This window comes from Papilio machaon, chromosome 17 (genome assembly GCF_912999745.1).
Source record: "Papilio machaon chromosome 17, ilPapMach1.1, whole genome shotgun sequence".
Lineage (NCBI taxonomy): Eukaryota > Metazoa > Arthropoda > Insecta > Lepidoptera > Papilionidae > Papilio > Papilio machaon.
This window is the reverse complement of record NC_060002.1, coordinates 1,578,282-1,806,323: the sequence shown is the minus strand read 5'-3', so window position 1 is coordinate 1,806,323 and position 228,042 is coordinate 1,578,282. Positions and strand designations below refer to the sequence as shown.

Below are 228,042 nucleotides of genomic sequence, written 5' to 3'. Positions count from 1 at the left end.
CCGTTTCCTGGTTCTAAGCTACCTGCCCACCAATTTTCAGTCAAATCGATTCAGCCGTTCTTGAGTTATAAATGTGTAACTAACACAACTTTCTTTTATATATATAGATTGGTTATGATTTCACAAACCTACTTATAATAATGTTGCAATAGCTATGAAAGGGTTGACTTATGTATAAGCTAAAATGTATTAGAAACAATGTCTAAGTTTTTTTACGGTACGGCCATCTAAGATAGTAAAATTAGCATTTCGCCCAAGGTACATTTTCGTATCATACAAGAGCGTTTCCCAAAAACAATACAAGAACTATTATTCAGAAGTAACAAACCTTGAGGTTCAATTCATTTAAACTTACGCAGAAGTCTCGGCGAACCGAAGAGGTTAATTGGCAACATTTACCAAGAACTTTCTTGTTTCTACCTGTTTCCATGTTCACAACAATTTTGTGTTGTAACTATAACTAACTTCTTGGTGTTAGTTTTGAGTGTTTATTTAGAAAGGAATCCAATTAGTTTTCATATATTTTGTTTTAATTTTTCGATTTCCAACTACAATTATTTTTGACCCAGGACACGGTGCAATAGAACATTTTACCTTCCTATGCATCGCCTCCCCAGCCAATCCACTTCCCTTTCCATTCCGTTCCTTACAAGACATGGGTGATAAGCGGTAGGAAATTCATAGATTTGGTGCAGTATTTATATTTTTATAAAGAGGGCTGGCCGCTGATGACATAAAATGTATTGTTTTTTCTCTAATCCTTAGTGAAAAAATAATTGAAAAGTAACTGTTTTGTGCTAGTTGTTCAGTAACTTAAGCCCATAGAAGCCAATTCCAATTGTTCCACTATTTTAAAAAGCAAAGGTGCAATGATAAGTTCTATGTACTATACTAACAAACTCAATTCAAGATTATTGCCTCTTCGGGAAACTTATTCAAGAGTTAATACGGTCGTAGACTTTTATAGCACTTTTTACACTACAAACGAAGTGTTGGGGCGTTAAGTTGTCGGAAGCTGTTTTACCAAATAAAAGTCTACTACCGGAAACAATGAAACAAACGAAATAAGCTACTATCACTATGGTGGTAAAGTTCAATTTCCTAAAATCGTCATCATTTGAATGTAAAACCATTTTGTGCAAGTTTGATGGCCAAGTTGATTACAATAATGTCTTTTAGTGAAACGTTTGTATTCTTACCTAGGACCGTTTGCTTACGTGTTAAGAAACAGCAACTTAAGTGTAGTTAGGTAACTTGGTTTAACTTAATTTGAATACAAATAAGCACTTACCCAATATTTCAAATTAATAGTAAGTAGACATAATTACTATTGAGTGTTACAGCCAGATAGAGGAGAGATATCATGGAATGGAGACCACGAAAGGGGACCAATAGCCTTTCGTGCTTTTCTTCCAATTGATCCAATTTGCTTGCAAACGTCAGGATGTCGCTGGATACGTTGTGCGGAGGACCAGGTGCTGTTTAAGAGATTGGGATAAACAGTGGACAGACACAGGTTGATGTGAAGGATAAAGACCGTAACAGGCCCTAATATATATGTGCGATCTTCGTGCAACTGTAGGATCTTCAATTCTAAATTTAACATGTGTAACATTTAACATTTTAAAAATTTCTTACACTTTGTTTCTTACACCAAAATGTATAAATATATCTAACTTCTAATTAATATTATAAATGCAAATTTTTAGTTGGCTGGATCAACGGATGTTTGTATGAAGATGGAAGTTTGAAATTTGGCATAGATGTATAACATAGTCTGGAAGAACACATAGACACATACTTATTTAGTTTTTTTAATGCCGCGCAGGCAGAATCGCAGGCTACAGCTAGTCTTAAATAGGTTTTGTTTAATATTACATAGACGTCGGTTTACAAAATTGTGAACAAATGTACCAGAAAATATTAGAATAAGTCACAAGAAGGCGTCACTCATGTTTATTTCTGTTCGATGCCTATTTTTTATTCAAAGGCTTTTATGCTGTGAGCTTATTCAAAGCCTTTTACGACTTGAATTATTTACAAGTATTGTATGTAGTAAGATAAATATTTTAGGCATATGTAACAAAGATAAATGAATCATGTAAATCTTACTAATATTGTTGATGCAAATGTTTGGATGTATGGATGAATGGATGTTTGTTAAAAGGTATCTGCAGGCTTAACGGATCTCGGTCAAATTTGGCATAGATCATACTCTGGAAGAAATCGTAGGCTACTATTTTTTTTAATCCTGTGATGACGGAATAGCGGGTGACAGCTAGCTGTCTATAAAACTTACAATTTTCGTAATGGGGAAAAGAACAGAGAGGAAAAGGAAAAATCCTAATTTTATATATTATTGCAGAGGACTGTGGACAACAATTACTTTGTTTTTTTATGATATCAGGTGACTATACTTTCCTTATTTTTTTATTTCATATAGCTGTCACCCGCGACTCTGTCCGCGCGGCGTTCAAAAATGTTTACAAGTAGTCCATGTGATGTTTTACATCTATGCTAAATTTCATCAAGATCCGTTGAGCCATTCCGGAGATACCTTCAAACAAATATCAAACCATCCATTTATCCATCCAAACATTCGCATTTATAATATTATTATGATCAATAACTTAATTATGAATATAATTAGTTAAGGTGGAATTCCACTGGCCTATATATCGCTGCACGTGCTCGTTTCGTTATTCACAGTCGCAATTTACTCGTCCCGTGACAAAGGTCCACGGACACCGCTCCCTACTATTTTATGAGAGGGTCACGATAAATTTCACGTAACAAAGAGAAGTTAAATCTCAATTAACCTCGTCCAGAATGCCTGCTTGGAAATCTTAATCAGATTAACGTAATGTTTAAGTTTTTTAAAGTTAACGTAACCAAAAAAACTCATTGCTGTGAAGAACGTAGTAAAATAAAGTTATTTCGAAATAGAACTATGCTAAAAATAATATGTAATAAAACATAAAGTTTTGTTTTCTTTTATATTATAGTATTAATTCCAGATTATTTTCAAAATAATTCCTCAATGTTTCTTAAATGACGCTTGTTGTCTAATTGATTATTATTTTTGGCATACTTTTTAATGCAGCAATAAAATAGCTCTGTCAGACCAGAATTAAACTGGTAAAACGTATCTTGGAATTGACTAAGTATATGTTCAGATTCGAAGTAAGACAGAGCATTTAATTAAGAGATGCGACATATCCGAATCTTGTCCTATTTGGAACTGAATGAGGAAGAGGCGGGTTGTTTGTCAAACTTACACGGCACAATCGTAAGAGATTGTGTAAAAGGAAGTATGTTTGATTTTGTTTTGTTGTTGAAATCAACATTAAAAATAAATTATTTGATTTTTAGTACCGATCGGATATGATTTTAATTATTTTGTACTAGCTTTAAACCGCGAACCGTCCGCACGAAATTAAAAAAAGAACTTTTTAAGTACTCTATGTGTCCTTTGGGATAATGTCTTTATACCAAATTTACCTTTTAACTAAGATCCAGTCATCGAAACTTTCGCATTTAAATAAAATTAAAAGGAACAAACTTGATAAAAATTATTCGATCTCATTTAAACAACGGTACATATTCAATAGTTTGAGGGTTCCTAAGTGAAACCCTTAGTTATTTAATCTAAGAAATCAACACTAATGAACGAGTTAAATAACCACTTAATAACTGTGTCAGTGAAACTGCGGCTTAAATTATTCATTTGAATAAAAAGAAAGATACAATGTGGATAAATTTATGATAACAAATTTTTCTCATGTCTCAAGTCTTCAACAAAGCCCCGCCATGAATTTAATGCATAAACAGCTGCTGTAAGTATTAACGTAAAAATTTATATTACCAACGAATTTTTACCTTTTAAAGACGTTTTTTATTTCAGAAGACTTACAGATGATAAGTGATCATAGTCTTGATAATTTCAACCGCATCATTTTGTGGGTACCAATTTGATTTCTGTATTTTTTTTTTTGTTTAAAAAGAACAATCGTCATGGTATGAACTATAGGATATGAATGTGCGCTATAGAGCTTTAGAAACACTTTAACATTGATTGTAAAATTAAATTAATAGCATACCTAAGCCGGAGAGAACTAATCTAATCTAAGCAGTTTTATTTCATCCAGAAATCCCAATTATTTATCGTAACTAAGAAAACTGCTCTAAAAAGTAACATAAAAAAACAATCCCAAACAAAATGCACTAAAAAGTAACAAAATAATGTAATGAAAATCCTCGAAAGTAAGAAAGTTCTCTTCCTTCTTGTAACATGTCTATATTGTATAATTATTGTTATTTCGCAGTCGGTGTCGGCCGAAGTAAATAAGTGAAATTTTATATTTGGGTTGTATTAGATATACTTACGTTTATTACTTAAAAACATTAAAAAAAACTTGAGAGTGTCAAGGGACACCCGGATGGAACGAAGTTCCTTTCAATTAATTAGTGAAGGAACCAATGTTTATTCTATGCCTAAAAAACTTAAGTCTTCACAAGAAGTACATTTTATTTCTATGAATTTTCATTATATATTGTCACGTCGTTGCCATGGTGATATAGCAAAAAGTGTCGTGACAACTTTTCGTAAGAATTTTTTCCGTCTAGCCCCCTTTCCCAACGCGCGATAAGGAACTTCGTTCCAAAAAATACAGTCGAATTGATAACCTCCTTCTTTATGAAGTCGGCTAAAATACTTATGTTTTAACAACATATCTGATTTCAACTATTTTTTTTACAAAAATTAATCCAAGCAATGTGCCAATACAGAATATTAAAGAAAAAATATATATCAGTAGTATGTGGTTGACGTTTGTTATTAAAACTTTATAAAGTACGAATCACTTAGGACTTTGATTAAGGCAGTAAAACTCTTTCCGCCGGCATTTCCGACAGTTCTACTTAACAACTTTCTTTGTTGTTCACAAACAACAATAAAAATAAACCGTCACTATTAGTCGCACAGCTTTAAAATAAGTTCTGCAGCAAAGTACGTTGTATTCTAAGTGTTACATTCAAGTCGTGTAATCCTCCAATTTATAATTCGCCTATGTAAATTTTAATGTCTCGGCAAATTGAAAAACGAATTCATACAAAATGTGAATTTTGATTACATTTTGTAAATTATTAAGAAATAGGAATACTAAAGAGCGTCGGTGGCTCAGGGGTTAAACACTTGACTTGTAATCTGCAGGTCCTGGGTTCGAATCCCGTCATTCCTTCAAGTATTCATCATCATCAGCGTATTATACGTCCCAACTGAGGGTAAGGGGTGACTATGCCATAGTCGACCATGCTGGCCAAGTGCGTGTTGGTTGACTTCACACATACTCGTATCTTTGAATTTCTTCTCAGATATGAGCAGGTTTCATACCGATGTATTCTTCCATCGTAAGAACGTTGGGTAAATGAACATAATATTTAAATTAAAAATCGAAAACCACATTGGTACATGGCGGGATTCGAACCCAGGGCCTGCAGATTACAAATCAAGTGCTTAACCCCCGAGCCACGGACGCTCTTTAGTATACTTACTTCTTATTAATTTACGTATGTTTTCTATACTAATTTTCTTGTTCATTTCTGTTTCAGTATTTACTCAATAAACAGGTTACATTGAACACGTCACCAAGATTACTATATCAGCGTCTATAATGCAAAGCTCTTTGGTTACGGATACGGATTGAAATTGAAATCCATGGTCCGTTTATGCATAGGTTGGACCCAGACGGCCATATGTTACCGCGGACGTGACGTCGTATGCTACGAGGGCTGATTGATAAGTATCCGGAATGAAGAGGAGAAAAAAGAGATATTTGAATAAATTTAATTTATTTTTCTACATATGTTCCTCCTAGCTCAATACACTTAGACCAACGCTTCTCCAGGGCTATTATTCCATTTTTATAAAAAAAACTGTCAAGTCCTTCAAAATAGCCATTAACGGCGTCAATCGCTTCAGTGTTGGACGAAAATTTCTGTCCTCCTAGCCATTTTTTCAAATTTGGGAACAGATGGAAGTCGCAGGGGGCCAAATCTGGCGAATATGGCGGGTGGGGCAGTAATTCAAGGCGTAACTCTTTAATTTTTGCCATCGCAACTTTTGCAGTGTGGACCGGTGCATTATCGTGGTGGAACAATATTTTTTTCCTATTCAAGTGGGGTCTTTCTTGTTTCACTGCGTCACTTAACTTTTGCAACAAGTTTGCATAGTATGGGCCATTTATTGTTTTCCCCTTTTCAAGGTAATCCACATAGATGACACCTCTAGCATCCCAAAATACGGTTGCCATAACCTTGCCTGCCGATAATGTCGTTTTCGCCTTCTTTGGTGCGGGTTCGCCGCTTTTAGTCCACTGTTTAGACTGCTCTTTGGTCTCCGGCGTGTAGTGGTGGATCCAGGACTCATCAACTGTTATAAATCGACGAAGAAATTCATTGGGATTCCGTCTAAAAAGTTCCAAACACTCCTTTGAAACATTCACTCTTTGTTTCTTTTGCTCGTCGTTCAAAAGCCGCGGCACCCATCTCGCACAAAGCTTTTTCATAGATAAATGCTCATATAATATGTTCAAAACGCGTTCAGATGAGATGTTCACAATTTGGGCTATCTCCCTGAGTTTTAATCGACGGTCTTCTAATACGATATTTTTTATTTTACTGACCATTTATGGGGTAGTTACCTCATTTGGTCTTCCGCTACGGGGAGCGTCATTGCAGCTCGTTCGTCCTCGTTTGAATTCTGCCACCCAAGAGTGGATAGTGCTAAATGAAGGTGAAGAATCCCCTAACACACTATTCAACTTAGTTTGAATCTGGGTCGCCGATTTCCCTTTTAAAACATAGAACTTTATGACGGCACGAACCTCCGTTTTCTCCACTTTCATGAAAATGAAAACTGTCTCACTATAAAGCTGAATATTTTTTAAACAAATAATTATTATTTCCCAAAATTACATGTATTGAGATCGTAAAAGACTGCAAATTACGTTTCTAGTAAAAAAAAAATGTTATTTCTTTTTTTTTAATTGTCGTTTCGGATTCTTTTCAACCAGCCCTAGTATCGTTTGCGATACGTTTCGAGTCGTTGCACTACGCTTAATGTCCGTTACACACCTTCAATTTTAACTGAACATTCGTATTGTAAAGTTTTCAGTTGTTCTTGAACATTTAACAGAAATATATAGTTTAATTGACAGTTACAAAGTTGGATATACATGTACGTTTTATCGTCCGGTTGTCCAGTTAAAACTGATTTCAGTCAATACTGTACGGGTAAATATGAAAGTGTGTAACTGGATTTAGAAATGCTACTGTAAATAAGTTCTTAAATCTATATATATAAAAGAAAGTCGTGTTAGTTACACTATTTATAACTCAAGAACGGCTGAATCGATTTGACTGAAAATTGGTGGGCAGGTAGCTTAGAACCAGGAAACGGACATAGGATAATTTTTACCCCGTTTTCTATTTTTTATTCCGCGCGGACGGAGTCGCGGGTAAAAGCTAGTAAAAAATAAAAAAAATAAGTTAAACTTTTGTTGTACATTTAACATAAATATTTTAAAAACTGAATGTCAAACGAAATTGAATAAAACGACTGTCATGTGTAACTTCGCATTTGTTTAAGTTAAAACTGAAATAATAAATGTATAGTTAAAATATGTCATGGTAACCTAAGCGGAGATGCGGGTATACAAAAGCTGCATTGAACCGAAAACAAGATAACAGGGTTAATTTAATGAATATAAGGGTTATCTATTAAACTAGAGCTAGAGTTCCAAACTCTCGTTAATCAAACACTGTTTGAATAACGATGTTTTACTATTAAAACTGGATAATACATTATAGGACATTTATTCACTACCCATTTGAAGTCATTTCACGCTCACGGCAAATATTTCGAGGCTAGACAGATGAGCACTTTATTGCACAAGTTACAACAGACTGACTGACACTGGTAGATATTTGTTGGGTGATCTAGATAGGCAAGATCTTTAAATACCTTGATAAAATCACAGAGTTAATGGAAATTACCTAAAATTTAAGATTCAGTTAGATTTCACTACAGAACTTCATTACAGAAAATATCTTTTGAATAATATTTTATTTTAACAAAAATATGATAAAATAAACATCAAAATAATGGATATCTTTTTCCTCTAAGTAAACACAAAAATGCATTTTTTATATTACGAGGTGGCAAACGAGCAAGCGGTCACATGAATTCGCCGAAATGGCGAAGCGACCGCTGCCCATAGACATTCGCAATTGCAGATGTGTTGTCTACCTTCAATCGACGAAGGAGGAGACGCACAAAAAGAGAATATTTAACCTTCCTATGCATCTCCTCCTCCAGCAAATCCACCTCCACTAAAATTAGACCTCCGCATAGGTATATTTTCTTGCAATCAGTAACTGACCAACGGAATAAATGTCAGATATCACCTTGGAATAAACATTGTGGCCTTGTTGTAATATTTTAAATCTTAAAGTTTGAATGGATGGATGTTTCGTTATCACATCTTACTAGTCTTACTAATATTATAAATGTGAATGTTTAGATTGATGAATGGTTTGAAGGTATCTCCGGAACGGCTAAACGGATCTTGATGAAATTTGGCACAGATGTAGAACATAGTCTGGAAGAACACATAAGCTACTTAAAGATTTCTTAATTCCACGCGGACGGAGTCGCGGGCGACAGCTAGTAACTTAATAAAGGATGAATGACTGGATGAAAGGAATAGATATAGATAACAGAAATTACTACTGATTAAATTTTTTTAATTCCTCGCCGATGGAGTCGTGGGCGAGAGCTAATTTTTTAATATTATTTCAAACAAGGGAATCCAAAGCAGTTTTAATGACTATATATCAACGTTTATATACGTTACGTTCCATTGGATTAATCCAAGATACGCGTCATCCTTTAATTAACATGTCTTTATTAATGTACAACATACATCAAGGATCTCCCTACAAATAAACAATTACCGTAACATTGTCTGTTTTGATATTAATATAATTTTATGTATATATATATATATATATATATATATATATATATATATATATATATATATATATACTAAATTATAAACAAATATACACTTATATTAATTAGGTATGTTTCACAATATTAGTTAATCTAAAACAATTGTTCCTTATATTTTACGATAAGATTTCATGCTTCAATTTAATATTAGCTTTTACTAGTGTTCAAGTTGGAGTTTCAACTAATTTCATTGAATTATTTGCAAAGTTTTATTCTATTTTATTATAATATCATATTTACGGCAACTGAGGCAAATGAGCAAGGGGTCACCTGAATTCACCGAAATAGCGAAGCGACCGCTGCCCATAGATATCAGCAATTGCAGATGCGTTGCCTACCTTTAATCGACGGGGCAAGGGACGCACAGAAAGAGAATATTTCCCCTTTCTATGTATTCCCTTCTCCGTCAAATTAATTACCCCTTCCCATCCTTCCCTTAAAAAAAAAGGGTGGGGTGGGAAAGAGGATTAAAATCAGGCTTACGGTACTAACACTCATCAGACGAAACGTGGAATTAATTCCAAACCGTAAAGAAAATAGTGCAAGTAGGTTTACATGAATAAATATATATTAATATATATTAATAATATACTGTTAATGTAAAAAATAAAACAAGGTGACCCCTTTTGTAATAAGATATACAGGTCACCCAAAAAGTACACACTTTTAATATTTTAACAGTATTTTCCTACAAAAAGCATAATACGGTCCCAAATACATTAAATGGGACTCTAAGGAACCATAGTTTTCTATCACCAACACTAAATGTTTCTCCTTTGTACATTCGTTGTGATTATAATTAAAATAAAATTTACCCTAACAGGAAAACATAATCGTACCCTACTTAAATTAAAGCGACTCGTTAAAATTTGGACAAAATGCTCAAAAATATTTAAAACTAGAAACTATGAAACCGTATTTTAGGTGAACTTTACATTGCGTAATGCAAAAATGTTTCTGCAGTGGAATCTTTTTATATTGAACTAGCTTATACCCGCGACTCCGTCCGCGCGGAATAAAAAAATAGAAAACGGGGTAAAAATTATCCTATGTCCGTTTCCTGGTTCTAAGCTACCTCCCCATAAATTTTCAGCTAAATCAGTTCGACCGATCTTGAGTTATAAATAGTGTAACTAACACGACTTTCTTTTATATATATATATAATCGCTTCTAATGAAGTATTTACTAAGTGAATTTTGATTTTCATTTATAATTCTTAATACATTTGTTTATTATTTTTATAAATACATTTGTTTGAGCAACATCAGCAATATTCTTGTAAAATAACTGAACTCACATATACAGTTCTTTCATTATTATCATCAGCTCACAATACGTCCCCACTGAGGGGCTCGGAGCCTACCCTAAGTTAGGGATGACTAGGACATAGTCAACCACGCTGGCCCAGTGCGGATTGGTTGACTTCACACATATCTTTAAATTTCTTTTCAGATATGTGCAGGAATGAACGATGTTTTTCTTCACCACAAAAACATATATATGTAAATCGATAATCGAAAAAAAATTGGTACATGGCGGGATTCAAACCCAAGACCTCCAGATTACAAGTCAAGCTACCCCTGAGGCACCGAAGCTCCCTGTACAGTTATACAAATAAAAACTCATGTAACAAAAAAATAGTTAATGTTATTATTATTTATTATAATCTTAGAATAAGGCCTAAGGGCATTCTTAATTTTGTGCCATTAAATTGTGTTCCCCAGTTATTGTCATTTAGAAATGAAGCTAAATTTTGTAGATAAACTCAAATGCTACGGTCACTCTCTTAATACTGGGTCGTCATAAAATTTAATATTCATTGAAGGGTCTAGAGTGAAACTAAGGACCTAAAATAAATGTTAATATTTACTGCTAATTTGAACTAATTAAATTTAGTTATAACAAACCAACATAAGAACTTTCTTTGTTAGGCTCTTAGTACACAAGGCGACGTAAATCGCCGAAACTAATGTTGTATGGTTGTGCGACGAGAATTGCGCGAGCTCTGTACACACGACGTCGAATTGTCAACGCTCGTCGTCTATTCGGTCATTACAGGCATAGCAACTATATGTCAACTGTGTACATTTGCTCCGCCATCTTGAAAATCGCAGCAACTTTTCTCACGACGATCTTGACAAACAAAGACCTTGTATTGCGTTAATCGCTTAGCGATTGATCTCGCCGGGTTTTGAAGTGTGTACGAAAGGTCTTAATAAGCCTTGTTCCATCTGCAGTTTCTGTATTAGACAGTAGTAACATGCCCCTGTGGCTATATAAAAGAAGGTGTTTTTAACTTAAAATAAAATTAAAACTAAAGTTTTACCCTCTTAATTAACTCAATTAAACAGAAAATACGATGGAAACAAAGGTTAATAGAGTCTGTTGATCTGTATTTTCTTTTTCAAGAAAGATTTAGAAATCGAAGCAGAATACGAAATGTCTATTCAGTACAAAGTAAAAAATTTACCCTTAGCCCTAACACCTGAAACTTATTCGAGTGTTAAGATGGTAATAGATTTTTATGGCCCTTTTTACACTACAAATACTCCGCCATTAGGTTAAATGGTGGAAACCAAACTTCGCAGGGATAGTCATTTTGATGTTTCTATAGTAACAAAGGAAACCAACCTTAAAAACAGGGACATTAAGTTTAATTTTGCCTGGTATTTTTCTCGTGTAGTATTGGCAGGCATTTGTTCAGCATGTAGACAAGTCGATAACGATAATGCCCGAAGGTGAAGTAGTTAAGTGTGAAACATTTGTTTTCATACTTACTTAACGAGATACGTCAGTAGTTTTTGTGGCGAAATAAGAAAAAGTTAACGACTTCAACTTTATTTTTAGGGTATTTTAAGTGACCGCTAAGTTGCCGCATTTGAAATACTATAAATGGTTTCATGTGCAGAAAATTTTCCTCCATCTATCCAAAAGCTGTTATCTAATAATAATATAATTCACGCCCTTAACCCAGAGGAATAGGCAGAGATTACGGACCTCTATTTGGTGCAAACCACACCTCCCTCGCTTCTTCTACATCCTATTCAGACACGTCGGTTTCAGATGCTCTTAATATTTTTAGTATCCATCAATCTGGAGTATCATCATCATCAGTGCGTCCTTTCTCATCTATCCTAATTGATGGAAACTATTGGACGCATAGGCAAAATAATTCCCGTTTCTATCTATCCCGTTACCCATCAAAACCATGTTATCCTTATTTAATGGACAGAAATATTGACCACATCTCCGATATATTTCTTGTTAAAATAGAGACGAAAGTATTTCATTTAAAGTATTTTTATAGTTTTAGTTAGTAAATTGTTTTAATTTTAATTTGGCCTGCAACTTGTCAACAGCTGGCTTAATAAACGTACCCCCAGGGTAAAATTCATAAACGCTTAGTAGTTAGCACAATACCCCACTCCTAACCCCTCGCCGGTCCACGTTTTTACGACCCCGCATCGGGACAGAATCCCAAATTAGAATTTGTTCAATTCCCTTTGTTCATTCCTATGAAGACTAATTTCATCAGCACGGGTTATTTTCTTCGTTGTTCAAATTTAATATTTTAATTGTATGAAATTAGTATAGAAATGTAATATAAGGCTATTAACAAATTATTATAAAAATATAGAATTCAACATCATGCTTTGTGACTGACATTTATTCCACAACCAACGAGAAGGTATTTGTCCATCTTCATGATGTTGTCAGTGGTTTTGGAGCCTATTTAAAATAAATAAACAATTGAATCTATCCTCTTTATAATACCAGTATACAGATATTTAAAAATGTTTTGACTTTGGATTAAATTAACATGAAATCAACGGCCGTTTTCGCAACACTAGTAAAGGCCTGTGCATTAGCTGAAGACTAATAGCCGGCCACAATCCTATTAGTCGCTTCATTCGATTATACATGGGTTCATTTTCATATACTGTATATAAGTGCCGGGAATACAATTACTCTAATGTAGGAAGTACATTAACGTTATCAAAAGCTGTATGTCCATTAGACATAGTCAGTCATAGTTACATTCATAGTAAGATGATTCTATTCTCTGTTTTTTTTTTACTTTTTATTTTAATCCGTATAAAGCCTAGACTACATTCGATTTAAAGTTTTTGCTTTAGTTTAAACGTTGCGCTTACTTATAAGGAATGTTAATAGTGTGTTTAAAAATGATTGTAGCGCCATCTAGTTCACAACTTCTAAAATGTTATACCTCATCATTTACATAATATGGAGGTGCTCGTTGTTTGGATATGAAATATGTTATTCAAATAAAATGTGAAGACGGAATACATCAAAATATTTTCTCGAAGTTACACCTCATTGAAAGTTGGTTTAGGTGAAAATACATAAGCAAAACAAATTTAACTGAAGGTATCATAGACTGCACCCCTACGCCCCATCTCGAACTTTATGACGTACATAAGTAACATCTGTTTTGTCTTATTGAGTTTCGAACTCAATATTGACTCATAACTTAGAATGTATGAGAAATGGTAATATTTTACGCTACTGTGCATTGCATTTCATATTATTGAATTCGATATTCGTAGCCAACATTTTGGATATTTGAAACTAACCATGATATTTTAACTGCACATTCTGTTTATAAAATATCTTTTTTCATTTTATAAGGTGACAAACAAGCAAGCGGCCTTCTGAATTCGCCGAAATAGCGAAGCGACCACTGCCCATGGACATCTGTAAATGTTCTCCTCCGTTCGAGTTGAGAATTGAGAACCTTCATTTGTTTCAAGTTGGTTTAAAATATTGATTGTTATGTGGTAAATAACGATCGATTTTACATATCATTATGTTTCCAAGAATGTATGCATATATATTAGTTTGAGAACGGTTTAAAAGCTTGGTATTATTAAAAGATATTTGTAAAGACGGTGGTTAAAAGCTTCACGTAGGTAATTTTCATTTTAATCGTTTGCGTTCGGATTTTGAGGGTTACAAACGTGCGTTGAATTAATGTATGCTCGACATTTTCATTTTAATTTATTTTCTCAATGTCTAAGGACAGTTTTATATTTTTTTATAATACAGGGCTAATTCATAAGCTCAATTATGTTGTGTTTAAATAACTTTAATAATTTATAGCGGTCGTATGTGACTTCGTCAGCGCAGAAAAAAGTAGCCTATAATATGCCCGATAGCTTCATCTACTTTCTCATCAAAGTTCTGTCAAAATGGGTCCAGCCGTTCTGGAGATTAGCAGGAACAAACGCGGCCTTGCGGACAGATAAAAGATTGTTTTTTGCTACGCAAATACACCATATGTACGATATTACATACAGACACTCCAGTATTATTAATATTTATAGATAAATGCTGAATATTTTGATCATTGTGTCTAAAATCCTTTTTCTGCCCTTCTAGCAGCCTTTTTATATTCCGTTTTACCTCGATCGTATGAACATTTTTCATTTACGCTGTTTTAAGTCAACGGTGAAATCGAAATACTCACGTGAACTAACTCTTTTGAGCAAATGAAATCCTCTCCATCTACCTGTTTGCACGCTCGATGCTCAAATTAGTTTTTAAAAGAGTTTTTTCATGAGAAAAAACTACTTGACTCAGTTCTTTTTTCTGAACTGAACGTATTCAAGGAACTAATTTTTGTAACAAGCAATTTCAAAACGAAAGGTAATTTATTTTATCTATTTGTATTAAATACAGTTATATTATAAAGCGAAGAGCTTCGACCAACATCTAAAGAAGATCTCGCTAAACAGTTGGATTAAGGCCCTGATACAAAAGGCAGTTATTTTAGAAACTGCGCGCATAGTGAGGAGGTTCCTGTCTCTGCAGTCCTCACCACTGGTTGCTTGAGTCATGGTATTCCGTAGCCGGTGGTATACTACTTTTTATATAATATGTTTTGTTATTTTTTTTTAACAATGTATTATGTAGATAATAAGTTAATAAATGAAAAAAATACTTCTTACAACATTGTCGTACTATGCAATGAAAGTTTTTGCTAATATTTAAAATAAATATTAATAAATTAATTATTATTTAATTGTTTAAAATAAAATATACAATAAATATAATATAAAATATAACTAATTTAGTTGTTAAGTACTCTAGGAAATATATTTTTTTTCATTAGGCGAATTACATATGAACAGAGTTCGCGATTTGCTGGTGACAAAGGTCCAAGTACTCAGGCGTTGAATGTTTTTTTGCTACATAAATAAATTTTTGTTTGATAGAAAAATATTGTTTTAGAGTTCTTTCTCCTATACACCATGTGGTAGATTTGCTAGAAATTCCGATGTCACGTATTTGGCAACAGATGGCCGACGATGTCAATTTATATAATTTTTAACTGAGTTATAAAAAGTTTGAACTTTCTAGACTGAAGAATGTTTATAGTACCAATCGTAGGTAAACATCCCTTTTGAATCTTTGGCGATGCTTTTCTTATCTTACTAATATTATAAATGCGAATGTTTATATGGATAGATGGATGTTTGATTCAAGGTATCTCCAGAACGGCTCAATGGATCTTGATGAAATTTGGCATAGATGTAGATTTTAGTTTGGAAGAACACATAGGCTTTTAAAATTATTCTTTAGTTCAGCGCAGGCGGAGTCGCGGGCGACAGCTTGTATATTATAAGGTTACAAACGAGCATGCGGCCATCTGAATTCCCTGAAGTAACGATCACTGTTTATAGACATTTTCAATTGAAGATTCGTTGCTTACCTTTATTCAGTGGAGGGGACGAACACAGCGAGAATATTTCCTCTTTCTAGGCGTCCCCTCCTCCTTTAAATCAACATCCCCGTCACACCATTTCCTTATAAGAAAAGGATGGAAAAGAGACGTAGAAATTAGTCCGGGACAGAAAATATTTCAAAGAAGACTATATTTAAAATTAGAAGTTTACTGAAATCTAATGATTTTGTAGAGTAATGAGATAATTAATGAATTAACAAAATCAGGATGCATTTTATTTTAATGTCATTTGTTTTTTTTTAAGTATTTTTAATAAATAGCAGTACTAAATTTCTAACATTTTTGTGTTTTGTGGAAAATTTATATTATTATTTTTCTTTACCTCTTTGAGTCTTCGTTTCTTTTGAAGTTGGCCCTTTGGTTGGATGAAATACTATGAGCAAAGGATTTTCCTTGTTCAGGGAAATATAGCTTAAAGGAGATTGAAAAAACGTTGTTAAGATGTTAGTGATTGAAATTTGTACTGCCATTTGTGTAAGTAAAAAGTGTAAAAAAGACTTACCGTGGTTTTCTGAGACCAAATAGTCCAAATTGTCAAAGATAATGACAGGGATGAAGATAAGTTTTTAATAGATTTTGGTTTTAGAGACCAACAGTAATAGAGTTCCGTTTTAAGCGTTAAAAAATTTAAATTAAAAACGTACATAAATATTGAGGACTATTAGCGCCATCTCTAGAGAGAAATTGTTTCTATTTTTGGGTCTAGCATGAATATTTGTAACAATCTACAGAATTTTTATTAGGATTTGTGCAGCGCCCCTATCGGGCGTAAAGTACACCAAAAACATACTAATTTTGTCACAATTGTCAATGATGATACGAAGGTGATTGTCAAAAAAATTCGTGCGAGACTCACAGTAACTATAATAATAGCTTCAGTGAAAAAAATATCGTCGTAGCAATACCATTGGTACTATTTCAAAAAACATAATGCGCAAAAAACTTAATATAAATAATAATTTCAAACTTTAAACAACAATGATTGTGTACAGAGATGTATTCAGCAAATTGTTCAACACGAACCACAAACAGCCCGCATTCATAGAAAGCATATCTAATAATCTAATCGTAGAGCCTCAGCCGTTGTGTGAGCAAACAAGATTTACGCAGACCATTAATTATAAGCTTGTTGAATACTCTATACAGATTTAATCAGGCTTCATTAATTATTACTTGATCAGAAATAGAAGAGATCTCTATACTATACCACAAATTACATTTTGGTGGTAGACTTTACTAAGAAACTATTACTCTATCTGGATATATTATATCCTGTAATAAGTGACTATGCTAAAAAAAAGAAGATTTCTGCATTCCTTACGCCATCTGTTAGAACTCTTGTAATGATATTATTATAAATGCGAAATTTTAGTTGGATGTTTGTTAGTAGGTATCTCTGTAACGGTTCAACGTCGCACAACGCACAATATCTCACTTTTAATACCATGACTACACAGAAGACAGGCGTGAAGTTGAAGAAATACCTAGTTTCGTCTGATGAGTGTGGTGCCGGAGTCCTAATTTTAGTCTTCTTTCCCTTCCCACCTTTTTTTTTAAAGATAGGGTGGGAAATGAAAGGGGATGTAACGGAGAAGGGAATTCATATAAAGAGGAGAGAAATATTCTCTTTCTGTGAGTCCCCTCCTTTGTTGATAAGAGGTAGGCAACGCGTGTAAAATTGTAAATGTCTATGAGCAGCGGTCGCTTTGTTATTTCGGCGAATTCAGGTGGCCGCTCGCTCGTTTGCCACCTTATGATACAAAAAAAAAAACGACGTAACTCTCACTAATAAATAAAGGTAATAACGAATATATAAATAAAAAACTAATAAAAAAAGGTAACAACGACAGCAATATCATTTAATTTTTTTTTTCAAAAATGTAAATTTCAAAAACAACTAATTGAAAACGAACTATTATAAATATGGACTAAGTCGTGAAATGCAGCTTGTTTCAAATATATTTCGTAGAAACAACAATATGCTTTTGAGATTGTAAATATTTTAGATGCCTTAAAATGTTGTTGAGAGGGGACTGTGAATTAGCACATTTAAAACGACATTTTGGAACCACTTCCTCATATTCTATGCAAATCCTTTAAGCTCCCTAAGTTTTTAGCTTCGAGCAAAGCGTATTACGAAGTTACACAAGTTAACTTGGGTCAAAATAAAACTGTAAAATTGTTAATTTTTTTTTACTTTACAATTTGTTCCCAGCGATTTCATCAACATTTAATAATAAAAAAACTTAATAGCCTATGCGCTATATCAGAATCAATCTCTATTCAAAATTTCGTCAAGATCCGTTCAGCAATTATTAAGTTTCACAAACAGTCTCTCTTTGTAGATTTCTACTACTTAACTTACACTAAGGGTTTCAGTTAACGATTTTTTCAGCAGTTGTGTAAATCTATATATCTATATATATATATATATCTATATATATAAAAGAAAGTCGTGTTAGTTACACTATTTATAACTCAAGAACGGCTGAATCGATTTGACTGAAAATTGGTGGACAGGTAGCTTAGAACCAGGAAACGGACATAGGATAATTTTTATCCCGTTTTCTATTTTTTATTCCGCGCGGACGGAGTCGCGGGTAAAAGCTAGTATATATATAAAAGAAAGTCGTGTTATTTACACTATTTATAACTCAAGAACGGCTGAATCGATTTGACTGAAAATTGGTGGGCAGGTAGCTTAGAACCAGGAAACGGACATAGGATAATTTTTACCCCGTTTTCTATTTTTTATTCCGCGCGGACGGAGTCGCGGGAAAAAGCTAGTTTACTTATATTTTATACATATTTGATACATTTCTTTGATGTATATCCGTGTTATGAAATGTACGCTGTGATTCATTAACAAGGCAATGTATTTTATTTAATAGTCCTGCTGCGATCCATAAAACCTTCCTCATAAGACCGCTTAAGTGAAATTTGTGGCATCGTAAATGTTTTTCATACACGACTCTGTAGAAAAGTTACCCTTTATTTCTATGTACTGAATGGAGAACTTATTATTTTATTAGCTGTCGCCCGCGACTCCGTCCGCGCGCAGTTAATAAGCTTATATGACACATTGATTACTTACTCAACCCAGTCGAAAGGTATCGACATCTGTTAGAATCATTTGGAGTTAACATATAATTGTGACTGTCAAATAATAACAGACAAATAATTAGCAATAAATTAAAATTGCGACTATAATTTGAGATTTAAACTATCCTATCTCTCAAGTTGGATCGAACTGCACATGGTGTGCGAATTTTATTATAATCGGTTAAGTGGTTTAGGAGTCTATTGAGGACAAACATTGTGACACGAGATTTATATATATTAAGATGAATGTTAGTCACGAAATTTAACGCAGAATTTTTATGTTCTACTAAATTGACTCGTTGTATTTTGTTTGTAAAAACTATTGTGTACATTATTTAACATGTTTTTCTTTTCGTTCGCTCATAATTGATATAAATATGTAAAATATAGAAGAAAATAATAAGATTTAATAAAGAAATTCAATTCAATATCTCATCTTACAATCGCTTTGATCCGTGTACATTCCGAGAAAAGTGTACGATTGCGAATTCCTCGCTAGAACTTGAATTAATCTATATTTACTTTCTTGCGACGTTCGATCACATTTTTCCATTAGGATCTTTTAAGTATAGTGTCGCGCTTTTTAGGGCTAGCGTCCAGTGTTGCGTTCAAGCTATACAAAATTGTTCTAGTTTTTACTACCCTACGCAGTTGTTTAAGTCACTTGAATCGGCTCTTAGTATAGATTTCTGATATTAAATCTAAATTAAGGTTTAATTCAATTACCATTCATCAAGATTGGGATTTAAAAATTGTCTTACAAAATGTGTGTTGTAATCGGCTTAATACTTTTTTATATATAAAATATTTATAGCCATAGAATTTTATTCTCAGATTATTTTTGGTATTCGTCTGTACTTCATTAATATTTAGTTTATCAAATAGTTTAAGGGTACAATAGCGAGCTATAGTTTTTGATATTATAGCTTTCAGTGGTCGTTGTACCCAAGTTGCAAATAATGTTACACACTTTTGAACTGTCTGCATGAGTGAATGAAATGCGAAGGGGTTGAGTGGATGGAACTCAACAAATAAAAGTTCTTCTCAACTGTTCGACTTCGTTCAAGAGTCCAACGGATGGGAACGTTTACGTAAGAGGAACTCACATTTCGTATAAAATGTTGCATTTTAATAGCGATACGATTCTTTTAAAATTTTATTTCCATTTTCAGATATAATATCGTATTCTAAAGTTAAGTGCATACTACGATTTTTTTCTTTTTTAATTATAGAATCACTGCGATGTTTTTATGGTGTACGTTCACATTGTTCGTTTTAAGACTAAAATCGCAGGGAGTTTCCCGTTGGGCCGATTGATCGGTAGGCCGAACGGACCAATGGTAAACACCCAAATCTAGCGATAAAAGATCGTTGCTATTACTAAGACTTGAGACAGACGTACAATTACTCGTATAACTTTGACGAACGCTTAAGCTTAAAGTAATAGAACGTTACGCTATGAACTCATTCTTGTCTGTTTTTCATTTGTTTTATTCATTGAAATGGTCATATAATAAAACTAAAGCTAAGTTAACTAGTTCATTTAATTGAACTGCCTCTTTCTCGTAGTAAGTGAACTTTACTCTGTTGGGAAATAAATGTCTTAAGCCAGTATGATTTATGACTTCAGATGAAAGCAAAACGTTGTTTACTAAATCAAAATGTATTCTTTCGTTTCTGATGCTCGAATAAAAAATAAAAAGTTATCGAAATTCCTCTTTCTAAGAAAAATAGAGATTATCAGTATGTTTTGTGTGAGTTGTCACACAGTGAAAACTCAGGGTGTGATCATTTAAAACAATATTAATGTTTGGGAATAAAATACCTAAGGATTCAGCCGATTAACATTAGTTTAATGTTTTTCTTGGATATGGAAGTTTGCTTTAATATGTGTGGGTTTCTATGAATGCTAATACTGTTACCACGTGTAGCTTAGACGGCTGAACGAAATGTCAAAAGTAACTCCGATTCGTGTTTCTCCTCGTAGTAGGTTGTCAGTTAGGATTATTTTATTATCTTACTAATATTATAAAAGCATAAGTTTAGATGGATGGATAAATGTTAGAATATATTTAGAATAGCTTAAATCTTGATTTGATTTGGCACAAATTTAGAACATACTCTGAAAGAACACATAGGCTACTTTTTAAGTTTTTTCTTTTAATTACAGCACCTGGTTGAATTATAATTTATCGTCTTTTAAAACTATTAACATATTTACTTAAAGGTCTCAATTCATAACAGGGCTGTGTGGAATAAGGAATGGAACAAAGAGGTCGGAATAAGCGGATTTTAAACCAATGCCAGACGCTCTCTCATTTCTGATGTAAAGCCTTTGAGTGGCAGGTAATTTACATTGACAGCGAATTATAAATATATGTATATATAGACTAGATCTTATTATTTAAAAGAAAAGACAATTTTCTTTTATTTCAAAAAGAATTTTGTATTTTCTTTCACTAATTAGTTTCGTGGAATATTTAAATTGAGGTTATTTAAATTGACTAATTTGCTAATGTCACAACTTGTGCAAATGTTTTCCACCACTGTCCCAAAAAAAAACACCAATTTAATTAACAAAATCTAAAACTTTACGAAAACAATAGAAAATTAAATCACCAGATTAAAAGCAAATTTTTCAGTTTAAAATTCATATATGAGCGTGTGTGAATTATTAGTACACATAATGCACTAACTGATAAAACATGTAAACAGTACTTAAGCTCTGACAAACTCAAAGATTTTGCATAAGAAATGAAGGTGTCAAGTTGAAAGCTCCTTTAAAGCTTTACTTGAAAATAGTCTTGTCTGTTTTACACATTTAGACCCTTCGTACACAAGGCAAAGTAAATCGTCGAAACTAATGTTGCACGGTTGCGTCGCGAGAATCGCGTTGCGCGCGCTCCGTACACACAACGTTGAGTTGTCGACGCGTGTTGTCTATTCTGTTAGTATAGACATAGGGACTACATGTATAGGTTTGCTTCGCCATCTTGAAATCACTTCAAAATCACGTCAACTTTAACGACTAACAAAAAGCTTGCGAGCGACTGGCTTTGGCGATGACAGATAGAAATGTCGGCAACGCGCGCTGTGTACGAATATGACATTGTACCTATTGTTTAAGTAAATATAAATAAAAAAATAAAATAAAATAACATTTAATCCTTCCCACCATTACAACGCAATAAAAAACTAACATATTACAAAATAATTATAAATACATAAAACAGAATAAAATTAAAATTACACTAGCATAAAGAAACATCTATAATTAACGTTGCAATGCTGACCGGATAGGGTCCTCCCTCAGCTTTGTATGCTGGGTGCTCCTCTCTGGAACACTCAGCGCTGATCTTCCGCGAAAACCCTCACGACTATCCGCACGCCAGTTGCAGCGGTGGATAACCAAACATAAATATTTATATATAAAGATAAATAAAAATTTCAATATTACAAAAGATAAAATAAGATAAGAACTAATAAATAATATAAGAACTATGGTATAAAAAGAAGTTAAAGTTATGTATAATTAACGGGTCCTAAGTTCAATATGCAAGGTATTTAAAACAATATTAAAGAAAAGAAGAAAAAAAAAAAAAAAACTTATTCACTATCATTACTTCAATGTAACTTAAAACAAATAGAAATTCTGGAACAATATTAGTCTCCCTTTTACATATGTACATTTCGATAAGCAGCCAAAGAGTGCAGGAAAAAAAAAAAAAAAAAAATTAGAAAAAAGATTTATTATAAATTTTCTGCTTTTGGACTTCTAATAAAAATACTTTTAGCTTTCTTTTAAAAGTTAATTTAGTTAGCGCATTCTTAATAGGTGGCGGAATATTATTCCAACATCTCGTGGCAGCGTATCGAAAACTACCTCGAAATGCGGCAGACTTATGTCGCTTTGTGCATAGTTGCAAAGACCCCTGTCTTTGTTTGGGACGGCTACCTTTAGACCACTCAAGCTTACAAAATAGGTAACTAGGTGACTGTAAATTAATTATATCAAAAAGAAGACAAGCTAGATGCAGTTTCCTACGGTAACCGATCTTTAAAATATTGTTTTCATTGAAAAACGGCGTTACGTGACTACGTGGCGGCACATTAAAACAGAAACGGGCACATGCGTTTTGAACCCTCTGTATTATCTTTTCAGTCCTAGCATATAAACGCGGCCCATAAACTACATCTGTATAATTTAGTTTTGACAACACCAGCGTGTCCACCAACTGTTTACGAAGGCGTTCATTTACATATCCCCGAATTTTGTACAGTAATTTTAATCTATAGAAACAGTTGCGTACGATTTTAGATATGTAACTTTCGTACCGTAGGTATTGGTCTAGCTCTAATCCTAAATTTCGAGCTTCATAAACACGCTCAACAATCTCATTTCCTAACCTTACCTGGCAATCAGTCGGTATACTGTTAATTTGATACTTGGATCCGAAAATTATGTACTTCGTCTTGCCGGGATTTAGAATAAGACTGTTGTTTATGGACCAATTTTGTAACCTTTCAAGGTCTTCATTAAGAGATTTTATAGCAGAGTCCAATTCACTACTTTTAAATGAGATGTATATCTGTAAATCGTCAGCGTATAAATGATATTTGCAATTTTGTATGCACTTTATTATATCAGCAGTATATAAAACAAAGAGAATAGGAGATAGGATAGTTCCCTGAGGGGTTCCTCTTGTAAGGGGGCGATAATCTGAACGCCATGTGCGACCGTCGTCTCTAGCCACTTCGACACACTGACCACGACCTGTGAGGAAACTTTGGAACCATTTTCGCTTAGTTAGCGTCTAAACTCGCCCGTTTTCGAAGATTTACGAAAGACATCATCCTATTAAATCTTACTTATTACTAACATTATACATGCGAACGTATTGATGGATGGATGGATGTTTGTTTGAAGATATCTCCGAAACAACACAACGGATCTTGATGAAATTTGGCATAGATGTAGAACTTAATCTGGAGGAACACATAACTAGTCTTACAACGTTTTTCCTTTAATTCCGCGCGGACGGAGTCTCGGGCGACAGCTCGTATAAAATAATTTCATATACATAGATGTGAATAAACAAGTACTTATTGATTTTTCTGTCCGACTTTAATAATAGAATACGTACCCAGTCTTTTAGATTTCACTAAATAAATCTCTTGTTATATTTATCCATATTAATAAAATTGAAGTGTCTTTATGCAAAATCGAAAAAAAAAAACATTTCGAATACATGATGTTGGCTGGCTCACAAGAAAATACATTTTTTTTTAATTTTTGTCTGCCTGTCTGTTCGCATGGTCGCATTTGTTCCAGGTAATCTCCGGAACGGCTGAACCGATTTTACAAGACTTTGACAGGAAGGTAGCTGATGGACACAGTAATGTTATAGGCCACTTTTTAATTATTTTTTTAAATCTTATACTGAAATAGTTGCGGACGATATCTAGATAGTAACAGCGTACTATCTAGATATCTTAATATACTTATTATATATAAGTGTTATTAAACTCCTTAAACACTTTAATATTCTGACCAAAAAATATATATACTCGTACATTGTAACATTAAAACAATTGTTCTATGTCATCTGTGTTTTTGTAGTTTTTTCTTCCAATAATATATTAATAAATTCAATCGTGTTGAATGAAGCGAATTGATTTATATTTGTATCAGTGTAATAAACGTGAAATCCAATTATTCGAATCGGATTATCTAGAACCTTCCATGTTCTATTTGATATACCAATATGTTTATATAAATTGATCTACATTATACTGATTCATCTATTATTTTGATCCAAGAAATTGTATATAAGACTATACATATAAGAAAAAAATATATAGTTTGATATTTTCACATATTTTAAAATAACTTTAACGTATTCATCTTTTTTTAAGGCCAGTAACGCATCTACGGTTCCACTTGTATTTCAAATATTCATGGGAGTCATTGACCTCATTTATCAAAGGTTCTACTGCTTATTTGCCTTCCGATTAAATAAAAAATTTAATCTTAAATTGTTTTATGCTAATAAAGTGTTAACACGTAATTATGAAGGCAACATCCGGTAAAGAGAAACCCTAAGATAAAATTCCCTTTAATAATAACTTGAAGGTACTGCAAATTGCCGGATTTCATACACAGCCAGTTCGTTACTGGCGCAAGTTATAGGCAACAATATCTAAATTAAAAAATAAGAAATATTTTTCTAACTGGCCGGAAAATTGACCTAAAGTAGGCTTGGAATATGAATTGTGCTTTGTTAATAATGTCGAAACGTAGCATTGGTAGAGCCCGCGATAACGCCTTTCGCACGAATGGACAAGCTCGACCGGTGAAATACCACGACCATACAGAATACAAGCGTGAAGTGAAAGTAATTCTGCTATTATTTATAGCTGTCATTCTCCTTATAAGGAAGGGAAGGGAAGGGAATATGGATTTGATGAGGAAGGGACGCATAGGGGAATTATCCTCCTGCTGTGTGTTCCCTCCTCTGTGAATTAAATGTCGGCCATCGGCAATGTATCTTCAAATCCAGATGTCTATGGGCCCGTATTTGTCGAATTCAAGTGGCCGCTTGCACTTTTGTTATAAAATTACAAACGTTTGAATATTTAGATTTTCGTACATTTATTTTTTATCTATTACTACAGGATGGAACAATTTGCCGGCGTGTTGTTTCGAAATATGGTATGAGTACAGTGAATAAGTTCTTACAAAACTAGCACCATCTCTCGCCCACATTACCATTTAACATCATTTAGTCGTGGCCAAGCGCTAATTGCTTAGATGGATGGATAAATGTTTGTTTGAAGGTATCTCCAGAACGGCTGAACGGATCTCGCTGAAATTTGTCATAGATGTAGAACATAGTCTAGAAGAACACATAGGCTACTTATGAAGATTTTTTTAATGACGCACGGACGGAATCGCGAACGACAGCTAGTTCATTATAAAACTCGAATAATTTAAATTTCTTAATAAACAGCTAAAAGTTAATAACATGGGACATAAACTTGCATCGTTTTCCATATTACAGGAGAGCGTGTTCTGAATTTTATGAGGGCACAAATGAACCAGGCCAGTATTTTTGCCTAAAACTTTCTTTAATTATGCTTAAAATGCACGTAATATGTGCATTTTGTCTATAATGTTATAACTGGTTTTTTTTTAAATATTAAAACACGCAAGACCTCGCTTTTAGAGATAACAGTTGGCCTAGCACGAATATTTGCGACAAGCACCTTCGTATCGTAACCGTCAATTATTTCGAAATTAGTATGATATTTTTGGTTTACTTTACGCCCAGTAGGGGCGCTGCACAAATTTTAATACATTATTTGTCGATGGTGAATGTCACAAATATTCCTGATAGACTCACTTATGTGAAATAAAGGATGGGCGGCAACTGTTTTTTTAAAAGCATATCAGACCGTCCGTTAGTCACGATTTATTTTTAATTTTATATCAGTTGAATATAATGACGTGAAATTGTTTATAATGAATGAAAGCGAAGGTTGCAGCTTGTTTAATATTTAGAAAACATTATTGGATAAATTCGTTGCTATAAAATAAAAGAATTTTTAAGGTATAATAAATAAACGAATTACAAAAAATGTTTATACGCAAAGATCCCTTGTAATGCTAAATTGCCAAGCGAGTGAACCCACTAATAGGGTCACTCATCACTCAAAGAGATCCTTGAATTGCCTTAAAAGGCGATTTTATTTTTTATGAATACTTAATATTCAGATGCTAAATATGAAGGAAATTTTATATCTGTTTAGAGTTAAATACTAGTTGTCGCCCACGACTCGGTCCGCACGGAATTAAACAAGACCGTAATAAGTAGCCTATATGTTCTTCCAGATTATGTTCTACATCCATGCCAAATTTCATTAAGATCCGTTGAGCCGATCCGAAGATACGTTCAAACAAACATCCATCTAAACATTCGCATTTATAATATTAGAAAGATTATTCAACGTCTGATATATCTGATTACTGTCACCTATAATATACTAAAAATTGCTAACAAGAAACTTGAGTGAAATGATAATATTTTCTTCAGTTTATTTCGTAGAAACGTCGGAACAACATAGTTAGAGGCAAATGGGAAAGTAGTATTACAGTCAAGGAAAAGCAGCTGGCTTAACAATATTTACGCAGTAAAATGGGTTAAGCAATGTATTCCTTGTTTGCGAAAACTTTTCCTTAGTACGGCGAGAAAAGTATATTACTTTCTTACTGAGGGAAGAAAAGAAAACTAAAAACGTAATTTTAGTACGAGTTAAACAGTTTAGTGGTTCAATGTTCTATATTTAGAAACATATAATTTCTATTATTTGATGACCGTTTAAGGACTTTGATAGGAGCAAAGAGTCATTGCCGAATATTTTTTTTATATTGAAAAAGTTAGCACTTGACCACGATCCCACTCGATGAGGTAATGGTGTGGTCTAAAGATGGCACGCGCTAGCTTTGTAGATGCCTATTAATCCTACTATTGAAGGCCCCCACATCGTACTTGGATGAAAAAACTGACGCCGGCAACTTATTTTAATCCTTAGCAGTTAAACAAGGAACGATGATTCAAACTTTTTCGTTCGAACGCGCAGCACGTCTACTACATAAGGATGGATTCCAGCCGTACGTCTGAACGTCCGATGGTAGAATATATATATATGTATGTATATGCAGTCATTCTTATCACTAAAACGGAATTTAATTTCGCTTTGCTACCCACTGCCAATTTCTGTTATCATTGTTGGAATATAATATTATTACTACCATAGTATTGTATTATCTGTTGTTGGAAAATACGTTTTTGAAACGTTCAATTTTAATAAGGATACATAGTTTTACTTGATGATTACCAAAATTACCAAATAGAATAATAGACTAGGTACAGAAGCGCTAAAATTCTGTGTTATTCAAGTTCCGATATACCATTTTTTTTTTGTTGTAAAAAGGGGATACTGTACAACAGTTTATCTAAACTTTAGATAAACTGTTGTACTAACTATTTAGATTCTAAAGTTATGTGATCATTGGTGCTCATGTCCAGTAGATATCCTATCCACTTCGGTAAAAAATATTTTATTCTTTAATAGCTCTAAGCTGTTGACTGAAAAGTGAAACAGGCGGTGTTGATGCTCTCTGTTTTCAGAACCTTAAACCGTCTTTAGTTACCTTCGGTCGTGTAGTAAGTATAAAACGTAGTGTAAGAAAAGAAAAGTAAAGGAACGGGGAAAGGAAAGACACAAAATAAACAGACAGACGAAACGCGGAATAACTTCAATTTGACGTCTGTCTTCTCTGTAGTCGTGGTATTGAACCGGTCGATCGGACCATTCATGCAGCAGCTAGCTACAGCGGACTCTACTACTGCTATAATAATTATCTGAAAAAAAGAATTATTATTTTTAGAATCAAGGTAGAAGTTTATTATCAGCTATATATAAAAAGAAAATATTTGTATTTCTGTATGTAAATAATATAGTCAAAAACTACTGGATTTCAAAAATACTTTTGCCATTAGAAAACTGCATTTTCACTGAATAACATAGGCTTTAAAGTTTTTTTGTAGTTCCGCATGGACGAAGTCGCGGTATGATGTAATATTGAGTAAATTTTACATCCGGTAACGCATTGAGTTCCGTTTGATAAGTGTATTATAAGTTGAGGTCCAATGTTAATATCACGTTACAGTGTTTTACAGCCATGGTTGAGAAACTGTACTATAGCATTGTTGCTCTTTACATATTAATATGTTCAGTTTACTGTCAAAAAGGTGCAAATAGTTCTTTAATATTTGTTATTGACAACACAGTGTCTATGTCTAAAGAAATAAAAAGTGTAAGGGGTTGTGCCGATGCAATCTTCAATACTGTAGTCAGTTCCAATGAATCTGGGATTGTAGACTTTGTTATTGTGACATTTAATGATCCAGGTAAATGTTTTTTTTTTGTTATTCAATATTCAATGTTTCCGTATCATTGAATATTTTTTAAGCCTAAGGGTTAACGTGCATTGGTTCACTCCTCTCTAACCTTGAGCCACCACCGCCACGATGAGTTTACAAATGCGCGGTAACCTTAGAAGTATCACTGCAATTTAGAAAAGAGAAAGGATTTTCTATACATCCAGGATGGTAATCATGTTTATTTTTTATAAATTATTATATCAAATTAATTATTTTATTTAAACTATTTTAATAGTCCGGAGTATTTCAGGTTTCGAATTGCGTGTTATTACAAATAATAAAGAAGAATTCAACAGTTCGCTATTCAATATTAAAGCAGGTGGTGGTGGTGATTGTCCTGAAAATGCAATGTCAGGAATTGAACTGGGCCTTAAATCTAGTCGGCCCTTTTCACATTTATTTGTTTTTACTGACGCTACTGCAAAAGATATGGAAAAATACGAAGTTGTAAAAAATTTAGCATTGAATTTAAACATAAAGGTGACTTTTTTTTAACATTCATCATCAACCTGCCTTTATACCCATGGAGGGTCGGCACAGTATGTAATAATCCTCCATACATCTCTATCAGCCGTCATATCTGAAATCCTCTTTTTTTTTAAACATTATTTTTGAAAAATGTTATTTTACCAATTGTTTTGTATTCAATTATCTTCGTAGTTATTCTTTAATTATTAGTACACTTTTAATATATAACAAAAATAAAAATTAAAAAGAGGGTGTCCTCTTTTTTACTATTTGCCAGTGCTAGTGATATCCTCAAAATTAGTCCTTATATTTAGTTGCATGTTGTTTAGGTGGTATGTCTTGATCACACTTTTTAAATCAAATGACATTTTATAAACATTTTTTATGTTTTATTTTAGATAAATTTCATAGTAACGGAATATCAACCGTGTTATACGGATTATTCCGTTTTCTCACCGTATGAGACATTAGCTACAAAGACTGGTGGTGAATTTTTTGTAATGAAAAAACATAAAATACCTGAAGTAAGGAGCTACTAATTGTATATATTTTGACAACTTTATGGTCAAATTTAATTAAAGTAATTATATTGCTTTTGTTTTCAGATTATTGAATACGTTAAAAGGTTGATAGAAAGTAATAAAGTTGTAATACTGAGTAAGCGCTTCAGACCGGAAGAAGAAAAGAAAGTTGATGTAATTAATGAACGACGGTTATAATTATAAAAAATCGTAGGCGAAAACTCATATTTTAACAATACAAAAATATTACTTTTCTGTACATGTTATATTTATATCATGACTAGCTGTCGCCCGCGACTCCGTCCGCGCGCATTTAAAAAAAACTTAATAGGGGTATGAAAAATAGATGTTGGCCGATTCTCAGACCTACTCAATATGCTCACAAAATGTCATGAGAATCGGTCAAGCTGTTTCGGAGGAGTACGAGAACGAACATTGTGACACAAGAATTTTATATATAAGATATTTTTTTTTTATAAACACTAATCTAGTGAAAAAAACAATTTTTTCTTTTAGATAATCGCCGTTTTAAAATAAATGAGTATTTTAACGTTGGAAAAATTTACACAATTATTAGATAACTCATAATTTTAGGTGACGCTGGATTCAGGTATCAAAGACGCACTCGTTGCTGTGACTGGTGGTGATAACTCAACGATACATGTCAAAGACAAGTTTAATGCTACAGTTCCCGTGAAAGGCATTGCAGATACAAAAAAATCTAAAGTAAAATATTAGGTCTTTCCCATTTTACTAGTTAATGTGATAATATTGTAATTCGTAATAATAAATTTATCCTTCCACAGATAGTTGCCTGGAATAATACAGAACCAGGAGATTACCACATTGAATTAAATAAAACAGATAACAAGACGAATACATTACTGATAATACATGGAACAAGTAAAATTACCTTTAGTTATGGATTCTCTGCTCTCAAGCCTGAATATATGAACGAAACAACAAATCGACCAGTTCCAGGTAAATTGAGTTTACAATGATGTAATAATAGCGTTAATTAGATGATAGGATTTAATATTCTTAATCATTTCAACATCTTTTATTTTTCAGATCAAAAATCTTATATTTTAATAAAACTAAAAACTGAAGCCAAAAAAATACATCTGCAGAAGATACAAGTCGTAGATTTGAAAGATAAAGTACTTTTGGATAATGCAATGAATATAATTGAGAAATATCAATTATATATTTCGGAACCAATAATTTTTCCTAAAGATACATTCAAAATAGTGGTAAATATACAAATCTATATATATATAAAAGAAAGTCGTGTTAGTTACACTATTTATAACTCAAGATCGGTCGAACTGATTCAGCTGAAAATTGATGGGGAACCTTAGAACTAGGAGACGGACATAGGAACTTTTTTATCTTGTGTGCATTTTTATTATTCCGCGCGGACGGAGTCGCGGGTAAAAGCTAGTATCGTATACATATTGCAAATTTTGAGGCAGGAGAGTAAGAATCGTGTGACAGTTTCTTTTTAAATTATCTTTGCTAGCCAATACCAGTTTATTACAACTTACATTGGTCCACAATATTTTTACAATTTCATGTAGTTCAAGTTGTGCTTAGTCGCTCCGTCAAAAAAAGTCATTTCCTCAACCTTAAAGTCATATTTTAATGATTTTTTTATTATTTATCCACCATTTAATACAGATGATAGCAGAGGATGAAGAAACAAAAGAGATTATAAAACGTACTTCTTTACCTATAGAATCGCAAAAAGTTTTACCAGGTAAGTATTTCTTCATTTTGTTATACTCTTAGTAATTTTGAAGCTAGATGATTCGCTAAAGATGAAATAAATTAAACAGGTACTATCAAAGACGAGGCACCTAAAGTTTCTATAACGGGCAACCCTAAGATGATATTATCTTATGAAAGTCCTTTGCAGTTGACATGTAAAGTAACTGGACATCCTAAACCTAAAATATTTTGGACAGATGACTTTGGATCGACCTTGACATTTACGGTAAATATAAATACATAATACGAGTTGAAACTTAATTTCTGGAAGTAAAGACTGGATTCAATTTAAATATTTGATTTAATTTTAGGTCACAACAATAAAGGTGGACTATCAATTTGTAAGTGTACTGGATGTAGATATAGTAAATAAAAACAACACATACATTTGTAAAGCTAGTAACAGTAAAGGCAGTGATGAAAAAAGTGTGAAAGTTGAAATACCATATTATTTTGATGTCATTAATCTTTCTAAGGGTAAGAAAGCAATCCTTAATTTAATAAAATTAAAAAGCAATAGGGTTTGGTCATGTAGTTATGACGAATTAATTGTATGTGGGTTTACGATAAAAATTTAGAACATCATATCACTGAGTATTGAGACACCGAGGAGATTATCGATGACGATGTTCCGGCTGCTCGTTTGCCCCTTATCTTATAAAAAAATAACCAAATTCATGTATACAACGAAATTCGCAAAATTATTGTAGAAATAATTAGTGATCTGGATGATCATAATTATTAGAATAACGCATTTGATTCTTTGCTTCCATAAATATATATATATATTATTTATTACCGGCAGATAAAAAAGTAGAATATAATAAAGAGGAAAAATTGTACTGCAACGTAAAAGCCATTCCACCCGCTAATGTAACTTGGTATTTAAATGGAAAAGAAGTTGTTACTGATGATAATTTAAGCATTTCATCAGACCAAATGACTTTACATATAAGAGAAATGAAACCCAAATATGTCGGAAATTTTTTATGTGAAATACGAAACAATATGAAAAGACTTGTACATAATATACAACTGACAATAACAGGAGTTGGTATGTAACCTTAAAAATTTATATTATTTTTAGTCGAATATAAATTTATAAATACACTTCATTTTACAGAGGCTCCAAAAATAGACAAAAAAATTACTGAAATCTGTGTAAATAAAGGATCCAATGCAAAAATTTCCTGCAGGTAGTGTACATTTCTTAATTCAAAAAGCTGGCAAAGAAACAAATGATTCAAATATCATCCCACCAATAATAATCGCTGCACATTAATATTTTCAAACAGACGCACATTATGTTAAAAACCAAGTAAGCAGAGAGATGTTAGGGAATGAATCTAGTGGTAGGAGGAAAGAACTTCAACTAACAAAGCTGTATAGTGTAATATGACTTTTTCTATGTGATCGTTCTATTCCTGGTTCTTCTTCAGAGGAAGACAAGAGTACTTCCTCTGAAGAAGAAAGACCAAAACCTCCAAGACCAAGATCTCCAAGACCAAGACGTCATGGAGAAATATTGCTGGACTTACACATATGACTAGATTTAACTAATATTATATTTAGTTGACAAAAAGTGTCAACATAGAAATAATGTTAATGTTTAAATGATTTCTATTATTTTTTAATGTTTAAGGATTTTAAAGGGAAATCCAAAGCCAACGATTGAATGGTATTTCAAAGCTAAAAATAAGGATACATTTTATCCGATAAAAGAATCTAAAGAAGACGTACATATTGACAAGGTAACAGCCAACGTGGTTGGGACCTACAAGTGTATTGCGAATAATGAAATCGATAAAGACTCTCATATTGTAGACTTAGTTATGGAATGTGAGTATGCTTTAAGTTTAACATAAGCCGAGGGCAGTAAAAGAAGATAAAAAATGCGAATAATTTTTCCTAGTTGCTATGTTTAGGTTGCAATTTAAAAATGCGCATCTTACTTCCGAGGATGCGGAAGGCGGAGGACCGCGTACTGTGCAAGGCATTGGGAAAGGCCTATGCCCAGCAGTGGGCAAATAAAGACTGTTGATGATGTTGATACTTCCACCAACCGAGGATGAGCTAAATGGAGGTCCTTTTTTATTTACAGACTTGTTTATTATGAACGAAAAACGATATGTTTCAGATTCTCCTGTTATCCTAGGTAAAAAACACCTTGATATCATTAAACAAATTGGGAAACCAGTTAAAATACCCTGCGAAATCCAAGGAGAACCAGCTCCAGAAATCCATTGGTCAATAAATGGAGTAGGGGTCGAGGATACCGAACCTTACAAAATATATAGAGATCACACTTTAACGTAAGATTTTATTACTAGTTTTAGAATTTTTAATACTACGAGTATCATAAAACAGAATATGAGAAAGTGATTATCGCCATATTTGGTTGTAGTAACACTGAAAGAAATATGAATTTACGTTAACTTTTATTGTTCATTCTAAACTTAAACTAGAATACAAATGTAATTTTAAGATGACTCAACGTTTTACAGTTTTAAAACTTCTATAGAAACAATGGGAAAGTATTCTTGTGAAGGTGTGAATAAATTAGGAACAATTAAAAAGACTGCAAACGTAAGCGTTTTTGGTAAGTCTTTTATCATTAAACTAATTGTTTCCCGCGATTTCGCCCTACTTAGGACCGGAACATCTACGGTAAAATTGAAGTCTCCAGCGTTTAAAAGATTAGGCTGTTTGAGCTCCCGATATTTCGGCACAGTTGCATGCGCCATGCAACTGTGCCGAAATATCGGACATAATAATCAACAGCCAAACATAAATATCAAACAGCCTAATCGTGGTAAGAATCCCGTTTCTTACGAACATTATATTAGTAAAAACCACGAAAGTTTGAAGTTATATATTTAGAAGATGATTTTATTCGACTACATGAAAGAATATTATACAATTATTATTTTTCAGAACCGGTTAGTTTTGGTGTACCCAAGGAATTAATGATTAAAATTAGGGTAGGACGCACATTAGATATATCATGCCCAGTAAAGGGATACCCGACACCAAAGGTACGATGGGAATTTTATTCAATCGATGGCACAATACGAAGGTACGAAAATTTTTATACTTGTAACATGTAACTACACAACGATGTTGTTATGAATCAACGCATCATAGACCATTTCATTGTGAACGCCTTTAGCTTGTAGTTTAATTCATTTTGAATTGTAAGATGTATTTATTTAATTGCGTGATATTCTCTTATTTCAATAAATTATTATAAATATTATAGGTACTATAACTAGCTTTCGCCCTCGACTCAATCCGCGCGGAATTTGGAAAAAAAAAACGTAATTAGTAGCCTACATGTATATCCATGCCAATTTTCATCCAGATCCACTGAACCGTTCCGGAGTACCTTGTAACAAACATCCATCTTTTTAAACATTCGCATTAATAATCTTACTAAGATGTGACAAGCGACCCTTTGGTTGTAGCTAAAACAGCGAAGTGACCAGAGTATACAAACATCTGTAGCAAGCTAAAGAGTGGCAGATGCGTTACTTACTGCTGAGGGACTGAAGATATTTTCTTCTTCTATCTAACCCCACTGCTGTTTAATCCTCATCCTCTTTTTAGCCTTTCCATATTCGATAAGGTTTGATTGGGGGTTGGAACTTAAATTGGGTTTTCCTCCCTTGTAATTGCGAGGATGCTTTATAAAAGAGAATTGTTTTCTAGACGTTTTCCAAGATTTTTGACATTTTATTACAGAACTCTTAGTGAAAAAGCCCAGTTAATAATTTCAGCGATTCAGGCAAGTGAACATGGATATTATGTTTGTGTTGCGATTAATCCTGATGGCGAAGAGAAGTCTCTTAGATACGTCGTCAATGTAGAAGGTAACTAATTAACAGCGTCTATGTTATATCTATAATATATTTATTTTAAAATAGCTGTTGCTAGCGACTCCGTCCGCGTGGAATTAAAAAAAACTTAATAAGTAGCCTATGTGTTCTTCTAGACTACGTTCTACTACTGTGCCAAATTTCATCGAGATCCGTTTAGCCGTTCCCTAGATACCTTCTAACAAACATCCATCCATCTAAACATTCGCATTTATAATATTAGTATGTTTCATTTTTATATAATATATGTTTACAGTGCCACCTTCTATCATACCAGAAGAAAAAAATATTGTAGCTGTTGTAGGTGACATAGGTATAAGGATACCGTGTAATAACTATGGAGATCCAAAGCCAACAATATCATGGATATATCAGGGCCAGCCCTTAGCTACAGGTCAGGATGGAAATGTACATCAAGATAGTTGATCCATTTTTATTACTAATGTGTCATCATCATCTGCTTTTTAGCCGACTTCAAAAAGAAGGAGGTTATCAATTCGACTGATTTTTTTTTATGTGTGTTACTGCGAATCTCCGCCCCTGGTGGTCCGATTTTGATAAAAATCATTTTAATCGAAAGGAAGTGCTTGCAGATGGGTCCCATTTTTTTTTTTTTGATAACTAGAAGACCAGTACATTTTTTATATCATAAACAAACGAGCAAGCGGCCACCTGCATATTTCCCTTTCTTATTCTTCCCTTCAATCGCTAAATCCACTTCCCCTTCTCATAATTTCCTATTAAGATAAGAGTGGAAAGGGAACATGGATTAAAATTAGGCCACCGGCACCACAATCATCACAAAAAACGCATAATTACTTCACGCCTTTCTTCCGTGTGGTTTTGGTATTTTATCGTTCAACCCGGCCTATTCATGCCGCAGATGTTGTTGCTAGCTTTTACCACTTTTAAACAGCCTTTATCTGCCACTACTGGATATAGATCATCAACAGTATATGACTCTTCCAAAGTATGTAGTCCTCCGCCTTCCGCATCCAACTGACTGCCCGCTGTCCAATCATACTATTGTATGATTATAGTTACATTAATTTGTTCATTTCCAAAACCGACCGTAGTTTTACCGACATTCACGTCCTTACGAGATGATGACGACTTGCACCAAGTAAAGACGAGTGTCTTCAGGCATTAAAATATTCTTTTGTATTTTGTTGTTTTAAATGCTTTTTATAATTTTATATTTTATTTCAGGAAATGAATACTATGATATGGAATCAGATGGAACATTGGTTATTAAGAATGTCAAAGGATCGGTAGCAGGAATGTACGCTTGTGTTGCCGAAAGCGACCTCGGCAAAGTATTTGAAAATTTTAATGTAAAAATTGAAGGTGAGTTTTCATAATTTCTGTACTGGTATCGCATGTCGATGCGCCATCTAGATAAAATGAGTTAAATATAAAATGAAATAATCCTAAAAACTATCTGTATTTCAATAAATTAAATGGTTTTTATGGTACAAAAAATAAATTCTAACTTAAATAATTATAGTCTATTATTATTATTATATCGAATATAAAAATGTAAACTTATCTGTCTTCAAAATTAAGCAACGCAATCATACAGATATACAAATAAAAATCATTGTTTGTATATACGTTCTCTTTGCAGTCCTAAACCACTGAAAAATCTATAAAAAAATAAAACGAAAATATTTTTACATTCTAATGAAACTTTTCGTTTGCACTGTATTACTGTTTGTTTTTTTTATTAGTCATCTTACTTTGCGTTTCGAATTGAGCTACTTATCTAGTAATAAAAAGTGAATAATACGTTAATGAAAAATAAACTTGTGCAACGCACATAAAGTGTTTTTTTTTCATTTTTGCAGCATTTCCACGTAAAAGTACTATTGTGAGTGAAAAATATTTAGAAGTAAGTCAATCGGCAGTGGTACAATGTAATGTACCACACTCCGCTACAGATCAAATAAGGTGGTACAAGGTATAAACAAACATTATTATTTTGGTAGATTTTTTCCATCTTCTTTATCTAAGTAAGCTCCTAGTCCAGGATTGGGACGAGATGACGCGAGAAAAGTGGAAGCCGGAAGCCCAATATTGGATATTTATGACTATTCTCTAAATTTTATTTAAATTAAGTTAAAAATAACTTCAAAATGATTCTATTTAATCCTTTTTAGGGAAGAAATGTGGTTGCATATGGTGATTTAATATTCAATAAATACAAATCCTCTCGCAGTGGACTCTATAAATGCCGTGTAAGCAATTATTTCAAATCTGTCACCGGCGCCATGCGAATTAAAACAGGATTTAAACCACGTTTTGCATATCCGACTATCCAACATGATTTTATGTTTTATGAGCCCAATCTCTGTTTAAATTGTGGGAACAGTGCAAACCCAAAGGCGAAGGTAAGCGATATTTTTTTTAATTTCAATAAAGTAATATTGATAAAAGTGGGAACTTTATTACTACTGTGAATTTACTAAAATGAAAAGCAAACATTTTGTAAACCATTAGCAACAATAGCAAAGCAGCAGTAACAATAGAAATCATAGATGTTATAAAATTTGTTCATAATCTATCTTTATATATATAAAAGAAAGTCGTGTTAGTTACACTATTTATTACTCAAGAACGGCTGAACCATCTGCGATTCCTCTGGCGTTGCGGATGTCCATGGGCGTCGGATCAAATAAATTTAGGCGGTCCGTTGCTCGTTTGCCCCCTTGTCCTATAAAAAAAAAACCGATTTGCTGAAAATTCATGGGTATGTAGTTGAGAACCAGAATACGGATATAGGATACTTTTTAGCTAGTATACAATAAAATAAACATTTTAAATCACAATGTTAAGAATAATCATGAAATGATTTTTTTTTTTTTGCTAAACAGATTTCATGGTGGAAAAATAAAATGAAAATAGTTTATTCTACTGACACTTATTGTTGCAAAAATGTAGTAAGCAGCATAGGAGAATACGAATGTGTTGTTGAAAATGATTTGGGAAAAATAAGTCAGAAATTTTATGTGAAAGGAAATGGTGAGTTGTGATGCTAACAGTTATTTTCTAATTAAATTACTGCAATAAATTTTAACATAATAATTTGTTTTTATTTTCAGATTGCTTGATAGATATAAAAGAAGAATTTGATAGACATCATCCACTTGTACTAAACCAATACAACAAACTTTCCGATTTTTCCATTATTGATGGACATTTAGCTATACCTATTGGTCACAGCGCCCAATTTTTCTGCCAAGGAAGCTTTAATAAGTTTCCTGATTCGTCATTAAAAGCAGAATGCGTGGAAAGTAAAATTTTTAAAATAAACGGAGAACAGGTGGATTTTTCTAAATTGAAATGTAAAGAAGCTTTGCAACCGGTTACAATTAATAAAAAAGAAGATTGTGCCAACGGTAACGGAGAAATTTTCAGAATTGGTATAAATGTGAATGAATTTTTGGAAGTGTATCATATATGTTTTCACAGAAAACTTAAAATTCCTTTGTACGCCGAGTACAATTTAAAGGCTTCAGCGGCAGGTGTAAACTGTGCATCACCAGAAAAGTGGTTCAACAGTGATGTGTTAAATTACAACAAAGATGAAATGTATGATTGCAAGCAACAAAGAAATTATCTAACTGCAATAATAGGTCGAGATTTACCTGGCAAAGAAGATGAATGTTTTGGTTCCAGACAACTAGTAAACGAGAAAGATTTACCAGCCGGTTTTCCACAAATGTTGACTCACAGCTATCTTAACATTATTCCACAATGGAATTCTGATAGTATGAAGGTTTGTGATCTTTTAGTTTTTAGTAAAAAAATGGACATATTTTAGTGACTCATTTCGCAGATCCTTGACTGCTCACCATCTCGATAGCTGGCCTTCCTTAACGATGTGGTTCTCACGTAACTTCTTGCCTCACATAGCTGCGCTGTGGAACGGCCTGTCTTCAGCGGTATTTTCAAACTAGCACGACTTACGGTCCTTAAAAAACAAGTGTACCTCTGTCTTAAAGGCCAGCAACGCAACAGCAATTACTCTGGTATAGCAGATGTACATTTGGGTTGATCACTTAGTTTTTCCCACTACTCGATCGTTCCCTTGTCATATAAAGCAATCAAACTTGTTTGTTTTAGTAAAAACAATATCTGTTTTTAATAAAAGTTCTCATCAACAATATTTAAGACTGGAATGTGGATACTTTTTTTTTGTAAAGAAGGGGGCAAACGAGCATCGGGAACACCAAGGTGTTCATCGATGCCCATGGACATCAGCAATACCAGAGTAATTGCAGATGCGTTCCCGAGAAATATATCAAATATATTTACGCATTGAGATTTAAGAGAGGTATTGTACGCCACGATTGTTGATGTATGAGATGTCTTATGTTTTTATATTTAATAAACATTTATTTATTGCAGAATTGGGATATTTTAGAAGAAATACTTAGAACACAAGTAAAGAAAAGGCACAGATCATTTACTAGATCAAATGTATTTATAAGAACGGGAGTATCTCAAAATTTTCGTCTCCCTATAGGAAAGTCAAAAAGCCGGTCTGATATTTACATTAAAGATAAAGCTGGAAATAAGTTTATACTGCCGGTGTTTTTATGGAAGGTGTGTCTAATTATAAGATACTTTTAATAAACACCACATTGATAAACGCATTTAGTACTATTAATTCAATATTTCTCTGTCCTTATGACAATCTATTTTAGGTCTCTACATTGTGTTATTTCTCTCAATCTGACTGCGATTTTGTCTTTTAAATTTATTTACTATCTTCCAGGTCATTACAGATGAATTAAGCGCCGCGACTGTCGTTATCATCCAAGTCATAATACCAGGATCATTACGAGGTGATGATATAAAGAATTATGAGATCTGTACCAATCAATGTGATAAGATACAATGGTTAGACGGAATCGACGCTGAATACTTAAAAAGTGGCTACATGCTCTGTTGTAGTATTACCGATTTTGAAAAGGCATTTCCTTATCGTGTGTCATTCAGTATGGGTTATAAAAAATTTTTAAGCATATTTAGTAGATAGAAAACGTTATATTTATGTGAGTTTTGTTTTTCTAATTTATAAATAAAATGGTTACGATATTTGCTTTGTTTTTTTTTATATCACAAGTTGGCAAACGAGCAAACGGCCACCTGGATTCGCCGCAATAGCGAGGCGACCGTTGCCCATAGACATCCGCAAATGCAGATGCGTTGCCCCTCTTCCGCCAAATCCACTTCCCCTAAAGAGGATTAAAATTAGGCCTCCTTGTGTTGTTTTATTCTGTCTCATCAATACATAGCATATGATTGTTACTATGAGTCTCAACTGTTCTCACATCTATTCATGTTTTTTGTCAATGGATATATGAAGATATTTACGATATAAAAGATTTTTTACGTTATGTTTAAAAACACAACATGTCAAATAAAATGATGTTTAAGTCTCTCACAATATGCAGTACAGCAGAACTGTGTCAAGTAAGGCCGCGGGAACGAAATTTGCGACGAGCGGGCCGGCATAACGGGCGGAGTGGTAGCGATGTAATCAAAAGTATAGCAAATACACCGACTGGTAGAATTACACTAAGACACTATACACGGTATACGTTTATACATAGAAGTGTCTTAATATGTACACCAATGTCTTTATTTTCATCTGTACAATCGCAAAATAGAACTAACATTAAAGTCGCAAATTCTGAAGCACTATATTCGTACCTTAAAACCTGACAGCGGAAATTAGATCTTTCTTGCGAATGTCACAGCAAAGATGTTTCTTGGAATTTTTCTTTCGAAAATATTTCAATACATTTTTATTAGCAAAGTAACGTACCTTCCCGGCTTTGCACGGCCGGACTTTTTTTTTAATAATATGTAATATGTTACTGATAATATAGTATTAGCAGCAAGATAGCTTTTTAAATTATTAATTATAAACGTGCGATGTTTCTTTTTTTTTTCTTCTGTCTTCTGTTAAATTAGATTAATTAGTCACTAATTTGAGGTATACTTTTATAAATCTTTAAAACTCTTCTTAAATAATGTGCTTACTATCTAAAAGAAAATGTTTTCCTAACAAAGAACTGTCAATAGTAGAACACTTTCATTTCGCATCGTACATTAATGAAAGACTCGGTAATGATGTCGCGTTCCATTTCTTTGTATCATTAAAAATAATCCCAAACACCGCTACTCAGTTCACTACTCATACAGAAATTTTGTTAAAATTAAGATTTATGAAAATATTAAAAAAGCGCCTGTCAAAATAAAATAGGCAAATATGTATAAAAACATTACCTCTTGTTAAAAATGCTTCAATTTTATAACCACGAGTCATGTCATATTTTGATTTTTCGGAATAGTTATAAATATGGATATGGATGGATAGATGGATGTTTCTTAGAAGGTATGTCCAGAACGGCTAAACAGATCTCGCTAAAACTTGAAAACTAATTTAGGCCACTAAATTTGTTTTTTTTTTTTATCTCCGCGCGATCGGGGCCCTAGGCGACAAATAGTAAAAAATAAATTTGTAACGATTTTTGTATATATCAACGAAAAAAAGATTTTTAATTCAGTGAGTTTATGTGATAAGCCTATGAAAAGACCAGTTTTAACAAACATTTATGTAGATTTTCACTCACCATTTTCATTGTCTATGCAAAGCCTTTAAGCTCGCCCCAGTTTTTAGCTTTGAACTGGGGTAAAGTTACCAATTTACATTATCTATGTCCCGTGAAAATATTAACTTATTTTATGTTCAGAAATGAATAAGTTTTAGTGAAATTTAAATAAAACATATAACGTACTCGTAAAAAAGCTTAAAAAAATACTACGCTTATATTTATAGTTTTTAAAGTTTTCGGAGTATTTTAATTCTTAATCCATTTGCATTTCTTACTACAAGTGAATGTTTGGATGTATGTATGTAGATATCTCCAGAACAGCTGCATAGATCTCGCTGAAATTTGTCATAAGTGTAGAACATAGTCTGGAAGAACAGAGGCTATTTTTTTTTTAATTTCGCGCGGTCGAAAATAGTGGTTTAGTGTTGTAACATGTGTACAGCTCGATTGATCAAAAATTACATTTTAATTTATAAAGTCAAGGCAGTCAAGTGGTCGGTTCGTCTACAACGAATCTGCATAATGTTAATCGAAAAACTGACGGTGCGTGAAAATTACTTTTATCGAAACACTACGATCAAGTATCTTTGATACTCTAACGACGTAGTAACCTTTTGTGTTGCCGTGACGTCAGTCTGAAAATCCTTTGACCGATCACAAGTGTATTACTGAAGTAGTTATATATGCACAGATAATATATATAGTTATATATGCACAGATAATATATATCAAATAAATATACTTTCAACTTGCTAACTTGTCTACGTAAAAATCTTATTTGGTGAATTAAATTCGGAAGTTTCGATTTTATTTGGTTTTTTTAATCTATCTTCATCAATACATAGTATAAAACAAAGTCGCTTTCGCTGTATGTCCGTATGTATGCTTAGATCTTTAAAACTACGCAACGGATTTTGACGCGGTTTTTTTTAATAGATAGAGTGATTCTTAAGGAAGGTTTGTATGTATAATAAATGCATAATATAGTAGAGAAACACTGATAAATTTAAAGGTTTCTAATGTGAACGCTGTGAACGTTGTGTATAAGGACATTCTGTAGTAGGTATATTTTGCATTGCACCCGTGCGAAGCCGGGGCGGGTCGCTAGTATATATATAAAAGAAAGTTGTGTTAGTTACACTATTTATAACTCAAGATCGGTCGAACTGATTTAGCTGAAAATTGATGGGGAGGTAGCTTAGAACTAGGAGACGGACATAGGAACTTTTTTATGTTGTGTGCCTTTTTTTTATTCCGCGCGGACGAAGTAGCGGGTAAAAGCTAGTTAATAATAAATTGACTAAAAAGGTGCGACGCCTATAAACCACGTAAGTGTTTTGAAGAGAAATTAATATTATTCTTCAAATTAAATAAACAAAAATACAAAGATGTTTAAACTTCGATTTGCAAAATTCTTAACAATGAAATTTTTACTCACATTTTACGTGTTTGTCGATTGCTTCACTTATATGTGACGTTTGTTATTTTTCAAATTTTTCTATTTGAATTGTTTGATGATGATTTCGTTGAAACAAATTTAGTAAATAAGATCGTTTATTAGGAGTTTTGTTTGAAGTCCTTTCTGTAATGTACTAACTACATAAATAGGTCACATTTGATCTTACCTCTTCATATTCTTACAGTAGACGCCCAATTTACACTTCAGGCTTGATATGAATAAATAATAAGATATTTGGAACGTCAAAGGGTAAGTCAAATGATGAGGGACCCTATTAGAAGCTCGGGTCACTTGTTAGCCCTTTTTTACCTTTTATTTAGAACAGTTATGTCCTCTTTGTAGTTGTAGAATTTCACGAATCTGAGTAAATAAATAATAATAAATTGATATTTCTTAACCAATTCATATTAAATACTAGAGGCCGCCTGCAATTCAAAATTTAAAAAAAATTGTAGCCTATGTGTTCTTCCAGACTATATTCCTACATCTATGCATAATATTAGCAAGATCCGTTGAGCCGTTCTAGAGATACCTTTAAACATTCATCCATACATCCATCCATCTATCTAAACATTCGAATTTATAATATTAGTAAGACTAAACGCGATTTAATAGTAATTTTAAATCTGATAGTTCTGTAAAATTATGTAAAAAAATAATAACTAACTATTTGTTAAGTCAAACCTCAAAAAAACTACTCAAAATCGAATGTTTAATTTTGGCAACAGGAATTCATATTAGTTTCGTAATAAACGCACAAACCTACATACATAAAAACATTACCATCCTAGTTCAGTAGGGTTAAATGTTAAAACAGAAATGCTGCACATAAAAAAATCCTAGAAATAGCACAGATATTCCGTCATAAATCATTTTTAGCTGGAATTATTGTGATAACAAGACCCTTTGCTTCGTCGCAGTCAAATGCCCTGTTTTAATTAGTGCCGAAAATTGAAGAGGCGAAGTGAACGTCGTTTCGTAACATACTTCTTTGCGAAATTAAAAATCTAATTCTAATCTAGTCTTACAAAAGATCTAAATATAATCGAAAAGAAGATAATTTTAACGTCTACAGATTTTTAATCGTGCTTAATTCTTTTTAATAGGAGAATTGGTCATACTAGCAACATTTCGCTTGTTAATACTAAAGGAACTTCAAATAGCCTTTTCTTGATGGACTCTAAGTCTTAACTGTTTGGAAATTTAATTACCTATATAACTTACTTATATTCATTCATCAATTCACTATACGTCCCCACTGAATGGCTCGGAGCCTATCCCTAGGTCAGGGTGACTAGGCCACAGTCAACCGTGCTGGTGGGTTGACTTCAAACATATCTTTGAATCTCTTCCCAGATATGTGCAGGTTGCATCACGATGTTTTCCTTCACTGTAAGGACGTAGGATAAATGTACATATCGACGCTAGAGAGCGTAAACGCTGTAACCCCGAAAGTATGAACTTTACAGGAGAGCCATAAAATCATAACTCGTGAGCTGATACGCCTACAAGCATGCGGTATTTAGCAATGTTGTGTAGTTTGTGCTAACCTATAATAAAATCATTATCGTTTGATAATGGTTGAAATTATTAACGTGTGAAAAACATATTCGCGATTTCAAGGGTTACAGCGTTTATGCTTTCCAGCGTCGATATGATAATCGAAAAAAAACATTAGTACATGGCAGGTTTCGAACCCAGGACCTGTAGTACAAGTCAAGTGCTTAACCCCTGAGCCACCGACACTCAACTTATATTGATAACTTGATTTTCGTTATTATGAATAATAAAAGTGTGAGAACTAAAACTCTTGATAAAACAACATACCGTATTGCCCGCTGTCGCCATCAGGAAGTAATGTATACATTAAATGTAAAACAAGCAAGCATTAGCAAGGTAATCCTTAAGTAAATTTGTTATTTCAACCCAAATCCCTTTTAAACGCTTTCAACTAAGCTGCATAAAGACTTAAAAAAAAATCTTACCGCAGAGTCGAACGCAAATAAACAACGCGAAGTATTAATTGAAGTTTTTTACAACTAGCTAATTGCCCCGAATTCGTATAGATAACATGTAGATGTAAAAACATTTTCCTTTTAAAGTACCTAATGTCTACTCAACATTCCCTGTATTTTAGACAATTTATAAATTGAATTTAAAACATCTTGAAAATTATATATTTAAATTATTTCAGCTTAGAAGTTTTTGAGTAAGTCGATTATTGATATAGACGACGGAAGTTTTTTAATACGTAATGATCTAGAAGAAACCTTCTTGTATGATTCATTTAGGTAAATTAGTAACAATGTAAACAAAGTTAATTTATAGTTTTATTGACAAATTAAAAACAAATTATGCGAATTCCGGAAGCGATATATGTTGTGTTACACTGTATTTTTGTTTAAAATAAAATTAAGATTAACGATCCGCCGTGTTCATATTCTGAAAACAGTCAACGAAGTCAAAACAATGTTGTTAACATCGAGTGGAGTTCGGTGCAACACTCGTCCGCGCTCGATGTGTCAGACTTAAGGACGGACAAATTGTAGCAGCTGCGACAGCGACGACGGACGACGAAAATACGTCGGAATAGGGACGCGCGTGATTTACATCGACATATTAAAACTAATGTATTTCCTTTTAAAAAATACAGCTCAGTATTAATTTAAATTATCGGAAGGCGTACTTTATTCACGTATGTTTTTTTTTGTTTTGTTGCTTCTTTGAAGAAAAAGAAACATACAAGAGTGGACCACTATTGCCAGAGTTGAACAAATTTTTTGCTTGGCACAGAGCAAGAACGGGTTTGCTTACTTCAGTACTGGACTTCAGTATAGTAACCTTCAGAAATGGAGAAGAAGACTTCTTTGAACACGTTAGAGAAAAAATTACGCGTTAAAATTAGGAAATTTCACTTACACGTCAACACGGTGGTAAAAAATTTAATTTATTTTATTTTATTTTATTTTTTATTTATTTATTTATTTCATGTAACATAAGGTAACACATATTGGAAAAAATATTACATTAGTTTTGGAAAATTATTACACCCACATAAATACTAAGAAGAGACTAATAATCAAGACAGTCTGTCGCCGGTCATGTGGACGTGTGCATGCACCCAGTGTCGCACTATCGGGCAGTCAAGCTTGTCGCTAAGGCCTCTTAGTATGGTGTTGGGGCTGTCCCGCACTCTGCGTAAAAGCGAAGCTATCCGTTTGCGCAGCACGGCGTTAAAGCCGTCAGTGTGCGCTTGCGCAAACATCTCGGATGCGCTACAGTGGCGGGGAAGCCCCAGCAGCATCCTAAGGCTATTGTTGTATTGTACACGAAGGGCGCTGAGAGCCCGCTGCGTGTAGCTAACCCACAGATTACACGTGTAAAAAGTTTGGCAATACGTCTTAAAGAGCATGATTTTAACATCTGTACTACATAGCGAAAATCTGCGAGCCAGCATGTTACAGCGGACAGCCATCGCCCTTCGCTCCCTTTCAATGTCTTTGTCGTCCTTCATGTCCTCAGTTACGACATGTCCGAGATATTTGAAGGACGACACCTTTAGTAAGGCAACATCATTTAATTTGATAGGAGGAACATGTTCTATCTTGCGACCCCTGGCTTGGAATACCATTAGCTCGCTCTTGCGGACATTGTAGATGAGGCCATGAGCACTGGCATATTCCTCACATATCAAGATCAGTCGTATCAGAGCGGCGGCCGAAGGACTCAGCAGCACCAAATCGTTCGCATAGCTGATGAACTATTATTAACTTGCTATTTAATAACTTGTCTGCGAACATATTCTAATTATTATTTTTTTGGAATTAAGGATTACAAAGTATGGATGAAATACATTTCGAATTAATTATTTTTTTACTTATTTCTCATTATATAAGTCACGTAAGTCGCATGATAAATTACAATTAATAAATGTACCCAACAAATAAATTCCACGTTGTCACAAAATTAGATGTTGTAATCAATTTATTAAAAAGAATCACAGCCAAAATAAGAAAAGGTATTAAACAATATAAGTACCATCGATAATTGTACATGTAATATTAATTCACACCACTAAACTTGCGAACGATTTAGCGACACTAGCGCTAAGCATTATAACATTGCCATAATCATAACTCAATTAAATCTTTTATATTTATGTGAACAATTAAATCAACACACGGCGACACTAAATTAAAGTCAATATTGGCGCGCAATATAATTACATTATCCATAACTGTCGTGTATTCTTGTTGCGGTTGGGTTTTAGAATAGTTTGCCATTTGTTTGAAATTAAATTTTGATAAAAAGTTTATAATGCTTTGCAACTTATTTTGGCTAAAATTCTCAACAGTATTTGTAACGAACATATATTTAAAAAGATGAAAACTAGTGCTAACTAATCATAGCTATTTCAGTTTTTAGTTGATAGATACTTTGCTAAATTATCATTAATTAGTTATCAACCTATGTGAAGAGATTGTCTGAGTTATGATTAGTTAGAATTTAAATACACCAGCTGAAATCATCTGAATTATTGTTGAATTTTTCCACTTAAAAAAATATCTCAACGAAAAATTCAGATTTAAAAGTATGTTTAAAGAAAACTAAAATATCAACAATGTATCACTTTCATGCAACAAACAGAAATACATATATCTAACTATTTATATCGTTCACAGTCTAAAGATCGTCACGACTGAATGCTCAGTGAATTTTGAAATAAACATGTCTTTTATAAATTGCATTCCATATGGCCGGTTCCGTCGCACTGTCGAGAGTTATGGCTTCGCGTTGTATTTGATGAATACTGACTTGTGAGTGTAGAAGACTGGTTATTTAAAAATCTAATGCTACGTTTACACCAAGCTACATAATGTAAACGAAGAATATATTTGAGAGTTGCCAAAAACAATCTAATCTACCTGACCTTTTCCCTGTTTCCACAGGTCTTCTGATCTTCCGATTTTCTCAGTATGTACGACTAAATTATATCTATAGGTATCTGCATTCAAATAATTCTTGCGCACATCCTGTATAACACAATCCATCCATACTTTCTTCTGTATTCCTTTGCCTATGTTGCCATTCACCTTTAATTTCATTACTTTATTGTTTTATCTAATCATTGGTTTCGGAAACCAAAAATCCCTATAGAAAACATATCGTTATCCCTCTCATTATCTTTGACAAAATAGACATAACAATATATATATATATATATATATATATATATATATATATATATATATATATATATAATATATATATTTTATACGAGAAGGGGGCAAACGAGCAACGGACAATATGTTTTGTACATGGATTTTGGGGTCAGAAACCAACAATAAATATATCAAAACGATACTCATCCGAACTGTTAGCTACTGCTACACGACTGCGACAGATTCTTTTTTCCCCGAGAGTTGTCAAAGTACCAGGTTTACCTGGTACGATGAAGTACCATAGTTTTCAAAATACCAGGTCTACCTGGTACTTTTAAAACAGCAGAGTACAAAAATAAGTCAGTTTATCTATATATAGGTTGTATAAATGTTACCGCGAAATAAGAAAATTTTTACTCTTAAACCGAATAATTTGAACATTAAACTTATGTCAATATTCGTATAAATTTCTATATTCCATGTTCGAGAATTTGCAATTAACAAGGAATTAATTATAACCAATTCAATGTGAAAGTGGACATCAATCTGATATTTGGTGCCGGCTAATTTCGAGCCTTAATGAAATGATAGCTGCGAATCAATCAAGCGAATACATTTGAATGGATATCCCGTATTGTAACACAATTATTCTGTGATTCTGTACACTGCAAAGGATTACTATTAATAGGAGCATGGATTAATGCCACAGAATATATATAGAATAAATTATTTGTATACATCTTTAAATGTAAAGAGAATTTGCTATATCCAAATGTCGGAAATTAGAAAAATTATAACTTTAAAAATCTAGATCAGCTTAAGGACGATCTTGAGATTACTACTGTGATGGCTCTCCCAAATTTAGATGAAGTTTGATTTTATTATAAAAAAACTTGCCTGGCCCAACTGAAACATATATAATTTTGACTTGAAATGGTTTTCGAAATAGTCATGATTTTGTCATTTAAATCACATGATGATTTGAACCGCTATCCCATGAATAGTAGCAAATTAATCAAAAGTACGATGATTTTAGCATGTGGAAATACTGCTCTACATGTGCTAAGCTATTCATTCGGTTGACTTTGTTAATGTATGTTGTTCTAATACAAAGCCTCAATATTTCCATCCATAAACTAGCTGCACATTTTACATTATAACTCTTATCACGGGTGAACAGTAAAACTTCAGCGAAAAAAAAATAGCAAAGTTACTTTTGGACTGAAGTGCAGTCGTCTAAAGGTTCTTCCACACTATTACTTAATTTATTGCGTATTTTGTTCCATTAGATTAATGATTCGTTATTCTTCATCTAAAATTCATTCATGATATTGGATATGGCAATAACATTACATAATAAAAATACTCTGCAGGTATCAAGGATGAAAGTGCTTTTAATAGAAATGGCTTCAGTCCAAAGCTTTATATTCTCAACTTTCAAGCTTTTATAGCCACGGACAGTGTGTCAGCACCTGTAACCTCACATAAAAGGCGAAATTATTTCAATCTCTAGCAACGCTTAGTTTATAAATAGCGTTTCGAGTAAATGTCTGCGCTATATTAGACTAGGGACATGTTATTTTGTGTTACTACGATATAAAGTTTACTCGTAGGATTTCTTTTAGTAGTAGTAGGGGGCTGTAGCAAATATTTGACTAGAGTGTATGTAGCAGAAGAAGAATTAATATAGCCAACCTAGCTCGTTAGCCTATTTTTTTATTCATATTCTTCCCCGGAGTTTTGTAATAGTCTGTATTTTGTTAAATGTGAAATAAAAATACGTTCTTTTTAGAAATGTATTTATTTTTCAATTTATTGTGCTTTTCGTGTTTATAATTTTACCCAACCGGGGTTTTTAAATTTAATGTGTGACGCAACTTTTGAAACTATACAATACCAGTGAAACAATAGTTAAAAAAATAAATATTCACATATTTTTTTTTAATATAAAACATAAAACAAAAAACAATATTGTTTACAACTCAAAAATTCATAAATACTAGTTTATAAACTGAAATATTATATAAGAAAAACTACATGATTACTACGAACTTACAATTATTTTTGATGTTTTTTTCTTATGGATTAAAAATTTAATTAAATTCAAAGGGATGCATGAATTCAATATATTTAAAAGGTATTACATTAATCAATTGACATTATAAGGAAATAAAACAGAATAGGTATTAGAATTCATCTTCAAAAAACCTATGATAGATCAGGCAAGGCAGAATGACTAACGGCTCGCTTTGCCAAAATAACCAAGCAAAAACATATCTCAATTTTTTCAAGGAGTATGACAGAGATGACCACTACTTAAAAACGTAATCATTTTAGAAAGAGATTTGACATTGCGAACCCACAATAATTCTCTCAAGGTGAAAGAAAAAGTATCTTAGAATTCTTTTGTTTCGAAAACGAACAGGTTATCGATAGAAACAAAAGAGAAATAGTACAAATTATAAATGCACAAGATGAATCAATAGATTATTTTGTTTTTAATGAATCAAATGAAGTATAAATATATAATAATGAGAGATAATCCAAATATAGCACCAGAGATAAGAAGATTAGGACATGATATATCTTCTGGAAAGGAGATTTTTGTGATTCTATATATAAATGCATTATCAATACTAGAATGTGATATGATTATAAAATTCAACTTACTAATGTCCCTAATTAATAGTTTCTAACTAAGATTTTTTACAATATCTACAACTTTCAACCTAATTACAATTTTCATAATTTTTACAACGGAAAATCAAGTACCTTACATCTTATATAATTCAATTCAATCATAATTTAGGACTAGTTCCGAATAACTTACTAAGAAAAACCACTACGTCTACATAAGTTTCATGGTCGTAAATTTTGTACAAAATTATTTATGCAATTATACATTTAAATACTATTTTTATGTGACATACATTGGCAAGAACAATTTAAAATAAATACAAGATATTACAATTGAAAACTGTCTTACGTATAGGATCTCAACCATGGTACCTACACTGACTATTGAAGTCCTCATTTACACAAACAGTTAACTGAACAAGGAAAAATGAGGCCGCACTGAACATCAGTTTGATTAGGCCGCGAGAGAAAGACTTATATGTAGTACCTAAAAGCTTCCAGATTTTTTGATACATCATAAAGTTTGTCAAACATTAGAAGCTTTATAGCACATAATTATATCACATATAGTCCACAAAGCCACTGTTTTGTTCATGACATAGGAATTTCAGCTGATAAGCGATGCCTTGATGACGCTCTAGTTCCACAAGTTCCACATGTATTATTGCTGTAGCCGGAATCGGATCCGAAGGAAGAGTCACCACTAGGTGGTTTGGGTGAAGCGCGAGGACCTCTCCAACAGGCAATCCCAGGAAGTTCTCCTCCTGGCCAAGCGCCTCCTGCTTGCATTGGTAATGGCCCCGGCGGCCTCGCTCCAACTGTACCGACTTGAGGATACAATCTTAGCAGTGCATCTAAAAGAACACCTTCATGAAACTCTGAAGGATCCGGTGGATGCATGTGACGCGGCATTCTATGATGACCACGACGTCTTTCCAAAGACTTGGGTCGTCTATCCATTCTTTGTGGTCTTTGACGATGTGGTAGTGAATGTGGGACTGTAGGTCTGGAACATGTTCGACAGGGAGCGGCTTCGCCGACGAGACTTAGTTCGTCTTCTGCGAAGTGATCGTCGCTGTGTATCGAGTCATCCGATCTGTGAGGCAGTTCCTCATAGAGCGGAGCCCCGCACGCGTCACCTCCACAAGAGTTGCCGCCGCGCCACGTGCCCCCACTGTCACAGACAAATACTCTGCCCGGACAATTGGGTCGCTTCGTTTCCACCATCTGAAAATGATACAGTACTCGATTAGAAGGAATTCTGTATAGTTACAAGCAAGAAACAGTAATGGAACGTAAGAGAGTGGTATGCAAGATTATTACGGATTTCAATTTGGTACTATGATACAATAAAGTATGAATGAACTTATGTCTGGTGAAGCAAAATTTATAGGGCTATCGAAAAAAAAATCCACAGCAAGACAAGGTAAATAAGCCAGAGAGTCGAGTTTTTCAATGAGATTTGTCTTCTTTATTTAAAACACAGAAAGAAAGAGACTTACTTCTAGTTGTGGTTCGATATTAGGTCTATGCGGCAGCGGGGGTCGCCTGGGCAGGTCCTGCAAGTCTTCGTACAAGGGCGCTTGTGGAGGCGCTCGCCTCTGCGACCCACCACTATGCGATGGCGCTGATGATTTCGACGGCAGGAAATTTGTTACTTTCCGCTTATGTCTGTTAAAATAAAGTGTCAAATTAACATTTATCACAAAAGCAACATCGTCGAACAAATAAAACGCTTTCTTGGTTATCAAAATTAGCCATAAAAACCTTATCAATAAATTAAAATAAACAAATTTCTGACCCAATTTTCTTTAACCTTAACTATAACTGATCGATATAGAAAGAAAATCGAAACACAGTTTCCATTATACGTAAAAGATAAACTTGAAATCCATTAAAGTTTAAATTATCGTTACAGGGTTCATGTATTAAGGCGAAAGTTTTATGGATTTTAGAGTCAAAGCCAAGCGGTCTCATGCAAAGTTTTATAACTAGCTGAGGCGAAGACCATTATCATTTATCGCTTCTGTTACATCGGACTTCTTCCAGTCTGCTTTATTTTACAGTGGATTTGCAGAATCTCATTTCCTCGTGTAATTTATTATTTAAGATATTAAATTTCGAATACAATTTGAACAGAGAATAAATTAAACGAAATCGCGCTCACGAGATGTTTGAAATGATATTCTCGAAATATTTTAGTAGAATTGAAACGTTGAGAAACACGTTTTTTTAATTCGGAAAAATATACATATTTTTGGTTATAGTTCGATTGTTGATGTATTTTGGTTAAAATGGAAATCAAATTAAAAATGTTGTGTCACCTTAAAAATCAAATTGCCGTGATGTTTGTACAACTCAAACTCCCAAGATAACTTTAAATGAAATAATCATGTCCCATCGAACGTAACAATCCGTAATAGTCTTTTAGTATAATAATAATAATTAATTTATAAAGCGATAACCTTTAACCACTGTGCCTTAACCAACATAACTAATGTTCCTACAATAAGAACAACTTTGACTACTGTAAAGTTAATTTGAAAAAAAAAAAAAAAACGAAATTCATTTGCGTATTTGTAGCTCGGAGTAAGCGTGAGTTATAGTCACGTTATCGTAAAATTATAAATATCGTTAGTTATATATGGACTAACTATATATCATATTTTATAAGTTACGATAAACCGAGATCTTTATTTTACTACAGCACTGTGTAAGGAAATTTAGCTATTATAGTTAGAGTTAATATATTAGTTATGGTGATAGCCAAATAGCCATATGGCACGTACCATAAGAACCAATATTACCCGTTAGTTTACGATATCATTCGTCAGATTGTAAACGTTCCATGTTAACAGTTTTACGGTGACATCTACATAGAAACACGACCACCCACGGATAGTGCTGTGCGACAGCGGGTATATTATACACGCGTCGACGCGTGTTGGTCGCTGCCCGTAAATGGACTCAAAAATGTCCATTTATAAACAACTCTTGTTTTAAAGAAAGCTCTGTGTTCTAAACTTTATACGTACGCTTAGTTACATATTTATGTGGAGCTTTTTAGTTATTTCTTAACATTTAAAGTAAACATTAATAAAACTAGAAACTGCAGTAGTAAAACTAACACCTAAAGGTACGTGTACAATCAGGGCCTTTCGCGGTGTTCCAATTACTGAACAATTGTTTTTTCCTCGCAACGCGATAAACTCCACCGACATAACAGTAAAAAGCAATTAGTCGTGTACAACTGATCCACTTTATTTTAAAAGCTGCGTCCTATTGTTCGCGTCGTCCTCTCAGTGTTTACGACACGTTCAAATGTCTGTCGTTTTTAGGGTTGAATACCGCCAGATTCAACGTGAGTACCGACTCTTGCCGCGCCTTGCTACTGCGAGCTCGGTAAAACTAATATGCCTTTTTCAGTGACTCTGTCTCTTTCCATAATTTCCTCATTCTTGAATGTCACGAGCTCCTTTCTTGACCTTCTCGAGAAGGTTGAAAGTTTCAATTTGGTGCGGTCCTTTGCAAAGTAGGTGTCGTTATGCAATGTAATTTCAAGCGCTGGGCTTATTTGGTCCATCCATCGTACAATAAAAATTAGGGTCTAGTCTTAAAAAATCATAGTGTACTATTTCTGTCAAGCGTCTTTTTGAAATATCATGCATGAATAAATTTGTTTAATTAAACAGGAAATGGACAAGAATATGTTGCTATTAACATATTAACTTTTCTCAGACGTTGATGAAGTCCCGGGCAACAACTAGTCTTGTAATATTATTGATTTAGGGTTCAATGCTATTGAAGACCGCTGTTTTGAACACCGGTCCACGCACGACTCTTTATCTAATATCTAATTTTTAAAGATAAAACATGCTCGTTTCTTACGTAAACAGTATGATTGCTTCATATCAAAAAAGACCTTGTTACCCTTGTATTAAAAGTTAAATTCGTTTGTACCTTCACATTGATCGTACCGTTCAACGGTCTTTGGTAAAGAAAAAAAGCTTTATATGGCTTGTCGATAAAAATAATGCGATAAATCAGTGGACATACAGACAGACCGGTAACCTTTTATGTATATAAAATAAATTGCATCTTATTTGAATATCTGATTGTTGTTGATACTTCCGTGACAAATGTGTAGTACACAAATAACCGTAGTAAGTAATGGAAGGGTAGATAACTTTAATCAGAGAACGTTGGTTTATTTAATTTGATAGCAACCTAAGAGTTTATTATTAACGAATAACGATACCTTTAAGTAGTGGTATATATATAAATGTGATGTGACGTCTGATAAGCGTCGGTGGCTCAGGGGTTAAGCACTTGACTTGTATCTGCAGGTCATGGGTTCGAATCCTATCACGTACCAATGTGAGTTTCGATTAAGATTGTAAATTTATCCGTATGTTCTTATGTGATGCAACCTGCACATGTGAAGTCAACCAACCCGCACTGGGCTAGCATGATTGACTATTGCCTAGTCACACCTAAGTAGGGCTATGAGTCCCTCAGTGGAGACATATAGTGAGTTAATAATAAGGGATAGTTTGGTCCTTAGCCCAAAATACGATCGCAATTTTTGGTGTTAAAAAATTGTAATCGAGTGGAACATAATTTTCGATTGAATTATAATATTTTGTTACAATATTATTATTTAATTGGTAAAGAATATAGCAGCAAGTAAAAGTTTAAGAGTATCGCGATTTATTTTCTCTAATCCTTTTGTCTTAATAAAAACCATGTCAAACAAAATGCATTCAAAAGTACCATAAAAAACAATCTCAAACAAAATGCACTGAAAAGAAACAAAATAATGTCATGAAAACTCTCTAAACTCTAAAGAAAGGTCTCTTCTCTCTTGTAACATGTCTATATTGTATAATTATTGTTATTTCGCAGTCGGTGTCGGCCGAAGTAAATAGATGACATTTTATATTTGAGATGTATTAGACATACTTACGTTTATGTCCCTACTTAGGCCGAAACCGACTCGAAAATAACAATATTATCCTTCTTTTTGAAGTCGGCTAAAAATGATTTCACTCTTGCACCATTAAAATCAAATCGAAATAAATTACCGTTAAACATATAATAAGTCAAATAAAAAGCTACAATTTCGGAGCTAGTGCGTACCAAATTAACATCGACGTTACGTTTTGTCGATAACCACAACGAGGTACCGGTATCGTGTTACTCGATACTTGATAATTAGTCGCACGTCACTAATCAGAGGAGACGTATCATAAGATTGATTGGCATTCTTAATGACTAAAGTCGACGTATCAAGTGTTATAATAAGGTGTGACATTTGACGGTGCTGGATGATGAAGGTACGAATATGATGCTGTCAAAAGAATTTTGTAACATCAAAAAAATAGACATAACATAACGGGTGCATTCAAAGATCTAACAAGCATTGATACGTCGGTTAAGATCTGTAAATGTGGATGATTTAAATAATTCTACGTTGAATATTAAATGAAAATTAAATGTTGGCATGCTAGTTAGAAAACACTAATTAGTACTTTTATTTTTTTTTATTGGAACGAAGTTCCTTATCGCGCGTTGTGAAAGGGGGCTAGACGGAAAAAATTCTTACGAAAAGTTGTCACGACACTTTTTGCTATAGTAACCATGGCAACGACGTGACAATATATAACGAAAATTCATAGGAACTTCGTTTCATCCGGGTGTCCCTTGACACCTCTCAAGTTTTTGTTGATTGTCAATTTTAATTCATGTTTGATAAAATTATTCGTACGTTTAAAAATTTAGAAATCCCCAAAATAAATTGTCACTGTCTAAAAGTAAGAGGAACGAAAATTTTTGCCTACCCTTTAGTTCTTAATCTTGTCAACGTAAATATATAATGTCTTTCGTAGGAAAGTATTAAAATAGATCTGTAGAGAACGTACGCGCGAGAATAGCTAATGTGAAAACTTGCCAATGGAGTGTAGATAATCGAAGATTGATGACCGAACTAAAACTTAGTTTGGGGACGAACAAATATCACACAGTTATAGGCATTGTGTTTTTTACATCTTATAAACTATTCGAAGATTTTGGCAATTGTTTTTCTGATAACTTTTTTTTAATTGTATTTTTTTATTGGCCAGTTGTAAACTTTACCTTGTTTGTTTACTCTTGATAATACACTCGTATGAAAACTTTTTACTGTCAATCTTTTTTGAAACCACAGACAAAACAATTTGATATAGAGAATTAATAAAATTGTTAATATTAAAACTTTTTTAAATTATTGAAATTTTTCTGTACCCAAAATATATGTATCAAACACATTTTCTATATTTGACATATTCTTTAGTTAAAAAACTTCGTCTCACTTCGTAAAAGTTATACGATAAAAATAAAATAGTTTAATGGAGTCTGAAAAGTTTTTTTACCTTTGGAATTGACATAGGGTAAAAGCCGGATAGTTGCCTCGGACGGATACATGCCTCAGTTTCAAATGCTCTATGTTAGACGTATTGACTGTGTTTCTTTTTGATCATAATTAAAAGCGTCCCCCTCGCAGGCCTTAGTGCCGCATAAGCCGTTGAAATAGGGGTATGTGTTTTGTCCGTGTGAGAAAACATCTTCCGCGGCGATACATTGACGAGCGCCAGAATTATATTGGTAAGTAATCTCTGTTAAATATTTTTATAACTGATTGCGATTTCAGTCAAAAATAAATTTCTTTGAGTTCATTAGAGTTTAAATTGCACTGTTTATTAGGTTTTATTGTTAAATATGTTTTATATATTTCGTAAATAAAAAGGGCAAGTATCCGTATCAAATCGGATAGTTGCCCTACTGTCTTTTGCGGATTGTTGCCCTGCGGCAACTATCTAACTATACATTGTTAAAAAGCAAAAACAGATTTTTTTCTTACTCATTTTTTTCATTTGCTTTTACTGTTTTTTTCTTGGTGATTTTTTATTTGATTTTACCATAGTTTATCTAAAATAAATACTCAACAGCAAAATGCCGAAATACTCGTAGGTGTGAGGCAAGCTGAGGGCTTATCAATTCAAAGAGCGAAGGGTCTAAGCAGAGCCGAATTAGCCAAATTTTTTGATCTGCTCATAACCGTCTTAACTGATAACGATTTGCTAGATAAGCCGGAGCGAATTTTCAATATGGATGAAAGTGGTGTACAACTCAACAATAAACCAGGCAAGGTATTGGACAAGAAAGGTACTAGAACAGTGAAATCACTTACTTCCGGTGAAAAAGGAGAAACAATTACCGTTGTTGCGAACCGAAATAAATAATAACATTACATTTTTATTTTGGACACTTATTTACTATTTTGGAGTCAATTATTGTTATAATTTTATAATTATAATTGAACTTTAAATAATATTTTATAAAAAATTGTGTTTAATAATAAAAACTGATTATTTAAATTAACATAAGTTCATTTTTATTTGAAAATAAAAACAGACGGGCATCTATCCTCACATTGGGCAAGTATCCCCCCAACCATTTTTAACGTTAGGCTAGTATCCGCTATAGTTGGCAACTATCCTCTTTTTTAGAGGTCATATTAAAGTGGATTTACTTAAAATTTATAATATTTATAATTTTTTTATAGTTAGGGTATGTTAGAAGATTAATGAACTATGTTGGAGAATACACTTTGAATAAAAAATGTATTGGTACAAATTTTTTAAAGTAGATTTTTAAAAAGTGTGGCAACTATCCGGCTTTTACCCTATAGAGTTCTCGCGAACTTTTCCAACTTTTTCTTCACTACATTACTCTTGCGAAGAATATTGATCAAACGTACAAAAGACTAATAAATTTACATACTTCATTTAAATTTGATTATAGTTAAATAAGGATCTTGAGGCAGTCGGAAAATATGTGAAATAGCAATGTTGACAGCGTCATATTTTAACCAATAAGGGAGCGGCAATTGCACAGCGGCAATTTCAAAATTGTATATAAATACCACGCGTGATATTATGTATAGATTAATTTGCATTTACAGTATATAGTAAAGATTACAACGGGAACTCAGGTTATAAGTTACTAATCAATTACATGGAGTTGTAATATGTACGTCTTTCGGAAGAAATTAGGAAATTTTGGGTAATTCTAAAACGGGTAGGTAACCCTAAAACTTTTAGGCCCCTGTCAATGTCAATAAACTCCCATAAAATCTTTAGTAGGCTCTTTATCTCTCGTAGCGACCATTTGCCATTTCTGAGTACGGCATTATTTTGAAAATATGGACACAAACGATAGGAAATTAAGTAAAAACTGCAGAAACTGTAGTATACCTGTTGCCTGTACAACGCAGTTCATAGATTGTAGATGGCGCTGGCAACTTCAAAATAATGCCTTTATGATTTTAGAAAAAAACTGTACTATAACAAGTTTCTTCCACCATAAGTAAGCATAATGTTTGAACTTGTGTGAACAAATAGTGAGTTGGAAGAGATTCAAAAATACGCTCACTGAACAGTTTCTTTTTTCTATCGTGTCAAGGCTTCGCATTCGGTGTCAATGCAACATCTGGTTGCTTTTTGTTTACAATATTGCACAAACAAGAAAATCTTAAAGCCACATCGCTTTCAAATACACCACAAACAAACATGAAGCCAATGTAAATTTTATTTCAACTGAGAATATGTAAAAAAACTATTTAAAATTAAAACTAATTATTATGTTGTTTCAAGACGAAGAATTTACTTGCAACAATTATTCATTCCAATCAAATCAAAGTTCAACAAATACGACACCATGGCGCACGTGTTGCGCAATTTTAATCATCTGGCTATATTAAAAACAAAAGCATTGGATAAACTTAACATCCGTATGTCTCAGTACAGCCATGCGTGAAATGTTCCCCGGCCATTCATACGAGTGCACAACGCAACGAATTGAGATATTATGCAAATATGTGATTGTATGCAGATTGTCGATAATAAGCTGCGCCGATTCGAAATCAACGCCATACAATTCGTTCGCCATAATGAGAGAGACAATAGCGGCTTAATAAAGATGTAAAGCTGTAGATTTCTTATCTCGACGAACTGACTTCGCTTCTATTTTGTAAGATGATTTGAATATCATTTCGTAACAAAATCCTTAATGAACAAAGAACTAAAACAAAAGACTACATACTGTCTAGCTTTTTACAGTACCAATAGGTCAAAGAGTAAGCAAGATCACTTGGAATAACATTACTATAGCTACTCTTTGTCGTCTTTACTAATAGTGGAGCGAAATAGCTAATGAAATTCGAAGCAAGGGAATAAAACAGTCAAAGTTAGGGGCTAAATCCATAGGGCGTCTTTTTACCTGAGGCTTGCACTTATATAGAGTGCTTGGCCTCTCAAAGCCAAGACAAAAAGGCCCCGTAATAGTCTATTGTTCCGCGACCCCACCCGTGTTGAGGCTTGAGAACCTCTCGACGAGTTTACGCGAAGTTTTTCGAGGGTGAAATTCCGTCCTGAGAGTTGTTCGACAGTTACTCACGAAAACTGGACGGGCGTTAATTTTTTAATTGACATAGATGGCTAGACTAAATTCTTTATTTCTTTATTGTTCTTATACACTTATTCTTTAGCAATGCATTACTAATGTTATTGTTTTGTGGTTGATTATGTTGCCAAGTATTGAAAGACAAGTAAAAATATAAAAACGGATCTTTGTTCCGTAGTTTTCAATAATAATAATATCTAGACGAAGCGATCATTTCACGAAGCTCATAAATATCAAACTATTAACACATTGTAGATCATAAATGCAAAATGATACTAGAATATGCGCATGAGTGCCCGCCCTCGACGTTCATTGGTTGACGTATATATACTTGGCCAATCGTAAACCGGTGTGAAACACAACGTATAAATTTGGCATAATTAGTCACGCATGAAAATAACGAAAAAAAAACTTATAAGTAAGCAGATGTTTTAATGAAATTCAGTTTTATTGTAATCATCAAATATAACTTGTTATACTACTCTATGTGGGAACTCTAAATGAATGTTGGTTTATAATTTCAATACGAATTCTCATTAGCATTGGAAATGAACTTGTATATGTTATAGCTTGAATATTACAATTTACGCTCAACAATCGGAAGTGATTTTGTACATAAATATTCAATAACTCCTATCTTGAGTCTCGAAATACTCTGAATTATAAATACGAGTATATTATGACTATAAACTAACGTGAATATTCGGACACTAAGACCTAAATAAAAACTTTCACACCTATATTCATATAATGAAGGTTAGTTTAAAATTAGAACATCGACATTTTTAAAAGTGGTAGACGCAACAACATCTGTTGTACGAATGAGCCATTTAGACTGGTCAAATACCAGAACTGCACAGAAGACAGGTGTGGAGTGGTAGCAACTCTACCTTTAGTCCGATGTGTAGTCCCGATGCTAATTTTAATGCCCTTTTACTTATGAAGACGATTTGAAGGAGAGGACAGAAAGAGGAATGTTTCTGTGTATACCCTCCACTACCCTTCATGATGATTTTTCTATATGCGAATTCAGATATCCGTTTGCTTGTTTCCCACCTTACAATATAATAGAAATGAGATACAGGAACAAGAAATTAAGATTAAATGTGGATAGCTAAAAAGGTAGGAAGACCGAAGATAGCATGAGTGCATATGAAATGGATATGCATAAATGAAAGTGAATTTAGATAGGACTGACAGAGATGCAAGAGTAGCACATACCGTACATAGTCTTAGTAGAAGGACAGGAAGATAATTAAAGCTATGTGTCTTGTATATCACCAGATATTTTAGTTAGAAGGCACGCAGCGACTACTAAAACTGTAGACTTAAATATTAGCAATAGTGATTCTAAATTCTGGCGCCAGCGCCACCACACGCCGAGCTACATATCCTATTAGAATTTCGAAACAAGTTGCCCGTGTTATCTTTAGTCGACGGATTTGTCGGGAAACTACTAAACACTATGCTTCCCGAATTAGCCTTTGTTTACGTATTGACAGTCGTATGATTTATGAATAATAAACGCTAACGGTATGCCGCCATATTGTTCTAAAATTATTACGATTCGTGTTCAGTTTCTGGAACATAGCTATGAATAATTTTATGATAAACTCCATTCCAACTAATGGTGTAAATATTTATGGAATTTTTAATGTTGCTCAATAAGGTACATTATATTATGAACATATGTTAAATAGTATTAGACCAACTCAGTGATTTAATTTGTTTTTGAAGATAATATTGGTATTTGATATTGAGAAAGAAAGAAATGAGTGTCACCTGTTGATCAACGCAGAAATAATAACCAGTAATGTTGAATGTCAGGTATAGAAAGAAAAATGTAGATTATAAAGAGATGCAGATGATTTTAAGCTAGCGAGTAAGAAATACAAATCAATCGTTGCAAACGTTACAGTTGATATTAAAACAAATAACGTAAGCTTTTAATAAATTTACTACCTTACTACCGACCGAGTGATGATGATCTTTTGTGAATCAAAAGTTACATAAGTAAAGTGATCATAACATAAGATAGACATTGTGAATAGAATCCAAATGTACATAGAAACTATATGTCATAACGTAACTTTTTTTTTGTTTAAAACTAATTAATTATCAAAAAAGATGCAGCCAATAAAATAGTATAAGGATTTATGTAACTGATTCCACTCGAAAATAACTTAGTGATGTTATCTGAACACGAGAAATAATTACAAACAAATGCCGGTAAGTCGGTGAGATCGAACCAAAACGGGAACTATTCCGATGTGTTGATACACAAATAATTGCCCAATTTATAAACTTTCCAACCGGCCCCTGATTATCTTATCTTCGGTTTGAATGCTTAATTAAAGCAGCATTAGTCACTATGGGACGCTTATCACATGTGTAACATATACTTTACCTAAATCCGACCTCCTCAAACTGGCCGTAACGCGGCGGCGAGAATATTGTGACGGGTATAATTAAAGCAATGCATTTGGTACAAATTAAAAGAGATAGCGGTAGCGGGTTACTATCAAAGCATATAGAGGATCAAGCAATGATTGAAAAATATGATTGACATCAGTTAATTAATGTATTGAGTTCAGTAATCTATATATATAAAAGAAAGTCGTGTTAGTTACACTATGTATAACTCAAGAACGGCTGAATCGATTTGAATGAAAATTGGTGGGCAGGTAGCTTAGAACCAGGAAACGGACATAGGATAATTTTTACCCCGTTTTCTATTTTTTTATTCCGCGCGGACGGAGTCGCGGGTAAAAGCTAGTAGAAAACTAAAAAAAAAAACACAACGGCTTAGAAATATAGACATATGCAAAAAAGCAGATGACGTGAAATGTATGATGTGTTTTAAATCAAATTATGACATCTTACTGTTCCTAGTATAAATCATATCAATAATAATATACAATTATCATCATCATCATCATCATCAGCTCACTATACGTCCCCACCTAGGGGCTCGGAGCCTACCCCAAGATAGAGGTATACAATTAAGTCATTCAAAATTAAGTTGACCGAAAAAGTGAGTGACAATTAAAGAGATAAGAAAAAGATGCAATAAAATGTTTTCCACATGAATGACGCTACATCTTCCAACTTGAATACAGTATTTAAGACCGGGATTAAATCCCGACTAGGTGACAGCCACTCTAATCAACTTTCTCAAGCCATTGCCTCCGAGGGCGACGTGTGACGACGGTTTTAACGGCGATTAAACTGTCAGTGGCACCCTGTCGACGCTTCCACGTTCAGAACTAATTCTTGAAATCACCGTACGTGAATACGTGAATTCGCTGTTTATTCACAAATTTGTTAACTTCACAATTGGTGCCATTCACAGTGTGTAATGAGCGCAAATTTTAGCATACAAAATGGTACTATTTTGTTATGTTAAAATGGAACAAAATGTCATAGTAACTTGAATTTTGAAGACTATCTGCTGCACTAGTCTTTATTAAACTATTGGTTACGCAAAAAAAAAAAAACTCGTATAGTTCAGAATATTTTTGATCCAAAAAAGTCTGCATCAATATAATCACAATTAAGACCAACAACACAACTACATTATGATCCTTTAACATTGAAAATAAACATAATTTAAGAATGTTATTCAACAGAATACAGTACTAGTTTGTACAATATGCAATAGTTTTTCATTTATATCAAACAACGAGAATGAATTTAAAACGATCAGTTCGATAAATCAAATGAACAAACAGACAAGTGTAAATGTCGTCTGTTTGTCTTTTAACGCCATTTAAACTGTCAGTGGCAATGCGACGTCGTTACTACGTTCGACGTCGGCCGCTAATTTGTGAAAATTTCCCTCTCAACCGTTATCTGAATGATTTATTATGGATGCCATTTAATAGAATTAATGTTATTGTTGGCTGTTGCGAGAGAATTTATATGACGCGACGTCACGGCTCATTTTGAATGAATGTATGAGATCAGATTTTGATCGTGTTTTGTTATGACGTAGCTGTGACGTAATTTATTGTTGACGTAGTTGTTAATTTAGAAATAACTAGCTTTTACCCGCGACTCCGTCCGCGCGGAATAAAAAATAGAAAACGGGGTAAAAATTATCCTATGTCCGTTTCCTGGTTCTAAGCTACCTGCCCACCAAATTTCAGTCAAATCGATTCATCCGTTCTTGAGTTATAAATAGTGTAACTAACACGACTTTCTTTTATATATATACTAGCTTCTACCCCCATCCGTCCGCGCGGAATAAAAAATAAAATAGAAAACGGGGTAAAAATTATCCTATGTCCGTTTCCTGGTTCTAAGCTACCTGCCCACCAAATTTCAGTCAAATCGATTCATCCGTTCTTGAGTTATAAATAGTGTAACTAACACGACTTTCTTTTATATATATAGATTGTTATGTTAATACAGAAAATACAAAAGCTTTACGTCGTTATATTTTTAATCTGTACTGCCTATTTAATTTGTGTTTTTAAAAACTGTGTGTGTGAAAATTATTCAAACAGATTGGTATCAGGAGTATTTTAAGCTATTCTTAAATGAGTGAGATTTATCCATTGTTTTTTCTTATTAATTTCATGGTTTCTTCACAACATAGTAAGAAAATACATTAGCTTTGATAAAGAAATAAAGAAAACTTACTTCCAGACAAGGACAGCACCAACAAGCACACCAACAAGCAGCACGACAGAGCAGAGAGCGATCACTGCAGACGTCTGGAACGATGGCCCGCTGTGGTTGTACGCGTCTATCTTCTGTAAATAGAAACAAAGTCACACATAATTTAGTAACTTCTGGACTAGTGTATACAATATTTAGGACAATAAACTTTATTTAAAGCTCGTATATACAATTTGATAATTGATTAAGTGTCCTCACTTGTTTTAACTAAATAACAAAATCAACGGATAAAATTCAACCGCATACAATGCTCGACTGGTTAACGAATAAATTGAAGAGGGCCGAATCAAACGCATGGAGTAACCGACGAAAAGCTCCGACCCCGATTCAATCGAGTACCGTGCACCCGGAGCGCTAAAATGCCGCTTCGGATACAAGTACGATCTAAAAATGCGCAGACGGGATCAAAAAATTCACTAACAATGCAAGCAAATAAAACATATTTTCTATGTTTTTTTTTTAATGAAAATACACAAGAACTTTCCAATATTTAGTTACTTAGGTGACTAAATAATTTGATAATTTGGTTTTCTACAGTAGTGTTTAATTTTTTTAACTATTATTACACTAAAATATGATCTGCTAAGCTTTATGGACGTCGATATACAAAACCCAAAATGCACCATTTAGATTCCATTTCTCTCTTTATAACTAAAAAAAAATCGTTACGTAAATTTTAACTTACATCTTAATCCGTTTAGAAACACTAATTCAGTGTATCAAATACGAGACGAAAGCTTTAGGAAAATTAATCAAAGGGAACGTATCAATGGTATCGAATAATTCAATTCGGAAATACTTGGCACAGTTCCAACTGTCCGTCTGACACGACGATACGATTGTTCTGCCGATTTAACAAACTTAGTACTCTGTTACAATATCGACTTTTTACTTAAAACTGTATTGACATAACAAGGGCTAAATAGTCTTTAAGTTAATTGTCAATTTTTGTAGATTAACAATTCATTATGATTTGTCAAAGGTTGTCTCTTAAATCAATCCGGAATTAATCTACCATAAATGTGTGCCACTTAAATATATCGCGGCGTCTTTGGCAGGATTCGTTCTAAACTTTAAATTTAATTTAAATTGATTGCATTGAAATGAGGAATTAAATGTTTCACATTTAAGCATTTTGTACTGTTCAGTTTATGTTGAAAAAGTACTGACTACAATTTCCTTAGTTAATAACTTTTTTTCAGTGTGACATAGCACATGTCTAACATTTGCTGTCAGAAAAAAAATAAAGTGTTCATTCCAACCCCAAACCACTACACGCCATACCGTAATAACTTGATAGATTTTTTGTTACGAAATTTCTGAGGGGTAGGTGTTTAATATATTAATATTATTCGTGCAATAGTCGTCACGCAATACTCGAATGTCTAACAAAAAAGGGGTCATTTCATATAATTTTTTCGCCCCTCCCTTTCAACCCTAAGTGGTTGCATTATATTCTTTTTGTCTCCCCTAGTAATAACAGTGAGACAACGGCACGTATAACCATTATGTTAGATTCCGTATATGTTTCATATATTTTTTATATAATATATATTTTTTTCTCTAACAAGATACGATGCGTTAAACGTACACTCGTACAAAATAACCTTAGTTCATAAATGTATGAATCTTTTTTTTCTTAAACACTGTTTGAATTTCGAAACAAAATGGAAACAAAAATATCAAGTCTTTTGTTTCTTTTAACACGTTCAATGCCACTATAATTTTAATGACCAAAGTAAATTCGAAATGCGAGTCATGTTTAATATAATAACTAAAATATTTAACTAATACTTAAATATCTTTTAAACATAAAATATCATAAAGATTAATATTAATATTTTAATTTTAATATTAAGTTAGACATTAAGCTTTCAAGCAAACTATTCGACTCACTTTTCTTAATTAAAATAATCTCTAATTAAAACAGAACCCTCGAACGTATTTATTATAATTATATTAAGGCTGTCAACACTAGTAATAACTGAACAACAAAAAGAATAGATAAAACGCAAGCAGTGCTGATTATTTTCAAGATATCAGCACAAAAATGTATAGAACGTTAGACACGAGGGTGGAATAATGTTTTCTCTATAATAAAAACATTTATACGCAACGCAGCGAACGCAATTAGTGAGGGTAGTTGGGGGACGGGGGAGACAGAATTATTATATTCAGTAATTGGATAGATTTTATCGAATTAGGGCGTGCTGTTTGTTTATGTATTGCTTAGTAGTGGGAATGATGTGCTAAGAGGAAAAGAATTATTTAAAGGTGCGTTTCCACTATCCAATCCAATACCACGACCACTCAGAAGACAGGCGTTAAGTGGAATCGATTCCGCTTTTGCGTCTTATGAGTGTGCGTTGCGGAAGCCTAATTTTAGCCCGCTTTCCTGTCCTTTTTTTACGGCGAACAAGCAAGATTACCTGATTCGCTGAAATAGCGAAGCGACCACTGCCTATAGAGAATTGCAGATGCGTTGCCTACCTTTAATCAATGGGGAAGGGGACGCAAAGAAAGAGATTATTTCCCCTTCCTCCGAGAAATCCCCATCACATTCCCATCCTTTCCTTTATAAGGAAAGAGTCGGAAGGGGAAGTGGATTTGATGAAAGAAGAGGAAATATTATCTTTCTTTGCGTCTCCTCCTCTGTCCATAAATATGTGGGCAATGCATTTGCAATTACGGATGTCTATGGACAGCGGTCGCTTCGCAATTTCAGCGAATTCAGGTGGCCGCTTGTTCGTTTGCAACCTTCATATAAAAAAATATATATTTATGAAGACTTCGGTCAGTAGAGAGCAATTCAGAAACAATGGGAAGAAATGATGATGAATAAGTAAAGTTGACTACAGCTAGTCCCTGAGGTGCCCTTATAAGGGCAAAAGAAAAAATATATCTATAACTATACTTTTCGTGAGTCAAACAGCGTATGCGAGCATCTCTTGCACATTTTTGTTATACGTGACAGGAATCGCAAATAACGTCACAAGGTAACGAATACGCGTATTTCGGAAAATTCGGGAAAGCCATTTTTTATTTTAATTAAATACCATAAAGTATACACTTCGAATTCGTATTTTTTATGCACTTTACTTTCTTTAAAACCGTTTAACAGCTGCAACTCCGTCAACTTAGTATGGCTTACCATAAGTTCTCACTGTGAACTCGTAGTACTAGCAGTCGTCCGCGACTCCATCCGCGCGGAATTAAAAAAAAACAATAAGTATCCTATGTGTTCTTCAACACTATGACCTACATCTGTGCCAAATTTCATCGATATCCGTTGAACCGTTCTGGAGATACCTTAAAACAAACATCCATCCATCCATCTAAACATTCGCATTTATATTATTAGTAAGATTATTTCCATTTTTATTAAAGAAAATAGAAAATAAATAACCTAGAGAGAAATATGTTTTTGAGAAACATCCATATGTTGTTGAACCTTGAATCTGCAATATCGGAAACCTTATTACGAGCGGCTTTGTATGGCATTTATTTTATATTATTTGCAGAATAAATATCGTTTAATATCCTAACATAATAGCGTTATCAAAATGATCTGTTGTACAATAGAACATTTAGCCACGGTTACTATAGATTACGTCAATTTGTCATAACCTGGCATTATCTGAGACGATATCCGTCATCGTACGATGGACAATTAATCGACCTGTATCGTAAAATCTTTATACAACAATATAGAACGTAAAAAAAACACGTCTTCGTAACGACAACATTCAAAATGTACCGTGCCCGAAATTTATCAAACTGTCCATCTTAAGTCGGTGGCCGATTTGTCAATGACCCAGCCTTAATTAATAAAAAGTCCACTAAAAGGAATTGTGTAAGTCTTTAATTATGGACCTCAATTTTGTCGTTGAATCACAATTAAGGTTACAACATACAATTGTTAATTAATTAACTAACTTATTACTCTATTAAAATGAAACATTTTATATAAAAAATATCGGTTAAACTATACGAGATCTAAGCTATCTTACAAATATAATAAATGCTAATGTTAAGATGGGTGGATGGATGTTTGTTTGAAATTATCTCGGGAACAGCTCAACAGATTTGACACATATGTAGAACATAGTCTTGAATAACCTATAGGATACTTATTACTTTTTTATTTTCGCGCAGACGGAGACGCGGGCGACAGCTAGTAAGCCGACTACACAGCAATTAAAACAGGTAGACATCTGTAGATGTGTAAACGTCTTTTATGGAGCTTAATATTTAAACCGTATCCAACGAAAAAAACAAAACATAAGGAATGTAACCCGAGTTAAATTTATGCACATTTTAAACATCTATTCTTGCTATATCATCCTTAACAATTATATGTGAGTATACACCAAACAAGGTTCATTGTCTTTTAGGATGTCTCAGCACGAATTAGTAATGTAATGACTTTTATCTTGGTACTTTAAAAGCGGGTGGTTGATCGTTTTAGCTGCGCTCCAGGGGAACATTTGGAGGCCCATTTTAAAGTACATTTAGGGCTTATTAGAGCTTTTAATTTGCTTGTCTGTTAACAGAACGCCCCGACAATGGCCCTTCTACTAATAGGTAAGTCTAAAGTATTATAATAAATATTCATGGTCCTTATAAAGGGGAAAGTTAACGAATTGTTTAAAATCGCTTTTGGCTTTTTAAGCTGGATTAAGACGAGATAATATTGTTATTTAAAAGATTATTTTGAAAAAACTCGGCTTGAGTTTCTTAAATTTTTAGATTGAAATTAAAGATACCAGATTAGAGATTTACTTTACTTTTTTTGATAATTAATATCTCATTTCCCCTTTATCTTACCATGGAGGTTAAATTACACCTTTTCTTAGGAAAAAGAATCATTATATGAATTTAATATAGATAAAAGTATTTATAAAAAAACTTTTAAACGAAATCATTATCCAAGTATAACAAGCCGATGAATATTAACGAGTTATAAAAAAATCGCATAGCTTCTCACTCATCGTTTCTTGGTAGCGTGACGAAGTTGGAGTCATCATGGAACACCCACTGCGGCCGACCTGCTTATTAGCACTGGGTGTTCTTTAATTCATTTAAAACCTTGTTATAGTCGACGCCTCGGATATCTCAATCAAGCCGACCGCAAAATGTTCTACAGTTGGTAAATTATGAATCGATAAATAAAACACAAACGACTTTTAGATGACTAAATTAAGATATCAATTTGAAATTTGATCTAGTTCGTGGAAATACTAATTGGCTTTGTGGGAATTTTATAAAGAGTTTTATTTTATAGTTAAACTAGCAGTTGCACGTGAATTTGTCAGCCTGGACTAAAAAAGAATGGCAAGTTACTTCCACATACGGACAGAAGAGAGACAAAAGAAAAATATCATGCTTGCGAAATAAGATTTGTGTTTTGTTTTCGATATTTCATACATACACTTCAATTTTATTAATTGAGTAGATGTATTAAAAATCTGAGAGTTATACTTGACTGATGTAAGGTCAAAGGTAATTGGCTGGTATTTTCCAATTAAAAGAGATTATTAAATATCTAATAGCAGTGAAAAAGAAATTATGGAAACATATTATTTATTTGTTGTACAGATGTCTAGGCAGTGGAAATGCACGGTTATGAAATGTATACAATTTTCTCTTGTCAAACGCTTTATATTTACTGTAGTCTGTGATGAATCGTGATGTTTAAATAAAGTCAAATTACTGTGTATTTTACGTATAATCTTAAAGGTAAACTTAAAAAGCATACATCATATTATGAGCATTTCAAAATTCCAGCATTCTACGAGTTGCTCAACAACTGTCTACAAACAAGATAAGTTCTATCAATGTTAGTATTACACATACATACTAAAATCTCACTGCGATTCGTTATTACTACAGCTCCATCATTTCATGGAAGCATGTCAAACGAACTGCCAGAGAAAGGTATCTTTACACTCGTAAAAAACTTAAAGATGGTGAGATAATGCGCATTGTCGCTGCCACGGCTTCATTAAGGACCCGCATATCAAATATTTACTCAGATAAGAGCCGTGCGTAGTTGTTTATTCATTACCCATTTTTAGAACAAAACGTAAAACGCTTTCGAAAGATAAGAATTTCGATTCGATCCTGGTAGGGGCTTTTAAATGTTTAACGAAAACAAAGGAAATTGTTTGTGTTTCGAATCGTTCGTTCCGCTTACCTGAGTATTAAAAAAGATTAACGCACCCCACATTCCTTACAAAGCATTTTATCTATAGCCGATGTTAGGAATATTAAGTTATCGCAACTTACGATCTTTGGACTTAAAATTGGTTAATGAATCATTTTTATAAAATGAGGAGGGAAATACTTGAAATAATTCATCAAATTTTGCTGTCTATTGTTTTAAAAATTGACATACTTTTAAATTTATGTCCTATAAATCCGACAAGGGAAACGACATTCGTATATGTGAAGATTTATCTAATATAAAATTGTAACCTCATTGAAATTTTATGACTTTTTAGATTTATTTTATAGCTACGAAATAAGAAGCATAGTTAACTTTGGCATTTCTGTTATTGACGTAAGTAATATTCCAATTAAATAGGTCGGTTTCCTTTTCCCTCTCGAAACTCAAAACATTGTTAACATCTGTATTTATTTTCTCATCCCTAATCTACGAAGGGTATTACTATTTCTATTATGTTCTCAATGTTATTTAATTTTACAGCTTTATGAGATCTATGACATGTTTTAGTTGGATCATAAATATTTCTTAAAGATCTTAGCAAATTACGTGAAGAATACTTACTGGTTCTGTGTCGCATGTCTCAAGATCAGGAATTGGATCATCCCCACAGTAGTATTCGGCTTGCAGGAAAGGCGGTCGCGGAGGCGGAGGTAGTAGGAACTCCGGAGGCGGCCCGAGACAGTCACACTCCGTTAGATCCGTTGGTTCTAACTCCCACATCTCGTAATCTAACTTAACACTATTCACAACCTTATCTCCGATATCACTAACACTTATGTAAGCACTAGTATCACGTTTCACACGTTTGTCTTCATTTGAAGTTCTTAGTTTAATTAAATTGGCTATGTATAGTTCATCATCAACATCGCTCCACACGTTCTTTCTGATTTCCTCGTCTTCTTCATTTCTTAAATCATCTTCTATATTTCTTCTTACTTCGATTGCTATAAGACGTTCGCTTTTAATATCACTCGCTTCTGCAGTAAGAATTTCGGTATTAACTTCTTTATTGACATTCGGAACATTTTGGTCTTCCTTGTTGAAGAAATATTTGATTGTATCAGTCAATTTAGATTCCAACAAATCTCTCTTGATTGAAGTAAAGCTTGCATTCCACACATTTTTTACCGTCCAAATAGCGCGCGATGACGCCTCTCTTGGACTATCGTTGTTTCTTTCGTCCATACGCAATATTCTATGATCTGTAACAAAAAAAACACAGTTAGTAATTTATTATATTTGAACTAGTACGTGAGTTATTTTGTAAGAAATTTATATTTATGAAGTATGTATCTTTTAAACATATTAATCAAATTCTTGGGATTCACAGACGTCTCTAATTTGTATTCATCTAGATGTATTTTTGTATCAAAACCGATCACATTTAAAACGACATCGTCGACTAACCGCTTTCTTATCTAACTTTAAATGTATCGATCTCGTAGTAGAATTAAACTACTTATTATTTAATAGAAGAGCTAACACCTCATTTTGAATAACAAAGGGACCGCAATTAGAGGCTACCTCGTCCGTAGCACAATACATCGGTGTCGATATCATCTGCGCCTCGTCCAATGCTTATTTTAATTTATTTTTTATCAATTCAAATTGGACGGATGGTTTTTGAGCAACGGGCCAACGTCACGTTTTCTTTCTATCATGATTGCGTATTTGACTGTTTTTTTAAACGGATCATAGTTTTACAAACAAGTATTAAATGCTTGTTATTTTATTACTGGTGATATCATTGTTACATTCTGTCATTAAATATTTGATAAAGATTTAATTAATTAAAGAAATTTAGCTTTTTATTAAATGTAAGCTATAATAATTATCTATCTAAAATGAAGTTTTGTTTATGATTATTTTATTTGATGAAAACTTTTATTGACGTTTCTTCTTTGTTTCAGCAGTATTGTTTTTATATCAATAGGTGGCAAACAAGCAAGAGGACAACTGAATTCGCCGAAATAGCGTAGCCACCCCTGCCCATAGACATCCGCAATTTCAGATGCGAATCCTACCTCTATCGACGGAGGAGGGGACACACAGGAAGTGAATATTTCCCCTTCCTATTCATTCCCTCCTTCGTCCAATCCACATCCCCTTCCAATCAAGGGAAAAGGGTGGGAAGGGAAAGACTAAAATTAGGCCTCCGGCACCACACTCAGGCGAAACGCGTAATTGCTACCACTTCAAGCCTGTCTTATGTGTGGTCGACCCATTCGTGCAACAGAAATGTTGTTGTTGCTGGCGTCTATCACTGTTGAAATCCTTGTCCTTATACTAAATATGTGGTCGTCACAATAGTTTCGTCCTTCAAATCATTCGTCGTTTCAGTCGTCACTCACTTCGGGTTCACGTTCTTTTCTTATTTCTTGTTTTTAATATGGAATAAAGATGTATTGTACTATAGATACGGGACATTGCTCGCGATTATAAAGGCATAAGACGTTCGCAAGTATGTGCGTGAGATTGCGAGGTCGCAGGGTCAACAGGCCTCTGACAGCATGTCTGAGTTTAATGCCAGTACTTTCTTGTAAAAGATCTCAACGAGATGTATGAAATGCTGATAATTGAATAGGTCGACAGGTAAACTTGGGTAAAGAGGAATGAAAAATACGTTAAAAGAACAGTACTACGTATTTACAAGATTACAATTCTCAAAGCGTTAAATAATAATAAGAATTTTAAACGAGTTTTCTTACCGATAAAATGATTCGATTTCTAGATATCTGTCGAGTTTAGTATGTTATATTTATGATGGTTATTAAAAAAAAAACTTGAGAGGTGTCAAGGGACACCTGGATGGAACGAAGTTCCTTTCAATTAATTAGTGAAGGAACCAATGTTTATTATAGAATAAATTTATTCATTATTAATAAATTTATTTAGTATTCATAGGAATAAAACACTTAAGTCTTCACAAGAAGTACATTTTACTTCTATGAATTTTCGTTATATATTGTCACGTCGTTGCCATGGTGAAGTAGCGCTCATTCGTCGTTAACATACTTACTATAGCAAAAAGTGTCGTGACAACTTTTCGTTAGAATTTTTTCCGTCTAGCCCCCTTTCACAACGCGCGATAAGGAACTTCGTTCCAAAATCATAGACAATTAAATCAACATTGGCGACCTCTAGTGGCGTTACTTCTATATATACTTTCGTACTTCATTTCTGAATTTGAAATCTAATAATGGTATTTTCGATTAATATTTTATATTGATTTATGTAAATCGATTACTCATCAATGTTATTTTTTAAAATCGACATAGAATGTAATCGATGAGTCAAAGTTAGTTTTCGACCACATTCCATATTTTGATGTAGTGTTAGACGTTGCTCGAATGTAAACACGATTGTGGGTTGTCATAATAAGTTATATTACAAAAGTGAATGTTTAATAATCATGTGTGTATTTGATTTGTTCAAACATTGAGATAGTTTTTAAATTATTTTGAATCAGATTTCATTTCAAGTAAAATTGGTCAAACTACAACTACTTACTAACATGTATAATAATCGAAATGTTACAAATGTTTTACGGATAAAATTATGTAATTTAAAAAAATACAATTTTCGGTTAAGTAAAGAAATACAAAATATCAAAGTAGCTACAAGAGTAGAAAGGAATCAATGTATTATTCCTTACAGTCCTCTTGCAACATTGTTATCGAAAACGTCATTCTAAAGATATGCAGTCACGTAGGTGGTCGATACACGAACAAAAACAAATGTTAAGAAACTTAAAGCGTGGTCTTTAAGCTTTCACCCGTGCGTTATTGCTCATAGTTAGCATAAAAGATAAAGGAAAGGTCCAAGTTGGCTACCGGAGGCCGCCCGAGCCATTAGACCTTTGCCGCGGCTAACACCAAAACAAACAACTAAATATATTTCATCCTCTTAAAGCTAAAACGTTCGACGGCTTCTTGTATAGATCGTGATTCAGTGGACACAGAGATCGGGTAGCCAGTGGCTTTGTACATAACTTTTAAAAGTATTTGTTTAACTGTTAAACTAATATCTTGTTGTTGACCATCAAATAAGAAATTAAACATACGTATTGAACGTGTTCCTCACACAACACCCGTGTGTGTTACTAAGAAGAATACCGCTAAATAGTATGAAGCAAAGAAGCAGGTTTTAAGCAGTTTTTAAAACATTCTTAGCAAATGAAATCACCAAGATCTGAATAGATAAAAGTTCACCAGACATAGCGTAGCCAAAAAAATAAAAACTACTATAAGAATAGGACCAATTGCCTCTATAAATGACTTTCTACACATCGCAAGAAGCAAAACAATCTCATAACCTAATTTCATACTCATTCATCTAGTGAATATAGGTTGATCCCAACTTAGTACGCTCTAGCTAACAAAATAAAAACGGATACGTTACTACGTTTCGAGTTGCCAAGCATTTGCCAAGAGGCGTCCCTGCCAAGACTTCGTATTCGTTTCCAACGGCACGCCTCTTGCCTAACTTGTCCCCTTGCGGGAAGAGGGGAGGTTGACAAGAGTTGGCAACTATGCCGGATGCTCACATATTGAGTTCAACGTTTTGTCTGAGAGGCGAGATGAGCTCTCGCCAAATACATTGGTATACTTCCAGTTTGTAGGAGATAGGACATTGCATCTTAATTCGGGACAATTACGATCACAATATATTATTTGGACGTTTGAATATTTATGTTATCTATAAGTTTCTTACAAGTAATACTAGTTTTTGATCGAGTTTTAATTGTTTTTAGGATTTAGGCTTTGAGGTATTTCTTTGAGAGACCTATCTTAAAGCATTACTGACTATAATATCTCAAAATTACATTTCTTAGACATTATTAGATCAGTAGCTTTATTCTTTTGATCAGTATGTTCATCTCTATTGTTACCATAATGAAATAGTCTAGATACTTTATACATGAAATCGAAGTTTGTGAAGTATTTTCAATTTACATATTCCGTAGCGCAGCACCACGCGACTCGAAGATATAATGTCGACAGTTTTAAAATGGACTATATGATAAACAATCTACTGATTTGTTTATTATATCAGTTGTGATGACAGTGTATTCTTGATGTCTAAATAACAAAATACAGACCGAAATAAATTTGGTTCTTTGTCACGTACTGTATGCAAGAGTTTTTTTTCTTTTCTAATGAAAAAAATCTTATGGGTCCTTTAAAATGTCTGATTATCGAATTATTATTTACCACTTTCTAATTGTAATCAAATTTAGAATTATAAAACAATTGCACGCTACGCAAACATAAATAACCTTCATTATAAGAGTCCCAAGCAAAAGCTATCATTAAATTTAACTCGGAACTCATTAAGACAGTTAAGCCAGAAGTCTAAAGGACGACAGGTCTGAACGTGGCTAGCCACCGATGCCAGTCTAAAAACTGAAGAGGCTTAATTAAGATCTCAAACGATGCCAATTTACAAGGAATCCCGTACGTGCACAGACCCAAGAAGCTATTAGAGAGTCCCGATTTTAATAAGGTTGAAAATATCTATGGGAAGACGAGTTTGGGCGAGGATGCTGGTCACGAATCGATATTTATAAATATCGATTCCATTTGTGATCAATTAATTAAGATATTTATAAATGAACTCTTAATTATTTCTTAAGTTACATTGTGGTAACTAGTGCGGAATTTAAAAAAATATAGTTTTTTGATGTTGCAGTTTTTGGAGAACATCAATTCGATTTTAAAAGGATACAATCTTTGAAAAATGAACGATTTCACGATAAATCGATTAAAAAGCTCTCGTCTCTAGTTTCTGTATATAGTTACTATAATTGCCGGTACGTGGGCCGATTTGAATACTGATTCTGTATTTCGGGTATGGAAGTGTGAGTGTGTGAGTGCATGTTGTTGGCTTTGAAATTAGTACGCCGAACATGTTGCTCGCTGGATCTTTGTTTTGCATAATTTGATTCTGTTTAATGAGTTTTGCGTGTGACATTTTCGGAGTTTGTCGCTAAATGTTTTGTACTTTTTGTAATGGAATTTTGCAAAACGTTCAAGTAAAAAATATCAAGAATTTCTAATGATAAGTACTGAATATTCCCTCCCTATCATACTAACTAATATTGTAAATGCGAATGTTTAGATGGATGGATGGATGGATGTTTGTTTGAAGATATCTCTGGAAAGGCTCAACGGATCTTCATGAAATTTGGCACACATGTAGAACATAGTCTGGAAGAAAACATAGGCTTATTACGTTTTTCTTTAGTTACGCGCGGACGGAGTCACAGGCGACAGCTAGTGTCATATAAGACGAAAAGTAAAGCCTGCAGTCAAAGTTAGCAGAGATAATATCTGTACTGTATAATACAACTTCCGAATTCTTTGCCTAACACGAAAATGGGAAATGTTTTTACGATTCCTACAGTAATAAAAGTATATAGACAAACGTGAAACTATTCTAGGTGGACGAAGTTACTAAAATATGTAGGGTCAATTCTTCACGTTTTATACTCTGTGGACCGACACTTGGTTCCACTATTTATGTTGTCAATAAAACTGAACGCGTCGCACGGGGAGCTAGACATAAACATGAATGAAAATAGTTGGGAGACGAGTCGACGGTTTTTATGCAAGAGGCCACCTTGGGCGGACTCTGGGAGTTATTTTATTTTAACTAGAAATGTAATGACGCTAATTAGGGTAAGTAACACAGTTATACTCGTAGTACGATATTACCTTGTCTTTTTTAAATAATCCTATTTGTAGTGTTTGTGTCTATGGAATAGATACAATTCACTGTCTCATGTACCACACTGGAGGGACTGCTGTCTCTGGGTAGTTGAGTGACGAACGCGGTACGAAGCGGACGTGCGCCTGCGCTCCAGTGTGGTAGTGGTGAGCCAGTGTCTGTCCTTAATCATCTTTAGGGACCCTATGGTCCTACAAATGGCGACGAGGTGAAAAAAAAAAAAAAAAAAAAAAAAAACAACAAAATAGAAAATTGGTAACTATGTCCGTATTTTGTGCCCTAAGTAATAAAATACTTGTGTGTAAATTGAAACATTGCAATCAAGATATTTAATTTTATGCCTAAAAGTAGAGTACAATTATTACAGATTTCATAATAGAAGAAAGATGACAATATGATACGGGGAACATTAGTTTACAGTATTATCCGATTTTATAAGTTGTATACGTGTAAAATAGTAATGATGATTTATTGCAAGCATGCGATATCACTTCCGCCGTCGTTATCTATTTATTATGATGAGTAGGAATATTTGTCTATTAAAGTTTAGTTCACAAAAATATTAATTGTCAATAATATTTACAAATTATTACAGCTAACTTTAAAAAATTAATTGTAAAAAAAGCGATTGAAATTATTGTAAATTATTATACCTTCGAGTACTTACAATATCAATCTTCATAAGTGTAAGAAACGTCAATAAAAGGCGGGGTCAACGGGTGGCCTGATTTATTTGTAAAGATGTTTTAAATCTGTTATATTAATCTACTCACTATTTGGTCATCAAATATTCTCTGTAACGAGACACATCAAATGCTACAATAAGTATCAACTGACATATTTATTTTGTTCAGAAATAATTATATTTCTGGCAAAGGTATTTGTGAATCTTCTTCAACGAACCGTTCTAGGATCTAAGACAGTGTTATACGAAATATGGGTCTATTATCTATTAACTGCAATTAAGTATTTCACGGAAAATGACAGGTACAGGCCGTATTTTGAAAATCGGCTATCATTTTAACTAAAACTAGCTTTTACCCGCGACTTTGTCCGCGCGGAATAAAAAGATAGAAAACGGGGTAAAGATTATCCTATGTCCGTTTCCTGGTTCTGAGCTGCCCACCAATTTTCAGTAAAATCGATTCAGCCGTTCTTGAGTTATAAATGGTGTAACTAATACGACTTTCTTTTATATATATAGATAATACAGATATGTAGTGCTCTGGATTTCCATTAAATTGGTGATATATCTTCGTCTATTTTGGATATCCATTAAATTGGATATATGAATGCGTAAATAGGTAAACCTAATAAGGTAAGGTAAAATAGTATTGAAAAGTATACATTTATAATTTGGATTTCTATTACATTAGAGATATTCTAAACTATTTTATTACATTGTACAAAATGAAATTCATTAGATTGAATTTAATGTGTCTCGGACTTCTTTTAAATAAGAAGCATTAGTAAAAACAAAAGAACTTTTATTAAATTGAAGGTATTTTAGATTTAAATCGAACATTTTCAGTAGGAAGCAGCTGATATTGCAACGACTGCTAAAAAGAGACGTACATTATTACAATAGCGAAGATAATTTGTTTGTTTACAACAAAAAAAAGTATACGCTAAAACGAGAAAAAATGAAGAAAGAGATAGAATAATTGTGTTAGTGTAATTATGATTTTTGCGTATATCGAAAGATTGTTTTAAAATTAATAGAATGTCGTTGAAAATAAGTCAAAACATATTCTTACTAATTGACTATAACGATTTTATAGGTGATAAGAAAGATAGAAGACATCACCCGCAATCGGTTGTTTTCGTTATGTCGTGTCGTGGTCATGTGACGTACACTCTGTACACTGAGAGCAATTTAACTTTATTTAACATATAACATTAGATCCGACGATATATCATTAGATGCTAGAAGTTATCGACGGCATCTCAGTTGTATAGTTTGATGTGTTGAGATGTATCACTGGATTGGTTATATAGTTTATTTATCAATGTTACAATAAGTTCCCTCTGATGTTAAGAAGTGTTATTGATAAACCTATGTTAATAAATAAAAAAGTAGTTAATACTAAAGTCTGTTCGTGGGTCCTTAGCAAAAAATATATATATTACCAAATTATACGTAAAATTAAATGTTCAATTGTGGGAGCATGAGCAAATGAATATCCGGGTGCAAATAGTAACAGATACATGTAAATACTGCACAAAAGTTTGATTGTTTTCTTTTGAATATTACCAGGTCTCACAGTTTAATAGAAAATTTGTGTTGTCTAAATTTAGTTAACTCTAATTCCGTGACGTCGGAATGTCGATAAAAAAAATGACTGAAAAGGTCATTTGTCCATCATTGTCAGCGTAGTATACAAGTGTGTGTAACTAGTGCACGCTGTCATGTGTATTGTACAGGCAGTAGTACATCGGCCCAATCGTCTAAGTTTTATTTGAATTTAAAATATAACTAAACTATAGATAGGTTTAGCGTTCGTCCGTGATTTCGTAAGCGCGGAAAAAAATATAGTCTAGGTTCTATTGATAGTCTCGACAAAATCGGTCCATGCGATTCGGAGATTATTCATATGGCCATTTGCCTGATTGTCCCTTATAATATTAACAAAAATTAACTTTAACTGTCAACTTTAACTTGCGTTAAATTTTCATCGATTAAAGGCTTTAACGATTAACGAACTTACATTTTTATTTAACGACTTAACGATTAACGAAGTTAACTTTTGATTAACTGTGCCCACCTGTGACCAGGACCATAACAGGTTCACAAATTATTAACATCCTGAAGGAACTCTTTAGTCGACTGGGCTATCCACATTCAATCACTGCAGATTGTAAATGAGCCAGCAGTTTGTAAATTAAGAGTTTAAAACTTTTTGTGAAGATTGCAACATTAAACTTTTTAGTACTGTTCCATATTGGCCGCAAATGAATGGGGAAGTTGAGCTTCAAAATAGGGATATCTTAAAGTGCCTTAGAATAAGTGCAAGCGAAAAAAGAGACACGAATATAAGAGAAACATTATATTAGTATTTTATGATGTATAACTCTACTCCTCACTCAGTAACAGGAAAGACCCCTTCAGAACTTTTCTTTAAACGAAAGAATAGGGTTAAGATTCGATGCTACATGATATTATTATTATTCGGGTTTGTTTCAACATACAAAATTTTTCAATTATTTAATTCAATATTTTATTTTGACATTAAGCTTGAGTGTTGTTGATACGTCGGCTTGATAATACATCATGGCGTCGGCCGGAACGCTGCGTGATTAGTGAATTGATACATACAAAAACCAATGATCTTATGACTTATGATAACATTGATACTTAGTAAAGCAACAACTGCAATTCAAAAAGAAAAGGAAATGGATTAGCTAAGTGTGCATTTGACTAACACATAATTATCGTGATTAAATAGTAAATACTTTATTGGCATGGCCGTTTGGTTTATATGAAATTTATGCATAATAATGCATATTATTATGCAAAATAATGAGAAAAAAAAAAATTAGATTTCAACTTAATTTAAGGTTAATCTATATACTTTTCTTCGTACTATTCATGGCGATCATAGTATATCTTCGAGGGGGAGTTCATTGCAGCCACTGATAGTGACAATGACTCACACTTTTGTTGTTTTGTTTTATATTTTCTGTACTACAAAATATATCTAAATTATACGTAAAATGTTTGTTAGCAACAAGACCTACCGTTCTCCTATATCAGTTGTTAATTATTGCAGATATCCATTAAGTTGGTTGTACAGTCACATGCACGGAAATGTAAACATTGTTCTTGTTATGACGACATGACTTCTGATGGCGTTGTTCGATGAGTACATCATTTAATCAGATGATGTAAATTTCTTTTAATTTAATTAATTTTTATGACTACCATTAGGTTTAGGTTTAAAAATCTTTATTTAAAAAAAAAAAAAAAAAAAAAAAACACAATGCTTCACTTACAATGAAAAAAAAAAAAAAAAAAAAAAGGAGTAGATATGTTCGGAACCGTACCGCCGTGCGTAAACAACTTCTGAAAATCCGTGCTCGTAATTTTATTTAAAAAAATATTTATGAGTAATTGCATTTATTTAAAGTAATAGTTATAGTTTTTCTGTGCGTTGTAAGGAAGGTGTAAGTTTAAAGCGTTTGCTATAAACAAATGTTTTGTGAAGTTTTTAAATGTTATTAAACTATGCTGAACAATTATTGATATACCCGAAAAATAAATATGTATATCATACAGGCTTGCGGGTTAATACGTAATATAGATACAGAATACAGGATCAATATAAAGCAAAATAAACCTTAACACAACTATAGAAGAGAATCTAACTTGACAGAAATGACAAAGTTATATATGTAGAAAATATTGAGAGATTATTACAGTTCAGCGATGATTATGATTTAAGTTTATTTTTGAAAGCATTAATACTGTTACAATTCTTTATCTCGTCTGACAGTTGTTAAACATTTGAAGGCCTTCGAACGAAATAGTTTTATTCCATAGATAGTTCGCGGAGTAATAGATTTAATTTGTGTTTGTTACGTCAGTTATGTTTGTTATCTCTTTTTTCGAGTTTAATGTTAGACTTAATGTTTTTATTTGTTATGTTCATTATGAGAGTACAAGTCCTAAATTTAAACATTTGAGTGACATTAAGTAATTTTGTTTGTTATAAAGTTCATTAGTTGGAGTTCGTAATCAAAAAATTAAATTGGTGGTAATGATTTTCAGTAGATGTGAATACATTAAATTGGATTAATACAGTGTCAATGAACACAGAGAATTCCATTCAATTGGAATTGAGGTTACCATTAAATTGGAAACACTTAGGTTACCATTAAATTGGAAACACTTAGGTTACCATTAAATTGGAAACACTTAGGTTACCATTAAATTGGAAACACTAGGATTACCATTTAATTGGAAACAGTTAGGTTACCATTAAATTGGAAACAGTTAGGTTACCATTAAATTGGAAACACTTAGGTTACCATTAAATTGGAAACACTTAGATTACTATTAAATTGGAAACAGTTAGGTAACCATTAAATTGGAAACACTTAGATTACCATTTAATTGGAAACAGTTAGGTTACCATTAAATTGGAAACACTTAGATTACCATTAAATTGGAAACAGTTAGATTACCATTAAATTGGAAACAGTTAGGTTACCATTAAATTGGAAACACTTAGGTTACCATTAAATTGGAAACACTTAGATTACCATTGAATTGGAAACACTTAGATTACCATTTAATTGGAAACACTTAGATTACCATTAAATTGGAAACAGTTAGGTAACCATTAAATTGGAAACACTTAGATTACCATTAAATTGGAAACACTTAGATTACCATTAAATTGGAAACACTTAGATTACCATTAAATTGGAAACAGTTAGGTTACCATTAAATTGGAAACACTTCGGTTACCATTAAATTGGAAACACTTCGGTTACCATTAAATTGGAAACACTTCGGTTACCATTAAATTGGAAACACTTCGGTTACCATTAAATTGGAAACACTTCGGTTACCATTAAATTGGAAACACTTCGGTTACCATTAAATTGGAAACACTTCGGTTACCATTAAATTGGAAACACTTCGGTTACCATTAAATTGGAAACACTTCGGTTACCATTAAATTGGAAACACTTCGGTTACCATTAAATTGGAAACACTTCGGTTACCATTAAATTGGAAACACTTCGGTTACCATTAAATTGGAACACTTCTATTGCTGACTACAGAGAATTCCATTCAATTGGAATTGAGGTTGCCCCAGAGGACTCGAAATTTATGTTAAAGAATTAGATAGGACAAACAAACTTGCAAGTACATTTATCTCTACGCCTCATGTAGTCGGAAAAACTACATGTCACGGTAAGGAATGAAGAAACTGGACAAATACTAAGAATGAACGTTACACATCTAAAAAGAGTAGAAGGGGAATGGAAATGTAATGGAAATTTAAATGAAGATACATCAAACATTAATGAATGAAACAATCTGGTTGGAAATTATTAATTTATAATTACAGTAAAAAAAATATATATAAGATGTTTATTGAGTTGAAAATAATAATAAAATAAAACTTGTTAACAAGGAAGGGATGTAGTGTTAGTGTCTATGGAATAGATACAATTCACTGTCTCATGTACCACACTGGAGGGACTGCTGTCTCTGGGTAGTTGAGTGACGAACGCGGTACGAAGCGGACGTGCGCCTGCGCTCCAGTGTGGTAGTGGTGAGCCAGTGTCTGTCCTTAATCATCTTTAGGGACCCTATGGTCCTACACTATTTATTCTAAAACTATGAAGGTTTAATTATATATTTTTTTTCTAGTGAAGGTAGAATGAGTTCGTAATGTTCGCCAAAATTGCTAGTACTCAAATAACAAATCTAGGAATTTTGTTAATAATAAGTACTGATATTTCAACTTTTAAGCTATATGAACCACAATCAGTTTTATTTTATATCTGTCACCATCAACCGATCCGCTGAAATGATTACGTCTAAAAATGCAACAAACTTATTTATCAGATTAGGAAGTTTTAAAATAAATGTAGTATAATGAAAAGTAGACCTTCCAATCCAAAAAAAACGGGTTGTGAAATATATTTGACAACGAACTATAACATACAGCAATAAAAAGAACGAATAGAAAACGGTGTAAAAGTAAAAAGCATCGAGCAGATGTTGCCAATTCCTGTCCGAATGAAACTCATGCCCAGGGCTGTATTTTAGTTACATTCTTAATTTATTGTCCCATTTATACATTTCTGAAAGTAAATTGGTTCCAACGTTTAATCCCCGTAATTGGTATCGATCACATGAACACTGTTAAATTGCTAGACTTGAATAATGGGGTGCTTTAATCGGTTGCAAGCAGGGTTGCCAGAATTGACCGAACGAAATGCCGGTGAGACGGAAGTGATGGATGCGAATGAATGCATGAATGAATAAGTTAACATTCTTTTTTTTTCGTTTTTATGCACTGATTAAATAAATTCTTAATTTAAATTCAACTTTATACGACTTATGTTTGAGATATGTTAAATTTTATACATACAAAAATATGTGGATTTTAAATTATTCAAACTCTCGTGAGTCATTATCATTAACTAATATAGAAAATACTAAGAAAAAGCTAAAACACTTACGTACATTTGTCCGGTGTCGGCTCCGACTAGTTTCGCGTCCGTGAAATAATATCAGTCCCACTCACCCTGATGAAGGGCCCTCGATGGCCTCGAAACTAGTCGGTGCCGACCCCGGACAAATCTACGTGAGTGTTTTAACCGTTTTCTATATTAGTTAATGTGGATAATCTAATTTTGTGGAGTCAAATAAGAGAATACATAGGATGAATTAAAGTGTAATTTACTTTTACGTCCGCATATCGTCAAATAATATTTTTCATAAAAAAAATGAGTGGTTTTATTAGAAAAGTATTTGTGAACCCTAGCAAGAAGGTCGGAATACCTAATTTAACAAACAACGTTGACTCCTAACTAATAGTTCTTGAGGTACGCTAATATATAGATCGTTAACATCCCGCTCAAAGGGTTTACTATCAGTATTAATGAGTTTAACGAGTAAAATAAATATCCTTCATTATTAATTTGTTCGATGTAATATACAACCTGTGTAAATTTTACTAGCAATGTAACAGACAATTATTCATAAACACATACAATTTCGCAGTACAAGGGGGGGGGGGATTTAAATTATTATTAATATGTATTTTGTCCTAGGTAACATCAACCAACTCTTTTTTTGTATCGTGTAACAAACAGACAAAAGACAGGCGTGAAGTGAGTGAGCATGCCGGAGGCCTAATTTGACTCCTCTTGCCTTTTTTTATATCTCAAGGTTGCAAAAGAGCAAACGGTCACCTAAATACGACTAAATAGCGAAATGACCGCTGCCCGTGGACATCCACAATTGCATATGCGTTGCCTACCTTTAAGCGATAGAGAAGGCAACGCACAGAAAGAGGATATATTACCTCTTTCTTGCGTCGTCTCCTCCATTAAATCCACTCTCCCTTTTCATCCTAATAAGAAAAGGTTGGGATGGGAACGTGGAGTAAATGTAAGCCTCCGGAGCCACACTCATCAGACGAAACGCGGAATTGCTTCCACTTCACGCCTGTCTTCTGTGTGGTCATGGTATTCCACCGGTCGACTCGGCCAATTCGTGAACCCAACAAATATTGTTGTTGCGAGATCTACCACTGTTTAGATGTTGAAAGATGGTAAAAGGAAGTATTCTCATTCAGTGCATCCTCTCCTCCGTCTGAAATACAAATCGGTGGTTATTGGCTTCGCTATTTCAGCGAATACAGGTGAGTGCATATTCATAAGCCACTAAAAAAAAAATACAAATACGGGAACAACGACGTTATGATCGACGCCCGTGGGTATTCGCATCAGATACGCTTCCTGTTATTCATATGAGAAACATCGAAAGCTTAATTAAAGAATCTGTGCGGCAAAAGAACAAAAGTTTTTTAACATAAAATCACAAAAATGTCGCCTGATTTCATTTTAATCCGTTGAAATTAAAACTTTTTATACTCTGTTAATAATGTATTCATTGCAAATAGCGACTGGAACGTCCTTTTTGCTATAATTGACATTACGTAGCACTTACCGTAATTAAGTTGGTAGTTTGTTTGCGAATGTCTCGTACCCACGCGAGAGTAAAACAAGTTTCGCGTAGGTGATTTATTTTCAACTCGACAGTCGAGAGAATAATGTGGCTAAATAAAACAAGAGCTAACATACGCTTTGATATAACGAAATGACTGACAAAACTCTCTACAAACAGCCTCGAGTCATTTGTGTCTAGGGTAGACAAGACAGGTATAATGAACAGAAATAATTATAAAGGATAATTAATTAAATGGCAGTTTTAAATCTTAAGGGATTAAAAACCAACTAAAGTAATGTTTTTTTTTTAATTTAAATTTATAATTTTTTGATATACATACAAATTTAATACACAACGATACTTGTAAAGTGAGTCACTATCAACTTTCAGGGGAGTACTCTTAGATTTTATTAAATCTATTTTTTCATTAATTTATTATTTTGTGATGACGTCACATGTCTAAAAGATATTGTCAGTATTTTATCTGATTAATTAATTGTGTTTTAAACATTGTTCGTTTGTGAAATGCTTAGTAAATGTCTTTACAAATATGTTTGTACATTTCCACTGCTGCAACATGTTTCACTGATCATGAATCTCTATTTTCATATGCATTACAATTACAAAACAATTGCTAACTCCTTCATTCTTTTGTTATTTTTTCTCTTGATAGCGTCGGTGGCTCAGGTTAAGGCTTGTATTTTGCACGTCTTGGGTTCGAATTCTGCCATTTACCAATATGTTTTTCGGTTTTCGATTTACATTTATCCGACGTTCCTGCGGTTAAGGAAAACCTACAAATATCTGAGAAGAAGTTCAAAGATACGTGTATAGTCGGTGCCGACACCGGACCAAAATACGTGAGCGTTTTAGCCGTATTACTTTATACTCGTAATTCATTAGTTTTGAAAAAGAACAGAGAAAGCAAAAGTGTCCACTATAATTATTATTACTTTACCAGCTTATTACTAACCATTACACTTGCCATAATATTATAAATAAAGTATAAAGAAATTAATGAAATAAAATAGAAAAACCTATTTCTCGTTTCCTTTCTTAAATAGTTTTATTTTTAAAACTAAACGCAGGAAATGACCAAGATACTTTACTACAAGCTATAAAATGCTGTTTCATTTATTTATTTATTATTAAAGTTTTAACATTTAAAACGAGAAAATTAAAGTGACGAGTACATTACGAAATTAAAAAAAATCTATTAATTTGTGACCTAATTTTAGCAGGCCGAAAATTTACATCGATCTTGCTGTGTTTTCACTACGGAGTTGCAATTTTCAAAATGGCGGAGCAAATCTCTACAGTTGACTTGTAGTCGTAGTATGACTGGGTACAGGTCGGTAGACCGATTCAAAATGGCGGAGCAAATCTCTACAGTTGACTTGTAGTCGTAGTATGACTGGGTACAGGTCGGTAGACCGAATAGACGACTCGCGTCGAAGATTCAACGCTGTACGGAGCGCGCGCAACTCGCGTTGCAGGATACAATATCAGTTTCGCAGATTTACGTTGCCTTGTGTACGAAAGAACTTGAAGAATAGTTTTGCTTCAATAAAGTTTTTGCTTAAACATCATAATTAATTTTTATCCAAAGGTTAATACCCTGTTACTCAATATAATAAAAAAGCCTAATAACATCTTTGAAAATCAAGAAAAAAACTATTTTGATTCATAAATCATACAAAAGAAGTCTCATTCAAATAATCGAATTCAATGAAAAAGTGTCGGTCAAAAAGCTGTTTGCTCAGACTGTTCATTAAGTTAAACCACATCGCCTTTCGTAATCGTAGGCTTCCACTATCGAAAAACGTGTATAATAAAATTTTGTCATCTCTTTCATACTCTTTGAATGTAACAGAAATAATAATATTTTCTATGCAGAAGTTTCATCAGTGGAAACCGACGATAAATGAGAGAAATTCTATACGCACGTACGATCACGGCAAACGCGGTGGACCAAAGTCGATCGTGATTTCGGTACTGATCAAAAGTAAATACTGTGACAATGTCTGTCAGTGGTCACGCTTCACAAGACTCTGATAAAGTATAGGTAAAAATTTTAAACACATTTATCTATTGTTCAGTCAAATTTTTAGTCTCTCAGTATGTTTCTTTAATAGGATGAAAATATTGAACTATTTTCCATTAAGCACAGCCTCGTTAGAGCGTCATCGGCTCAGGGATAAGCACTTGACTTGCAACCTGTAGATCCTGGGTTCGAATCCCGCCATGTACCAATGTGTTTTTCGATTTACATATGTACTTTTATCCGACGTTCTTACGGTGAAGGAAAACATCGTGACATATCTGAGAAGAAATTCAATGATATGTGTGAAGTCAACCAACACGCACTGGGCTAGCGTGGTTGACTATGGCCTAGTCACCCCTAACTTGGGGTAGGCTCCGAGCCCCTCAGTGGGGACGTATAGTGAGCTGATGACTATACTACTACTACTTTACTACGCTTTCGCACTTTTGCACAGACCTTTAAAATTGTCTTGAATATATCAGCAACTTTTTTTTTCTTCGTCAGAATGATGAATAATAAAGACACATGAAGAAAACAACATGAATCCAGTTCGATTCATGAATTGTTGAACATAAGTTATTTACTTCAAGAATGAAAACTCCTCATGCATTTCATGTTACAGTATGTTTATTATTCAACAGTACATCAACTAGACGTCTTTGGTCTTAACAAAAACCCTGAGACAGCTCCAACGCCCATTGACTTTCAGTATATAATCATAAATTTTATTTTGAACTCCACCGAAAAAAGTAAGCAAACAACTCGTTCAAAATTTACGATCTATTCGTTCGGAAACATTTTTTGCACACAGCATACGTAAGCAATTTAAACCAGCAAATCTGTATCGTATGCCGCTTAAAATTACAGAGCGGTTTGTGTTTATAGCGACTTTAATGGGAATAATGGATAAATAAACACAAGCCATAAGCCAGATTTATTCGGCTTCAGTATAATTTACACCCTTAACAAAATACTCGAATATTGTGCACCATTTTCGACCATATCTGTTACAAGTCTATGCTTGACAGATTTTAACACGCTTTTATTGACATTAGAACGTTACTGGAGTTACACAGATAGGTTGAGCGTTGGAGCCTGTCATAGCATGAACTGTGTGACAGGCACCGGCGTCTTTACAATATACATGGATAAAGAAAGAAAGAGTAAAAACAAATAATACATGGATATATATCCATTTTTATTCTTTGATGGTGTCTAATAATCTGAAAAGATGTCTAAGAATTTATAACTATAAAAGAAGATACAAGAACAACCATAGTCTATGTAAAGTATAGAACTTTATAGTTAATATTAGCTCAACAATAAAATTAGTGGTTAACTTGATTAAAAAATATCAATTCCCAATAAACAGTTTACCGTTGAACCGTAAGGAATTAAATAAATAGCATCAGAGCCCGTTAGGAATTGCTAAAGCGCTTAAAGGAAACTTTTTCTCGTACTAGCAGTCGTAAATCCCCGTGTTTTTCTCCGTGATACGGCGCTCGGTGCGAATTGAGTAAAGCTAAGACCTCCGCGAAGCTTGAATAAGGATTGCGGTTCCACCTGGCACAGACTACCTATCTACAGAGATTTTTTCTTGCTTATTTTGTAAATGTAACGTCGTAAGTCAGATTGCATATGTGTTTTATAGTTGATCTATGAAACACTAGTCGATGTAACTGAGATGATTCACTGACATTATAAGTTAAAAAATGTTGACTACAAGCTTTCCAGCACACCATAAATGCTTACATTGGTAAAATAATTTTCGACAAATCTGGCGAATATAATAGCTCATAATTTTAGATAGATACCTAAACCTAGACCTAGTCTGTGGTATCGTGCAATGCGTAAAAATTAAGGATAACAATCGGAATTATGTTATCAACTCTGTACCAATCAACATTGCTACAAAGACATTCGTCTTTCGTTTGTCAGTAGCTCATCAATCGTATACTGGCTTATTTAAGCGATTGCCTTTGCTTTTGGGTATAAAAAATTCTTCCGAAATCTTTGCTCTCAACCCGACAATTACCGTGACATTTGTCAATGTGCGCTCGTCTTCGCACAATTCGATTTCATCGTCGTAGCTTTGGACTGATTGATTGATTAGTTCGTTAGCTTTATTCGGATTCAAATATTGATCTAAGTAATTGAGTTTAGACGATTTTTTTTTCGTTGAAATCTAAAGAAATCGTAATTCAACAAAATGTTATACAGGAATAAATCTATGGTATTGACGATAGAATTTAAAAGCCGTCTTAACATTTTAGTTACCTTTCTGATTTAGTATCATTTTATTTTGTTTAATTTCTTTATATAAGTCTCTTTTATTATCTTCTACATTAATTCCATAATTAATATTTGCTATCTATAACACACTACATGTTACCAAGGTAGCTGTAAAAATAATTAGTAGTTTTGGAATAGAAAAAAATAAAGTGATTTTGGCTGATGGTCGGCACTACGTTTTCGAATATCGTCCGTCGGAACGTACAGGGCTCACTCATATTATAAACCCAGTATTAAATAGACGAAGCAGATAAAAAACGCATTTTAATCCGTGGTTTGGTCACATATGGTTTCTGTTGTAAACTGGTAAAGCGAAATGTTGAAACTTTAAGATAACACGAACAAATTAAAGAAAATTCAAGTTATAATTAATTTGCAGTCATAAGTCATAACAGTATTAAAACACTTAAACTTGTTACCACTGAGTTTAATAAATATCAGAGTTGTATTTACAAATAGAAATAGATGTATCCTCGTATAACAAGATGAAGGTTAATTTAAATCCTTGCGTTTGTTAGCTGCAGAGTAATTGGATGTTGAGACGTCGCGGTTGACAGTTCATTTCGTTCTACCATCCCCCCATTTGAACATTTTATGTTAAGATTATGAAAAGTTAATATACCAGGACCGCTTCCTTTGTCACTTAATTAGAAATTCATTGCTGCTTTTTACAGCTGCTTTATATTTTTAATGGACAATGCCAGAAATTAATAATAACTTTTTAATGAAATGTAACTAAATTAAAAAGTGACACTTGAGTTACAGTATTTGGTTTCTTAATGTTACCTACATAAACTATAGATCAATTATTTTAAAAGAATTTTATTCATAAAGTTTTGATTCATTTGACTAAAAGCTATTGCCCGCGATTTTGTCTGCGTAAAACTTAAAAAAATTGTGAAAAGTGTCTCATGGGTTACTCGAGACAAAATTATACATCTGTGCTAAATATCAATAAGATGTGTTGTGCCGTTGCGGAGTTATCGAGTAAATATGTAAATCAACGTATACCACACAGTACACATTTCCGGGATCATTAGTAGCCTTTGTTTTCTTTGAGACTGTATTTTACATCTATACCTAATTTCGTCGAGATTCATGCAGCCATTCTGCAGACACCTTCTAACCAATATTCGTATTTATAATATTAGTAAGAAGTCAGTTGGAATCACAATCTCATAAATCTTTCTACTTTCAATGAGCTCTCAATGAAAAAAAACCACACATCAACAATTTGCTGCATCCAATAAGACTTGCCTTGATTTAAATAACATAAGAATAAAGCAGCTCATTAAATTCAAGGAAACGGCGCACAGACATAAATAAAAATCACTAAAATATACAGAGCGTATGTTAATAATTTGCTGAAGTTAAAACAAAGCGCTAACAATTATTCAGAATACGAACGACAGACAAATAATGAGATACTTATTCACGACATATTAAAGTTAGCCCGTTGGAGTAACTTGTCAAGCAAAAACTATAAACAGGCAGCCAACAAGCGTTTTTGTGTCAACAATAACAAGGCAAGACAAAAACGTTGACATCAAACGTATGACGCTCAATCACCTTTCTTTCAAGCTCTTTTTGCGCTTAACAAAAACTTGGAGTTGTTTCTCAGACGGACTTTACGGGCTTAAGTGATTTTCGTCGTATTTAGTTTGTAAGAACTTTTTTTTCAGATAGTACTTAATTGTTTCTCTCTCTTTTAGAAAGTAACCTAAAGATTTGAAGTTGAATCTAATGTTTCTAATCTAACGTTTAAAAAGTTAATTGAGTATTCTCACCTTGTCTTTATCTTCTTTCTTTTACTTATCAGCAAAAGTTTATCCAACATCTTAATAGAATTTATCGTTGTAGAAAATTGTAATAAGAATGAAGTTCCAATTGAAATTCTTTGATTTTATAATGTACTTTTAGAACTAGAAATACTAAAAATTTAGTTATTCAGACATTGATTTCGTGTTAGCAAACACACGACGTAAACAATTTCATTGCGTAGATAAAAGTTAACATTCTCTCTATTAACAAAGCTAGCTAGATTTATACACAACGCATGCATAGTAGAACAAATAAATTGATAAATTAATTGTCCCTGTCATCATTGGCTTCCGATGAAATGCATCAACACGTTCCTGAATGGATGCTGATAACACTTGAATACGTATCGAAGCAACAATTGTCTTCTAATCTGGTATTGACGTTAACATTAATCACGGCGACACGTCTACTTTATCTAATAAATTATCACTCTAGTAGACTTTTCAATCATATAAAAAAAATTGAAATGCTGAGTTACATTCTTTACTTGCGACCACAACATGATAACGTTTAATTGTAAGTCAAACTTATGACAGTTTTTATTCTGCAGAAAATTAAAGAACAAAACATTTCAGAAGACAATTACATAAAAGCTGTAGTTAAAATTAATAAATTCGATATTGCACATACAGATAAAAGTTATATAAATCCCTCGTGGCAAATAGTACCAGAAGCACAGCAATACGTCATGTCACTATTCGGTGCTCCTGTCGCTTAACAATATAATAAAATAGAACCGGCCATAGACAGATCCTCTTGGGAATTTCACTGAACCATTTCGTTCATCAAAATTCCCAATGGGATCGACGAACAAAGTACGGTTCAACAAGTTACCCGCCCCTCTTCGTATACAATACTTTTATCGAAATATTAAGCACAATAAATGACATGAAACGAAAAATATTTAAACTTTAAAAACTAACTTTGTAAAGTCAACGTAGAATTTATTTAAGTGCTGATTGTTTACGATATGGAATTCAGTTTGAACAATTAACACTTTTTTTGTAAATTGGCCTTCCGCGGATAGTTAGATATTTTTTTGTCAAAAAATGTTTTAATTTATCTTTTGACGACATTTCTTATGGTTCTCCTTCATGGTCCACTTCAATATTATCACAGAAACACAGCTGAAAGCTGTACTTAAAGTATGCAAATCAGTGGAAACTTATTACTAAAAAGAAAATTAAAAGTCTTCGACAAACTTGTTAAAGAATCTTCATTTAAATAAATAAAGTAGAAAAAAAAAACGATGGAATGTCGTTTCTTATTTTAGAAATGGACGTGGAGAAAAGTTGCTTCGGAAATAACCCAATCACTAGCAATAAACGGGACTAAAGGGAAATTAATACCGCAGCCAACGACAAAGTTGATCTTGTTCAACTTGACAGATGTCTGCGAGATGAAATATTGCGTCGACGCAGCTTCGGAATCCAGTCTCGATGTACGCGACCGCTGATTCGAAGAAATTATACAAACCTGTGTTTTGACATTTGAACAACTCACTTTAACTCTTTTACTTGAATCTATCCCCGTGGACAGAGATACCATATCTATTTGGCACTCAACAAAGTTATAGGTTAACATAAAAGTGCATTTTAATAGAGAGCACGTATGACTACAGATCGTGTCTATAATTATCTTAATGAGTTTATATTGGTATTATACGAAAACAATAGTTAACGACTCAACCATCTGGCTCGTGTTTTAACAAAACTATTTATTGCACCAGAAACATGGAACTTGTATGACCACCCAAGACGATCAATAGTTTTAGTGATTATGTATCATAAAATCTCACTTTTTATTGCTTTCATGTTGATTCGGGCTTAGGAATATCGAACAAAAATTTAACACCCACTCAAAACGAACCATCATCTGATTACTGTAGCGTAGATGAATTTTTAAGCGGTGATTACGGTTTTATTGCAATATTATATACCTTTATCGAGTCGAGTTTTTATTTTTAATTCTTCTACTACATTCGACTGTAACTATCCTAGAATATCAGACCATATAAGTGTGACATCCATCTTAGTCCAATTAGATGATTATTTTCCTCGTAACTAAATTTTGCATCGTCCAGACTATTTGTTGTAAGTGTCCCACTTGAAATGTTTATTTAATTTATACCAATAACTCTCTGTGAGTTATGGGCGTGGGCAGGAAGACGGTGTTAGATCAGATATTTATTGTGAAACTCCTCATCCATTTACGTAAAATTTATCGTTTGTTCCAATGTTGAATCACATGTTTTTGGAATTCTCAAATTAAATGGAATTGTTTATCTGTTCTTCAATATCATGGCAAAGAAAAATTACATTAGGCACTTTTTTAGATTAAAAGTCTAAAAACAATGAAGAATGTTATGCGTTGAATTGCAAGATGCTAAGATCTATAGCATATGGAGTCAAAAGCAAAAATGACAGCCATATTCAAGATGATGTAAAGTGAACAAATAACCCACTAGAGGAATTCATCAATGTCAACATTTTTGGGCATAAGCATACAGAATTTTTTTTTCAACAAATATGGTAATGATCCTTTTAAAGCGAGATAAGGTCGAAATATTCGTAGGCAATTCCTGAACGACTGACGACTGAATGTCTCGTATAAAATGCGTAGTTAAACGTAAGAGACAACTGCCACGATATAAAACTAAAGTCTAAAACGTTTACAACCAACGGCAATAAAGAACTCTTGACACCCCGGGGTATAATTGTTGCTAAAGTTTATTTTTAAATACGCACAGTTACGCACGTAAAATGAAATAGGTTTGAATGTAATAAACCCAAAAACACAAACTGTGGCTAGTAACGAAACTAAAAATTAAATGAATAAATAAAAATGTAACGATTCTGTCACTAAAGTAAAAATATACTTAGAAGTTATAAATCTAGATAAAGAATAATTTCATATAACGTTCCAATACATAACACTCATGATATGATTTCTTTCTTCATGTGAAAATATGTATATGTATATAATTATAGTCAATTTCGATCCAAACTCATACTGTTATTACCAAATTGTATCATATTACCTGTTCACTTTTATGGGACCGCCAATCTATGGCCGGCCGCTGCCCACTTGTATAAAAAATACATAACACAACAGCTGTTGTATAAACTGGTATAACCGAATAGAAATTTGGACGGACATAATCCATTATCTTAATTTAGATACGGCTAACAAAAGAGCGTAAACTATGACATATGCTGTGCGTAAAATAAAAACGGATGTAAGTTTTTACTTAACGCTTTTAATGAAATTATTTATAAAGCTATGAAATACGTTGAATGAATCAATATTAATATATTAAATGCTAAATCAGAATGAGTTGAAGCTATTAAAGAGGCAATTTTGTGTAAAGATTTAAGCTTGACACTCTTAGCTCTTAGTGAAGTCACAGATATTTCTTGGAAGTGATCCACATTTGGAAAGAACTGTAGAACGTTCTTCTTTGTAACGTACCGGTTATCTTTTGAAGTCAGTTGAAAATAATTAGGTGAGGAACAGAGAAAATATTGAAGAAGACGTATCCTGTAATGAAATGCTATAAATTGATTAGATTTGTTTTTTTAATTATTTATATGGTTACTTGCGAAATTTCACACTAAATAATTGTCAACGTAGACTGGAAATGTCTCATCGTATCTCGAAAGCAATAAAGGTGATTCAGTGTTACCGTCATCGAATACACCAGGGACGTATTTATGAAGCGCACCAAAATCGTAAATTAAACGTTGTCGGCACTACACGTTACCAGTTGACAGTCATCAGTAGCGATCGATAAGCCTATCTCCCTCACGCATCGTGACGACCGCACTGACTTCGAGGACATTTTGGACATAAAAAAAAGAACAGGTACCAAAACTGTCCTTCGTTAGCGGTGCCGAAGCTCAAAGCGAAAAAAAAGTAAGATAAGAATCTATAATTTCTTAGAAGTCGCGGACTGATTATAAACCCGAGGTAACTTGGCCGTGGAGAATTTTCGAATTAAATGCATAATTCGAATTTAGCTGTTCACACTTCGTGGGTATAGTAATTCGGTTTGGAATGAGCCGTCAAAAGGATGTTTGAGCCCACGACTAGTTTATCAGATAAGGCGATGTTAAATATATAACTTTATTCGATATGCAGGAATGTTGGCTGGGGTTACGGAGGATTGGTTGCCAATGAGCCGTATTCAGATAAAATCAACGAAAAAAACAAGTATTTGGATCGTAATAATTAACGATCAGTGAAATAATCTAATTCTATACTTCTTTTTTTCACCTCAGCTTATGTACATTTGTTTTATAAAACTAACAATTTTGTTGACAATGTTAAAAGACTAATAGATGATAAATGTTATAAAATGAATTGTTATAGACATTTCTATGAAGTTATCGAGAAAAAATTAAACTTCTATGGAAATCTAAGCGGCGGTTATAAAGTCGACTTCATAAATTGAGACATCACACTAACTTTCTGGTATGTTATTATTATTGCCACCTTTTTTGGGTTGTTTTTTTTTAAACGCCGCAGGTAAAGATTCTAAGGACGCGGCATATGGTTACACAAATTACGTTGCTTTGAGAAATGATTGATGAAACTTGAAATTAGTAGAGGATTAACGCGTCGATGATTTCTATATAAAAAGAAGTCGATACATGTATCAAGGAGTTTCTAATGCAATTAAAAAGAAATCTTCATACTCATGTAGATATATCTATAGTAAGACACAAAAACTCCCTTTTTTATGAATGATTTTCTTTTATTAGTACGGTTCTTAAATTGACTAGTTGAAAATAAAAAGTTCAAGCAAAAGCTCTGTAAAACAAGTTATTTTACATTTTGTCAGCGACTTAGTCCGTGCGAAATTAAAAAAAACTTTGTAAGTAGCCTATGCGTTCTTCGAGATAGTGTTCTATTCCTATATCAAGCTTCATGATGATTCATGCAGCCATTCTGGTGGTTCCTACCTTCTAATAAACATCCATCCATCTAAACTTTCGCATTTATAATATTCGTTGTAAAGAATTGCTACCATTTTAATTCTAGAATCCAGTTGCGTTAAACATACGCTTTACTCTGTCAATAGAAGGTTCTTTAAAAAAAAAAAAAAAAAAACGTAATGAGCCGTTTCAACTTTTTTCTTTCGGAAGATTCTCTGTTTGTTAATTAACATGCAGATGACAGAGCAAATATCAACCACTTAAAACTACGTGACATGGAATAATTTTATATCACACTCAGAAATAGTGAAGGTTAAGACTTTTATGGTATTTCAAATGAAATCAATTTCAGACTTAGTACAACATAGTGAATATTGTATAAAAGTAAAAATTTATAATTTATTTTCGTAAATTTAGAATTCAGCCAGCTCTGTCTAACTTACAATTTCTAAGAACGGTTATCTGTTTTAAAATCTTAAAAGTGCACATTAAGAGTTTATCGATCTATTACGAGTTTAGCAAAAAAAAAACAAGAACAAACCATTGGTAGCAGGACTATTTTCTTACAGTCATCGTGACAAGTGTTGGGGGTAAACAAACTTTACGACCCCTCCTTGGAGAGCAAAAACTTTCCCGACAACAATCGTAAACGACCTTTTATTGAAATGTTTTAGAGGCTCGAAGATGTTAAGCGGCATATGTTTGGCGCCGGGGACCTAAAACAACATTGGAGCTTAGCGCCACGTGATATGAAGGAGACCGCATCCGTTTATGATGTTTTGCTAACTGACAGACAAATAAACATGACTTTATGTTGTTTTCAGTCATCAAAATATTTATAACTTCTACGTTTTTTGATTAAAGCTTTTGCACTATTCAAATCTTAGTTTTAAATAGTACGAATAGCACCAAAGTCATCAGAGTATCGGTTCGATTATTTGGTTATATTAAACTTCTAAAACTGCACGGCGTAAAAAAGGAAGATAATATTTGTATTTCAATACTATTTATCGATGACGTGAAAATATATATATTATTTTTCATTCAAACTTTAACGTAAAGTATGTCGTATAGGTTTTTTTTTTTGATCAAATAATTCGACAAAAAACCCAAAATCCAATCATTATAACTACAAAGATTATGGAAACAAACAAATAGAAATAGACAAAGATCAACTCGAAAAACTAACTACAATTAACGATTGAATGAAAATTTTACTAATATTATAAATGCGAAAGTTTAGATGGATGGATGGATGTTTGTTGGAAGGATGAAGGAGATTTAAACGGCTCAACGGATCTAGATGACATTTGACATAGATGTAGATAATAGTCTGCAAGAACACATAGGCTACTAGTGTTTTTTTTTAATTCAACGCGGACAGAGTCGCGGTCGACAGCTAGTTTTCAATAAACGTGTTTTACAAAACAAAGTTTAAATTCTTAATATTAAATATGAACACGACTGTACACCGCTGAATTAATCATTAATTTACATAACAATAATAACTGTATTGAGTTATAACCGTATTCGGTTACAACTCAATAGAGTTACGTAAACCAATAATAACAAATATTGTACGCGGAGCGAGCAAGTAATAATTTAACAATCAAATATTGTATTGGGAATAAATCGAAGTAACATTCGGTAGGTTTATTTGTTGTTATATTAGTGCATATTGAAAAAAACTCCTTTATATATGTATAAAAGTATAAATGTGGGGAACGTTCGGCCATCTGTCGCCCCTGAGTTGGGCTTGAATACATTTGTATATTAATGGCGTTTTCATGTCACGTGTGTTTAATATTTTTGATGCGAAATCGCCGATATTTCGAACCCTTTATGAATAAATAATGCAATACAGAAAAAAAGTAGGTGCGTTATAAATAAGACAACTTACGACTCAATTGAAATTTCCGACTTAACTCATGAATTATTTAAATCAAATTGTATTAGTTGTAAATTAATTATATCATCAATGGTTAAAAAGCACCTTGATAACGTGATATCAATTAGTCAATCTAAACGATAATTTCAAAACACTGAAAATCGAGTTTATGACCAAGAAAAGTGTATATCCAAGCACTGAACCAAAACAATTATCATTCGGCATGTGTTCTCAACAAAGAAAAAGCAATAAAAACATTGCCACAAGAATTTATAACGCGTCAAAATCTGAGGAGAAATGGCTTCCTTTGGATAGAGACGTTATTTTTGAAAACGTATAAAATTAATTGTGCAGTATCGCGCGCATCTGCCGTCTTCTTTGTCCTTTTTTTTTTTCATCTCCGCTCCGCTTTCAATAGTGGACGTTATATGAAGGAACGATATAACGTGCGATGACGACCTTTTGCCTCAGTGGACAGTGTACCTGGGATCAAATTATGGTTTACATCACTGCTAACAAGAACATGTATCAAATCTTGCGTAAACGAGGTCAATTGAATTCGCCATTATAGCGAAGTGACTGCTGTCCATGGACATCTGCAATTGCCTATGCGTTGCTTACCTTTAATCAAATGAGGTGGAGACGCACTGAAAGATAATATTTTCCATAGCTATGTGTCCCCTCCTCCTCCATATTCACTTTCTTTTTCCATCACTTCCTTATAAGAAAAGGTTGGGAAGGGAACGTGTATTAAATCACTTCCACTTCACGCCTGTCTTCTGCATGCACTATAACTAGATTTTTGTTGTGTAAAATATGTTTTTTTGATAATAACGGTTAACCAAAAATATCAACCAAGATCCCAACAAACCTGAGATATACGATTGGTTTCTTATAGACTTGGTTTCTAAATATTAACTTTAACATCAAAAATAATGTTGAATTAAAATATCATGTTGATCGTAACTAAATCGAGCTTATCCAAACTTTACTCATGTAACTGATATTTAATTTTATCAGTAATCGTTCCATAGGTTCATATTTGGAACTGTCAAGCTCATGTTACCAAAACTAAATCTCGTAAACCATTCCTGAGAAACTTTCGGACAATTCCTTAAATTACCAACATTTCTATTACCATATAAATAGTTCCTACAAGCTCCGACTCAACCGATAATCATCTAATCAGGGACCTTTCAAAAAGTTTTATATCAACGAGATAAGTCCAATCAACAGAACAAAATAACATCAATTAAACAAAATGAAACTTTAAATCGTTAGATATAAAGATGCAAGTTAATTGGTACACTAAATTGGAACCTTCAATCTTCAATTGATTCGTATAAGAATCTCTTTCGACTCAAAAAAGTCTATAATTATTTCTAGTCAGAATTACTTTCATTTACTTTTTTTTGGTGTAAACAATTTAAAACAACGCATAACTCTTTGTAGCATCGTTCAAAAAATGTACCACACAAAAAAAATCAAAGATTTATTTTCTTTTTATTCGACGACAAAATAAAACACATCGTTATTTGCGTCCATTGTTTAGATTAAATTAAAACGTTATTCAAATGGCTGCACAAAATTTCAAAGCGAGGGATAAATCCGTCCTTTTACCTTTTGTAATACGAAAAAAAAAAAACTTCACGTCTTAATTGCATACATCTGTTATAGCGGTCAGATACTGAGTTTATAGCCGTTTTGTTTTACAATAAATTGCTAAGAGACAATAAAGTCGACGAACAAAAAAGGAGATGTAAAAAATGAATGAAGAAAACAAAGCGCATAATGAATTAAACAACATAATGAGCTGTCGATTTCGGATCAGAGAAACGCGAACACCTGCGTAGGAACCGAAATGTCTTCATTAAAACGAACCTCAGACAACAGGTGCATTTTTATTATAGGAGCAAGCCGCAATTTATGCAGTCTGTGACGGTGCAAATGTTTCCTGACATATTGGTGATGTTTTCTTTATTGATGTAAGCGATTTTGCTGCAAAAACATTGACAAAAGGGATTCATGAAGCTTTATTCAAAAAATAATAAGATGTATTGGCTAATTACAATTTAATTTTGATTGTCATGTGTCGTGTTATTGAAAAGTATTCAATAATTGAGATGCGAACAGAAATGACACTGAAATAGAAAGTCTCAGGGTGCTATTATTTGATAGATGGGATTAAACTTCTGCTTTATAATAAATACATATTTAGAAATCCAGTATTGTGTTTCATACGTAAGGTAACCAAATAAAATTAGTGTAAAGTTTTGTTTACACAGATTCTATTAGTTAAAAAGTTATGGTGTTAAATAACAAGAGCATCTTCGGTGACTTGAGAGTAGTGTTTACAAAGTCACGAACCCTGTAATTGTTTCGCTTATACCGCTGACAGGCACCCCGGGGAAGCCCCGATTGGCGGGACTCTTGCAAGATGGCGGCCGACCTCGCCTGACCCATCCGTCAAGCGCGAAGGTGGAACATCTGTTTTAACATGTCAGACTGGCAGTTAATAAAGTCGTTCCTTCGTGTTTTTCTTTTAGAATTCATTTAATTTTTTTACTACGATTCTAGATTGTGAATTATTTTGTAATCCGAATAAGAAACTTCAATTTGCAATTGTTCTTCATAACAATAAGTAATTATGTGATCATTAAGACGTGAGATTAGGGATTTCTTATTTGAGCATCACTTCTTCCTTCCGTAAAAGTGTTATTTTATACCTAATCGTTAGAAATTATTGAATACGGCCAAGAATAAATAAATTTAATTTCTCAATAATAATTACAATTCAAATATACTTTATAGTGTTCCTAGTTTTTTGATTCCTAGTTTTATGATAATATTTTTTTTTTGCTCATGAAATCTAGATACTATACAATATTACGTCACTTTTATATTATGCCATTAAAAATCTTTAATTTCGTGAAAATCGCTTGACGCAACGTAATATAAGCTCACAAAGTTAATATAAAAGAATATAATGACCGACGCCTGAGGCTTACAATTTCCGTTCCTCAGTTCGCTGCCGAAATACGCTGTGAATAATACGTGGTGTAACTTTGATTGTACATCATGTAGCTTGTTTAGAACAATCGTTAGCGTGTCGTACCATCATTTCCGATCTTCTTTATTTATTACCCCCTTAAATATATTGCGCAGAAAAATAAACGACCATAAAACGATGATACGGCCAATCTTTAACTATGTACATTATAAATTGTTTTGTTAGAAGTTTTGCGTAACAAGATTTTTGACTATTTAGAAGATTTAATTTAACGCTTTTAGTGGCATATTATGATATAAAAATATATTACCCATTTTAGAAGCATTTTATATTTCTTTTTATAAAATACAAGTAATTACTCTAAGAGATAATTGTCCTAGAAATGTTTTATTGAGGTGGTAAATGCCATCGTATCATCCCAATGTTACGACGAACCTCGTTTTCGAGAAAACAAGCTTCATACTTTATAGAAGTCAGCTCTTTTATTTAACAACAAAAAGAAATACTTATTTTTTATTTAGATGATTAAATGACTAAGACATTATAACGTACCTGAAGAATGATATCAACACTATCTCTGCAACATCTGAAATAAAATAAAAAATACAATTACAAATTTTGTTACGCTTAGACAAAAGAAGGATATTGTAACTATAAGTACAAAGCTAACAAAGAAGTTGAATCCGTATCCAAAATTGTTTTTAGATTAGATAAATATTGGTCATTTGTGTTTTAAGATGGATAAGGGTAACATGATTTTTGATCGGACTAAAATAAATGTCCGTTAGTTCTAAAATGATTATGTGACAGAGCAACTTTTTCTCACTATCCTCCATTATAACGTTAAGCCACTATTGCTAATGATTGCGCTCTCCAATCCTTTAACACATAATTCCTTTTACCTGGAAGGTTACTAACGCATCCGATCGTAAACCTATCTCTGTCGTTACCTTTAAACTTTATATATCTATCTCTTTTGATGCCCGATCTGAACAAACAACGTGCGTTCAGAATTAAGCAATTATGTTTAATTTCGAATCCCCGCGCAGTTATCGGCCGCGGCGAGGGAATGTGTTATTTTGAATCATAATTTGTGAGAGGCTATCCGCTTGAGCAGCTGTAAATTATACACTATACAGGTGATTTCTAAGTAAATTCTGATGCAGGCAAGAGTGTAAGAAGTAACAAAAAGAAATTTACGCTCAGTAAATGAAACAGAGACTGAAAATTTTGTAATTCATTGCCAAAAAAAACATGATTAAAATTCCTAAAGATAGTTATAATGTTTACGTTAGTAAAAGTAAATGTAAGTGAAACAAATGAAATATGTAAAGGTTTAAATTTTTGAATTCCGAACGTCCCGAAAGATATTCAACAGATCAATCATCATTTATATCGCAGCATTTTCGACGAAACGTCAAAATGTAAATGCGTTTCGAATATTCGTTGAAAGCGAAATAAAAAAATGTACAGAATTCTGTTTATAAAAATCATAATGACGAAATGATTTATTTACTTCGAGTTCAAATTCAAAAGTGACACTTCACGTCAACAGTCTGTAATATGATTGGACGTTTTCATATGAAGTAAAACATCGGGCGGGACTCTCATTGGTGTAATTAAAAAGCGTAGATTATTATCGCCTCGCCAACCAGCCAGGTTTCCGGTGCGTAATTGTTAATAGGGTAACAGTGAATAGGGGTTTTAATGAATAAACAACATTGTTTTTGATAAAAACTAAGCGAATACGCAAGGAACGAATCGACCGTTATTTTTAAATTGGTCACTCGATACCAATTTTATTTAAAATATTGCGCGGGACATTATTTTAAATTTAAAAATCGAACATGACTATATTTCTATTTTTAAATTTCCTCGTGGCAAAGATTAAAGGAGGGAAAGGATTTACGATCAAAGAAAAAGTAAATTGAACTGAATAAAGGTTTCCAGAAAATTAGGTTCACTTAAATATTCTAGCTTCTTTCAAAGAATATCCAGTATTTTACGGTAAGTATAATATCTAAGAAATAATAAAAAAATTAATATTCCTAGTCTATATCTTTGCAAATCAAGGTAATCGAAGGAATCTTTAGTTATTAGTAGATATTCCGGTTGAACGGTTACCAAATTGAGTTCTAATGATTAGAAAACTTTTACGATGACTAGAAACTTTTATTGTGACGAGATAAATTAAAATTAAAAAAAAAATCTGACACACTATGAGTTTTGATTAAATAGTTTTTGTACTGATTATTATATTAACATGCAGTATGGTACAGCAATTAATAAAGGGAATTTAATTGAACTTCACTTTACAAAATAAGTTACCTATGCCGTTTGGGCTACATAATGCTACAATGGGATTTCCAATACATACTTTCATTAGCTAATAAATACGTTATATAAATGATTGATAATTTTTATTCATTCATGAGTGTACAAATACGTACAATAAAAGCCTTAAGCAAAATCAGATTATAATATGAAACTCGACAAAGCAATTGTAGAAGGAGTTGCTGTTAGGGGCGTCAAAGGGATACAAGCTCTTTGTGCGAATGCATTGTTTGACGACACTGTTAAGAATTGAAAGAACGGATATAAAAATGAATCTGGAAAACGTTTTCAAATGTTTAACTAAAAAAAAATCTTGTATTGGCTCTTTACTGCAAGCTACTTTACTTTAGTAAAAATATTTTTTAAACTCTTATTTATTGAATGAAACAGAAAAATTTTCTGGAGAAATGTATTTTTGTGTAAGAGGTTATGAAAAAAAAAAAGGCTGGATCTCCTTTAAAAGGGTCGATGAAATAATTGAGATAGTGGAAATCGGCTTTAAGCTTTTGTTAGGTTACATTTAAAACTGTTTAAAAAATATTTGTTATAACAAACGTATTACAAAATTAACATGAAAGTAATAGGTAACTTTCCTCAACGTAATATTATGTTTCAGGTCACATAAATTATGTATATAACTTATACGGTGATGTCATAATAATGTTTGTTATTACATATGTCTAGATAAATTAATGTCGACTTGTAGGCATGTTGTTTTGACTATTTTATTTGTTAATACGGGCGTGGTATAGAGTCAACCCTTTTAATGCAGTATTATGCTCATGCTAGTGTTATTGCGGATATAAATGTGCATTACTTAATGGTAAAAATATTAGATTTATAATCAAAGTGGCTGTATTGTAAACTAAGGTGAAATACAACCATTATGAATTTAATTACCTTATACTTATTTATTCGTGATATTTTTTTTAATCAGAAACTTGATAATATTTTGTTATTAAAACATTCTTTGATGTTTTGTGAAGGGTAATTATCAATATGTTTTGCGGAGTCATATTTACTTTGAACCTTTGAACGGATGTTTTCATGATGTTCGTTTAAACAAATATTTATTTATTTTGGGTATACTTAATACTTGAGCTATATTAATATATTAAAGAATCAACGTTTATCTTAACTCCAAAGACAAGCGCTCGCCACCCATCATTTTCCTGAACATCTCCCAATAGTGGGTCAGCACAGTATGTATTTACTTACTACTCTTCTACATGTTAGGCGTCATATCTGAATTCAATCCCCTCTTTCACACAATCTATCCATATCTCCTTCGGTTTTCTGAAACCTTTGTAGCCAGCCATGAATCTTGCTATACTATGCTATTAATAAAATCGCTTATCGTTTCTTGGTATTATAGAAAATTCAATAATCGTTTCTAACTTTGTGATCTGTTAAAATAAACAAATTTCTCACAGCTTTGTTACAAACTTGCCTTTCAAGTTAATTGTCGGTCTCTAATTTAGATTTCCCTTTCGCTTATAGTGAAAATTACCCTAGTATCGAAATTCTGTGGCAAATCGTTTGAAATGCAAATTGTGATAGCCGAGTGTATTACTTGATGCTTTATTGGTTCCGCCCCGTTGGGAATTAATGAACTAAGCAGCTATGGCTCGTGTTATGATATATAATTTGTACTGTCAAGATAACATGTTATTAGTCGCCAATGTAAGTTTGCTTCCATAGGGCTGACACAACATAATTATGTTCACTCATCAATCTTGTTTATTATTGCTTTAATATTTATAGAAAAGTCGTTGGTGGTTAAATTATGCAGATCCCTGTCCTTTATGATATGACAATCTTATTAAAATAAGTCTGTTAATTTTGCATCAATGAGAGAAAGTAAAATTCAAATTAATGAAACGGATCGTGACAATTTATGACTGAGTAGTATTTGTATCAGAAATGATCAGAAGACATATGGAAGTAGATAAAGAGAGAAGTGTCCCTGGACCTTTCCAAATTGCTGTATTAACTTTGCCAAGAACTTTGGGTCGCTACGTAATTGCTTAATTATTGAATTCGGCATTCTATTATATACGAAGACAACAAAGCATAGTATAAAGCGCTATATACGATAGTTATTTAATTAGTCTAAGAGACTAGGGTGAGATAAATGTAGCCACAACCGTGCGTAACACAACGTCATAAATCAATAGCGTCGTCTCCCTGGGAGCTGTAATATTGCGATTACATTAACAAACATTAATGCAAATTCTCTGTTGTATATATAGACTAGGGAAATTATTGCGATCAGACAAACACAATAACAATTACACAGAATGATTACGTTATAAGTATACAAGAGTTTTAAAGAGCTCATCTTCGGAACTAATAATTAAATTGAATAATAGTTTTATAACTAACTATTTTTATACTAGACCAGTAGGACCCAGTAAAATAGGAGGGGATGCATGTTGGTTTCAGTTTTACAAAAAGAACTCTCCACATTTAGTTCTTCATCTGCAAAAACTCCGTATGCATTCAAGATTGTTGAAGTACAACAAAAGCTTTGTTGGAAAATGTCAAAGAGTACAATCGTATTATCTTTGAATAGACGAACCTTCCTCCATGTACGCTTACGTTGTATTTTTGAATAAATAATATGAAACATCCGTGCAGACGACGCGACGTCCTCGCTACTACACAACCACAATACCGCTCGTAATTTATATGTCATTGTAAAACTATAAAAGTCGTCAGTATTAAATCTGTCTGATTTGATATTTCGAATTGATATTAATGATAAAATTACGTTTCATAGTTTAGAAACAATCTAACATAATCTCAAAAATATTTCTTTTTTACTTAACAATGTTTCATCAGTTCATCATAGCAGCATTCATGAATAACTGATTTTGTTTTCCTTACTGTAAATCTACTCTGCTAAGTTTCTTAAGTGACCTTATTTACGATTTGACTGTAACATACGCAAGCGCCTGGTGTAATCTGCCGCAATCCCTCGTAGCCTTGTGGGGGACGGGCCTTACATCTGTTACGTACTTTACACATGATTGTCCTGATGCCTATCTTGTTATGGAAGTCTCCAAGTTTGCATGATTTAATGCCATCTAACCAACATATACCCAAAACGTGCGTACTAAGTGTTTCCTCACGTTTAAATAAATCTTTGGTCTATCCATTGTTGCCCTACATTTACACAAAATCTAAATCAGTTTGCGAATTGAGAATATTATTGATACTGATGTAGACATAAACAGGTTTTTCTAATGAAAAAAAAATCCTGACACACGATTTATAACGATGTTACTAGTTACACGCTTCTAAAATCGTCTAGAAAACGTCCGCCTACTCCTTTATACGAATAAAAATAACAGTACTTAATAAGTCTATTACACTAATCTTATAAAGAGCTAATTCAGTGCAAACGATTATACAGCGGTAGGTCCGCGAACAACCGCCGAGGCATTAATAAATGTCTGATAAAATTCTAACGTTACAGACATTATGTTAATATAAGTGGCAAGTTCAACCAACTAGGTGGTTATTAAGATCACTATATATCAGAAGACTTCGTAGTCACGACCGGTTCTATAAAATGAAAGCGTAATATTCAAGATCAACTTCAACTTGCATTAAAGCTCACATGGCAAAAAAAGCTTAGTCCGCTAAATATATGCAATTCCTGAGCCCATAGCGAATGCCTGAAATTAAGTCATCAAGTCGCTCTATAAGGGGCCCGCTCGCGAGCAACCTCTGTTATATTTAACTACAATAAATAAACGATATGAAAGTCAACTCTATTGTGTTTTAGATAAAGTACAATTCTGATTGTGTTTTATAGAATTTAATAGCGGAAAAAATCGCGGAGTCATTCCGTCGACGCCTGAGCGAGACGAATCGCAATGGAGACGTCAATCCCTACCGAGTCCTCGACCAAAAACCAACAAGTAGAGTACAAAAAACAAACAACTTTAACGAAATAGAGTAAACAGAAGATGAAAGTCGTCATGTCGTGATCACGACCGACCGTCGTAGATGTAGAGACAGAAAAAAAGCATAGAAACGACAATCGTTTACGACTTTTTCTACCGCAACTGTTAACCCAGTTACGGACCAGCGCATTTGATACAAAACAATGTGTATTTATAGCAGTATATTTGTATAACATTAAGTATATATTTTTAAAGATTTTAAGAGTGTTAAAATAAACCATTTCATAACCTTCTGTCGCAATACACGGTATTTTAGAATTTCACTTCCTATTTATCTATCTCCTTGTCACATTATTTCGGATCGAGAAGTTCTATTACTATTCTAGTCGCAAGTTTAAAGCTAACTTAAAATCATTCCACAACGTACGTGATCTATCGTCAAGTAAATTTATAAAGACATGTCGAAACAGACAGACGGACATTTTGATATGTTAATTACAAATTAGTAATATTCTAATCACAACGATAACTAAGCACGAATTTAGGACATTCCTCTAAATCTTGCCAGCTCTCTAAAGTCCTTTTTATATCTTTTGTTCCTTTCAAATTTATCCTGTTTGTCTTCATTACTCCCTACCTAAATAAGTTTGTGTGTCGGAATAACTTGTATCTCTCGAAACTCTGATTATGATTATGTTATTATTCTATACTTATGTACGTGAAGCACGCTTACGCTTGGCTAAACTTTATTTTTTGTTTTTATAGAAACGAATAACTAGTCTTTATTTTTCCATTCCATTTGTGACTGTGTACTCATTCTTTATACTTTTTAACATAACAAGATTTCTTACGTAATTAAAAATATTTATGTTAAAAGATGTATATACCTTATCCTCAGAAATAAGTTATTTAAAAAGGAAGGAAATGGTATCCTGGAATTATAAAAATTTCATAGTATCAATTTATAAACTACTTTTCGTAAGGTTTGTTAAATGCGCAAAAAGTTGCTATCTACTACCACTTTTAGCCGACTTCAAAAAGAAGGAGGTTATGAAACGCCCCTGGTGGTCCGCTTCTGATAAAAATTATTTTAATCAAGAAGAAGTGCTTGAGGATTGTTCCCATTTTTTTGATTTTTTTAAATAACTAGAAGACTAATAGATCTTGAAATTAGCTTCAAAATGTGTTGCGAAAATTAGGGACATTTTTGCTTCCAGCGCTTACGTAGGCTAAACTATTCCTTTATTTTAGATCACTATACTGGGTATAAAATTGGATTTAACTAGACAAGAGATGTAAAAATATTTGTTCACGGCTTTGCCATATCGAAAAAATATTTCTAAACCCATTGCGTAGCGTACACAGCAAACATCATGTGCGAATCCTACAAACAAATGCTGATCCAATATTTGTTTATGAGCATATGTTATGGCGCAAACACGCCTGTTATCAAATGGGGTCTAGTACTAATTTGAATTAAAGCGAACTGATAAAAATTTCCACAATCGGATTAACTTTCATGGAATTATAGTATGTTAAGAGTTTAAGGCTTTATGTGCCCTTCTGCTTTGTTTTGTAAAAAAAAAAAATTGCAAGAAAAAAATAAAATATCAGCGTTTTTCCAAAGACAATGACACGGTTGAAGATATGTTTAATACATAGATTTTGGGCTCAGAAACCAATGGTTTGTATGTTCTTTATTTACTCATAATATTAAAAAACTAAACTAAACAAATTTTAATAACTAATATAGAACTATTGTGTGAGATGCGAGCAGATTTGTGTGGACTGATTACAAAAATTCAACATCATTGACAATGAGAAAGAAGAATAAAGACTAATAATTAAGATAGGTGCAATCTTAGCAGGAATTAATTGCCTTCTAGCACTTTCGAGGCGATACAAAGCTCACTCTAATATCTGTTAACCCGCCGGCATTAATGACGTTTTAATAAATTCGATCAAGACAATCGCTTTCATGTCCAACAGCCGCTTATCTCTTAAAACCAATTCGTATCTCGATTGAGACGAACATCCGAACGCTGTTTGGTTTGTAGCGTACAAATTGAGGGTACTAAAAAATAAAATAAAACATAAGAAGGCTGCCGTGGGGGGCGTGCGCCTGCGGGTGTAAGGTATATCGTAATTATTGTTAGACGAGCGGCGAACTCAAAAACATCGACTCACACGCACACTGATAACTATATTAACACTTAACGCACACATGGGGGAGATGTATTCGCGCGTTAGGATTGATACACACACATTCTCGACTTAACATCATAATTACGAGCCCCACTGACGTGCGTCGAGCTGTAACGAGCTTAAACAAAATGGCGGCCAATTTGACTCACTAGTAACATAAGGGTACCTATATAAACGAAGAATTCGATTACTTTTTACCATTTATAATCAAAAAACAAAAGTTTGTATATTTCATAGTAAAGTTAGTAGTTGGTGTATAAAAAAAATCATTATTTTGGGGTGCTGTAAAGTATAGACAAAAACTTTATTTTTATTAAGCACTAGCTTTTACCCGCGACTCCGTCCGCGCGGAATAAAAAATAGAAAAAAACGGGGTAAAAATTATCCTATGTCCGTTTCCTGGTTCTAAGCTACCTCCCCATCAATTTTCAGTCAAATCGATTCAGCCGTTCTTGAGTTATAAATAGTGTAACTAACACGACTTTCTTTTATATATATAGATAATAGTACTAATTGCTAGGTAGAAGAATTAAGTAAGAGATTTCCACTTGAGAGAGAGAATTTTTTGAGAGAATGTAAATTTGTTCGTATCCCATAAAATTAACTCTATTACTGAAGAAAGACATCAGTTCATAACAAAGTGAGCTTGCCAAAGTGATTTTTTAAAATAGAACGTGATAAATTGAGCAAACATCTAGGTTGAACACATTTTCACACTGTAATTATGAGATAAATTATGATAATCATTTAAATTCAAGCAAGTTCATTTGAATAAGCAAACGTAATAAGAGAGCGAGCGATTGTAGTTTACAATTAAGAAGCAATTTCAACAACAATACCTCGGAATAAAAAGAAAAAGTAAATTAATGAAGCAGTGAAGCCACACGCCGGGTCCAGTATATGCTAATGAAGTCTTTATGTATTAAATTCGTTTGAGCATTCATAATTTTCTAACAGTAGCAGGAAACATTTAAATATGACTTAGTGAATGATTAATATTTATAACAGTTCTAAAGGCACTGGCCAGTTTTACTGAAAGGAGGCGAGATCCTAAAAATGTAAATTTAACGAATGAATTAAAATAATTGTAAATATATTTGAATTGAAAGCGAAAGGTATTTCTAAAGTATGATCCTAATTTATTGAAGAATTAGCTATAATATTAAACTTTAAAAACAATAATCATTTAAAATGATGACTGAACTTTATAAAATCTGCTGTTGAAGAATATAAATTTTAAAACGATTATGTTGTATTAAATTCAACATTGTAATAGATACAGAGAAAAAAGGAGAACAGTAAAATATAAAACCGAATACAATTCCTGGAAAAGCTCCACTGATTCCCTGTCAGATAACACCAACTAAGAAAAATCACATGAATTAAGCATTCCTAACAGAGTTGTCGAGCCACCAACTATGTCCGTCTGTTGGCTTGAAAAATAACATACAAATAGAAACTAATCAAGATTGTGGGAAGAGAAATAACTTGGTAATTATTAATACAAGATTATTATCGGAATCACTATGAGTCTTGTGAGTTCAAAACAAGTTCCCCTTAGATTAATAATGGACGTCAGTCATTAACGCTTCTAACAGTAATTGCCTGGCACTATTATGATGAATTGTTAGATTTTTCGTTGGTATAAATCGGCTTCATCTAACAACAGTTTCAAAGGATTATCAATCTAAACACAAAGGAATAGAGCATATTATTATAGTTGTATATTAAAATGTGATCATTATAAACTTTTCTTTTAGTGAAATGTTTACTCTTAAAATATTTTCACATCTTTTTAACTCAACAAGCTCACGTAAAAGAAATAAAAATACTCTTTCTCTCGGCACATTATAATTGTATACTCAAATAAGTAAATAAGTTTCTCTTTGAAATTAAAAAAAAAGACTTGTTTGTTAACAATTCGCAGGAAAGTCGCAAAAACTTTATTTTATCTTATTTAAATTGGAGAGTATAATAAATACAGTTAGTTCAAATAGCTTGAGAAGCTTGGAGTTTTTGCAACTGTAGTCCGTCGTGAGCTCTCTTATCCAAATTGTATAATTTTGCATTAATTTTTGACAAAGTATTCTTTAACCCTACAGAGTTTTTTGCATAACAGACTTGTTGAGAGGATGAAATATTTTTCATTTTCCTTGAAGTTGGTATTTTAGATTAGCTACGACTCGTTTCAATTTTTTTCTATGGTCTTTTCTGTTTATATTCTTCAAGAATAAAAAAGCTTTGCAGTATGAAATTTCTGGTGGAGAAGAGGACGCGTAGGAAGAGAAATAATCTCTTCATATACGTCACCTCCTCTTTTGATTAAAGGTAGACATGCATCTGCAAATGCGGATGTATATGGGCAGCGTTCGATGCTTTGGCGAATTCAGGTGGTTTCTTGCTCGTTTACCACATTCTTTATTTACGTAAAATACTCTACTACTAACTAACTACTGTAAAAAGATCCAGAAATAAATTTTGTTTGCTTACGAAAAAAAGAATCTTAGGCGAATAATTTTCATTTAACTAATACTAGCTTTTACCCGCGACTCCGTCAGCGCGGAATAAAAAATAGAAAACGGGTTAAAAATTATCCTATGTTCGTTTCCTGGTTCTAAGCTATCTGCCCACCAATTTTCAGTCAAATCGATTCAGCCGTTCTTGAGTTATAAATAGTGTAACTAACACGACTTTCTTTTATATATATATAGATTTAAAATGAAGAGCAACAAATAAATATAAAAGTACTAATAAAGATAGCGACTAAAGGTTAAATATAGATTTATGGTATTAATTTCACTGAGATATGAGGCGTTAACGATTCAGATCTTTGAAATTGCACACCATTAATTGGGACGTCAAGTTCGTACAGGAAAAGAAAAAGTATGGGGCCCCGTCTCCATACTAATTTAGATATCAAACCAATGAGCCCGACAAATCGTTGGCAATTCGTATTGGATTCGTGGAATTAAGACATCCTTCGTCGCTTTGTTTCTGTGAGTATTTTTAGTCGACGTTTCAATCGAAATCGGTCAGAGTTGGAAGTTTGGCGGTTTTTGTTCGCGATTAGTTTTTGTTTTAACAATGTGCGGTAAAACCTGGAAAGTTAAATGTAGTTGACCTTTGCATTTTCGCATTGGATTATTTGATATTTATTTCTTAAACATAATATATTTTTAATTGTGATATTTGTCAGACTGACAGAAAGAAGGTGTATGTTTTTTTGAACAGAGCGATTTTTGTTTATAATTCCTTACTCTTTGGTTAACCTTTTTTTTTGGTATCGAGGGAGGGGGGGTAATCTTCTAAAGATACCCTGCCTTTAGGGGGAAAGACAAGGTTATGTGGGATTTGACCCACTAAAACCTTCTCGGCGGCCAAACTCCAGTGCAAAAAGAAGAGGATTCCGGGATCTCCAAGGAACGCACCGGAACCCAACTCTTTGGTTAACCTAATGGGCATTTTAAATGAACTATGAAAAATTACTATCTGTTCTAAAAGTGCTATTTTATCAGATTTAACTTTTCAATTTATTCATGAAAATAAAAACGATTTTTTTTTACTTTAATGGAAATATTTTTTAGTAATAGCGACTTAACTGCAGTGTAACCGGAACGCGAAAACTATGAAGACTCCTCGTTAAAAATAAGATTCATAGTAAACTGTTAGAAACTTTAAATTGTACGAAACTCCGTGCTGTTAAAAAGCATAAAGTGCATTTTGTTTTATACACTTTGATAAGTTCCGCTCGTTAAGTAAGAAGATCGATGAGCGAAACTAAATTCAACAATAACTTAAGTTAAATCAGGCTTCAAATCCGTATCATTAGTTAAAAATGAACTTAGTAATGACTTTAAAGGTTTTAGTTTGTATTATTATTTCAATAAAGTGACTCAGGTACCTAATTATTTTCATGCGTATTTTCGTGGGTTTGTATTTATGAGTTTTGTTGTTATTACCTACATATATCCAACCAGAACCGATTTTAACAAATGAGGTTTCATTCGATATGCATTTTTCTTCTGAATTTCACAGTGCATCCTCAAATATAATTATAACATATTTTGATTTTGGAACAGATGAAAAATAAACTTAACAAATACACAAATTATTGTAAAATGTTGGCAACCTCTGAATAGCCTCGTAATTTGTACCAACTTGTAACTTAATGGGTTTCAGTAATCAATCGCGACACTTTAGCAATTTAAAATATAACTTGACAACGATAATTTGTGTTTTAATGGTGATTTTATGGAAATTATATGAAAAGACAGTGATTTATATTGTAACGAAATTTATTTCCTTTTAATATTTCACCTTCCCTCTTTGAAATCAACTTTATTAATTGGATATTTTAATTTATAATCGTATATATAAATTAAAATTAATTTTACATAAATAAATTCTTGCTACCTATGTATACATCTTACAGGGAATTTTTAAATGTTGTGATTTTAAATGACTGTGATGTTCTATGGTTTTTTGCGAATAAATAAGTAAAGTAGGTAAAACATTCTTCGTGACATAAGTTGAATATGTAAATGTAAATTGTAATTCAAATGTAAAATTAAATTGCATACGATAACGTCACAGTATATAATTTCATAGGTCACAAACTTTATATTTCGTTGGAACAAAATATGATTTTCTACATCAGTACGTTCAGAATTCTTATATGGGAAGTGAGTTGGAACTGACCCAGACTCATTTCCATATTATCCAAACTATGGCATGGGTCGAGCGATATATTAAATAACACTGGCATAACGATGCAAAAAGGTCACTATGCATAATCTTCTTTATGAAATCACTTGCCTACTGACTCAAATAGCAGTCATAAACATGAAGTGTACAGACGTGATTGTGCATGAATTTTGTTAATCCACAGCGACTTTATTGTGTAACAAAGCGTATTGCTCTGATCATATATTATTAAGACTATAAAATTTTCATACAGGATACACAGGGAGACATTTACGCAGGAGGGGGTTATGTATTTTGTTTTAAAACAATCTCTTTTTAGCCGACTTCAAAAAGAAGGAGGTTATCAATTCGACTGTATTTTTTTTCTATGTGTTACAAAAACGTAAGTATGTCTAATACATGTCACCTATTTACTTCGGCCGACACCGACTGCGAAACAATAATTATACAATATAGACATGTTACAAGAAAGAAGAGAACTTTCTTTAGAGTTTGGAGGGTTTTCATGACATTATTTTGTTACTTTTTAGTGCATTTTGTTTGAGTTTGTTTTTTTTTTTGTTTATTCATGAAAATAATCGTTTTCGTTAGCAGACATTATCCTTTGTACTCGTAAATTAACGGATGACTGCAATTTTCTTTCATCGTATATATAAAATTCTCGTGTCACGGGGTTCGAACTTGAACTCCACCGAAACGGCTTGACATCTATTTTTCATAACCCCCCCCACCTCCCCCATTTAGTTTTTTTTAACTGCGCGCGGACGGAGTCTCGGGCGACAGCTAGTTTTTTATTAAAACTAAATTATAAACAGCATTACCTGTTTTAAAATTTGGAGTAGATTGAGTTTTTAAAGCGTATTTTATCCACATTAATTTTAAAACGATGCTGTTATCAAGTTGAAGATCTGTTAAATCTTTCGTGATACATTGTTAACGACATTAAAATGCTATAAAAGTAAAAATCCAATTAATTACTGAATCGCATACAACTTGAGTAATCTGAGAGCATCGTGTAAAGTTATCTGAACGTAAAGATTGTCTTCGTACATAAATTATGGCGCTGTAAAGTATGATAAACGATGTATACGTGTATGAACGCAGTCGCACACCGCGTGATATGAGAGAAGCGTTATTAAAAGTGATGCAGAGTTGAAAAATGATGTCGCTACTTTTGTTGCAGGCTGTAAAGACGACTAACATTAGTCGCAGCGGGTGGTATAAGGCGATAGGGTAACGCAATAATCTAACTCGACCAATTTAAAATGGTACATTGAGAGTAGCTTTTGTAATACATTAAAGCGATTAGATAAACACTTTGAGGTGTCTTTTTAAATTAGTTACATCTTACCAACACTATTGCTCACGAATGTAATAATTATGATGTTAAATTATTAATCATGTTTCAGACGTTTTTAAATTATAAGAATTATGATTGAAGGTTATAATTAAAATATTTTTTTTCATTTAATTGGAATATAATACTTGTTATAACATGGAAACAATTTTATTTATTTATGTTTTGAAACGTATTTATATTATAAACTAGCTTTACCCGCGACTTTGTCCGCGCGGAATAAAAAAAATGCACACAAGATAAACAAGTTCCTATGTCCGTCTCCTAGTTCTAAGCTACCTCCCCATCAATTTTCAGATAAATCAGTTCGACCGATCTTGAGTTATAAATAGTGTGACTAACACGACTTTCTTTTATATATATAGATAGATAGTTCGTGAGTTTCAACTGCATTGTTTTATTCAATTGAAAAACAAAACATGAAATTTGTAAAATTAATTAAAACTCAAAGAAATATTTGAACGAATTTCCATCGTAGAAACATACTAAGCGTCGTTTAAGGCTTACTTAAGCTGTTCCTTGTAGATTTTTCCTTTAACCTTACACTGAGTAGATAAATAAAAACTGCTCGAATAAGCTACGTTGAAATGTGGTCTACTGTATGTGGTTAAGTGAAATGGTTAAGTTGATAAAGTCAATCGTAGTGCATGGTGAAGTTACACTACGATATAGAGTTACGAAATGCACAGAGAAGATTAATTGGAATCAGAGTCAAGTAGTTCGCGGTACAGTTTCCAATGTTTGGTTCGGATTCTCAATACAGTTTAGAACTAATATATTATGTATTAAATTTAAGTTTATATACATAATATAAGTTAAATAAATTTTGTCTCTTGAGATTCTTAATGCTTGAATCAAAAACATATTACTATCTTTCTTTTTCTTTAAATAAAGGGAGATAACATTATTTTTAGAAGTGTTTTGAGTGAGAAAATTCACAGTAAAAGGTTATTATATCTTACAGATATGAAAAACTCATCAGCTCACTATACGTCCCCACTGAGGGGCTCGGAGCCTACTACAAATTAGGGGTGACTACGCCATAGTCAACCAGAGCGAGTTAGTTGACTTCACACATGTCATTGAATTTGTTCTCAGATAGGTGCAGGTTGCGTCATGATAAATGTACATATGTAAATCGAAAATCGAAAAACACACTGGTACATGGCAGGATTCAAACTCTAACCAACAGATTGTAATTCAAGTGCTTAACCCCTGAGCTTTCGACGCTCTTATAATTAAAAAAAACTCACTGTAACTAAAAAAATATATTTTACCGTTGTGTTAAGTTTAATATAAAAAAATTAAGATTATCTAACATGTCTTTTTAATAATAATAAATTAAAAAAAAACTAACTAGGGTGACGCAGGGACCCTAAGTGGGCCTTGGCCTCCGACAACAAAAGTCTCCACTTTCTCCTATAATAATAAATTACGTCTTAGTTTTTTTTTAATAACAGGACACATTGGGGAGATAAACGTAGTTATTGTAATGCACGTCGACAAACACAAGCAATCTCTGATCGGAATATCGATTTAAAGGAAGCGACAACAAAAAGTGGCATTAACAACAATCAGGCGGTTGCACGCGATTGTTTTGTAATGTCATCGATCGATTGTGAACTTCGCACGTTTATTATCCGACTAAGAATAATATACACTAACAGCAAATTGTAAACTAAACTGTTTAATTTCTTGGATAAAACGCAATTCTAAAAACGAAAAAAAAAACATCTGTACAAAATATTAAATTGTTGTACTTTTCAGTAATATGTTATTAACCTTAGAATGGAAGGTAATAAATAAATATAAGATGAGAAATTACATAATACGAAATAAAACAACATCTTTGTTATAAAAAAAAATGGTTCGGAATGTCATCATATGTTATTTTGTCACTGATTCCTTTAGTTGTATTTGTTGATATTTTATAATATGCCTATGTATGATTTTGAAGTGTCGGAATTCAAAATCTGTCAGTTACATAAACAGCAGAATGCTTTGTAATCAGCGCCCGAACGACACGAAAACTTAACTTGTTTTTAATGATCGCAACGTTGAAAGAAAAACCATTTATGTGGTATTCATTAAGATTGAATAAAGTGAGTGATGTATAATTAAAATATTTACCAACAGCATTATGTTAAAAGACTGAACTTATTATTTGAGATATGGTAAACTTACTCTTATATCGACGGTAGACGGCAAGCGGCAAACGGAGCTGCAAGCGTCGACGGCATATGCGACGGCAATGCTGTACGGTAATGCTATCTGCATTACTTTGCGACCTTCATTTATAAATCGCATCTTAAGATAATAATTTCTTTCCGAATAATATCCTTGCTTTGAAGAGAAATCTATCAAAAAATGTATAAACTTTAATAAATAATACATATAATAAGTCATCGAAAACTTGGCAATCTTTATGAAACAATAAAATTTCGTTCTGTCCATAATTTAGGGTTCGTCAATTATACGTAACAAAACGAGTATTTATTTTATACGTGTGAATTATTTAACGCGCATATTCCTCAATCCGCGCTTCCTAACTTCGTCCCTCGCGCTGCGAACTTCGTCCCCTGCACCCCGTACTTCGTCCCCGCGCCCTGAGGCCGGCAAAGCTCGTTCGACGCAATTAACCATATTGTTATATTAATCGGATTTCTCGTCGTGTTACACCGAGTCCGTTGATGCACAGATAAATATCTTCTTATTGCCTATTTACTTTATGATTTATGTACGTCATCATGTATTAATGTCGGCTGAAATGGTATACGTTCTCGTATTATTAGGTTTGTTGCATTATTTACTTGGTTTTATTGTAAGAACAAATGAAGCTTACTTACGAGATTTTAAATGGACAAAAGAAATCGAAATTAAAAACAATCAAATATATTTTTTTTTATTAACAAATCTTTACTTTGAAGGGCAATAAAGTTGTTTTTAGGGTACAAGATTTTTTTCAGGTACATATACAAAAATTCTACAAGTATGACTGTCGATAGCTTCACAACAAATCAGTCTGTTCGTAAGCGATGATTACGGATGCGGAGGGAATCGAGTTAGTATCATCAAAGGCACGTTTGTGATTCTATTGAATCCGAAAAGAGGAAAACGGATTTAGTGTACACATGGATATTTTCATCGCATAAATTATTGTTATTAAACCTGTGTAAAAACAGTTTTATTATCTACTAGCTTTTACCCGCGACTCATTCTGCGCGGAATAAAAAATAGAAAACGGGGTAAAAATTATCCTATGTCCGTTTCCTGGTTCTAAGCTACCTGCCCACCAATATTCAGTCAAATCGATTCAGCCTTTCTTGAGTTATAAATAGTGTAACTAACACGACTTTCTTTTATATATATAGGTGACCTTTTAAATATAATTATTATATTGGTTCAGCAGAGGAAAGTAATTGAAGGTTAATCAAGTTCACACCTGTTTTAAAGAAGTAGATTGCGAACTTTTGGCCTTATTTTGTCTACTTATTAGATAAAATTGACTGTTATAAATAAACTGAAAAAATTATAATTTTATTAACTGAACGTAACACAGATAGCATTTCACATGCTATTAGTAATTCATTTTTATCATGAAATATAAAAAAAAAAAAACTTAAAAACCATACACAAAAAGTTAGTTAAACCATTTCTTTCACATCAACGTCAAAGAATTTATCATAATCAAGTCAGATACGTGATTCCGGACTGAACATGAACTTAGCTATCATCACATTTGTTCCCAATTAAAGCGTTGAAATACTCACTGGGAATGCCTTGAGTCGGCCCTGTAATTAATATCTTCTGAATGCTCTCACTCAGCACATGTTGGAGTCGTGTTACAGATTTATTGCATACTTATATTGTATTTTGATTTTTTTGATTACGTGTTAAATAGTTAATATCTTTAGAAACTTATAAAGTCGTTAAGTAATCATCAGATATAGTTTAGTGTTTGTTGATATCTAATAAGCGGACGCGGAAGAGGGCGCGATCGAGCGGTTAAGCTTACTTGGAATAACGAATTAATCGCGAGCTCCGCTGCTGGTTAATCGTAAACACTTTCATACAACGTCATATGTTTGAAATTTTCTGCGCCAGCGCCCTCTCGTTAAATAAGTACTTACTGTGGGTTTCTGCAACTAAAATCTCTGTTTAAAATATGTTATTATCTCTATTTTGTCAAAGATTAATTACAAGGATGACAAGGATTTTGGTTTGTCCAATGATTGTCAAAGTGTGTTAAAACCCCCTGGGATCCTTAGAGAGCCGATGATGGTAAAAGATGACGGAAAATAAAGCACTGTGAAGCACTAAGGTGCACACTAACCAATAAATTTTGAAATCTCTTGTTTAAATGTACGAGACAATGTTGTACTCTTAAAAAAACGGACAGTGTTGACGCCCCAATTATCTTTGTATCAAAAAAGTAAAATTAGCATCCTTAATTAAAATTGTAATAAAATGTTTTTTGTTGACAAAACTGTCTTCCTTTCTTAATTACTGCGTCAATAAAAATGAAATGTGTGTTTAAAAAGAAATGACCAACAGACCGGTCACACAAAACAGTAAATTTAAAATGCAACACGATATCACCTAAAGCTAGTTTCACACAAGGGTAGACAGTGCAGCACAGCGATTGTTTGAACACAAACTTACTGTAGTGTCTTAGACAAAGTAGCATTTGACTAGCGATATCGAACACCAAATGTATGAATGTAGCAATAATATGCTAGTCATGTATTTATTCCTATACATTTGGACACATTTTATCGATTGTACTAGTGATAAGGCTAATCGAATGTGACTGTTAGATTTCTGTCTCGGCGCAGCGTTGTAAGTTCAAACAATAGCAGTACTGTTCTGACCTACTGCTCTGCACACTGTTCATGTCTTAGTGTGAAACTAGCCTAATGTCCGTTTTTAATTACAAAAGGTTCCGCACCTTGTCATATCCGCTTCGTTGAATAAACACAGACTAAACAAACAGTCCATTTTTTTAAGGGTGGCGACTTCGTTATCAATGTTTCGTTAGCCCGACACGCTTATAGATAATGGTCGAGGCGGTCAATATTTGGATATGGCTTCTTCATTTTATACCGGTTTTAAAATGCATTCCATTAGGTAAAAAGCATATAGCATTAAATATAAGAACGAAAGAAAAACAAATGTAAAAAATTTGTCATGTTTAACAATTTTATAATTTTGGTAGCATTCTGGGAATATATTTAACCAAATCAAATTAAAAAAGAAACTAAATTAAAACATGTATAGTCATATTTAAATGTACTATGAATTAAAAAAAAACACAACGTAATTTTATATATTAAGTCTCGCAGAAGCGATTCCAATAAATCTAAGTCAGGAATGAAATAATAATATTAGAACAGTTGTAGAAAGTCGGAACATGATCTCATTTAAAGTTTAACGATAAATCCTAAAACGAAATTGTTCTCACAAACGCTCTAGTAAATAAAGATTAAAGTATTAATCTGTTAGCTCCAAAACTCTAACTCATGGCCTGCTTCCTAAAGCAAAAAACTTTTGACTTATTTGTATTGCAAAGTTTTCTTCGAATTACGGAAACTTTAAATTAAAAAAAATTAAAAAAAAATAATCACTGAGCAAATCTAAAAAAGAACACGGGATATAAATTTTAATTCTTACTAACTATAAAAAATTCTCGTTATTTAGTTTTTAAATATTTCAAACTTCTTGATACAAACGATATAAAAATGGTATGGTATAATATGCGCAACAAAACATTGCCTTCTTAACAATTCAGCTCTATTTATTTATACCAAAGGTTAATAAACGCATTATTTTTATACTAATTGATAAACAAAATATGTAGTTACCTTTACACTTGTTTAAGAGCGCAACAGTCTGTCTATAGATTACCTGTAAACATTAAAAAATTTAAAACCATCAATAAGATCGGATTGAGTCGTTTTAAATATTTGGGCTTTTTAGATGTCCTATCAGAACATACATTAAAATTTGACACTGCATTAGTATTAACGGAAGATTATTACGACTTAATAGTGCGTGTAGGTGTAGGATCAAAGAAACGTTATGCGTTTCGGCTAACCATTCCGAGATAAAGGCGTGTTATTGAGACGCCTATACTCTTAGAATGGAAGATTACAATTTTATTTACTGCCTCAAAACGTTTGATAATACATGTCTTAATTAACCAAGCGAGAGAGGACCCGTGCTGCATGCTTTTAGTTGAAAAACTATAAACTATCGAACCACTACGAAAATTTGTTCTAGAATGTATTTTATTGCGATGGATGTAAAGTTTGAAATTGGTTTGGAAATGGAAAAATTTAATCGATCAAAAAACATATGTAACGTAGCACTATTTAATACATTGGTAACTGGTGCTTTACATGCGTTTTGTCGGCAACCAATATACATTTGTTTCGGAGTGATTTGATTACAAAATGTTTTTTCTACACGTTCTATCTAAATACAATGAAAATAAAGTTATTTGAAAAGTTTAAGAAACTAATAATGGTTATAGTTGAAGATGAATCTATTATGAATGACGTTCCTGTAATCTCTGCTTTTTTTCAATTAAATTTTAATACTGTAGCATAAAACAAAGTAGACAAACTCTTTTAGATCGTTTAGGATGATATTTATTTGGAGTAAGTCGAATCAATCACAACCGGTAATCCTGTTAGGCTATAAACAAACTCGGACAAATGCCGATAAAGCTGAGTTTTACGATCTGCCACCTCGTTTATTACAGAAAGCGTTCGGGCGAAACAAAAGTAAAGGGAATCGAGTATTAACAAATAGGACCGCACTCAATGGCATTGTTGGTAACACTAACAAATTTACGATGCGATTCCGGCCGATACAAAGAGTATTGGAATATTTGATGTCATTAAAATGTTCTATCGTTATCTACTTATGGTCTGATTTAGATTTATTTACGACATTCCGATTCGGGCCATTGTATACAGTTTTAATGATCTATGTTTTTATTATTTGATTTATTAGTTTATATCCTAGTTATTTATGATTCAATTCTGGCATATCTTCTTTTTCAAAGAATCTTATACTTTGTTTATTTACATCTTAATTTATATTATTGCATAACATTAAAATGTACATAATATTTAACTGTAAAGAACCACTTGCATTTCAAATTACTAAAGTCATTTTTCCACGTCAATGTTTGTGCTAGTCATAGGTTCCTGTCAATAGCTGTATGAGGAAAATAGCTAGAAATTTGTATATCATATTTTCTTCATTATCAGAATGTAAAATATTGTGAATGATTATTGTTTCAAAAAAAAAAACAGGAAGGCACCTTTAAATAATACGAATGCCCAAAGAAGCTTTTAACAATCATTGAGATAAAAACGTCAGTATGACAAGCGACTCACGACCGAATCGGAATCCGAGATTGTCAGGATAGGCAGGCATGTAACAGATTCGAAACTCCACTGACAGGGTCGCAGCTCTCGTCCCAGTAATAAGATTAATGCTACTCGTGCCCTCGGGCGAGATAAGATTTCTTAGCTGTGGAAATAAAGAAAAATGCAAGACGTCAAACCGGCTGTTACATATTACGTGCTTATAGCACTGGCTTTAAAGCTAAAAGATTGTGCTAATATTAAATTTGTCAATATATTGTGCAGTATAAATTCTTACGTACAAATTCCATACTAATGAGGTACGACAAAAAGCTACAGACAATATTATCAATATAATAATGAATGTCAACAACATCGATCAAATGTTTACGGCCTTACTGGGTTTGAAAGACAACAATAGCCTCTAACACATACTAAGAGCAATGGATATGGAATGAAACTAGTTTAACAATAAATATAGAAAAAGAGTCTAAATGAATTTGTTTTAAATAACCTTTTTACAATTTAAGTTTCAAGAGAATGAACCATAAAATAAATCGAAGGAACAATTCTTTTACTACCTCCTTTAGCGTTATCAATCTCATCAGATAAAACTATTTCGTGTGTATTCGGTGTACGGTGATTGACGTCGGATACTTGTGGAATTGCTTTCGTAACTTCGTTCACTGTTCCATCAGCGATCCCACCAAAGCTATGATTGTTTGATAGAATCGTAGGCAAGAGGCCATTACCAAGATTATAAGAAAAGTATTTCGATTACGCTCTGCGTTTACGAGAACTCCCATTAGAGAAATTGTCTCGAATTTTGTAGCGCCTTGAAATTTTAAAAGGAACAAAAATTCGAGGCGCTCACAGAATGAAGAAATTAACCCGAAATCGGTTGAACTGCGGGAAGATCGCTTAATCGTCGACGGGATGGAACCGGTCGTGACGATGTGAGGTCAGCGTGTGTAAGCTTTGTTTATTCTGATCACTCGGTTTATTATTTATGTTTTTCGTCATTGTGATTTCGACTAAGGCTATTAGACTAACTTTCTATTTTAATTTGTTTGATTACGTCTTTTTCATTAATCATACCAAAAAAAAATTCTTTTTGGTACAGTACTCGTAAGTGTTTGTATCGGTAAGATTTCATTTAAAAAGTCTATACTTCTAATCATATTTCAATAATATAGATTTCTGGTAATGTCTATTTTGACTGTGCGATAAAAGGCTTGATGTAGGTTTAAGATAAAATGTAATTGAAATTCTGCTTACACTTTTTATGCTTTCGACTAATCTTTAGACTAATCTTTCGTCACCAACATAAATAAAACAAACGAAAGTTTATGTTTATACTTCAAAAAAAAAAATTAAACAATGAGATTGAAATTCAATGCATAAATTACGTTCGTTCTGAACAGGTCGGATATAAGACAAGGCGAAAAGCAAATAGCCGTATATTCACATGAATTATATAATATTGTACGTAAAGAGCCAAGAGCATCTTCTATGAGATATGAGATCGTGCCTCTTGCCTGATTACAGAAACACTGGCATTTTAATACTATGAATTCTGATTTTTTTTGTATTTATACGAAAAATTTATGTCCTTGGTAAGAAACTAGTATTAAATACCTTTATAAAGCTTTGTGTAGATTGATGTTAACCAAAGCATATAATCTTAACCTAAAAAATAAGGTAATAAATCTAAAATACCTTAAATATTTACATTTAATATGTCTCTCTTTCTTTGCAATTATAGTGATATGTTTCTTTTTTTCAGTAGTTTGGTGATTAAAATATATATTCACAAATTATGCATTTTTCCTCGGTAATAATTTAGTATTCATTTTCTGTATTTCTGTACTTTAGTTTCGGATTCTATTCATTTGACAGAATCCGAAAGCGACAGCGTGACATAATTATACGACGTGTTTCCGATCGCGAGTACAAAATCTAATGATACATCTTTAAAGGTATCAAAAGTAACTCAGAGCGAAAAGTTTTATCGAATGTTATTATCTTTCGATTATCATAAATGTTATTCCTCGCTCGATGATAGCTGGGACCGCCTACCCGAAGTCACCTTTTTACAAGTTCAAAGGTCGTTGATGTATTAATTTTAGACAAAGTCATAATTTCGAGTCATATTTCGCTCGACTAAAAAGAAAGATTTTTTTGCGGTTTAATGCGTAGAAGCTTAAACAGCTTCACCGATTTTGAAGACATATAATTTTATTCATATTATTTAAGAATACTTATAGTGTTAAATCTATGAGTTTAATTATTTTTAAATTAAGAAAAAGGTTGTTATATCGTGATCAAATCACTATGAAATTTATGAAGCCAGTTGGTTTTGTCAGTAGTAGAAATAAAAAAAAAAACTAATTAAATTAATCAACTAATATATATAATATAATATAATATATTTATATTACTATATAAAAAAATATAAAATACGGAACCATGGAATAATAAACATTTCACACTTGTTGTTTTTTAATATCGTGGATTGTAGTCAGGTACGATTTGAATAATGCCGTCATGGAAGCCGGGGATGAAATAAACAGCTTAAGAATGAGAACCGAAATAAATATTGCCTTGATTCAGCTTTACATTCATTTATTGTACCATTGGAATATAAATTCTTTGAAATATTAACTTCCAGTACAAATGGTGCTTTAATATATTCAACTTCTTTGTAATAATAATAAGTATATCAAATTGAATGTATAAAGTCATAAGTTAAAAATATAAAAGTTTAGTCGTATTTCAATTTTATTTTATAATATCTTTGTATAAGATCATTAGTATAAAAATTGTTATGACAACGAGATGAACTCGCCAAAATAGCGAAGTAATCGCTGCCCTTAGACATAGTATTTGGAGATGCATCGCCTTTAATCAACAGAAGAAGCGAGGCTCAGAAAGAGGTCACTTCCTTGACCAGGTCGTTCCCTACTCCAGCAAATCCAACTCCTTTTCTTGTACGAAGAGGATGGGATCGCATGCATGATCGAACGATGGGTACGCACTCTCATCAGACGAACGCGGAATTACTTCCACTTCAAGCCTATCTTCTGTTCGGTTAATGTATTTCACCGATCAAGCCTGACCATTCGTGCAAAAGATGATATTGCAGGCGCTACTACTATTCTGACACAAGCCAGTCCAAGTCCTGAAATTCGTCTGATTCTTAAGGATGATAAACGCTAGCGGTGAATACATTATAATTTAATTTGATGTGGTTTGTTTCATAAAAATATAGAACACGTATTAATTTGATCTTTGCTTAGTACACTTGTAAAACATTCCAAACTTGTAATTGGAACAGATCAGAAATATCTTAGGAATTTTTAAAAATAAAAATACAATATATAAAGACAAAATCACGATACGATCAAAGGCCATACATTTACCAGCACCGCGGCGTCAGTGTAATGGAATAGCTTTGATCAAAAGAGAAAGCGAAGACATGTTTATAGACGATACCTCTTGTTTACAACGGGGACCTTTTGCGACCAGTAATTTATTTAAATTCACTACAGATTCACAATTGTTGGGAAACGCTACTGGATTTATATGCATCTTAAAAGTTCACATATTCAGGACTAATACAAAAATGCTTAGAGATAAAGATACTAAAAAAATAAGAGAGTGAAGGAGAAGATTAGAAGTTAATTCTTATCAGATATTTGATCAAGAGAGAAAGAGGGATAAGTGACAGAAATTGTTCAAAAAGTTATTGAAGACGACAAAAAGTTTTACAAATCTACATTTTGAAACAGAAATTTAATTCATAGTTTTGGACGCTATTCACGTTACAATATATTTCACCGTGAGTATATTGAACTTAATTCAATAAAGTATCAGAGCAAAACAGACAAAGATTGTTCTACATAAACAGTTCAGGTATACCCGTTTCACCTTTATCGTCCTCATTTGTGACAGAAGCCCCTACGTAGCCTTAATGCCCTAGAGACCGAAAACAAATTGATAAGAGGACTCCGATCGATCATCTGAAGTCTCGAACCACGTGTCTGAGTAATCCATTATATCCTTCCAGTTAATAAAGCGCCGTCGAGACTTATTTACAAATTGATAAATACGATACGCTACCGGAGTGACGACGTGTCAACGATAACACGACAAACAGACGCTTTTTATGATAGCAGGGTTTTTTATGTTGCTATTTTATATACGTAACATAAAACGTAATCAGAAGAATGAAATATGAAATGGTCTTGCACAACGTGTTATGATTTATGAATATTTTACAATCATGGCTTTTGTTATCGTATCGCATGTGGTAAAGAGAACGTTATGTATGAGTGTGAAGGTACACCGGTAGAGGTAGGCCTAGGAAGAGATGGATGGATTGCGTGAAAGGTGACATGATCTAGAAGGGGGTGACATTGGAGATGACGGCAGATTCATTTGGAGGACGGAAACCTGGTGCACCGACGATACGTAGGTGGGACAAGGTCAAGGAGGTTCTAATGATGATGACAAAAGTACCGTTGAAATCTGCATTTCTTGAAATATAACTAAATTAGATTAAGAAGTAAAATTTGCTCGTCAATAACTGTTGTTTAACTATTGGCTCTCTTAAAAATTAATACAAAATGTGGAGGTAGGTACTTACCAATAAACAAGATAATATCATCAAAATGTAGTTTAATTTAAGTTGGTAGCATCATTTACTTTCTCAGACGTAGGAAATGAGTAGTTGACTTGAAAATAAACCGGCAAGACATAAAGTAATATCAGGCGAATCTAATGAACTTGTCAGGCGGCGAGAATTTAAAGGTGCAGGAGAACTGGCATGAAGTAATTAAAGGAAAATCGTGCTTATTGCGTCGCTAAGAATAGTTCCCCTTTGTACGGAAATTATAGGTTGATTGGCTCGTTATGTGAGGACCACAAGGTCTATATTTGCATGTGATACTAACGAGCTTGGCTATTCCATGTCGCCTACTGTGTGCATATAAATTGTATCTGCCGTAATTAAGCTCCTTGGACTTGTGAATGTATTCATTAATGTTGGTTCATTTGTTAACGACAACAATATTTGTTTATATAATATTAAAATATATAGCAACTTATAAGAGTAAAAATAGACGAGAATCACTATTAAAGTTACACAAGTTAACTTAGAATTTATTCTACACATTTTACATAGTTGAAATCAACAAACTCAAACACAACAATGTCATCATATTTCCTGCACGATATCAGGTTTATATAAATAATAATTTAAGATTAGCCGCCGTTTGCGTCCAGAAGCTGTTTGAAAATATCAGCAGGCGGTCTCACTTCCCAATTAAACGAGAAAAATGTATTCGAAAATTTTATTAACACGTACTATATTATAATACGGCAAAGTCTATCGCAGACTATTAATTAGGCAAAGTCAAGTCATAACAATAAAATGAAGCTTCAATTACTCGTAGATTTGAACATAAAGCCCCACGCAGAAGCAATAGCGTTAATTAAACATGCAGCATCTTTTCACAGCTATCTTAGTGGGGAATAGTTTTTGACACGCACTTTATTCTTAAAAGAAACTTCACTAATCAAAATATTATCAAAAAGTCACTGGAAAAATGGAATTTGAAAATTTGACAGACGTCAGTATATCGTTTTTAAGTAGGCAAGATTTCTTCCCATTTTTTTTTGGTTTTTTCCACTTTTGGTTATTAATAATTTCAATAATTTGCAAGTAGTATAGCATTAGAACATCTTTACATGATAGTGTTGCTGCTAATTGATACATTTTTAACGAATATATCATTGGAAAGTTTATGCTGTAAATGTCCAGTCACCATCAAAACACGTTAGCATGGTCGTTTATCATCCTACTGTAAAAAGTGAAATAGAGTTGAGATTGAGCTGTGAATTACCAATTCGGCTCGTCTCGTCACCGAGATTATGATAAAAAATGTACAAATCGCTTTCCCAGTCTAGCCACTTTTATACCGGAGAGAGATAAATAATGGATGCGGCAAAGTGAAAATGAGGCAGTCGCAAATGGCATTTTTCACACGGAAGACATCGCCCTGTATCGGAGCACTTAGTTTAATTTCCTTCTTTGAAATCCTTTTTAATATTGTTACATTTAGATTTACTCGTACATAGCTTGTGAACGGATAAATGTACTTTTAAATCAACGAATGTACATAACGTAATTCTTATCTTCAAGTAACTATACCTTATCTTATCTTCAAGTAAGTCGGAGGTTTTTAGTCATGGTTTTTAATCACTTCCCTAGATCAGTTTGAATTACCTAACAAAGTTAGTTTTAGTATTTTTCATTTACTGCTTCATTAATTTCAAGATAGCCAGACAATACTTACTTTTATATTTCCTGTGCTGACTGACTAATTAGTTAAGTCAATGCTATAAATGTAGACTTGTAATTAGCTGTCTGTTAACTATCTTGTTTATGATACTGTTGCTTTCTAGCTGTAAGTCTGCCATGTAAGTAAATAAATAAAATAAAATAAATAAAAATGAAATAAAATAAAAATAAAATAATTGAAGATGAATTAAAAAAATTATGCTTCAAAAAACTGTTTAAGATATGACAGAGGTAAATATGGATGACTTACCAACATTTAAATGCGCAGTGAATCAACGTAACTATTTGTTTAGCGCAACAGTTGTTGATTTAAGGATAAACGCACATTGAACCTTCGTCCGGTCTTATCGTGTAGCCATTTTATCAGATTAGATAAGTTGCAGGTCAATATTCTTGTATTAGCTTTATGTAGTAAAGTATTAATCTTTCGCAGTAAAGCTTCCATAGCAAATGTAAGAAAAATCAAAATCAAACCAGATTTTAAAGCTAATAGCGAAATTATTTTCCCAGTATATTTGGAATTAAAATGAAAATTAAAACAGACTTTACACTTTTAGGCTTCGGTGGTTATTGAAATATATGGATTAATCTGACCTCTTTCTGTTTACTCATAGACTTAATCATCATCAGATCACTTAGGGTTAAGGTTAGGGGTGACTAGGCCATAGTCAACCACACTGGCACAGTACGAGTTGACGTAACACATATCTTTGAATTTCTCAGATATGTGCGGGTTGTATCACGATATTTTCCTTCACCGTAAAAACGTCGGATAGATGTAAATATGTAAATCATAAATCGAAAAACACATTAGTCCGTGGCGGAATTCGAACCCAGGACCTGAAAGTGAGGTGTTTAACCAATGAGTCACCGACGCTCCATTTATTGTTTAAAACAGGAATTGTATTATAACACGAAATTTTTTAATTACTTAAAAATTTCGCTGAATATTTATCCTAAAAGTAGGATGAAAACCCTTAAAATATTTGTTTGTCTAAAAACATCCAAATCTTGTTTATTAGGGTAGTTGTAAATTTTAAACACCGAGCATATGGTACGTTGCGTTGTAGCCCTAAAGGCACTGTAACGATTTTATTTGATCAGCTTGCAACCAGAGGAAGTGCAAATATCGGTACCATGTGTGTTCCAATCTCTCTATTTCAATTCAGATAGAAGGTTTTAACGGATCTAGATTTTGTCGTATTTAACCTAGGGTAATATATTAAAACATATTTGTAAGTGAATGATAATAAAATAAAAACTATAATTCGAAATACACGAATGAGTTTAGTTGAAATAAATTATGTGTAAAGGTATTTTTATGTGTTCTTTTGTTTCTGAATAGAACGCATTTGAACACGTACGAATCCCACATAAGATACTGCTTAAAAAAAATAACAATACTTATATGGATGACTTTATTAAATGGGAGATAGAAAGTTAATAATGTAATTCAATTATTGTCGACTAGACAATAAATATCGTATCATTTATAAACAAGTAATATTTTTGTGGTATCGAATTCAATTGTCTGTATTCATTGTTTAGTGAATTGAGCCTCTTTACTCGAACGGTAAAAGGATCTTCATTATCTGGAAGACGAGCCGATTTCGCGAATTGGAAATTCGATTACGTGTTCTATTTTTGTAATTTCTCGTCTGTTTTATAAAACAATGTAAGATTAGCGTGGGTTTCCACAATATGGTTGTACTGCGGCAAAAATTTCACATATGAGTCAGAAAAAACGGCTGTTGAAAATTACTACGAAAATTTTTGTTTTATTAATAAACTAGCTATCGCCTGTGACTCTGTCCACGGGTTAAAAAAACTTAATTAGTAGTCTATGTGTTCTTCCAGAGTATGTTCTACATCTATGCCAAATTTAATCGAGATTCGTTGAGCCGTTCTGGTGATACCTTGTAACAAACATCCATCCATCCATCTAAATATTCGCTTTTATAATATAAGTAAGATATATACATGTTAAAAACATAGGCTTAGTTAATAACAGTATTAATTTAAGTGAAGTTAATGTACTAACTTTATTATCTAACGCTATAACATTACACGAACACTCCAATGGAGTTGTCTTTAAAATTCTCTTGGGCCGCTCTCTCGCATTGTCTTAAATGTCGTCCCATTCGATGTCGTTGCTATTTCGTTGTGACGACGTTTTATTATACAACGTTATTTCCTGCGTGTACCTTCTTAAATTTCATTTCCTTGTCCCATTTCATAGATTGACTTCGGTATTTATATATTCAGATTTGAAATGGTCCGGAAATCGGAAAACGTTCTTTGTTTGATGGAAACATTACTTTAAATTTGTCTTTTTAAATTTATGTTTGAACGCAAAAAATATGCATAGGGATAACGAAATCTTCAAGATTCATCACAATTAGAAAATATAAAGTACATACAGTGTAAACTCTTTATAACGAAACTCAAGGGACTGAGCATTTTTTGTTGTTATAGAGAGTTTTCGTTATATGGAGTGAACAAAAAAAAAACAACCAAATTAACAAGATAACATAACATAACACAAACAATAATACCGATAATAAATATTTACTGTCTACAAATATGAACACATTCTTTCGTAATAGAGAATGGCGTATCGCTATAAAGAGTGTTTCAATATGTGGGTTTTAACGCAAACCAACCAAGTTAGGCTCACTTTAACGTTACAGGGAGTTTATTGTTATAAAGGATAACGTTATAAAGAGTTTACACTGTAATTTAAAATGTGTTGATGATAACCGTCGAATACATTCAACAAAAGTATTTAAATAATGTTACATTTGTTACATCTTTGACAAGCTTCAATCAAAACATGTCTTAAGTCTTTTCATGACCTAACCGGAAAAATTTCAATGGTCCAGCAAAAAAATATAAAAATATCTACAAAACATGAAACGGCAACGGATAATAACTCTCCATTTTGTCAAAGCAGCTTTAGTTTCCTATTAAATAGGAGTACGGAAATATGATATAGACGCGAAGTCATAAATTAGCCTTAAAAGCTGCATAACTGTGAGTGAAAAGGTGATATTTTGTCCGGGAGTTTCAACACAGTCTCTCATTCCTTCTAATTAAGGCACCGTACACTTCGGTACTTGTATAGTGCCTTTGATAGCTGGCCGTCTGGCTTCTGTTTTATTCAGCCATTGACAAACTTATTCCATAGACTTTGTTGACAAATTATAGTCTATGTTCATAGACTAACTTAAGCATAGATGTGAGAGTATTCAGTTACTTTTTGGTTCGCTTTACATAGAGTTAATAAGAAATGTTTTATATTTGCAGTCTTGTAATTTAAGGCCGAGTAAGGTTTATTTCTATATGATGTCATTAAAGGGCTTATTAACATAAGATAATGCAGTACAAAGCCATGTAAATGACACAAAAGTGACTTAATGACTGTCTGATATGATAATCTACTCATTTTTTATATTCAAGTTAATATGGTATATTTATTAGGAGGTGTATGATATGAATATCATAGGAGGTATATTATTTCTGTGTTGAAAGAATATAAAAATCAAATTACTATGTCTGTGCATTTCTGTCACAGCTACAAAGTGACAAAATCAAGAGAAAAAAAAAAACAAATTTAACTTCACCAGATAACGATTTACCTGGATAAGGGAACGGAGGATCTTCCCGTTTATAACTGGAAGTAGATCATGCATCAATGTGTCAACAGACTGAGTAGGGACGGAATAAAAAGTTGACATGTCCCGCCCCGCCTTGACAATTTGCCGCGTACAATATGACGGTTGACGGCAGTTCTGGGAACTGAATTCACTCGGTTTGTCAACATTTGTATGTATTGATATTTATTGTTATGATTTTAAATGTAATTTATTAAATAATGACATTTGGCACGTGCATTTAGATACATTTGTTTTTTTAAAAGAGGATTTAACTTGTATTTAAGATGTAACTACTATGTACTTGTAGCCTCAGAAATTTCGTCCATTACGCAATTTAAAAGGAATAGATAATCAATATTATTTATCGACACTTACAAGGAGTAAACTACGAAAACATGTCTACATAATGGCCACTTGAAAATAATTAAAGAAAGTAATAAATTACTTTTAACGAGAAGCTAGTTGGTTCAAGTACCAACTAGAAATAGCCACACTTACAATGTTGATAAAAGTAATAGTAACGCAAAATACCCAGTACTGAATAATTTAAAAGAAAACAAAAGCCAAACTCTACCCCTCGATACTTCAGAGAAAAATACGAATCGATAGATACCACACACTTCAAGATTAATCTAGCCATTATTTAAAACCAGTAAGATAATCGTAATAAAAATATTCACTTACAAAAAAGCTTTAAAGGTAAAGGTGTTATTTTGACGCGAATAGCTATATTTTAACTCACTAAAGTGTACTGTTTCGATTCCAAACAATTTAATCTGCGCTCACGAAAACATATAAAAAACATAAATCCGCTGACATTAATCCATCAAAAAAAAAGACAGGCAAAACGATATTATCAAAAGAAGAACACATCACCGGTCTTACAATAAAAAGATTGCAAAGGAAGCAAAAGATATTTATAATACAGAAATAAGGATAAAACCGTAGTAAGCCTATAACGTACCCTACCCTGCCCGCACCGACATCTTCCATTCAAGTAAACTATTGTACTATTGTCAATAAAATGAACACAACACACAATCGATATTTGTTGTCATTTATATTTTTATGTGAAACCTTTAGATTCGAGGACATTTTTCTTACTTCCGGACCTATTATTGAAACACAATAGATGGACCATCCGACAGTGCCTTATGTCCCAAACCGCAAACATTACTGAATTAGATACGAGTTACGAACATCAAAGTGAATCACAATACTACAGACATAAAAGTAAATTTCTTTAATCTTTTCTTTCATTTAATAAAAGTTGCTTTCATTGAATAAATTTTCATAATTATACACCTTTAAAATAGGATCGTTAATTTTATCACTTACAGTAGGTTTCTGAAATCTCTGTCATCCCTGTCATCATTTTTGAGAAACCGGTGATAACAATAACGATATGTTTCAAACAGAGGTTTTGGCTTCAGAAATCCAAGATTAGTAAAAGAATAAAATCAAACATGTAACTAATAACAAAAGAAATAATGTAGACCTGTTGGCAATTAGAAATATCCTTGTGAATATTTTGGAACTAAGAGGATGTTTTGTGCCAAAAATATTGGTCCTTTATTATTTATAGAATAAATTCTTTTTATTTTAATGCCTCATGAATAAAACAAATAAGAAACAGTATAAGGATACAAAATAAAATACCTCTTAAGTAAGTCAAACCAAAGACGCATTCGGAATATATTTAACACCTATATTACCAAACAAAGAGAAATTCAAGGGGTTCATAAAATGAAATAAAAATATTGTATATCAGGGCAAACAAGTTTAGCGAAACCAGATATTTTTCCCGTCTCAATTTTAGTCAAAACAAAATCAGAATGGCCTTTTGTTAGCAATCCACTCCTGTGGGTATCATATTTAGGAGAGAGGGATGAAAGAAATACTGTCAACAGAAAAAATTATATTTTTTTTAATATGAATATTTTTTTTTTGTTTAACAGTAAAATAAACATTGAACAAAGAATAATAGTTTCAGCATTACGTAATTAAATTTGCACGTTTTTTAGAATATTAGTAGTTAAGTCTTTTGATTTATTTAAGGAACCTAAATTCGTAAATCATTTTAATAAAAAAAAAAACTAGATTTAAGCATTTAAATGACAAAACTATTCTATCTGACTGTACCTCGCAGAAAGAGGACAAAAGATAGAGTGTTGCCCCCAACGGTAAAAAAACAGCATGATCCGAGGAATCGAGTTACATGTGTCGATTCATTTATTCTTACGTTAAACCACCAAAGAACTTTTGTTCGGAACTGTATGGGCTTTTATTGCTGTTGTGAATTTTCACACCTATTTTTAGAGCCTATGTTTTCGATGTGCATACAAATTAACAATGTGATAATACATGTGGCTGAGATAATTTTATATGTAAAGTAGAGATGAAAACATGATAAACCGGAAGGTGTGTGACGGGCGTTTAAATTAGGAAGGGATGAATCGAATAGCTTGAAACATTGAAATATTTGTCACTTTATATTTTTTTAAATATAGAATGTTAATATAATGAGATGTTTAACTTAATCGTTTGCCTAAAAAATAATACGATGTTTTTTAATCCTTAATTTGGTACAAAGACATTTTCTCTCGTATACATTCTTTTTAGTTCCACGTTCCTTGTTTAATTCTATTAACCCGTCTAACGCTTTACGTTGTGGGAATAATCTTTTAGGTCAAGACAGAAATATCACTGGACAGAGCACATTGTCCTTTTCTTTCACATTATTAATGTTGTACCCGTCCCTTTCCGGCTTAATACTCCAGATATCTTATATCAGTGGATACTAATGCCGGTACTTTATGCGACAAAAGCTAACATAGGGCGGGTAAACAAACATCATGATCCCCGGCGTCAAGTTACTACATAATCTTGTTCTTAGTTTTCTCTGACTTTATTTTGCCATTTTTGTTAGTATATTTTACTATTTAATAGAAAAGATTTTTTTAGTTCGTTAGTACATTAATGTTTTTTGATATTTAAATGATGTCTCGGTAATATTAGCACTAAGATTTTATATCTACCAATAAAAAAACAAATATAAATTTCATTAAAGCACTAGCTAGTGTTATCTTCATCAGCTTACTACACGTGTCCACTGAGGGGCTCGGAACCTTCCCCAAGTTAGGGATGACTACGCCATAGTCAACCACGCTGGCCCAGTGCGGGTTGGTGGCTTCACACATCTTTGAATTTCGTCTTAGATATGTGCTGGTTGCATTACGATGTTTTCCTTCACCGTAAGAACGTCGGATAAATGTACATATGTTAATCGAGAATCGAAAAACATATTGGTACATGACGGGATTCGAACCCAGGACCTGCAGACTGCAAGTCAAGTGCTTAACCACTGAGCCACCGACAACTAGTGTTAGAGGTTAGAAAACTCATGATATATTGTTTTTCATAACGCAAAAAACAATAATAAAGACCAAACCGATCAAAAAGGGATCAATTAAAACATATTTAACTTAATCGTATCGGTTTTAACACGGCTCATTGCAAATGAATACGAGGAATTAAGTCACTGAAACAGAAGTAATACTCTGGGGCGTAGAAGAGTAACGTATATTAATTACGTATTAAGTTACGGAAGAATAAATTTCTATGCTGTGCATCAGGTAGATTTAGTTTTTTACCTTCGGTCTTCTCCGAGGGTTGGGATTCGCTTTCACGGTAAATCGGTTCGCGAGCGTAATCTCTTTTTATTGGACATAAAAAAGATTTTTTTATTGCTCACAAAAGAAACTTCTCAAAGCATTAAAATGGGGAAGGAAGGTTCCGGCATATATTAAGAAATATTCTTTATGCAACGGTACACAATTTTTTGGCTATTGTATTCTGTATGTACAGAAAAAGTTTTATTAAAAGTGATAGTTGTTTATGGTCATGAAAATAAGTTCTTCGTACTTATTTGAATAGAAGAAGTTATAACTTTTAAATGAGTTGCACCCCAAAATCACATTTTCAACCTTATTGTTACTGGTAACGCTCATTATGAAGCATGCATTGTATTAAAAAACGTTTAGACAGCTTAATTTAAAAACAATGACCTTAGAATGCTGACCTTATTGATTGTTATTCCTCAGCCAATCAAAGTATATCGTATGTTGAAATCAATGTCAAAAACAATGTCCTTGTTAACCATTGAGAGAATATGTTACAGAAATTGTTACACCATTTAAATGTGTCAATTTTGCATTCATAATATCATTAAATTTAAAGACAGCCGTGGTAACTAATGTTTTTACCCACCAACCAAAGGTAAAACTGCTACCAAATTAAAACTTGATAAACCTTAAAAGAAAACAAAACATAACCAAAACAAACAAAAGATAAAACAAATTGAAGAAGCCTTCCACGTTGAAGGTTAATAAATTCATTAAGCCATTAGAATAAATCAGAGCATGAGACAAAACCGCGGTACAAAAGCAAGCTATGACGGAAACAGATCACGATTGCACATCTACCCTCACAACTCGTGATTAACCGACTGCGATGCGGTCACGAGCCGAATTTATTACCTGAACTTTGATTGTAAATCAGTTTGGTATTGCATAGCAATAGTTCATGTTCACGGTGCAGTTGATGGATACTATTGAATATGTCATCATCTATGAAGCGGAGTTTTAGGATCGCGTCAGCTGTGACAATTTATGATGTTTTTAATTCGACCTTCCTCTACATCACTTGTTTTAATATCAACTTTATTCTAGTGTATTTATAGTATTATTTTTAACTATTCCAGCTAAGCAAAGAGGTGGCATACTGGCCACTAAGATACTTTGCTGTTTTAATTGTAGAAAAAGATAAATGAAAAGTTAGAATCGCGCGGGAAGTTGAACAGTTGACAACAAAATGTAGTCGTGAATACAGTACGATAAAAAATATTTAAATCGTATAATTTTATAAGTGTTTTTAACAATGAATAAAAGCATTTTGGTTGTCGTGTTGTGTTCAATTTATACACCAGCAAATATGCCATATTAAAATTCTTACAATGTCAGTAGGTGCTATTTGTAGGTGTTTAGGAAATTGTTTTTGTGGATCTTGATTATGGTGTTGTGAAAATTGGATACTTTGAAAAGTTGAGTCCCATAACGATGACACAAAAATTGGAAAAATTTAAATAAAATTATAGATTTCTATGTCTATAGGGTATTGAGTTAAATGGTTTGTTTTTAAACCCCGAATAACACAGCGTGTCCAACATTCAAGGGTAACGGAACATACTTAAGTATATCGTACATTATGAAAGCTTGTGAGATGTTGGCCACACGTTGAGCTCGCTTTGTCTTGATCATTGTCTCTAATCCAACGCTTACAATGCCATGAATAGGTTCTACAAATTAACCAACATTATTATTCACTTTAAAACACCCCTTCGCCATAACATAGCCCTTATTACAATTACTAAAGGTTGGTATTCGTTTGATCATTGAAAAGATGACCGTATAATATATTGTCGAGTGCACTTGTAACTTGTCATCGATGTCTGTTAATTTGGATTTGTTGGTACGAGTTCGACTTTTTTTTTTGTTTTCAATACGCAGAAAAAGTTGTTGAGTTTTTAAAGCACAAAAACTTACGTGGCCCGTTGCTTTGAATGTTCCTTTGTTTCGTACTGATCGATTGAAGAGGAAGCGCATTTAATTTGTTTTTTTTTCTGTTACCTACAAACGGTATGTCGGCTCTTGTATGGCTGTCCATACGTCTGTCATAGCGGGAACTTAAAGAAATCATTATGAGTTACTCGCCAGATTGTTTGAAGTCGGGTCTAATTTTTTTTTTATATTATTTTGCAAATCGATTCTTGCTACGTTGAAAATTTAAACACCCCAAATCATTAATTGTTCACTGTACACACTGTATAAGAAATCTCCACTGAGTTTATGTTTAACCTTTTATTAAACCACTCTAATTGCGACGGCAAATTACTTTTCATATGCCTACCAAGGAAATTAGAATAAAAACATTATAAAGTACAATTGACATGAAAGTGAATTACGAAATACATCTGATATCGTCTACTTTTTATAAATAGGTATAAATCCAAGCCGAGAATCCTAAAAGTTTGTTTCGAATATTAATAAACCGATACCGGACGGTTACGGCCTCAAAAGGCCTCGCGAAATGGGAAACTAAATCTGGTCACTCAAAGTTCTATAGTTTATTAAACTTTATACACTACCATTGAATTGTTATAGCTTTTCAATTTAAAATAAATATTTGAGTCAAGTTGAATAGTTTTTGATACGAATTTCTATTTCGAACCGTATAAATAAATAAATATATATAAAGATAAAGATAGCTTTATTTCCCTTATAACAATACATAATGTAATTTTTAATATTTAAACATTTACACGTACACTTACTAAAATATTTAAATATTTATCTAATATGATATTTGTATACAAAAATATTAGTAGGTATTGTTAATAGGATTGATACTCGTAATATTTTTATGTAATTGAATATTAAATATAGGATGCTTTGTTTAGAGTATGAAAAATATGACTGAAACGGTATAGGATCATCATTTCCCAGGTCTTATACCACTCACGTGAGGTCATAAGGTATAAAAACCTTAAAGTTGTCATCATTGGCAATGTGTTGGCATCATTTTTTACGGCCGGCCGCTTGACTGGCTCCAAATGTGAGAGGAATATATTATAATTAAATATAATATAAACTATATAATTATAGATAAATAATTCAGAATTACTTCTAAAAATATAATAAAATAAAATAAAAAATATACAATAGACATGACGTGGTGTTTTTAGAAAAAAAAAAAAATTGTCGTTGACAATCACTTACTTATCGAGTCTTTTGTAAAATGCTTTAATTGTTTTTCCATTCAAGTTGCTTTAATTAAGAACGATAAAAAGGCCTCTAAAACCTTTTCTTAATTACGTTAAATTCAATGGAAGAAGTGAAGAACCTTGGAACAAATATTAAGTTGAATTAAAAAAAGTCTAATTAAATTTTAGAGTCTTTGACCGTCGGTCTGTACTAAAGGAAGCAATTTTTTATGTAAATTTTGTTTATTTTAGTTTAAATAAAATACAAATACTCTTTTTTCTTAGATCTCATATAATAAGGTCGTATTTAAATAGTAAAAATTACAATTAAAACCAGTAAAAATGTTTTTTAAACATTTCAATTTATTTGGTTTATTAATAATAATTTCTGCATTTATTTTTAGTTTTATATATTTAAAGTTACTGGCTACCTGTACTAGGTCTCACGAGTTTAAAACAAAATGATAGTAGAAAAACAAAAGTGTGTTCTGCAAGCCGTACCACATCGTGACGCGGGCGCGATTATCTTAGCCGGCGAGATGGATATCGTCGGCGCAAGTCAGTAATGTCTTCATTACTTGTCGGCCAATTGATTCGAAATAACCGCGCCTTTTGATAACTTAATACTGGTATTTGTGGCTATGAAACCGAGGGAACGACTATAGATATGGTTTATAGATTACAAGAAATAATGATTGATGATCCGAATGATGTACTATTTAATGTTATGTTCTTTTATACTAGTGGATATAAATTTGAAAAAAAAAAAAAAATAGCGTGACATATAATTCTACACCCTTTTGGACTTTAGTACTATGCATATATGTTATTGAAGTGTTTAAATTATATGTAAGTCATTTTTAAAAACAATAAAATCATAAATAATGTGCATTTAAATGAATTTTACAATTTAATTATTGATATGCAAATTCTCAGCTATCAATATCATATTTTTCTGGTGATTAAAATATTTAATAATTCAATAGTGATTATTTTTGACTTAATACCGCAATAAATCAACGGTTTTTGTGAGCGACCGCGTTTTCGGCTTCGTTAATTTTAATAACCTTCAGACAGAAGCGACCGGATTCACGCATAATAAATAACGGATTTGTGAATTTGATTTTCAAAATCGAAAAACAAGAGATTGAGAATTTTCGCTAATATAATGGTTATTATAAAATGTACAGTTTAATGTTTACAATGTGTATTCTACTTTCATATTTAAGACGACTGAAATATATTCATCATTTAAATGACTTCTGGCCGTCATGATCTTTATTTATTTGTATCCTGTAGTCCTAAGATGTCAATTACAATGACTCTATAAATAGACTGGCTATAAGATGTATATTTTGTGCCTATTTGATTTTCACCATTTTGGCGCTGATAGTAGCGGTTTGTAGCGGTGGTGTGGATTCGAACTAATAATATAGATAGAATTAACTATCACGTATAATCAACAGGCGCGCTTAAATCAGGACGAGGCAATAGCTGTTATTTTCAAGCAAATACAAATCAGTGCAATGACATTCTTATAAATATCTTTCTGATTTGGTAGTTCTTCCTTTTTCCATTATTTCTGCAATGACAGGTTATAATTCAAAACAAAATAACGTCATTAAAAGAACAATTAAAAATAATAAATACAACTATGAATACGTAATCGGTTTCATATCCAATATGAAGACGTGGATGAATTGAATAGTCATACATACATTCTATACTTGAAATCTATGTCAAGTACTTCAAAATCTCAAACAAATACGTACACCATTAATACGCTGTCAGTGCCCAGTACGAAGTATTAGACAATTCATTAGCTGTAATTGTACGGTATGAGTCAGCGTTTAGCTTATTAAAATACGGTAATGACAGCGGTGTTAGTGATGTACCTGATAGCTCCGAATCCACCACCGAATAGTGATGTGCTTTAGTGTTGTGTAGAATAAAAATAGATAATACCTAATAATTTTCATAAATTTTAGCATGCATTTAGATTTAGATAGCTTTTGCAAAATATAGATGTTAAAATTATGACAATCAACTTTTTGTTAGATCGTTAATGTGACAGGTATTTGACGTAACGCTGCATTCTAAGAAGCATTGACAGAAAAGTAAATATATTTTTTCCCAAATACGTGAAAACTTTCTTCTCACGTATATTTATACTTAGAGGTCGGAAAAACATCGAGTCCCTTGACAAACCCTACGTGTAGCGACTTAAAGATACTCCACGAAATTGCCTTAAGTGAAATGCAAATTAAGTTAACCTTTTTCAATTCACTGAGCGTTAACTTTCAACACGAGTTAAACGAGGTCCTTCTTATTGAGTTAGTATTTAAGCCTGTGATTTCCAAACGGAATACACATTTAAGGATACTGTACAAAGATGACACGCTCTCAATCCACTCGATGCTTTTGAGTGCCGAAGTAAATGCTTTTGTACCTATTCTTACTTCCCTTGAATTGTTTCCTTTTGTTTTATTGTATTCATTTTTTTCAAGTACGAATAACGGCGTCAAAGAATAAGCGATGCATCTATAAGTTGTTACTCTTTGACATCATATATATCCACTAATAAAATGCAGTAGATATATCTGGTGAAACTGACTTTAAAAACTAGATTGCTGTGAAAACTTGTTAGTATAACAAGATAAAGTTAATAGTACAATTTAAAAGAAATAGAAAAGATTATGATCTATTTTTATGTATAAGTACTCTTTAGAGTGGTCACAAGAATAATTTCGGTTACAAACATGTATAAAAAACGACGGAATCCTTTGTGCATGCCGCTTCCATGGCACTCCACGACCGGACCGCGTTCAAAAGGTCCGTTTAGTATTCAAAGAACACATCCTTTCATAATTCCGCTACTAAGTACAGGCTCACACGACCACCGTGGTTTAAAACCAGATAGAAACACGCTACATGTGACCAGGTTAAAAAGATCTTAGATTTCTTCGTAGCTATAAAGAAAAGTGCGTGTCGAATTAAACTGGACATTAGATTTACCCTAACCATTTGTTTCACGAAAAAGCCATATAAAAGATAATCTTATTAGTATTCGAGCAGCGATCGAGTAGATGGCGTTTTGACACTACTTGAAAGTGACACGTGAAATACTGATCTCAGTGTGAGCCGTGTCAAAAGACCATAGGCTCTAACTCAATTCCGGGTATGTGATATAAATGAACCATTCGAAATTTAAAAAAAAAACAAAAGAAACTCACGTCCTAAAAAAAATCAAACAATCCCGACTACCTATTATTAAAGCATACGAGCTTATCAACTAAAGTTTTATTCTATCCTGATTGGTCTGATGTCTGCTAGTAATACTACCTCTCGATCTAAACTCTAACTACTCAAATTTAACTGATCACTCTTTTTGATTTATACTTAAACACATTTATAAGTATCCAGTCACTTTTTTTATGCTTACACACTTCTACATTGCATGTCTTCAGTGTCAGCTCTCCGTGCCCCGGAGCGACATTTCACTAATACTGAGAACAGAAAATTGTTGAAGCTACGATACGTGATTTGAATTGGAACACTACATTATTGGATATATCGTATTCAGTCAAATAGGCTTTATCAATCATGACAAATTAAATGAATTTAATAAAAAAGGGACTGGATCTTTGAATCACTAGTTTTATTATGTTAAAGATGTCTATGTTGTCAAAACATTTTAAAACTAGCTTTTACCCGCGACTCCGACCGCGCGGAATAAAAAAAATGTACACAATATAAAAAAGTTCTTATGTCCATCTCCTAGTTCTAAGCTACCTCCCCATCAATTTTCAGGTAAATCAGTTCGACCGATCTTGAGTTATAAATAGTGTAACTAACACGACTTTCTTTTATATATATAGATACTGAAATGAACTCGTATGAAATCAATAAGCTGTTCACCTCAGGTTCAGGCCTCAGAACTCAAGAAAAAGGCCAGACGTTTCCATTTAAAGTCATGCCACACCTTCCTCATTATTTCAATATCCACACATGCTTGCCAATTACAGCCAATCTAAACTAAAACCTTTTCAATTATTAAAATATTTTTAAATTCTAGAACATCTTTTGTTATTCTTCATTGCTATCAATGATGCATAAGTAACTTTTTTTTTTTCAAAATTAAACAAAACATTATTCAAACGGTAACAATTAGAGTTTAAATTCGAACGAATTAACAGTCAGAACCTCCATGAGCAAATTACATTGACAGAAGTCTTCCTTCATGGACGCCTGGTGGGGCGTTAAAAACTTTGCTCATAAATAAAACGTTAACATTGGAATTGCTTTCTAATGAAACAAATAAAGCACCTTAATTGCTCTTAAAAGATGAACGCGAAAATGTACTTAACAGTCAAATTGTTTCATCGACTATTCTAAGCTTTATTTACTTCAGGCGTCTATTCATTACACTACTTATTTTACGTTTATTTTCTCTGTACTAACCGAGAAGTTGCTCGTAAAACGACCATAAATATAGTAGTAGTCTCGTCATCGCACCGATGAATGAAACGATTGCCTTTTACGTCTGCAATTCATAGTATTAATTTATTGACATTGCCTTAGAAGTACGTTTTCAAGGACCAATCAACGCTGATATAAGAAATGATAAAGCATGTAAAAATTAGTAGTTGATTCTTAATGTTTCATGCATTAAACATTGGTATAAATTTAATGCCTTTTGTTATATGTAGACATACATTACGTGAAATTATAAAATCTCAACCATATCATCATTACAAAAAATATAATGTTTTTTATGGGAGGCGCTATGTGGCCTTTCTTTTCCAAAGTTGTTGGCTGCGATGTCTTTCGTATTATCAAAACCTACTAACTTAAAATAATAATACAAATGATATCAAAGTCCCATTGTCTCCTTTCTACCACCATAGTAGTGAATGTAGAGGTGACACAGTTTTTTTTGTCTATAAATGTACAGGAAGAAGAAGCATTAGTAGATGACGTCACGGCGCTGCCGCGTGAACCAAGACATGGTGCCGCGATGTCCGACGGGTCAGATTAATGACACACTTTATTGCTTTCGCTGGCTTATCCCGAGTAGCCTGTAATTGTCCCATAAATGCATAACGCGCCATCTCTAGTTATTGTAGGGGATGTGATTGATAACTCAAATAATGGTACAGAAAAATTATGTCAGTGTTTAATGTACTCCATTGTGTAATACTTTATGGTTTATATAAAGGCGAAGATAATTTGGGTCAAGCACTAATTCTGTCTACGATAACCTCCTTATTCTATTAAAAAAATACTGATAGATTATACATTGAGAGACACCGTCCACTACAATAAAAATAGTATATCCATGGTATCATCAGCATTTGACTGCCATCTGCTGGACATAGGCTTTCCACAATGGCTTCCACTGTATGCAGTGTCCGCATCAAATTATCCAAGTCCACCTTGTAAAATGATGAAGAAAATTATGACACTTTATTTACATTATTGGTAAATCTGATCAGATTACATAGAATAAAAAGAAATACCTGTCTAGATTCTTCCTCTGTAAGGATACTCTATTTGAATTATTCTGACGCAAACTTTGGGACAATATTCGCATGGTTCCTTAAACATGTTACTACCATGGTGCTCCGACGTATCATACGAACGAGCGTCCGGCGTCCGGCTTCAATTACCTAAATTCTGTGCAAACGTCGCCGTGAAGCTCCATTTATAGCGACTGATTTCGAAAGGCAATGATTTCTGGGAAAGTCCATTTAATTTTGACCTCTACTAGTTAAACAAAAGTTGTGATATCTTTGTCATTAATTAAGAACACATAACGTGGGTATAGACCAACATATACTGGAATTATTTGAAGATTATCATCAATGTTATTTTTATGTTTAATTGAAATTCGATACTGTTCCATTCATAAATATAAAATCCAGATAATTTATGAATGCTTAAATATTTCGTCGTTTCAAATTTACTTTTTATGATATCTTTAGTTTTATGCTGCTTGATTTTCGTTTGGTTTGTACGGTGCTTACAGAACCAGCCGGTTTTGTTAAAGAAATTATCAGATGTATTAGCATATTATATAGTTTCTGACTAGCAATAGTTGATGAAAATGTAAAATTTTAACGTATAAGCAACCGGGATTTAGGTATTTTAAAGTTTTATTTCATATTTTGAATCATTGTTACTCTTTAAAATATCTTTATCCAAATATATCTTTGAAGAAAATTTAAGGAGTCCTTTAACGAGGAAACAATTACTACAATCTACCAATTTAATCGGGGTTTTGGGTTCAATCAAAGTTGAATTAGAAACGACAAAACTCCACTCATACATAAAGCAACCAAAGTGGAAAACGGTATTTTATCGGAAGCGCTTTAACATTAAACATATTGAAAATTCATAACTTAGCGAGTGAAGCGCTGAAGGGCGGAATTGTTACAGAGATAAGAACGCGTGCAATTTACTTTATATCCCTTCTAAAGGAAATTCAGAGTGAGCTGAGGAAACAGAAATGGGCCAACAAAGGTTTATCGATACGTTAGATACAGTTTCGTAGTTATCAGTTTCAAGCGTAACGGATAAATAAGGCATAATAAAATACGGTCGAATTGATAACCTTCTTTTTGAAGTCGGCTAAAAAGACCTTGAACTGTCCATCTTGAGCCTTCGATTGTATTGTTTTTTTTTTTTAATATTCTATTTGTTTTATCTCTGTCACTAATCAATAACAATTAACATCATTATCAATGGCTGGTTATAGATATACAATAATTTATAAAAAAAATCACTTGATAAATTTTCTTTTTCTTACATAAATTCTAGGGATACTTCAACTACAACTGCATTTTTGGTTCATAGCTGTGTTACTTTCATCAAAGAAAAATCGAACTGAATTCTATAAAGATCAATATGGTGAATCTAGCCATATAGAATTACATATGTCCGAACAGATATTATTAACGAGGTCGGCAGACCGCAGGCTTTCGTCGCATCAAGGGGCGATACCATAAAACAAGCTGGCGTAATCTGGAACATCGTCCGAGTCCGCCCCTGGCGCTGATAAATCCTCCCGACGCGGCGGCATATGGAATATCCGTGCGCCAGAAACAATAGCCTAATGGAGTTAGTAACTTAATCTACGTTTCCATTACGGAACAGTTGTTTTATGCGAGTACGAACCAGGGACAGGATTTGGTGTCATGCGAAAAATTACTATCCCGTTATTAAAGATGGAACTTTTCCAAATCACATATGAAAGTTTTTAATAACGTTTTAAGAATTTAGATTATAGTTAAGTTATAGTTTAACAACTATTTAAGAGTAAAAAAAAGCAAGACAAAGGTATGCATATGACAGACAAAAGGAATTTCCTTCCAAACATTTAAGATTATCCAAATTGACTATAAGTAACTTATATCAAACATTAAGAGCTCAAGAGTGTTCTATCATCATAAATATTCAATCCGTATTCGAATGTCGGCATAGTGATATAGTTTAGTTGCACTTCACTTCACAAATTCGTATTCAAGTAAATGCAGTTGAAGTTAAAAGCTCGTTCATTACCGACTAGAATTATTGCGATAGCGCGCTGGGTTATTTGTAAGAGCTCGACGAGACTGCGGCGTCTATGACTCCTCAGGAACAAATTAGTTAATGCCCGAGACAATTATTTACTACAATCTTTTACGTCTTTATAAATTAGAATTAATCCATCCACAAGATAGTAGATAGTCAGCACCTATAATACCTCGGCAAGATTACATGTTGATTTAATGGATTGATTTAAGCGGAGAATTGCTCCCTACTACTTTAAAGAAAACCTTTGTAGTCTGTGTTTTGTAAATTTTGTACGCTTCGTCTCTTTTATCATATTACTAGCTTTTACCCGCGACTCCGTCCGCGCGGAATAATAAATAGAAAATTTGGTAAAAATTATCCTATGTCCGTCTCCTGGTTCTAAGCTACCTGCCCACCAATTTTAAGTCAAATCGATTCAGCCGTTCTTGAGTTATAAATAGTGTAACTAACACGACTTTCTTTTATATATATAGATTAACCTTTTACTTCCAAAAACATATGCGTAGTTTTTAATAATTTCAGCCACATGAATGTTGTATTCTGCTGTTGTCTCTTGTCGAGAACTTCTGTCTATATTCTTACAGAAATTAAGAAGTAGAAATTATTTAATTTAGAACATACATGTTTCACTCCTTTCATTTTTGACCATATACGTTTCAGCTATACATAGAAGGAAATTAATTCAAGATATTTGTTCGCGTTGAATCCTTTCAAGGTATCAGATAATTTCATTAGCAGATCATTTTGTCCCTAATTGGAAATCCAATCGTTGATTTGACTATCTCATGGATATCCTTTCATCTGTCTCAGTAGAATTAGTAGCGATTAAAGACGAACTGCGTTAATTAAACATCAGCTGTGCGTGTTTTAATTTGGACACGTAATTAGATACAGAATTATCTATTAGTTTACTTTAATTGGAGAATATATAAAGCAGTGCAAATTGATATTTTAGTACACATTTTCACACACAGACAAGAATTGACAAGATTGAAGGAATTAGAAAGACCATTTAATGTTTTTTTTGTATAAACAAATAAGAGCATGTTTTCAATGTTTTTGAAACTAAGGATTATTATTTACGGTTTCTTCTGTTCTCAAATTTACGATATAATTCGATGGATTAATCTAATATATAAAATTCTCGTGTCACAGTTTTCGTTGCCATACTCCTCCGAAACTGCTTGACCGATTCTCATGAAATTTTGTGAGCATATTGAATTGTGAGCAGTAGGTCTGAGAATCGGCCAACATCTATTTTTCATTTTTTTTTAACTGCGCGCGGACGGTGTCGCGGGCGACAGCTAGTGAGCTATAAAAAACCATCGACAATAATGATAACATGTCATGCGTTCGCAACGTGTATTTCGTTCGTACATGAACGTAAGCTGATTATAAAGTGAACAATATTACAAGAAACAATTATTAAATCACTAATTTTCTGATATAAAATAAAAAGTTTGAATTGTTCTTCAGCAATGTCCGGCCGGTCGGATAACATCTCGTTATGAGTCGATACACGTATCGAATTTTCAATAGCGACTTGTAAGCGGTAGACAGTGCAAGTTTTTCCTTTGTCGTTTAATTACGTACCTAACTGGACGTGTGCAGTGCACTTAAATACCTATGGACTTAAAGATTTAACTCTTAGTTTGATAAGTGTAAACGTGATTTAATGTTAGATTTAGCTTTTTCTTTAATTTTATTTTCCTTCTATTAAAATTTGTGATGTTTTATTTTTTTTATTGTTATTTGTTTCAACTGCAACTTGTACAAAGATTTTTCACTATTATTATTACTACTAGTACTACTAGTAATTCGGTAACATAATATATTTTATGTTATGAAATGGATTAGTTAAATTTCAATAAAACTTTAGCACTTTTTTTCCAATGCAGTTAAAAAATTCTTTCAACGTCATTTTAGTGAATTAACAGTAATTAAGTTTGAAATTCATATGGTGTTAGAATTGGTGTACGGAAACAGTGTTCAATATGGTAACTAGAAAGCAAATCGAGGAAGTTCCCATTAACACTTCCTCATTAGAGGAGGTTGTAACAAAAAGGGCCACTCAATAAAAATTTCGAGGTGCGCTCTGTGAATGGCGGATTCATGAAGGGGAATGTTTTTTTGTATAAAATTGTTTTACAGCTTCAAAGAAACGTACGGTGCTAAGTGATTTCTACATTTTACTATCAAACAATGGTCGGTACACAATAGGGTGCACTTCAAGTGTGCTTTTGTTGTTTTCTATTTGCTTTATTGGTTAGAAATTCTGTTAGCTTTTGTTGAATTTGTATGACTTAAAAATAAAATCTGAAATTCTATTCATTAAGGGGTTTTAATTAGATGACATCTCCGAATAAAAGTGGCAATCGATTTATAGGTAACGTGACAAAAGTTACACCTCTTTAGAAATACAAAACATCATTAGTAATTACGAGTACATTTATTAGGAAAATACGATTTTTTTTCCTATTTTTTTTTTCGCCTTTCAAAACACTTTTTATTAAAAAACTTTCAGCATCATGTCAACGCAGTTGGCGTCACGAGTTGACACGACGAAGCCAATCTCTCCTTATATTAAATGTAAGCCAAATACTTGGTCGCTTCTTTCATATTACAAGTAACAAAATTTCTACAAATCATTATAAGCAAATCCCTTTATCATCTTTTTTTTTTCAAACGATGAAGACCTTACCATAAAAAACTTACACAGATTGTCTTAGATTTTTATCGCATGCTGATATTAAATATTACCAGAAATCATGATTATTGAAAGTTCATATACAGGAAACAGTTTTTGGTGATACATATTTAAGAATAAAACATTCTCTTTTATCCACGTCGACTTCTATAATATCAATCACCGGCGGTCAAAGGGTTAAACACGTGTATACTTAAACAATGTCTAACTGTATGTTTTGAAGTAATTCAATCAATATGCACGAGATTGTTGTAGGAATTGGAAATCCGCAAGCATTTGTTTTATGGTACTGCGTAGTAATTGTCAAAACATTGAACATTAGTATCTCTAATGGTAAGTTTTCATATACGCATACCAGCATATTGTCTTTGATGAAAGCAACTCTATGAAAAAGTATATATATTTGTTAATAAAAACCCACGGTTATAAAAATCAATAGTATGTTAGAATCTGATCCTAAGTCTATTGTTTTTCTGTTCTATATACTTCTTAATTAGTGACAAATGCTTATGCATATATGACATGAGTACAAACGAATTCAATTCGTTCACTTTAAGGTAGGTATGTTAAATCACTCTTAGACTTATATAATTGCCCACCGCTACGTCAGAATCCCTCTTCGACGTTGTTTATAACGGTCATAATTTAATCAGGATTGAAATATAATGCCGGGGAAAATTTCGAATAGACGCAACGCGCCATAAACCTTGTTTAACGACAAATTTCGTTTCAATATTTGTGTAATAAATCAACGACATGATCTGTTCGGAGATATTGGACGGAAGTTTGAACGATCAAATTAAACTATATAAAGATACTTTAATAACATTCAATAACTAAAAAACCTACAGATTTATGACGAAATCATTTTTGTTCTCAGAAACAAAATAATTTTATTCATAAAATTAAGCACTTATATCTTCATATGTCGACGAATATTATAAACGACACACGTTAAAAAAAATAAGTTATCTATGTGCTTTTCCAGACTGTGACATATCGATGGGTCCTATGTATATGTATAAGGGCCAAAGTAAGGTATAAACATGTATTTTTTTGCTTAAGTAAAAGCGCCTGTGTCTTTTTCTTAACGATTGAAACTTTGAGAGTTCTCTCCTGTAAAGTTGTTTTGCACATTGGCCATTATTCGTAGAAGTCATCGATATGTGCCTTAGTTATTAGTACATTTGTATATATAGATGTATGGATGGATATTATAAATGCAAAAGTTTAGATAGCTAAGCTTTCGCATTTATAATATTAGTAAGATATACTAAAAATCTATCCCAAATATAGTCTGGTGTCTCGTGCAAAAAAAAAATTAATTGCGTAGTTCATTATGTGTGGTAAATGCACCCCAGAATATGTGAACATTACAACTTAGACCAAAGAGAAACAAGGGCTTTTAATTACAAATGTCTGATCCCAGTGATAAAAGTATGTGGTCCGATTCTCCGACGGAACAGGCACCAGTTTATGTGAGCACTCATTAAATTCTCCCCTTTTAAAGACCGTAATAACATTGTGTGGGTCCATCACTAGCACGGTGATGTCGGAGATCAAAGCGATTAAAAATAGCGTCGTAAAGTTTACCCCGTCCACTGCATCTAGTAAGCATTCTCTAAATTGTAGGAATAATGTAAACAGAATTACTCGCGGAATGGCCGGGGCGTATGAATTCTTTACGACCGGAACTGTTAAATGGTATTTACGTGCATTGACGTGTAGACGTGTTAGAGAGTACAAAGAAACATAAACTGGCGCCTAATTCATAAAGGAAAGTTCGTTGTTTTGAAAAACAGTTATTCGGTGGAGTTAGGTTTAGTATCGAGGTTGGGGAAAATGGGGAAAATTGGATTTATTTTTGTAGTCCTATAGTTGCATTTTAAAGTTGTTTTCTTTAGGAATAAGTTAGCTAAAAGGCATGAGATTTTAAGCTAATTAAGTGAGTCTAAATTTTGACTTACTAGAAGCAAAAAAAATCAAACTTTTCACCTTAAAAAATTTCTCGTGATTTTTCCACTAGGAGGAGTAATTTTGCAAAATCCAGTTTCTTTATTCGTGTTTAAGCTTCAATTTTATTTCCTTCAAAATCAATTCAAACCGTGAATCATTCTAATTAGCGAAATAGAGGTAATCCGGGTCGACCATTATCCGGGGACACACGACATTATCTATTCAAATGGCACATGTAGGTTTTTATCTAGTTTAACCTCCCATGGGGCCTCGCGTGAGTACAGTTAGGCAAAAAAGTGATTCCTTAATTATAGAACTGTGAGAGTAATTATACACCGAGGTGTTGCATTGTGCAGAACCTACTGTTATGTTCCCACAATAAACACAATACTTGTATATTTTTTAATTATTCAACAATTAGTGTCACTTAAAAATGAAATAATACTTTAAGATGCGCTAAGAAATTGTAAACTGATTTAATTTGCATAAAGCTTTGGCGTCATATTTTTTATAGTTTTTTTTTTAGTAAAAGATGATAGTCTTAAAAGTATTAGTATAGTACATAACGATTCCAAAACAAATTCTACTTTATTGACAACATTTCAATTTGCTCTGAAATATCCAACAATCGGTGCGCTTTTAAAAAACTTTTATCATTTCACCGAAGCCGTGCAATTTTCGATACGATTTACTTGTAACCAACTTTAACTTGTCGAGCTATAAAGTGTACCGGGCTTTATTAAATGTCTTGCAATAAACGAATAATAGCGAAAGACTTTTATCAAATGACTAGCTTTTACCCGCGACTTTAAACAACCCGAATTAAAAAAAACTTGATAATTAGATTATGTGTTTTTCAAGACTATGATCTATATATTTTCCAAATTTCATTGAGATTCGTTGAGCCGTTTTGGACATACGCAATAACAAATATCCATCCGCAATAAAAATTAAGTTTTTCATTTTTTTTTATTAAATAATATTTAAGCCCACAAACACCATGTTTATGAAAATTTTCAGCTCTACTCAAACAGGAAGGCATAAACATTAACTGTAATTGCATAAACATATTTTTCTTCTACAGATTCAAACGTCTCGCCTGCATTAGGTCGTGCGAGATTTCCCAGTTAGCATAAACGTAGCGACACGTTTTGAATAACATTAAGTAACTTATTTCTAACTTGGTCAGATCGGGTCTGATTGCGGATGCACGGTGAGAATTTGAATCCGATATAGAAGTACGTGAGCTTGTTTCCAGTCTCAAATATGGATGATCTGAGATCAACGGGCCAACGGGTGAAATATGTTTGAAAATTGTCGAATAGAGTCCTGTCTATAGATATCACCTTCTTCCTGCTTGTTAAATTTAATATGACACGAACTTTTGCAGGCAGAATAATAATATGAATATCGTGAATTTTTTTGCTTGGAGTTAGCGATGATAGAAAAAATATTCCAGATAAAATGCATTGCTTTACTTTCTAATGATTTTTGTTTATTGAAAGATAACCAACTGGTCATATCTCTGTTATATGAGCAGTATTAGGACAGTCACAGCGAAAACTGTTTCGTTGTCAAATAAAAAAATCAAAATGGCTTGAAGAAAATTCAGAGATGAATACAATCTTTGAAGTATAACCAAAACACTGGTTGTAAAAATGTTGTTGCTTTAAAAATAATGTCGACTCAAAAAATTTAGTAATCAGTGGAGACGAGCTTTGCCGAACTTCCCCCCAACGCCCGCAGTGTAGGCCGCTCTTTATTTATTTTTCCATTTTTTATCCTCCAAACTCTAATGATCTCTAATGAAAAGAAGCCGATACAGCAACATTTTTTCTCGCTTTAGTCTGTCAGTACTTTGAAATATTTCGTTTCAACATCGCTGCCTCATCGTCTATAGTTCAATGATTCTTGAAAGTATTTCTTTTTCGAGTAAAAGGTGTTTGAATCAAAAGAATGTATTTTATATTATGTTAGGACTTAAATGATTTATATCACAGAGGAAAATCTTTATAAAACAAACGAGATATATGTTTACAAAAACAATTATTTAATTTACAAATAATAAAGGTAACTACTTCGGACTAAAACGTAAAATCTTCTGATAACAAAAAAACAACTTTTTGAATTATTTACAAATATTCTAATTTGAGTCTTGGATTTATTTTAAAAGCAATACTTTTTCCAGTTCCGTGTAGTGAAATAAAAACGGACAAATCATTATTGTTCAAGTAATAAAAATTATTAATAATTAAAAGTAAAAAAATAAATACTTACATTAAATTCACAAAACATCCAGCTGTGCAGAAAGTTCACCGTTTTCTCAACTTTATCACTTTCTCATTGTTTCACAAACAGTACATTCAATAGTCAACAGAACGGATTTTATCTCGATCTTTGTTCCTGTGGACAGCGAAATTCAATTTTATATCCAACAGTCGGAAAGCGTGGGTGTGATGAGATTTGTTTGATAGTTTTCCGTACCAATCCTTATGGTACAACTTTCAATGAAACTAATGATCCGATCTATGAACGCATCACTGCCTACTAACCGTTACAAAACCGTCAATGGTTAATGTATTTATCAATTAATACTTAATTGATTTACATTGCTTGTTCAGTATTGTTCTACCTACGGATGTTTAACAAAAAAAAAAGCGTCACTCGAACACAAACAATGCTCTATTGTTATAATGAATTGTTTTGTTAGGTGTTTCTAAAACTGCCTGCTCATTGAAGCCTTTTATTCTGCCCACATACTTTAATCACACTGTGAGACTTAATTATTTAATGTTTACTTAGATTATATTAAATGTATAATTTTTTTAAAGTTAAGTATGCGTCATACTTTGTAAATTAAATTGCATGTACGAGTATGTTGCCAAAGTCGTAACAAAACTCTGTTACTAAATTACGAAACTTCCGTTCGAATGATACATGTCAGTCTTTACTTTCATTAAAACGTTAGACGTCAACATTGTCGGTAACATAGTTCTAATTACAAACTGAACTGTTGTATATTTACATTTCATAAATTCAAACAAATCTCATCGCATCCACATCCGTTGAAAGGCAGCAACTTTTCCCATTGACAAACACTTCACTAGTTTCGAATAATGTCTACACAGTTTACTCACAACACTATCAATACTGTCGAAAGGTTTTTAGGGCGCACTATCTCGAAACAAATATCCCTTGAATAAACCACGATGTTAGAAGCGCGGGAGAGTCGACCCGCAGCGAAACATCTCCCTCCGCGGCCGAAAAGCGACTGACTGAAAATTATGTTTGGCTGCGAGCCGCACCGGCTATGCAGCCGAGCTTTAACGAAAACAAACGAATGTAATTTCAAAGTGCGACAGAGATAGATGATAAAACGAAGGTAGTGAAAGGAGATAGATTCTCAGGTAGGGTGGGAGGGATGCATGGGGGTTTATGCAGGTTGGAGATACGAATGCACTCAGCCCATGGACGCCGTGTCGAGATAATGCGTATACTACGATAAGAGTTAAAATTCTATGACGCAACTGACCTAAATTGTGGCCAATTTTCTTAATGGTCAGTAGACGATGAAGTAATTTTACGATAACATCGTGTAGATAAATAAAAGATCTGTGTTCTCGTACAAACAAATTGAGTCAATAACTATTTTACAATTTACGTACAATTGACTCTATTTGTCGAGATAATTTTATCGCTCGAAAACAACACACAATCGTTTTAATTCTAATTGTAAAATTATAGAGTTCTATTAGCCACATTAAATTTTTTAATGTGAGCATATTGTATTTACTAACTATTCAGCTATTCTAACAAAGCTTTTTAGTAGCTAAGTGTTCTTAGAAAATGGATCGCGGTAATGAAAAGTTCGTCGTAGATTTGGAATTATTGCAATAAAATAATTGAAAATCACGCTAAACTTAATCACAACTCTACATTGTTGGTTGTACACATACTTTTAACGTTTAATATGTGACGTATATAGTCGTACGTGGATAAACAAGACTCCAAGACTTAGGTTATGTTTTGTAATTTTTATTCTACGCAGACGAAATCGCGGGCAACCGCTTGTAATATATAAAGACATACATACGTGAAAACTTCATAACAGCTGTACAAAACATAATACGGACCTTTGTTTACTGTGTCAAAATTAAAGTAGCAATAAAGACGAAGTATTGTCGCGTAGAGAAATATCTCATTTCCAGCAATTTTAATAAAACCTCGCTTCAAAGAGGCTGAATTTTCAACGTGGAATTGCAATATTATGTTTATTTTATGTTTATGTTGCGAACTTCAACACCAACATAACATTATGTAACATAAGTTTTTCTTATGTTATGTTTGAAATTACAATGAGACAATAAATACTTCTTTACTTAAAAATTCCAATTAGATTCGTAATAGAACTGCCAGTATCATCACTATTAGGGCAACCTACATTTGCGGTTGTTGGTTCGAGTCACACCGTTGGACTATTATTATGTTTCTACTAAAACCGTGAAAAGCATAAATTCATATCTAATATATAATTGGAATTCGAAATTTTAAAAAATTACCGAATCTTTAGGTAATCCCTCACGTTGCTATTCAATGTAGTTCGTAACAAGAACATTGGCTTTCAGAGGGCATAAACATTTGAGTGGGTGCGAGTTACATCAGTAGCTAGACATTTAGAATTGAGAGTGACAGTAATTGTGAGTGAGGCCTGATACACCGGGTGTTGACGGTTTGACACACAAATTAACGTATCAACACAACGAAGGGTCTTAACGTAGACACAATTTGATGAAAGCTTCCTTTAAATGTACTGACAACAGTCTATCAAACTAAATAATATTCTACGGCTAAAACAAAAGTATGACTAACCGAGGGTCTTTGACAAAAGCAAGACATTTTTTATTTTAAAAGAAGGTTTTGGTCTCAGAAAACCACAGTAAGAGTAATTGTTGCATAGACAGCTTCGATAAAGAAAAGAGTAGATATTCTTTATCGAAGATGTACGTAGCTATTTAACTGAGTACGTAAACTTATTACATGAGGAATGTAGAGCACAATCTAGCATTTCTACTTCTGTAATAAGTCTGACGAATAACTGTGATATCTAATGAACTATATTCATAACCATATCTCTTTATCTACAATAAGCAAAGTAAAATTAAGAAAAAAAAAACAAACGGACTGCAAAAAAATTATTCTCAAACCAAATGCAATAAAAAGTAACAAAAACAAAATGCACTAAAAAGAAACAAAATAATGTCATGAAAACTCTCTAAACTCTATTAGTTAGTAGTAGGGGCTCAGTTTTCCGCAACTCCACGACAAGCGCGTATTTTGCGTGTCTCTAAACTCTAAAGAAAGTTCTCTTCTTTCTTGTAACATGTCTATATTGTATAATTATTGTTATTTCGCAGTCGGTGTCGGCCGAAGTAAATAGATAAAATTTTATATTTGAGATGTATTAGACATACTTACGTTTATGTCCCTACTTAGGCCGAAACCGACTCCAAAATAACAATAATTATACAATATAGACATGTTACAAGAAAGAAGAGAACTTTCTTTAGAGTTTAGAGACACGCAAAATACGCGCTTGTCGTGGAGTTGCGGAAAACTGAGCCCCTACTACTAACTAATAGAGTTTAGAGAGTTTTCATGACATTATTTTGTTTCTTTTTAGTGCATTTTGTTTGAAATTGTTTTTTTATGTTACTTTTGAGTGCATTTTGTTTGAAATTGGTTTTTTTTAGGTTACTTTTGAGTGCATTTTGTTTGAGATTGTTTTTTTTTGAAGTCGGCTATTTTTTTTTCTTAAAATTTTTGTTTTATTTCACAATTTTTAGTGAATTTGAAGTTCAATTACAAATTTCGTTAATACGTATAAAGACATAAATAAGACAAATAAAGAAAAGGACTTTCCTATTTGATATGTGTGTAATTCAATTCAAAAACTAATTTAGAATGCAGAAGATAACCACTTATCCTTTAAACAATGAAATAATTATCAAAATCGGTATACTAATTGAAAATTAACGAACTAATACATCGTAGCGTGCCTATAATTTTGTCCAGCCGCGCTTCGCAGTAGCATTTTTCGAATGCGCGTAGTTTTTAATTATTTAATATCTCCCAAACTATTGATCAGAATTACATAGTTTAAAGGCTAATGTAATCTGCATTTAATACTCTAGCCATCAAACATATTTATTTGGATAAGGATTCATATCGAATATAATATAATAGCGCCGTAAGCTTACGACGCTGTTTTTCGTGTGCATTTTAATCGAAGTTTGTTCACAATAACATGGTTTTTGTGAGACATCCATAGATGATAGATATATGCCACCGAAGACTTTTATTTAGCAAATTTAAGGATCTATAATTACTCCATACATCATTTTTATGTAAGTCATATAGTTTGACCTACGTAAGCCCAGAAAGCAAAATTGTGCTTTTCGTGTAGCATTTTTCGTTTCCGCGTAATTTTATTCTTACGATATCTCCTAAACTATTAGACAGAATGATATAGTTTCAATTGCAAATATAATCTACATTAAATTCTCTTGATAATGAACATGTTTATTTACATAAGGGTTAATACTGAACTCGAATAATAGCGTCGGAAATAGGGCATGAATTTAATTGATGTTTCTGAAGAAAAAAATGGTTATTGTGAGAAAACTATAAAATATTGATATATGCTATCGCGGACTTTTAATTAGCACATTTAAACAGCTACAATTCGCCATACATAATTTTTATGTAGGTCCTATAGTTTAGCCTACGTAAGCGCTGAAAGCAAAAATGTCCCTAATTTTCGCAACAAATTTTGAAGCTATATTCAAAATCTACTAGTCTTCTAGTTATTTAAAAAAAAAAACAAAAAAATGGGACCCACCTGCAAGCACTTCCTATCGATTAAAATATTTTTCATCAAAATCGGACCACCAGGGGCGGAGTTTCGCGGTAACACACATAAAAAAAAAAAAATACAGTCGAATTGATAACCTCCTTCTTTTTGAAGTCGGCTAATAATCATGAATACACTCGAAAGTTGGAAAGCTCTCTTCTTTCTTGGAATACGGTTATGTTTATATTGTACAATTATTATTATTTCTAAGTCGGTTAAAAAGAGTATCAAACAATTTTCTGAGTATATTGAATAGTGCTCATATGAAATTATATTTGCTTTCTTCCGTAGAAAATACAATTACTAGTAATATATCTAGCCAACTGTCTTTAAGGATAAGTTATCTTACTAATATTATAAATGCGAAAGTTTAGATGGATAGATGTTTGTTTGAAGGTAGGTCCGGATCGGCTCAATGGATGTTGAAATTTGGCACAAATATGGAACATTGTATGGAAAAACATGTAGGCTACTTATTACGTTTTATTTTTAATTTCGTGCGAATAGAGTCACGGGCGACAGCTAGTATAACATAATTAGAAATGCAAGAAAAATCTTGTTCTTTACATTTATAAAACAAGTAAGTGATTACATTATTTTACAAAATATTCGTAGTATGAAATATGTTAACATTGCACAGGTTTTCTTCATGTCTAGAATTTTTTTGTCTGGAATATAACATTTTTACTTCTTCGAGCACAATTCCTTGACAAATAATTCGAGGACCAAGTCGAGAAAAAGTTTAGTACATATCAATGTCGCTATAAAATGCCGGACCATATCCTGCAAAACGAGGGGAAGCGGTATGAATTGTTCGTAAAGCATTCCTCCACTCATAGCTAAGATATTAAGCACTATAGATTTCTAAAAACAGTAGAACTATAATAAAGTATTTAAATTATTAAATAAATAATTCATTTTTGAGGTTGATGTATACTCACGAATTTTTCGCAACTTAAAAATGTAGGAACGGTCTAAGATGTGGCCTAGATAATAATTATGCGTAAAATTGTCTATTCATTACGCAACATCCTGTATAAGTAAGTCATGTGCGTCAAGTAGCAACATTTAAATTGTTTTCCTTGGTTCCGATTGATTCGACGTAGCTGTAATATATTTGGAGTAACTCTAAAGCGAAGTGGTATAGATGCTGTTATAATAATATAGCTTAGCTAGCAGTATGCTGCAACCTTACCGCCCACACAGCAGTTAGGCACATAGGCCGTGTTCGCACGACTGGGACACAGACGATCGTGGGCGAAATCCTGATTTTATTGGTTTCGGCTTTACATACTTATTTGCTTTACTTTTTTAATACCACCACTTTGGATTCGTACACGAACTTACAAAGGGATAACAGGCTCTTGATATTTATTAATTCAACCTTTTGGGATTAGTGTTATCATATATTAGTTTCGTAAATTCAATAATAAATGTTTACTATATGTTTAGTTGGTACCGATAGTAGAAAACTGGATTACATGAAAATTAAATTAAGAAGAAGAAGTCTTACCTTTTTTTAAGTTTACTCAACTTCAAGGTTGTTCAATATTTATAGAACATAGTAGAGATTACATTTATGCTTCTCTATTGGCTACTATACATAGTAAAAAAATAAGAGTAAATAAAATCATAAACGACGTAGCAATGTTTCTCACGATTGCACCCATTCAAAAATCAAGAATGAACGCCATATATTTTCCATGGCATAGGAACAAAAGTCTGGAGTCTTCATACAACAGGCTACAAATCATCCGGTCAGTGCAGTCGAAAGGATTTTTATTGACCGACAAAACAGAGGGCGGTATGACGCATTATCCGCGACTGTAATGGCTACCGACCGGCCGTCATAACTCGGGCGGCTGTCGCGTCGTAAATACGGGACTTTGTTGGACGACGGCTCAGGAACTTTGCGTGTTCACGCACTGCAGACGTAATATAAGTTTGTGAGCCGTGTAAGCCAGAATAAACTGTAATTGGATTATGGCTTTTGTTGTTGTATTCACACTTCACACGTATTTGCACTATTCGGAACTTAACGTTATACATACCGTTGGGTTCGTTTTGTAAAGTGCTATGCATTTTACGTGGGAGACACTCGTAATTAAAGTACAAAAACAACTTTGGTAACTTTTAAAGAACTTGTTGGTTTTTTTTTAAAGATAACTCTTTAACTTGACCAGATGCTAATGACTGTGTGATGATGGCTAAGGATTGTATAAATCTTATCAAACGTCTTGACAGCCCAAGGTCATCCGCATGCCACGCAGTACCACTTAGCATACACACTTGAAAGGTTATTTGTTTATAAATACTATAAGTAGATGAGAAACATCTGGCTCGAAGGACCAAAATATTTAACGTGTTTACACGTATTTCAAGCTGACCATTCTAAAGTATTCCTATTCGTAATCCTTTCTAAAATACCAATACTAAGACCAAAGAAGATAAGAAACATAACAACTCACTTGCAAGTCCAAAAGCGGTAAGTAATTAGCAATAATTCAGCTCGATGACAGCAATATCTTGTTTTGAAGAGCCCAACGGCAATCTAAAACTAATACAAGCCACACACGTTAGGTTTTGCTTCATGGTTTTATATTGTAGACATAACCGAATTTCATATTACACAAAACTGTAAACTTTTGTCACACACGATAGGATTTTCCTACAGATTCTGCAGTTCAATACCTTCATGCAAATACTACGTGTGTAACCTGCATAATATTTAAGTACAACGTAGAGACACATTATAGATATTGAACAATCTTTACGAGATGAAAATGATTAAAATAATTTATACTGAAATAATAAAGCGTAAACACACTTCTTTATAACGCAGGATCTTAGCAATTACGGCATATTTTTGAACAATTCTTTTTATAATAAAAGTCCTATACTCACGGCACGTTTTAGGCTATATATTTTCACGCCTTTAAACCTAAGGACAAAAATATAACAAGCCAATAGCAGCTAAGACGGTTAGTTACCATGGTAACGGTAATTCTCTGCCAATGGCGAAGGCCTTCGTTGTCATTTGAGCATTTGAATTATGACATTTGCATTTGAAAGTTTTATGCAATGTGTAAACAATAAAACAAAGTTTTTCTTTGTAACAGAAAAGAATGGAATTTCATGCGGATGAAGCCGCACGGGCACAGATTATGAATGATAAAAATTAAAATGATTTAACGATAGAAATAAAGATTAGAATGCAAATAAACTAATATATAATATTGAAATAATAAAGTCATTTTAATATAACACTAAGGAATAACAAAAACACCGTTGTTTACTTTATGGGATTACTTGGAACGGAATTGTGCAAACGTGTCGGCTTTGTGAGACAAAAGTTCGCATGCATTACGGCGGAAGACGCAGACACTTTATGCATATTTATTGCAAAAACAATTGTATTTAGAAATCTCTATGCGAATTGCTATAATAATTTGATTTCAGAATTAATTATCATTCGATTATTTTGTTTTGTTCTATGCGTATTCATTATTTTAAAATTAGAATTTGGTATACGTCAGATTACTATTAAACTGGATTAAGTAAAATGCCGTAATGTATTTTTACCTTCTGGTACAAAACAATTAGGAACTGTGACAAAAATCTAGCAAATCTAATGTTCTTTTGTATCAAATTACTCATAAATATTCTTCAGTTTTTTTAATCTTACTAATAGTATAAATGCGAAAGTTTAGATGGATGTAGGGATATTTTTTTGAAGATATCTCCAGAACGGCTCAACGGATCATAATGAAATTTGATCCATATGTAGAACATAGTCTGGAAGAACACATAGTTTGACTACTTATTACGATTTTTTTTAATTCCGCGCGGAAGGAGTTGCTTGCGACAGCTAGTGCTTTATAATTTAAATTCTATCTTATATATAAAATCTCGTGTCACAATGTTAGTTACCATACTCCTTTAAAACGGATTGACCGATTTTTATGCAATTTTATATACATATTCAGTACGTCTGAGAATCGGCTACTATTTATTCATACCCCTAAGTGATAAGTATTGTAACTTTGGCCTAGATGTAGAACATATTCTGGAAGAACACATAGTCTACTTATTAATTTTCTTTTAACGTTCGCGGACGGAGTTTCGGGCGATAGCTAGTTCTGTATAAAATTTTTATAACAATAATATTTTTAAAGCTAAATTTTTAAAGCTTTACCGCCCTGTAAAGTCTCAAGACTTGCAGCTTCGCGCGCGTCTGAAGTTGGTTGTTTATTGCGCCGTTGTCGAGGTATTGCAATCAAAATACATCATAACTATTGTTTACTTCCGCGTATCCTTTTACGGATAATATCTTGTATCTGAACTTGAGAGTAATTCATCTCGTAATTCGTTTCGAGTAATTCGTTCTAGAAATAGGTACTTATTTTAAAGAAGCAAAATTGTGATTTAATTACTGTTATTATAATTATCAAAGTGATAATTATTAACCAATATTAAAATAACATTAATGTTGAAATTATTACAACTTTAAAGAAACGAAAGTTAGAATATCTTGGACATATACTGCGGGGACCGAAGTACGAACTACTACAAATCATTAATCATGGAAAGATTCAAGGAAAAAGAAGTCCAGGAAGGAGAAGAATATCTTGGCTGAAAAATCTGCGCCAATGGTACAAAAGTACACGTTCTATATTTCGATTATCCGTTTCCAGAGTTTGATGATCGCCAACCTTCGTTAGGAGATGGCACCAAAAAAGAAGTTGAAGTTATTTAATAATAACCTAAGCTCAGGACAATTTTTGTTTTGACCTAACGTACAAATTTTATCAGCCGTCACAGTTGCCTTCTCAGTGTACTTACGCATATCTTCTTTCACAAAATATTTTCTTCTGTCTTCCTCCACCTTCGTACACATTTAACTAAATATTTATTGTAACTTAAATGTTCTCTTAAACGTACCAAAAGATTGCAAGGATTCTAATTTGTTAACAATGCGTAGTAAATTTGCATAACGTAAATAATTAAACACACATCGTCTAAAGGATAACGTGTAATTACAGAACACAAAGTCAATAATTGACACAAGAAAATCCTCCAATGTAGGGGCGATTCATTTCGTCCCTTGGGTTCCCGCTTTATCTATTATGTAGGTCTTAGACGTTGACTATAGAGTAACGGACTAAGCAAATAACCGTTGTTCTTAATATCTGCTACTTACTTGTGGTGAGATAAAACTTACATATTTATGAACGCATAATGACTCAAAAATCAAAATGAGCATATTGGAAAGTATGTATAGGACTTGTGGTTCGTTATAATTTGGCAATGGGGATTGCTGTGCGTGACTGGTCCTGTCATTTAAAAGTCAAAGGTCTTGGTCCCATAGAGAGCGCCCATAAATAATTGATACCTGGTAACTAATTATGTTCCTCTTTCATTAGGTATTATCGCCTTGGATTTTAGTCGGAAACTGGTCGAATTTGATTTACATACATTACTCGTACTTTATAATGAACTCTGAAAGCATTTTAGACATAGCCAGATTTTTATAAATTACCACTTCGATAAAATACTGACCACAATATCAATTAATTACTTTCTAATTTTTATAAATGAACTAACAGTTGCCAACAACTTCGTCCGCGTGTAATTAAAAAAACTATCTAGTAATATAGACTATGTCCCCTGGGGATAATGTAGCTTTCCAATAGTGAAAGAATTTTTCATATCGGTTCTGTAGTTTTGGAGCCTGTTTAATGCAAACAAAGAAACAAACAATCAAATCTATCCTTTTTAAAATATTACTAGCTGTCGACCGCGACTCCGTCCGCGCGGTTAACAAAAAAACTTAATAGGGGTATGAAAAATAGATAGTAGCTGATTCTCAGACCTACTGAATACGCATATAAAATTTGGTAAAAATCGGTAAATCCGTTTCGGAGGAGTACGGTAACTAACATTGTGACATGGAAATTTTATATATTAGACTAGCTGTCGCCCGCGACTCCGTTTGCGCGCAATTAAAAAACTTTCAAAAGGGGTAAGAAAAACAGATGTTGGGCGATTCTCAGACCTACTCAATATGCTCACAAAATTTCATGAGAATCGGTCAAGCCGTTTCGGAGGAGTACGGGAACGAAAACTGTGACACGAGAATTTTATATATTAGATTACAGATATAGGGAAGCATGTAAATTTGAAAATTTAAAATAAACTTAGTAAAATTGAGATCTGAAATCGTTGGGTAAAATAATTTTGTGATGAATTTATTAAGCATATTTAAATACTTCAAGCTACAGTTATTCATAGCTTGCGAGGATATACGATTTTAAATATTTTGCATGAAACGTATCGCAGAAATTAATTAATTTTTCCTGATATTAATTCTTATTTTAAATACATTCGTGTTTACATATTCAAGAGGAAATAATTTTATAAATGAAAAAGCAAATCTTTAATATATTATACAAAACCAAATGGTGTTAAAAGTACTTCTAAAGTAAAGCGAAAATCGGCTTATTATAACGGTTGATCTGTTACAAGATGCAGCCCCGTCTGAAAATTCCGGGAAAGTTCCGTGTTTGGGGCTTGGGGGAGAGAATATAAGGGTGCGACTTGACGCTACCCTTCACAGCTGTTGTCTGATATATAAAGGCAATTGTACACTACATACCTACAACACAATCTGGAAAAGTTGACAAGTGCCTAAATGCATGAAATTGAATTTTCACAATTAACATTACAATCTAAATACATATCTTCTCACACAGTAAGTAAGATAAGTGATAACAATATTAAAAAAAAACTATTAAAAATTTTCATTTAAAAATTTAAAAGACTAACAACATCTTCTTCATATGTCTCCACTGAGGGGCTCGGAGCCTACCCTAGGTGTGAGTGACTAGGCCTTAGTCAACCACGCTGGCCCAGTGTTGGTTGACTTCACACATACCTTTATCTCAGATATTGTGCAGATTGCATTACGATGTTTTCCTTCACCGTAATAACGATATGAAATAGGCAGCTAATTAGGATGATAACCGGAACATATAGTGGTTAAGCAACCAGCAGTTATTCGACCTAACTTTAAACGTTCAAAAGAGATAAAAATATTGAAACAGATTTTGGACTATGTTCAGTTAATTACGTAAAATACCACTAAATATCTAATACAAGTATTATTCGTAGTATTATGCTTGTTTAATTAAAACAATTTTAAATATTCAAGCCAGCAAAACCGACACGTCTCACGTTCCAATTAGTTGTGTTACATAAATGTAACAGTTTAATCTGACAAAATGAAATCCATACGTTCATGCTTAACACGTCACTTTCTGTCCATTATGCGGTTTCAAAATGTTTTAACTTTATAAATTATTTACATTTTGAATTAGTTATGTTAAATTATAAAACAAACATGCGGGTGAACTTCTTTTTTTTTTTTATAAGAAAAGGGGGCAAACGAGCAGCGCGAACACCGAAGTGATCATCGACGCCCATGGACATCCGCAACACTAGGAGAATTGCAGATGCGTTGCCGGCCTTTGAGATGGTGATACGCTCGCTTCTTGAAGGACCCTAAGTCGTACTGGTTTGGAAATACCGCCGAGGACAGACCATTCCACTTTGTATCTAACTAAATAAATGAACCAATTTCATAATTGTTTTCAGAGAGTAGATGATCATTTTGAACCTAATTTGATATTCCTAAAATCTACTCAAATTAATTTAGATATGAAAGGTTCAGTATTAATTTTTTTTTAACTTTATCGAGTAATATATTTCAGTTTCAAAAAAAAAGATAGGTTTACTCTGTCCCTTAAAAGAAAACTTCAAGTTAAATTTCAGGTTTTAAGGTCTAAAATCTTCGGTCGAAGCGACCGCTGCTCTTAGGCAGCCGCAATTGCAGATGCGTTGCCTACCTATAATCGATAGAGAAGAGGACACAGAGAGAATATTTCCTCCATCCTGTGAGTCTCCTTCTCCATCAAATCTACTTCCCTTTCCCATCAGGAAAGAGGAGTAAATTATTTAGACAAAAGGCGGAATTGTTTCTACTTCACGTCTATCTTCTGTGTGGTCGTGGTATTTCACCGGCCGAAACAACCGATTCATATAACATATAATAGATGCTGTTGTTGCTGGCGTCTACCAATGTTAAATATTATATTATTTAGTATGAGAAATTTACACATAGGGGCATTCATACAAATAAATATAACTCGAAGTCACTCCGACGGTGTGTGGTATTTGGATATACAAAGTTGTAAAACAGGTGTAAACTTCTAAGAAAACGTTTGCAACAAAATTGTACCACTAGCAGGTAATCATTGTTTAAAACAGCATTAAGTATGTCGCAGCTCTTCCGCCCCGGGAAATAAATATTTGTATTGAGTTGCTACTTTGTATAATTTCTTAGTACAAGCCGAAGTAACTGGCGCTTTGTTAGCAGTTAAAGTTTCCAGTCCGACTCCGCAGTTGCCCCGGAGAATAATTAGACTGGTTATAGGTTAGGTTTGTAACTCTCTTTGTATTTGTTCATTAAGATGATAGTAAACCTCACGGGATGGTTTTGTGATTTACATTAATGTTGTTTGAATTGATAAGATGATATTTTTTTATTTGGACTCTTGTATAACTAAGTTAGATGGAAGTAGAGTTTTATAGGACGTATACGAGTAAAAGATTTTTCTTTATGTAAGGAAGTATGGTTGCATCGCGAGAATCGTGTTGAGCGCGCTCCGTACACATTACGATGAATCGTTGACGCAACGTAGTCTATTCAACTGATTTGCTCCTATCACTACGATCTTGAGAAAAAAGGTTGCGAGCGTCTGTCTTTGACGATGACAGATAGAAATGTCGGCAACGCGCGCTGTGTACAAACCTCTATGACATTGCTTTGTTTAAGTAACTTAGCAACTAAAATCGCCTGGTTTCGAAGATTTTCGCTTCCCTTGAAGGGCCTTAGAACCATACTGTTATCTTTGTTTTGTTTTTTGTTTAAAAGATAAGAATATATTCACCGCAAGACGTAATAAGTTTTAAATCTGATATTTATTATAATAAAATAAACTAAGATTGTGTTTTCAAAACACTCTATAGAATAATAACAATCCCAAGTTGTATACAAAACAAGAGTTCTAGTAGGAAGCGGGTAGAATAATATTCCAACAAATTAAGACATAATGGTCACTTAAGAACACATCAAAGGGATCATAAGACACACCTCACAGTTCTGCGGTCGGAGCACACAATGCCGTATTTACATTACAAGTGGTATCTTCCGAATAAGGTCTCCTTGAGGTCTTCTTAAGGCATAATATGAAAACCTTTTGTTCGGTAGTAAAGGCACGGATCAAATTATACTGAATATGGTAACTATAAGCGAGTATAGAGAGCGTCGAAGGCTCAGGGGTTAAGCAATTCACTTGTAATCTGCAGGTTCTGGGTTCGAATTCCGTCATGTACTGTGTTTTTCAATTTTCGAGTTACACATGTACATTTATCCGATGTTTTTACGGTGAAGGAAAGCATCGTGACGCATAGATATGTGTGAAGTCAACTAATCCGCAATGGTTACATCGAATGCTAATATTACGTTTAAACAAACATAGATAATCTTGAAGAAACGCATAGACTACACACCTCCTTGTTGGCACTCTTCTGTACTATACAAGAAATTTCTCTCCACAACGTCTCTATGACCTCGTAAGAGTTGGTTTCAAAAGTGAACCAATTAAGCTTATTTAAGGAATTATAATATTAAAAGAAAGGCAGGGGCATTACCGATCCCCCAGATGTATGTTTATTTAGTTTAATATTAAAATTTCGTGACTATACTTATATAAATATTATACATCCAGATACAAATATATCTAGAGCAAGTCATTGTTGTAACGTCGGCTCTTTGTTACGATAACCACAAAGAGGGTGTTAAACGGCGCAGTGATGCGGAGGGATCTCGCGAGGGCTTTTGAGAGTGACCCGTCCAGTGTGAACTGCGCTTAAGATCGCCTTAAGAAATTATGAGATTTCCGCGGCACGCGAAAACCACAGTCCTTTTGTTGTCCGCCTACTCGCCTACTCGCAAAATATCTTAAGAAAGAGAAGTTGTTTCTTTAATGGTAATTACTAACTTGAATTATAAGATTTTTTTTTCTTTTTCATCTTTTTTCTTCATCTTAATTCAAATGAACTTGTTTAAAGTTTTACAATAAGTTTAATAAATCTAGCATTTGTATCAGAATGTGATATTTTTCTCGGAAAAGGTCCAAAATCAAAATATAGTAAGGATTAAATTAAAACTTTCGTGAGACATTATCATTAACTAATATAGAAAACGACTAAAACACGTACATTTGTCCGGTGTCGGCACTGATTAGTTTACAGTCCATCGGGGGCTTTCATCAGGGTGAGTGGGACTGGTATTATTTCGCGGACGCGGCCCGTCGCGAACTAGTGTCTATACGATAAAATCTTACATTTTTAACGTTAAAACAAGAACTAATAAGAAAGTCCTCTTAATATTCTTTATTTAAATAATATTATAATTTCCACACCACTTTATCTAAACTTTATTAGTAGATATAACATACCTTTGAAATATAATGTTAATTCAAAATTCCTAACGAAGTTATACCTCAAGCCGTGTTCAGGTAAAGCTGTGTAATTGCAATTAACAATTTTCATCGATGCGCCGTCGGTCTAAGGTTACTCGCGCTTTTAAACTTAAGGCAGAGTATAAATTAGTAAGTACATTAAAGGTTTAAAATATAATAACAACATGATGTTATTGTTATTCATACAAATTTATAAGTTTTATACAAATAATTATGTGCAAGGGTTCAATATGAACTTAGAATTTGAACCTAAAACACATCATTATCATCATCATCAGCTCACTATACGTCCCCACTGAGGGGCTCGGAGCCTACCCTAAGTTAGGGGTGACTAGGCCAAGTGCGGGTTGGTTGACTTCACAAACATGAATTTCTTCTCAGATATGTGCAGCATCACGATGTTTTCCTTCACCATAAGAACGTCGGATAAATGTACATATGTAAATTATAACTCGAAAAACACATTGGTTCATAGCGGGATTCGAACCCATGACCTGCAGATTGCAAATCAAAGGCTTAACCCCTTAGCCACCGACGCTCGATAATCGATAAAACACATTATTGATATGTAAATATGTTCTACAGTATCCAAAACCAACATTACATTTTCCATTAAGTAATGATAAAAATATACAACGGTATCCTGATTCAGCAACTACGAGTAAGTACCATTAGGATGTAGCACAAGGGCATTGAATATAAAGAATAAATCAGAGGGCGATCATCATTCGGCTATGATGAATGACTTTAAAACGATTGCATGACGTAAGCCTGCATACAAAGAGGTAGGATAATAAATTACATATTCAGTTTTTAAGTAAAATTTCGTATTTATTTATCTAAAAGTGTATATGTTTAATTTTAGTCCTATACTCTTCCCACCTTTTTCTTATAAAGGAAAGGATGGGGATGAGATGAGGATTTCTCGGAGAAGGCCACGCCTAAGGGAAAATATTATCTCTCTGTGCGTTGCTCCGTTGATTGTAGGAAGGCAACGCATCTGCATGATGTTTGTGGACAGCAGTCGCTTGCTCGTTTGCCACATTATGATATAAAAATGTAGTGTAATGTAAGTTAGTATTTCACGAAGTGTTTCATTTAATTAGAAAAGATTAATAACTTTATGTAACGGTTTTTACAAGTAATTCATGCAGTAACATAATTTTAGACACAAGATTACATAAAAATTGTAATACAGCTATAAAACAAAAGAAAATCATTTGTTACTTCAAAGTTTACGTTTCGTTTTTGTTTTGGAAATGTAAATTACAATAAAATTGTTCTAAAATTGATGAAAAAATCTAATTCCAGTGATTTAACTTCCAACTCTACCCACCCTATTAATATGATATACCGTTATAAAAGCTTTTTACGTAAAAGCTTTTATATTTGAGTTACACGAAAGCTTTAAGTGCCCCTCTGTTTATATGATAGCTTCATAATTTATTGTATTGTCGAATTTAATAAATTCGCAAAGCTCCTTTGAGAATAAAAACTTTGCGGTGTACAATTTTTTATCCTCGTCTTTGATTTTTCGAAGATATAAACGATAACGTGAAAATATACGTTCGTGTTTCTCTCGAGAATTGGTAAATATATTTTCGATATTTGTAGCGGAATATTATTTGATAAGATTATGATATTAAGTTATATGTCTTTATTTTTATTATTAGCAAAATGTATATCTATAGAAAAGTATTTATAAATTTACGTATATAGATTCATCCGATGTTGTTTCGATGAAAGAGAACATCGCGTAATATGCTCATATCTGTGAAGAAATTCAAAAGATATGTAGGAAGTCAACTCGCACTGGGCCAGCGTGGTCAATGGTCTACTCACCTCTGACTTAAGGTTGGCCTCCGAACCCCTGAGTGCGGACGTATAGTAGGCTGATGATGTCTTTAGAAAGAAATGTAAGAAGGTTGACCCCCAGTTAAGAAAGCAAACTTCAAGGCTTGAAAATTTTCGATCATGGTAATTAGATGGAATGTGAATGGCTATAAAGGTAGAGGAAGATCAAAGAAAGTATTGTGTGAAAGAGGATATGCGTAAGAAGGGGGTGGATTCAGATATGACGGCTGATACAGTTGTATGGAGGAATAGAACATACTGTGCCGACTCTCCGTACGGATAAGGGCAGGTGGATGATGATGGTACCTACTGAATACGTCGTAACTTTCCAACTGATAATGACGTTATAAATAATGAAAATGATAGCAGACCTCTTGATTGAACTTGAATATTTTACATATTTTTATTAATTGCACGGTAGCTAATTTGTTGTTAGATTTTTAAACGTTTCTTCACAAAAGATACGGTTGCAAGTTAACATAATAGAATAGAGCAAGCTACATACAGGGTGTATTTATATTGTGTTATATTTGAGTTGAAAGTAGCTCTTAGCGGGATCGTAATGTCAGAAATCACACCTTGAGAACACGGCGCGCGGCCGGCAGTGCGCAGCGGGCGCCGTGTTACCTACAGGATGTTGCAAAATTTATTTTTGCTGTATTATATTTTACGCAAGGTGTAGCTGTTGAAATGATTTACTAAGACATTGTTTAAAATATGATATTCTTTCTTAATATGTATTATTGAATTGTTTTATAATGAAATACGTATCTGGATATTTTAAAAATATATCTGGTTCTCTTTTGTTGATCTAAATCTGGAATTTGTGAATTTTCTTCTGGAAAACAATAACCTTTATTATTCAGTGACGAAAAACTTGTACAAAAATGTACTGCTGTCTCTGTCGGTCCAAGTCGGTTAAAGAGATTACAGTATATATAGTATATACTAGTATTTTATATAGATGAATTTATTTGTTTGTTTTTTTTACTTATATACATAAATCTTTTATACAGAAAAAATTTTGTACAAATTATAAAATCAGAAATTATTAAACTATATTTACAAAGAAAATGTAAACCTCTTGTATATTATCTGTAAGACATAATATTAAGTAGCTGGCGATCAAGCGATAGGGAAGATATAAGCGATTTTATTCAGCGCTCACCACTTGATTTATATCTTTATTGTTGAGGGATACGTCCATATAAACGCATACTATAAAATACTGGCAACTAGATAAAGCAAGTAAAAGTATAATATGTATTATATAAATATCAAGTAGGTATCAAAAGGTATAATAAGTATGATGCGGTAAGAGAACAGGATTTAACTTATTGGTTTTTTATTTGTAGAATTATACGAAAGAATTGTTCCAAAATATTGTCTTAATAATCGTTGCGAGAGTATCCTGGATGCGGGATGCACAGGACTGAACATCGTGGCGATCTTTGGGGGAGGCTTATGCCCAGCAGTGGGCGTTACGTGACTTTAAAGAAGAATAACCGTTTGACAATGTTAAAGTTAGAAAAAAATAACAAATAATAACTAATAGATAATTTCCACAACCGTGCGGTTTTCACGTAGCTTTCTACCGCGCACAGCACAGCTTTGTGGAATGGTCTGTCCTCGGCGGTATTTCCGAACCGCTACGACTTAGGGTCCTTCACGAAGCGAGCGTATCACCATCTCAAAACCCGGCAACGCATCTGCGATTCGTCTGGAATTCAGATGTCCATGTGCGTCGATTAACACCAAGGTGTTCCCGCTGCTCGTTTGCCCACTTCTCTTATAAATAAAAAACTAAAAAAATGAAACTCTCCATTTATAGGTTATATATCAATGTATTCATAACGGAATTACAAACTAAAACAGATGTTTCTGTGAAGGACTCGCTCGTGGAATAAAGTACGTCGCGTGACCGTCGGTCTTTTTCATTACATTTCTCCGCGAACCGCGAAACTTTGTTCACAAACTTTGATTGAAAAATTGTTGTCCGAATTGTTCTGTATGTCCCTAAATATCTACGATCGATACCGACAACATTGCGTTGTAGAATTGTTTAAACTTTTATATAGTAGTAAGTAAAAGTAACGAAAACATTGTGCCTAGAGAATTTATTTTTATAGTTAACAAGTATACAGGTCAGGTCAAATATTTATTACTAGCTGCTTAGAAAATTCTCGAGGCGGACTAAACTTATGATCTAAACGAAATTTATATCTTAAAAGTTCGCAGCGAGGAACCGCAACTTAATAAAACAGATTTTCAATTAAGATAAGCTTGACTAATTATGGAAATTATATTATTTCACTAAGAATCTTGTGAAATTTGCAAGATTATTCCACCGCGGAGTACCCACCGTCACCCTTAATCATGCTGTGTAATTACTACGCATATTTAAACCAAGAAACAAATTCTAAACTCTGAAGAAATTAAAGTTGTTGCGTATTTTAAAGCTATCTTGACAGTCTGAGTTAGCAATATCACTCGTTTAATTGTTGCTTAAATAGTCCTTTAGTGTAGAGAAAGAAATAAGTTCTTTCATCTTTTCAGCCACGTGACACCCACTGCTAATCTAGGACTCCCCCAAAAATCGCCACGATGATCGGTCCTGTGCTACCCGTATCTAGGATACTCCCGCAACCTATACCAGATCATGGGTCCATCTTGCTTGAGGCCTGCCCACGCTGCATCAACTTCTTCATGGCCGCCATTCCAGTATTTGGAGGCCCCATCGGCTTTTTTACTCACTATGATTATGGCATCATAAGCTTACATCTTTTAGATATTAACTCGTCTGACCCATATTTTATTTTGTACCTGACATGTCACTCTGCGTGACAGGTGACAGATTGGGCAAAGATTTTTTTTTTTACAGTGTCACCGGGCTTGATGTGGCCGGGCGCAGATGGCGCTTAGGCTAAACCTCGTTTAAGAGTAACTAGGCTCGAGGGCTCCCTCAGGAGCCTCGGCTCGGGCTGTTACTTCGTTATTATTACCGGATTGGTTATTATTACCGGATTGGATTATTATTACCGGATTGGATGGGCAAAGAGGTGATCCAAGTATCATATTTTTTTTTTTGAAAAAACATCTCGATACCGCAATCTAAATGACCTGAACTACAGTAAAGCGCCATCTGTTATCCAGCGATGCACAACTTCAACAACTGTGTCCATAATATCACGCCAATTTACATAATTTATACAGCATGGGATATTTCACGGCGGACCAGTCATTTAACATCATTAACGTAATTTTTAATTATAATAACTGCGTTATAACGGATATTTCATTACTCAGCTAAAATAACGAGAATTATTTACAGTTGATGGGTAAATTTTAATTCACCTGTAAATTTGTCAATTTGAAAATATATGCAAATGGACTTTATTTATATGCAAATGGACTTACGTCATGGAGCGAAAAAATTATGTGGTAATATTAGATATTTATTAATATAATTATTTATCATCAACTTTTACTTATCCATACAATTGTAACATATCGTTTTAGTTAAGTTCAGCATAATATTAATGTCTCTTATGCCTCATCTAATCTTGAGAGACTTCTTGACTTCTAAGAAATTTCTTTTAACTTTAAATTATTAAGACAACACATCCACGTTTGTAATTTGCATTGAACAAAAAACAAATTAAAGTTTATTCAAGTATCAAAAATAATTAATCCAGTAAACATTTTGATTACGCGAATTCCCATAATCAATATTGGTCATCAAATTGTAACACAATATTAACATTACAGTAATTAAAATCAGCGTAAATTGATCCGTTTGAAGGCAAATGAATAGGTAAATCCCGAGGGGAAAGCTGCGGACGGTTTATCTCTATTTAAGCGGTTATTTACGAAAACCGACGATTGTGAAATTATCGGGTGGATTTTAGTCTTTGCAATCGACAAAGCAACACGGTAATTATTTGTTGGCAAAACCAGTTTTTGATATTTTTACCAAGGAGACTTCGGAAATAGATTTCTTATACTAAAACTTCACTAAGGAAGGCTATTTTATTTTGAGTACGACACTGTTACTATTACTACATTAATACTGTGATTTTGCAAGTGACTTCGTCTAAATGGCATTGTTAATACAATTTCTGTATTGGTACAGTCGATTTTGACGTAGTTTTTCGTTATAACGCAATTTAGATATGAACAAATATATCGTCATTGATAGACTGGTATAGATCGGATTTGTATTAATGTAATGTATGGACAATAGTCACTATTGAGTAACCGTCATTTTCATATCTTATATTTTATTTATTGATTTATTAATATCAAAAAAATTACAGCTTCCTTAAAATAAATATATACATTAATAATATTATAGAATAAGTAATAATATAAGCCTTAAATGATGTTATACTTTGTAATTTAAATTATTTTCTTGTACAATTTATAACTTTATTTAAGCACGCAAGTTGATGTGTGTATGCGTGTGTGTGAATGTGCGTGTGTGTGTTTCAAGTTATATAACAAATTATCTATTAATCAAAATCTCAATGATATTATTTTTAAATATATTTTTACATGCTTTATTATATACTTAATTGCGATGCTAATTAACGATAATATACATCAATACGTCTAGTATTTGATTATTTCAAGTTTTTAATCCTGTTACCTAAATAGTGCGTTAGAGATATATACCGATAGGCCTATCATTTCATGCTAATGAACCTTATTATCTTCAGCCGTATAAATCCATGATGAGAGCGCCATTTATTCGCAGGTAAGACCTAACATGTTCATTTGTCCATATCGACTACGCAAACTGAAATGGTTTGTTCCACACTGGTCCATATAAAAAAAGATCTACTTTATAATGTGTTCTAAATTTAATATTTCTCGAAGTAATATTAAAGTTGACTTATTATTTTATTTAATTTGTTAAAAATTACTTTATACAAAACAATAGAGCCAATTTAACAACTCGTATCTTAAGTTCTAAGGCGTTTGCTTTCCTAATAAGCATAAAGGTTGTTTTTAGTCCACACAAATTGAACATTTTTTTTTTGTTTCCACGTGTTGATTAGAACTTCTCTTTTTTAGATTTTATAAATCTTAATTTGAAATACCAATAGTAAATGGGTGCCGGGGGTCTAATTTTAGCCTCTTTCCCTTCGAACTCTTTTCTTATAAGGAAAGGATGGGAAGGGGAAATGGATTTCAGGAAGGAAGGACGCATAGGAATGGAAAATGTTATCTTTCGTTCCATGTTCGTTTGCCACCTTAAAAAAGAAAAATAAAAATAATAGCTATTTTTTTATTTTAAATTTGCAAGTGGAATATATCTTTTGGAACGCTGTTCTCACTATCAGATCGATCTTTCCCTGATTAATAGCGGCCGGGGCTATCACGATTACTTTTCACTAATTAATTGGACAGAGTTTAGTTTGTCAGGGGTGGGTTTAAATGAATAACTCAATTTACAGTATCAATAAGTAATGCTGAGACAGCTTTCTGGGTTGTACATAAATAGTTTATTTTGGTTGAACACATTATATGGTAGAATTTAGTCAGTTTCAAGTTTAAAAATACTATTACCATTGTTTAATCAGAACTAGGTTAGTTTGGAAAACACAAGCCGAATTTCGGGGTTAGCAATTTATATTAGAAATGTAATTTTACTTTATTTAAATAGTTCTGTGGACTACTTTACTTAATTCCTTCAGTTGACTTTAATTGTTACTTTATTCCTTTGAAAGTTTTTAATTAAAAATGCACTTTGTGTTACTAGCTCACCGAGACAAACCGCGCGCTGCCTTTGTTTTAATATACCGATAATTGAGCCGACTAACCCGTTACTAAGTGACTGCTATAAAAGTGCGATTCCGCAGGACGCGGCAGAAGGCAAACGGCAGCAGAAGGCGGTGAAGGCATTTGCCGCAACAGCATACAGCATGAATTTTACAGTATTAGTTTGTATGAGAGCGATTCGGAAATATGACTACAACTGCTGCAGGACAATTCGCTGCCTGCTACTGTCGCATGCCGTCTGCCGCGTCCCGCAAAATCGCGGGACGCGGTATACGGCAAATTAATAGTGCTTTCCATCTCAACTCGGTGTTAGTAAACACTGTCCCCGCAGCAATCTTATTAGGAACTAAAAGTGTTCAGTAATTGCTGAATAAAGTGGCAGCGCATTAACGTTGTAGACAGACTAATATTATAAAGGATCTTATACTCTTTGACACTAAAGAAAGAGTTAAAAAGCGTAACTAATTTTGTAACTTTAAACGGCATTTTATAGAGAATTGAGGCGTGTTTTAAACGCCTAAAATATGAATCCATCGATAACAAATCCGAGTATTCACACTTCTTTATTTTAATGAGAATCTTTATGAAATTAGGAACAGATGTAGAACATAGTATAGTAGAACACATAGGCTACTTATTAAAGGTGTTTTTTTTTATTCTGCGCGGAATGCCGCGGCTTATAATATTAGTAAGATTTAAAAGATAGTATGTTCTCTTTTGATTTAAGTAAATGAATAAGCATTTCAGTAATAAATAATCAAAGTGACATATGTAATATAAAAAAATAAAGAAAGAGTTTAAAAAAGTAAAAAAGGAAAGTACTGAAACGAAGTACTGAACTGAAGAAGTTAAGGCCTAAAGTTCGACACACGAAGAAACCTAGGTAAATAAAATTACGTCGTTGAACTAGACTATGTAGTCTGTGTAAAGAAGTATTTTTTTTTTATTTTTAAAAGAAGACAAGTAGTAAAAAGTTTGCTTTTTAGAATTAAAAAAATAATCAAACAATCAGACGCTATAATAAATTTGTGTTAATAATCGTTAACGAAGCTTTTTTACAAGCTTAACTTCGTCTAAGGAATGATGTTATAAATTCGGGGATAAATACCCTTTAAGTAACCATGAAACGTTCCAATTTGGGAGAACGAGCCGCTTACGTCAGTAGAATATATTTTTAAACACCGCATTATGGAAAGGTCTGATTAGAAAGGAATTTTTATATGGTGACAGCTTTTCAGATTAACCTACGTTCTGTTATATTAATAAGGTTTGAATTGAGATATTATTTTTAATGTAATGAAGTCTATGCTAGGCTTGAGGCTAGCCTTTTTTATACTATGATTTCAGTATTGTTGACGAACCTTTGAGAATTTGGCGTAGAATTTAAAAATTTGCGTGATTGTATTTATACATTAATTTAAACACATAGAGTGCTTAGAATTACTTAATGTTGCTAAGTGTAGATTCAGTGAGTAAAATTCTATCTGCGCGGAAATAAAAAAAAAACTTAATTAGTAACCTATGCGTTCTTCCAGAAAACATATATTCTACATCAGTGCCAAATTTCAGCGAGATCCATGCAGCCGTTCTGGAGATACCTTTTAGCAAACATCCATTCATCCATTAATCCAAATATTCGTATTTATAATTTTAGTAAGAAGTAAGATTAATATCAATGAACGTAGCTACTATAGAATGTTTTAGTAATTAAGTTAGTCGAGCTTGCAATAGAAGCTGTATCTGGAAAACGCCCTCAGCTCAAGATTATCTATTCTATTGGAACGAGCGATGCAGTCCGATAACGGTAATCGAATCCGAACTGAATTTATTCGAGGCACCGGCGCTCGCGGCTTCCTACTATTGTCGGCGGCGATTTATTAACGCCGAGCTTAATACTGAATGTATTAGACGTATGCATTGAGATCTTAAGTTATGCAGTTTATGATATATTTTATGACTTGGTTCTATGTAGTTTACAACGAACTATAAGAGACTAACAAAGGATGGTGATCACTCTGAAATTACGAGGTAGTAGCTAGAAAAAGAGATGTATAATTTTTTACACGTTTTTATAGCATTCTAAAGAAGTAAAGGATCAAAATGTATTTGCGAATTTAAATCTGAAGTGATATGGTATACAGAAGATCCATTGGATTTTGTTTATGGAATTCCTTACTTTGGAAACCGTAAGCCGTATAATTTGCTTGCTAACATCTCCTGGTAACATATAAATCTTTCAGCCTTTGCCTGCTTTCTGTTGGACTGTCTTCCCCAATGTCATACTTCAGTTCTATGCTTTCCTTAGACTGACAATGTGCTAGTGTAACTCTTTCTCTAAACTATTATGCTTAATATGTAACCTTCTACAAAATTACTATTCAGATGATAGTAAGATGACATAAATCATCCATTCTTGATGGAAATAGCAATAAAATTATATGGATTTTTATTCGACTTCCTTGTTTTCGATTCACGAATACATAAAAAAAAATTAAACGCTTTAAATAAAGTAAGCATGGAAGAGTTATTTCAAAATCTTCGTTCAAAGTTCTATTAGCGCGAGAAACACGTTATTTTCCCTCGGTTCAATTTAATTATCATCAAAGCACGAGGGAGCTTGGCTTGAGTCAATATCGATCGCGTCAGCTTTTAGATATTAAACTTAAATAGAATTATGCCAGCCCGTATCTTGCTTTATGAGACAATGATGGTTCATAAACAGCGGGGCGATTTTTTCTTCTTTTACCCTTTACGGCGCGTTTGCTTTCTCATCGAGTTCTCGCATTATCTTTATCGAAGTGGTTTATGAAAGATCGTAAAAATGTGCCCGTTTTTCGGTTATTGGTAGATGATTATTCGATCATGTACTTTAGTAGCAATTTAATATAATATCAATGATCATATATAAATATCTTTTGAGTTTATTGATATCATGATCCTCACGGAGGACTCAATGAATGATAGATTCGGTCAAAAGGAGAAGAGAGAACTCTGAGTAAAGGAATATAAAAATAAAAAAAGATGGATCTCTGATTGAATGTATCCATGATGTAAAAAAACAAGGTGATGATGTTGAATATGAACAGATTATGTAACCAATACCGTTAGCATAATACAAATATTTCAACCAAATCCAGATATTTCCTAAAGTCTAACTTATAAGGTATTAAATCGCGCGTAGAGTCTTCCATTGTGTGGGCGATTGTAGTCGCCTTTTTATAACGCAAACATGTGTTGGTACGTGGTCCGCTGTTATTGTGAATGCACTGGTGGGCCGAGACCGGTTCGCATAATACCATACCAGTGTCTACTTACCCACCGCACCGCGAGTACAGTCATCAAAACAAGCAGCAGCATCTTTTTGTTTAAAAAAATTCTAGCAGTTCGTGATTTCTGAAATATTTTAAATAAGTTAAAGTTTTATTGGCGGTACATGTACATGTTCCGGGGTCATTATTCATAAGAATTTCTAACCTCACTGTTAAGAACGTTAGAGAATGATTTCTTAGTTTTAGCCTAGCAATATTGTTGTCTAGTAGTGTGTGCTGTGTGCAAAATTTTAAATCTCAAGCATCGTATAAATGCTATGAAGCTTATTTCTACATACAAAATTTCATTCCCCACTTTAGTAATCTTGACTACATAGTTTCAGGCTTAAATTTAACGTCTTATAATAACTTTATCAAGAGGCTTTGACGGCTCTTGACACGGAAATGCAATCTGAAAGCCGATACTTTATTGACCTCGTTTAATATACGCGACAAATTAAAAAAAAAATCGCTGACAACTACAAAGATTCTAACGACAGCTTTTTTGCTGTTTGAGCTGTTTTAGTAAGTGATATTTTTATCATTATATCATCCAGTTAAAAATTAAAAAAGAGGTATTTCTCCAAAATAATTAAAAAATATTTCAATTTTTAACAACTTCTTTTGCTGACCGTACATTAACAAAGATATCATAAACCATATCCGCTAAAATAAAAATAACGAACAAACAAGACCTTTTTGTATTCATTAAATAAAAGCTTAATCAAGATGCATTGGTATTCAAAAACCTTTATACTTTTCAACTGCACTAAAGTTTATTTATTTTTGTTTTAATTATACTAAAATAAACTTTAAAAGACAAATATTTTAATTTAGTTTTTTCTAAGTTATATAATAATTTTATAATTTAATGATAATTATTGTTTTAAAGTAATTCCTTTTAATATCTTTTAATTAAAATAATAAAATTAATAATTATTTTAACATCGTATTTTTAATGTCAAAGTTATTTACGATTAAATTATAAAGCTAAAGAAATAACAAGACTTGGAACTCTTTCTATTAAAACTTTTTAATTGTAGAACTTTGATATCTAACCTTACCTGTTAAAAGTGGATTTATGTTACCTTTTGATTCGATCATTGCTCGTTTACTTTTTAAACAAATATTATTACAAATTTATACAAAGAATGTGGATACATAAATGGAATATAGATACAGATTTAGAAATATCCATTTTAATTACGACTGGACTTTCTGTCTAGCATTTTATGGAATTTTTTGTAACCAATTTATAAGGACTTCAGATTTGTAACAATAATAACAAAAGCAGAATTTAGGAGAGCTCGTGAAAATTTTTAAATTTTGTAAAATATAATTTACAAAATATAATTTACATCTAATTTTTACATCTTATCCATAATTTCTATTTTTAATCATTTTTTATATCAGAAATTGGCATACGATCAAGCGGCCACCAGATTCGCCAAAATAGCGAAGCGACCGCTGCCTATAGATATACGCAATTGTAGATGCGTTGCCTACTTTTAATCGATGGAGGACGCACACTAGTAGACACTATTTGAATATTTCCCTTTCCTATGCACACCGTCCTTCATCAAATTCACTGCCCCTTCCCATCCTTCTCTTATAAGAAAAGGGTGTGAAGGAAAAGAGTAGTAAAAAAAATCTTGAAATGAATTGGAATTACAGTGCCAAAGGCCAAATCTGAAAGGATAATGAATTCTTAGTAAAATGTACCACAAAACTCAATACATTATGGGATAGTAGAGACCTCTCTTTGTTTGTCCTGATATTTTAATTACACATATTTATGTCTTTCCAAATTACTTTCGGAAGGATAAAAAATTTACAAATAAACTAGCTGTTGCCCGCGACTCCGTCTGCGCGCAGTTAAAAAATGGGGGGGGGGGTATGAAAAATAGATGTTGGCCGATTCTCAGACCTACTAAATATGCTGACAAAATTTCATGAGAATCGGTCAAGCCGTTTCGGAGGAGTACGGCAACGAAAACTGTGACACGAGAATTTTATATATTAGATTATCTTTTTGTCCAAATTTCCGAAAGATTCAAAATTTTTTCCATGAATCGCGCTTCTATTGTGTTATAAATCAATGACTTCTTGACTTCAGAAATAAAAACTGCATTGAAATCGTTTTAAAATTCTCAAATAGCTTGAGTAAAATCTAAAAGTATAAACTTAAATACGCACGGTTGTCTTTCTCGCAAAAGAAACGCATACGAATCCAAAACTTGATATTTTAACGAGCGGTCTATTTTAAATTTATAATGTAAACTTTTGTATTCAACACTCGCTTACCAATTTCGCGGGTGCTACTGCATAAAGGATTTCCATAGGCTCGTATGTAACATATTGTAATATCTAGCACCTTGATTATTCCCTTTTTCAAAAACCAACTCGCTTATCTGTCAGTATATTTAAATTCCTATTTAAACGTCAGTTACGAAAAAGTTACGAGTATACATTACATTCACAATTCTTATTTACATTAGGAATAAGTTTAATATGTTATTTTTTTATATCATAAAGTGGCAAACGAGCAAACGGCCACCAGGATTCGCCGCAATATTGATGTGACCGTTGCCCATAGACATCCGCAAATGCAGATGCATTGCCTACCTTTAATCAACGGAGAAGGGGACGCACAGAAAGAGGATATTTCTCCTTCCTATGCGTCCCCTCTTCCGACAATTCCACTTCCCCTTCCCATCCTTGGGAAGGGAAAGAGGACTAAAATTAGGCCTCCGGTACCACATTCATCAGACGAAACGCGGAATTGCTTGCACTTGACGCCTGTCTTCTGTATGGTCGTGGTATTTCACCGGGCGACCCGGCCAATTCGTGCACCCAACAAATATTGTTGTTGCGGGATCTGCCACTGTTATCTTCAACAATTGTTTATGTTTCTTTTAAAATGTACTCATATGATTACTCGTATAACGGCTTAATTAAAAACCAGAAGTTTTATTTATTTATATTTATTTCATGTAACATTAGGTAGATACACATATTGGAAAAAATATTACATTAGTTTTAGAAAAATATTACACACACATAAATACTAACAAGAGAAGTAAGAGAACTAAGAATCAAGACAGTCTGTCGTTGGTCATGTGGACGTGTGCACGCACCCAGTGTCGCACTATCGGGCAGTCAAGTTTGTCGCTAAGGCCTTTTAGTATGGTGTTGGAGCTGTCCCGCACTCTGTGTAAAAGCGAAGCTATCCGTTTGCGCAGCACGTTTTACAGAAGTCATTTTTAAATTTAAAATTATTTTAACACCATACTCATCGCGAACCAGAGTTTGAAATATATGACCTTGAGAATATATGATCTTGGTGATGTTATTCAATTTATACTTGCGTTTTTAACATGGTCACAAAATTCGTCTGTATTTGTTCGCCGTGAGTCAACACAACGCATGCGTGTAAAGCCGGCAGCATACAAGTTTTTTTATAAATCAACTTATTCGTTACGCCCCAGACTGCATTGTCCTCGAATCGTAAGCTAAAAGATTAAAAAAACAACCTCGTCAGGTGTAAGTTGGTACGACATTTATATTGTTTTGTATAATATAGACGTCATATCTGTGTATTGTTTAACTTATTTTTCATAGTAGTAAACAACGAAATACGTAAGTTTATTACATTAAGTACACTATTTTAATGTTCGCGACTTAGTCGTTTCTTCTACTATTTTTAAATGAAAAACAAATCTGTCCTACCATTGTGCATATTTCTGGGATCAATAGTAGTCTATGCTATATTCTATTTATGTTCCAAATCCGTTGTGGAGTTATCTGGTAACAAACATCGATACATTTATTTAGACAAAAAAAAAATTGGGAGCTAGAAGATGCATGATTAATTGGACTTAAATGCAAGGAACTTTAGAGTTCCTAAAATTAAAAGTAGAAAAATATAAAATTATAGTATCAAAACATGGAAATATGTATATTCCATGGAATAGATCAGCAATGGTCGAGATGCGCGGTCGAATGGCCGCAACAGTAGTTCCATTTTATCGCAACGATTTTTTGATTTCCATTTTGCGCCGACAACATATATCTGAACGTTACAACGGCAATAGTTACACCATTCTAACTCGTAACATTGTCCATTGTGGTGTAGTAGTTTTATTTATTTTTAAATACAATAGTTCTACACGGTGTTTTTCACGAACACATTTTACGCTTCTTGTTATTCGTTATAAGTTTTAACTGTTTTAATTTGATACTAGCTTTTGCCCGCGACTCCGTCCGCGCGGAATAAAAAATAGAAAACGGGGTAAAAATTATCCTATATCCGTTTCCTGGTTCTAAGCTACCTGCCCACCAATTTTCAGTCAAATCGATTTAGCCGTTCTTGAGTTATAAATAGTGTAACTAACACGATTTTCTTTTATATATATAGATTTATAACAATGATGAATTATAAAGAATAGAAAAAACTTTAAAATACTAAGTTACTCTAATACGTTCTATGCAAATAGAAGTTTATACTGCTAGATGTTGAATAGCAAACATTGTAGAAGAGACTCATAAGGTCGATAACTAATTCACTCTATTAAAAAAAAATCTAATTAAGTTACCACCAAGCTGGCTTGAGTATCGAATCTGAGATCCTCGTATAGAATACAGAAATAACAAGCAATGACGGCAGTCTGAGAACAATGGTTGCTGAGTATCGATGGCACTTGTCAAAAAATAAAAACGCATCGGGCTTCGGCGCGCAGACGCGATAAGGGCGCGATGATTTTTTTGCTCGTATTTGCGTGAGAACGGCCGCTCTGCGCATCGAAATTGGAATAGGGACGTTTACGGCATACCAAACGTTTGAGTGTTATACAATTATTGCTTCTCTGATTTGAACGGCGATGACTGTAACAATTTCTGTTACTTTACCATCGTTTTTTTCTGATAGCAAGTTAGTCATCATCATCTTTATAAGTTACATTATGACTATGAGAGTTTTATCAAGGAACCAAACAAATTTTGTAACTAACAAAAAGTTGTCAAGAAGAACTAAACCTTATTATACTAAGTCGAGCCCTCTTCACTAATGATAAACTAACTCCAGTACAGCTCTATTTATGTAAACAAAAGAAGTTTCCGTGTAAAGTTCAAGTTAAACTCTGCTTTAGAATATTACTAAAGTGTTTTGTATTTTTCAAATAATTAATAGAGACAGAAGTCGAGGTGCTCCTTAGATTTGTTTCTATCGATGTTAAATTTATCAAGATATAAATAGTTATGAATTTCTTTGTACATTTTGGCGATATATCAATTTCTGCACATGATGTATTGTTCTTTCGCAAACCCGTTTTCGTTACGCATCGTTTCTTTTTAAGGGCAACGTCTGACGCAGACCATTCATTTTATGACGCTATAGCTGCACCATCAGTCTTGTCTTTAATCATGCAATCAATGGAATGGATACTATTGGAGTTCACGGTGTGATGTCATTAATCAAGTCGAAATCAGTGACGTGAAATCAATGGTTTCAGTAGAAGATGCAATTGTATTGAGTAACGAATTGCTTTTTGCTTAGCAATTAGTTTTTGAGGAACAAGGAATGATGTGGACAGAAAAGTAGATTTACTTCTAAGGATATTTCAGTTATCAAACATTGCTTCGCGACTTCCATTTACACATTTCGGCTCAAATTAAAACTCCGTTGCACTTATATTTCTGATAATGTTTTTTTCTGTAGTTGTTTCTATGCGTCAATATGTAATGAGTTTTGCTAAATACAGCCTATCTAAGATTTTTTATATTACAATCTTATACCTAACTTTTTTATATTAAAAGGTGGCAAACGAGAAAGCGGTCACATGAATTCGCTGAAATGGCGAAGCGACCGCTGCCCATAGACATTCGCAATTGCAGATGCATTGCCTACCTCCAATCGAAGAAGGAGGAGACGAACAAAAAGAGAATATTTAACCTTCCAATGCATCTCCTCCTCCATGAATCCTTATAAGAAAAGGGTGGGAAGGGAACCTATCTAATATTAATTACATTATAATGCAGAAACATGCACAAAATTCTTATTTATCTGTAAAGCATCGAAGATTCTTCTCAGATCCTTCATTGATCCCCATTCTCTCAGCGGGACTGTAGTTTGTTTTTAAAAAAAATCGAAATATGAAAGATTTATTTATGTTGAAACAATAGATTCATCCGCTTCTTTTTAATTTTCTTCTCTTACCAGTGATCGATAGATGCAGCTTCTAGTGGATTTGCCATCAGATCTATATCCTTTCATTTAATCTTTGCTATGGTAATGTCAATCTTAAATTTATAACAGTACGATTTCATTTGCATTGTTATAATAATCTTTCTCATTGCAGATTCTATGACACTTAAATGAATGATTGTCTAAGGTTGATCATTATCTAAAATTGTTGGCATTTTGTTTTAATTGTTGAAGTTTAATATTTACTTTAAAAAATTAAATTAATCAAGTACTTAGATCTATCTTCATATACAAATGCATCTTGTTTTTGATGGTATTTTTATTGGTGCTTTGTTTAATTTCTGTGAACAAGTAAACATTGATTAATTTCAGCTTTGAATTCTGATGACATTCATAATAACTATCAATTTTATTTTTATCAAGAAGTTGTATACGCAATACACCTTCTTAAATCAACAAAGTATCACATTCGATGTACTAACGTACCCCTTAGAGTTAACAACGTTACATCCCATCAATACTAATTATAGGGTGTATACTGAACCTATTATGTAGTGTACGTAAGCCAGTCTAAATATGTAGTGAAATTTAACACCCAAAATGTACGCGGCGGCCGGGTAATGGGAGGCTCTTGTTCATAAATCAACATAACAGCGTAAGCACTAACGGAATGTGAGGTGTCGCGTCGAGCGCCTTGGATGCCGAGGAATTATACGGAATTACCTTACAACTACGTCTTAGTAGTATAACTGAAATTTTAAGATTAATCACTGAAAAATTTAAACATCTTTCTATCTAGTAGAGCTTCTTAGTTATATTATGGAAATGGAAATATTACATATCTAACATTAATAAACAAATTTTGTCTATTTAATATTTAAATTATTCGAAGAACGTTTTTTTTAATTTAGTGCATTTAAGTTATTTTTTTTTTGTTAATCTTGCCTTAAAATTGCAATCAAAAAAAAAATTCCTACATTCTATCAAGTTTAAATTTAATATGTATTTTTGTATATACTGCATTCCTTAAATAAATATTTCAGTTGTGAACACTTCAATATTGACTGGAAGCTAAAATATAGCGATCAGCCGATTGCTGTTTTAAGATCTTATGCAAATAGCTTCCTATCGGTGGCACAAGTTTGTCGCGCTTCTGTGTGTAAAGGCATTTCGCGAAGTCAAAGAAAGAATCTATGGACGAGGCATATATATCTTATTCTTCTATTATGAAGGCTATTGTAAAATATAAATTTTACATAAATTATGCTATTTCAGTTTTTCCATAAAAAAAAACAAGCTTACGGATTTTATACTTTTGTAATTTCAAGATTGAAAAAAAAAGTGAAACATCTCTACTTTAAGTGGTACTGACTTAGTAATACCTTCTCTAAAATGTGGCTTTCGTTTGCATCAAAAAGTGAGATTTTACATTAAATTGTTTCGGTCAATGTTAGCACAATGTCTTTGGCTTGCGGCCATGTTTGAATGTTCTACGATTGATATTGTAGGCGATGATCGTGCCAAGTGCTCATCGGTTTGATGTTGCGCCCGAATTAATTGTGTGCCTATGTTAAATCTGATCGACTTTGAGCAGCCTTGAACAGTTTTGAGGGTTCTATGTTTGACTTTGTATTTAATTGTAGAAAGGAATTATGAAAATTCAAGGGTTTAACGATGCGGTTATAAAAATAAATATTACAATTTTCATAATAGAATATGCCTAACTTCGCAACTTTTGCCATCAACACATCTGTGTTTGAAAATTGATTTTCCAAAACATCCTTAAATTATGTTAGTAACAGCATCAATATTTTGCCACCAACTTACAACAACTTCTTTAGCAATTAGATGTAAAAAAAGAAATAAAAAAACTCAAAATAGTAGAGAATGCCGCATCCATTTTTTCATATATTTTCCTAATTCACAGTCGACTAGGTTGGCGCCTGTCTCCAGTGTTTAGGGCGGAATATTTTTGCAGATCTGTAAGACGAAGTTGACTATACGTATATTTGTGGTCCGCGATAAAGCTTTGAGTGAGACGTTGCCGGCACTTGAATATGAATATGAATGGAGTTCGCAGAACCAGAGAGCGACTACACCAATATTTTAATATGTGATTGTAAAGGAATTTTTCAATCATAATATTATTTATTTAAATTTGATAATTACAAAGTATTCGTAAATGTAAACAAACGCAACGTGACAACGTAGCAAATGAGCAAACGGCCACCTGAATTCGCCGAAATAGTGAGGCGAACGTTGCCCATAGCCATCTGCAAATGCAGATGTTTTGCCTACCTTTAATAAGCGGAGAAGGGGACGCACAGAAAGAGGATATATGCCCTTCCTATGCGTCCCCTCTTCCGCAAAATTCACTTACCTTTCCCATCCTTTCCTAATAAGAAAAGGGTGGGAAGGGAAAGAGGACTAAAATTAGGTCTCCGGCACAACACTCATCAGACGAAACGCGGAATTGCTTCCACTTAATCGGCCTATTCGTGCACCCAACAAATATTGTTGTTACGGGATCTACCACTGTAAAGAACTGTAACTAAGATTAGATGATAACATATTGACCGTAGATCTAAGGACAAAGCTACATTATTTATATGTCTAAGAAAGAAATAGGCAGACTTTCTTACTCATTGAACTCTTGTACTACGTCATAATGTTCTAAACACTAATTTAGTGTTCTCTGTCACTTATTAATACGTAAGCAGCGTTCTTTTATTTACGAATAAAAAAGTCAAAATTGCATACATCATGAAATATTTTAGTAAAACTTATGCTGTAATAACAAACACACAAAATATGGCAACACAATTTACTCGAATATTCCAGCGAGAAAGCTTTTAATTAATAAAACCAAGACCTTAGTAAACGGTTCATTTTCACTCGAACGAATGAAACTAAATAGGTACGTAATTTACTACTGCAACACTATTTCCATTATTAAAAACTCCACTGTTCAAAGCTTACGGTTTCTATTTTATGTTTTGCCTCGGTTAAGATTTAATATTGCAGACAAAATCTACCGTGCATTTTCAAAAGTGTGCGTGAATCTAAGGCCCTTCGTACACATGGCACGCTACGCTATGTACACACTACGTTGAATCGTAGACGCGAGTCGTCTATTCGGTCAGTATAGTCATAACGACTACATAACAACTTTAAAGATTTGATTCACCATCTTTACAATCGCAGCAATCACTCGCTTGTAGTGTACAAAGGGACTGTGCGTACTTTTTTCTAAAAAATGGCTTAACACCATATAATATTTGTACAAACTATTTTTCAAAACATTCTATATAAAAAAATAATGTTTTTATACAAGTATTCCGGCAGTGGAAATTCACCGTTTATCTGTTCGGTAACTTATTTAATCATAAGTTATTTTAAGCGACGACAGCCGGTTGTATAAGATAGAATAAATACTTATTACAGTAATACATTTATTAACAGTCTAATGGCATACGGAAATCGTATATATGTTTTATAAGAGACATTAAGTAAACATTTAAATAAATAAACTAAGTAATTATACGTGATATATTTGTACTGATAACATTTTATTTCAATTAAGAGGCCAAAAATGATTATTGTCATTCATAAATACTTTTTAGAGTGAAGTTGTTTTCTTGACTTCGGATTTATGTCATCTTTTAACTGAATACATTCGAAGAAAAATTAATTAGTGTACTATGACTATATCGTTAAACATTTAGCACAGGGATATTAATAAAAAAAAAGATAACTAAAACCTTTGCAGAAAAGAGTACGGACCAAGCGTCTGTAGATGTGATTTTATAAAAAAAAAAAAAATCGTAAAACATCGCTTGTAATACCAGATTATCCTTTTATTAAGTAATCAATTTCATAGTCTGTGACAAAAGAAAGACTTCAATATGTATTGTGTTAAATATCACGGCAGTCGAATTTTCCAGTATAGACCAACAAGGATATCTGACCCGGTGGAAATAAGTCAAACTAAATTATGACAGGTCATTAGCGCCTTCCTGTCACTGTCAAAAATTTTTCACGAATTTCGTACTGTAGCTATCATGTGATGTTTTCCTATACCCACGTATGTTTTACGTATATATTCTGTCAGAACTAACCGCGTTAGCAGCGCCTCTTACAACGGGACAGATCCTTGTTTGATTTTAAGTTTTACACACACGTCATAAGAGCGTCGGTGGCTCAGGGTTAAGTATTTGACTTGTAATCTGGAGCTTCAGGGTTCTAATCCCGCTATGTACTAATGTGTTTATCGTTTTACATATGTACGAATGTACATATGTAAATCCGACGTTCTAACGGTGAAGGAAAACATCTTGATGCAAATTGCACATATCTGAGAAGAAATTCAAAGATATGTGTGGAGTCAACTAACCCGCACTGGATCTGCGTGGCTGACTATGGCCTAGTGATCCCTAACTTAGGGTAAGCTCGCCCCTCAATAGTGAGTTGATGACGATGACACATGTCCGCTTTCACCGACTCCAAAACAAACGATAATCGTCTAATATAAACAAACAAATTCAATTTTTTAAGGCATTTTTTTTTCGTTTAACTAACTTAATTAACTATAAAAATGTTTGCAAATATAATATAAATCGTTTTGTATTTAATTACAACCACCGATGTCTATTTGTTGAACAGTTTCCCTGTATAAACTAGTCGATAGCGAGTGGGTAGTGATTAATGTATCCACTATCTTATTTAACTAAGACGTTAGTGCGCGGATAATTCACGAGCTTGAGGGCTTTGAATTTAATCACATTTCAAATTATCGGTTTTAGGTTTCACTTTGAGTGTTTACTAAGATTATTGATTTCCTTTTCACACAGTATAAGCAGTCCATCTTTGATGATTTTGAAATCGCAGCGAATTTTCTCACCACTATGTTGTCAACCAGATTGCGAGCGACTGGTTTTGGCGACTAAAAAACAAATGTCAGTCACGCGTTCTCAAACTTCTTTGACATTGTTTTAAGTCACTATGCTGTGTATTGAAAGATTCTTTAAAAGATTCTTTAATGCATATTTAAATGATTACATCAATATCGCCTTGGCTCCTTAACTAGGTTCACCTGTATTTAAGGAGCCAATGACTTCCCTTTCTATTGCATCATATATAATGAGTATAACAAATGTAGCAATTAAAGTGGAAACTAAATTAATTTAAAAACATTAATTAGAAGAAAAAAATACAAAAAGAAATGATGGATGTGTAGGTATGTATGTATGCTCAGACCCTCGTGTGTGCATGTGTGTGTGTTGGGGGGTGTTTGTTGGGTGTGGGTGTGTGGATTTGTGTATTTATAGGTGTATGAATGCTGAATGCTAGGGTATATAAATATATTATGTCTATAAATTCAAATTGAAGATTTACCTTTCCTTGTAAACGGAGAGACACAAACCATGAAATCAGGAAATCCTCCAGTACTTGAAATTTAAAATGCCTTAATCATTATTAACTCCAAGTGATTTTAATTACGTTTGTCGTAAGATACCACACACTACGCCATTAAAGTCCATAATATTTGTTTACTGAACATTGTATTTTAAAATATAAGCCCGTAAACACATTAATGTTCCTATTTACGTTTCACGATGCCTTATGTGATGTAATACAGAGTAGCTATAGTTAGAGAAACTTTTATTATTTATTTATTTCATTTATTAAAGATGATATGAATATTGATATTAATTATTCAGAAATGTGTTAATTATGACTAAATATTCAAATTAGAAACGGTAAGATTGAAAACAACTAACAACATCTACTTAAGTCATGCCTGTAATTTGGAAGGCCTCTCCCACATAGATACATCTATGTATACACAAGACTAGCAATAGATCTCTGACCGTACGTAATGTAATATTTTTTACATTGTCCAATTTTAAGGTAAATTAACAATTAAATAGTCACAAGTATTAATACTCTACGAAATCGATTTTTTATCTACGAAGTATTTTTTTCGTCTGCTTTCTCTGTATTGCATTTGTCTGTGAACATAATAGACTACTTACATTATTAATAGAGAGTATAAACGGCCTACTCAGACTCCATTTGTCGGATTTTGATCTCGTATCTACAATTATTACACGTAAACCGCTGGGTGGTTATAAAAATAGAAGTAAAAAGCGGATTATTGTGAAGGCTTCCTTCTTGATAATGTTGTTTAGTTTTTTTTTTAATCTCACTAATTTATAGAAAAGTAAATCTTACTAATATTATAAATGCGAATATTTAGATGGATGGATGAATGTTTGTTTAAAGGTATCTCCGTAACAGCCAATGGATCTTGATGAAATTACATTTTTGTTAATTCTGCGCCGGTCGGAGTCGCGGGCGACCGATAGCATTTTTATATGTTTTATTTTCTTAGGATCTGTCATTAATTTATGGTCTATTGGAGTAGCCTGTATAATATCTGAGAGACGACATTAATACTTTCTAAAAAAGAACCCTTTACCTATCGTTGGAAAAGTAAAAAGAACCTAAAATCAGCGCCATCGTGCCGTTCCGGGTTTCAACGTGCTTAGCATCACACGGTCTTTCCGTGTTCATGCAAGTTCCAAGGAATAAGATTCAAGCGATTTTACATACCTATATAATTACCTACAAAATATTACATGAATTATTTTTGATACATTACTATTAGTGTCCAAATCTAGACTTTTATAACAGATTTTTTTTTTTTCAAAATTTTGCATGATTTTTTTTTATAAGAGAAGGGAGCAAACGAGCAGCGGGAACACCAAGGTGTTCATCGACGATTTTTATAGCAAAGCCCAAAAATTGTTGGTGATAAAGTTATTTAGTCATTTACTCTTTACTAATTATATATTCGGCCCTATTACTACATTATATAATATTATTTAAAAGTCATAAATATTTATAAAAAAACAATTTCACTAACTTTCACTAACCAAAGAAATATTTCTTTCACGCTCCATGTTGCGTTCTGCACATCAAAAGCGATAGCCGCTAGTAGTTACTTCCGACGCGAACGCCACCTGGGGGCGTTTTTTTAGACCGTATCATTCATATGCTAATGTCCGCTAAATATTAGCCATAGAACTCCATCGTAGGCGACTCCAATGGGACGGAAACGTTTTCAAAGCGCGCCGGAATTTTCACGTTAGATTTACTGAGAGCTATGATTTATACGAACGAAGTATTGGAATATTACTGAAGTAAAAATATAGTATTGGCTTTTAGAATGACACTCCTAAGCCCACGACCACTCAGAAAACAGGGGAGTGTGCGTGCCGGAGGCCTAATTTTAGTATTTTTTGGAAGTGGTTTTGATGGATGCATAGTAAGAAGAAATACACTCTTTCTGTCCTTCTTCTTTCTGTCGATTAAAGGTAGACAACGCATTTGCAATTGCGGATGTCTATGGGCAGCGGTGCCTTTGCTATTTCGGTCAATTCAGTTGGGCGCATGCACATTTGCCACCTTATACGGTATAAGTTATACCTTATAAAAACCCAGTTTGCTGCAACAGGAAACAGTACCTTCTAGAGTACACGAAGTATGAAGAAATTTAGGAATTATAGAAAATATAATAACTATTACTAGTTAATAGGAAAAACACATAGTTCGCTTTTCGACCCTCCGCTTCATTTCTCTGCCGTTATATATTCACCTTTATATCTTCTTTCCTGTCAGATCTTCCTTTAAATGTTTCTTCTAGTTGTTCCTCTGCTACTTAAACTAAATGTGTTCTAAATTAACAGTAATTGACCATAATTGCAATAAAACTATCTGAGCTAATATTTTGCTGGAATCAGCGCTCGACCTAGTGATTTTCGTACCTATACATAAGAGAATCACTTACTATAAGTAATTGGTAAGCAACGTCGTGCTAGGATATCCAATCAAACGATTCTGCTCTCAAAGACATCATTATCAAGCAAAACTGAATTTTATTACTTAGTTTTAGAATTCAATATTGCGTGTCATCAATTTTATAGATGGATATAGGCAATTTTGAGATGGGCGCAGAACGCCACAGGGCAGATATCGGTCTAACTGGTAAATTGAATATTGGAACTTAACCTCGAATGACCTAGATATTGCTAGGTATGAGAGCTGATTTGTGGGGCATGCAATTAGGTTTTCCTTGGAGTTGAACGGTGGTTGAGATCTTATTAACTGAGGTTTTTACCAGGCAGCAAGCTCAATTTAAATGGCGTAAATTATTTTTTCTATAAACTTAGATTTTTTCAATTAATTTTTTTTATTTTACAACATCTTTACTACTTCTATTATTTTATTTTACTTATCTTTACAAAGTAATCATTCGTTCAATTTGTTTAATTTCATGGCTACTTACATCTACTTTTAGAGGTCAGCATTAAATGGAAGCCGGTAAACAAGCGTTTCACAAACAGTCGAGTGCCGCTCAAACGAAATTTCTATTGTTGGCCACACAACGTCCACTTGGGATTTTTCCAGATTTACCTCAAATTGTACATGGATATAGTAATATTTTTCGGAATAATTTTTGGAACGAAGCTCCTTATCGCGCGTTGTGAAAGGGGGCTAGACGGAAAAAATTCTTACGAAAAGTTGTCACGACACTTTTTGCTATATCACCATGGAAACGACGTGACAATATATAACGAAAATTCATAGAAATAAAATGTACTTCTTGTGAAGACTTAAATTTTTTATTCATAGAATAAACATTGGTTCCTTCACTAATTAATCGAAAGGAACTTCGTTCCATCCGGGCGTCCCTTGACACCTCTCAAGTTTTTATTTATTACTATTGCAGTAAATATCCTCACAAATACAAGCAAATAATTTTAAATATTAATACAAAGACAAATGAAACGAGTAATTTTTCAATTCATTGATAACTATAATTGATAAATTCAAATAGAAACATGCGAAAAACTAATTAATTATATAATTTTATTTATACTTATATTGTGAATTATGCTTTGATACCAAATAACTTCATTCCAGCAGTATTTTTTTATCTTTAATATCCATTTTTAATGTATTAAAAATTCGTTACAATTTTCCTACAAGAGTCTTTATTTTTAATTTTATTTACGATACCATCTTTAAAATCTATATATATAAAAGAAAGTTGTGTTAGTTACACCATTTATAACTCAAGAACGGCTGAATCGATTTGACTGAAAATTGGTGGGCAGATAGCTTAGAACCAGGAAACGGACATAGGATAATTTTTACCCCGTTTTCTATTTTTTATTCCGCGCGGACGGAGTCGCGGGTAAAAGCTAGTTATTAATAAAATCTGAAATTAAGAAGAGACGGAACATGAAAGGATACTAAAATACTATCACTTAATTTCAAAATTAGAATTCAGGTTAAAAAAGAATCGTAAAATATACCGTATCCATATTTTAATAGATCATTGTCCGTTCTAGTTTGTATAGCGGACGGATCTATTGTCGAGTGTATGATGAGTCGTATTAACGACCGGGGTCATTCAAATTCAGCCAATGTGATTATAATTGGCCAAACTATTATTATTTACTTAAACCTAATTTTGACAATATGACGTTATTACTTCAATAATCATTTTTGTATTAGAAAGCGGAAACTTTATTGTTCGGAATTAATAATAGATATTGTTGTAAACCACAGTATATAAATATACAGATGTTAAACATTTGAAACGGAACTTTAAATGCGATACCATTGTTTTGTCAAAATAAATGTATCATGATAAAAAAATAATAAGTTTTAAAACATTCATCGACAACTATAGGTGTGGATGTGTTGGGGGCGGGCGCTCGCTCAAACGATTGATTGGACGCTGTGAATGATATTTATTCGCTATAGTCAATCTGTAGTGATTACGATACATATTGGCCAGTGAAATTAGACTTTTTTTTATAGAGGGAAAAAATGCCTTAGGGCACCATCAGACATGGGAGCTACATGCCTGGTGTGTCGGGCTCAGGCTCATTGGTGTTCACCTAACCTAACATGAGTCCCGTTACCGACTAAAACAACCCTCTCTATGGACTTTTTGGTACTACCTTCCGGTATTACTTCGGAGGGGTGGTCTCAGCAATCATGCTTTCCCTTCTAGCTCTCTGCGCTTTTTAGCTCCTTGAGTCCATTGCATTGGCTCTTCGCCGTATTTGCTCAGCCCGCCGTACCTTCTTAAGTACGTACTGAGGCGGCGTATTCGCTAACTTTATAGTGAAATTAGACTTAAATTGTCTTTAATGTGTGTGTGTGTTATTAGTACAGAATGATGTATTAAAGAACCTAAGTACATTTTTCATGAAAAAGGTTTCCCTTTTTTAGCACTAGTTTAAAAATAACATTTTGAGCTCTGGCAAATCTTACAATTATTTTTAGATAAGATGCTTTTTATATTTATAATTTATGTTATAATAATAATAATAGCCTTTATTCCAACAATCTTGCAAATACAAATGTAGCATAAACAGTATTAATAATTGATACCAGATTAGAGATTGTGTTGCGTTTCCGCAAAGGCCTCCCCTAAAGCTTGCCACTCTCTATAATTTATGTTGCTCATGATTTAAATAACATGTTTTTCAGTTGTCTCAGTGTAGTAGTAAAAAATAATTAAACTGACCAATATTCATCGGTCGCACTATAGTGATTGATCCATTATTGATAAGAAATGCTCTTATTCCGAATGTAATTGATCGATACGGAGATAGGTTCAGCGCGCCGCGGCCGGTGGGGCTTTTTATTTTATTTACACCTTTTTGTTGAAAGTGCAACGTCAGCTAAATATAGCATAGTTTCACAGCTTTACTTATAGTAAAAAATAGGTATGTTATCTGATATTCACTTTAAAATACGATCTTGTTATTAAATTGACGGACCGAATGAAATTATTTGTTTGTTTTTAAATTACATAGATGGCGTTGTATAAAAAATTAAATTTAAATACGATTAATTTTCTTAATTACATTGGAAAAACTCAAGTCATATATTTGAAATCGACTACAAGAATATCTAGGTATTAGATAGAAAGAATGAGTTAAAAAATATTTATTTTCATATTCCCTAGATGGCGTTGTACTTAACTAAGCTAAATTTAAAATAAAAAAAAGTTAATATAAAAATCGATATTTTATCAGAAAATTTATTTGCGTGGTTTACGCGTGTAAATATTGTACGCTTTCTTTAAGGTTATGAAATAAATCAGAGCTATCTACAAAGGGACAGACTATACCAATGTTTATGTAACGATCGAATGTAAACGGTTACCGGCGCCATTAATAACAATTATCGTTTAAACATCTTTGTTTTCTCTCGTGAGTAGGCACATATTTTAGCGTACAATGGATTAGAGATGATTACTGACTGTATTTATAAACTTTGAACAATTCTGTTATTAAATAAAATCTAGTAATAAAAATACCCTATATTACCCGGGGATAGTATAGCTTCGCAACAGTAAATGTATTTTTCAAATCGGTTTAGTAGTTTCGCAGCATATTCAATACAAATAAAAAAAAACTAAATCATTCCTCTTTATAATATTAGATAAGCTGTTTAGGTATGATTTTCTTGTGTAATTTTCTGTCATGACAGGACTAACAGAGATAGTAGTGCATTTTGTCAGCAATTTTGATAACCTCACAAACAAAACACTATCTAGTAGTACTTGGGTTAGTAGTTATCCTCCCAGTATGTTTTTACTTATATAAAAACCAGATTTAGTTTTCTATCAACTACAGCAATGAATTGTACAGCGTGCCAGTACAAATTGCAACTAGAATAAAAAAAAAACAAACACGCACGAATTCGCCTTGAAACAAACTAGAAATTCAATTGCTATCCCGAATACGTTTTGAAATATTCGGTACGATTCTCACAAACAATGCAACTATATAACATATAGGCTATAGGTATACGCTGAAACAAATCTATATATATATAAAAGAAAGTCGTGTTAGTTATACCATTTATAACTCAAGAACGGCTGAATCGATTTGACTGAAAATTGGTGGTCAGGTAGCTTAGAACCAGGAAACGGACATAGGATAATTTTTACCCCGATTTCTATTTTTTATTCCGCGCGGACGGAGTCGCGGGTAAAAGCTAGTATGTTTTATTTACAAATACTAAACCCAAAAGTAAAGCTTCATAAATGTCACTCACTGGTGTTATCTTAAAATCCTACGCAATTCTACAGAAGTCAAGCGCGGTGTTAATTAAAATCCGTTGCCTACAAATCGAAAAGTCTCCACATTTGTTCTAAATTTGAAATTAGTTTTATCGGTTTGAAGTAAAAACACCACCTACTGACCTTTATAGATATAGACGGGTCACTACTTGGAAATGACAACCTTTGCTTCATTACGACTTGAAAGCGCATATATTTTACCGACGACAGTAAAGTAATTTTATCTCTATTATTAGATCGAATACTCACCAGTCACCCATTGCTACCAAATCAGATAGGCACAAAATATGACCTATCCATGTGAAGAGGTCAGTGGCGCCACCTTAGTTATATAAATAGTCCTTAGAAAACCTCATTCATATTGGTTTAATGGTTATCAAATATTCAGATTGTATTTTACTCTTACTAAATCTTCACTAAGAATCTCCATTAGTGACCATTTAACGATTCTGAGTATAGAAGATAATGACATTTTCAAAATACGTTTCACATTTGAACGTCATATTTGTAAGGAACCATTTGTTGGTTGTAAATCTATGCGCGGAAGCTTTACCACGGAATGGTTTGCGGTGGCGATGGCGTGCACGTCGGAACAGGGATTCGATTGAGTCGCTACCACGGGTTACGCATCACGCAATCTTGAGTAGGCTTAGGGATGTTAATGAGAAAAATATATCGATACTGAATATATTTTGCATATCGATATCGAAAAGTTGTATCGATATTGTACCATACCTATCCTAAACATATGAAAAATTACATGTGACAAGAATAATTTTAAATATAAATCGGAATGTACATCGCTAGGGTATAAAAAGTAATAGATGGATTGTGTGAAATGCGACATGATTCTGAAACTACAGGTTGATGATGATGAATGTAATATTTAATTTTACTAATGTTATAAATGCAATAGGTTAGATGGATGGATTGATGGATGGATGGATGTTTGTTTGAAGGTAGCTCCAGAACGGCTCAATAGATCTCCCTAAAATTGGTATACATGTAGATCATAGTCTGGAAGTATACATAGGTTAATAATTAAGTTTTTTTTTTAGTTAGCTAGTTACTAATATAGATAAACTCACCCGGTGCACCTGGAGGGGCTGCAGTTCGACTGCATGGCGGACGGTGACGAAGTGGCCCAGCGAGCTGCCGTCGATGTAAATATTTACACCGACGGTAGCAAAATTGAAGGCAAGGTCGGCGCGGCGTTATCTATCTGGGATGGCGCCGCGGAGACTCTCTGCCGGAAATTAAAACTGGGAAACTTCTGCACCGTATACCAGGCGGAACTGTTGGCCCTGCACGAGGCAACCCTGTTTGTAATGAAGAGCAACCGACGCTCGTTTGGTCTTCATTCCGACTCCAGGTCCGCCCTCGAAACGGTAGCAAAAGGCGATTCCCTCCATCCCCTAGCAGTGAAAGCGAGAGAGAATGTACGGAAGAGCAGAGAGCAAGGGAAGGATGTCAGATTATATTGGGTGAAAGCGCATGCCGGGGTGGAGGGAAACGAAAGGGCGGACGTACTTGCAAAGCAAGCTGCGGTCGGAATGAAGACCAAACCGAACTACGACAAGTGTCCCGTTTCATACGTCAAGCGGCAACTCCGATTGGAATCGCTTGAGGTATGGAACGGGCGCTACAGGGACGGGGAAACTGCCTCAACAACCAAGGTCTTCTTCCCAGACGTCGTACGCGCGTTCCCTGTGCTCAGAAAAATAGACCCGGATCAGGTACTTACCCAAGTTTTCACTGGGCACGGGGGGTTCTCCTCGTACTTGTGCAGGTTCCGCTGCAAGGAGAGCCCCTCGTGCATTTGCGATCCGGGTACCGAAGAGTCCGTGCTGCATCTTCTCACTGAGTGCCCGGTATCTGGTGCGATGAGGGCCGGCGCTGAAATAGAGATGGATAGTAAGATAAATTTGGAAACAATAAGTACATTAACACAAAATAGAAAAACAAGAGAAAGATTTTTACAATATTGCAAAGCGTCGGCCCTCCAAGCCATAAATAGGAATAAGACATAAAAATATAATTGACTCACATTCGTAGCTCTTAAGTATTTATTTTATATAGCCCTTTTGCCCTAGAATTAGTTTTTATTGCTTTTTAAACTGTAAATAGATATATATATAATTGTAATGTTATTTTATTGAAAATTTTAAACTGTACATAGATGTTTAATCGTAATATTTTATTGGTTTTATTTTATATTTTAGTAAATTATGTATATAGTAGTTAAGAGAACGAATGTGTTAGTAATCTAAGTTTTATGAAATGTTTTTTATACAAATAAATAAAGAAATAAAGAATATCCCGCACCCCAGGTCCCTGACCTTGATCATGTTAGGGGTACGAGAGGGCGGCATAGAGCCGCCCATAAAAATAAAAAAAAAAAAAAAATATAGATAAACTAGCTGTCGCCCGCGACTCCGTCCGCGCGCAGTTAAAAAAACCTAATAGCGATATGAAAAATAGATAGTATCTGATTCTCAGACCTATTGAATGACCTATTGAATATAAAATTTCATAATAATCGGTCAAGCCGTTTCGGAGGAGTTCAAGTTCGAACCCCGTGACACGAGAATTTTATATATTAGATAAAGGATAGAAAAAGCTGTAATCAGAGAACAGATAAGAAAAAAATCAACTATAATAAAGATTCATAAAATAGTTAATATTTCTTACTCAGTCCTTGCATAAGCGAGCCTACTGTAGGCGTCGGTAAGCACGCGATCTCCCTATATCAATATATCCCTTCCCACGTATTTTCTATCACTTTACGCTGGTCAATAAGGCGTTAAACTGATCGAGAAATTAATGGTTTTGTTACTTTGATAACTTAATTTACATTATTTGTACACACCTGGTGAACGTTCATTCTTAATACAATATTATATTAAATTATAAAATTCGGAATAAATGTTTCTGTTTTTAAATGGATCGTATCTTCTTAACAATGATTAACAATGGTTAATTTTGTATCGTTTGCCACTTTAAGAATATATACAACATAACATTTGAAAAAATTTGCATTAAAGTCTTCTATGGACTCCAAGGAGTCTATCTGGATCACTTTGAGAATCAGTCTTCTAGATGATTAATCTAAAATATTCTAAAGTTATCTAAGAGCTTTGAACTACGGAAGTTAATAATGCATACATTACCAATATCTGTTTGCGGTTTACCTATTTCCTTAGCCACATCTTCATGTAGAATGGAGTGGTCTTTAGGTTTCTCTCATAATGTAACTAGAACTTCTGACAATAATAAATTGAACGTGATATATTTTGTTAAATTTATAATATTACGATTTTAAAGGTACGATTTTACCTTTTTTTTACTTTCGTTCAACTCAGTCACTAGATTCAAGGTTTATTTTTTTAAAATAAGAAACACATCAAAATGCTTGTTACTAAAATTATTTTCAAATTTTAGATAGATTTTGTGACATTAAATGAAAATGTACGAAGCTGCCATAAAGATTCGCCATTGACTGCAATTCGTCAATTTTGATCAAAATGAAAAGATTTAAGTCAGACAAAATTAAAGGTATCAGTTGTAACAATAGGTGCTAATAAAAAGTAAAACAATTAACGGTGAACAATAGTAAGATCTGTATACCATTTCAATAACAATCAAATTTGCACTTTAACCTTTAGTCTATAGAGCTTAAATTAAAAACATAACAAAAACTCGAATTTTAAACATGGAAAGTTCTAGAAATACGAATAAAGCCGGTGTGTCGAGCATTCAAAATAATTAATTTCCACCAAATCCATTACCGTTGAGTGCCCTACCGTGAAACTGTTGGGTTAACAATAACTGTGTACCGACTCTTTAATAATCACACTTTATAAATTCAATGCATTGTTATTTCATATTATAAAGCATTGCCTTAATTAGCAATTCCTTTAAGCTATTTGGTTACTCTTCTCAATATGAGTTTTTAATTAACAACGTTTGTAACAACGCCTGGAAAAGGCAAAAAATTTCGAAATAAATAATTAAATGCACCCATGGTTTTTGCGCTTCTACCTGCCTATAACAATTATTTTATAGAATGAGTTATCACCAATGTTATAGCTTCACAAGGAACTTGTTGCAGTTGGAAAATATGTAAACTAACGAGAGAGAGAGCGTCAGCTGCACGGATTAATGGACGACTTTCGAAAGAAATTAGAAAATTTTTGTTCACTGAGAACCCTTAAAACTTGTAAACCTGTATTCAAAACTTGTACAATTTACTATAAAGTTGCCACTCGAAATAAATATCGATAAAAACACTTAAATTTTTTATTTTGATCCTGCAATTTTACTTATAAATTGTACGATTTGTATGCTATTGAGGCTTTATAATTTGATCAAAGTACAATACGTAGAATTTCTATTAGTTTTACTTTGAACACAACTTGTTTGTAAATAACTTGCAAGGAATCCGTGCGTAGTTCCGAGTGGCCGGGGGCGAGCGCATCAAAGCGCCATGATCGCGATAACTCGACCACTAGCCGTGGTCCTGTGAATACCTTTATACAAAAGTGAACAATCAAAAAGAAATGAATTTCACATTCAAAAGATGAAAAAAAAAAATGTATAGAAGTTTTGAATGGCATGAAATAATGCCAGATCGTTCAAACTGTAGTAATAAATAAACAACACCAGATATTAAAGAGTACGACTAAAAAATGACAAACCCCAGAAAGAAAATGGATTGTGTTAAGACTTCAAAGTAGGTTATAAAGTCACTGTCTATATGAAGTAATCATAGGCGACAGTTATAGCAAAGTTAGGTTAAAATTTGCCGTATCATCTTGCATGAACTTGTTCTTTCTCGTTGACCGCTCTCATATAGCCTAATGGCCGTCGGCTGAATCTTCACATGGTGTTTTGCAGCGGTCGTAGTGAATACAAGTCCACTAAAGTTTAATAGCAAAAGTGGCTGTAGTGCTTTAATATTATTTGTATCCAAATTTTTATAATACACTTTTATGTGTTTAATAACGAATCTAGCTACTAACTCAGATGCAAACAAATTTAAATAAATAAATACATGAAGAGTTAAACACTTAGAAATCTGTTGCATAGTATTAGGATAGCATCACACTAACCATTTGAAACACGTTGTTGATTCTTTAGTACATTTAGGTAAATATTGTGATAGAACAAAACTGCTCTTCTAATTTTAGGTAGTCATTACATCGTCTACAGCTCTACAGTATTTGTAAGTTCTATGAGCCATATAAAATAATCTTTCGGTTAATAATTATTAATTCTTTATTTTAACATTTAGGAATATCCTTAATTAACAAACGTAAATTGAAACCAAAGCTGTTAACATTAATAAACTGGCTTTAAGACCGGACGCGCTACTCATATATCCAAATCGTTTCGCTTGATGGATCAGTTCGATTACGGAATCCATAACTTCCTCATTGTTGGGTAGGATTTGATTTTCCGGCAAAAGGAATCCATAGGTTCCATTATCACGTAACTCGTAACAATATACTAGAGGTACTTGAAGTTGTTCTTTGACCCAGTCAATACTGCCGCCTGTCGCAAGGTCTGTAAATGTAATCAACAATTGTTAAATATTCTTACCCTTAACATACATATATGGGCATTTTAAAATTCATTAAATAAATCCGGTATTAAGTCATCATCAACTATGTCAACTGCATATTTCATAAAACATGGCTGCAACAACAACATCCGTTGCAAGAATGTACCAGGTCGATCGATGAAATACCACGACGATACAATAGAGGGACGTGTAGTAGAAGTCATTCCTCGTTTCGTCAGATAAGTGTGCGTGCTGAAGGCGTAATTTTAGTCTTCTTTCCTTCCCAGTCTTTATAAGGAAAGAATTGGAAGGGGAAGTAAGCGGATTCGACGGACAATACGACGCATAGAAAAGGGAAATCTTTCAGTTTGTCCCCTCCGGCAACCCATCTGCAATTGCGGATGTTAATTGACAGCGGTCGTTTCATTATTTTGGCGAATTCAGGTGGATTGCTCGTTTGCCACCCTATAAAATATAGTAATTTCTTCTAGAGTAAAAAATAAATAAAATAAAGTGATGATGATGGTGTACTTACAGATAGCTTCAGCTATATTTCCTGTAACATATTTTGTGCCGTGCCTAACTGATAAGGCACCCATTGCCCTTCTTCCAATATTCATCTGGAATAAATAATATTGTAAAATTTTCATGATTTAATTTTTTTTACGTTCAATATATATAATAATAAGGCTGATTGCAAGAAATTTTAAACTTACTGCATCATGGTAATTTGCTAGAGGCTCAGTTGTATTTCCAAATGGTAGCAAAAGAAGATGCCCGAAAGAATGGAAGGAAAGGTACAGATCTATTTTGCCTTGTAGTGTTAAAAGGTATGAAGAAAGGCTTCGTGATTCCGGTTCTGAGAATGGTCCAAGACCGGCGTAATCGTCTCTTGCGGGATTACTACTTGATCCGTGAACTGTAAACATAGAAAACTTTAAGGTAGGATCTTTATAGCCACTTTTAAACACATCATTTATTATTTCATACAAAAGTCTCGTCTCTCCTTTATTCATTTCTTATTTCAAAATTCGTTCATCCCTTCATTCGATTCTTTTTTTCTTTACTTACGACACACGACACTTAAAGATTCCAGCTACCTACTTACTAATCTGTACTGATTGCGAAGATACTTCGTAAATATAATATTTATGACTTTATCACAACTTATCAGGTAGACATATCGTAAAAATGACAAATTACAGTACATGCATTTTTAAAATTAATTAATCATTTTCATATTTGGAATGTTATTGTTTATTACTCGTTAATTTACCTTTGTTTGTTTTGGTATATAACATTTTGGTCGTAGTGGTTGTAACAGTATACGGATAATTTTAAATGTTACATGAAATTAACTTCAGTATCATTTCTAATGATAGCCATTTTATTACGAATCTCAAGAAATTATCTAATATATAAAATTCTCGTGTCGCGGTGTTTGTGGTTAAACTCCTCCGAAACGGCTTGACCGATTCTCATGAAATTTTGTGAGCATATTAAGTAGGTCTGAGAATCGGCCAACATCAATTTTTCATACCCCCCCCCCCCTATTTAGTTTTTTTCAAATGCGCGCGGACGGAGTCGCGGGCGACAGCTAGTAAATAATAAAAAAACATACCTAGCCAATTGTTGTTCCAGTTTCTATTCAAATCGACACCGTAATTATTGCCTATAGGTCTGCGATTCTTACGCCACATTCTGTTCTGTAAAAATATTGGACATTTTCTTAGAATCTTAAAAATGTTTATTCAAGATAATTTGTTTTGAAAATTATAATATTTGTAGTCGCGAAGGCTTTCTGACTATCAATAGTCTTAAACAAACTTGGTGTAAACTTCTCAAGACTTCAAATACTTGATTATGAAAATGTATTTAGATACTTTGATAATTTCATCCTAAAATTAATTATTAAATTAAATTAAATCTTCTACCAACTTTTCTACTAAACTTGTAATTCGTTTAATATTTTAGGGCCAAACAATGTCAGCAATTGAAAAATCAAATCTTACCACTTCATGACTGAAAATGTAACCATCAGGGTTGGTAACTGGGAATATGTACCAATCGAAATCAGCAGCAGCCGCCCTGGTTTCTCTATCACTGCTCGTAAGTAATTGGTCAATAATGTAGCAAACAGCTGTTGGTGATATCCATTCTCTAGCGTGGATACCACCTTCTAGAACTATCGCTCTTCTTCCAGATCCGTGTGATATTTTGATGCCTTTTATATCACGACCCTCTAAGGATCGTCCACCTACTACAGCTGTTACAACGGAGTATGAAGATACCAAATCATCTAACCAAGAATTGATACTATCCATGTCATAATATCTGGTCCATGTCATGTTTCTGAGATTGTTCCTTGTATAAGTTGCGACATTTTCTTTATCTATTATCCTACAAAATTTAGAACAATATTAGCACCTCTCAATTTATTCGAACAAAGTAGACATTTAATATAATATTTAAGTGAAATTTAAATAAAATTATCAGGTATTTCTACTTCCAAGACAGCGGTGGAAAATTCCTAAGTAAATGATACAAAATTAAGAACTTACTTTTGAATATTAGGTTGTGTAATAACAAAATCAATGTTATTTTGATTCAGGAAACTTTCCAACTGACTCTTGTCTTGAGGACTTGATAGGATGCTTACATATTCCGAAACCACTGCAGGGTCTTTCCAAAAATCGTATTTATCTTCATTATTTCGTAACTCTTGGAGTACTGAGATTTGATGTTCATTTTTAGGAAATATCTTGTATAGAGAGTAATTATCAAAGCGAACCTTTTCACTAGATGCAAAAGCAACTAGCAAAATAAATTTTATAACAAGTATCTTCATTTCTCCCATTATACACTTCTGATAGACACAACTAATTTACTAATAATAACCGCGCTTTAAAATGATATCAATTCGCTCAAGGTTGTGATAAAAGATAATATAAATGGATTACGGATTTAAAAAAAATTATGACCTTACTCATTAAGTCAAAAGCGTCTGTGGCGCAGTTGTTTAGCGCTTGACAGAACCGGACCGAAATCTAAACGTCTAGATTCGAACCCTGCTGTGCATATTGCTTTTCGATTTACAAATTTCATTTGTAAAATCTGACGTTCTTAAGGTGAAGGTATCGTGAAGTAATCTGCACATATCGGTAAAGAAATTCCAAGATATGTGTAAAGGCAACAAACCTACCCTTATCCAGCGTGTTGTTTACTATAATCTGTAGTATCGCCTAGATAAGACTAACTTGAATAGGCTCTGAATCCCTAGGTTAGGACAAGTATGAGCTAACGACAACAATGCATTAAGTATTATATATTAAAGGTTAAAGCAATGACAATATAGTTTTTCAAATCATCCGTTTGTAGTATGTAGGTAGAGTATACAAAAAAAAGTTTATTTAAAACAATGAAATTGTTTAATTAAAAAGTATCGTGTACTAAATTAAATTGTTCGTCCATTTGGGAATAGAGATTTATATGTTACAAATCTACATTGATATACTTTACGCTTATCGTCGTTCTGTCTATAAACTGTTTTCAAATCTTGGCCGCTTTCCAAACTACGAACTGCGGTATATATTATTTAGTCTTACGATTTAAGCCATGCAATTTGACTTAACCTAAGTATACTACCATTTTATCGACATTTTTATTAGACATACTGTTACTGTTCTACACAGAAACCAATCTAAATGCATTATACTTACTAATATTATAAATGCGAAATTAACTCTGTCACGCATTCACGCCAAAACTACAGCAATGATTTAAATGAAATCTGGCAGACAGATAATCTGAGAACATAGGCTAATTTTTAATTCGAAAATAGGATTGGAAGGAAAAGAAAAGTTTCTATGGAAAAACTTTTATAGGTTTTTGACAAAAGAGAAAATATTATAGCTATTCTTATTTTACATTTACGGAGATATTACAAAATGGTATCCAAAGACACTATTCCAAGCCGTACGAAGGCGCGGACACAGCTAATTTGACTAATAAATGCGAATGTTTGGATGAATGGATGGATGGATGTTTGTTTGAAGATATCTCCAGAACGGCTGCATGGATCTCGCTGAACTTTGGCATGGATATTGAACATAGTCTGGAAGAATACATAGGCTACTTATCACTTTTTTTTAATTCCGCGCAGACGGAGTCGCGTGCGACTGCTAACTTATAATTGTGTTATCTATTATACAAAATAGCCGACTTCAAAACAAAAAAAAACTATCTCAAACAAAATGCGCTCAAAAGTAACTTAAAAAAAAAACAATTTCAAACAAAATGCACTCAAAAGTAACATAAAAAAACAATTTCAAACAAAATGCATTCAAAAGTACCATAAAAAACAATCTCAAACAAAATACACTAAAAAGAAACAAAATAATGTCATGAAAACTTCTTTCTTTCTTTCTTCTCTCTTTCAAAAACCCTCTAAACTCTAAAGAAAGTTCTCTTCTTTCTTGTAACATGTCTATATTGTATAATTATTGTTATTTCGCAGTCGGTGTCGGCCGAAGTAAATAGGTGACATTTTATATTTGAGATGTATTAGACATCATCATCATCAGCTCACTATATGTCCCCACCGAGGGGCTCGGAGCCTACCCCAAGTTAGGGGTGACTAGGCCATAGTCAACCACGCTGGCCAAGTGCGGGTTGGTTGACTTCACACATATCATTGAATTTCTTCTCAGATATGTGCAGGTTGCATCACGATGTTTTCCTTCACCGTAAGAACGTCGGATAAATGTACATATGTTAATCGAAAATCGAAAAACACATTGGTACACGGCGGGATTCGAACCCAGGACCTGCAGATTGCAAGTCAAGTGCTGAAACCCCTGAGCCACCGACGCTCTTTAGTACGTACGTCTCGACGTATTAGACATACTTACGTTTATGTCCCTACTTAGGCCGAAACCGACTCCAAAATAACAATAATTATACAATATAGACATGTTACAAGAAAGAAGAGAACTTTCTTTAGAGTTTAGAGGGTTTTTGAAAGAGAGAAGAAAGAAAGAAAGAAGTTTTCATGACATTATTTTGTTTCTTTTTAGTGTATTTTGTTTGAGATTGTTTTTTATGGTACTTTTGAATGCATTTTGTTTGAAATTGTTTTTTTATGTTACTTTTGAGTGCATTTTGTTTGAAATTGTTTTTTTTTTAAGTTACTTTTGAGCGCATTTTGTTTGAGATAGTTTTTTTTTGTTTTGAAGTCGGCTATTTTTTTTCTTAAAATGTTTGTTTTATTTCTCAATTTTTAGTGAATTTGAAGTTTAATTACAAATTTCCTTAATACGTATAAGGACATAAATAAGACAAATAAAGAAAAGGACTTTCCTAATTAATATGTGTGTACAATTCAAAAATTAATTTAGAATACACCAGATAACCACTTATCCTTTAAACAATGAAATAATTATCAAAATCGTTATACAAATTGAAAATTAACGAACTAATACATCGTAGCGTGCCTTTAATTTTGTCCAGCCGCGCGCCGCAGTAGCATTTTTCGAATGCGCGTAGTTTTTAATAATTTAATATCTTCCAAACTATTGATCAGAATTACATAGTTTAAAGGCTAATGTAATCTGCATTTAATACTCTAGCCATCAAACATATTTATTTGGATAAGGATTCATATCGAATATAATATAATAGCGCCGTAAGCTTACGACGCTGTTTTTCGTGTGCAATTTAATCGAAGTTTGTTCATAATAACATGGTTTTTGTGAGACATCCATAGATGATAGATATATGCCACCTGAGACTTTTATTTAGCAAATTTAAGGATCTATAATTACTCGATACATCATTTTAATGTAGGTCATATAGTTTGACCTACGTAAGCCCAGAAAGCAAATTTGTGCTATTCATTGTAACGCGATGTAGCATTTTTCGTTTCCGCGTAATTTTATTCTTACGATATCTCCTAAACTATTAGACAGAATGATATAGTTTCAATTGCAAATATAATCTACATTAAATTCTCTTGATAATGAACATATTTAATTACATAAGGGTTAATACTGAACTTGAATAATAGCGTCGGAAATAGGGCATGAATTTAATTAATGTTTCTAAAGAAAAAAATGGTTATTGTGAGAAAACTATAAAAGATAGATATATGCTATCGCGGACTTTTATTTAGCACATTTAAAGAGCTACAATTCGCCATACATCATTTTTATGTAGGTCCTATAGTTTAGCCTACGTAAGCGCTGAAAGCAAAAATGTCCCTAATTTCCGCAACAAATTTTGAAGCTATATTCAAAATCTACTAGTCTTCTAGTTATTTAAAAAAAAAAAACAAAAAAATGGGACCCACCTGCAAGCACTTCCTTTCGATTAAAATAATTTTTATCAAAATCGGACCACCAGGAGCCGAGTTTCGCGGTAACACACATAAAAAAAAAAAAAAAAAAACAGTCGAATTGATAACCTCCTTCTTTTTGAAGTCGGCTAAAAATTACCATGTCACAATGTTAGTTACCGTACTCCTCCGAAAAGGCTTGACCGATTTTTACCAAATTTTATATGCGTATTCAGTAGGTCTGAGAATCGGCTACTATCTATTTTTCATACCCCTATTAAGTTTTTTTTTTAACTGCGCGCAGACGGAGTCGCGGGCTACAGGTAGTATGTATATAATTTAAAGATTATAAACTATAGTTCATTTGTTTCCATCACTATGACATAAGAAACATTTTCAACAATTGCTATTATTGTGCAAAGTTGGAGAAGAAATAGATTTTCACGAATGGAAATATTTACTGACCTAATCTTAGTTTACTTCTTCAATATCGATGTTAAACGTGGCGATAACAAGATATACTTATAAAGTACTTAATAATTATCAATAAATAATAAATACAAATGGTTTACTAAGATTATTTCGACATCAGTAATTGACACTATAATCTTGAACGATTACGAATTAAAACATTTCGTGATATCAAAAATTTCATCAAAGAAATGATACTTAATTTGTGGCGTTTCCCCACTGCGCATGCTAACTGCGCATGTCCGATGATAGGCGGATAATATGTCATTCAGTTAGAACTCGACAGCTAGCTAGTAAGGTGATGCTATGTATATATATGTAAATAAAGCATTGGAACAAATGTGTCTTTAGTGGTGACCCCGACGTGATATTCTAAACTACTGAACCGATTTTTTGTCTGAAAAAGGAGTCAGTGCGAGCGAATATACCGAGGTCCGACCGGAGCTACTCAAGGTCAGGCAATTTCTCAAGAAGCCTTCCTGCATTGCCTACGCCTGGAAGCTTCGGGCCCGTTAACGGCATCTTGCCGCCCGCCCAGTAAACCTATAAGGCTTATTTGTATACGATTTGAAGACATTCATCCGTATAAAGATATCATCATCCATGAAATATATGTGTTTCAAGAACAGCAAAATCGAGAATAGCGTAAATGCGTGAAAAAAGTGTGTCAGACAATGTCATTTGCGTAAGCTGCAAGTAAGCTTAAGCATCGAGCATATTATTTTTGGGTTGAAAAAAAACCGCCATGACATGTTAATATTGCATTGACGCTAGCGCCAGAGGAGTTAGCGACGAGTTACGAAAGCTTCGAAGTTGACATATCCCGGAAAAGACTTTTATCTTCGTTTATAATTTGTCAAAAATCAAACTCATGTCAGAGAGTAAGGAGGTTTAGAGTGTATAAATATAGCAACTATTTATATTGTTTCAAGAATCCTGTATATGTTTGTGCGATGAGTTTATATTTTTGTGTAAATAATTTTAGCCGGTGTATTATTTGTTTTCGCAATTGTTAATTCTTTTATATCGCAAAGGTTGCGATAATAGAGTAATAATATATTTTCTTTAATTAGCCTTGGAGTACGTAGAAGGGACAGTGTCGTATCCTTTCAACTGTGATACAGTGTCTTGGTTACTTCTGAATAATTGAAATTGTAATTATTATTTTTTACATTGGGTGTGTTGTATTGATATGCATATTATCTATATGTTATTTTTATTTTGTATTGTACATTAATATTACACAGCTTTGCGCAACGGTGGCAACGCCTGTTTCCCTTTCTACTTCACTACTCACTTATACATATATTACAGCGTTTTTTTTTTTTTCTCTTCTTTGATTATTTTTGCATTTAGTATCATGGCGACTCCAGAAGAGCAAATCCATCTTCTTCAGGAACAATTGAAATTACTGCAAGCAAATGATAAACAAGTCATGGCTGCGTCGGCGAAATTACCACCATTTTGGACTGACAAGCCTTCTGTATGGTTCGGGCAAGTTGAAGCACAATTTGAGATTTCCGGTATAACACAGGAAATTTATTTATTTATTTTAGTACTAGAGCTTCTTTACAAAACATTTATAAACTTGGCCTCTCTCAATATAGCCATTACAGAATCGTATGTTTCTTCGCAGGAAGGTAGAACTTGGTTCACAGGTAAAGTGTACCCCTGTGACCTATCTCTTAGCTGATATGTCGCTACAACTGGTGGATTGAAGCGATGTTTAACCCAATCCGCGATTGTTCCCGTGGAGCCATCTGGAATTAAAACTTTTAAGTATTGAGACAAATTTTAAGTACTTCAAGGTTACAGGAGTATCCTGGATGCGGGTTGCACAGGACCGATCATCGTGGCGATCTTTGGGGGAGGCCTATGCCCAGCAGTGGGCGTTACGAGGTTGAATGGATGGATGGATGGATAGATGGAAGTATTGAGAACTGACTACCAACCTTCCCTAGACGTAGGGGCACCTTAAGAAAGTACACTGATTATTTTAGATTAAGGGAAAAGTGAAAGGCTGACGTCGCTCCAACTTATTTTTTCCGTAGCTACAGGATAGGTCATACGATCTTGTGTTCTCTATGAATTGATTTTAAATGACGACCTACCAAATATGCAAATTGTCTTTAATTAGTAGGCGATCGCCCAGATCGTTCGACTGAAAGGGGTGCCTCACGTCTGCGAATGTCTCTCTCATGAGTCTGTATAGTCTGATTTATCCCTGTTCACCCCCCCCCCCTCCCAAAATGGTAAAAGAAGAGGTCATCAGTAAAGCTAAGACCGTCACTGATGATAATTTATTATCAGGTAGATAGTTTGCTTTTATTTCCTTCTCTCATTATATTTCACTTCTTTAAATAAATCTGTTTAGATGGTGATTATAACTTGTGTGATCAAATCCTGAATAAAGGAAATATCGACATAAGAGTACGTCAACTTACCATGGACCTCCTTCGAAGTTCCCACAAGATATTGCGTATTGTACTTAACAGCCAATGAACCCATAGCTCTTCTGCCAATCGTCAACTATAACAAATAACAACCATGAAGACCGCTTTTTCACTAAGCGTCTAACTGCGGTAACTTGGAGTATAAAGCTTGATAATTGATGCTCAAAACGTATTAATTAAGTATGTCTTCTTAAACAACTTACGAAATCATATGTTTTTACACTAATGTTTCTACAATGTAAACACAAAAATTAATGTCTTACCATATCCCTATAATTGTACATTGGATCTGTTGTGTGTGCGAATGGTATCAATAGCCTTTGACCAAATGCTCTAAAGGATAATAATCCCGCAAGATTGGTACCGATAGTATCAATGTAACGCGATACATATCTCGTTTCAGGCTCTGAGAAAGGGCCTAGGCCTACGTAATTGCTATCCGAGGGATTGAAGCTGCCTCCGCTTACTGAAATTATTATTAATATTGATGTAAGAAAATTTTATTAAATAAGATACAATGAATTGGACAAGACTTATAGTAATAATTGGATAGGTAACAAAGGATTTACCTGCCCATTGTGAATTCCAGTTTTTGGCAAGATCGACTCCTATAGCAGAACCGCTTGTTGGTCTGCGATTTTTCATCCAAAGTCTCACCTAGAATACCATTTTATAAATTAACAGATTTCTCCAATCTTGTAGATTATATTAGTAAGTAATGTGTGCTCTTGTTAATAAATAAGTGTTTATAAAAATAACTTTTAAAGGGTCTCTACTTTTAATTAACCTAAATTTTAATTAGTCTCTACTTTTAATTTACCTGTCATAGTACCAATCTGATTTCAATGTTGTAACAAATCGTCATACTCTACCTTAGATGTTACATATATTTCTATACTTACAGAATCTTGAGAAAATTGGTGTCCATCAGGATTCACAATCGGGAAGATATGCCATTCGAAATCCTCTGAAGCCGTCCTAGCTTCAGGGTCGTCTCCGGTCACCAATTGATTTATTAAATAAGTGACAACTGTAGGTGACAGCCAATCCGCACCGACCTGACCGCCATCGATAAAGAAAGCCTTTCTTCCAGATTTACGAGATATTCTCACCCCAGTTATATTTCTACCTGTATAATAAGAATACTGATTTAGAAATTGTACATTTTTTATGTAATACAATTTATATATATTTAGGTGCGTTGTATTTAAAAAAATGAATATCAGATAAGTGACAATTGACCTTTCGGCTTCGCTTTGGCATCGAGTTTAGATTTGCATTTTTAAATTGCTAAAACTTTATAAAAACGCAAAAGAAAAAAAAACTTAATACGGAAATTTTAATACAATCTTTTCGATATAAGACGAAAAAATGCCATGCAAGGTCAATGAAGGTCAGGACAAGGACAGGTATCTGATATTATAGATGTTGCAAATATGTCTATTTTCATTTTTTTATACCTTCGAAAGATCTCCCAGCTTGAATCAAAGTAACAACGTTACTATTAGTTCTTGCAAGCTCATATAACCATTCGTAAATTTCATCAATAGTTTGATAGTTAGTCCAATACATTCCACTATCGCGTTTCCTTCTTGTCCGTGTTTGATCATCAAATGCTCTGAAATATGTTACAAAAATTATCACTCGTATATATTTTAGAACTAGATGTCGCCCGCGTCTCCATGCGCGCGGAAGACTATGTTCATCTGTACCAAATTTTATCAAGATCCGTTGAGTCGTTCCGGAGACACCTTCTAACAAACATCCATCCGCCTAAACTTAGTTAGTAAGATTTACTTTATTGTTTTAATAGTTTTTAATTGTAACAACTTACTTTTGAATATCTTCCAGTACAACATCATAATTGATACCTTGTCTTTCAAGTGCTTTTTCAAATTCTTCTCTTGATTTTGGTGGAGAAACAACACTGACATGATTTTCAACTGTTGAAGGTACAGTCCAGAAATCAAGAACATCAGTACCTTTATATAAATCATTCAAATATCGTAACTGTTCTTCAGTTGCCGGTTGTACATTATACAATGTGTAATTATCATAACGCACTTTTTCTGACAATCCCATTACACAACACAAACACAAAATAAATAAATTTAACATTTTAACAATGTGTGAGGTTTGAAAGAAGAAAGAAAAAACATTTATTGCCACACAAAGTATACAAAACAAAAAACACACACAAGGCACAAACTGGTTTGTTCTACTAACATTAAATGAACAATATTTGTAATACTTATCTATATTTACTTCACGATTTTTTCGAAATTAGATCTAATTGTCTACAAGTTAATGTACAATTTTGAAATTTTGTTAATGTAACAAATATCGACAGCATATCTTGCTTGTAATATTTGGCATAATCTAGATTTTGTATTAAGTAAATTATTTACATTATTATCAATACCAGACTAAGTATTCTCGTTGATAATTGGACATATCTAATAATTTATCAATTTGACGTTGTATTATTAAAATACTGGCTGTCGTCCACGTTTTAGTCTTTGACTATGTTCTAATTTTGATTTAAATTTCGTCAAGATCCGTTGAGCTGTTCCGGAGACACCATCTAACAAACATCCATCTAAAGTAGTGTAAGTAAATTTGTGATAATAGTATTAAATATGTGATATTAGTGATTGAGAAATTTCTGAAACTTTGGATTTTATTATTTTATAAATAAAGAATTATGAACCCTAAAGTCCTTGATCGCCATGTTAGGGGAACGAGAGTGCGGCATAACGCCGCCCAAAAAAAAAAAAGAAAAAAAAAAAACATCCATCTATCCATCTAAGCTTTCACATTTATAATATTAGTAAGATTCTAGAAATCATTATCTACACAAAATTGTCAATTCGGAAAGAATTTCGAATTCATCACAAAGCGCCTAATTGCTCGAAAAGCAAAAGCACAACTCTTTCAGCGGCATTAATTTCCGTTTGTAAAATAAATACGACCGCAGCTCACCTGTCAAAATGTCGACAGTTAAAAATGAACTGCAAAGAGGCCCACGCTTAACCGCCGATCCGTGGCTAATTACCTACCGGCAATCAATCTTGTAAATTCGTCCATAGCCTCAGTACAAATTGTCACTGCGATCGCTCCGCGACTACAAGCTTAATTGCTGATTCATATTAACCCTTTTATGATAAACGCTGATTATTTTCCTGTTCGGCAAATATCATTTCGAAATTTAATTTCACTTTATACAATTTGCCAGCAATTTACCATACAACAGGAATTAATCCATCTTCATAAAATCTGATATAAGTCAAGTATATTGAGGTTGTTTGCAAAATGTGGTGTCAAAAGCATCAGCACCATCCGTAGGGAAAAGAACAGCATTACAATGATGTTGATGAAAAGCATCTTCATCTGGTAGTTGTATTTTTTATTAACTCATCAGCTCTTCCAACTTTGTCTCTATCTTCTAACGATATGGTACAGAACTGTTTCTGACAAGATGTAAGACATCAAGGTATCTTATTAAACGTAATTGCGTGCTAGTGTACTTAAAAACTGGCTTTGGATTAGATATGATAAACATTATCAGAAAATAAAAGTTGATAAGGAAATTTTTGTTGTATGATTGGCAATGCTAGTGCAAATTCATTTTTCGTTTAATATAATTTACAACTTTAGTTATAAATTGTTGCCATCATATTTTCAATCATCTTGTTTTTAAGCTTCATTTTCATCACCAACAATTTAAAAATTTAAAAATTTACAACAGACAGATTTTTCTAGGTACTGTGTGATAATAATGTTATGCATCATCGGTAACTTTTATGAATGTTGGGACGGATGGTATTAGCAGTAGTTAATACATTAATAACGAACATTAGCCGACTATTTATAAAACTTAAGCGAGTTTTCAAAGCACTTTTCAGTGCACAAAACTTACGGCCATGGCCGCGTCGCTAATTGTGATTAATGACAGCGCATTCGTCGCGAAGTCATCGTTTTGCTGCCATCACGACAGACTGTTTATTTCTCACTCTTATTTCGGACTCGCTACAAACGAGCGACTATTTCAAAATATAACAACTCCACTCTTTTTTTTTTAGCCGACTTCAAAAAGAAGGAGGTTATGTTTTTGTTTAGAACTAATTCGTGCATAATAATTTTCATAAATATTTTAGTATTCTATCTACTGGTATTATCTATCACCTATTTTAATCCGAAGTAGTTTTAGTTTTATCCTAAAACTTTATAAGTCTGCATCATCACTATTATCAGCAGGTCGCTATACTTCCTCACTGAGGGGCTAGGAGCCTACCCTAAGTTATGGGTAACTATACCTTAGTTAACAGTGCGGGTTGGTTGACTTCACACATATTTTTCAATTTCTTTGCATATATGTGCAGGTTGCATTACGATGTTTTCCTTCATCGTAAGAACGAACACACATTAATGTATAAAACACTGTAAAAGAAAGATACGTAGCGAGATTCGAACCCAGGATTACCAGTCAAGTGCTTAACCCCTGAGCTATCGACGCTCTTGTCTGCATCATACTTAGTATCAGCCATTTTTTTTTGTTATTTCAATATCGGATCAGAATAAATTTTAAGTACACCATGGTTCAAAGTTTGGAGATTGGGGTACCACAATTCAGAAAATTAAAATACTTATAATGGTCCGTTTATATCCATCATTAACCGCACTGGGGCTAAATCCACTGAGTGAACCGAGTCATTACAGCCCACCGCACGATTCAAACGCTAAAATTAAACTAATGCGATCTAAACACGAAATAAATGAACGAACACGCTTCAGAACAAAATTAACATCGAAATTGTCGCAATAATGTTAATGTTTGTAAATGTTTTAAAGAAAAAGATTATTGACGCTTCATTGTTTTGTTAAAACGCAATATAAAGTGTTTAAGTTCGAATTTAAGAGTTAACCGACATGTTATTTGGAATAAATGCGGATTTTACTGGTAAGTATAAAGGTGAATATACACTAGAGCATTTTGTCAAGCATTTCTATGTAATGTAACGTTTTAACGAATGATATGATACAGGTAAAAGCAGTTTCCAAAGCACGTCTGGTTCATGAAAGGGTGTTACACAACAACATATCATAGAGCGGTTCGTTGTTTTGTTACAAGTAAATGCTTTAGTCAATACCCACCTTAAGAGAGATGTCACATGGATGTTGCTTTTGCGTCACACCATCTAAATCGGTGAAAAAACGAAACATTTTTAGTCCTACTGCCAGATCAAAAGTACTTCTGTCTGTAATTTTTTTGTGCTTGTCGTCGTAGCACAGCTATTTTTCTTAATTTCTTTTAAGTTAATTTTTTTGAGTAAGTGATTTTGTTACAATCGTTTCAATTTCATGTATCAAAAGCAATAATTTCAAAACACATTTTAATGCAATCTCATCATTTAAATTGCATGCTCCCTTTTCATACTTACTTTCATAAAATTTACATAAGTGAGTCCTGAAGAAGGAATATTAAAAAAAGGTAATACAGAGAAAATCCGACGCCTTTTCCGCAAACACGTTCACAAAACGTAGTCAAAACTCCGCGACCTCAATCCCCACCATAATCAAATAATCTCATCTCGAAGAATATGAGAGTGCGCGTAAAAAGGAGCGAATCGTTTTATTGAAATTATTTTCTGGTGAAGCGGGAAGGCTTTTATAGTTCTCAATATTTATGAGAGGAACAGAACGCGGGGATTTTGTGTGAATTAATTAAAATCAAATACCTCCTCAGCTTTGTTGGCTACTGCTTTTGGGTTTCGATTTTGTTCACAGTAACCGTAAGTTTTAAAATTGTAAAAAGGAATATTTACTAGACGTCAATACTAAGTAGTACAATTTTAAACTTTACATTTCTTCTAAATATTTAAGATATATTTAGAAAAGAAAATACTGACTGACAAAGAGGGTAATGTTTTTTCTACGTATCTAAGTAAGTATGTACATATGTATATGTAAAATCAAAACGTATTCTATAAAGTCACAAAGTCATTATACCATATTTAATATGTAATACTTACAGTGTGACTTCTTGCAGTATTAGAAAAAATTATAATTCTATTAAAAGTGGAAAAGCCTAAGATGCTTTGAGACACTATTGTCGTGGACCGTTGCCAAGTAATGAAAGTTGTCCCCCGATAAACCCATCCTTATACCTTTTACGTCTAATTTATTATTATAACGTGCTTGATTACTACAATAATAATTTATCACATTCAATGTCACATATTAATATGAAACATATGTTCTTAAACATATCTGTGTTCACGTACAAGAATTCTTGCAAATTCTTCGAGTCACAGTTCCGTTCGTTGACAATAAAACGGTATTTGTATAGACAGAAAAGTGTGTGTAAATTACGCCCCGCATTAATCACTCGCGTCCGTTCTTACCGCAATAATGTGGTTGACTTCATCTTCGAATAATTCTCTTTGTTCTTTGCAGTCGGCCGTTACCGTTTATGTTCGTAGCTCAATTTATAAGAGGTAGCGATTTTGTAAGAAAAACGTAAAAGTGCGGCAATCTTACCTACTCTGATGGCGCAGCGACCCAAAGCAGGTTTTACCTCAGACAAAAGAGCATGACAATGCCAGCTGCCCTTCATAGATACATAACTATTAACTGCAGCACCTAGAGTCATATAATGGTAACTTGATTAATTGTCAGGACTTCTCTTACTTGATCTGTGATTTCCCTTCTCTCACCATTGTAATTTAATTTTCGTATAAAGATAAACGGATTTGGAAGACTGTCTTAAAGACAGTCTGTCTTGTCATTCTTTTAATATTGTCTGTAGAGACAGATTCAATCGAACTTAAACTTGAAATTAGTATTTAGAAACGATATCAAATTAAGGTAACGTAGTTCTTAACAACGCTTCATATTCTGCATTAGACTATCCAACATCAGCCGTACATCACGGCGTGTCGTTAAGGGCAGGAGGTGGTCCGATAAATCAGAGGACGTCGTCTACGCCGTTCGCTTGCAGTCACTAATGCGTGTTGTTGTAATGAATGAGATCATGGCAATTGCTGGATGTTTATTCCTTGCTTACTGCAAATAAAAATTATTTTGCTAAACGATATATCAAATCTCTACTCTCAACATTATAATTTTTTTTTTTATTTGAAAATATGATATTTTCATCCTCTTTATGTGCCACCACTATGATTCGAATTGAAAGAGCTCAACGTTCCGTCTTAAAAGTAATGATGCAAAAACCTTATCGGTACCCCACGACGGATCTATACAGAGATTCTGGCACTCTTACCGTAAGGCAATTATACATATACAAAACTGTGATGATGGTGCATATAAGTGTGCTTGGATCCGCTGAACACAAAAGTAGGCTGTCTCGCAGAGTCTACCTTTTACCCGTGCCATCAGTTAAATGCTACTTTGCACAACGCACGGGCTCCTTTATGAAATTTCATATTTATAACTCGGTAGTAAAGCGTTGCGATTTATTGAAGAAATCGTTGCCACAAGCCAAATCCACCTTACTGAAGTGGCTGCTTACCTTAGATTATAAAGATACTGAGTACCTTTTGAAGATACAATCCTAGATCCTTTAATATATTTATATCTTATCTATTTATAAATCCGTACCATACATACATATTTATAGTATCTATATTAATTTTATTTTGTTATTTTTCCATTTACTTAAATTTATTTATTTATTTTTCAAATGTATACTGGAGTAACTTATAATTGTTAAATGCTAAAATGCCGTGAATGAGGGTTTTTGTTATTTTGTGTTCTGAATATTGTATTTCTTTATTGAATATCGGTGCCCACGATACAGGCTATGCCTAGTGTGGGCATCACAAGATTACCCTAAATACCATAAATGGTAACTTAATATTCCAGATTAATTATGTGTAATTTTATGTTAGTATACGGTTATTGTTTTTTGGTTTAATTTTTTTTGTGTTAATAAACTTTCTTCTTCTTTCTTTCTTCTTCTTCTTCTTTCTTCTTATATGGCTTAAAAAAACTGGCACAATACTATTTTTATGAGTGTATCGGCAAAGGAGACTCTTAGTTAATTTCCATTGAATTATTACACAATCAGGTCTCAGTGGCCAATATTTTTAAAGGTATCTTAAGAGTTTAATTTAAAGTATAAGTTAAAGTTTGCGTATTTCCTATTAGTATGTGAATCCTTACAAGAAAAGGTATTACTTTATTATTTACGATGATATTATCTTGGTAAGGTGGATTAAGACCATAAAGTTTGGTTTTAGCATATCAATATGTTTTTAAAGCAAAATAACCTCCGTTCTGTAATCCTGTATACAATGTTAAATAAAGTATGCAGCTTTAGAAATGTATTTGCACTGTAATTGTATTGCACACAAGCTTAATTGGATAATTACAGTGACAAAACTTTATAGAAGATGGAAATTTTGATCTTGATAAATGAAAGTTATTAGTAAATAAAAAATAATATCAAAATTTTAGTGTCAAAAAGATAAATACTGTAATATAAGGATTGAAAGCTAAAAATAGAAACTGGAGTTGCAATAAATTAAATATTGATTTTGAAAATCAAGATTATATATCCAGATAAACACTATGCTATAAATTTAAGAAGAGAAGATATAAGGGAAGGGGGCAAACGAGCAGCGGCAACGCCCATGAACATCGGCAATACCAGAGGAACCGCAGATGCGTTGACGGCCTTTGATATGGGATAAGCTTGCTTCTTGAAGGACTCTAAGTCGTAGCGGTTTGGAAATACCGCCGAGGACATAGTTTATAGTTTGTAAAAGTTCCAATAGCACGATATCTGATATTGAACCTCAAAATCGAATATGTATTTGTAAATTCTGTCACAAGTGACAATACAAATCTAATATCAGTTAGGTAACTGTTTATTTATTTAATCTTAAATAACATAACCGACATTAGTTGCTAGCAAATAATTAAAATACCACACCAATTTATCAAAACACGCAAACCTAAAACGTTTTAATTTAAAATACACATCCAACTGGCAGGCACAAAATCAAATGTTTGTACAAACGGGCCAACGTAAATAGATATGTGTTTGCCAATCGAAGTAATAACATCATCTATCTGAAACGAGCCCACGTCTCCCCTGCAATGCAATCCATCAAACTGGCGCATTAATTCAGACGTAGCTCGATCTACTACAGTTGTTTTAAGCATGCCTGTGGCGCCGTGCCAGAGAAACGATTGGGATTCAAATCCCTCGATACATCGTTCTATTGTTACATCCTCTAATCGATTTATTAATGTGCTACTTTATCACTTCTCTTTATGATTCGTTTAAAATCGAATGTAACTTTTCATGTACATAACTACGTAACACGTCGTGCAAAACGTAGATGAAAGGGTAGATGCGAAACTTTCGCGTTTCAATAGCAATCGTTATCGGAATCGGTGTCATATAAACTAATACTGCAAAGTTATGCTGTTGAACTACTGTTGGTCGTCTGCAGCGTACCGCGTATTGACCTTACACCTCATCCAAAAGGGGCGAATTCGCTGCGAAATGTTTCGTGTGATTACAATCGCGCACTAGTAAGATACTGAATCCCAATACATCATGTCTACAAGTATTGTGCGAAATCAAAATACGCGCGAAACTAACATTTACATAGACTCTCGACTCGCGCGTGATTCATTCCATTTTCCCTAACTAATTTAATTCGCCCCCAAATGCTCGCGTGTTGTTACGCTCCTTTTGGACTCTGAAGTTATACTCGCGAAAAAATTGCCGAAAATTCGTCCCTTCTGGTTTATGTATAAAAAATCAATTTATTCTTCTCTATTATTAGTCTTTCTTTGTGTTAGAGATTACCAAAAACAAACAATTTTGTCTCTACATGGATTAGTTTCAATACTAACTTAATTGGTTCGCTGAGAATTCAACTTATTATTTAATCAAAATCAACTTAAGATAATAAAAAAAACACAATCAAAAAATTAAACTTCTTAAAAACATACTTCCAAACAATCTGTTATAAATCTTTTATGGTTTTTAAAATTTCACATAAAATAGCAGTAATATTTAATAACGAGAAAAAAGGAGAAAAAAACCCAATTCTGTAACTCAATTAAAAGCTTTTTGGATCGTTACGAATTCATTAATTGGCCAAGTTGGAAACTTTCGTTAGAGATGGAAAAAATGAAAAAAAAAAATGACGCAATTGAAGATTTATGTAACGTCCGTGGTCGTGGAAGTTAAGGGAAATTATGTAACATTAATGAAGGTAAGAGGTTGAACTTTGTGCTTTCTGCTTACAATTTCTAATTAAATCAGTGGCCACTGTTTTAAGTAGGCTTTAATTAGACTAAAGGCAGTACAAATATTTCACAGCATAATTTTAATTCTTGAACCAAATGCTAATAACTATGTTGTTGAATTTGTCTAGAGAATTTTGCCTGCAAAAACTTTCTTATCTATCTATGAAACAAAATCGCTTGTAACAAATGAAAAGAGATAAATTGGTATAAATAGCAAGCGAATAAACTTCTTAAGACTTTTTCAAACTTTTATCTACTGATAAAACATGAAATCTCTACTAACTAACTAACTTAATACAGTGTTTTATCTTACTAATTAGATGTATGGATGGATGGATGTATGTTTGGAAGTATCTCCGGAACGTCTCAACGGGTATTGATGAAATTTGGCACATATGTAAAACATAGTCTGGAAGAACACATAAGTTACTTATTAAATTTTTGTTTAATTCCGCGCGGACGGAGTCGCTGGTGATAGCTAGTTAATTATAAAAAAACATAACAAACAAGTGTTTTATCTAAACTGAAAATCAAATAATGCCCAACAGAGATGTAAAAACTTTCAACTTCGGTAACTTTTTTAATTAAATAATTAAGAGTAGGAGACAGATAGGGGGACTTGTTTTTTCCAACATTCCGTAAATAAACCGAATGGTAAAATAAAAGGTTGAAATTTATAGAAGCGTTATACTGATTGCTAGGGACAAATTGCAACTTGGAATGGAGCCAGATGTTATCTAATTGTATCGGGCGACGTTTGCTTTGAAGTCATGTTCGGCTATTGATTTGTGTTGTGCTGTTTATTTTTAATATTTACCAAAAAGATTGAAAGTTCGGTAGAATTTCATTTTTTAAACTTTTTTTTATTTTCCAGCTAAATAACATATGTACATGAAATGAAAGGGTTTGCATGTCAATAAAAAAATAATCATTTTAATGAAAGATGAATTGAATTTTTAAAATTTTTTTGCAATTGATTTGTCTATATTTTCACAATCTGTAAGAAATCATTATGTCTATTTATAGTCTGTGTTAAAATTTAAGAAACCACAATTTCACAACGTGACATATGAATTAAAAAGCTAAACTAAATTAAAAATCCAATTTTAAAATAATAGCTTTCGTCTGTCTTCAGATAATTTTAATCAAAATAGCAAACTCAGACGTGTCATCAGATCAAGCGATATTTAGAATTTCAAGTAGACCACTTTATATGCACCCCGAATGAATATTTCTGATGAAAACATAAATGTAAGCTAAAAGAAACGATATTAATCAAATTTTTCATTATTATTCCATACTTGTCATTTCTCCTAAAATATTAACATGTATTGCAACGTGTTACTTTGAAATATGTAAATTTTACATCAAAAGAATAAAAAGTTTAATAAATCCCAAAAACATTTTCATGTCCAAGAATTAAAATTGCACTAAGGTAGTCAAATTTCTGTGAAATCCTGTTTACATTTAACAAACAGATTCTTCGCGTGAAGAACTCTTAGCAATAAATTCAGTTAAAATGGTTACTGCAACTGAATTATTCGAAACAAATAGTAACAATATCTAATGCACTCCGGGAATTAAATTACTTTAAAGTCTACTAAGACGGTCGGGAAGTGTCCCGGTGTCCCAATTAATTAATCCCTAAGCCTGGAATCCTGCCAGGAGCGGCCGTTGTTTGAGCAAACAATGGACACACTGAGCCACCACAGTCAGTGGGTAAAAAGCAAACTAATTAAGAAATGTGAACTATATCAGGCGTGAGATCTGAAGATTTTGAATTCAAGAAAGCCATTGCAAATCTATTTAAGTTAGATAAGAAAT

General features: G+C 33.1%; 6 protein-coding genes across 8 annotated transcripts; 3 read left to right on the top strand and 3 right to left on the bottom strand.

Annotated features, from left to right (window-relative positions):
- The first annotated feature begins 28,786 nt into the window (after positions 1-28,786).
- On the top strand, positions 28,787-30,942 carry LOC123721898 (hemicentin-2-like). The gene is made up of 6 exons (XM_045681988.1): positions 28,787-28,919; positions 29,203-29,432; positions 29,819-29,944; positions 30,026-30,115; positions 30,536-30,667; positions 30,748-30,942. Exons 1-6 carry the CDS (start codon positions 28,805-28,807, stop codon positions 30,940-30,942), a joined length of 888 nt encoding a protein of 295 aa, XP_045537944.1. The 5' UTR covers positions 28,787-28,804.
- A 679-nt stretch (positions 30,943-31,621) lies between these two features.
- On the top strand, positions 31,622-32,911 carry LOC123721897 (leucine-rich repeats and immunoglobulin-like domains protein 1). The gene is made up of 5 exons (XM_045681987.1): positions 31,622-31,700; positions 31,780-31,937; positions 32,023-32,188; positions 32,517-32,765; positions 32,835-32,911. Exons 1-5 carry the CDS (start codon positions 31,622-31,624, stop codon positions 32,909-32,911), a joined length of 729 nt encoding a protein of 242 aa, XP_045537943.1.
- Positions 32,912-33,015: 104 nt separating this feature from the next.
- Positions 33,016-40,630, top strand: LOC106708707 (immunoglobulin superfamily member 10). The gene is made up of 14 exons (XM_045681986.1): positions 33,016-33,029; positions 33,354-33,550; positions 33,849-34,023; positions 34,216-34,310; positions 34,646-34,787; positions 35,453-35,580; positions 35,843-35,980; positions 36,796-36,933; positions 37,434-37,546; positions 37,746-37,976; positions 38,460-38,607; positions 38,688-39,364; positions 39,997-40,194; positions 40,367-40,630. The coding sequence occupies exons 1-14, from the start codon at positions 33,016-33,018 to the stop codon at positions 40,628-40,630; spliced, it is 2,658 nt and encodes an 885-aa protein (XP_045537942.1).
- A 10,983-nt stretch (positions 40,631-51,613) lies between these two features.
- On the bottom strand, positions 51,614-157,527 carry LOC106708723. 3 transcript variants are annotated; one of them, XM_045681756.1, is made up of 7 exons: positions 157,299-157,527; positions 156,551-156,676; positions 103,858-103,891; positions 72,448-73,088; positions 65,619-65,731; positions 52,976-53,144; positions 51,614-52,700 (listed from the first exon to the last, which is right to left on the bottom strand). In XM_045681756.1, the coding sequence occupies exons 4-7, from the start codon at positions 73,069-73,071 to the stop codon at positions 52,065-52,067; spliced, it is 1,542 nt and encodes a 513-aa protein (XP_045537712.1). In that variant the 5' UTR covers positions 73,072-73,088; positions 103,858-103,891; positions 156,551-156,676; positions 157,299-157,527; the 3' UTR covers positions 51,614-52,064. The 3 variants fall into 3 exon arrangements, with proteins under 3 accessions (XP_045537712.1, XP_045537713.1, XP_014355756.2); XM_045681757.1 differs by having other exon boundaries at positions 157,411-157,527; XM_014500270.2 differs by lacking the exons at positions 156,551-156,676; positions 157,299-157,527 and adding an exon at positions 123,681-123,714.
- Positions 157,528-206,369: 48,842 nt separating this feature from the next.
- On the bottom strand, positions 206,370-209,568 carry LOC123721877 (zinc carboxypeptidase-like). Its single transcript, XM_045681909.1, has 6 exons — positions 209,235-209,568; positions 208,686-209,073; positions 208,295-208,379; positions 207,390-207,592; positions 207,209-207,293; positions 206,370-206,675 (listed from the first exon to the last, which is right to left on the bottom strand). Exons 1-6 carry the CDS (start codon positions 209,528-209,530, stop codon positions 206,416-206,418), a joined length of 1,317 nt encoding a protein of 438 aa, XP_045537865.1. The 5' UTR covers positions 209,531-209,568; the 3' UTR covers positions 206,370-206,415.
- A 5,466-nt stretch (positions 209,569-215,034) lies between these two features.
- Positions 215,035-218,046, bottom strand: LOC106708637 (zinc carboxypeptidase). Its single transcript, XM_045681867.1, has 7 exons — positions 217,763-218,046; positions 217,389-217,546; positions 216,831-217,057; positions 216,498-216,585; positions 216,192-216,394; positions 215,920-216,004; positions 215,035-215,235 (listed from the first exon to the last, which is right to left on the bottom strand). The coding sequence occupies exons 1-7, from the start codon at positions 218,044-218,046 to the stop codon at positions 215,045-215,047; spliced, it is 1,236 nt and encodes a 411-aa protein (XP_045537823.1). The 3' UTR covers positions 215,035-215,044.
- Positions 218,047-228,042: the final 9,996 nt, after the last annotated feature.

What these genes read in the sequence shown, in the direction of transcription:
- LOC123721898 (XM_045681988.1), top strand. Translation starts at nt 28,805, where the DNA reads ATGTCTAAAGAAATAAAAAGTGTAAGGGGTTGTGCCGATGCAATCTTC. An exon ending in TGTGACATTTAATGATCCAG is followed by an intron (nt 28,920 to 29,202) that starts GTAAATGTTTTT and finishes GGAGTATTTCAG; the next exon opens with GTTTCGAATTGCGTGTTATT. An exon ending in CATTGAATTTAAACATAAAG is followed by an intron (nt 29,433 to 29,818) that starts GTGACTTTTTTT and finishes GTTTTATTTTAG; the next exon opens with ATAAATTTCATAGTAACGGA.
- LOC123721897 (XM_045681987.1), top strand. Translation starts at nt 31,622, where the DNA reads ATGATAGCAGAGGATGAAGAAACAAAAGAGATTATAAAACGTACTTCT. An exon ending in ATCGCAAAAAGTTTTACCAG is followed by an intron (nt 31,701 to 31,779) that starts GTAAGTATTTCT and finishes TAAATTAAACAG; the next exon opens with GTACTATCAAAGACGAGGCA. An exon ending in GATCGACCTTGACATTTACG is followed by an intron (nt 31,938 to 32,022) that starts GTAAATATAAAT and finishes ATTTAATTTTAG; the next exon opens with GTCACAACAATAAAGGTGGA.
- LOC106708723 (XM_045681756.1), bottom strand. Translation starts at nt 73,071, where the DNA reads ATGGACGAAAGAAACAACGATAGTCCAAGAGAGGCGTCATCGCGCGCT. An exon ending in AGACATGCGACACAGAACCA is followed by an intron (nt 65,732 to 72,447) that starts GTAAGTATTCTT and finishes TTCTATTTACAG; the next exon opens with AAGATAGACGCGTACAACCA. An exon ending in GGTGCTGTCCTTGTCTGGAA is followed by an intron (nt 53,145 to 65,618) that starts GTAAGTTTTCTT and finishes TTATTTTAACAG; the next exon opens with ACATAAGCGGAAAGTAACAA.
- LOC106708707 (XM_045681986.1), top strand. An exon ending in ATACGTCGTCAATGTAGAAG is followed by an intron (nt 35,581 to 35,842) that starts GTAACTAATTAA and finishes ATATGTTTACAG; the next exon opens with TGCCACCTTCTATCATACCA. An exon ending in GTGCAAACCCAAAGGCGAAG is followed by an intron (nt 37,977 to 38,459) that starts GTAAGCGATATT and finishes TTTGCTAAACAG; the next exon opens with ATTTCATGGTGGAAAAATAA.
- LOC106708637 (XM_045681867.1), bottom strand. Translation starts at nt 218,046, where the DNA reads ATGTTAAATTTATTTATTTTGTGTTTGTGTTGTGTAATGGGATTGTCA. An exon ending in AGCTGGGAGATCTTTCGAAG is followed by an intron (nt 217,058 to 217,388) that starts GTATAAAAAAAT and finishes CTTATTATACAG; the next exon opens with GTAGAAATATAACTGGGGTG. An exon ending in AACTTCGAAGGAGGTCCATG is followed by an intron (nt 215,236 to 215,919) that starts GTAAGTTGACGT and finishes TTTTAATTCCAG; the next exon opens with ATGGCTCCACGGGAACAATC.
- LOC123721877 (XM_045681909.1), bottom strand. Translation starts at nt 209,530, where the DNA reads ATGGGAGAAATGAAGATACTTGTTATAAAATTTATTTTGCTAGTTGCT. An exon ending in ACACAACCTAATATTCAAAA is followed by an intron (nt 209,074 to 209,234) that starts GTAAGTTCTTAA and finishes TAAATTTTGTAG; the next exon opens with GATAATAGATAAAGAAAATG. An exon ending in TAGCAAATTACCATGATGCA is followed by an intron (nt 207,294 to 207,389) that starts GTAAGTTTAAAA and finishes TATTTATTCCAG; the next exon opens with ATGAATATTGGAAGAAGGGC.